General features: G+C 49.0%; 3 protein-coding genes across 3 annotated transcripts in view; all 3 read right to left on the bottom strand.

The window, feature by feature from the left end:
- Nucleotides 1-26,372, bottom strand: part of HRH1 (histamine receptor H1) — a 156,974-nt gene extending 130,602 nt beyond the window's left edge. Inside the window, exon 1 of the mRNA XM_084765224.1 lies at nucleotides 26,353-26,372. The gene's annotated coding sequence lies outside the window, so the exon portion shown is untranslated. The remainder of the gene's footprint in view (nucleotides 1-26,352) is intronic.
- Nucleotides 26,373-42,510: 16,138 nt separating this feature from the next.
- SLC6A1 (solute carrier family 6 member 1) lies at nucleotides 42,511-76,586 on the bottom strand. Its single transcript, XM_084764897.1, has 16 exons — nucleotides 76,444-76,586; nucleotides 58,284-58,333; nucleotides 57,098-57,422; nucleotides 56,668-56,799; nucleotides 56,451-56,551; nucleotides 55,311-55,420; nucleotides 54,503-54,635; nucleotides 51,267-51,401; nucleotides 50,985-51,088; nucleotides 50,438-50,562; nucleotides 49,382-49,494; nucleotides 49,028-49,159; nucleotides 47,669-47,771; nucleotides 46,258-46,358; nucleotides 45,508-45,675; nucleotides 42,511-44,729 (listed from the first exon to the last, which is right to left on the bottom strand). Exons 3-16 carry the CDS (start codon nucleotides 57,333-57,335, stop codon nucleotides 44,625-44,627), a joined length of 1,800 nt encoding a protein of 599 aa, XP_084621023.1. The 5' UTR covers nucleotides 57,336-57,422; nucleotides 58,284-58,333; nucleotides 76,444-76,586; the 3' UTR covers nucleotides 42,511-44,624.
- A 33,064-nt stretch (nucleotides 76,587-109,650) lies between these two features.
- Nucleotides 109,651-226,780, bottom strand: SLC6A11 (solute carrier family 6 member 11). The gene is made up of 14 exons (XM_084765219.1): nucleotides 226,517-226,780; nucleotides 223,225-223,359; nucleotides 222,963-223,103; nucleotides 219,470-219,560; nucleotides 194,443-194,575; nucleotides 162,585-162,719; nucleotides 131,803-131,906; nucleotides 127,446-127,570; nucleotides 122,493-122,605; nucleotides 119,890-120,027; nucleotides 115,603-115,705; nucleotides 114,687-114,787; nucleotides 113,819-113,989; nucleotides 109,651-112,008 (listed from the first exon to the last, which is right to left on the bottom strand). Exons 1-14 carry the CDS (start codon nucleotides 226,755-226,757, stop codon nucleotides 111,856-111,858), a joined length of 1,884 nt encoding a protein of 627 aa, XP_084621345.1. The 5' UTR covers nucleotides 226,758-226,780; the 3' UTR covers nucleotides 109,651-111,855.
- Nucleotides 226,781-282,734: the final 55,954 nt, after the last annotated feature.

Below are 282,734 nucleotides of genomic sequence, written 5' to 3' on the forward strand. Positions count from 1 at the left end.
ATGGGAAGAACTTTGGTGGCTCCGGAAACCCAAAGGTGAGGACTACACAGCACAGGAAGATAACACTGGGATTCAGAGAGCCTTGTCCACTCTGCCCTGGCCTCCTGACAGCCCGTTTTGCTAGGTTAATGCTTTTGGCCAGGATGTCATGGGGGGGGCCCTGGGAGGAAGATGCCCCTTGCCCCTCCTATCTAATGTGGGTGCCGGTGGCCTGGGAGTTAGGAGATCTAGCTCCAGTCCCGCCCATGAGTCCTTGACTTGCTACTGCAAAGAGACCTGGAACATGCAATTCCAGACTCGTGCTCGGAGGCAGCACAGTTAGGAGCAAGTGGGGAAGTTGCCGCGCACACACAGTTCTCATTTAAGTGGAACCTCAAATGCTTCCCACACGAGGCTGGAGACATGGCTCAGTTAGTAAAAGACCTCCTGTAGAAGCACACTGGCCCGAGTTGGAGGTCCCCAGTGCCCATGTGAAAAGCTGGGCATAGCAACATGTCTGGAACCCCAGTGCTACGAGGGTAGAGACAGAAAGATCCCTGGCTTGTTGGCCAGCAAAGGCTAGCCAATCAGTTAGCTCCATGTTTGCGAGAGACCCTGCCTTAGTAAATACAGTGGAGAGTGCAGTGATAGAGGAAGCCAACCAACATCAACCTCAGGCCTCCACATGCATGCCCACACATGAGCACACATGCATACAAATATGTATATGTGCACGTGTGCGCGCACCCCCCCCCAATATTTCCATGCTGGAGTGCTTTATTTAGAAGCTACTGAGTTCTCAGGAAGTAAAGGCCTTAATGGTAGAAGCAGGTCACTGGGGTGGGTCTTGAAAGGTCTGTCTGCCCTGGACTGTGACTTGGGTCCACTTCTTCATTGGCCATGATATGAGCAACCCCCACCACACACACCACAAGCTGAGCTGCAGCTCCACACCTTCCTTATCATCATGCACTGAAGAGCTCTGAAACCGTGACCAAAAGAAATGTCCTCCACCTTGACTTGTTTCCGCCAGGTATTTTTGTCGCAGCGATATGAGAATAAAGAAGGCGATCTTGCTAGCAAGCTATTGTGCACTCAAGTTCTGCCCTGGCATGGGCAGAGTTCTGCCCCCTTGTGGACACTGACTGAGTAGCTAGGCCCCAGTGTGGTTAAATGCAAGGCCGACAGAATATCCTGGTCATAGTCTATGACTGATGTAAGCTACCCCAAGTCATCCTCAGCTGATGGCTGGACCCAGCCTATTAGGGACATGCAGAAGTACCTTCCTGGGGCTGACTGGTTCCTTACACTTCTTTCCAGGAGAGAGGGCCTCTAAAATGCTGTAGCCACCCTCTGTATTCTCTCAGCTCCACTCATCTCATCAAGAGCTTGCTTCTAGCATCCATTAAGCTGCCTAACAAGCCACGGATTTCACCTCTGGAAACTCGTTTATTTTTAACAGTCATTATGCTAATCAGCAAAGCCTCTGCTGTTGATCCTCCATGAAGATAAACGGACCCCTTGTTGTGGTGGCTTCTGTGGTGGGGGAAGGGCGCATGGAGGGGATGACGAGGTACACTTTGGGGACCATCAGCTCCAAGCAGACGCCTGCCCGGGAGCAGGTCACACTATATATTTTTCTTTCTCCCAAGGGATTGGAAAGTCTACTTCTGACATCATACTTGATGCCTTTTGACCAGCAACCTTGCCAGTATAATGAAGGGTGCCCTACAGCCATGCTGAAGTCCCCTGCTCTGGACAAGAAGCCAGGCCAAGGCTGCCCTGAGCTCTCTGTGGATATGCGTCACTTTCTCCAATGGCAGTATCTGCCTTTGACCCCCACACAGTCCTAAAACGTGCATGATTGTACAATCAGACATTCTCGGTTTAACAAGTCATCCATTTGTCCAGTACTCATTTTATTTCTGTATTTTATGTATATGAAACACTTCACTAGTGTTCATTTTCTGTCTATCTGCTAAGACCTCAAGCTTCATCCCCCAGTGTTCAGCACTTGGTAAATTCAATCATCTAGTGTCACAAATAGCAACATCTGCAGATGCTCAAGTCCCTTACATAAAATACTGTGGTATTTGCATAAAGGCAGCACAGACCTGCCACATATATTGCGTCACCTCTGGATAATAATACTTTTAGAATGTGGATGCTCTGCAAATCTTCGCTTTTCACTGTTTAGGAAACACAACCTTCACCCCCTCGCCCCCAGAATATCTCTGATCCATGTTTATTGAATCTGTGGGTGTGGCTCTGCAGATACGGGGGGGGGGGGCTGACTCTACTGAACCTCCACTCGAGGGACAAAATAGTGACACAAACGAACCTTCCCGAGGTCACCATTGCTGTTCAGAAGAGAAAAGGTATGGTTGTCAGGAAGGGAGGTAGGTGCCTCCTCTGGACTGCTGCCTGGAAGCCAGCCCTGGTCTTGCTGGAGCCTCTTGGCTCTTCGAGTCTTCCAGGTCTGTGTCTTTCCAGAGAAGCTGAGTCAAGTGTGGGTCTCCTGTCACCTGCCTGAGGCCTGTGAGACCCATGATGATGAACCCCATTTGGCTGTGAGGCCTCACAGACTTCTCCCTTGGTCTAAGAATGGAGGGGGAGGGAGCTATGTTTCTGAAGAGCTGAGCCTTTGTGAGGTTTTGTGGACAGAGTAGAAGCAAAACAAAGGAAAGACAGAGAGACACAGGGAATCACAGCTCACGGCCATAGCTGAGCCCCGAACCCATCCATGCCAGGCATAACTAAGGCTTGGAAATCCAGGGCTAGTAGGAGCTCAGCCCCCTCTCTTGGGGACCTGTGAGTCCAGAAGGGGCCTCACATTCTTGCCCATGTCCTATGCTACTTGTGACTCAAGCTGTCCTGGAACACAGGTGTGCTTGCCTGTGTCCAGCACGGTCTCCAGACACTGCCTCAAGAGTGTATGTGGCCCACAAAGCCTGAAATGCCAACACAACTGCCTTTATAGCAAAATCTTTTCGCCCATGGTGAGAAAATGGATAGCTAGGAGGAAAAGCAGAAGCTGAGTGAGAGATCAAAGTGTACACAGTATAGGCGGTGGCAGCGGCGGCGGTGGTGGCGGTGGCGGCGGCGGCGGTGGCGGTGGCGGCGGGGGAGGGAATCCTCCAACCCCCTTTTTCTTGGGGAGGTGAGGGACTCCTCGAACTCCTCTTTCTAAATGTATTTATTGTTCTTTTTTATTTCTTAAGGCTTACTTACTTTATGTGTGTGGGTATTTTGCCTGTATATATGTGCACCACATGCATGCCTGGTGCCGTGGAAGTAGAGTTACATACAGTTGTGAGCTGCCGTGTGGGTGCTGGGAATTGAACCCGGGTCCTCTAGAGGAGCAGCCAGTGCTCCTAACCGTGGAGCCATTTCCCCAGCTCCTTGAATCTCTCTCTCCCTATCTCTCTCTCTCCCTATCTCTCTCTCTCTCTCTCTCTCTCTCTCTCTCTCTCTCTCTCTCTCTCTCTCTCTCTCTCTCTCTCTCTCAAATAAACTGAAGGCTATTTCTGTGGTTTGAATACCCTCATGCTGAAATTCAGCCCCCATGGTGAAGTGTTTAGGCGGGTGACAGCTTAATCCGGTGACAACCTTTGCGGGCCAACCTTTGGGACGTAGCTAAGGTTGTGTGAAGTCATCTAGACTGGTCCCTAGTCCGGCAGAACTATGGCTTTCTAAGAAGAGGAAGAGAGACCTGAGCCAGGGCAGTGGGTCTCACTGTGCGTGGCTGTGATCTGAGTCTGGAGTCCCCAGGCAGGAAGCCCAAACTAGGGATTTCCTCTTGACCTTGGACTTTTCCAGCTTTCAGAGCTGTAAAGAATAAATTTCTTTCCTATATAAATTGTCCAGCTGTAGTGTTCAAATATAGTAACAGAAAAAGGATTACGATGCCTCAGTTCCCACAAATATTTACATTTGCTATCTTTCACCATGACAAAATCCCACAGTTAATGGTTCAGTCCTTCCGGAGAAGGCCTGTTTTCAAGTCTCCCTGTGGGAAGCTTAATTCCTGTTCACTTCACTCCCGTGACCTCATAGGAGATAAACAACAGGGCAGGAGAGACCTAGAACCTGGAAGCAGGGAGCAGGGAGCAGAGAGGCTGGTCTTTAATGGGTGAAAAGTATCTGAAATAGGCATGTGTGTTAGCAGAAGAGGCTGTGGTAGTTGGGGAGCTGGGCTGGGGTTCTTCTCATAACTCCTATGGGGCGTCTGAAGAGTAAGACCACACTTGGGACCAAAGGTCTCCCTCACCAGGACTCAAGCTGGGGTTCCTTCTCACATTCTAGACTTTGGGTAGTATCTGATCTTGGCGTGTACCTCTCTGTTTCTCTCTCTGTCTCTCTGTCTCTGTCTTTCTGTCTCTCTCTGTCTCTGTCTGTCTGCATGTCTCTCTCTCTCTCTCTCTCTCTCTCTCTCTCTCTCTCTCTGTAGTCACTTTATGTTGTAATGACCAGAATGGCCCTATCCATTTGTATTTTGTAGAGAAGGAGAAGTGAGAGATAAAACACATACAATTTGGGGCATCCCATTTAAGAAAAAGATTTCAACATTATAAAAAAAAATAGGTGCACATAATGAATATTTAGAATTTTAACCTAATGTTTTGATATTTAAAACGAGAATGGCAAAGACTATAAATAGCACAAAGCCAAATAAGTAATATATGTTCATTAAGTTCCTCACACCTTCCTACTTTTGTGTGTATGGATGTGTTTGTGTGTGCAGCTGCATAGACACATGTGGAGTACATATGTTTTTCTCAATTGTTCTCTGCCTTCTTCTTTGAGGCGGGATCTCTTACTGAGCCTGGTGTTTGTTGGTTCAGCTAGACTAGCTAGCCACCAAGCCCTAGGAGTGTGCTACCCAGAGCTGGTACTACAGACAAATGTTCTGTCTAGCTTTTTTGTGGGGGTTCTGGGGATCAAACTCAGTCCTCAGGCTTGCATTTCCCCAGCCCATGCCTTTTTTTTTTTTTTTTTTTTTTTTTGGTTTTTCCGAGACAAGGTCTCTCTGTGTAGCCTTGGCTATCTGGAGTCACTTTGTAGACCAGGCTGGCCTCAAACTCACAGCAATCTGCTTGCCTCTGCCTCCTGAGTGCTGGGATTACAGGCGTGCACCACCATGCCCGGCTCATGTCCTTTTCTTATATGTTCTTGATTATACTGGTTTTCATCCTATTTTGATATTTTCTACATAGGTAAAAGAACGCTAGGCCACCTTTTCTTGCCATGCTACTGACTGACATGTGCTTTGTACTGAGTTAGAGTGTATAGAACATGTGACTTCACACACATCCATGGCCAAGAAGTTTTGGTAAACTCTATTTTGTATTTTTCCATCACAGAAGATAATCTATAATGTATGAATACTGGTTAGTGATGCGTTAATGGGGGATTTCCACCTCTGCAATTGGAAAATAATTTTGACTAGATAGCGGTGAAAATCTCCAACTATAATGCTGTATCTGAGGATTAATTTCCTTGTCTAATCTCAAGATGTCAGTCTCTGTCCACTTCCAATTTTGTTTGTCCTCTATGACCCACACATTTCTGGTCCCCAACACCAGGATACACACTGAAATGCTTCGTCACACCCCAGACTGTGCTTCTTTAGGGCCATGATGAGGCAAGTTAGCAGGGCAATAAGGCTATTCCTGGAAGCCACCAGTAGGCCAGGGTGGATAGCAGCAACCTGCACAAGGAGGGAACAATGAGCTACAACTGTATATCACACTGGGCCCAATCACAGTGTCCCCAAGCCATCTTTACCCAAAGGCCCCCTGTTGCAGGATAAGAGCATCAGAAGAGAGGTACAAGCAGGCAGAGCTGTCATCCTGGTTGTAGCCAGAATGCATTACTGTCCCCAGATGTCTGTCACCCAAAGAACTCATGGACTGTGTTCTGCCCACGTTATTATCCAGTACTGACACTAGTGGACACAAGGATGGAGCCCCAAAGCACTGTGCAGGTGAAGATGCCTAGGTACAAAGGCTGGGAGGCTCTGACTGTAAATGGGAGGGATGAGCGCCTCTCTAAGATAGGAAAATTCTGGAATCAGAGGACTGTGCTGGTTTTATGACTGTGAATATGATTTTTAAAAAATCACTGCGCACACACTCTCTCTCCCCCCCCCCCTCTCTGTGTGTGTGTGTACTGGCTAGTTTTATAATAACTTGACACAAGCTAGAGTCATTTTGGAAAAGGGAACCTCAATTGAGAAAAGGTTTCCACGAGACTGGCCTGTGGGAAAGCTTATGATGTGTTTTCTTTCTTTCTTTAAAAAAAAAAAGATTTATTGATTATTTATACAGTGGTCTACATGTACACCTCAGGCCAGAAGAGGGCATCAGGTCACATCATAGTTGGCTGTGAGCCACCATGTGGTTGCTGGGAATTAAACTCAGGACCTCTGGAAGAACAGTCAGTGCTCTTAACCTCTGAGCCATCTCTCCAGCCCTCTATGGTGTGTTTTCATGCTTGGTGTGATGGGCCCAGCTCACTGTGGGTGGTGCCACCCCTGCCACTCCACGTCTAGTGGTCTTGGCTACTATGAGAAAGCCATGAGGAGCAAGCCATTAAGCAGCGCTCCTCTATGGCCTCTGCCTCAGTTCCTACCTCTAGGTTCCTCCCTTGAGTGCCTGCTCTGACTTCCCTTTTTGACATAGTATAACCTAAGAGTTATAAGATGAAAGAAACAGTTGGCTCCCCAAGTTGCTTTTGGTCATGGTGTAACCCAAACCCAAGACAATGTAAAAGGATGATTCTTACATGAGTAGCTTTTCAATAGAAATGTCATTTAAAAAGAGAACCAGGTGAACACATTGCTTGGATTGGATCCCTCCTCAAGGCACATTCCTCATTAATGCGTATGTGCATCAGTTATGCATTGGTGACAATCTTGTGTAACAAGCCAAGCACAAAACCTTAGCGCTACACTGCTACACTAAGTAGGTATTTGGCTCATGAGTCTTGGACTTTGATTGGTAGCTCTGATTTCAGTTAGTCTCACTTTTAATGGTTTGTTTGTCCATGGAGCAGTAAAGGTTTGGGTGATCTCAGCTGGGACAAAGGAGATGATTTGGTTCTGTACTTAATGAGCTCGCCTCTAGCATCATGGGCATGTTTTCATAGAGAAGGCAGTGAACAAAAGAGAGAGAGAAAATAAACATAAGCAGTGGAAATACACTTTCCCAAGGTTATCCTTGCATTGTGTGTGTGCATGTGCACACATTAAGGTGAGTGCAAGCATATGTGTGTGCCTATATGCAGAGGCTAGAGGCTAACCTTGAGTGTCATTCCTCCGGAGCCTTCCACCTTTGTTTGATACAGGGTCTCTCCCAGGCCTAGAATTTTCCCCAGTAGGCTAGGCTATCTTCCTGGGAGCTCCGGGATCCGCTTGTCTCTGCCTTCCATCTTGCCATCACTGGAATTTGGGATCCTAAGCACAAGCCACCATGCCCAGCGTTTTATGAGGGTTCTGGGCATCTGAACTCGGGCACCACACTTGTGAAGCAAAAGCTTTACAATCTCACCCATTTCCCTAGCCCTGTGCTTGCTAATTCTGCGTGGGCCAGAACATGATCACACAACCAAGGCCAGGTTCAGTGGCTAAGGAAACAGAGTGACATCTTAAGAGAGAGACTCCAAAGCCACAAGTCAAAAGACGCCATTTGTTTCCACGGGCGTGCAGGTATGTGCCTGCTTGTGTGACTGCAGCTGTGCCTGTGTGTGAGCATGAGTGTGCACAGACATTAATGTGTGCACATGCATATATGGCTGCTGTGTGTATACACATGCTCCATTGTTTGTATGAGCAAGTTCTAGAGGCTCTTTTGTTTGAGTGTCTGTAGGCCTGAGCCTTCCTGAGTAGGCGTCTGGCTTAATGGACCAATACATGTATTCCCTGAGCCAATGGGATTCTGGGGGTCTTTGGGCCTGTTGAGCCAAATAGGCAACTGTTACAGAAACAAGGATACAGGCTTTGGAATCAGAAACCCAATCCAAGAACCAGCTCTGCCACCAGCTGGCTGGGCAGGTGACTCCAGCCCCAGATTTCTGACCTATGAAATGGAAACACCACTCCCCAGGTTCTTTAAGAGTGTGCCGGGAAGTCACACACCACATGGAGGGCCTTGGAGTATCCAGTGCACTAGGATGTGGTTAATTGTGAAGACTGAGTGGGGGTGGCAGTGATTTCCTCCTCCCGACTCTGCTCTCTGCCCCACATGCTTGACCCCTTTCCAGAAGCTGAAACTGAAAACTGAAAGCAGCTTCAGGTCTCTTAGTGTGTTGTCATGGCAACTACCTCCTGCTCATGGCCCTGTCGCCCCCTCCCTGTGGGGCTGGGGTGAGGAGGAGGAATGGACTCACCAGAAGTCCCCCTTCTTCTGAGGATGTGGGAGGTTGGTCCCTGCCATTGTGGTAGCCACCCTGCTCCTCCCACTGCTCTTCAGTAGCATCTCAGGGATACAAGGACAGTCTACTCAGAGTTCCCTGGGCAGCCTTAGCTGGTGCAGATTCCAGGGCCTCGCTTAGAAAGTGGAATCAGGTCTGAGGTGGGAGGGGGACAATGGCTGCACAGTTTCAAGTCTCCCCTCGGGAGACTAAAGAATAGGGGCATCCCTGCAACTACACCCACAGAAACCTCGAGCGGGTCTGAGGGTACAGGAGCTGGAATGACCCAATCACAGATCCTGCTGGGTCTGTAACCTGTCACTTCATCCGCTGACTCATGCCTTCACTTACTCACAGATGTGTTTGCTTATCCATTCAATTACAGACTCTCCCGTTCACATTTAAATAACCATGCCTTCCTCTATTTACTCACTGCTCTGAGCAAACATTCATTACTGTCCTAGCTCTCAGAGACAGGGAGATCATTAAGGCATAGCCCCTGCTGCCTTACAGGGGGTTCCAGGGTGGGGTTTTCTAACTGTTGAGGAAGAAGATGAAGAAGAAGGAGGAGAAGCAGGAGAAAGAGGAGGAGGAGGAGGAGGAAGAAGAGGAGGAGGAGAAGCCACCCACGGGTAGATTGGCAATTTATTCTTAGGGAAACAGTTGACTGTGAGAGAAATAGTATGTATATAGTAGCACAGTGTGGTCTGGGACATGGGGACAGGTGCCAGTTCTCGCCTCTAGCTCTTGAGGGGGTCATTTCATGGACCCTGACAAACACCCTGAATCTATGGGTGCAGGTCCTCTTAATAAAATGATACAGTGCTTGCACAGAGCCTATCTATGCAAGGCCAGCAGAGCCCAGTCCCTCTACCAAGATGACACCAAAGGGATATTCAGACCCAGCTACAGTGAGTTGAAAGTCAGCCTGGCCTACAATGAGACATTTAAATGAGAAAAGAAGTGAAGTCCATTTCCTCTATGGTCTGGAACTCCAAGGCTGCTTGCTGACTGCTTGTGGCTGAGGTAGATGCACAGGATACCACATAGACCGGACTATGACCATGGAAGCCAGTCATGTCACACCACAGTCCAGATTGTTCCCTGCTATGGCCTCCAAGCTCTCTCCTTTGTGTTACAACCCACAAGGTCCTCTGTGATGTGATTACTCTGCTCCCTGCCATATTGGTCCTGGCTTACTCCGCTTTGGCCATGCCATCCTGAGAGGCCCTTTGCTTTCAAGCTTCTGCCACAAATACCATTCCTCTGGGAATCCCTGTGGTTTCCCTACACACCACTCTGGCTCAGATATGACCTTTGCAATGAGGTGATTCTCTGTAGCTAGCTTTAAGTGCTCCCCTCAAATACCTGGCTCCCCCCCTCAAATACCTGGCTTCCCTGCTTCAGGAAATCCCCCTAACAGGACACATGTTCCATGTTTCTCATGTGCAGGGTACCAGAGAGAGCTTCTGGGACAGGCATCTCTGTACTCTTTCTTCCCAAGCCCCAGGGTTCATACACTCAGCACAGGAGGGTCACAACAAATACCGTGGAGTGAGCCTAGAGCTTAAGCCCCCAAGCCTCTGCCTGTACCAGAGGGCTCATCCTAGGAGTAGGAGACAGAAAACATCTGGCCCAGACTCACACAGCTGCTGGATACAACCAGGAGGTTGCTGCAGTAAAGCTGGTCTTCCTGCCAGGGGGCTTATCACTGTCCTCTGAGACCTCTGTATCCTTTTCCCTGCCTGGCATAGTCAGTCTTCAGCTAATGCTGGAGAATGGTCAGCAGTGTCTGTTCTCAGGCCACAGTGCCCCCTGCTGGCACATGGCTGACTCACAGGGAAATTGGTAGAAGCTCAGCTTAGCCTTGAGACCCAGGCAGAGCTGAAGGGCAGAAATAGGGGCTCCAGTGTTGGCCGAAGGTCCAGCCAGTTTCTGCCCAGGTCACTCCCCAGTTGTGTGATACCCATCAAGCATCTGTGTTCAGATGGGTGGCTCATCTGTAACAAAGAATGACAGTGGGGATAAGTGACTCTCCAATGTCACCTCCTGGGGAAGCCAAGCCCTCCCAGGTTGCTCTCCCACCTCCCACTAGGCCATCCACTAACTACCCTTTTATCTTGTCTTATTGTTTCTCTGTAGCACACACCCGACCCCAGACATTTCAACAGTTCTTACCATCTCTTCCACAAAACACCAGCTCCATCATGGGACAGGTTTGGTTCACTGTACCACGAAGAGCCTTGGCAGTGCCCGCCACGGAGCAGGGCCTGAGCAAACACATATCTGTCAAACACAACACTAACAACAGGCACACACTAAGTGCTCCACATGCTGCTGCGCTCGCAGTGTACTCACATGTTCTCTTGTCTTTAAGTTTTTTTTTTTTCTTCTCATCTCTTCACTGAGTCAGAGTAATATGGTGATAAGTCACACACTAGGAAATCTCCCGTTCTAAGGGTGTCAGCGGGTGACTGCCACCTTGACAGGACCTAGAACCATCGGAGACACAGCTCTGGGCGTGTTTGGAAGATTCTAGGTTATGTTAATTGAGGTAATTAACATAATCTCAACATCCTGAATGTGGGCAGCACTGGGGCTGAGAATCCTGGCTTGAATAAGAAGCAGAAAGAGAGCTGAATGTCGGTGCCCATCTCTTTGCTGCTTCTTGACAGCAGATTGGACGTGACCAGCCCTGTCATGCTCCTGCCACCGATTACCTTTGAGCTGTGACCTTTGAACTGAAGGAAATAACCCTTCCCTCTTTAAGTTGCTTTTGTCAGGGTCTTTTATTTATTTATTTTTTCCCACAGCAACGGGAAGTGAACTGACAGCCCTGTGCAGCCACAACCAGCACTTTCTCTAGCCTGTTTTCTTCCAACAAAAATGAAGGACTCCTCAGGCTTCCTCTGTCCTTCCCTTAACTCTTCCACAAGACTCCCTGAGTTCTGCCTAGTGTTTGGCCGTGGGTTTCCATTATCTGCTGGATGAAGCGTCTCAGAGGACAGTTATGCTAGGTTCCTGTCTACAAGGATAGCAGAATATCATTAATAGCCAGGCCTTGGTTCTCTCCCATAGGGCGGGTCTCTCCCATAGGGCGGGTCTCAAGTTGGGCCATTGGTTGGCCATTCCCTCAATCTCTGCTCCATCTTTTATCTCTGCACATCTCATAGGCAGGACAAATTTTGGGTCAAAGGTTTTGTGGGTGGGTTTCCAGCTAACCTGGACCCATGGAGGCTTACCTCTAAAGAACATGCATGGACTGGTCCTAGGCCCCCTACACATATGAAGCTGATGAGCTGTTTGGTCCTCAAGTGGCCCCCCAGAAACTTGGACTCTGTTTCCCCCTGATGGATCCTGTTTCCTTAGCAGGGCTGCCTTGCCTTGCTTTAGTGAAAGAGGAAGCACTTAGTTCTGATGGAACTGGGTGTTCGATGCCGTGGTGGCTTAGTACCCCAGGAGGGGAAGTGATATGTGGGAAATGGTTAGGAGGGTAGGACTGGGAGAAGAGGAGGGAGTGGGGTTGCAATTGGGATGTAAAATGAACAAATGATTATATATATATATATATATATATATATATATATATATATATATATATATTATTGTTTTTAATTAATTTTTTTTTTTTTAGAGACAGGGTTTCTCTGTGTAATCTTGGCTGTCCTGGACTCACTTTGTAGACCAGGCTGGCCTCGAATTTACAGAGATCCTCCTGCCTCTGCCTCCCAAGTGCTGGGATTAAAGGCGTGCGCCACCACGCCTGACCTTCCCAGATTCTTTTCTTTCAATTTCTTCCTTTTAAGTATGTGTGAGTAAGTGTGTGCAAACGTATAAATAAAACCTGATGAGTTAAAAAAAAAAAATGAAGGTCTCTGTCCCGTCCGCCTCCCCCAACTCTGTCCTTCCACCTCTTAACAAACCCACTGCTCATCTGGTCTCTATGAAGCTGACTCCTCCGGAGACCTCCTGTAACGGGAGTCTGCTTTTCTTGAGATCTTTTTTACATACAAAGGAAGTAGGTTCCGTAGTGCCACATGAGGGTTGGATGAGATCAATGCAAGTGTGAACTAGCACTGAGCTGTTCACAGAGGACCCTGAACAGGTCAGTTCCTGGCCTCATTGTCTCCGGGGTTGCTATACACTTCGTGGACGCCAGGTGGCAGCCCTGTGCCACAAAGGCATTCTTTGCTAACCCCGGCAGAGGGAGCCTGAAGACTACCAGACTACTGGGAGTGAGGAGGACTTTGGAATTTCAGTGGTAGCAGGAGAGGATTTTGAGAGGGCTCTTGGGAGCAGATCACCGGAGCCCAGGTCTTTCACGGCTCCAATTCCGTCTGGACTTTGAGACCTGATGGAAGAGGAAAGGAGCCAGGACCATGGAAGCTGTGGATGGATATGCACAGCTTTGCTCTGTGGCGTTATATGGGTGTCATTTCACCCTTCTGAACCACCACATTTACATCTGTATAATGCATCCTCTGCAGAGCCACAGGGAGAGTAAGCCAAAGGCACACTAAAGCCTCAGGCACTCGGTGAGCCTTCTGTCTTCACTGACACCACAGAGGAGGGACGGCATCCCACTGCAATCACCACTGTGAGATCAGGAAAGACCACCCCAGCCCCTGCTTATTGTGATCTCACGGGCCTCTGTAGTGCCTGGCAAATGCCAATGGTTGGAGTGAATTCTGCACTCCCCATGCCCATCTCTGGAGCCTTCTGCCACTTGCCTCTCAGTGCCAGCTGCTTCCTAGAGCTCCTTTGTCTTCTAAACAGAGGTGTTTAGGCTGGTGTAATGACCATCCTCATTTTTTTTTTCAGAGTCCTCTCTGGCTTCAGAAATCAGTTTTTATTGAGTACAGACATTTAAGAAGTGTGTTAGTTAGAGTTGTGTGTGTGTGTGTGTGTGTGTGTGTGTGTGTGTGTGTGTGTGAGAGAGAGAGATAGAGAGAGAGAGAGAGAGAGAGAGAGAGAGAGAGAGGGAGGGAGGGAACTTGACACAAGCTAGAATGATGCAGGAAGAAGGAACCTCAAATGTGCTCATCAGGCTAGGCTGTGGGGCAGCATCTTGACCGATGAGAGACGTGGGAGGGTCCAACCCACTTGTGATCTGTACTGTCCTGGGCTGCATAAGAAAACAAGCTGAGCCAGTAAGCTACATGCTTCCATCATCTCTGCTGTAGCTCCTGCCCTGACACGAGGGGCTGCAGCTGTACGCTGAAATAAACCCTTTTCTCCTTCCACTTGCTTTTGGTTCTGCTGTTTATCAGAGAAACAGAGGCTTACGTAAGACAAGAAGCCAGACGCAAAAAGGCCACAGACTGCTCTATTACATTCAGATGACATATCGAGAAGGGGTGAATCCAGGGGCCAGCGGCTGCCAGGAAGGGGATAGGAGGCCTTCGTGTTTCCTCTCAGTGATGACAGTGCTGTGCAGGCCGAGGAGGTGGACTGTAGGCAGCCAGGACTAGACCGAGTGCTGCTGAAGGGCTCCACTTTCAAACACTCGATTTTGGGATGTGAGCTTCAATTGAGTTAGAAGAAGTAAGTCTGATTAAAGGATGCCCTTGCCACTGAGACCTCAATAAAGAATGAGGCCAGGAGCAGTGGCTTCCAACATTGCCACCCAAGGATTAAGGTGTTCTCTTGTTGTTTTTCCTCTAGCAGGAGAGCAAGGAGCAGCACCCACCTGTTCCTGCGTCAGTCCGTTTACTATTCCCTCCTCTGCTCAGCTTCCCACAGTTAACTGTTAACTTTCCTTCTCGTCCATTCACCAGTGTATCAGCCCACACACTCACCAGTCTATCTGTCCCACTCGCCTACCACCTGCCACTCTCTTGTCTGCTCATCCACCCGCCTCCTAACCCATTCATCCACTTATCCATCCACTCGTCTATTCATCTACCCATCTTCCATCTACTGGGCCACCCACCTACCCATTCACTGACTCATCCGTCCACTCACCCACCACCCGCTCACTCACCCACACATATGTCTGTCCAGATACCCATCTGTGCTAGCTAACAGTAACTGTCAACTTGACACAGTCCAGAGTCATCTGAGAGGAAGGCCTCAATTCAAAGAACTGGCTAGATCAGCCTGACTTGTGTCTGCGGGGAATTTTGATGCAAATTTGCTAATTGATGCAGGAGGGCCTGCCCACCCTGGGCAGCAGCATCCATAAGCAGGTGGTGCTAGGCCATATAGAGAAGGCAGCTAAGCATGGGACTACGAACACTCCAGGGAGCAAGCAAGCAAGTGGCATTCCTCCATGATCTCTGCTTTAAGCTTCTGCCTCTAGGTTCCTGCAGTAAACTATAAGCTGGAAATAAGCCCTTTCATTCCCAGGTTGCTTTGGGTCATGGTGTTTATCATAGTAAGAGAGGGCAAACTAGAATACCATGCATCCATGCATTCATCCATCCATCCATCTGTCCGTCCATCCATCCACTCACTCTCCACATTCAGCTACATACTATTCTATCCATTCACCCATCCATTCTCTTTGTTTTTTTGTTTTGTTTTTTGAGACAGGCTTTCTCTGTGTAGCCTTGGCTGTCCTAGACTCACTTTGTAGACCAGGCTGGCCTCGAACTTACAGCGATCCGCCTGCCTCTGCCTCCTGAGTGCTGGGATTAAAGGTGTGCGCCACCATGCCTGGCTACCCATCCATTCTTTATCCCCGTCTTTGTCTCAAGAATTAGGAACCTCAACTCAGTCTCCATGTTGCAGGAATCCTAAGTCCAGAGGAGACTGGCTCTTTCTTAGGTAATTATAGGCCAGGAGCACTTAGGAGGCTGGGGACATTAGCAGGGCTCTCACTGGTCCAGGTGCTGAGGGAGTATCAGGTTTCCTCAGATAAGAAATGGTTAATTCAGACAGAAAGGTTACCTGAAGCCAGGCCTAGTGGCTTCAGGTGGAGGAGGAGAAGGAAGGGACTCCCACGGAGAGGGACCCCATGGTCAAAAGCTCAGGTGAGGGTTAGAGAGATAGCCCTGATTTCAGATCTGCAGCACCCATGTAAATGATGGGGGTCATGGTGCTGAGGAAATGAGGGTAGGTAGATCTCTGGGCTTGCTGGCTCTGGGTTCAGTGAGAGACCTTGTCTCAAAAAAGATAATGTGGAGAAAGAACTGCAGTGGCAGATGTTCAAAGCCAGCCTCTGACCTCCATGTGTCTATGCACTGGCAAGCACACCACGCCCAACACCCCACCACCACCCAAAACAAAGCAAAAGCTCAGGCAGCAGAGTACCCAAAGCACAAAGCAGCAGAGTAGTTGAAGCTGGGCGTGTGTAGGGAGCACGCTGTGCCCACAACAGCGTGGACTTGGTGGGGACTTGATAGGGCCCTTGGGAGAATTTTAGCTCTGAAAGCAACACGGTAGCCAGGCGTTGTGGTGCATGCCTTTAATCCTAGCACTTGGGAGGCAGAGACAGGAGGATCGCTGTGAGTTTGAGGCCAGCCTGGTCTACAAAGCAAGTCCAGGACAGCCAAGGCTACACAGAGAAACCCTGTCCCTAAAAACAAACAAATAAAAAGAAAGAAAAGAAAAGAAAGAAAGAAAGAAAGAAAGAAAGAAAGAAAGCAACATGTCAGGTCTGCATTTCAGGTAAATTCTTCTCGGGGAGTGAGGAGGTTGGAAGAAACCCCTCCCTCATCCCCCTCCCTCCCCCTCCCTGGATGTCCTACAGGGCTAAGCTAGTCTAGCAATGTGTGTTCTCACTCTAGCCACCTCTAACTCTTAGGAAGGGGGCCAGTTTCTCTGCCTTGAAGCCTAAACCTGCTGGGCCCTACTAGGATCTGATGTCCAGGGTGCCCTGCTCCTCACTTCCCATAAAGTACTGGCTGCAGGCTTCGGAGCTTCACCTCTGGCTGCCCCACGGGCTCTGGGATGGTGCAGATCAGGGGAAGGCAGCATGTCTAGTCTAGAAACCCGTTTTCTGGGGCCTGCCACTGTCCCTCCCCATGCACACTGTCCTACACACCGTCTTTGGTTCTGCTGCTCAAGAAGGCAATGGGGGGGGGTTCACTCTCCTCTTACTGGCCAAGAAGGCAGCGGACTTAAGCTTGATCTCCTCTGTCTTAGCCAGGACCCGACTCATGGACTCATGTGACTCTGATGGCCACACCCTTTGTAGTCGCATTCTTTAAAATGATCACTGCAAAGTTCAGTGCATACTGCTTCCATATCTACACCCCATGCCAGAAGCTGGATGAAAGGATGGCTGGGCAGGTGGGCAATGGGGTCACAAGACTTAGGGTGGAGTCATGGCTCACTCCCTGCTAAGTGCTGTGTGACCTTTTGCAAGTAAGTTAGCCTCTCTGTGCCTCTTAGTGAACCTACCTAAAGAGATAACCCATGTGGCTAGGACATGAGATATTGGGTTCATTTATTTAATGCGAAATGACACTGAAGTGAAATAACAGCTGACACTTCATAAGTGTAGGCCATACAGCTGACACTATTCTGACCCAATGCTTAATTTGAGAGTCCTCAATGCATCCCAGGAAGCAAGAATATCAGTAGCTTTCACCATTAAAACAAAACATCTGACATGGGCTTATGGACTAAGTGGTCAGGTTTCTTTTTGGCTCACAGTTTGGGAGGTTCAAGGGCATGATTGGCAGCCCATCAAATGGGAGAAGAGAGAGGTAGAGAGGGAAGGAGGGAGGGATGGGGAGGGAGGGAGAGAGAGAGAGAGAGAGAGAGAAAGAGAGAGAGAGAGAGAGAGAGACTGAGACTGACTTAGGAATGCCTTGTGCTGAAGAGCAAGCAATGACTCCTCACGTGGGTCTTCAAGATCCATGTAAGCAAGATGGCTTCTTGACATCTTCGTGTTCACAGGGAGTCACCTGCTGACCTCTGCATGAAGGCGTGCTAATCATTCACCTCAAGCCTATCTGAATATGGATGGCACCAGGCCTATCTCACATCTTTGCAAGAATAAAGGCCCACAGATCAGTAAGAGGCATCTTCTTAGCCTCTTTCTACTCAACTTCCAGGGTCCTTCCTAGACTTTCAAAGGGCATCCGAAGGCCTCTAGTGACCATCCTGAAGAAGCAGGGCCACAGAGACTCATGGAAAGACCATTCCAACAAAGACACCACACACACACACACACCCCAAACAGATATCTATCCATCTCATTGAAACTGATTGTCTCCTCAAGCAATAAGGTTTTTGAACCACCTTGTAAATGAGAACTAAGTCAATAACCAACCAGTCCTCCCTGTGACCAAACCCCAATTATACCTCATGTCAGTGAAGATGACGGTGACAAACCTGGGTCACCAAAGCCCTTTGCTCCTCCTCTTAGCATAACCACCCTGATGACATCGCCTTGAGCCATTCTCAGCTCTTTGATTGGCACAATGGGTTGGAGATCCAGCCTCTGAAGGCCAAGCCTTCAACACAAGTGTCATTGTCACCTCTAATTTACAGATGGGGAAGCTGAAGCCCACAAGGACAATTAAGCTGTCCTAAGTGGCATGGGGGGAGGTGGGTGGGTGGGGACCAGAGGTGGAACCAAACCCACAAAGCCGCCACTCCCAAGGCCAGGTATAGACTCATCCCAGGAGCAGTGGTAACACTCAGCAACTGTGAGCACCACCATGTGACACCACCGTCCTGCTGCCTTCCCCCTACTCCCGCCCCATGCCAGATAGACATAGAGCCAGACACAAAGCCTGGGACCTTCTATTCTCTGGGCTGAGGGCCTCTGGGAGGAAGTTGGCTCAGGAAGAATGCATAGGGAGCCTGCAGGCCCAGGGCCCTGTTCTAAACTCCATCTGCTCAAGTGCTTTCCTCCCCATGTACCCCAACAGCCAGTCTCAGCAATAATCCTGTCCCAGTAAGGCGGCCCTGGGGGTCATGGGTTCTAATTACCGGGACCATCTGATGCCAGCCACTATCCTCCTGCATTAGCAGACCCAAACCTGCGGGGGCCTAATGAGAAATACAGGGGAGGATGGCTCCCTCCCTACACCCTGCACCCCGCCTCCCACCTCCCTCCCTGGCAACCTCCCCTCCCGGACCACCTTCTGGTCGCACCAGAATGGGTTTCAGAGCCGCCTTAATTCTCACTTTAATTAAAAGGAAATGTCCTCCAAGTGCTTTGGGGCTGGATTTTCTTCCCCTCGCTGGAACATTTGTTCGGCCTCTGAGCTGAAGCCTGGTGCCTGGTTAATTGAAAGTTACAGATGAGCGAGGACATGGCTCTCCCGGGAGGGGACGAAGAGAGACACAAGCTGGCACTGGCTCCAAGCTTTTTCCGGTGTGTGTTGGGGAGGGGTGGCTATGCCCCAGGCTGGTGGAGAGGTGGGGTGCCATCCAGGGTCTGCAGGTGCCGCCTCTACCATAAGGGATCTTCCCAGCTATGGCGGACCCCTGTGGAAGCCTCAGGAGACGCCATGCTAGAATTCTAAATAACTCATGAGCTCCATTTCCACTGGGAAAAAACCCGACAAAACAAAGTAAAAGAGTCCTGAGCGCCACCATCCTCCCACCATCTGGAAACAATCATTGCTAACACCTGGGGGATGACAGTCTTCGAGAACTTTCTAGACACTTTGCATGACCCAGTGATTTTTATTGCCTTCTCGCCACCTTGATTATAAAAGTGATGGATGATCATTGGACGTAAAGGCTGTGCATTTGAGCCATCCACAGACAACATCATCCCCACAGCTGTGTGAGAGAAGGGGCAGGGGAGGGCCAGGACATGGGCCCTAAAGTTCAAGTACTGTGACAGATAAACGCCTGGGGTGATCAGCATATAAGAGAAGGGCTCTTGTTCTTTCTCTAAGATCTTTCCACTCTGAGATCAAGGCATCTATTACCTTTAGGCTTCTGGTGAGAGAATGTGGCAGACAAAAGACAATTGATGAAGGGGACAGAGTCTCTTTCCCCCTTCAGGGGCCTGTCCCTAATGACCTAAGACTTCCTACTAGGCCTAGCCTCCTAAAGCATCCACCCTCCCCTAACAGGGCCAGTGGACCTTTAGTGGAACCCAGAGACAGACACTGAGCACTTTGTATCTTGTATTATAGGAGCGGGTTTTTCTGCCACTCCTTAGATGCCTGTGTGTGCACCTTGTGAACAGCCCAGAGTGCCTCTGGATCTGGAGGTGCAGAGAGGCAACTGAGAGGGAGGACATGCAGGACTCTGGTACCACAACACTCAGGGGCGAGGCGACCACCTAAGCATGGCTGATGGTTTATTTTCCCTAGAGTATGAGCTCACCTCCTTCTTACAGTGCTCGCCCTCTGAATAAAGCATAGCCTAAGGGTTCAGTTCTTGTCTCTGCCCATGGCTGTGACAAGACAGACAACATGAGCTCTAGCCTTTCAGATCCAGATCCAAGCTACAGCAGCTGGGAATCTCATTTACTGTATCTGTCCCATCTAAGGACACAGAGAAGCCATCTTGCAATAGTAGCTATCTTGGAAGATTGCTGTGCTGTGTTTATTGATGTTTGTTTGCTGTTTTGTTATTTCATTTTTTTTTGAGACAGGGTGTCTCTGTGTAGCCCTGGCTATCTTGGAACTAGCTCTGTAGACTAGGCAGGCCTTGAACCCAGAGATCTGCCCACCTCTGCCTCCTGAGAACTGGGATCTAAGGCATGGGCTACCATGCCTGGCTCTGCTGTGGTGGTTAGTTTTATGTCAACTTGACACAAGCCGAAGTCATCTGAGAGGAGGGAAACTCCATTGAGAAAAATACCTCCATTGGATTGGGCTGTAGACAAGTCTGGAGAGTCTTTTCTTAGTTAGTGATAGATGGGGGAGGGCTCAGTCCATTGTGGGAGGTGCCAACCCTGGGCTGGTGGTCCTGGGTTCTTTAAGCAGGCTGTGCCCCTCTCTGGTCTCTGCCTCAGCTCCTGCCTCTGGGTTCCTTCTCTGTTTTGAGTTCCTGTCCTGACTTTCTTTGATGATGAACAAGTGAGGTGGAAGCATAAGCCAAATGAACCCTTTCCTCAGCAACTTGCTTTTGTCGAGCAATAGTAAACCTAAGCTCAGACAGTTGCCAAGAGCAGGAATGGCTTCAAGTATCACGTCTATCTCTGCAGCAAACATAGCTGGCACCTTGATTAATCGTGATCAATCTTGCAACAATAGCTATTTTGCAGCAGTAGCCATCTTGGAAGGTTGCTGAGCTACGTAGTTATTTATTGTTGTTGATTTGCTTTGTTATTTGATTTTTTTGAGACAGAGTTTCTTACTCCAGCTCCCAGGATGTCCTTCCAACCGAGGAGCAACACACAAGAGGGTCTGGGTGGCACTGTGTGAAGCTGGGGTTACACCCCAATAAAATGTACATTACGAGAATACCAGAAGTTGAGAAGCACAGGAAAGGCTCGCTCTGTCCTACACCCTAGCTTCATCCCGGAGCAGCTGCAGAGTGGCAGGGGGCTCATCTCGTCCAGCGGCTGAGGAGAAGTAGCTCCATTTCCCACTCTGCATGGCAACATAGTGTTACACTAAACATTACCAGCCCAGGAAAGATTAAAGTTCAAGATGGAAGATTTGAGGTATGGTTTCTGCCAAATGCCTGACACTTTCAGATGGCAGCCCTGCTTAAAAAAAAAAATCTGGTCCTCGAGAGTCAGTGGCTGTCTGAATGTGGAACCTTGAATCCCATTTTAACTCATCACCAAACTGTGGCTCCTTGAAACAAAGTGACATTTGCTGTTCTTTTCTAGTATCACTTTGAATGGCTGGGGGATGTTTGCTGGGGGAGGGGGGGGCCTGACATCTATCCTGAAAAGCTTGCCATGAAGCTTCCAGTGAGCTCTTTCCTCTATGGCTGTTGTCACATGTCATGCCACGGTGACATTTCTGAGGAGAAACACTGGTTGCGTCTTTGAGCAGTGCCTAAGAAAGTGAGTCTGGTTCAGAAGTGGGAAGATAAACCAAAGGAGCCCACACTCTGATTGTCTTACCAAACCATGTGCAGAGTGACTTTTCTTTTGTTTTTCTGTTTGCTTGTTTGTTTTTGTTTTTCAAGACAAGGTTTCTCTGTGTAGCTATGGCTGTCCTGGAACTTGCTCTGTAGACCAGGCTGGGCTCGAACTCACAGAGATCCGCCTGCCTCTGCCTCCCAAGTGCTGGGATTAAAGGTGTGTGCCACCACCGGCCGGCTACACAGAGTGACTTTTCAAAGCTCTGTTTCTGAATGTGCTCACCATTTACTGTGTGTGTTCCTCTCTGACCCTGATGACACTGCCCACTATGCTTTCCAATGCGTCTGTAGGTTTATTTGATCATTAAAGAAGCTCTCTGTGGCTGCTTTAGTTACCAAGTGAATAGACTAAGCATGTTGGTGAGGAGCAGGTTGGCAGAGCAAATTGCTTTTTCTTGCTGGTTTCCCCTCTGTGAGCTGGGGGCGCTGGGGCTGGTATCTGCCTTGCGGAGCTGTGGTGGACTATATGAATCACACTGCACCAAGCTTTTGGATCTGTCCTGGTCCTGGCAGCCACACCCAGGGCTTGGTGTTTCCTGCTGGGCTGGGCAGTTGCACAGACGATGCAGGTCTTCTGAGAGGAAGCACACTGTGTCATTTGACATAAGTCTCTTGTCCAGACTGGTTCTCAGTTCCTCAGTCTGTCAGCAGGGCTGGGGAGGCCTGTGCTGCTACCTCAGAAAGCTGTTAAATAGCTGGCTGAGGTTGTGCCTCTCCACAGCTCCATGGCTGCCTCTTTTCTGGCTTCCTGGTGTGCGGAGCAGAGGAATCTCTGAGGGAAAAAAGTTCTTATGAATGTGTGCTGTGACATGAGTGCAGCCACATCAAGGACCACATAGCCTCAAGACTATGGAAAAAAAAATGGCAAAACCTTTCCCCCAACGCTTCCTCTGGTCCATATTCTGATGTTGATGTGTTTGTAGAAGAGGTCCACCATAGCTCCCCCCTCCCACATTTACAGTTTGAAAATTGCCCCCTACAGAGACTTCTGCTGAGATGAACTAAGCCTGTCTCCTTGATTCTGCTGACCCTGCCTCCTTCTTTATCTGTTCACAATAACCACACTTCCTTCTTGGTTAGCTCTACGCAATGACCCGCCTCCCGGTTCAACTTTATTATACGCACATGAGGTTTCCCTATCAGAGGGACCAGTTCACTCAGCTTTCCTGTGTGCATGCATGTACGTGTGTGTGTGTGTGTGCGTATGTGTGTGTGTGTGTGTGTGTGTGTGTGTGTGTGTGTGTGTGTTTGCCTTTTCTTTATTCCCTCACTGCCCTAGTAAGGTTAGTTTCTAAAACAGAGCAAAGATGTGGCATCTTGGGGCTTAACAATTCCAAATAGAAGTGGCAGAGTCCAGGAAGTCTTCTTGGAGAAGGGTGGGGCTTGAGAAAGCACCTGGAGTGACCAGCCTGGGGAAAGGGGGGCATCTTCTCCCTGCTCTGGGCAGAGCAAAGAGCACACTCGGAGGTGGAAGGAGGAAATTGATCTGGACTCAGGGAAACTGCCCTAGGGATTGGGCCCAGTGCTCAGTGTTTTGTTTATTGCTATTGCTGTTGGTTTCTATTTGTTGGTTTTGTTTTGCTTTGTTGTTTTTGTTTTTCATGATAGCATTTCTCTATGTAGTCCTTGCTGTCCTAGAACTCACTCTGTAGACCAGGCTGGCCTCGAACTCACAGCAATCCACCTGTCTCTGTCTCCTGAGTGCTGGGATTAAAGGTGTGTGCCACCACCACCTGGCCTAGGTGTTTTTGTTTTACCAGCAAAGGAGGGGAAGGTGACTGGTGGGTGAGCAGCTCTTACACCAGCGGCCACTTGTTCCTGTTCATCAGAATCTGACTTTTTTATGCTAATTTTTTTATTAATTTGTTCATATTACATCTTGATTGTTAGCCCTTCCCCTGTTTCCTCCCATTCTTCCCTCCCTCCCACTTCCCCCCTTCTCCCCTCCCCTATGTCTGTGATTGAGGGAGACCTTCTTCCCCTATATATGCTCTAAGAGTATTGAGTCTCTTCTTGGTAACTTGCTATCCTTCCTCTGAGTGTGGCGGCACTCAGAATCTGTCTTACTTGCCTAGCCCTCAGGAGACCCCAGCTTAGCATCAAGGACTGAGGGGAGCTAACAGCTTGGGAGAAGTGGGTGCAGAAGCAGGGCAGAGAGGAGCAGGCTGTCACATCCCTAATACTGTCCTGGGATACAAGATAAGGGTGCTAGAGCCCCTGCTCCATGATCACCCTGCTTTGTGTCAAGCTGTCTGCCCTTGCTTTTCTGTGCCTCAGTTTCCCCAGCAGTAAAAGCAACGCTCTTTCCCTGGGGAAAGCTGCCATTATTCTGTTCCTGCAGGACCAGAGCTTGCCTCTGGCCTTTTCTGTTAGGTTCACTGTGCCAACTCCAGCAAAGGACTCAGCCAAAGAAGGCATCTGCCATGCCAAACGGTCGCCAGGAGGCAGGTCAGAGTCAAGGTTGCCAAAGACACTGTCAGGAGGCCAGGTTCCATCCTTCTGGTGTGCCATCTTAGAAAGCTGGCTTTTTTGCACCTGGCCAAAAGATGGCAGGAGAAATGCTAAGGATCCCTACCTAGCAGAGAGTCAGGGTACAGGTGCTTTCTACAAGGATATGCATTTACAACTCATAACCAAGGCACAACATAAAGAAGAAAGTGTGAGGTTCCATTAAATGCCAGCAGCCAGTACCAGGTCATCATGCCCCTAAGACCTCTCTGTGCCCAGTCTGGTCATCGCACCCAACCTAGGTAAGCAATGCCCAGAAATTCCCGCTGCAGCTCAGCCTGGCCTATTAGTGAGCTTTTCATTCATTTATGCTGCCACGCACAGTATTCCCAGTGTCCTTTGCCCAGCATTGTTTTGATGAAATCTCATTTGCCCCATGGAGCTCTCTGACTTGCTTGTTCATCCTATTTCCATTTGAAAATCTCCCAGTCTCCTGTTGGTTAGCATTGTGGCCTCTAGTGAAGGGCTGTTAAAATGCTGCCACGAATGCTCTTGCACTATCTTTTGGTAAACATTATATTCGAGGGCACAGGAAAGACACTACTGAGATGGCTGCTCTGTGGGTGGGAACACAAGTTTATTCCAAGTGGTCAAGGGTATCTCTTGGGAAAACAGAGAGAAGTGGGACCAGGAGAAAATTCTAGATGTTTTTAAAAGAGATTGGGTATCTGGGAAGAGGGAAGATTAGCTGGAACAGCCTAGGAACTAGCATGGAGCTTTGATCTGCTGGAGTCATGTTTGAGATCATAGAGAACTGCACGCCCGCTCCCGAGGTGGGGTGGGGGTGGGGCTGTAGGAGCAGATAAGAAAAGAAATGCCTTTTCCTGGCAAACAAATCCATTTCATAAGGTTTCTGATGAATACTCAGTGTTTATGGGTCAGAGTGCAGCCTGAGCCTAGCCCAAATGGTCATTTTGGGAAACTGGGACAAACACTAAACCTGACTCTGTTAGGCAAACCCCTAGGAGGAGAATTACTGGGTCCTAGGGCATGCACACACCTGGCTTCACTAAACACGGGGCATCATGTTTTGGTATTTTTTATGATGTAAATTTCTAAACATATGGAAGTTAAATTACTAGTATAGTGACCCCCTGAATGCCCACCACCTTGATTCCAGCTTTAATACTGTTCTCTATGTTGGCTATCCACGCTGACTCAGGCAGCAGGGAAAGCCTTCACCACTGTGGACTCCCTTTGTAAACCCTCAGGGCAGGAGAGTGGTCAGGACACTCCACCTCCCCCCTTCCCTAACATCCCTAAAGGTAATTTTCTAAGGGCTGTAACTGTCATTTCCAGCCCAAAGGTGGGAGTGTGCCCAGACCCCGCCCTACAAGAAAAATCTCACCAATTCCTGAGCTCCCCCAAGTTCAGGATTTGAAATCTCACCAATCCTCACCCTGATAATCTCTGCCCTGGAAATCTCTACACACACACACACACACACACACACACACACACACACACACCCTGCCCCCACCTAAGAAATCCTATATAATTCCCTGCTGTCTTCTCCCTGGAGCAGAGGCAGCCACCCCTGGATCTGTTCCTCCCAATAAATCTCCTTTTATGAGCTTTGCTGCCTGGTGTGACTCTCTCATGGGAAGAAGCAAAGAAGTGGATGAGGGATGAGGCTCCTGAGCTCCATAGTCAGCTGAGCATACCCTCCCCTGGGAGCAGTGACACTGAAGACGAGGAGCTGTTACACTGGAGGACTACAGCTCAGCCAGAGAGACCCTCCCTCAGGGCTGCAAGGCCTCTGCTGGGGAGGCCTCCTCTCAGATCTGTGTGGTTCCTGTGCTCCAGTGTCTCAGGATACCCTCCCATTGGGAGGGACACTGTCCCACCTCAGAGCTATGTGGCTCCTGAGTCCCAGGATACCTTTCCATCCCAGCAAGAATGCCAACACTATACCTGCTGATCATCACTCCCACAAGCCATTTATTCCTCTCCACCCATGTGTCTACCTTTTTCCCCACCGTGTAAGACCCCAAACTGCTGAGTATGGCACATGTCTTTGATCCCAACACTCAGGAGGCACACACAGAGAGAATGCTGTGAGTTGGAGGCCAGCCCATTCCACATACTGAGTTCTAGGAAAGCCAGGGATGCATAGAAACCCTGCCTCAAACAACAATCACATAAACCCGTTCTGACTCCATGCTTCAAGTCGGCCCGCTATATCTCATTGGCCAGGATTACTCCTATGCCTAGATTCCCACCAACAACTACCCAGTATAAAGGACCACGTGACTGGAATAGACCAGCTCAGACTCACCAACCAGCTGGGTCAGAGGTCGGAGGCATGTTCACCTACAGCCTCAGAGCTTGGTGTGAAGGAAAGGAGGGAAGTGACCGCTGGTTTCCGGCCCAATGCCTCTAACACCATCTCCAGAGAGCACTCAACAGACAGGGAGATGAGCTGTGTGAACTTGAGGACCCCAGGGGAGACCCTCCTGTCTAAAAACTAGGAGCCAATACTCCCCTTACCTTGCCTCAGTGTTCATTTCACTTTCCCAGAGCAGTGCAGAAATCCCACCAGGTGCACAGATCTCAGCTTCTCCCTTTAGTGTGTTGGGTGCAGGGAGCTCTTGCCTTCTTTCACAATCCTGGATATAAAACTGATCCCTGTCCTATGTCCCAGAACCCTCTCATCTCTAGAGATAGACACAAGAAGGTTGCTGTAAACTAGCACGAAGGAAGGCTAGCTAAGGGGCCTTCCTTGAGCACCAGACCTCAAACACGTGTGCCTGAGGCACACACCAGTACTCAATAAACTCTTTTTTCCTAAGATTGATGTCAGACTTTGGGCAAACTGCCCTCCCTCCCCGGTCCTCAGCTGCATCATCTACAGAGATGAGAAAGGAAAAAGAACAATATTTGATAAGAGAAATCTACGCCACTCTTGAGGCTTCTTGCTCCAGGCCAGCAGGCAGCACCTTCCACTTCGCCCCCACCATCTCTCTGTAAAGATCCTGAGACAAACACAGCCTCAATTGACCACAGGCAGCAGCCGAACATGGGAAGTTTATCAGACATGCAAATGAGCAGGCCCACACCAGCCCCTTCCAACAGGCGAGCATGACACAACTTAAAGGGCACAGATGTCAACTTAGTGAGCTCGGGTCTGGGACCCACATTCCGAGATAGCCAGCTCAACTGCACCTGAGGGACCAGGGAGTTTAAAAATGAGGCGTCTCATCCTACATCTAAAGATGCCCAGTGAGTGGATCTGAAGTGGAGGTAGGGACTTGAACCTGTACCCAGGTTTGGGAGCCAGCACTTTCAAAGTTTGGGAGAAGCCTCTGCCCCTTAGCTACCTATGGACCCTGGTGTGGTCAGCTATTGATTCATTTGCTTGTTGGTTTCTTAAGGAAATGGCTATTTAATCTGCTGTCTGCCTTTCTCACTTGTTCACCCGGCCACCTATTTCAATCCACACAGTCACAGCATTTTCTGCTGCTCCAGGACGATGTGCTCTAAGATCTCAGTGGATGCGGGAAACCACAAAGTCTACCAAGCCTGCTCAGGCTATGTTTCCTCCTACCCATGCATACGTATGGCAGTTTTGATTATAGATTAGGTACAGAAAGAAATCCACAGCCGTTAACGTTGGTAACATGAACAATCCTCCGCTAAAAGTTCAATGAGCACGGCCCCTTGGAGCATCCCATTCTGATGTACTCACCGTTCTGCGATGTGAGCTGACGTCATGCCTGCATGATGAGATGCGGAGAGGCGCACAGCATAACTATCGTGGCAGGGTTGGTTGGTGACATCAATGGTCTGTTGAACACAAGCACTGTGGCACTGTGGCTGTCCCTACTGTCTTGGTGACCGAGCCAGCTACTAGGTGACAAGATGGTGAGCAGTGTACACAGCGTGGACGTGCTGGACAGTGGCGTGACTCACATCCTGTGTGGGATGAAGCAGGATGATGTGAGCCTTCCTCGTGGTCCCCAGGATGGCACACAACTTAAAACAAATGAATTGCTTATTTCTGGAATTTTCCATGTTGTATCTTCAAATTAGCTGTAATAAAAACTGCAGAGAGTACAATTGGGTAAGTGGAATGGCAGCATTTGTGGCATGGCAGGCACTGGAGAGGGAAAGTCCCTGTTTCCAGGGGGATGGCCGTGTAGCTGGGGGCTACGGCTGTGAAGAAGGCACCATGATGACATCCGTGTGCTCACCTGGATAGGTCCAGGAGTCCCCAGAGCTCAGGCGAGGGCAGGAGCGGATGCTAGGTATGGTTCTCGCAGACTCCAGCTGCTCGGGGGTGGGGGTGGGGTGGGGTGGGGGATCTACAAGTGTGAGGACTTCCCAAGCTGAGTGAAGAACATGGAGAGACTTGGGGTCAGGGGAAGAGGGCTGAACGTTAAACTCCAGCAGGGCAGGGGCTTGCAGGGACCTCTGGGATTTGAGTATGGATCTCTGGATATGGGAGGGACTCTCAGTTTCCTGGCTTAGAGCAGTGGCTCTCAACTTTCCTAATGCTGTGCCCCTTTAATACCATAAGGTTAATTTTGTTGCCACTTCTTAACTGTAATTTTGCTACTGTTGTGAATCATAATGTAAGTGTCTGTGTTTTCCCATCATCTTAGGTGACCCCTAAGGGGTCATGACCCACAGGTTGAGAACTGCTGCCTTAGAGCACGCACTCTAGCTGAGGGTAGAGAAAGAGTTGGAGGTGGGCAGAATAGAAAGGGGGCACAGCAGTGGTCAAGTGGCCACACATGACTGTGGCCCTCATAGGAGGTGGGGAGAGGACAGGATGGAGTTGAGACATTGGGGTCACGGGGAGACACCCCAGGGGAGACTCTAACCTCACATCATCACAATGGTCTGGCAAGGCTGAGGAGAGGCGATTCTGACCCCCAGCTTGGCTCTCTCAGCTCAAATGAAGTCCAGCTGTGAGCCCCACAAGATCACGAACCTGTTCGAGGTCGGCTCCCTTACTTCTAATAAAGTCCCACGAGGCCATTAATTTGTTACAGGGCTTCAGCTTAAAAACACTCATAAGCTAAAGGGCCAGTTTAAAATTAATATTTTAATGATCAGGATTTAGCAACATGACCCCTAGGGAATGTTATTCTCACAGTGTGGTAGGGTTGAGGAAAAAGAAAAAAAAATACTTATCTCAAGGCACTTCTTCCACTGGAGCCACTCAGAATCCCATGGCTGCCAGTAGAGGCACAGAGTCAGCCCCTGGCACGTGTGTAGTCTCTTCCTGCTCTGCTTACGTGCCTCCAGGGATGGTGGACTCGCTTCCTAATGACCAGGGTAGTTTGTTCTATTTTTGGACAGGCCTGGCCATCAGAGCCTCTTACCCCTCACATACTTTGATGACTCCTAGGCCCCGGGATTCCCTTCCCACGTCCACTCCACATTCATCCTTCAGCAACTCAGTCTTTATTAAAGCAATCCCTCCATTTGTCTGAAGCATCACATCATTTCCCTGCCTTTGTCATCTTCTCTCTACACACACTGCACATGCATGTCACATGTTTCTGAGTTTACTTGGGCTTAAATTGCATCTCCTAACTAAGCACAAGGACATTCTCTTACATGACCGCATGCTCAGGATCAAGGGATTAACACAAATACAATATATTTTATCTCACTACATAGTGTATTTAAATTCCAGCCATGGATCCACCAAAGAAAGTCCTTTAGAATAAAAGAAGAATGTGTATTTTACAAAAGCAGCCTAAGGGCTTATTTTGCTTCCATCTGGGGAGATGTAGTTTATCGCGGCAAGAAGGCAGCTGCAGTGTGAGATGGCTAAGCAGGCTGCACTCACAGCCAGGGAGGAAAAAAAAAAATGAACGCAGCTTCTCAGCTCTCTCTTTATACTTTTCTTATCCAGCTCATGGGAAGGTGACATCTCTATTCAGGGTAGCCTTTCTGGAAACACCCCTGCTTCCACAGGCAGAGCTGTGTCTCCTAGGTGATTCCTAACCCAGTTAGGCTGACAGCGAAGATCAATCACTAAAACCCATCCCTTGTCAACCTGTAGCTCATAATGCTGTACAACCTTGACCCTCAAAGAGTCTTGGCCCATCTCACAGTGTATTTAGTTCATCTCTAAAAGTCTCCCAAATCTTAACATTTCTAACATTGCTCGAAAGCCACATGCCCCTGCCTATAATCCCAGCATTCTGTTGTTAAAGACAATCTTTGGTTACGTGGTGAGTTTGAGACCCTTCTGAGCAATACGAAACTCTCTCATTGGTCAATGGCAGAGTAAACCTTCCTCCTTCAAAGGAGAGGAACTCGGGCATAGCAAGGAAAGATGACTCAATTTCTATAACAAGCAAGAGTTGACAGGACAAACCCTGACACCTGGAGCTCTTTGGTGGCCTCATCTGAGTGCTGCAGGGCTTGGCAGCCTACGCTACAGCAAGTCCTACGGTTTCCAGCACACATACCCTCTCTCTTGGGCAAGCTTCACTTTTCTGTGGCTGCCCTAGTGTCTTGTCATCTCAGCATCCTGGGGTCTCCATTGCCTCTTAGGCTTTACCTTCTTAGGTTCATGCAATGGCCTCTCTGTTGTCAAATGGAGAAAGTCTTCAGAGCATCCTCAGATCAAGTTCTGTAGCTGATGTAAACATGTTTTTGTTTTGATACCGAGTGTGGGATGGGGAACAGACTTGTGAGAGATTAGGTGATGTTTATCCACTAGAAGATGAACCACCTTATGCAAGGACTTTTCTTTTCTTTTTCTTTTTTTGCCAGCTGAAATACATCTTAGTACAGACTCTGAGAGGGTATATATACATACACACATACATATATATATGAGCCCCAAACAGGAGGCAGGGCTTTTTGGGTCTTGGTATTGTTTGGCTGTTCATTGCTACACTTTGAGATGCTCCTAGAGAGACCCGCTCCAGCAAATGCTTCGGGGCTCTGGATTCCAACTGCTGCTCCAGGTTCCAGCAGCAACTTTGGTGGAGTTGCTGGTCTACTGAAATCCTGCCGACTACGTCAGGGGAATCGTTCCTAAGAACTGAGTCCCAAAAGGTCTACTTCTCCTGGTCCCATTAACCTCTTCTCTCTCCTATCTAGGGCAGGTGGGTTGGAAGGTAGGTGTAAAAATTAAAGAACCTCAAATAAAGTAGGTTTGGAAAAGGTCGAAGCCTACAAAGTTCCTTCCTTTCTAATGCATTTGTGTTCCACAAGTTGGTGCCTTCAATGGGTGGGGTCTTGTTGTGGGGTATCCACCAGAGAAGACTTCTTGGACATGGATTCAAACCAATAGAAAGTCTTTATTAGCTGGCTGGTGACCCACTGGCTGTTCCCGATGCCAGTTAGCCCCCAGCCTTTCTCAGGGTGAGCATCTAATGCACACACACACACACACACACACACACACACACACACACACACACAGACAGTATCCTGGATTGACATACTTCAGTTAACAAGAACAGTCAGCTAGAAACACAACTACAGAAGCCAAAAGGCAAGGTTAGTACACCTACAGGTTTTCCAAGAACTATGGACTTTGATGGATTAGGTCTTTGTTTTCGATTTATCAGGTGACATTGTCTATGACCTAAATAGTACTTCTGTCATGATGTCAGTTGTGCTGAGGTCTGGGGGCCTGTTCCAGTCTTGCCTCTAGGGTATCTTTCCTATTGTTCCAGCACAGAGAATAAGATTTCTCCTGAAAGGTGCAATTTCTGTAACAATTTGTAGCTGCTTTCTGCACACTCACCTCACCTCACCTTTGATTTTGCTTGTGTTCCTTCCTGGACAAATTACCCATTTTCTCTACCCTTCTGGTTTGAAGTCTCATTACAAACCTCACTAAACAGAACAGCAATAACCACACCATAATCATAACCTAAACGTTAGGCCATATTGAAAATTTCCCTGCCAAATAGAGGTTCATTGCTTCTAAATGTGGCCTCACTCAAGCTCTCAGAACACAAGAAAAAAACACAGGGGATGCTTTGCTAGGGTACAACACAAGTGGCCTCCAGCCCAATTCCCAATAAGAATCCTATTCCTCTCTATAACCTCAGGAGTGCAGTCTTTATAATGCTCATTTAGATTGTGGGTTTTCCAAACGCTCACCAGAGTGGCCCATCAAATTCTGATTAAAGCATTCTAGTGGTTCTGTAGCCCATGGTGGGAAACACATTCACATTCACACTCTTCCCATAAATTAATTCCAAATTCATAAAGTCAGTGCAATGGTTCCACTACACAGTACCAATTTCCCGTGTTAGTTACTTTTTCTCATTGCTGTGATGAAATAACTAACGAAAGCAACTTAAGGATCAACTTTGGCTCACAGTTTGAGGGAACACAGTCCATCACAACCAGAAAGGCATGGTAATAGAAATATGAGGAAGTTGGTGATATTACATCCATCGTCATGAAGCATAGAGTAATACATGCTGGTGCTCAGTTCACATCCTATTTATTTCCTTTTTGTTCTATTTAGGACCTCAGGCCATGGACCATTCAGGGAGGGTCTTCCCTCTTTGGTCACACCTCTCTGGAAATTCCTTAATAGATACTTCCAAAGTTCTGTCTCCGAGATGACTCTGAATCCAATCAAGTTGACAATACACTTTGTTTGTTTGTTTGTTTGTTTATTTTTGGGGGCCTTGACTGTCCTGGACTCGATTTGTAGACCAGACTGGCCTTGAATTCACAGCAATCCATCTGCCTCTGCCTCCTGAGTGCTGGGATTAAAGGTGTGTACCACCACGCCTGGCCTGACAATAAATATGAACTACAATTTTTTTTTTGTTTGTGTTTTGCTCAGGGAGACAAGCCAAGAATATGTTGCATTCATTGGTGTGTCTCATAAATATGAAAAAAAAACCCTCTGTCTGTCTGTCTGTCTGTCTGTCTGTCTGTCTGTCTGTCTGTCTCTCTCTCTCTCTCTCTCTCTCTCTCTCTCTCTCTCTCTCTCTGTGTGTGTGTGTGTATGTGTCCCATATGTGCTGAAGTAAGAGGACAACTTGCAGGAGTTACTTCTGTTCTTCCACCGCTTAAGTTCCTGACCTTGAAGCTAAGTTGTCAAGCTTGATGACAAGTGCCTTTACCCACTAAGCCATTTCTCCAGACCCTCCTGAATTGTTTTAAAGAGCATTCTGGAAGGCTTTTGAAGTTCTTTAGTGTGTGACTTCTGGTTGTCAGCTGAGGCTTCCTGTGAGGCCTGAGGCTCTGCCATGCATAGGGAGCTCCGCCCTTCATGTGCACTGTGGGCAGGCTCACAGGCTTCTGGTGCCAGCATTTGTGGTTCTTCCACGCTCTGGCTTTGGGTTGGTGTTTCCCAGCATAGTCTGATTGAGTTCCATAGCCCTACTCTGATGCCCCCTACTCTGTAGCCCACTAGGTCAGTGAAGATGCACCTCCAGAGGGGCAGCCCGAGGGAAAGAGCCGACTCCAGAGGTTCCTGTGAAAATGCTCTGGACACCATGCGCCGAGCTTTCTGGACCATCATCCTGCCTTAACCCTGCCTAGCCTTAGATCTTTGCTCTTGTGCCCTGAGCCTTCTCTGCCTACGGAGGTTACTGTGGTGTACAAAGATCAAGACTCTATGCCCAGTCCCAGCTTGCAGCTGTGTGCCCTTTGAGGGTACAGCTTTACCTCTGTGGGCCTGAGGATTCTCCCCCCCAACTAGTGGAAACAGGAAGCTGAGAGGCATTCCAGAAGACAGGGCTGGGTATGTAGCACGCGTTCGGGAAACACGATTCCTTTCCTTACTCCTTCTGTCCTGAATTCACTGGCCAGAGGGAGGCCTTGACATCAGCACCCTGGGATCACTAGGGTCTGAGCCGGTCCACATGGTCCTGCCACTCAGTCAAGGAGCAGAGCAGAGGGACAAGCATGGCTTCTTCTAATGATACCTTTGCCCAGGGGCCTTGCTAGTCAGCACCCTCCCCCAGCTCAGCCTCCTTTCCCAGGCAGAGTACCTTCCTGTCCACTCTTGCCTGGTGTCCTTTTTGCCTCTGAAAAGCATCAGTATACAGCACTGTTACCTCTTTCTTCCGGTTCCTGCTGAACCTGATGTGATGGCAGCCTTGAGAAGAGCACCAAGACATTCTACTGATGAGGAATATTTAGGGGACAATCTTACTCCCCTTTGATTTCTCCAGAGACAGTGTTAGATATTAATAGATGTGTCCATCAAGAACAGGCTTTCTGTTTATGTCCCATTAGCATTTGTTAGCACAAGAAAGCTATCAAGAGCAAAATATGCACAGGCCTTACTTAATTGATGTGCGTCATAATGAAATGTCCTTGTCAGTAAATTGTCCTCCTCCAAAGGAGGGCTATATTTTTCAAAAATATAGTTTATAATGTATTTCTCTTTATAAAAATAACATCCATGTCTGGGACACAAAGTGCTGGAAGCTACTATGTACACAAATTAAAAACCAACCAACCAACCAAACAAACAAAAACCCAGAGGGAATATGGCTGGAGTGTTAGCATGAGGGTCATCTGTATTCCACGGGTTGGGCGGTGGCTGGTACAGGCCCTGACCACTACCACTGTGGTTGCTCCTACCATTACTCTAGCATTGGCCTCTTCAATGCTATGAGCTTTCTGGACCATCATCCTGCCTTAACCCCGCCTAGTCTCAGCTTTTTGCTCATGTGCCCTGTGCCTTCTCTGCCTACGGAAGTCACTGTGGTGTCACGACTGTGACATCACAGAAAGTCGTCAGTATGGCCCCATTTGAGTACTCGCTGTGTTCAAGGCCCTCTCTGAAAACTTTATGCTTGGGGAGCCACCAATCCTCAGGCCTTTGGGAAGGCACAGTAGAAGGTGACAGAGACTCTCATCTGCTCCAAAAGAGAAAGGCTAGAAAAAAAAGAGGACTCAAATGGTTTTGTAACTTTGTGTTCAAAATCCATGTCAAACTGGCAGGGGCTTGGAGTCAAGGGGCCAGGGCCTAGACAGTAGAAGGCTGACTCACTGGAAAAAGGTATTTTAGTAGACATGTGTGGTGGTTTGCATGAGCTTGGCCCACATAGACTCATAAAGTTGGATGCTTGGTCCCCAGTTAAAGAGCTGTCAGGGAAGGGTTAGGAGGTGTGGCCTTGTTGGAGGAGGTATGTCTTTGGAGGTGAGCTTCAAGGCTTCAAAAGCCCATCTGAGAGGTGGCTCAGAGACTGAGAACACTGATTACTCTTCCAGAGGACCCAGGCTCAGTTCCCACCACCTACATGGTGGTTCACAACCATCTGTAACTCCAGAACTGAGGGATCTGACGCCCTCTTCTGGGATCTGTGGGTACTACATGCATATGGTACACATAACATACATACAGGCAAAACACTCCCTCACATAAAATAGAAATAAGTCAAGGAATGTAAGCTCAGATTTAAGGTATCTTAGCCATTAAACTGACAACGACATAATAACAAGACCCAGTTTAGAAAGGACATGGGGAGAGACTGCTACCAAACCCTTCTGACAGGGATAATAATAGACCCAACTTCCTGGGGACAGCTTATCAGTAAGTGCTAGTGGTCCTGAAAATGCACAAGCCTTTGGATTCGACAGTTCTGCTGTGGGCACATCTGGGGAGATACAGATGTGCACAAAATTTAGCACTTAAGGTAAAGAGCCCTTCTTTCCAAGCCTGGAAATGGTTCTCCCTCACAGCAATCTGCACCACTTTGATTTTTAAAGAGGAAAAATATTAAGCCTTCAGCTAAACATTTTGTGAAGTGATGTAGCCACAGGCCCCACCTGAGGCTCGAGTGCTGCAAGAGTCCCTGGAGAGCTGCTGCCCGGGGAATCTGGAAGCTCTTTCCACATTAGAGAGCCTGGGGAGGGAGATTCCAGTTATCCATCATCAGGATAAGCTGGGGACCCAAAATGCCATATTTCCTCGCCTTTGCCTGGAATGATAACAGCTCAGCGCTGTCACCCTGGTTACCCCATGCTAACCAGAAGCTCTAATTAGCAACCACATCTGATTAATAAAAGCAGGGAGAGAAACAGCTCAATTATGAAGTGACAGTGTGCCAGACACAAAACTTCAAACCGCAGGGCTCTGGTGGGGGATGGGCCCTGACTGAGGAGGAACATTTCAGGAATGGCCCCTATATGGATATCTGCGGTTTTTTGGAGTGCTCATTTGGGGCCAGGCATGTGTTATGTGTTTTCCTGGGTTTAGTTCACTGCACTTCACCTGTAATTTTATGAGGAAGCCAGGCCACAAGCGTGTATGGAGTGGTACGCTAAGTGTGCAGCAGAGAAAGACCTCATCAGAGGGCTGATGACTCCCAGAGCCAGGAGCCTTGATAGTGTTCACCCTGCTGTTCCCCAGACAGCCACTTACTCACCATCTTCTTGCTCGCCCACCTTTTCACCAACATATCAGTGTATTCGCCTATCGGTCCATGCACCATCCTTCCACCCATCCATCTACCATCTGCCCATCCACCAGCAAGTTATCTTTCATCCATACACCACCTGTTTGCATCCAGCCATAAGCTTTTCACAATGATTCAGCCTATCCATTCATCTACCATTTATCCATCCAATGTCTGTCTATCTATCTATCTATCTATCTATCTATCTATCTACCTATCTATCATCCATCCACCCAACACCCATCCATCTGCTACCCATCCATTCACTCACCATCCGTCCACCTACCACTCATCTGTCCATCTACTACCATCCATCCATCTGCCACAAATCTTCCTACCCTCCACCTATCTATCCATCTACTATATGTCTATCCATCCATCCATCCATCCATTCATCCATCTACCACCCGTACACTGCCAAACCACCATCTATACATTTATCACAAGAAAGATGGATCATTACAAAACAAGTGTATTAGAAGAGGAAAAATAATAAAAGGGGGTGAGGGGTGGCTTAATGGATAAAGACATTTGCCACCAACTTGATGAATTCTATCCCCAGGTCCCACATGGTGGGAGATGAAAACTGACTCCTGCAAGCTACTCTATGACCTCTGATCATACCCATCAAATAAACAAATAAACATAACAACTTAACATAATTAACACAATTAACAACTTAAGAATAAGGGAAAAAATAAGGAGCACCAGATGTGCAGGCACTATCTATAACCCCAGCACTTGAATGGCTGAAGCAGGAGGACTTTGTGTTTGAGGCCAGCTCTGCCTACATGGTAAGAACCTATCCCAACAAACTTCAACAACAGCAACAACAACAAAATAGGGAAGAAAGAGAGAGAGAGAGAGAGAGAGAGAGAGAGAGAGAGAGAGAGAGAGAGAGAGAGGGAGAACTAAAGCAATTGAGGAAGTGGTCAGGGAAGGTATCTGTGAATAGGATGTTTTTGAGCAAAGACTAGAATGTAATGAGAATTTTGGTTTCTTAAAAAAAAAACCCACAGAAACATAAGAATATGTTTTCGCTTTAATCCCAGGTGTTGTTTGGAATACGAGGCTGCTTCAGATTGTCCACAGCAGCTGACTATGATTTGCCTCGTGCTGTAGCAGAGGTGTGGTTTTGACAGCTACAGATAGTTTTTGTGGGGGAGAGAGCAGATGAGGAGAATCAACAAGTATAAAGGCCACCCCCCCAACCCCGATGTGAGCAACAGATGTCTTCCTGCCCCTGTGAGTTAGTTCCGAGCCCTTCTGACTTTCTCATCAATTCTTCACAGTATTTTAGTTTGGGTAGGGGTGGCACCATAGTTTTTCTGTGGCTAAATTGTTCCCTGGTTCCCAGATTAGGTGGTTAGTCCTCTAAGTCACTCTGACTTTTCTGGCTAAACTGAGGCCTTCTTGGCTACCCTGCATTCTCCAAGCATAAAGAACCCTGAGTGTAAGGATTTGGAAGGCTAATGGGACAGAGAGAGGCAACTTCTTTTGGCAAAGTCACAGGAACGTAGGCATAAATGATTTCCATGGAATTGAGAAGGACAGAAGTCAGATCAGATTTGGGACAGGGGAGGGAAATGGAATTGTGTTCTAGATGTGGTTTGAGAGGCCACTTGGAGGCTGGAGCAGGGGCTCAACGTGAGGCAGTCTGTATTTTAAGCTTACTCTGGTGCTGTTGCATGTGGTCTATACAGAGTGTGGTGTTTTGAATGAAAATGGCGCCCATACACTAATTAGTTTGAATACTTGGCCCCCAGTGGAATTGTTTGGGAAGGATTAAGAGATTTGGCCTCGTTGAAGTATGCCCTTGTTCAAGGAATTGTGTTATGGAGGGGTGGGCTTTAAGGTTTCAAAAGCCCACACCAGGCCCAGTCTCTCTTTCTCTGTATGAAACTTATAGATTAGATTTGAGCTCTCAGTTACAGCTACAGTGTCACAACTGCCTGCCTGTCTTATGCCCTGGCCCCCACCATGATGGTCATGGACTAACCCTCTAAAAGTGCAAGCAAATTCCCAATTAAATGCTTCCTTTTAAAAGTTGCCTTGGTCATGATTTTTTTTCACGGTAATAGAGCAGTAACTAAGACTGTGGGCAAACCTGGAGAGACGTTGTAAGCTAGGAAGTCTATTGTTTGGGGTCCAGAGGAGCAATCATGGATGTCTGGGCCATATTGAGATGGTGTTCTTGACTTCCGCCCCTGTGGAAGCCAAATAGACCTGCCTTAGATGGTTTCAGCCCATCTCATACAATCAGTACCTTTCCATCTGCCTCTGGTCCCCCACATGAAGAATTTATACTGGAAATGGGAGCAACTAGGCACAACCATGAGAAGACCCATGTAAAGAAGGACTCCAAGGTTACTTAATAAGCAAGTGGCTTGATCTGTGGGGCTTTGCTGTTTGCCTGCCCTAGTGTTGTGGGGAACCCACTAGAGATGTCTAGACCCAGTTTATAGCCAATTAAAAGTTTTTATTCTAGATGGCTGGGACTACACTCAAGTATTTGGCATCCAAGTATAGCACCAGGTGTTTAAAGTAAGGAGTTTTAAAAGGCAAAACCCGCATCCTGGTGTCTTGCTCAGCAGCTGCAGGAGGAGGTTTTGTGCAAGAAAGCAGCTTAACAGAAGCTAAGAAAGGCGGTTAGTTGAAGGGGGAGATTTGCACAGCAAGCAGTTTAACAGAAGCTAAGATAAGTTAGCTAGCGTATTTTGACGTCAGGTTCCTAGAACAGAGTTGGGTTAATTTCCCATAGGATTCTCCATCAAGGAGATCAAATTCTAGTTAAAACCTGAAATGGCCTCATCAAGTATACAAGATGTAGGGACCTCTGTCTTGCCTTGTCACACCAGTACCCATGTTTTAACTTCTCTAGGACCTGGGCTCTCTTCTGGATCTCAGCTCATGTGCTTGGACACTACTAATCAGTTCCATTGATTAGGAGGTGGCCAAGTGACCAGATATGACCAGTCTAAAGAGTCTGTCCTCTTGGTCACACTCAGCAGGTGCTAGCTCAGATCGATGTATGCCCCAGGCCTGAGACACATATATCAGGAACATGACACACTGTTTGCCCTATTGTGTAAACCGGAAGCTGCTCAAGAGGCCCTCTTCCACCACTAAGCATATGGACAACCCAAGGGTAAATCTGGCTATGCCAAGGCCACTTAGTCAAAAAAGTCTCTTATGCTTTAGACAGTTTGAATGAAAAATTGTGTAGGTTTCCTAAGCAAGTTGTAAACTTCCTATGAACATTTCAGAAGAGGGACCAGCTGCTTTCCTCCATATTTTTATGCTCATATTTAATGGGGCAAGTAAAGGGCCATCAGCGGTACCCGGTTACTGTCATTTAGACCACATCCCAAGCCTCGTGAATTATACTCTGCAGCAGCCATGCTCCCCAGGGGACATCAATGCACACCGCACATTCGCCTGAAAACAATCAGAACTTCCAATAGGACTCAGGAGCCTTTGAAGAGTCTTCCCATCCCTGAGCCCTCTGACCTCTTTCCAACTTCCTCCTGAAAAGCAAAAAAGGAAAGAAGCTGGCAGGGAGCCTACCCAGCGTGCTTTGCTCAGAGTAGACCCAGCTAAGGGAAGTCACCGTGGTCCCGTTTATAGGATGAGGCTGGTTTCTGCTGAAGTCTGAGCAGTAAGCACTGTGACTGGAAGGAAATCGGGAAGGCTGCAGCCAGCAGCAGACATGCCTGAGGATGAGGAGGGCAAGCCTTCACCCAGGAGATGGTTTGTTTGCTCTTCAAGAGGGAAAGTCCATTGTCTTTAGAAATGCCTGTAAGTACCCAGATCTAGCCAATGGGCAGGACATTCTTCACAGTTGAGTGGAGAATGGGGTATGACTTTCACACGTACTCTGGTGCCTCATATTTGACCACATCCCCTGGATGAGGAGACCTGGTGGCACTCAGAGGAAGGATAGCAGGCTACCAAGAAGAGACTTGATACCCTATGAGCATATAAAGGGGGAGGAAGTCCCCCTCAGTCACAGTCATAGGGGAAGGGAGTAAGGGGAAAATGGGAGGGAGGGAGGAATGGGAGGATACAAGGGATGGGATAACCATTGAGATGTAATATGAATAAATCAACAAAAAATTTCAAAAAAAGAAAAGAAAAGAAAAGAAATGCCTGTAAGGATTGCCTCTCTTCAGAGAAGAGCCAAGCGTAGCAGAGGAGACCTTGATGCACTTCATAGAGATGGGGAGAGCGAGTTGAGTTGGCCAGTCAGTGCTTTGTGGGCTTAGGCATCCCCCAGTCTCACCTCTGCTTGGCAGAGTGTGTCCCTACACTGGATCCTGAAAGCCTGAGGGACAGCCAGGGGAACCGGGTGTGAACTAGGGTTTAGACAGCGCATTATGGAGCTGTGATGTTCCCTGGATGCCCTTGCTCGTTAGAAGACTCAAGATGGTTTTAGGAGGAAACCCAAATGTCAGCATGTCATTCCCAAATGTCTTAGTGATCTGGGGCTGACCTCCCCAGAATGCCTCTGCTGAGTGGTATCTGCCCATGCTCTAGAGGACACCAGGCAGTAGTCTGAGCCTCTTGCCTGTCGCCTGCTCCTCCTTTGGCATATGACAGCTTAGGCTCCCAGCAGCAGCAGGCAACTATGCCTGGTGTTTGTGAGTGCCAGGAGGCTGGGCCTTTCCATGGGGGCCAGCTCTCCAGCCCTTCATGCTGATGTGGACTGCCTGAGATCCCACCTGAAGCCACATCCAAGAACAAAGAGGAGAGGCTCCTTGGGACCCCTGGCTCCACAGGGACCCAGCCTCTGTAGGTGAGAGATAAGCACCATTTCTTCCTGTGGTGAGGGTGCATCATGGTGGCCAGTGAAAGCCCCTCACCTCAGAGTGGCCTGGAATAAGATAGGCAGGGGTAGGGTTGTAGAGGGAGAAGAAGAGCTATAGAGGGAGAAAAGGAGGGAAGGAGAGAGGGAAAGAGGGAGGGGAGGGCTCCACAGTCAAAGGGAGATGATAGGCAAGTGAGGTGATGCACAGGTTCGAGGTCAGGGTGGGTGGAGTCAGAGGCCACTTGGAAGGAGTTGGTTCTCTCCTTCCATCACGTGGAGTTTGGAAATTGACCTCCTTATCTCATCAGCCCAGATCCTGGGTCACTAATGTTTCTTTGAGGGTCTTCTTTTAGGGTTTAAAGTTAAGTTCTTGGTTCCAGTGGAGAGCGATCCTTCAGGGCTCTCAGAGGCCAGGATGACGGAGTCATGGGTGCACTCTCCTACCTTGTATGGGGTTGGAGTCTCACTCAGCACCCACACATGGAGGGCAGTGGGTGCTCTATGCTGGTGGGGCAGTTAGACGCATATGCCAAAGACGTGGCACGGACTGTGGAGAAGAGTCACTCAGGTCACTCAAGTCTCCCCTTGAGGCTCTTAGTTCCCAACCCTTCTCATAATTATCTAACAACTATAACCCCTAATAAATCTCTTGTCCCATGGTATTCATAGCAGTTTCTCTTCCCAGACTGGTTTGATTGACAGAGGAAGAGAAGGAGGAAGTGGGGGGTTGGGATCAGGGAGGTAGAAGGCAGAGAACACAGCACGCCTACAACCAGTGGACTCCGTTGAAGCAAAGGTAGGAGCTTAGCTTAGCCATTCCTGCAACACCTCTGCCAAAGTCAAGCTTTTCTAAATATGATCTAAAAATTAAAATTCTGAACAATGTGTCCATCAAGTCAACGACACCAAATGTGCTTCGTCCACCTTAGACCTTTATTTGGTTCACACGACTGAGAGTGCCTCCCGCAGGTAGCTCCAAGTGATTTCCTCCTTATGTTGTTCGTTGGTTGAGTAAAGTCCCAGCTTTACTGCAGTGGATTCTGAGCCCAAGTCTCTCTTGGTTTGTATCTGTATTGTGTCGTTTCAAGGCAAGAGACTTTTGTGTATTGCCATCCCCAGGAAAGGAAGGTCTGCAGTGTGTGTGGTGGTTTGAAAAGAGAACAATCCCCCACTTCTCAGCTGGTAGCACTGTTTACGGAGGTTTTAGATGGTACAGACTTCCTGGAGGACATATGTCACCCAGGGATTGGCTTTGGGAGTAAGTAGATAGCCTTACCGATTTGCAGTTTGCTCTCTCTGTTTGGCGCTTGTGGTTTAAGATGTCAGTCCTCAGCTGTCTGCTCCTGCCACCATGCCTGCTGCTCACCTGCCATGCTGGACTCTTATCCCTCTGGAACCATAAGCCCCAAATAACCTTCTTCTCCTGTAATCTGTCTTGGTCATGGCATTTTGTCACAGCAACAGAAAAGTAACTAATACACAGCATATCATAGAACCTTTATTATTTTTCCTCTAAATTCTTAGAAACTTACATAACGCCCGTGCTCTAGTTGTGATATCATTTATAGACATTTAAAACACATCTTCATGTATAAATATTTTACATTTGGTCCATAGAACAGATACTTTTACTAAATAATACTGTAATTTTTTTTAAAACAGGCTCTGTATATAGTCTGAATAGGCATATATTACATATACTTTTTATATAGAGATAAATTTACTTGGTGTTCTGAGAATAAATCCTTATTGCAAAAAAAAAAGCATATAAGATAATACAGTTATCTTCTTCCCTCTGGGCAAAAACTAAAAAAAAGAAAAAGAAAAGTTACACATATTCACAGTTCTCACAGTAATTGTACGACCCTTAATGTTGTGCTCTATAAGGTAAGTTTGGGTGGAAATCAGGGGATTTCTTGCCAAACATCTCAGAGGTGCTTACAAACATGAAATATACTGCACTTATCTCAGAAAGACTTGTTCTCAGTTTCACATCGAGGAACAATGAGCAGCAAGAAAAAAGCCTCCTGCCCTCATCCTAAAGGGTTTCCTACACAGGCCGGAAGGGGCGGGGCCACGAGACACAGTGGAGGGTCCTTGCATTCTACACCGGGGACTCTGGCGACAGGCACCTGTGCAAGCTGGCCGCAGAGTCTCCAGCACGCAGGCAGATGCCTCAGCCACAGGACCCTTGTTACAGGTGGCCTCGGTAGATTGCCTACACAACATCACACGGGATGCTAAATGCCACATGTGAAGATGGGTGTGCATGTGTGTGCATTTCTATGTGCATACGTGTTTGTACTCTCTACAGTGTGCTTAATGCTCCGAGGGAAATAGCTTATTGCAAGAACTGGTGTGCTGGTCACTTTTGGATGAGAATGACGAGAGATTAAAAAAAAAACCCACGGTCACAGTTATTCACCATAGTTATTAAGGATTAGTCATAAACACAGTTTGTGAGCTATCAAGCTAAGGAGCTACGGGACAAGACATACGCTTTGCTACATGGGAGCCCATCCTCTCGGCAGAGGAGAGAGACAGAGCTGCTGGAACTTTCCAGAAACTGTCTCCACTGGCTTCACCAGCACAGAGCCCAAGGCCAGAAGGGACAAGTGACACTTCCCACTGGAGCGAGTTAGCCAGGGAAGCTCAATGCCAGGGTCGGGTGGGCGGAGCCTCCGCATTATCCCTCCTCCATTAGTGCGGCGGGGAGGGGAGGGGCAGCAGAACAGAGTGGCAGTGACGGTCTATAAGGGAAATCAGGGTAATCTGGATTGGTCCTGACTTAAACAGAACCTTCACCTTGGTTTCCTTGGCCATTGTTTGTGCAAAACTGGGCAGCTCAGAGGGACCACAGCTCCCACTTGGGGAAAGTCCTGGAAGGATGACCAAGAAAAAATGCTATTGTGCTTGTGGCTTTTTTTTTTTCCTCCTTAGCACACAGGTCCTTTCTGGATGGGCTGCTGCTATTGATGCCACCTGGGGAGGTGGGGAGGGGTCACTGAGCTGCCCGGGGTCACAGGGTCACAGGGACAGAGGATCCTCTCTTTGATTCTCTGTGAACAGCCATAGAGGTGTCTGGGGGTGGCTATGTGAAGCTGCCTCAGGAAGGAGAAATTAAGAGGGAAGAGGCAGAGCCCACTGGCTCCCAGTGGCCATGAATAAGGTGCCGTAGCCCTGGTCCATGACTGGTTCAGAGCCAAGGCAGACAGAAAAGTCTGGATAACAGTCTACAGTTGGGGCACAGGACAACAGTCTGAGTAAGACTCAAAGCCAGGAGTGTGTGGCCTCAGCTATCACCCTCTCTGGCAGCATAAAAATGAGCTAGGGTGGCAGTTACAAAGGCCAGCCACCTGCTCATGCTAAGGGGCCTGAGGGAAAAGTCACCAGGCCTCTGTGAAAGCCTCTCAGGAGTGGCTGCCCATTCAGGCCCCCCCAGGGTCAGACTGTCCCCCACCTCCCCACTCTGCATGGTGATGGTGTCTGGACCCGCCCCTTGAGGTAGGTGGAGACAGAGAACATCTTCAGTCTTCAAGGGGTGTGGGACAGCCAGGCCAGGATGCCAGTGTTGGGGTGATGAGGGGGCTGCACCTCTAGATGTAGGCCTCCTTGCTGGTTGAGCTGCCAGCCTGCGGCTGCTCAGGGCCATTCTCAGGGCGCACGATATCTTCACTGGGTTGAATCATGACCTGGAGGCGCTGTGGGTGGGTGGGGTGTGTGGTGAGGCCCCTCCCATCCCCCTTCCTCCAACAAACCCAGCTCCAGTCTCCTCACTAGTAACCTAAATGTCCCATGTGGTGGAGGCTACCTGGTCAAAACACACCTGTTCTCATCTGCATGACCCAGAGGCTCCTGGCTAGTCCTCTGATGCCTTTCTTGACATCACCTCACCTCCATCCTCCGCATGGCAGCAGGAAGCTGGTCAGAATGGCCCCCTCTATGTTTCAGGACCCAACAGACTCCCATTTCATGCAGCATAAAAGCCAGATCCTACTAGGCCTTCCACAGCCTGGCGACTGCCACCTCTCAGACCCCGGTGTCCTCCACCTCCTCTTCCCCCCTCCTCACTTAGCCACTCAGAGCCGCACTGACCTCCTCTCCCCCTCAAACACTCCAGGCATATTCCTCTGGGCCCTTTGCAGATGCCCAGATGCCGTTCCTCAGCCTTCCTTTCAGATGCTTACACAGTTTACCATGACTGCGCCCTTCCTCCATCGGCTCTCCAGCCACACTGACTTCCCGGCAGCTTACGTCATGGCGTTCTGACCCCTGGACCTTGTACAAGCTTCCCATCCTTCCCTCTTAAGAACATTCTTTTCTTCTACTACTCAGTCTGGCTTGTCTACAGGCTTTCTGGAGGCCACCCTTATCCTCCTCCACCCCTCCGAGGTATGCTCTGTCACTAAATGACACTGGCTTGCCCACTCGGGCCTTCCCAACTAGACCCTGAGCTCCCCCCGATGCACAAGGCCTTACCTGCTTCAGAGAGCCCTTTAGGGTGAGGAACATGTAAGCCATGTACCCAGGGATGAGCACCATGGAGGACAGGGCCATGAGCCAGCCCACACCCTGGCCCCACTTGGGGAAAACATAGCTCCCCATGGTGAGTGGTGTCATCTGCACAGCGCTGAAGAGAAACACACCCTATGGATGAGAAAGGGCATGGCAGTCAGCCCCAGGGGCTAGACCAAGCAAGGCCTTACCTCCCCTGCAGCTAACTCTCTTGGCCTGCTATCCTGGAACTCTGCAGGTGAAGCACTAAAGCAGAAACTCCTTTCTGGAAAAGACCTGGAGAGGTGGCTCCCTGCCTGCAGGCTAGCCAGTACAGTGGGCTGGATGGCCTCTTCAGCAGTCCAGTTCCCACCTCAAGGACCTGAGGTGCCCCTGACGGGTCTCACAGGACCCCAGTAGCCCTCAAGGAGGGAATGAGACCTGCCGTGGAAGAGAAGCCTCTGAATGTCAGGAACCTGGGCTCCTGGATTAGGCTGAGCTGGGGAGAGACTCAGGACAACAGTCTGGTTGCCGAGGCTTCCCTACCCATGATAGGGTCTCAGCAGGGCTTGACACGGATGCTCAGCAAACAGTATTGGGGAATGTTACGTGATGGGGGCAGAAGACCTGGAGATCTTTGCCCCACCCTCACTCCCAAACGTTTTTCTCCAGGGAGCTGGGCTGTCTGAGCCCCAGCCTGCTTCATCCCAGTGGCTGGTCAAGCCCCATCCTTACCGCCACAATGATGGGTGTGAAAAAGGACCAGCATAGCTTCCACCAGATGCAGGGCCTGGAGCCAACCATCTCCTGGATGTTGTCATAGAAACGGTTGACACCTGTGATATGGGAGTAAGAGCAGAAGGTGGGGGGGAATGTTCCAGACCATCGGTCTACGACCCAATTCTACCACTTCTCAGTGCAGCCCTAAGTGAGTCCCCTCACTTTGATGGACCCCAGTGCCCTTGTCTCTTAGAGGGGACATGTGCTTTGGTTTTAATCAATTGCTATGACACCATACCATGAAGACAGAGGATATGTAAAGACACAGCTACCTAGTGCCCCTCCCACAGACACCTGTCCCTGTGGTAGTCTTATTGTGAGAAACTGATGGTAGATTGTTTTTTTTTTTTAATTCCAAATTCAATAAACCAATGATGATGATAAAAGAAATACCTGAAGTCCTCAGGGTGGCTTCAGAGCAGGGGGCCCCATTAGGAGGGAGGAAGGGACAGTGGTGGGAGGAAGGTGATGGGGTACAGGTGGAGCATGGGGCAGGGGCACAATGCCAGGCTCCTTCAGAAGGCATATCCTGCTGAGATATCTGGCATATGGGAAGGACATTCTTAGGTCTTTGGACTCCCAGGCAGTCATTTGGGAAACTTTGACCCCACAAGAAACAAATAAAACAGGATTTTCCTTTGTGGCTTGTTCTAGAATAGCCCATGCCTGTAATCATACAAAGTCGTGAAGTCAGTAATCATGTGACTTCGAAAAGCGTAGAGTTTGGGGTTCCCCCTTTGCAGGTAAAATTGTTTTCCTTTTCACATTTACTTATTTTGTGTGTTGGGGGAGGCACATGCGGAAGTCAGAGGATAACTTGTAGGAGCTGCATATCTGCTCCCATGGGTCAGCTCTGGGGGTTGGATTCAGCTTGCCAGACTTGGTGGGGAGTGCTTGGAGGCTTCTCAACAGCCCCCTAATAGGATTTCACACCAGTCTTTTTTATCGTCATATTTATGAAGTCATGATGGCTTGCACTTTAGTTTTTAAAGATTTATTTGCTTTTATTTTATGTGTATAAGTGATTGTCTGCACTGTGTTCATGCAGCGTCTGCACAAGCCAGAAGAAGAAATTGGATCCCTTGGAACAGGAGGTTTTGAGCCTCCATGCAGGTGCTGGGAACTGATCCCGGGTCCTCTGCAAGGGCAGCAAGTGCTCTTAACCTCTGCTCCATCTCTGCAGTCCCTGGCTTGCATTTTAAATGAATGTGTGCAACTGTCCCAGTCACACTTTCTCAACAGGGCAGCCCGTGTGTTAACTAAGCCTTCGGGAGTGTTATATAGGTAAAATAAAGGTTTTGTGTATTGGATGGATGGGTGGATGGGAGGAGGAAGGGATTAATGAGGAAGGAGGGCTGGTTCTTACCATAAAACCAGGAAATGGAGACACACTCAAAGAAAACCAGGAACAGCAGGCTCATGCCACTGGCAGAGTAATAATCGAAAAGTTTGAAGACATAAATGCCACCCTGAAAGAGACAGAGGGTTAAAGTGCAGACATAGCTTCATCCCTGCACACTCCCCCAGCCCCAGGAGCCTGAGGGGGCTTGGGAGTGGGTGGGGACACTCTGCAGCAGGAAGGCTTGAGGGCAGAAGAAAGAAGCACTTAGGGTCACTGTCTTGGGGCCGGGAAGATGTCTGGATGGTTGAGGAGAGAGTGCCCATTAGAGATCCTTTCGTTAGGACTGGACAGCAGCTGAACCATCGTCAGCATACGTTAGTGATTCTTCTTTCCCGCTTAAACCCTCTCCCGACTCACACACAACAGCAGCCAGAGCTATTGTTTTTCAGTCAGAACTAACTGCAAAGCCCGCAAGGTCTGGTTTAAACCCCCATCTTCCTGCTCTCTTCTTCCACACTGGCCCCCTCTGGTCCCTCCAGCTCCCCGGATGCAATCCGAATGCAGGGCCTTTGAACCTGCTCTGCTTGCTTCCCTAAGACTCCACCACCACCACCTCCCTCCCACCTCACCTCAGCACCCACACCCTGCCTCATCTCTTAAGCAATGGCCACCTGCTTAGAGAAGTAGAGCCTCTTCTGCCCCTGCGGGTCATTCTCCGCCCTACTAGCCACTTCCCTGCTGCCATTTCCTTTCAGAAGGAAGCTAATACGAGCATTAGTTTTGACCCCTAAAAGAGACTCTCTCTCAAAGCCAACATGGCAGCGCCCATCATGATGACTGCTGAATCCCAGGGTCACTCCCTCCCACAGCATTTCTCTCTGGAATGAACAGAAGGCCCCACTCCTGACTTGACTCTGGCTCATTTGCAAGCTCCCTCTCCCTCTCCCAATCACCCCCATTCCCCATCCCCCTCATCCCCCCTGCTTCCTCCTTCCTTCAGTCTCCTCCTCCCTTTCACCCTCGCAATCCCCAATCTCCCCCCCCCCCAATCCCCGAGATATGACCCCCACCCCTTCATCACCCCTCCTGTAGGAAGCAGATGTTTAGGGCCGGGATGGTGCTACATTCCTAGGCTTGTCCTATACTTTCTAGTTCAAAGTCGGCCTCTCCCACCAGTTAGGGGACTCCAGGGATCTCACAGTGGTGTGCTGAGGTTTGGCACGATGGTACTGACAGATGGGAGCATAGGCTAGCCCCGAGGAAAGGAGACCCAAAGGCTTGAGAGCTTTGGGCCTTGAGGGCAAACATGTTTCCTAGCATGATAAAAATGTTTCAAGCCCTGGGGGGGAAAATCTGAGCCGTGCCGGACGCTGATCAGCCTACCTGGGTGATGTTAGAGAGGCCAATCAGGTAGGACACGATGCACACGGCAGCAATGAAGAGCTCACGGCGATTTCGGAGGAGCCTGGGGTACTCATCCACCAGGGCAGTGATGAAGCCCTCCACAGTACAGAACTTTTGGGGAGGGGGAGAAGGACGAGGGTCAGCCATCTGCTGCGGCCAGCCTCCACCCACCCACTCACCCACTGCCTGGCCTTGTAAGGAAAGACAAGAGGCCTTGTAGCCAGACAGGAGGGCCAGGACAGTCTGGGGTCAGATCCTCCAGGCTGGCCCTAATGGGGGCCCTCATGGTGCGGGGGTCGGGGGTGGGGGATGGGGGATGGGAGGGGGGCTCACCTGGCTGTCGATGCCCAGCATCAGCAGCATGGAGAAGAAGAGGATAGCCCAGAGAGGAGAGATAGGCAGCTGTGTCACAGCCTCAGGGTATGCCAAGAATGCCAGCCCAGGGCCTGGTGTGGAGGGCAAAACAGGAAAGGAGAGAGAGAGAGAGAGAGAGAGAGAGAGAGAGAGAGAGAGAGAGAGAGAGAGAGAGAGAGAGAGAGAGTGTGCATGCCACCAGCACACTCAGCACACACCCCTAGCACGCCCCTGCCCCCCCCCCCCCGACACGCACACCATCACTTCCCTATTTTGGTCTCAGCTCATCCTTTGGGTAACCGTGTGTGTTTGTGTGTGTGTGTGTGTGTGTGTGTGTGTGTGTGTGTGTGTGTGTGTGTTGTCATCCCTTAGGAAGCAGTGAGAGTCCAGAGGGAGGCAGACAGGTGGTACAGAGCTATGGCCACCGTCCATGGCAGGGACAGTGGAGAGGCTGGATGGAGGAACATGAAGGAACTAGGTGGAGGACAGATGCTAGAACTGGAGGGTCCCTGGAGACGTGAGAGGAGGGCGTGGGAGGGGGTTGAGGCGCCCGCTGGGCCTTGAGCAGCTGAGCCCGTCACATCATGAGGTGGGAAATTACAGGGTGGAACAGATGTGGGATGCCTGTCTGGGGCCTGGGTGTGGGGATGGGAGAGGCTGGAGAGTTCTAAAAGAAAGAGGGGTTCCCCTGTGGGTGGGGCTGAAACCTCAGCAGAGAGCATGCCTTCTGACACGACCAATACAGTTTTCCAAGGACAAGCCACATCACTTTCCTGAACCTCAGGGGCCTCTGCCAGGCACACAGTCCCTTCTGCTATGGCTTGCCCTGGCCAAAAGGGAAAAGCTTGTGGCACTGTGACCATGGGAGCAGAGTGGGCACAGTTTACCCAGTGACTGTGTTTTTGGAGTTATGGCAAAAAGTCTGGCCTGGACTTTTGCAGCGACCATGTTCCAGCTGGCTCCGTAGGCACACTCCTCCGTGACCACACACACCCGTCACCGCAAGGCCTGCCTTCCCAGGGCAAAGTTGCTGACCTGAGGCTGCCACATCAGCGATGGACCGCTTGGTGACATGAGCCATGAAGCCCACGATGGAGAAGATGACAAAGCCGGCAAACATGCTGGTGCAGGAGTTGATGCAGCAAACAATGATGGAGTCCCTGAAGAGCAAGAGGGCCAGTGAGGTGACAGGGGACAACTACGGGACAGTGGGACCAGAGGGCAGTGACCTCTGAGGGAAGGGAAGAAGGTTCTAGAAGAGGAACTACAAATGGCCCTCAAAGGAGGCCCAGAGCAAACTAGGCAGAGTTCAGCAGGACTCGAGGACCTGATATGTAAATAGCCAGGGTAGGTGTACCTACTACAGAGAGCTTGGGGACTGAGGTTCCAAGAAGGATGTAGTGAGAAAACTTCCACTGTGTGACGAGAGGGAAGTGCCAGAAACAGGTGTTCATTACTGGGGTAGGCAAGGAGGCAGAGGGGTTGGCACGCATTCCTGGCGTGTAGCATCAATGTGCCTCTACCAGGAAGTCATGGTCAGGGGCGTGGCCAGGAGAGAAGCCTCAGGACCCGCCCCTCGCACCTGTACACATTGTTGTGGAAAGAGTTGTAGCTTCCGAGAGCAATCAGGGACCCCAGGCCCAGCCCGTAGGAGAAGAAGATCTGGGTGGCTGCGTCGAGCCACACCTGCAGGCAGAGGATGAGAACCTCAGAACTGATGAATACCGAATCACCATCGCAGCCTCGGGCACCCACCCGGAAGTCCTCAGGCGCCCTCAGCTCCTCTTGACTTGCTCAGGTACCTAGTGGCTGCGACGTGCTCCTGACGAGGACGAGGTAGGGTGGGAAGGGGCGGACAGCTCACCTCAGAATCTGACAGCTTGCGGAAGTTGGGCGTGATGTAGAAGAGGATCCCCTCCTTGGCCCCAGGCAGTGTCACTCCACGGAAGAACAGAATGATGAGCATGATGTAGGGGTACGTGGCTGAGAAGTAGACCACCTAGGAGCAAGGACCACAGGGCTGCAGCGCCAGCTCTGTTCCTCCTCCTCCTCCTCCTCCTCCTCCTCCTCCTCCTCCTCCTCCTCCTCCTCCTCCTCCTCCTCCAGCCACCCCATTCCCAGATTCCTAGACTGCAAGGCAAGAGTGCTCACCTTTCTGAAGCCCCTCCATGGAGTCTCCACTACTGGCTCAGTGCGTGCCCCCTCAAACCCCTTCCCCTGCAACCTCCCCCCTCCCATTCCTGTTCCTTTTCCGCCCAGATGTTTGAGGCTAGCTAGCTAGTGCCTGTTATGTAGTCAGGCAAGGAAGAAGACAGACCCTTCTGGGAAGGGAGACACCCCCTTCAACCAGAGACCACGCCCTATGCTTGGAATTCTCTGTGAAGCTCAGGGCTGGCCTCCAACTCACAGTGATCCCCCTGCCTCATCCTTCTGAGTGTTTGGGTTATGGAAGTGAGCTCTAAGTTTTGTTGTTAATTTGGGGGTTTTTGTTTGTTTGTTTTTGGGTTTTGTTTTGTTTTGTTTGAGACCAGGTCTTATTATGGGGTCCCGGCTGGTCTGAAACTCACAGTGATCCTCCTGCCTCTGCCTCTGGAGTGCTGAGATTAGAGATGTGTGCCACCATGTCCAGCCCCCACCTTTTTTTTTCCTACATTATCCAAGTAGCACATATGATAACAGGGGAAGTTTAAAGTATAGGTGGACATGCACACAAGACCCCATGGACAGTGCCTAGTGGTTATAGGAGGGACAGGTCACCCGTGGCTGACATCTTTATTCTCCAGCAGTCCATGGCGTTCAGTGGACTCTCAATAGATGTCTGATAATCACATACCATTTTGGTTCTCACTATTCCTGTGTGGCTGACCACATGTCCTTGCAAAAAGGGCTCGAACGACCAAGTTGCCTCTTTAACAGATATGCTAAAACACACAGGCTAGGCTGCTTCCTACACCCTGTTTTGCTGTCTCAGGAAGAAAATGATCTTTAATTACAGAAGGTCCTTTGGGAGTTGTCAGCTCCCCCTATGGCTTTCCAGCTATATGGTGATCTAAACACAACGTTGAACCCATCTCTAAATAAATCTTTATCTGAAAAGGAGTTATTCCACACTGGGGAAACTTCCAGCTGAGCAATTACTGAATCTAAAACATCAGCTTCTCCTAGCTTATGACCTATGTTGTTTAAGAACCTTCTGGAAATGGAACTGCTGCTGTCAGGGCATAGTGCCTCTGTGTTGAGCAGGAGTATGTTTAAACTTTGTCTTCTGAGCTGGGTGGTGATGGCACATGCCTTTAATCCCAGCACTTGAGAGGCAGGTGGATCGCTGTGAGTTCGAGGCCAGCCTGGTCTACAAAGTGAGTCCAGGACAGTTAAGGATACACAGAGAAACTCTGTCTCAAAAAACCAACCCTCCCCCCCCCAAAAAAAAAGAAAGAAAGAAAGAAAAAGAAACTTTGTCTTCTGTCAGACCTATCACTAAGGAACTAGTCTGTGCAGTGCATATCTTTGTGCCCCTGTCACTAACTTAACCCCACAATAGTGGGTGATATTATCCAAATAACACATATGATAATAGGAAAGGATTAAAGTACACACAAACATGCACACAATAGACAGCTTGTAGTGGTTACAGGAGGGACAGGTCACTCTTGGCTGACACCTCAGTTCTCCAACAGTTTATGGCATTCAGTGGACTCTCGGAATCGGACTCTGAGATCCTCAGTCTTAGGAAAATCACCCACAAACCGTGAGGAAACCAATTAAAAAAAGAGGACTCAATCATCAGTATGATGATGGGTAATTTCTTGCCTTCTCTGGGCCTTATTTTTGCTCATCTAGTGAATGGATATGACTTTCAACCCCAATGAGCCCAGTGGCTGCTGTATGAGGACATGCAGGCCATGCCTAACACACAGTTCCTGTCTGTACTTCCCTGTTCTCTCTGTGCTCAGGAGGAGGCTGAGCACACAGAAGGTGTTCAATAGAAACTTGCTGAAGGACAGCAATACTGGATGGAGCAACACCCCCAGATGATGCAGTGAGGCACCCCTTTTACTCTCTATGAATGCAGCCAGAATGCTGGGCACCCCATTACCACTAATGGTTATAACTGGCATTAAACACCGAGTTTCCAAGTGGAGGATGTTGGCCAGCATTGTGTATAGATTGTCTCTCTGCCTGTGATGACCCACTAATGGATGAGGGGACTGGGGCTCAGAGGGGTCTTGTGACTTGGCCAAGTACACACAGCTATTCCCTGGGGGAGCTGAGGTTCTAACTCTCCTGTGAGGCCATGAACAAAGCCCCCACCCTTCTGGTTCCTGGAGTTGGCTTGGGAGGGCCCTTGTAGCCACCTCTGCTCCCCCAGTCCTAGGGACAGATGAGGGGGTCTCTTGACTCCTGCACTGGGTCTGAGGCCTAGAAGGTCCTGGAGTCTACCAGGCTGCACCAGGAGAGCACCACCTCTGCTCCCTTCAGACAGCAGCCCGTGAGTAAGTCAGCTAACTCTGTCCCCAAACTCTTCAACAGGATGTGTGGCTGGATGCTGTCCTGGGTCAGTGCCCAGATGTCTCCAGCCGATACCCTAGCTTGTCCCCCATCTGGTCTTGCGTAAGTGAGATGAGAATGACAAGTCCCCTCCCTGATGCTGGAGATTCTGGCAGGTTCCAGTGACCCCCTGGGTAAGTGTTATCTCACAGGAAGAAAATGAGCTTCGGGGAGACAGGGTGACATGCCTACTGTCACAGAGCCAGCTTATCACGCAGGGATCTGAGCTTGGGGATGTGTACGTCTACCGTCTGTCCCTTCATCTGTGGGTCAGGACAGAAGATGGCATCTCTGGGACCCTGTGCTGGGCAACCGTGCCAGGGGATGTGGGTTCAGTGGTCCTGGAACAACACCCATCATCTGGCTATGGCTCTGTTGAGCCCAGTGGTGCCTGTGAGCCTGGCACTGGCTCATTTCTTTTCACAAGAGTGAACCCAGAGAGCTGAACGTTAGATGGAGCCAGTGGGAGTCAGGGGCCCTGGCCCAGGACACACTCCTCCTATAGACCTTCCTTCTCTCCTGTGTGTCTCCATCATGTATATATACTCCTACCTTTCCAGTCCAACCAACACCCTTCCAGATGCAGAAATACACAAGCACCCAGGCAATGGCCAGTGTGATGGCTAGCGGCCAGCGGATCTGTCCTGGCTTATCCAGCCCGTCCGTCATCTGGTGCATGTTGCGCCTGGGGACAGAGGAAAGAGGAAAGAGTCACGTAGGGCCAGCAGTGACCAGGGCTCTGACACAGACCATGTCCTTCCTGGGTGTCCTGGTGACACTGCGACCTTGTGATTTGGACAGAGACTGTGGGGCCATGATGCTCACCTGGAGAGTGCACAGTAGGAGTCAGTGTCAACTGCAAATCATGGCCTACTGAGCCTTCACCTCTGCTCTGTCCTACCCAGCCCCATGGGATCCTCCTAAGTCCTAGGTAAGACCATAAGGCCACTCTCCTGCCTGGGACCCTCTTGTCTGAGTCTGGAGAACAGATGGCTGTTCTCTAAAGCCCACAGCTCGCCCTTGCTTCTCAGCATGGACTCTCACCAGGTATCCCCTGTATCTGCCCCCACCCCTCACTATGCCTACACACACACACACACACACACACACACACACACACACACACACACACACACACACACAGAGGCTGGTCCAGGCCACCTCTCCTGCCCTATGCATCCTCCTGCCAGGAGAAGTCATCTGTTGCTGTCACTGTTGGCATACCCAGATCTCTGATTACCCTCATCGCACAGTAGGTGTTCAAGAAACATCCAGGGGTTAATGGCTGAAGGAGAAGCCACATTACCTGCTGCCACCCAGTTGGCACACCCTCCCCAGCCCCTGCCCAGTCTCCACTCACTCCCAGAACTCCACCACGGCGCTGGTCATGTTGGTGGTATTGACCAGGCTATAGTTGGAGAAGCAGCGGTCAGTGTTCCAGGGGTTGTCACACTGTTTCCATGGCAGGGTCTGCAAGGGAAGAGTCACAGACAGATCCTACTAAGCCCCTGGTGCTGGTTAGGGAGGAGCCCACTCACCCTGCCCACCCTCATCACCCCATGCACCGGCTCACAGACATTTTTCTATCTCCCTTCCAGCAGCTCTCAGAGACAGCTAGACAAGATCACACTGTCCAAGTGTGAATCCCTGTGCCTCCAAGAACTAGCTTCCCAGCTATCGCGTGTCCACCTGTGTCCACAGGGTCTGTCCCATGTCTGGTCTGGCTCTAGGCTCTTTACACATGACCTATGGGGGTGAGTTTTAGTTTTTGTTTCTTCCTTCCTAGTTAAATACAGGTCATGTAAAATTCACCACTGTTCTGTATACAGCTCAGTAGCATGGAACACACACACACACACACACACACACACACACACACGCACACACACACAGTATTGTTGCACAACAGCACTTTCTAGGAACCTTGTTTCCTTCACTCCCTGCATCCTCATCCTCCAGGATCACCCATGATGTCTTCTGTCTCTTGGACCACTTTAAGGAGCACATGCAGGAAGAATCCCACAGCTCCCAGTGATGGCCTTATCGTCTTCAAGTTTCATGCCCATGGTGTATGGGTCTTCCTGCATTAAAGCTGAGCAGTATTCCACTACACACGTGTACATTTAGTCACACGTGTTCCCTGGGGACCCAAGGTTACTTCTGAAGTTGGCTTTTATGAAACATGATGCTGTGAACACATGGGCATCAATCCCAGTGTTCCTGAGACCTTGCTTTTGCTTCTTCGGAACCAGAATTGCTGGGTCACGTTTATAAACGAGAACAGTGAGGTGTCAGAATGGTTAAAGCTGGTTCCATGCCATCTGAGTCCATCGGACATGGGCTATCGGATTCAGTCGTGGGATGCCTGGGGCACTAGATTGAGGCTCTCAGTATGGCTGGTCAGGAAGATCTTATAGGGGACAAACTATACCTCCCATTCAAGGTGACCACAACTGGGGTTTCCCACAGTCCTTGTAGGCCCTGACCGGCAGCTACTCACCGTGGTGAAGGAGTTGTACAGGTAGTAGATGGCCCAGGAGATGATGACAATGTAGTAGATGTTCAGCCAGAAGGATAGCACAGCTGCTGCGAGGCCCACACCTGGGGTGGAACACATGCAGGCCTTGCTCACGCACGCTCCAATACGGGTTCAGGACTTCCTTTTCCCCGAGGACCTGGGGTAAGGCCCCTCCAACATGCCCAGGCTCCCCACTCACCCTTGAACATGGGAGCCAGCTTCCACACGCCCAGCCCCCCAATGGAGGTGTACTGGCCTAGAGAGCACTCCAGAAGGAAGAGAGGTACACCCGCAAAAATGAGCGTCAGGAAATATGGGATCAGGAAGGCCCCTGGAGAGGAGAAACACACTCATAGCCCGCCCCTGAGTCTTCCCAGCAGCTTTGGGGTCCCACCCGCTATTCCCACATGTCCTGCCTGGAAAGCAATATCCAGAGCCAAAGGAATCCTTCATTTAAAATGCACACAAGCTCTTGCAAAAGGTAGCGAAGTTCTGATAACCCTGCCACAGACAACTATCACTGGGGATGCTCAACAAATAGGGCCTGCTCTGAGACATTCCCCCCTTCCCTCCAGGCAGACCCAGAAGACGCAAAGACCTGGCCCCGAGGACACCAGGTGGCCACCTACCACCACCGTTTTTGCCGCAGAGGTAAGGGAACCTCCACACATTGCCCAGGCCGATGGCGTAGCCCACACAGGACATGAGGAAGTCGAAGCGGCCTTTCCATGTGTCCCGGTCAGGGAGGTCCCCAGCCTTCTTCTGCACCTTGACTACCAGGGTTTTGGGCTTGTCGCTGGCCACTGGGGCCTCGCTGACCTCAGTAGAGATCTGCCCATCGGCCACCTTGCTGTTGTCAGTCGCCATGTCTCGGAGCACAAACTTGGCAGCGGGGGTCCTGGTGGGTGGGCGTGTGATATCAGCTCCGGTCCACGTGGACAGCAGCTTTGCAGCCTGGGGTCATTGTAGGGGGACAGAGTGGGTTAGACCTAAAGAGGTAGCATGGATATGAAACTGCCCTCCAATCACTCTGTTTTTCACCAGCTGAGTACTTGTACTTAGTACTATGACTTCACATTCCTGCTGATTCTGTCTTTGTGTATGTGTGTGTGTGTGTGTGTGTGTGTGTGTGTGTGTTACATATATGCGTGTGTGTGTTACATATATGCGTGTGTGTGTGTGTATGTGTGTGTATAAGGTCAACGCTGGGTGCCATTCCTCAGAAACTGTTCATTATTTCTGAGACAGTGCCTTTTGCTGGCCTGGAACGCTCAGAGTAGGCTAGGCTGCCTGGCCAGCAAGTCCTGGGGATCCTCCTGCCTCTGCCTCCCAAGTGCTGAGATTACAAGTGTGCACCCCCACGCCTGGCTGAGTGTGGGAAGCACAGGCACATCTGATGCCAAAGGAGAGTGTTAGGCGTCTGTCTCCATCACCCCCATTTGTATTCCCTTGAGATGTCTCTCATTGAACCCAGAGATCAGGATTCTTTTAGCTGCATCAGCGGCCAGCAACCTCCAGCAATCTTTTTTATCTCCTCTCCTCCTAGTGCTGGGGTTACAGGCCCATGTGGCTATGCCTGGACTCTTACGTTGGTGCTGGGAATTGAACTCAGGGCCTCATGTTGGCACTGTGTTCAAGTACTATACTGACTGAGCCATGCCCACGATTGCTCTGAACGCCAGTCTTCCCATCTATACAATGGAGCCAGTCTCCTCTGGCTTGTCAGTTGTGGCATATTCAGCTTTCGGGACTGCCAGGGTATGTGATTTGCCAGCACCTGGCTGGCAGGATGCCTCGCACAGCTGCTTGTCTTACCTGATGGTTGTCTGCTGTAAGTCCTCTCCTAACGGCTCCCTCCACAGAGCCTGCAGAACAGAAGGGGGGAAGGGCAGGGGGGTGAGAGGGCAGGCTACACCAGATGGGGCTGGGCTGTCAGCAGGAGGGCAACAGGCAGGGGGAAGCAGCTGAGGGGCAGGCTGTGCCTGTGACTGCAGAGCATCCCGAGCCAGGGTGACTGCAGTGAGCCCATGCAGCATGGGGCTGGCCTGTGGATGCAGAGACATGCAGGATGGGCAGTGTTGGGGCAGCTGTAACGATGGGCAGGGTGTTCCATAATTTTATCAATGAGAAAAAGAGGAGCCAGGTGTAGGACAAATGCTCAGAGCATGTTGGCTTCAGGAACTGAGTTGATATTTTCCTTTCTTTTTTTAAGTATACAAAATTAAAGTTTATTCTAGTGGATATTTTTTCCTCCATCTTCCATTTAAACTTGCAGAGATGTTCTAAGAATGATACCAGAGCACGCCGAAGATTCCTATATTTTATAGTACGGAAGGCGGAGTTTCGGAAAGTCTTCTTCAAGTGTCCTATTTAAGGTTCTGCCCCCTAAACACGTCAACAGACATTCATGGAATTTATTTCCTTCTTGTGTGTTAACCTTTCTTTTCTAGAACATTCTATAGAAGCTATTTAATAAGAGGACACAGACCAAACTTATGGAACCCTCGGAACAAACTGGAACACAGAGAGGAAGTGCTGCTCTGTGGCTCCCACTTAGGAGATGAGCAAAAGCCATGGATGACCTGGGTGTTATGCCTGGGATCTGCCCCAGTTGCCCCCATGTGCAGTGCGTGGCATCCAGCCCCTTGCATGCAGCCTGTTACCCAGCATCATTGTCCTCCTCCTCAAGGTGGCCAGACAGTGGTAGGCTCGTCCTGAATGTCTAGCTCCATTCTCGCCGCCGTGCCTGGCCACGTCAGGGAGATCTATGGCCTCAGGTAGAGGCAGCCTGAACCCTCCAGGATGGAGAGATCAGGAGGTGGAGGATGGAACCTGCTCCAGAATCAGGATATGCACACTGCAGACTCAGGCGAGACAGACAAATGTGCTCCGTTGTCCCACTGTCTATTCCAGTAGGCTCCGGCTGCCATATTTATTCGGGATGATCCAGTTACCTCAGGCCAGGTCTGACCATGTGGCCTAAGATAGCCAATCAGATTCCTTCCCTGGGGTTTTGGTGTGAGGAAAGAGAGACTTGGGGACTGCCCACCCAGTACTCAGGATGGCAGAGAGAGCTGGCTGCTGAGGAGGAAGGGAATGTCTTGCTGATGTTCTAGCTTGCATTTCCAGGCTTTCTTTAGCCAATCTACTCTGTTCTGGGATGCCACAAATTGTCCTTTACTATGACTTGGATGAGACACACCAGAGGTCAGGCTGGTGGTGAGGCTTGGTGCCCACTAATGTCATTGTCACTGCAGTAGGTTGTTACAAAACCGAGTCCCACCTTCTCAGTCTCTGTCCTGCCATATCTCAGGAAGATTCAACAAGAAGGCCTTTCTGACGCCTCTAATTTGCTATAGACTCAGCTCCAGAACCATGAGCCTCCAGGCAGTATCCCAAACCGGCCTGTGGCATTCTGTGATAGCAGTACTGATGGGCAAAGATGGTCCCCATGGTCACATGTGGCTCTAAGACTCCTTGGCCCCTTGGGTCCTCAGGAAAGGCAGTCCACAAGTCCTTGTGTCCAACCCAGGGGTCCCAGGCAGGGCTACTTGGTAAAGCTGGCCCTGAGGGAGCCAGGCTGTCATTTCTGTTTTCCGGAAATGCATATCTGGATTCAGGCGAACACCTGCAGCTTCCGAGAAAGAGCTGCAGAGCCAAGCAGGAGCTGTGATTTCATGTCTACGTCTAAACATAAACAGAGGAGGCTGGTGTGATAGAACTGATGCCCAAGGGCACATCCAGGCTGCAGAGACTGGGACTTGCCTGGTACTGAGGCCACTTAGGTACCGAGTGGCACCTCAGCTCCCTCCGGCACCTTCTAATACAGGGTGAGCTGCCTTGCCTCTCTGACCTCTAACTGGATAACTGGGGGGATGAGACCAATAAAGCCAGGCACGTGGGTATGCACAGTAACTCTGGCACTGGCTCACAGGGGCTCAGGAAATCTCAGACACTACATGGATGTTCACCATTGTGTGTGGACTCATAGGTGCACCCAGCACTACTCCTGGCTGTAGCTGTGTGGGAATATACCAGCAGGGGTATTACGGGGATGGAGGGCCTGGTACCCCGAGACTCTCTGTCATTCTTAACGGGGCACACCAGGTGTGCTGTGGGTCCTTACCTCAGCCCAAAGAGGAAGAGGTCCAGCTCATCCCCATTGGAGGATGAGAGGGGAGTTGGATGTGGAGATTGCTCACAAGAATGATAAAATGATCAGGAAAACACAAGTCTCACCCAGGGGTCTCCGAGAGGGTGATGTTAATGGAAGAAACCAGAAGGAAAAGAGTGGTGAGTGTCTCAGTGATGGCCCATCCCTCCTTCCGTGTGCTTCTGTGACCAAATCCTAAAGCCACTGACAAAAAAACACAGCTAAAGCAAACACAGAGAGCTCTGCATGGCCCTCAACTGGAGACACTTTGCAAGGAAGGCTGTAGATCAGACGTGGCAAATGGGTCAGAAGCAGCCCTTGGGCTTGTTTTATTTGGCCACAACAGCAAAACTCAATTTGAATTAGAAGTTGGAAATGTGACACTCGAGGACACAGTGTTTTAAGCACTGGGAAAGCAGTGCAAAGACCCCCAAGGCAGGAAGGAACCCTTGGTGTTGGAAAAGACAGCAGAGAGGCCAAAAAAGGGAACAGATCCAGGTGCAGTGACAGGGGTCACATCACACAGTGTCTCAGAGGCCAGAGCCAGGGTTTCAAATTATTATTATTATTATTATTATTATTATTATTATTATTATTATTATTATTATTATTATTATTATTTATCCTAAATGGGCAGTGCTGTCTCATGCTTCTGAATCTCACCCTGGCTGTGACAAATGTTCCAAAGGGTCAAGAGCAGAGGCAGAGAGGCTCTTGGGAGACTGAGTCCAAGAGAGATATGGGACTTGGTCTTGGCCACTAGGGCACTGGGGCTCCACCCTGGAGCAAGGCCTGGAAGCCTGCTGGTGGCCTAGAGATGGGCAGTCCAGCACTGAACCGGTGGCCAGCTATGAAAGAGGGGAGTGCAGGGGAACCCCCGAGGGACAATCTCCCTCTGTCTCGTGGCTTCAGAAGGCCCCATGTGTGCATGCGGTCATGTGGGTGGAAAGCAGGCAGAGGCTGAGAAGCCAGGGCTTGAGAGTCAGGAGTGCCATTGTCCCAGCCATGCCTTGTGGGTCAGAGGAGGAGGAGGAGGAGGAGGAGGAGGAGGAGGAGGAGGAGGAGGAGGAGGAGGAGGAGGCAGCGGCGGCAGAGCAACAGGCTTGGCCTGAATTCTGCTCCTGCCTGCCTCTTCCCCAAATCTGGCTTCCTACTTCCCCTCTCTCCTCTCCCCTTCCCCCTTCCTTCTTCCTTCTCTAACTTCCCCCCCACACCCCCCCATCACACCCCCCCCTGCACCCTCCCATTCTCCCTCCCTCCTTCCCTGGCTAGGCCCACTGCTGCTTCATCTTGCTCCCTCCCCTCTGCTCAGTAATTACTGGAATGGCAGAGGCTTGTAGCAGCTGTAATAGCCCCACTTGCTTTTATCTCTTTCAGAACTGTGATGGCTCAAGAAAGGAATTAATATTGGGTTTGGATTCCTGCCAAAAGGAAACAATGCACTTTATTATCCGATTGAGAGGGAAATGCTAGGCCCACCCTTGGGACATCTGCTGTGTACCCAAGTCCCCATGCATGAATCCTTTCACAGAGGCGCTGCATATATTGGGCACCTACTGCATTCCTGGCATATCACGTGTCCAGATTTATTGCAGATACATAAGCTGAGAGTTACTATATTCCCCAGATAGAGAAGAAAACTGAGGCTGCCGTGGGGTACGGGTAGCAGGAGGTGGGGCGATGGTGTCCCAGAGGGCTTTGCAGCTCCAGCCTTGCTGTGTACAGTGCAGTTCTGCTCGCAGCAATGTCCACTGGGATCAGGTGTGTGATACAGGTGTGCTGGGTCTTGAGGCTGTGAGGTAGGAACCTCAGATTTTATGGGGGGTGACTTTCTGTCTGATCCTTGCAGAGTGCTTAGTTGGGATATTTGGCTTGGGCTAGTCTCAGGCGTCATGAATGTGGTGAGAATCAAAGCCAGGATACACGGGATGTGCCAGTAAAGGGCCGTTCCAGCTGTCACTCAAAGAGATGATCAGCCATGTACGCACTCTGTCACAGAGATCAACTCTCAAGGATAGCTAGCTAGCCCAGGGAAGAGAAGCCAGAGGGAAATGGAGTCCCGGATGTCGGCAGGTGTTCTTGGAAAAAGGACTGCTTTGGGCCAGATTGGTGGGCGTGCCCAGCTGAACCTTGAGAACAGACTCCATTCTTGAAGCCTTGGCTGACATGTAAGGGGACCAAAGAAGGCCCATTCCTGGTGCAGACTGGTTTAATACCCCACAAGGCTCAGAGAAGCCTGGTATGAACTTAGGGTCACACAGCACAAGAGTGAATTTATCTTTCCAGTCTTCCAACTCTCTTCACACTCATCCAAGACCTGCACACCTCTTGACGCCTCAACCTACCCCGAGGTCAGCAGCAGCCCTAGCTGCGGTTCTCATTAGAAAGTACTAGATGCTAGGCCAGTAAGTTAGTTCCCTTCTTGGGGCTCAACAGAACTCTCACAGTGTTTTCACCCCAGCTCCGTGCCTGGACCAGCGAAGCATAAAATACACCAAAGCTACAGGGTCCATAGCCCCATCTCTCGTACATGATGCCATAGCTCAAAGGGGCCAAACAACCTGCCTCAGATCACCCAGAGCTTAACCTGGGCCATGGAGTCAGAGCCTGGCCTAGCACCTGCCTCACCTTGTGCTTCCTGGGATCAGGCCTAGGTAAATTCACTGAGGCTTTATGCTCTCTGGGCCCAGAGTCCATCCTAGTTGGTATGGCCACAGTGGGAGAGCTGAGGCTGCTGGGAAATGAAGTTTCCTGGGCAAACGGAAGAGGAGACTGAGGCTCTGGCCCTGCCAGACCCCGGGTAAGAACAACACCAAATACATAAGCAGCTGTGGCTGCCCTGAATAACTATCGAGCTATTAATTATCAACAGCCCTATTTCACAGAAGGGTAAACTGAGGCACAGAGAGGCAAAGTGACTTGCCAAGGCCTCCTAACCAGGAGCTAGATGTCAAGATTTGAGCAGCCAGCTGGGCTATTGGGCCTATATGCCAACTGCTCTATTTTGCTGGCTCTAGAGGGGCCCTTCCAATCCTACCTTTTGTATGTGCAGGCGCCTCCCTCCAGGACTAAACCCCAAGGACGTGTCCTGCTGCTCTCTGAGAGAACCTGAAAGGCCACCGTCCCTAGAGCCCCTGTGTCTGGCTTCCAGAAGGCTGCATCTCCCTGTGAATTTTGGATGAGTTGCACAGAGGACAGTTGGGGTGGGGCTGCCCTAGGAGCTACTTAGAGGTCTCTGGCCAGAACCCCTCATTAGACTAAGAGTCTCCTCCTAGAGACCCTGGCTCTCAGCTCACTTTAGACACAACCTTGCCAGCCATGGGGAGCACTGAGCTCACATCGTAGCAGCTGTATAGTCCTGAGCCAGTGCCTTGCCCTCTCTGTGCCTTGGTTTCCTTCTGTGTGCAAGCAGAGGAGCAGGGCTCTGCTTCCCAGTGACCCTAGTTTCCTCATTCAATCTCATCCTCTTTCTCTCTCCATCACACCATCCGTCGGCATCCTGCCAAACCCTGTTCTGATGCCTAATTATCTACAGTGTCTGGTGGTGCACCTCATTTTCTTGAGGCAATTTTCAATCTAATCTGCCCAGCGTTGAGTGAGCCAAGCCCCATGCTGGGTGCCGGGGGATGAGACTTGAGATGAAGTCTGTAGTCTCTTACAAGGTTCCCAGGGTGTTTGAGAGATGAACGCAGATGGACCAGCACTGTGGATTTCTCCCTGGGCATAGCCACTTCCTGTACAGGGCCTTGTGTACAGAAAGGGTGTTTAGCCCACAGTGGGGCTGTAAATCGAACCCACTAAAGCTCCCAGTATGTGTAATATGTTCTGTATATCTCATGCACCATGTCATTTGCCCCTCACCACATCCCCTTCACACAGAGATGGAAACTGAGGCTCTAGGTAAGGAAAGCCTGCCGAAAAGTCCAGGAGAGGGTAGTCAGACTGGATGCCCAAGTTCCAAAGCATGGATCTCTGTGGGGACACAGGGCCACCAGCACACAGGGAAACTGACCTGAGAGGTTTTGGCACCACTGTCTGATTCCTGTGAGGGAGGTGACAGCTCTGTACAGATGGGACTTGGTGCCCCCTACAGCACCACACACAGCATGTGTGCTCTTCTGAGATCCATCTTTACGGTCTAAGGACAGCATGTGTCCCCCAAGCAGCGCTGTGCCGACAAGTGTTTAACAAGGTGTTCTCAGGAAACATGGCAAAGCGCTGGGTGGGTAGCAGGGAAGGAACCCACAGAGGTGGCAGGGCTGCAGGGCTGCAGGACTGCCTCCACTCCAAACAGAGTGTTTTTTTTTTCAGATGCTGTTTCTTATCCACCACCCAGTGACCTGGAGCCCTCTGATGCCTCCTATAAAGGAAGGCCTGGACCACATCCCCTCACTGGCTCTGAGCGTGCTCTGTAGACCCCAAGAGTACCAGCTACTCTCCCCCATCCACCTAAGAAAAGGAAGGGAGGCATGGGGGATGGATGTGAAGGAGGAAGGAGTGGAGAGGGTGGGGGTTGGGAAGAGGGAAGGGAGGAAGAGGTGGGTGGCAGGAAGGTCTCTTGCCCTGCCTATCCAGGCTGTACAGATGCCTGTACCCAGGGAAGGATGCAGCACACATTCACCAGAGGCAACCTGAGAGGCTTGGAAGAAGCCAAGGTCACTCAGGGGAAATGATCTGAATTCAGACTTGGCCTCAGGGCATGGGCCACTGAAGTCTTCTGTGGATCCTAACTAGGTTGGGGTTGCTAAGTGAACCTCACTTCTCAGAAGGACTTCTATGCAGGCAGCTGCCTGCCCACCCAAGCCCTGTGCTGGGACACAAGGCAACCTCACAGCGCCAGCCAGGGGTGCTATCCCACCTCCTTTCCTGGCCTCCTGTGGTGGCACAGGCTGGTTCTCTGGAGGGCCTCAGTTCCAAGACTGCCTCTGCAAAGGCCCTGAGCTCAGCCCACCGGAAGGATTAACTGGGATCAGGAAATGAATGACAGGGTGACCACTTGGCATCCACTCACATGGCTCTCTGCCTTGTAAAACACACTGTGAGAGCCCATGGGGTTAAATAGCCATTCTGCCTCTTTCAGAATGCTGGAGACTCCCACGGGAGTTAGCAGAATGCAAATTTGGGGGAAATTTAAAAAAAAAAAAAAACCTCGCCAGGGCTAGTTGAACTAAACACATCTCTAGTAAGTGACATGTAGAGAAGTGAGACCAGGAGGAGGCCCGACTGGGTGGCACAAAATGGCTCAGCAGTGAAGGTAAGCAGGGACAGCTTTAAGGTTTCTGGTCAAGCATCCACACTGGGCGTGCCCCCTCCCGAATGCCACAGGCTTTATTCAGTCTTTCCAGAAGGCATACTGTCAGTAACAAGGTCACCCAAGGTCACTCCCAAATGAGTGATCTTTGGGGTAAATAGGTTTGCATTATACGATGTCTACTTAGAATGTTCAGACTTGAAAGGGGGCTAAGCTCTGCCATTAATGTCACCTTGTCCCCAACTCCCTTACTCATGTGTGTAACTACTTGGTCCTAAGTAGCCTTTGATTTGCAGTCCTAAGGTACATAATGCCATTCTGGTCCCTCAGCAGAGTGCTTCTCTGGGAGGTAGTAGAAGGGTGAAGGTAGAGATAGCCCTTTCTAGCCAGGCTTGGTGGCGCACACCTCTAATTCTAGCACTCAGGGAGGCAGAGGCAGGAGGACCTCTGTGAGTTCGAGGCTGGCCTGGTCAACAAAGGAAGTCCAGGACAGCCTTGTCTAAAAAAATCAAGAGGTGGGGGTGGGGGTGGGGGTGGGGTGGGGGAGGGCAATGGAGGAGGAGGAGGAGAGAGAGTGCCCTTTTAGGAGGTGTCAGTGTCTCAAGGTGATGGAGTTCAGAAAACTGTGTGAGGCATTCTGCTTTCTATTTAGAAAACAAAACATCCCATTTCTCTCTTCATAAGATCTCAGTCAGGGTAACAAAACAAACAAACAAACAAACAAGCAAAAGTGCCTAGAGAATTGGTTCTCAACTTTCCTAATGCTGCAGCCCTTTAATATAGTTCCTCATGTTGTGGTGACCCCCAACCATAAAATTATTTTCATTGTTATTTCATAACTGCAATTTTGTTACTGTTATAAATCATAATGTAGGGGCCTGGAGAAATGGCTCAGAGGTTAAGGGCACTGACTGCTCTTCCAAAGGTCCTGAGTTCAATTCCCAGCAACCACATGGTGGCTCACAACCGTCTATAATGAGATCTGGTGCCCTCTTCTGGCATGCAGGTGTACATGCAGGCAGAAAATTGTATAAGCAATAAATAAATAAATCTAAGCAAAACAAAACAAAACAAAACAAATGTAAATATCTGTGTTTTCCAATAGTCTCAGATGACCCCTGTGAAAGGATTATTCGGCACCCCACACCCCAAAAGGGGTCACAATCCACTGGTTCTGACTCTACCCAGAGGTTCACTTTCACCAGCACACCTGCTGTTGACCCTTTCCCTCAGCTTTCCAGAGAGATTTCACACTATGTGCCCCCACTCTCTCCTATAAAGCGAAAGTCCTGACAGCAAGAACTGCAGAAGATGGCAGACAGTCCTAACAAACTCCTCAGATCCTGAGAAGTCAACGCAAACATATGAACTTCTGCTTGGGGCCAAAGGGTGATTAGATGTTTGTCACAAGCTATGATAGGAAGAGCAGAGCAGGACCCAGGCACGTGGAGCAAGAAAACCTTTTTTATTTGAGTCACAGACCAAGATGAATGCTACGGGGCCAAGGTTAGTCACATATGTTCTCCAGGGAAACAGAATACCTCATTTCAGGGCTCGTACTTGGAGGGTAAGAGGAGTACCAGGGCCACAGGAGATGCTCACCTGCTGACATTGTTTATGTTTTGAGATAATGGTAGGGAAACAGGCAGAGGGGGGATGGTAGGAGTTCTGTGCTACAGGAACTGGGGAAGAGCCAGGGAGAGGTTGATCACTGCAAACTCTTCCAGTGAACTCCTCAAGAATTAGAATGTTGCCAAAACCCCTGACTGAACGTGAGCAGCACTCATTTGCCGCCGAGTGAGTCCCCTGACCTTCTTCTGACTGCAGGGATAGGTGTGGGGAACCTGAATCTGGCATCCTGTCAGGCAACAACTGTAGGGGACCCACAAACAGGATTCAGTCTTATCTTGAGGGATGGGTCTACTCAGACAGGTTCATGAGCATGAACAAAATGGCTGCCGGCTTTCATCACTATTGGCGATTGCTGCTCTCCCTCTGCCTCTGAAATGGCTACTTGCCAGAATCCAGCACTCCCTCTTTCCATTTCCAAGAAGGAATGGGGTGACAGCCAGCTCATGTCCCTATCAGCATGCAGAGGATGCACTCTGGGGTTCCTCAAGGTGTTACCCTCATACTCTCTGCTCCCTTGATCAATCCAGAGGGAAATACATTTTACCAGCTGGTTGGGAGAGAGCTATAAATGGTGTGGGTGAAAATATTTTCCAAAAGGACCTGCAGCCTATGGTCATTTACACAGCTGGTGGAAAGAACTCATCTCCCCCAGTGTGGCATGCTCATGGATCTTTAGGGACACAGTGCACGCAACATGCAAAACATCGTGTCTGATTCCGAGGACCGAGGCGTCTGTGTTTTCCACTGATGCTCTAGCCTAGCATCTTGTGCACCTGCACTGGCTTCAGTGACTTTCATCCTTGCAAATTCACAGATGGCTGTAGCGACCCCTGCTTCTGGCCTTTCTCCTTGGGCTAATGACAGATGGTGGCGGCTAGCAAGGGAGCCACTTGGGACTAGCTGGTGGTTTTACCTACCTCAGTGTACATCATCTTGTGCTTTCCTGTGGGATGGGAAATGGCATTCCCTCCACTTTCCAGCTGAGGATCCTGACACCCAAAGACGCATGACCTGACTAAGGCCATGAAACTAAAGAAATGATGGAGAATTTGGCTTTGATTTTAAAACTGACACCTCTGGCTGGGGTGGTGTGTAGTTTTCTTTTTCTTGCCTGATATGTTCCCGGCTGTCCAGCAGAATCTCCACATTCATTGCCTTTGTCATTTAGGGGAAAATAGAGCTCTGCAGGGACCTGACACTAACACTAACACCCACACCCACACCCACCCCCTTACCCTCACCCAAGACTCAAGCAATCAGTTCTCATCTCCTGTGCCAGGCTTTCCCTGGAGCTGGGAGAGGCCAAGAGCTAGCTCTGCCTCTTGATGGTATGACCCAAGCCTCAGAGTTGCCTCCCCTCTACCTAACTCTGTATGACAGTGAAGTAAAGTGTCCCTTTCTGAGTAGGCTGGGAAGAAGCTCAAGCATCTTTGCAGGGATCCCATTGCGGTACTCCCACCCCAAAGCTGCTCCCACCCCAAAGCTGCTCCCACCCCAAAGCTACTCCCATGTATCTTGTTGGGGAGCCTAATGCCTAGACATAGTCTCCTCAGCTCTCTCGCTGGCTCTCTCATTCCAGAAGCTCCCGAATCAGCATTCCACGCACATAACTCTCCTTGTGCAACGCCATTATCTCCCGAGGACACATGCTCCGTTGTCACGGCAACCCGAGTCCTTCCTCCAACTCTATTTAATAATTTCTCAACAGTCAAGCTGGGCTGGCTTGGGGCAGGGAAAAGAGCAGTAGAGCTGGGTGAGAACTTCTGGGTCCTAGCACCTGTTGTGCCTAGGACAACTGTCTAGACCTCAGTTTACCCATCTGTAACAGAGGGTCACCTGCAGTGGGTAAATTGGTGGTTTTATCTTCAAAATCATGAGAAGTAGCCTTCTAAGTCTAGGGAGCCACCGTGGGGACCAATGTGGGAGGTTAGAATGACATTTTAGGCCTAAGAGTGAACTGGGTGGAAGCTGTCTTGGGCGATGGTACTCTCTTCTGTTGAACCAGTTCTAACATGTTACCTCCAGACACTGAACCATCTCCCCAGTTCCCCAGCATTAGGGCTGGGGCTGGTTGGGGCATACAGCTCTGCCAGCAGCTATCATAGCCCTATTCTGTGGATGGGAAAACTGAGGCAAAACAATTATCATCCTGGGGAAGGCCCAGATCATCCTCAGAACACAGTGACACAACTATCCAGGAAGGCTGAATCAACGGGACATGGAGAATGGCCTGTCTGCTACCTGTCCCTACATCCACTTAACCCTCTCAGCTGCATGGCTTCTAAGCTATCCCTTAAGGAACCATACAGATGATGGAGAGGAAGGAGGAAGGGTGGTCTGCATCCCTGAATGGATGCAGTTTCCACAAAGAACAGTTCTTCTTTCATAGAAGCTGGCACACAGTAGTTGTGCAACATTCTATGTGGTACAGCTGGTTACCCACACCTGTCCCGGTAGTTAATTTGTTTAGGTCCAGCCTCAAAAGTCTCTAGGAAAGTCTCCCAAAGCTTCCATGGGTTAACCTGAGGGTCCCAAGCCTGGGAAGGACACTCAGCTGCCTCTGGGACCTAGTCAGTCTCCACGGGTGGGGAGGTGGTGTTCTGCCTTAGTCCAGGACAATGGCACCGCTTTTGAGCAGGCTGTCGGCAGCCCTGCACCGCTATTGAACTCCCCTGGGTTGGCATTTCCATTGAATGCCCTAGCAAATGAGCGGTACCACATCTGCTCTGTCATTACTGCCAATCACTGCCATTTGGAGAAAGCGCTTATCTTACCCAGCCATTAGTCTCAGGAGGGTGTCGTGGAGAAACTCAAAGGGGCGAAGAGGAAGTGGGGTGGGCAGTGTCTCTCACCCAACCCTGCCCCAAGCATCAAGAACGGGCAACAGCAAACTGATGACTATCCTGTTCGGCAGTATGAAGAAGGAAGGGACCTACGTATGGTCCTTGAAGCCTAAAGCCAGGAAGGAGGTGGCTCTCCTTTTTCTTAGGTATGCTAGCCCAGGCTTGATGGAGTCCCAGCTCTGTCATGTGTCTGTGAACTAACCTGGGACAACTCTTCAACTCTGGTGCCTCTGTTTCCTATAGAGGACATTGCTACAGTGGTTGGCTCAGTATCAGGGAAAACCTCATGTGTTCATCCTTCCGGAAGAAACCTATCAAATGCCCCTGTGGCACGCACACGCCTTTAAATCCCATCTTCACAGACATGCACACACAGTAAGACCACTTCCCATCCTTCTCCGTGGATGCTGGGTGTTTTGGGGGGGGGGGTATTTTTCTTTTCCTTTCCTTTCTTTCTTTTGCAATTGCAGATGAGCCCTTGATTTCAAGCTCTGGAAACAGTGGCAGTGACAAAGAATGAGCCCCATCTCCCCATGTCGCCTCCTCACTCTTATCTCTGCTCAGGTGATTTTCAAAGACATGAACAACATGGAAAAGCACCAGGTTTGGCATCAGCAAAACACCATCCAAACATAGCTGACAAGAAGGACACCTGCTCCCCTGCCCAGAACCTGAGAGCGTTCGCTGCAGCACCAGGCTTGGAGTGGGTGGAGTGAGGGACCCAGCCTTGTCTAAGGGCTGGACGTGGGACACTTACGCAGTGGTCAGATGTATAGCCATGACTTTTAGACACCTCACAACTAGGGGATTGGAGATACCCTGCCCAACTGGTCTCCTACCTTGCCTACTGCACCCCAGAGGAAAGTGGCCCAAACCTGTAAGACACCAAAACCATCAGCAGGGCAAGTGTTCAGACGTGATCCTGACCAGATGTTCCCATCCTGAATCTCGCCTCCCAACCCTCTGTGCCCTCTGGCAGCTACATGAGGCTCCAACTGTGGGCTTCAGGTGGCTTAGCATTCATAGGCACATTGCTCCACATCCTTCCTGGCTCCTGAGACCACAGGTCCCTCTGTAGAACCTCACAAAGGCTTGAGGATGTTCATGTCACCCCAGTTCCTCCAGATGAGCAAGCCTGTGTCATCCAGGCCTGTTTGAGAACACACATCTCTCCCTCTTCCACATCTGGCTAAGGCTGGGGCCAAAAGATCACACTTTTGAATCCTACACCCTGGACATGGCCCAGGTAAGGCTCAAACAAATACAGGAAGGGATCTTGACTCTGCAGCCTGTTGGCTGAGCCCACCCATGTCCCAGGTGTTGTAGGTCCCTTTCCTGCCAGCATGGTGCTTCCCTGGGCTCCTTCTCAGGAAGAAGGGCTCAGGAAAGGGGAGCAACATTGGACAGGAAGCCAGGGGGCAGGTGAGGGCTCAGAACTCTCTGCACCTCAGTGTCTTCAAAAGAGAGGATAGTAAAGACAGTTTAATCTTTGTTTGGAGCACTTGGCTCAACTAAGAAACTGCTTTGAAAACTAGAATTCTACATATTAGACGAGTGCATGCTCTCTCCCTCGTGCAAAGAGAGCTTATCTAGGTCAAGGTCGGACGGTTGGATTTAGGTTTATAGGAAACCTAGCTTGAAGCTAGACTCTCTTTGGTTGATGGAAGATTCTTCTCTAGGACTCTACTTTCTTCCCCTGGATCACTTCCCCATCCCACCAGCACAGGCATGGTTTACAAACTGTAAAGTGCTTTGCTGATAACCAGGGTGTTGTGTGGTCAGCACCAGTTTGCAGCCAACCAGAACACCGATTCTGAATGCCTCCACTCATCTCCTTGTGGCAGCTGCGCGCGCACCGCACCTCGCGCTCTCTGCTCTTCTCAAGCAATAAGGCCAGGGAGGCAACCTGCTGCCAATGCCTTCCAGGGCATCCTTGACCTTGAATGTCCCTCTGTCTAGGGCTCAGCTATTTGAAGAGTTGGCACAAGACGCTGGTCTTGCAGACAGGTGGGCAGAGTGGCAGGACACTGTCTCAAGCAGCCACCAATTCCTGCCTTCCCTTCCTTGCTTTTGTGCCGGGATTACACACACCCAGCCCCAGAAGCCTAGGGCCCCTTTGCCAGCCCAGGGGGCCTAACATCCTAATGTGCTCCGTTCCAGCCAGCTGCACATCTCCCCCCACCTCCAGAGTGCCACCGCCAATCATCCTCCAAGACCTGGTCTCCTTGTAATTTCCAATTTGTGAGATATATAAAAATAGAAGGCTATTCGCTACAGGCAGCTCACATCGGATCGGATGCCACTTTTTGTGTCATGCCAGATCACGCTAAACGGAACCGATGGCTTCCTTGGGCTGCTCTCAATGGCTTCGGCGCAGGGAGGTAGTGGGGGACAAATGAAGAGATATCGGGGAGTTTGGGAAAGGTGGCGGCCGGGTGCAGGCCACCAAGACCAGCGCTTTAAATGGAGCGAGGGCCACAGATCTGTTGGAAGGGGACGGTGACCTCAGCTAGAATCTCAGTTCTGCATGATGGCAGCAGAGGTCTCCAAACTTTAGCCCCCCCCTAAGTCAAGAGGCAACTCTCTGAGGCCTGGCTTTCTGGAGCTGTACTTAGGCTCGGGCGCTGGGGATGCAGGAGACACTGTGGTAGGGATCTCCTGCAGGGGACTTTACGGCTGAGTTTGGATTCAACTCCATTTAGTGTCCGCCTCTATTACTTTGTCTGCACAGGGCCAGTTATACTTACACCTCACAGGAGCTTGTGAAAATTAAATGCTGCCACAAAAGTGCAGCACGGGCACATTCTCCGGCGTATTGTCAGTACGCAGATGAAGACAGCCGTCACTGTGGCTGCCATACTGGCACGGGGGTAAGGGATTTTGAAAATGGTTCCTCCATTTACATCTGAATTCCAGCTTGTGTTCACACTTACTGCCTGTGCCAGGAAACAGGGCTTTGCCCTAAGTGGGCTTCGCTCTTCTTCCACCTCCAAGGGCTTAGGTTCGGTCAGGAGTAGACAGTGCTGGGTGTCTAAGAGTTTACAATGACACCTCCCCCAGGAAGCCCTATTTTGGGATTCCAGTCTGGCCACCCAGTCTCTTCCCTCTCAGGGGCCAAGCTCTCTTCTACTATCTCACAATGGCTTTCAGAGAATAGGGCAAAGCTGGAGAGAGGGGGGGGGGAAGAGAGAGGGAGGGAGAGAGGGAAAGAGGGAGAGAGGGAGAGAGGGAGAGAGAGAGAGAGAGAGAGAGAGAGAGAGAGAGAGAGAGAGAGAGAGAGAGAGAGATGCTACCAAATCCTGGAGCAGTGGATGCTTGGTGACCTCATCAGCTGGGGGAGGGGCTGCTCTCATTAGCTGAGGGAGGAGCTACTCTTTGCAGTTGAAGTCATTTCAAGGTCATCTGAAGTCATTTTAAGGTCATTTCCATCTCTTCAAGGGCTGACCACTATTCTCAAAGTAAAGAATTAGTGACATTGCACAACTGAGTGGAGGGACAGATTCTATTTGGGCAAAGACAGGCCAGATCCCTTGCCACATTTTCATTTTAGGACCAGGCAAGGCTGCAGAGGGGGCTCTCTCTCCTTGGGTTTGGCTTCAGGAATGCAGTTGAGGGAGAATGGAGCTGAGTCGACACAGGGTAGGACCAAGGCATGCCATGGAACAGGCAACAGGAAAAGGCACGGACGGGCATGCTTCCTACTCTCAAGGTCATGGGGAACCTTCAGGAGGCAGAGGGCTGCAAATGGTGGCCAAGGTTGGCTTTGCTATGGCCAACATAAGCAAGAGACAGGGAGGGAAAGACAGCCCTGAATTCCAAGTGACCTGAGATCTCTCACAGCCAATCCTAGAGATGGTATTGTGTGGGAGACGATTTAGTTAATGTTGCTCCGGGTTATACCGCTTGCTGGGAAGGAAGAGAAGCAGTCGTTTCTCTGTCAGTAGGTCCAGAGGGGCTGACTCACTGGCCACCCTGAAATCCCACTGTCAGAGCCCTTCACCTGACAGTCCCACTTTACAGAGGTAAAGACCGAGCTCCAGAGAAACACAACATGGCTGCCCAGGCTTGGGAATCAGAAGAGCGTGGGTCAGATCTTTGCCTTGCCTCCTCCTTGCTGTGTGACCTTGGGCAAGTCACTTTCCCCGCTTTGTCTCATCCTCTCCTCACTTCTGAAGTAGGGTTAGAGCGGTTTCTTTTGCATAGGGTTATGGTAGGAACTACAAGCTTGGCACACCAAAAGGTTTCAACATCCCATCTCTTCTTTCCAAGGGCGACTAGAGCGTGGCCAAGGTCACCTGGCCAAGAAATAGCAGTACCCAGCCCAGGGCACTTTCATTCATTCCTGGGTGTGGATTTGAAGGAAGCGTTTTATTGCCTTCCTGCCTCACCAACACAGGTCCCAGCTAGCTGCACCATTTAGGCCAACACCTGCCACACAGGCGGGTTTTTATGCTGGAACACATATTGAGTTCCTGCTAGATGCTGGGCCATGGGTAAACAAATTCACAGCCCTTTCTCCTGGATTGCCAGGAATGTCAAATACTGAGATGACACAAGTGTGGAGCTACTGTGTATCTTTCCTTAGCCTTGCCTTTACCCTCTTAGCTTTTATGCCTTAGCTTCTGGACCCCTCAGTAGATCCTCACCCAGGAGACCTTACTTCTCAACAAACGTGGGTCCCAGGAATAAGGACTAGGCACTCACCACTACCATTTCCTCCTTCAGTGGTGGCTGCCTGACTTCTCTGCCTTCTTCTGGGAACCCCACTCCACAGAGGCTCTGGAGACAGGCTGGCCTGTGTCTCGCTGCCTGGGACTCACTGTTTGTCCTCTAGTCACTGGCCACCAAGCCAGCACTTGGCTGGAGACAGAGCGCTTTCTTTGTTTGCCGCCTGCCTGGCAATTCCTTTCTGAGGCTCAAGGGAGGCTCAGCCATTTTGCCCTCCTGCTCTGGGGGAAAGCTCCCTCCTTCCTCCTCTCAGCAGGGGCTCACACCTCCAAAGGCCACTCTCTCTTTCCTTCCTTTGCTGGAAAAGGGGTCTGAGGGTGCTTTGACTAAGGAGCTGTTGGGGCTGGTTCATCCTTCCCAGACCTGGGGTGAGGGAAGACTGCGCGGCACTTTGAATTCCCACAGATCTCTTTTGTTTTGTAATTTGAAAGTTGGGATATGCAGGCTCCACTATTTCCAGCAAAGTTCACAACAACAGAGAACATAGGCAAGATCCAGCATATCGGTTTTTCCCCCCTCACTCTCGTCCAACACACACCCTGAATGCCATAGAAAAACTGGGGCTAGCATCTAATTCCACTCAGCTGGACATAGTCCCTTCCCTGATGTGGCCACAATCCCTTTCACTCTTGATCTTCGCTAGCAGGAGGTCCGGCCAGTGGACCTCAGGTATCTTGGTCTTATCAATTGGCTTTCAAAAATCCGAGTTTCCCCCTTGAGACTTAGGTCTGTTACCCGAGAGGAACACTGGCTCCTTACAGAGCGGTCCATTCTGAGTCGGTTGTTGGAAACCCAAAAGCAAACACAGAACAGGACATCTGTGGGTGTTACCCATGGGGACGGGGTGGGTGGCTACAGAGAGACATAAAGAAGCTTTGGTCATTGCCACAGAAAGGAAGGAGTAGACACCTGGGGAAGGAGAACCACGGGAAGTCCTGGCCCAACCAGCCTCTTGCACCAGGCATCTTTCGGATGAGCAGGGCAGCAGCGCCAGCTGGCGCGCGCGCTCAGCCCCAGCTGCTATGCACTTTCTTGGAGCTAAGGTTTCCTGAGAGCTTGAAGTGCCCCGGGATGGGAAGGAAATGTCCCCATCCTCAGGTGGTCCCCAGTCCCTCCATCCCTCTGCTCCTAGTGAATGAGGCACTCATACTGGGAACGTGGCGCATGTCAGTCTGGCCCCTCCTGGGCACCCCTGCCGTCGGCTGGGGAATGAACCAGGACGTCGAAGGCATCTGGCCTCCAGCGACCCTCCGGTCTCTGAAGCATTCCTGGGCTGCAGCCGGCGCACGTCGGGGGCGAGGACGCGGGACGCTGCAGCCTAGGGGCCCGCCCTCCACCCAGCTCACCGACGCCAGCCTCCCCTCCTACCTGCAGCCGGGGCTGCACGGGCCGCTCCGGGCTCGGCCGCGCAAGGACGCGGGCGCCTCGGCTCCTGGGCTCGCTCAGCTCGCTTGCAACCTCTCAGCTCGCTAGGGCTCCGAGGGCGGGCAGAGGGGGCGGGGCTGTCGGGACACGCCCACTGGGCGGGGCTTGTCCGCGCCGTCTTGCCCGCCCCTACCCTGCAGCCTCCATATCTTCTTTCCCACCTTTTCTGCCCCTGCTCCCTCTCTACTCTTCCTTCTGCTCTGCTCCCCTCCTTCCTCTGCCTGCCTCTTCCTACCTCCGCCTACCCCCTCCTCCCTCTGCCTGGCTCCCCTCCTCCCTCTACCAGCACCCTCTTTCCCTCTGCCCTGCTTCCCTCCTTCCTTGTCGCTGCCCCTCTCTTCTCTCTGCCTGCTCCTTTGCTCCCTCCTCTCTTCTCTGTCTGGTTTCCTCTCTCCAGCCCTCCTCCCTCTCCCTCTTTTGGCCTCCATCCTCCTTCAGTCTTCTGGCCTCAAAGGTCTACGTTAATTGATCTGTTGGTTTCTCTGGCTCTGTCACACCTTCTTTCTTGGAGGCACTGTGGGAGTGGGCAGGACTATTGCCCTTCCCTACCTCTCCTGTCTGCTGCTACCTTCGGTGGGAAACAAAGTTTCTACCTGGAGCTACCAGGCTAGGAAAGACTGTCACTGCAGGATCGATCATGGAGATGTGTGCCTATGTGGGTGTGTGCATGAATGTGTGTGTGTGTGTGTGTGTGTGTGTGTGTGTGTGTGTGTGTGTGTGTGTGTGTGTGTGCAGCAAACCACAATCTGTAAACCTCCAGGGTTGGCTAAGGTCCCTAGGTGCTCTACTTCCAGCTCTTGAGGCATGAGGGCTTGACTAGAACATCTTTGCCCCTGGCCAGCCCTAGCTGCCTCTCCTCCCGAGTCCCGACCTTCTGGCTTCTTCCATAGAGGCTTTGGGGGAAAGGCGATGCCTGCCTTTTCCACTGGTCCCCAAAGACTCAGAATGAATTCATTCTCTCCAGTTTCAATGACCTCCCCACTTCTGTCCCTGAGTCTGGCATTCAGTATCTGACCTCCCACCCTCTACTTTCATCCATCCTGGGGTCTCCAGCCTCAAGTCCCAATGGCAACCTGAGTTCTGCCTCTTTTTCCACATTTAACTTCCACAAGCGTTGAGGCTTAGTGCCCTCTGACACCCACTGACTGGTTACCGGGTGTTGTGTGCACTTCAGACAAATGTTTCTGGAATTCCTGTGAACCACGCACTTGTCTGGATAATAGTAGACACAGGCCACAGCTCCTCTTATGGGACAAGTGAGAGAAACAGGCTTTCTTGAAATAAACATTTGCAAGCCCAGAATGACAAGCTCTGCCAGGGCCACCCATGAGGGTCCCAGGCCAGGTTGGGACGACGGTTAGGTCCATTCATGAAAGTGCCACTGGAGTGTGAGCTGCTGTGTGCATGGGTGCACAAAGCTGTCAGGGGAAATGTGGGTGTGGCTTCGAGCAAGATTAGGGGAGCAAGGAGAAGAGTTGCTTTCAATTGCCTCATGATCATTTCAATGTCTTCCAGTCCTGGGACTTTGGTTTTTGCCTAAGGGCCTTCTCCCCAGTTCTCACAATTATGTGATTGGGTACAAAACTCTATTCCACAACTGGAGATGTGGTCAGAGCATGCCAGTCAGGGTGTATCACCTCAAAGCACGGGCATGTGACAGATTTTAGGCCAATGGCACCCCCACCTAAGACTTTAACCAAAAGTGTTCATCACCAACAGGTTTCTAAATCTGGGGCTGCCACACCTAGCTGAACGAAAGAGGACATATAGGAAGGCAGAAATAAGGCAGACGGGTCTGATCTAGCCTTACCTGAAGACAGAACGATTCTCTTAATAATCACGTTATGTTTTTAAAGATTAATGCATTTTAATTTTATGTGTTTATCTGTGGGTGTGCTCATTTGTGTGTGCCTGGTGCCTGTAGACTTCCAAAGAAAATCTTGCACCCCCTGGACTTGGAGTTACAGGAGATTGTGAACTGCCATATGGGTGCTGGGAATCAAATCTAGGTCTTCTGGGAGCACAGCCAGTGCTCCTTAACTATGGAGACATCTCTCCAGCCCCTCCCCCTCATATTCTTGATCTGCTTTTTATTTCCATCTTTCCATATCTCTGCATCTGTTTGACTTCTCACTGAAAGCTGCCCCTGGCTGGCAAGACAGCTTCTTAGGCTTGCCTGTTGGATATTAAAACTTTCTTCACAGTGCTCCCACCTCCTCACCTCTGTGCCTCCCAGCCTACCTATGTTCCTCAAGGCACACCCACTAAGCAGATGGTGTTGAATCGCAATCTTAACATGGCAGGGTTTTGAGGGCTGTCTCTGAAGCATGGGGCAGATGTGTGTGTGTGTGTGTGTGTGTGTGTGTGTGTGTGTGTGTGTGTGTGTGTGTGATAGCTACAGGCAATGTAGTCACAGGAGGAACCCCCAGACCCTTGTGAAAAGCCTGAGTGAGGATTTGTCTGGTAACTCAGAGGCATTTTAGGACCTGGAGGCAGTCCCCGTAGCACCTTGTTTCCAAAATGTCTGCTGCCTGGTCCTAGCGGTGGTCAGGGAATTTTCATGGAACAGGATGAGCCTCAGGTTGGTGCTGGGCAGAGGTTAATATCTGTCAGGAGCGTGGGTAAGCATTCATGAAAGCCCTGCACCCTCAGCTGCGGTGGGCAGCAGGGTGTAGAACTCGTTGGATGTCTTTCTACTTTGACCTTGTGTTCATTTTCAGGGAGACCTATTTCTGGCAAGCAATATTGGTCTTTTGGTTACAATATGATGTAAAGTTTCCTTTTGAGATACTCTTATTTAATCTAAAAAAAGGAAATATTTAAGTAAATAAAAATAGACATGGCACACAGAATTTTTGCCCAGCTCTTGTGGCTGGTTTGCAAATGACTTCAGTTTGTGTGGCCTAATTTAGAGAAATGCTTCATCTGTGTATTCACTCACTCAACAAATATTTATTGAACACCTACTGGGTGTGAGACTAGGGGAAGACTAAACAGAGAGACACCAGATTTGGTGAGATTCCATTCAGGACTCAGGGGCCTGAGTGGGCGACTCATCCACATACTCACATTTAAAAAAAAACCAGAACTGAGACTTGACCCTGAGAGAGCTGGGGAGCCAGTGGTTGACCTGGAGCTGTAATAGGAGTGTAAGAAAGCAGAGACTGGCCCTTATACAGGATGAACTAAGGGAGAGCAGGAGACTGGAAGCCAGCATCTCACGGGGGTGGGGGTTGGGGGGTGAGGGGTAGGGGTGTGTAGGGGGGTGGGGGGGGAGGCAGCTTTGAGATAGATGTGAGGGTGGAAGGGCTTGTACCTAGCTGAGTTCCCAGCACACAGTAGGCACCCAGTAAACGGCTGGAACTACTGCTGTTCCTATTATTTAAAAAACCCCTCTCCTCCTTAACTTGGAGAATTTGTCGAGTCTTAGAATGCATGGGTCATAAAACTGGAAGCAGTTCATGGATATTAGTTAATTAGACACTTCGATGGATTAGCTGGGTCCCCCAGAGGGGACAGTGACTTGTCGTAAGACACCTAGCTATCTAGTGGCAAATCCAGGAAGACACTCACCCACTGCTTACCACTAATGCGTGGGCACATAGAACACAGGGAAGCTGAGCGCTTGGCTCGGGGACACACAGTAGGAAAGTTGCAGGGCTGGGATCCCACTTCAGGCCTGCTTTCTTCTGGGGCCAGTAACTCTTCATCTTGTCCCTGGATTTTCTTGTCATCCTTGACAGCCACTCATCAAAGCAGGGTACCTCTATGAAACAAGACCTGATGTGGGGAGTCAGAATGGCTAGAGCTGTCACTAGCCTGCTGTGTGAGCTTGGACAAGTGCCTTCCCCTCTCTGAGCCCATTTTCTCCTCTGTAAACAGGTTGCTGTGTATGGATGCTATGCTTTGGGGTCTGCTGTCCTCACCTTCAGACAGGCTTGTTGCTCAGGACCCCTATCTGCTGCTCAAGCTGACTCTGTCTCCATGACAACCTCCAGTTCTATCTTCCAGGCTTGCTGTAAGTATTGTAAGATGGAGAAATCCCCTTCAACCCAATAAAATCCCTGCTGTGCGCAAACAGGCCTTCTCTGGTCGTGTTTGACTCCCAGAAGGGCTGGGAACACCTTACCCACACCCCAATTCTGCACTCAGGATTTCCCCACAGGTGAGTCACTACAGTTATGGGGATCGGTACTTGAAGGCGTGAGACACTAGAGTTGGGGATACCTCATTTAAGAGACCAGGGGATGAATGGATGATTCATCCACCACTTTAGAGAACTGGGACTTGGTCCTGAGGCTGCAGAGGAGCCACTGACAACTCAGGAACTGAGAAGCAAGGTACTAGGACATGTGGTCATCTTGCTATCCTGTCCCCAAGTCACACCGGGGCATATCACCACTGGCTGTGTCCACACAGCAGAACGTTCATATTTGAGATTTTCTTACCTGTAGGGATCAGTAGATGTACACCACAGCATGCTAAGGTGACCAGAGGAGCAAGTCCACAAGGATGGGTTGGGTAGCGCCCCAGGATGTGGCCAGATAAACACATCTCCCAGCACAAAGCTTCAGGCTTCTCTGTTGGCTGTGAAGCTGGCCAACTTTAGGCAAAGGGACTAACCTTTCTGGCCCTCAGTTTTCTCATGTGTGGAATGGGAATGAGAGAGACTAGGATTTTTCTCACAAACCCTCCAGGAGGGATCCGGAGACTGTCCTCATACGTGGCACATGGTTGGCCTCTGTTTACCACTCTTCTGGTGAGCTCTGCCTTCCCAAGGTGCTCCAAGGTCAGCCTGAAGTGTAACTGCCTCCAAGAAGCCTGCCTGATTTATGCCCAACTGCACATGGTTCCATCTCTGCTAGGATTCCCAGACACAGCTCCTTCCTGTTTTCTTTAGTATTCATTACTTTCCTCTTGGTGGGTAAAGGGAGAGCGGTTCCTTGGCGCTTGTACACAGTGTGACCAATACTGTTGACCCTATGGCCCTTCCTGGTACAAGGTAGTTGGGACACTTGGATTCTTTCACATATAAACCACCTGCATCTGGTCTATGACATTATTTTCAAGGTCCTTCCAAAGACACCTCCAGGCTCTTGCATGCGTGGTTCCTCTGCCGAAGACACTGTGCCTGCATTGTGCCTTCCCACAGAGCTATCCTGTAGGGTCTAGCTGGATGCACCAGGTTCAGCCCCATCTCACTCCCACTTGATGCTGAGTTCTGGCACAGAACAGGGCTGACAAGGTGGAAGAACTGGATTCTTAGCCCAGTAGGCCACCCAGGAGCCACACAGCCAGAAGAAAGCCCCATCTATACTGAATATCCATGGAAAGTACTAACTGAGCACTTAGAACCCTCAATGTCAACCGAGCATGTAAGTCCCTTTACAGATCAAGCTAAGAGAAGAGGTGACCTGCCCACCAAAGTCACATGGTCCACAAGTTCCCCTTGACCCTTCGTGAGCCAGCCACTCTCTAGAAAAACCACTGTTTGGAAATCTCAGTCACTTCTTAGCGCTTCTGTCTCATGGACTGTGAAATAGGAATGAGATGGAGCCTCTGGCCACAGGACTGAGGAAGGCGGCAGGAGAGTGCACCCTAGGCAAGGCTGGCATGCAACGGCTCCTGGTGAGTCACAGAGAGCAGGCATTATGGAGAACTCTCTGAGGGACGCTAGTAGCCACACTGACAGGCCTTTGCAGGTTGTGCTTGATTTCCAACAAGCCGGAGTAGGGGTGGAAGGGTACGAATGATTCCTGTTCTTATTTTATCTGAGGTACAGAGGGGGTAGGTGTTTTAGCCAGGTGCACAGCTGAAGTGTGGGAGCCGAGTGTGGGTGCCTGACCAGTGTGCTAACACATCCTGAGAATGTGCCTTTATGTGTCATGCCTAGACGGAAGATGTATGAGAGGATTGTGAACATGAGCATGCGTGTGTGTGTGTGTGTGTGTGTGTGTGTGTGTGTGTTTAGAGTGGACCAGGAGAGGTGGGAATCACATGGTTCATTCCAAGCTCCATTGCAGGCACCCTCTCCATGGATTGGAGTGTAGGCCACTGTATTACTTTTGTTGTTGTGGCAAAAACAATTCAGAGCAGAAAAGGTTTATTTTAGTTTGCAGTCTGAGGGTACAGTTTGTCACAAGGTGGCTAGAATGTAAAGCAGGTAGTCACATTGTAGACCCCTGCCTGGGGAATGATACAGTCATGTTCTGTTAACCTAGGTCATCTCCCAGCTGTGCTTGAGGCTTGTTGTTTCTTTTTTGTACTGGATCCTGACAAGCTGATAGTCAGTGTTAGCCACCCCAGCCCACCCACCTGAATTGAGGGCCCAGGATCATACCCAATCCCCTGTGGGTACAAAGACTTTCAACCCATATAGGACCGAGTGTGAGGTGCCCTTACTGCCATTAAGTACAGTGGGCTTCTTAAACTCTCTCTCTGCAGGCCAAGGTATATAAAATAGGTATGCAAATCAAACATTGACTAACAAATCATAAAGAAATTTGCATTAGAACAGTTCTTTGTTGTACATATAAGCTTATGGTCATTAAGGTGAAATCAAATCTGCATCCTAAATGAGATGGCTGTGTTTATTTTTTTTTATAAAGATTAAATCTTGGCTGAATAATGAAACTGCTGAGACTGCTGTAGCAGAAAAACAGTTTAAAAGGCAGAAGTGTATTTCAAGTCATTTCTGAAATCATTGGAAATTCTGTCTCAAGCCCAAAGTCACTGAACCAGATTTTTATGAAACTCAAGTCAGCAACTCAAATGCAGTTTTAAAACATCAAACATTCTGGCTGGAGAGATGGCTCAGTGGTAATGTTGTTTGCTCTGTAAGCATGAGGTCCTGAGTTTGAATCCCCAACACCCAAGAGAAAACAAACAACAAAAAGGAGTCTGGTTGTATTGGGAGGCAGAGATAGGCAGGTCCCAAGAGGCAGTGGGGTGTTTGTGTAGCCACTCCCATGGATGGTGGCCAAGGACTGTAGCCTTTGGGGGTCACGGCAATACTCCTAGATGTCCAGATGACAGTAAAGGTTGGGCTAGGCAGACCAAAACACGTGAACACATCCAGCCTAGGTTATGAATGACATGTTCTGTCTTTGCCAGTGGGTATGTCAAGGCCGTGTGCTCCTCAAAAGTCAGTGTTTTAGCACCTGAGATGGCAGTTTCTAGGGAGGAAAGAGTTACTTTGCCTCATAGATTCAAGCCATGGTCACTTGCTTTCAGGGCTTTGGTGAGACAGTTCATCAGGTGCTGCAGGGTAAAGCTGCTCACCTGAGGACAGTAGGGAGGAGAGAAGAGATAGGAGGAGGGAGGGAGGGAAGAGAAGGGAAAAGAAGGGAAGGGAACGGAGAGGGAGGGGAAGGGGAAGAGGGAAAGAGAGAGAGGAAGGGAAGAAGAGGGGGAGACAGAAAGGGAGAGAGAAAGAGAGAGGAGGAGGAGGAGGAAGAGGAAGAAGAAGAGGAAGAGGAAGAAGAAGAAGAAGAAGAAGAAGAAGAAGAAGAAGAAGAAGAAGAAGAAGAAGAAGAAGAAGAAGAAGAAGACGACAAACCACCACCACTGCCACTGTCATCGCCATGAGCACAAAGGCAGCTGAGGAGCGAATGGGGCCCTGCCTGAGACACCTCAGCATTGTTCCTTTTCTACAATCTCTGCCTTTCTGGAGTATCAGACTATGGCACACTGGGGTGAGAATTCTGACCTGGGAGTCAGCTTTGTTCCAGGGCTTGCTTGGGGCTGTGGGTGGGGGGTGGGGCGGGTAATGGGGAGCGCTGCACTCCTCCCTCTGTGAACACAGACATGGTCATGACTGCCCAGGTGAGGTGGTGGCAGGTGGAAACCTGGCATGAAGCAGATGGCAACCAGGGCTGTGGGTCATAACTCCTGTATCTCAGGAAGTCCAGAGGCAGCCAGCACTCCCCGCTTTCATTAGCCATTAGAGTGACAGCTAATCACAGCCTCCTTATTTATGAGATAAACCACGCATTCAGCATATTTCTTCTAAACGGAAGCTATTGACAGTCTTAGAATAGCTCCTGAGAGGGAAAGCCCACGGGTAATGAGTCCTTGAGAGACAATGAGCAATCAACACATGGGCCTTCTGATGGGGGGATAGAGGGTTGGGGCTGGGGCGGCACCAGGAGAGGAGCAGGCATGTTTGTGGGGGAGAAGCACCCCAGATTCTGAAGGAATGGGGCTGGAGAGGTGTTGGCAGATGGAGGTGGGGAGATCAGAAGCCCTGGGGGAGCCTTGAACCTACTTGTCCCCTATACTGCTGGCTGCTGTCTCCCCACCCCCCACCCCTGCTCCCTCTCCAGAGCTCTTAAACTTCCCTTTCCTTTCCCTCTTTCCTTCTCCTTCATCTCCCCTCTTTAGATTTCTCACTTATTTATTTCTTAAATAGGAGTCCAATATCTAAGACACAGATGTTGCTTTTCTGTGTATCGTGTGGGGTATAAGTGTGCTCGTGCAGATGTGTGCACATGTGGATGACAGAGGTTGCTATGCAGTGTCTTCTGCTTTCCACTCTATCTATCTGTCTATCTGTCTATCTATCTATCTATCTATCTATCTATCTATCTATCTATCTATCTATTATTGAAGCAGGGTCTCTCAGTGAACCTGGAGCTCACTGGCTGGCCAGTGAGCTCTGAGGATCCTCCTGTCTCTGCCTCCACCTAGCACCAGAGTAACAGACTCATGTCACCATACCCAGCTTTTATGTAGGTGCTGGGGATATGAACTCAGGTCCCCACACTTGCTCAGTGGCACTTTTCCTACTGTCTGGCCCTAAGCATTCTTTTTGATTATTACATTTAATTCTTTGTCCTCCTTCTCTCTTCCCACAGAAACCCACCAGGAACAGCTCACTGCAGGCCCTTCTAGAATGTTCCTTTCATTAGAATATATTTCTATATTCTTAGAAAACGTGGGGGAAGGTTCCAACTTAATGGAGATGAGATAGATTTTTTTCCTTTGTCATCTTGACTGGACTGGGGGTCACCTAGGAGTCAGGGACCTTCTATGAGGGGATTTCCAGAGAGGTTTATCTAAGGAGGAAAAAAAATCCACCCTGGATCCATATAGTTTGCACCATCCCATGACCTGGGCTGACCTATTAAATAAAAAGGAAAACAGTTTTCTGAGCACCAGCGTTCATCTCTCATGCCTTCCAGCCTGTGGATGCAACATGACCAGCTGCTTCACACTCATGCTGCTGTGCCTTCCCACCATGCTTGCTGGCCTCTCAGATGACAAGCCAAAGCAAACCCCAGCCCTTAAATCCCATTTGTAGGCTATGCTGTCTCAGCACTGAGAAAAGTCACCAACAAAGGAAACCTTATTTTGGTTCACAGTTCCAGAAGCTTCAGACCATCAAGTGGGGGAGGGTATGACAGAACAACTTGCATCCTTGTGACCAGGAAGGAGAGAGAGAGAGAGAGAGAGAGAGAGAGAGAGAGAGAGAGAGAGAGAGAGAGAGAGAGAGAGAAAGATTGAGGGGGGGGTGCCGCAGTTGAGTTTCCTCCTCCTTCCTTACTCCTTTCTGGCCCTCAATCTGTGGATGATATGATTGTCCCACTTTAGTTAATCCCTTCTGGAAATATCAGAAATGCCTAGGGTCATCTCTCCTTCCCTCAGACCCTGGCTTGAAGTGCCCCTGCGACTGACTTCCAGGATGCTCGATCTGCCTGCAGTTGCTTCTCACGAGCTCTGGACAAGTCTTTGCCGAGCTCTCACCACGAAGCTCCAGGGAAATTGAAATCTGTGAATACCAGACAGCCAGTCCAGCCTGAACTCCCCCAGGGCCTGCTAAGCAGAGCTGGAGCCAGAGCTGATATGGAGACAAGTGTCCAGCCCGGGACTCTGGCCAAACCCCACAGATGGCCGCTGGCTGCCGAATCAGGCACTGGAGGGAGGCCCAGCTGCGAAATGCTTACTCCCATCTCTGAGGAAGACAGAGAAGGGGCTTGGAGATTTTTCCAAGGGGGCAGAGAGGGGCTGAAACAGGAGAGATTGTTGAGGGACTCCTACATGGGAGCTCAGTCCTGAGACCAAGAAAAGGTCCCCATCTCTGAAGCAGCAGGTGTCAGAGGAGGAGGTAGCGGTTGGGGGTTCAAGGTGAAATAAATGCCCGTAAATCCTTCTTTGCTGTTTCATGGATTCCCTCTCCCAACTTTTTTACTTCAGGTCCTAGGCATGCCCTGGATATGACCAACCTGTTCCTGTTCCTACCTCAGGGCCTTTGCATGGGGAGCGCCCCCGCCCCCCCCAGTCCAACAGATCCTACCCTATTGTTTGGATCGCAGCACCCTTGTCCCTGGCCTTCTCTGATTTACCTTTTATAAAACGGCGTTCTGGACTACAGTTCCTCAGGAAAGATAAGGATCCCTGCAGCATAAAGGTCACTGCAGACAGGAGTCCCACTGTGGGCTTGAGGTGGGGAGGCTTTCCAGAGGAGGAAGTCAGATGGCCAGGAGTGAGCCAGGGAAAGTGAGACGGGGAGGGATTCTGGTAGGGAACTTAGCTTACTTAAAGGGTCTAAAGAGAAGTGTGAGTGATAGGTGCCAGGAAACTGAGGCAGGGGTGTGGAGAGGAGAAAGCACTGGGACGAGGGAGCCTCTCAAATAGTGTGCAAGTGTGTGTGTGTGTGTGTGTGTGTGTGTGTGTGTGTGTGTGTGTGTGTGTGTGTATGACAACCAACTGGTTGGGTGGCCAGTTTTGAAGATGTGTTAGGGTCAGAAGGTAAAGGCAGGGAGAGCCCTGTTCTAGGCAGGTCCCTCCCCGAGAAGCCAGGGGGTCCTTGGCTGGAGTGCCAGGCCTGGCCCTTCCAGGCTGTGTGTTGAGAGGTTTCTCAGAATAGGGCGTCTACACGGCCTGGTCTCAGCCCGAGGCCCCGGCTATGTAAGCAGTCTATAGTCTCCTTACCTGTTGTCAGGGAAAACTGCCTCATGGGTTTGATAGTGATTCAGTGAGACACAGATGTATCAAAGAAACACAGACCAAGAGGAGGGAAAAGCTGCTGTGGTTTAGGGGAGTCCAGAGCATCTGGAGAAAGCCCAAGTTTTCTCTGAAATGGACCTGCCTTCTACCCGTTGGAGCCTCCTCCCTCCGAGCATCTCCCACAGGGTCATTTCTGAGGCCTAGACAGGGCCCACACTGGAGTCATCAGCCAAAGGCCCCACAGCCGTAGCTCAAGGCCAGGTGGAGCCAGAGCAGTGTGGAAGGAGACAGATGGCCCCAAATGAGGGGCAGATGAAGCTGCTAAGTGGCCCTCTGGGAGTGAGCGTCCCGCTTCCCATCTGTGAGGCCTCCTCTGCCCCGTGGAAGGGCCTGTGTGCTTGGGCCAGGCTGTGCTGGAGCAATCATGCACACTTGGCAACTGCACGCACACACTTTCACAGGAACCCTCTGCCTGCCCGCTTCTTGTCACACCTGCACTTAAGTCTGTGTGTCCTCAGGCTCTCCCACACTTTCACACACACAGAAGACACGCTCCCATTACCCGGGCAAAAGTTCCTCTCGCAACAACAGACAGGGAGCCCGGCTTTCTTCCAGGGAGATGCTTGTGTTTGATCGGCGTCTGACCTACCGTTAGCTGGGTGGTGCACTCTGAACTTGTTCACAGCCCTCCTCCGGATCCCCAGGAGGGATCTCACTTCCCCATCTGCAGATGATGGCCTCAGGTGAGCTGTATATCTCTTCTGGCTGGAGCTATAAGAGCCTGCTCTACCATGTGCTCTTTACTCTCTACTGTGGTGACCTTCAGAAGGGCTCACCTATTGCCTCTGGGCCCCAAGAGGTATTCTGCAGGAAGTGGAGTCTTAGGAGACTTGTACAGTCCCTGGTGGACACCAAGGATTCAGTCTCAGCTGCTGAGCATCTCTGAGCAGGGGGCTGTTTGTTACTGCAGCGGAACCCACCCATAACTGACAGATACAGAACAGTTACACCAGATCAGCTCACACCCTACATATACCAGCCTTTTTGAAACCTTTACCCCGCCCACTCAGCTATGCATACTCACTGAAGGACAATACCATGCTGGTGTGTCACTGGTGGGGCTCTTTTGATAAGGACCTTGGTGGTAGGGGCACAAGAGTATGGGACACAGCTGTGTTCACTCCATGGTACTACAATGGGATGGTTTCATGGCAACTGTTCATTTATCAAGGCCTCAGTGCTCAGCCTTGGCTGGGTAGGCAGGCTCTGAGGCTAAGGGGACTGGGTGCGTTCAGAGTCAGGAAGCTTGGTCTCAAGCTTCCTATGGCTGTGTGACATTCCTCCATCTGTCTGGGGATGGGGATGGCTTTGAATTCTGGAAGGCTGACTGGTCACATATGGAGGACCATTGAAAGACCATGGCTTGGGGACAGTGCTGGTGGTACATCCATACTGAGTGTTCGTTCACAACAAGTGTTTATGTCGCATGCCGTCTAAGGTCTCCTCAGCAGAAGCTTGTGGGGCCCTTTCTGGACTGAAAGCCTGTGCTGGGTGTGGGTGTACGAAACACCATAGTGCTTTTTCCAGAACCCAGGTCAAGAGGGCTTTTGGGATCATGGGGATGCCAGGGGTAAGTGATCACCTCAGTTGTGTGTGACCTTTAGAAGTGGGGTTATGTATTGCTGAGGTCATCATCTTTGGTGTAGGAATAACCAGATTCAAGTTCTAACTGCTTTATTTTCTGGCTATGGCATCTAGGGTGCAGGATTTAACCTGGCTGGGCCTTGGTTTACTCATCTGTGAAATGGGCTCGATCATTTGGAGTCACCATGAGGATGAGATTCCGCCTTAGGGGTTGTTGCCCATCTGCATGAAACATGAATGGTCACTGATCTAGAGTGACACACCCTATTGACAAGGAGTCAGCCTCTGCTGATGACTCTGCTCATCTTGAGGGAGCTGGAGGTGGCCATTGGCTTGTCATTGGGCCTAGGCCTACCAAATGCACCCAATGTCCCATTTGTGGACCCAGCAGCCCAGCCTGGGCTCTGCTTCTTTTCCTAGGATACAACTGATCCCTGACCCCCTTTCCCCTTGTCTAGTCTTATCACTTGCCAGAACATTCTGCAGCTGGACTGATGGATGGCCTCTCTTTGTACTCTCTTCTTCAGTGGAAGGGGGGTAACTAAGTTCAGACAACTCATGCTTGTTTTAGGGAGAAGCCTGGGGTCAAATTCCCCAGTGGGAACACTGTGGGCAAATTACTACTCGAGATCTGCAAGCTGAGGGCAGAGTGGCATTGGCCTGGTGTCAGGGCAGGCTTGAGACCATAGAACAAGAAGAGAGACAGAGACTCAGGCACACCCTGCCTGTTCCTCCTGCCCTGGGCTCTCAGCACCTCCCTGGACACAGACATCCCCTCTTCTGGGATTCCCTTTCCAGGAATGTTTGGTCTCTCTTCTCAGTTGGAACAAACTCCTAGTTATGCTTCAAAGCCCAGCCTGATGCCCACTCCAAGTTCTCTAACCAGCCCTGTTTGCATTCCACTCAATTCTGAAAATGTTCCCTCCAAGTGTTTATCGCCTTTTCTGGGTCTACTGGGGACAGTCCCATCCACCTCAAGTCTGGCTGAGAGCTTCCCGAAGGCCATATTTACCATCATCACCTAGGGACAGGCGACAGACCCTCTGTGAATTTCACTTTTGCGTCTGCAAAGAGGGGCTATTGATAGGGTTCACTTGTAGGGCAATGGGAAGGTATAGTTATGTGAGTCATCAACTGGCCTCACCCCAGACACTGGTCCAAGCCACATCTGTTCTACCCTCCCCCTTCCATTCTGTGTTCCATCTCTCCTCTTTTCTCTTGGGAGAGCGTGTGCTGTTCTGTCTGGGTCAGGGAGCAAATGTTCTTTTCAAGTGTGTCAGACACGTTCTGCAGAGCCCCACGGGTTCTGGTCCCCCGTTGGAGCTGAGGGGAGGGCTCCCTCACAGCAAGTCATTGTTTCAGCATCTTGCTCTCTCTCTCCTGCTGGCTCAGAGCAGGAGGCTGGCCCACTGCTGTGGGCTGGAGGAAGATGAGACGGTCTCTGTGGTGCCCTGGCCTCTTGAAGCTGTACTCTGCAAAAGCAGATGTCACTGACCCTAACTGGAATCCCCACCTGGCTGGCCTTTCAAGTTTGTGATTTCACATGTCTCCTGGGCTGTGCTGGCTTGTGCTGAAAGCATGAGGTCGGGGCAGGAGGGTGGCTGAGACCTTCACTTTTCCATCAGGCGCAGCTGTCTTTGTGCTGGGTCCCTGACAGCCTGTTCCCCTCTCCTGCCTCCTGACATCCCTATGAATGTAAATGGTTAAGACTTACCTATGAAGACAATAAAGAGGCTCATCCATCCATCCATCCATCCACCCATCCATCCATCCATCCATCCACCCATCCATCCACTCCCTCATTCTTCAATTTTCTCATTCACTCATTCATGCCACATTAGTTTATATTAATTCCTTCCCTCATCCACCACTCCCTCATCATTCATTTCTTCACATTCTTCCTCATTCATACATTTCATCCATCCATCCATCCACCCACCCATCCACCCATCAATCCATCAATTCATCCATCCATCCATCCATCCATCCATCTACCCATCAATCCATCCATCCATTCTTCCATCCACCCACCCCTCTATCATCCCTCCACCCATCGATCCATCCATCCATTCTTCCACTCACTCATCCCTTCTTTCATTCAAACACACATTACTTTCTCCTCATCCTCCAGATGGAATTCATTTCCCCCAGGCCACACAGGTCCTTTCTGTCTCTTCTCCTCTAAGTCTAGACATAAATGCTGCCAAACCTGGCCTCCTTTTCTGACCCCTGTTGAGCCATGCCCCTTCACATTCCCAGCACCTTGTCTGCCTTTATTTTTCACTGCGTCATGTATTATCCTTTATTTTAAAGAAAAGGTCTCACTATATAGCCCTGGCTGGCTTGGAACTTGCCCTGTAGGCCATGCTGGCCTTGAACTCATGGAGAGACTCTGCCTCCTGAGTGCTACAATCAAAGGTGTGTGCCATGCCCGACCATGTGTCAACCCCAGGAATGCTCCATAATCTCTGGTTCTTGGTCTCCCAGTCCGTAAAGTGCACAACCTCCTGGGGTTCTCTGGAAGGCTGTTCAGGGAGCTCTGCATGCCGGCAGTGCAACTTACACACTTGGCCATGGATTTTTGGAGTGTAGCCTGTCACCACCCATCTTTCCTGATCCAGCCATGCCTCTCCCTCACAGCAACCCTCCCTGCAGGCCTCTTAGCAGTGTCCTCAGAGTGTTCCTTTAAAATTCCACTTCTACCACATTCTACCACCTGGGACAGGGCGGGAGAAGAATTAATTAAAGAAGTGGTGCTTTGATGCCTTTCAAATCGAATTGTACTACATTGGGGTGTGAATTACATGAGCCAAATTGCCTTGAGAAGACACGGCTGCACATTTCCAATGGGCCTTGCCTAGAACCCAGGGTTAGGGTGCCTTAAAATACGGGTTCAGGAAGAGTCCTGCCAGCCCCTGCAGTAGCTTCCAGACATAAATGCTTACTCCTCCATTCAGAGTACTTTAAGAGGCCTCGCCCTTGTATCACAAGCACAGTGGCAAATAGCAGAAATGTGACTTTGGGGCATTAAGGCCATCCATGGGCTAAAGCAGTCTTGGGAATCAGGGCTCTGTGGGATTGGAAGCCTATTGGGTTGGGGTCTCTGATCGGCTTTCTCCGAGAGCCCCTAGCACTGCTCCAAGTGGAGTCCGCATTAGGCACAATTACCTTTGGTTGGTGGCAGTGCTATCTGGGTCATACTATGGAGGAGTCTTTTTAGACTCTCTAGTCTTCCAGTCGCCCTGAGTTGAGAGAGGCCATGTGTGGATCTGTGTCTTGTCATGGAGAACCTCTGTCTCCAGAGGAGGGTCAAGGCTGACAGACCTGAGCCTTAGAGGACAGGGTGGCCTCTCAGCCAGTTGGCTGAAGACCATATAGGAGGAGGGATAAACCAGATGGAGAGAGAGAGATGGAGAGGGAGATAAATTCCCACGATGAGAAGCAGGGAGCAATTCAGAGTCCTTGAGTTGGAAACAAGAGGTCTTTAGGGACAATTTAAATTCTAGGTTTCACTCTCAAAGCCAGAAGCTCCTAGCTACAGTTGGTCTGGTTGTCTCTGTGGCAGCAAGTGAAGCTTGTCATGTGGCACTGGGCCGTACCTAAGAGCCTTATTTGGATGCAGATAAGCCAGGGTAACAGGCTTTGGCTGGAAACCCACTGAGCTCCAAGAGTGAGTTACTTCTGGGATTTTTGTGTGAGTTTTCCCTTAGAATTCTGTGAGAAGTTAGGCCAGGCAGGTCCTGATGGGAAAGAAAGGCACTCGGGAAGGGAGATGCAGGCACATTTAAACATATGGTTGGAAAAATCAACAAAGGGTACAGACAACAAAGGGTACCTGAGATGAACAACTGTGAGCCTGTCTGGACCTGGGGAAGGAGATGGCCCTACCGGAATAGTGTGGAAACAGGTGTAAGCCTAGAAACAGGAAGGCCCAATGTCAATCCCAGCAGAGCGAGAGGTCCACACTCAGGTGTTCAGGTCCCTGGGATAGGGCTTGCAATAAGACAGCTTTGGACTTGGGCATTCGTTATTGTCCTGACTTCCTAACTCTTGCTAGGCCCCATTAGCCAAGCCTACTTGTGTGTATGAAAGGATAAGGGAGCCTAGAGGTATGGCTCTCACCAGGCTCCTGAGCCACTCAGTTACCAGTGGAGGACTCTGGGAAGTAAAAAGTGCCCTCTTGACCCCATCAAGTCCTGATGTGATGATTCCATGATCTAAAGGACTGGACTTAATGGTCCAGAGAAAACATGAAAGATAGCCTTTTGTCAAAAACTATTAATAATTTCAAGACAAAATATAGAGATTGATTGTCACACACCCTCAGGGTTGGCTGGCTTCCAAGACACAGATGAGGAAGCCAAGAGGTGCAGCAGAGCTTCAGGCACCTCACCAATGGCTCTTATACCTGGGCACAGCTCTGCCCATTGTCACTGTGGGATCCCATTTTTGTCATATCATTGACAAATAAGACAGACTCAACACAGCTAAGAATGGCAGAAGCAGGGTCAACAGGTGAGGCTGGCTCCAGCTATGCCCCATGTTGGGCTCTGTCCAAAGGGTTGATCCCGCATTGTGCTCCCCAAGCCTTGAGTGGGTGAGGATGTTTGACACCATCTGTCCCCTTCCTTAGTTGGTCTGAGCATGACTGTGGTGTGCTCTGGATTGGAATGCATTAAGGAGAGCCTGGCTGCAGAGACCTGCCAAGGGATGGTGGCTCCTGTCAGCTTATCCCAAGACCATCCATCATAGTGACCCCCCCACCCCCACCTCCCCACCCCCCCCACCCCCGACCGAAGCCACACTCTCACACACTCCATTGAGCACTTCCCGTGTGCTAGGAGAGACAAGCTGCAATTACTCTGTCATTAAGTCAGTCTAGCAGTCTAGCATACAGACCAGCAGACCGGCTAAGAGGGGAAACGGCAGTTGAGAAACCTACAGTTAATGCCTCCGTGAGCAGCCAGCCCTCCACCCACAGCCAGGGATCAGCTGGGCAATCTCCCAGGCTTCTCAGATCATTGAGTGGCATGGCTATGGGGCATGTTCCTGCTCTTGGAACTCCCTGGCAACATTAAGAGACATCCTGAGCAGCGGCCCCCAGCCAAGCCACTTACTGGCTCCTGGTCCTCAGAAATGATTAGTTAATGGGTTGATAAGTGGTAGGGGTAATTTGTTGTACAGAAGGTAATAAATTGACTCCACCACCGCGGTTCCTGGAGTTGCTTCCAAAAAATACTGTTGAGCCTCGAGTCTTTGTTTTAATGACAATTTTCAGGGAAACCAAGACTTTTGTCATTGCCGCAACCCCATGACATGGTGAAGGCAGGATTTGAACCTGGGATAATGAAGCTCCTGCCCCAAAGCCAGGATGGTTTTATGTTTCCACTCCTGTGCCCTTGGTTACAGGGATGAGGTTTTGGTTCCTAAGAGTCTCATGACTCAACAGAGAGCCTCCTCACTTGTGGCTCTCACTCCTAGCCTTTCATTGTAGCTTCATTGACCAGAACTCTCCCTCTTAGGTAATCTGAGGCAAGGATTTCTTCAGTGTGAATGTCTACCTTTGTATGCATCTCATAGGAACACGTGTGACAGCCTTTGCCTGCTTGGATCTGAGTGGTGACATGAGAGGTGTGACAGAAGATTCTTATCAATTTTTGGAGCTCTCTGGGAACCTGCCAGACACATGTGACTTACAATTAAGTTCTAATCTTACTTTGACAATCCATGCAGCCAACCTCTTTGGGAGTGGGAAGAAGGGTGGGAGAACTGGGGGTGAGAGGCACCCTCTGAGAACTTCAAGATCAACCTCCTTCCTTTTGCCAAGAATGACTGACTTTCTGGCCGTCTTCCTAGCAGGTGTTCAGTAAACACACATCAAAGGGCAACATTGGAAAAATGCCAGTAGTGCATTTTACACAGAATAACATGCCCTGTGTCCTCACAACAGGATCACTCCAGACACACACTTCAGCCCTCCCCTTCCTCTGACTTGGTGACCCCCTCCTCTGACTTGGTGACCCCAACCTTCCAGCTCTATATCACAGTTGATATTCACCCCCCACTTGGGGGTAGAAATATTGGCCTATTTACTTTCTGATTATGCTAATTAGCTAGGCTTTTTTGTTGTTGTTTAAAGGAGACAATCATTACCTTCAGTTTGACAGTTTCTAACATCATTAGCAGTCACAGCTGCCAGTATCACAGTGCTATTAGTCACCTGAATTGCTCCAGAAAGACAATTACTGTCTTCAGCCTGTGTCTTAACACTTTGCTGTGTGGGGACAAGAGGTGACAGAGACAGGGGCCTTAGCAATCTCCACTGTGAGCAGAATTCACTAGGGGAGCCGGAGGTTCAACCACTGGCTCTGGCTGCTATAGTTGGAGCAGGAGGTCACAGGAGAGAGCAGCAGCTGTCACTGCTGCCCTGGAAATCAAAAGGGCCAGGGTGGCAGGAGACATGCAAACTTAGAGCAGTTTATGGCACTCTCTCTTAGGCCCCAGGTAGAGTGGGGACCTAGGCCAAGGCTCACTTTTCTACCCATATTGCTTCCCACAGTCCTGCAGTGTAGCATGCCTGGAATCCATCTTTTCTGCTTTTTTTTTTTTTTTTTTTTTGGTTCCTGGGTTCTCAAGGCTGCTAAGTCTCTCCACTATTATAGACCAGTTCTGTCCTGTTAGATGTAAACACCCCTCTCTCCACCTCTATGTCCTACTTCCTTCTGAGAGAAGGTAGCCCAGGCCAGCCTAGAACTCATCACCTCCCTGCCTCTGTCTCCTGAGTGCTGAGATTACAGGCGTGCACAACCACGGCTGACAAAGGATCTTAAGTCTTGATAAACATCTTTCCCTTTTCATACTGTCACCAAATGGTTATGCATGTGGTGTTAATAACCCACAGAGGGAGTTCACGTGCCTAGAACTGACAGGCATACCTTCTATTTCTGTCTTTGAGGGGCTGGGAGGGGCCTTCCTCCATTCGAAACTGAGTGGGGGTACATGTGGAGCAGATGTGGGGGATGCCCCTGGGAAGGCTGCCTTCCACCTCACAGAGCTAAGTGCAGGAGCTGATTGCTACAACTTGAAGGACAGCAATGAAGGAAGGTGGGGGTCTGGCCCTGTGTTTCTGCCCACCCCCATCTCAGTCACAGCTCTAACTTGTTTGGAACCAGGCTCCCTATGCTGAGGACGTAGCTGGAAACATTCAGCTTGCATTGTCCCCTGACACCTGGAGAGTCCCTCTGAGGGGGAAATCACTATTCTGTTTTGGAGGTGATGAGGCCAAGATGTGGAGAGCCTTTCTCTAGTTGGTGGGTAACAGACCTGGGCCTCGAGCTTCAGAGACTCTTTGCCCACTCCTCTGCCTTGTCTGCAAAGTGGGTCCAGGGAGATGGCAGTCTCTGACCTCCGTACCCGTGCATAGGCAACTGCACATACACACATGTACTCCCTCAAGGTTGGTATCAAGGCTAGGATGCCTGGCAGGTGCTGGGGGGTGAACAGCTGAGAACACATCCTCCCCAGCTTGGGGTACTTGGATCTAGGACCCACCTTTAGACCTCTCCAGGACAGAATGACTGGACTGAGGTAGCTGTCTCTATGCATGGAGTCATCTGCCTCCCCCCACTGCCCCCGCCCCGTTGGTAAGCTCTTCTGGGGTCTAGAGTCCATGTGGCTTCTTCCTTGCCAGCTCCCAGTGCCCACGGTCACTCAAGTGCTCAGTTGACCCTCAGTGGATGACGTCCCATGTCATCCTGATGGGCGTCACCATCTGAGAGCTCTTCCATGAAGCTTCTTGGATACATCCATAGGTGCTGAGGGCCAATAGACACAAAAGGCGAGTCTCTCTCTCTCTCTCTCTCTCTCTCTCTCTCTCTCTCTCTCTCTCTCTCTCTCTCTCGCTCTCTCCCTCTCTCCCTCTCTCCCCCCTCTCTCTTTCATAGATAGGAAGTTTAGTCACTTGTTCCTCCATCACACAGCTAGAAGGGCCAGAGCCAGGGTCCTAGTGGGGTCTGCCTGACTCTGAAGCAATTACCCAGTTTCTAGTGGCCCTCAGTGAGCACAGGAGAAGGCTACCTCAAATCAGCCTTCATAAATAGCCTATGTTGTGAACAAGAAAACAGGCCCAGAAGAAATGAAAGCAGTTCCAGAAGCTGCACAGCCCAGAGTGGAGGAAAATACCCTGCTTCCCTGAAACCTGCTTTTTATTTCACTCACAGCACTACGTCTCCAGTCACCTGTAGTTCCCACCCCAAATGAAGTCAGGGTGGGGGTGGGGGATAATCCTGCTCAGAACAGTGGCAAAGGCTTTCTCTGTGTCCCCACAGGCCTCACCAACCTCCCTCAGCCCACACTGGCAAGAGACCTGGGTGGAAGGGGGGGGGGAACAGGACAAGCAGGGGTGGAGAGAATTCAAGATGACAGCCCGTGGCTCCAGGCCTGTGGGCAGGAGAGACTGGAAGTGGGTTGGCATCCAGGGCAGTGATGACCCACTTTGGGGCTCGCTTGCTCGCTCATTCCCTGTGTGAGTCTTCCTCAGGGCCCTCCCACTTCTCACATGGACCTGGTGAGGGGGCTTGTATGTTCCATCCCCCTCTCACAAAGGAGCTGGGGACAGTAGCAGCCCTGACTCTCTCTCTCTCTCTCTCTCTCTCTCTCTCTCTCTCTCTCTCTCTCTCTCTCTCTCTCTCTGCCTCTGTTAGTGGGGAAGCACGTGCTTGGTCTCCTCAGCTGTGCCAGGGAGACCTGCCTGAGAGATTCCAGCATGCCTATCTGAGCAGGGACAAGGAGCCACTCTGCCAGCCACCCGGATGACTAGGAACCAATGATAAACCAGTGTGTGTGTGTGTGTGTGTGTGTGTGTGTGTGTGTGTGTGTGTGTGTGTGTAAAACACTCAGAGGGACATACCTCCAAGACAATGACAGCACACCTGCCATTGGTTAAATACTTGCTAGGCATCTGGAACCTGGCATTGTTTGTTAACTTCTCTCGCAGTGGCCAGAAGTATTGGAGTTACATTTAATTTCCCCATAAAATATGAGGTTCAGGGAACTCAAAGGTCACTTGTTCAAGGGTCTGATGGGCTCTAGATCTAGAAATTTCTGCTTCTAGGGTCCTAGTTTCTTGCTTTGTCTTAGAGAGAGGCTCAATGCAATGAAGTAATGGTGCCTAGCCTAAAGAAGCTGCTTAGCGATGAGGGATTCTGGGGAGATCTGAAGCAGTGTCAGGTCAGCCAGGAGTTTTTTTTTTTAGATTTCTGGTGGGAGCTTTATTTTAAGGAGGAAGCCATACTCTGAAGGTGAAAGGTGGGTTCTAGGGGGGCGGGGCCCTTCGTAATGGGGCTAGTTGTCTTTCTGTCCCTGTCGGAGGTGGTGGTGATGCATTTCCCAGGCTGGGGACAGAATGGTAGACATCCTGAAACCCAAGGGAATGGTTGTGTCTATCCCTGGCATCTTGAAAGTGCTCCAGACTCAATCCCCCAGGTGGCCTCAGATGACATCCTGGCTGACATCCTTCCACCTGCTTAAAGAGGAAGCAGAGACACTCCTACAGCTGTCTGGAAGATGCAGCCCTCGGGTCAGGGTTTCTGGTCTCACTGTCCCTACACTGACCTCCTGGGAACGTGGTGACAACCCCAGTTGGCTGCAGCCTGAGTGTGGTCTGCGTTGCTGTTGCCCGAGGCAATCAACTTGCCCAAGACTGCTTCTCCTCGACACCCCTTCCCTACCCATCCTGCCCAGGTCCTGAGTGTCTGTCTCCCTCGTCCCCATACCTAACCCTCCCTCCCCATCACCATACTGCACTCCAGCAGGGTCCTCTCTGCCTCTGCCCCTCCTCTGGGAAGGCGGGGCTCAGCAGCTGTGGCCACCTGCTGGGAGCACCACTCTAGCCTGGGCACCATTTCAGTCCCAGGACAGCTCCCTGTCATGGCTCCCTGCACACATCAACGGCTAATGTCTGCCTTGCTGCTCTGTGTACTTGTTCTCCACAGGCCAAGAGGCTGCTGTGTAGTGTGGTGGCTGAGTAAATGGGCCTTTCATGAGACTGCGTTCAGTGAGTTGCTGGAGAGTTTGAAATGAGCTCAAACCTGTGCTTCCTGCTGGGTCATCACACTGGCACACCACCACTGATGGGGCCTTTGAAATAGACTGTGGAAAGGGACAGACAACCTAATGACAAAAGCTTGAGTAGAATGTAGAGAAATGGCAGGTAGCGGTTCTGGTGACAGCCCCTAGCCACAGCTAGCCACACAGCCACACAGCCACACACACACACACACACACACACACACACACACACACAGATAGATAGACACACAGACACTCACATCCATACATACACAGACATACACACACAGAGAGAGAGAGAGAGAGAGAGAGAGAGAGAGAGAGAGAGAGAGAGAGAGAGAGAGAGAGACAGGGGAGATGGGGGTGGGGGTGGGTGGGGTGGGGGGAGGGAGGGACGGGAGGGGGGGCGGTGCTGGAAGGCCTTTGTCCAAGAATCCAGAGGGAGAAGCTGGGGAAAGAGCTGCCCAAGGTCAGCCCATGAGGCCCCTGGTGCGAAGGGCAAAGCTGTAGACTCTCCTTGCAGACCAGTCCTGGACAAGCTTGCTGAAGCCCTGGCCCTAGTTAATCACCAATGGCTGGAACCTGCCATCTGCTCCAGCTCCCAGCTGCTGCCACTCCTGGGTACTTTCACTGTCTCCCTAGTCCCCCTCAGAGGCCTGCCTCCCAGGTTCACTACGAAACGCTTGCATTTCTTAGCTGGCCAGGGAATGGCAACACCTCCTGTGGGAAGACCAAGCCAATAGAAACATTTCGTGGCCAGAATAGCCCAAACGTTGTACAAGAAAACCTGTGTGGGGTATATACTCACTTATAATTGGGCACTAGCCCAAAAGGCACATCCCATGAAAATCTTCTCTTACCAGGACATTGGGATAGATGTGAGGACATCCCCCTGAGACTCTAGGTAAGAGAACGAGAGGAGAAGGGGAAATAGAAGGATCCAGAGGGTCCTAGAAACCTACAAGAGGAACATCATGACGAGTGGACCAGGGCCCAGGGGAGTCTGCTCAAACTATTACTCTAACCAAGGACAATACAAGTAGTAAACATCAAACCCCTACTCTGATCTAGCCAATGGACAGCACAGTCTCCACAGTTAGGTGGACAGCAGGGACTGACTCTGACATGAACTCTGGTGCCCCATATTTGACCACCTCCCCTTGGTGGGGAGGCCTGGTGGCACTCAAAGAAAGAATAAGCAGACTACCAAGATGAGACTTAATAGCCTCTGACCATATAGTGAGGGAGGAGGTCCCCCTTGGTCATAGACCTAGGGGAGGGGAATAAGGTGAAAGAGGGAGGGAGGAATAGGAGGATACAAGTGATGGGATAACAACTGAGATGTAATCTGAATAAATTATTAAAATTAAAAATAAAAAAAAAAGAAAACCTGTGTGTTGTGGTATGTGTGCACGCACGCCTATGCACATGTATACATACATCTAACAGGTACACACATGCCAGCTCTCGCACATATCCCACATCCCCACCTCCTCTTCAGGTAGGGTCCGAAGTAAGTTCTCTCACACCATCTCCTCCTGCCAGCTCCTCCACACTCATCTCCCACGACACAGGTCTAACAATGCCACAGCGTCCTCCTGACCCAGGCACAGGGCCTGTCTCTAGCAAAGCATAGCCTTCAGTGGGACCCAAGAGGCTTGGAGCTGTCTCTGTCCCCATGCCCACAACAGGGGCTTCCATGCTCATTCTTGGGGAAGCCGAGGCCCTGGGTATCGGCTTTCAGTGCCCAACTTGGGAAATAAGAAAACAAGGTTGGAGATAATAATGGCCAGGGATTCCCAAGCTCCTTAGGTGGAATCCAGCCTCTAAGTCCATTCCTGAGTGTCCACAGGCCACCTTTAGGAGAGCCACACAGCACCAGGCTATGGTGTACCTATTCCTTTCTGCCATCCGTACACGCAGGCTCACAGGGGTTCCCTCGGGACTAGCTCTGGCACTTTGGGGGAACACCTTTCGACTGGGCAGAGTCTCCAAGCTGAGGTCGTGCCTCTAGAGAGACCTGGATTTCTGTGGGTACTGATGCTGGGCCCCACCTTCTGGGATAAACATAGCCAGGGAGGGGAGGCCTGCAGGGACAGCAGCTAGAGTTAGAGGTAAGATGACACTTCAGCTACACTGCACAGGGTAACATGGGGGCCAAGTAAGCCCTGGCTCCGGGCCACGGGCTCTCCCTGTTTTGTGGGGCTGATTCAACACTTGCTAATGGGGAGTGTGTATGAAGGAGGAGTCTTTGCTAGTTCTGCTGGGGCAGATTTGGGCCTGAGTAAGGGAAACGAAAGGGAAGGAAGTTGAGAGGAAGAGAAGACTGCTGACTCCAACTCTCCCGACTGTCAGCATCAGCAGACCCCAGCTGTTGCTAGGCAACTATTTATCCTCTAGCTTGATCCCACCCTTCAGGCCACCACGTTTCCCTTTTTCTTCTTTATCCTACCAAGAGCACTGTGAAATCTGCATCTGACAACACACTGTCCCTTCACAGATAAAAACCATGGAGCCACTGGCCACTCTGTGCCTGGTGTCCAGGAGTGCCTACACACACACACACACACACACACACACACACACACACACACACACACACACCAGGGAGGGCATGCTGATGACACCAAACCATTTCTATTTAAGTGGAACCAGGCTGAAAGAGGTGAAGGGCTTGCAACCACAGGGCGGTGTGGGCTCTGCTCCACTGTCCCTGTAGTAATGTCTCCCTGGGCTTAGGAATCCTAACAGGGATTGTTTAAGGGTCCTAACAAGGTTCTCCCAGGAGTCTGTGAGCTTTGGCCCTGCAGAGTTAGGATGTGTTCATTTACTGCACTAGTAGTAATCTTGGGCAAGTTCCTGTTTACTACAGGGACTCTGATTCTCACTGTGTCTGACTTGAGGACAGCTTTTTAGTGAAGAACAGAGCCAGCTGATGCAGCTTCACTCAGCTCATTCTCCGCTGGTACCCTCAGCAATGAGCAACTGTTGCCTAGCAACAGAAGTAGGGGGTAGGGGTCTGCAGAATCCCAGGGTCTGCATAAACCTGCCTGAATCCCACATCCCAGGAGTGGGCTTTGGAGACACTATGCCAGCCTCAGACCTGCGGCTCAATGCCAGGTAATGGAGAGAGTCCTGCCTGGTCTTGCTGAGGTGCTGTAAGGCCAGGCCTGGCTTCTGATTATTGGTTTCTTCTGTCTGTAGCAAGGCATTGCGCCATCTTGCCAGGCTTAGGAACTGAGGCTGTGAGGATAATAGGTCAAAAGGTACCTGAGCCTTGACCTTGGAGACCCTCCCCCCACCAGGGGCCCACCTAGAAACAAAGGGAATGTGTTCTGAAGTCCACTCTAACCCCCAGATGTGAGTTCACCCCCAGAGTGAAACAAGGCTAGGTCCTGACATGAAAACAGGGGTTTCGGTTGGAAATTAAGCACTTTGTAAGCCTCGGCTACTCAAATACTCACTACAACCTGGGAAGAAGGGACTGAGACCCAGAGAAGTTAGGTGACCTGCCCAGCATTACACAGCAACTCCAAACCCTGAACTTCACAACACCTCTCCCAGATTCCTCCCCCAGGTTCGCACTCGAGAATTTGTGTGTGTGCATGCACACACATGCATGTTTGTACACGCATGTGCATGCGTGTGTGTGTGTGTGTCCTTATGTGTGCATATGTATGTGTGTGTGTGCATTCATGTATGCATGGGTGAGCCAGCATATGTGTGTGCAAGCATACCCTGATGCCAGACATAGAAAGTCAGCAATTCTATGCCTGGGATGGAAATTTGACAGCAGTGGTTGTGGCTGAGAGGAACAGCAAGGTGCTAGATGTGGAGCCCTTGTTGTGGCAGGAGAAAGCAGAACAACATGGTGGTTACATAGTAGGAAGGAAGGGGTCAGGATGATGAGGTTCCCCAGGGCCCTTTGCCTTGCCCACTGTGATCTGTTTCAGGATATTAGGGGAGAGTTCCTTGATGATCGTTCTCCTTCCTCAAAGGGTGTTGGGGGTTCTGAAATGCCTGGGTAGTGGTGTGTGTCCTGCCCTCAGGTGGAGCTATCTTGAAGGCTGTTTGCAGCAATCCTCACAGGGTCTGCCCTGGCAACCCTCTTGGGTCTGGCAAGCAGATGGAAGGGAACAGTGGCTGCCCAGAGGAAGACGGTTGGATGAGGTGGGAGAGACTGTGGGAAGTGGTTGGGGGGGGGGAGAGAAAGAGAGGGGACAGGGAGGGATGTGAACAGCTGACTAGGAAAGGAAGGTGGCAGAGGAAGGGGCAAGGAGAGGGATGGGTGCTAGGGACACGGGGTGACTGAGCGGCAGGGGTAGAGAGAGGTACCTGCATACGCCATGAGCCACAGGCTCTGCCAAGCAAAAAAGGGTGAACAGCAATTGCTCCACCTCCCCACTCTCTTACCCAGATAGTACCTTAAAGTGAAGACTCCGCCCCAGGCAAGACCCGGATGACACCAAATTTCTAAGAGAAGAGCCAGGGGTGCTTCTAAAAACACAGCCAAGGGTTTACCAAGAGCTGGCATTCTCACTAAAGAGCTAGGGTTCAGGGAAACCCCAAACCAGATCCACCAGCTTCAGTGTCCTCACTGACAAAGGGGGCACAAATGTATCTGCAAAACTTACTATTGGGGGCGGAGCTGCTCAGTTAGAAAGCATTTGGCCGGGGGTGGGGGGGCGCACAGGAACTCAGACCTGAGTCACCAGAGTCCATGGGAAAGTGAAGTGACCATGATAGTGTAGGCGTACGTCCAACAGTGGGAGGTGGAAACAGGTGGGTTGCAGGTTCTAGTGAGAGACGTGACTCAAAGATTAGGTGAAAGCTGGTGGGAGGGTGGTGGTGGTGGTGGTGGTGGTAGTGCATGCCTTTAATCCCAGCCCCTGGAGCCAGAGGCAGGTGGCTCTCTGTGCGTTTGAGGCCAGCTTGGTCTACAGAGTAAGTTCCTGGACAGCTGGGGCTATAAAGAGAAACCCTATCTCAACAAACAAACAAACAAACAAACAAACACAAAGACTAAGTGGAGAGCAACAGAAGAAGACACACAAGGTTGACCTGTAGCTTCCATACATACATGCATGTACTCACACGCCCCCATGCAACACAGGAACACGAGCACATAAAAAATGAGCATGGAGTTTGCATGTGATCATGTGCTTGGAGCCTGCACCATTGTTCAACAGGAAAAAAAAAAAAGGAGAGGTGTTTAAGGTCCAGCCCAATGAGCCAGGTGGCCTTACACACAGCCAACCACGTGCATGGCATATTAGCGCAACAGGGACGGTACATGGAAGATCCTTTCCCTCTGGCTAACAGCTCAGCGAATTTTAAAAATCCAACATGCAAATCTCTCACTCTGTCCCCCATGCCTCTGCTCTGAAATCCAGAGGGGCTGGCAGCAGGGACAGTGGCTCTGGAGAAAAGGGACTCAACAAAGTATCTTAGAAGGTGGGTGAGATGGCCTGTCCCATGTGCTGTGTCCCTTCTCCATGTCTTTGGTGGCCCTTGGGTGGCAGTGGGCCATGCTGGCAAAGTGGGAGTGAGCACATCTCACAGAAGCTAAGAAGGGGGCTGGCCCAAGCGTTAGCTTGCTTGCTTGCTCGGCGCATGGTAATCAAGGCTCAATCAGCGCTCATCAATGCATTCTTGAAATAGACCAAACTGGATGGGGGAAGCGAACAGCGCCTTGGTTTGTATAGCAGCAATCAGAGGGAGGCAATTTTAGATCCTCGGGAACAGCAGCTTTGCCCACACACGCAGGGACTCAGCCGAGCCGCAGTGCTGCTGTGGAGCCCGCTGCAATCTTGGAGATCAAAAAAACGCCCCATTGGGGCTGCAGCTGCCCCGGCCAGGAGTGGGTATGAGAACATGGGTCCAGCTGCACCAGGGCGGAGCCCACGTTCTCCTTCTGCATGTTGGTGGAGGTCCTACTGTGTGCTGGGAGCATAGACAGCTGCTTGGTTTGTGCGAAGTGGGTTCCCTTTTTTTGCTGACGGAGATGGAAGAAGTGGCTGCTTGGTCGAAGGTCATTTAGCTAGGGCAGGATCCCGTCTGTCCATCACCTGAACTAGGACCCATCAGCTCTAGGAATCATTGGCCTCAACTAGCATAAACCACCATGCTAACAGGACACCCAGGCCTCGCAAGGCCCAACAACAACTGTTTTCAGCTTGCAGAGGAGGCCAAGTGAGGCCCCCAGAGGGGATGGGATTTTCCCAAGAGTCTGATTCCAGATGCTGCGTGTGAAGTCATTAAGCACCAACCTCCTAAGGTCTAGCTTCTGCCATTGAGAAGACTTTCTACCTGTGAGCTTTGGGTCCTGAGATCTGCTCAACTGCTCCTACCTCCAAGCCGTCCGTCATCTTAGATGCCTTACTTCCAGAGCACCAAGAAACCTTAGCCTACTTTCAGAGCACACCCAGAATCTGCACAGCCCCTTCGTAGCTCCTGTAGCTGGCCACATCTTTCCCTACCCTTCTGGTTCTAGCAGCCACCTTACCTGAGCCCCTCACAGCAGCTGGAAGGTCTCATTCAAACATAAACCAGCACCTGTGAGACGGCTCAGTTGGTAAAGACATCTGTCACCAAGTATGAAGGCCTGAATTTGATCCTCGGAACCTATGTGATGGAAAGAGAGAACCAACTCCTTCAAGTTGCTCTTTGACCTACATACACACACACACACAGACATAGACACACAGACAGTCTCTCTCTCTCTCTCTCTCTCTCTCTCTCTCCTCCCTTCCCACAATCCCTGGCCCCCTTATACCTCTTCCCCACTTGATTCTCCTGCAGATCACTCACTTCTGCCCCTCACTCTTCTTGACTTTGTGTGACGCTCACGGTCTCACCTCCGTCTACCACAATGAAGCTGTGTGACACAGAGGGCACAAAACTGGCATTTTCTGGATGTGGGTAGCAGCTGAATGAAGGACCAGAGATGGAGGGGAACAGATTGCAAAGTGGGGGTGACGGCTGCAGGGTTGAATTCACCTGAGAAACGAAGGAGAGAACAGGACTGCAGGGCAGTCGGCAGTGCAAGCCCAAACCTCAGTTTCCCTGTCTATTCCCTCAGTGGGTACCGGGGAGGGGCATGTTGGCTTTGTTCGTAGATGACACAGGAAGGCCACCAGGGCTGGGCCAGCCAATGGTGGCTTCTTCTCATTCTCCTCCAATAGCTGTGAGAACCCACAGTCTAGAAACAGCTAAGATGCCCATAGTGCTGTCCCCACAGGAGGGATCCGGCCTGTGGCACAACAGACAGGTCCTGCTTAGTTGCAGGTTCCACAGCACCTCAGGGCACAGCTGAACTCCTGGACTGATGAGTTTGGCCCACCTTCCTGGTGCTCTCTCTCTCTCTCTCTCTCTCTCTCTCTCTCTCTCTCTCTCCCCTCCCCCCTTTCTCTTGCCATCTCTTCCAACCACATGTCTGTCACTTTTTTCTTTTTTCTCAGAACGTGCGTTTGTAACCAACTTCTCAGTGGCCAAGGGAGGATTTTTAAAAATAGCATCATTGATTTTGTGTTTTGGAATAAAAAAGCAATAGATGTGCTTTGTTTAGAAAAAAAAAATAATTAGATGGTACGGAAAGGAAAGAAAAAAGAGAACTTGGCCTAAATCTTCTATCCAGAAACTCTCATCAACCCTCTTTGGTATCGTGCCCAACCCCCGACTCCAGCCCCATCCGCTGTGGCTGTCCTGCTGACTTCAGGGCAGATGGAGCAGGGCCAGGCAGCAGGTGTGAAGCCAGGAGAGTGTGCGGTCCATGGGAACAGAGCCATGGGCCACGTTGGGCTCTTTGGGCTAGCCAACACTGGATAGGTGTTGCCCCAAAACATCCTCAATTTTATTTTATTTTTTATTTTTTAGTCAGAATCTTCTCAATAATCACCTTTCCTGCTCATCTGGAGCCTTATAAAACAAGCGCCATATAGCTAAGGCCTGCATCAGCTTTGTTCAGAGGGGCAACTTGACTTTGTCCAAGGCACAGCAAATTTAGAATGAGGCAGCCAGGTCTGTGACGGCAACTAGGCTCTTTTGAAGACAAATGAATAGAAGGACTTGAGGTGGGTCAGATGCCTGCACCCAGCCCTTTTGCATTGTTGAGGAAACTGAACCAGACCAGTGAAGTCACTTGCCCAAGGCCACACAACTCAGTGGAGGAGGTGGCTGCTCTTAGGGTGGGGGTGGAACAGGAGGAGGATGAATTATATGCCCCCCCCATCCCCACACACATCAAGGCCAGCCTTTCTGTATCTTCAGCTGGGAACCTAGATAAGACCTTGGAACTACATCCCACCCCCCACCCCACTCCATCCCAGTCCCCTCCAGATCAGGCCCCAGCTCCAAATCCCACCTCCACAACCTGGAGTTAGTAACAGTGCTCCCTGGTGGCCTCTCTGGTGCCACCTGCTGGTCTAAGCCTCAGATAGGGGCCCAGCAGGGCAATAAGGGGAGGGGCCACATCCTGCAATGTCCTCCTGTAGGTCTGTGGGTGGCTGCAACACTCCCTAGTAATGCCCAAACTCTGGCCCTGCACAGGCTCCTGTCATTTGTACCTCCTAACTCCCAATGCTCCCTCGCTCCCTGATAGCTCAACTATTCCAGCATCTACCAGGAAACTCTGATGTCCCTTTTTAGGTCTTTGGGGCTGTGGCAGGGATGGGGGGGGGGGCATAGGGAGAGTGGATGCCCCAGTGGTGTCTCCCACCTTCAATGGCTCTTAGAAGCCTCCAATGTCCCCATCCTTCCCAGTGAGTTCTAGGGAGTCCTCCCATCATTTGGGGGGAATGCGGAGCCTTTGAGAGATGCATCATGTTTCTGTATGGGTTTCGAGGCTTTTCCTACATGGCCTCCACCATCTGTAATTTCAGCATGCTTTTGAGTGACCTGGTGTTGGGGATAGCTGTTGTTGGAGCTCCCAAAGGTCAATTTCATATGTGAACTTGACTGGGCTAAGGAGATGCCCAGGTCGCTGGTAAAACACTGCTTTCTTGTGGGCGTCTGTGAGGGTGGCATAGGAGAAGGCTAGTGTGTGAATTAGCAGACCGAGTAAAGCAGACAGTCTTCACCCCAGTGGGTGGGTGCCATGTCCTCTGTAAAGGGCCTGGAGAGAAGAGACAGGCAGAGGAGGTGTGGACCGGCTCACTCTCTGCTGGGGTTCGGATAGACTTTTTCTCAGGCGTTCCTATTGGGATGGGGCTACCCCCACGGATTCCCTGGGTCTCCAGCTCACAGACGGCAGGTGTTCTGTGGATCCCTCCGTGTACCCTAAAGAGCAGCCCCTCTCTTTAACAGGGAGGCAGAAAGATGCCCCATTCTCTGAGTTAGGCTCAGAGACCACAACTCTGAGTGGCTGAGCTGATGGCTCGCCTGCCTCCTGACAGCCACACTTGGTCCTGAGGCTGTAAGGTCTACATGGGACTCCTGGGAAAGCATGGTCTGGCTGCATGCCCTTTCTGGCTCTCACTGCTACATCTTTACAGATAACTGAGGGGAGGCCCAGGAAAGTAGGCAGACACTCACAGTGCCCACCACAGTCCTGCTGGAGAGGCCAGAGAGGAGCTCATCCCTAGACAATCCCGATACAGAAGCCTGTAGACACTGCTCCTTTTGACAAAGATCATGAACATTTGAGAAAAGGACTGCTCTTATATCCTACTTCGAGGTCCTAGAGTGGAAACTGGTACTTAGAGATAGCCTACTGGGTACATGGAAGGATCTGATGTTTCAAGGCCTCAGAAAATCACTTGCTATTTGATGCTTGGTCCCCTCCACCACCCACAAGAAACTTCTTGGAACCGACTGGGTCTTTGATCTCACTTTCAGCTCTCCTTTCCCAGACTGGTTGTTGGATTTACGGAGCTGGGCTGCAGAGCTACATTTGACCAGAAGGGGTCGCTAGCACACACAGCTGCTTGCTGATGGACCAGGCAAATTATTTCTTACATCCTGTAAGTTCAAAGGTGTGCAGCTCAAGTTTCCTGGGAAGGAAGGAGACACACATTTTCATGGTGGCCTCTTGCTGCCTTGCTGCTGACACATGATGAAGTCAATATTCAAGCTGTCATCAGGCAGGAGAGCCCTCTGCTCAGCGGCCCGTCTGACTCAGCAAGGAGAGGGATAGGGAGCAGGTTCTGCGTTTTATAAATTGTGTGATTATGAGAGGCAAATCGCTTAATGTCTCTGTGCCTTGGTTTTCCCTATCTGTAAAATGGGTGAGCGGGTGAGCAGTTGTGAGAATTAAAGAGAGAGCAGGGGGAGGGGGCTGCTGAACATTTGGCTTACATGAAGTCTCTGTGCATCGAAGACATCGAAGGAGGCGGGGCCCCGAAATACCACTACTTCCATGTTGCCTGGTCTGTAATGCCAAGTGGAGATCTCAGCCTTTAATTACAGAACCAAGATGGTTAGGAAGATGTACCCTGAGGATACCCAGAGACGGGAGGAAAACCCAATAAAGACCGCCTGCTGGGAACAGCCACGTGGGATTTGATCCACAGCTTTTAATTTTTAAAAATGAGCAGAGAGACAATCTTGTGCTCTTTGGGTTGTCAATAAAAAGTTTGTTATGCAAAACAGCCCAACCCTTTTCATTTTTTAATAATACTGTAAATATCTCAGAAAGGATATATATTGCATCGTTTCGTTTCTAATGAATATCAAAAAGTTGTCACAATGACATGTCCCCTTGCTCCCTCTTACCCTCCCCTCCTCCCTACAGTTATCCAAATACTAGTATGAAATTACAAAAACAAACAAACGAACAAACATACAACCCCCAACCACAAGCCTCCCTCTACCCTGCCCCATGAGTAGTGTTAAGTGTCAAGTGTTAAGGGCCGCATGTACAACACGTGTGTCTACGATGACAGACATCAGGGATCTGTCTATCTTATCTGTCCATGAGGGAGTTGGTGGTGAGGAGCAATAGCAGCAATGGGCAAGCAAGCCTCCCTCTTCAGGGGTGGAGGGGGGACAGCAATCGAGGACCAACCCCATGGGTCATCTTCAGGGTGATGCCGGCCTTCCCAGAAGGAATAAGTGGCCTGTGTGTGAGCAGCTTGGGGGATGGTGTGCCCTGGACAAGTGACCAATTAGATGGGGTGGGGGTGGGGGTTGAGCATTTGGCTCAGCCAGCTCAGGCTTTAGGTAGAAGGGATGGGGCTGGGCAGAACAGCTAAGCCTCTGGAAGCTTTGTGTCAATAGAGCATTCAGGTCTCTGACAGGACACAGGAGCCTTAGTGTGAAGAAATCTCACCTTTCCACAGGAAACTACAGGAGGAGGGGAAAGGTGCCCCTCCCTCACTTCCCATTCCCTCGTAGCTGGGCAGACAAAGCAGCTGAGAAACCCAGCAGATGAGGGAGAGAGAGAGAAATCAGTCCAAGCCAGGCAGGAGGGCTCCCCCTGGGGACCACATCCACTCCCCATTTCCAAGGAAGACCCTGAGGGATGGATGCCCAGCTCTTCCCTCTGGCAAGTAGAAGTGAAGGCTTCCTCAGCCCCAGGTGACAAGCAGGAGGAATGGCTCCAAAATAAGATGTCTGCCCTCAGGATCTGCAGGAAGGTAGAGAGCAGGGGACGAGAGGGAGATAGGGGTGCACAAGCAAGGAATCCAGCCCCAGGCCAAACTGTAGCTCCCCTGCAGGGGTGGCCATAGATCCTAAGTCACAGATGCTGGCCAGGCAGCTGCAGGAAGAGATGGTTATCTTCTGACTATCCCTACCTAGGGAGGAGGGACAGAACTGGTGGCCAAGAAGGCTGGATGGATGGCGGGAGCCCCTGCCATAGGGGCTGGTCTCCACGGATCAGGGTTAAGCTAAAACTCCAGTGGTTAGGGAAACAGAAACATGTTTCCCTACATCATTTGTGATAGGGTTGACTTAAGATAAGCTTAGTGGTGGTGGGAACGGGGGGGGGGGGGGCAGTTAGGTAACAGCAAAGGTAAACAGCGGAGAGAGGAAGCCTATAAGTCTGCAGATCAAAGCAGCCTGCAAGGCAGTGAGGCAGGTAGTCTTCCCTGCTTCAAAGGGAAGACCCCACTCTATCCCCTTCCTCAATCCAGGAGATGGGGAAATGGAGGCTCAGGGCGAGAAGGAAGTAGCCTGGATGGGACAGTCATCAACTCCTGATGACTCGGGAGTCCTGAGGATGGCAGGATGTTTTCTTCTCTGTCTTGCAACCTTGACATGTGGAAGGTCCTGTCAGTGGGAAAAGGGAAGACCAAAAGCAAAACCAAAACCAAAAAAAAACAAAAAACAAAAAAAAACCCACCAAAATAAAACCAGCTGTTCCTAGGGTACAGAGGAGGGTGGCCAGGGAAGTTCAGAGACAAAATCGGGAATGATTGAAAACCAGAGGCAGACGGATGGGCACCGCTCCCTTACTTCACACGCCCACAGCGTAAAAGTTGACAGTATAATACAAGGACTCTAGAAAACACGGGTTGAACTACCCCAGGCCAGGATCTGCTAGTCACTGTACAGAATTATCTTGGTAAGGTGGATACACCCATGATCACAGGGGTGAGGCGAGGGTGCGGGGCACACAGTGGCCAGCTGGGAGTTAACTTGTTAATAAGTCCTGTGCAGACAAGCAAGCCCCTAACATTAGGTGAAGTACGAGGTTCAGGATTCATTTACAGGCAGGGAAGGAAAGCGGGAGATGCATCCCAAGTGACAGGTTGGGACTCAGAAGTGCGTCTCCTTCTCTGTGATGGCAGAGATGGTGCCGTCGCCCTTGACCTTGGCCTCACAGTCATTAACGGTCACCGTCCGTGGGCTGGCCCCAAGCTTGCCCCGCATTTTCAGATCAGCGCTGGGGACTGTCAACTTCTGTAATTTCTAGATGGTCGGAGAGGAGGAGAAAGATGTGTGAGCAAGGCTGCTAGGGCTCGGGGTCTGCCCACTTCCGCCTCCCTGGCTGTACAGATGTTCCTCGGAGTCATCAGACTGGGGCCAGCAGGCCCTGGCTCTGCCTTACTTCTCAGTTCTGGATGAGGTATTTCCTCTGTGAGTTCCCACCACCAGAAACAGGGGTGGATGGGGTCCCTGCTCCCAGCAGTGGGTGAGAAGTAAGGGGACGGAGGCATTTAGCTCCTGCAGCATGGGTGCAGAAGATGACCAGGACTAGGGTCAGAATCAGAACCTGCCGCCCCTTCCTTCCTCAGCAGCAGAGGGAGCTGGGCTTTGCAGTGGCTTTGATAGTTGTACCAGCCAGTCTCCTGACTGCATCCCTAGTCTATGGGCTAGGACGGCTGGCATTGACCAGTAGGAAAGGGACACCCAAGGCTACTGGTGTGAATTTTGGTTATGCAGAGCCCTGTCCTGCCCTGGGTTTGTCACCACACCATTGCGGTCAGTGCAGGGGGAAGGTCTATACCAAGTTCCTCAAGCTAAGCTTAAGAGGCAGGTGCCACCCCTAATTCAGCCTCCCGGACCTCTCAGAATGCGTCTCCTGCACAGGTCCCACCTCAGCACCATCTGCACTGGGAACCCTGGGAGCAGGATTCAGGAAGCCCTCCTGCACATGGACCCTTCCCTAAATAACAAGGACTTGGGGTGGCTTAGTGCTCAAGGACAAGGTTGACTCTCCTCTTTGGGGTGGAAGCCACACTGTCTATATTATTAAGATTAATACTCAGACTCATGGGAGCTGATAAACTGTGCCTCCTGTGTGCCAGGCCCTATACGAGGCTCTTGACTTGGTCCAAGGTCTAGAGAAGAGCCTCTGGAGGCAGGAGCCTGCGTTCGCATCCCTGCTTCACCACCTCCACAGGTAAGATGCAACCTCGATGCTTTCGATTCTTCAGCTGCTGCCCAGAATTACTGTGAGGCTCAGGCCAATGGACCAACCACAGCTCAAACATGATCCTCACTCTGTCGTGTTCTTCTGGGAAGGTCCCTCCCTGTACCCCGACTTCCCTCTAGATCCTTCCTGTCTCCGACAGAGGCCATGTGGGCCTCAGGCTCAGTAGTGAATGGACGGGTGCAGGTCTCAAAGCAGGCCGGCCAGAGGCTGGCCCAGATCAGAGAGCTCACTCTATAACAAGCCCTGCTGGCTGGGTGGGTAGGGTGTGAGCTAGGGTGACAGGAAGAAGCCAGAAAAGGCCCTGGAAGTACCAAGAAGCTGCTGGAGGGCCCAAGCAAGGGTGTCTTGAGGCTGAGGGGTTAAAGTCCCAGGTCAGCGCTCCCCTCTGGACAGTTTGGCCTCAATCTGAGTTAACCAACTGCCCTCAACCAACAGCTCCTGTAAGTGACAGAAGGGACCTTCCCCATCCATTGGCCCCTGCTGAAGCCCAGGGGTCCCCACAGGCAGGGAGCTGGAGGAAGCACGTTACATGGCACCTATGTCTCCCTGTGGCCTGACAGAGCCAAGTCAGAGCTGGGATTTGGTTATACCTCCATCCAGATCCCTATCCAAACGCTCTCCCTGTAGGAGCCCCCCCCCCCCACCTCTTATGTCCTTTATCGATTAAGGGGTGGTGCCAACCTGTCTGGTGGGTGGGGAGGCTGAGGCAGCAGTCACAGAATCTGGCTTAACCCAGAAACCTCACAGAGGTGCTGCTGGCACGGTTTAAGGATGACACCCTGCCAGAGAGGAGCCTGCCACTGTTTCCCAGCCTCCCTAGTTTTTCCTCTACCAACTGCTCACCTCAGGAAGTGTGCCCTCTGACTTCCACAGCTTGATGAAGATCCAGAGTGGGATGCACAGCATGGAGGACAGGGCCATGAGCCAGCCGATGCCGTAGCCCCAAGCCGGGTACGTGTACACGTTGTTGTACTTGAGTGGCTTGTACTTGACCAGAAAGAAGATGAAGATGCCCTGCAGAGAGAGACAGGTGGAGGGTCTTGATGTTGTCCCTCAGCCCTACCCTACCCGCAAGGGCCCAGACATCTCAACTGTCCACAGCTGAACCTGATGCAGACCCACGGGAGGAAGCCAGCCTAGCTGCTGGGACCCAGGGACTGTGGCCTTGGGGCCTCTCCAGGGGCTCTGATATTTGTTCTCCCAGGATCCTCTGTGCCAGCTTCTGCCCACTGTTTTTGACTTAAGGCTATCTCAAACCTGCAGTCAGTTCTGACCCCTTCAATTGGGAAGATAAGTTCAGATGCTTCCAGGACAAAGAATAACGCGCCTCCTCTCACCAAGGCCGGACAATGGCCTGGTTCCAGGGACAGAACATAAACCTCGACATTCTCACCTTTGTCTGCCACCTTCTCAGTCACAAATCTCCTCACTCCCCAGGGAGGTGGAGCGCTGTCAGGCTAGTTTACATAGAACCCAAGACTCTGACAGGCCAGAAACTCATTCAGGGTTGCTCAACACAGAGGTAGAAACTTGGGTGATGTCCTGCCTTGGCATGCCCAGAGTCTGACCTGAGACATCGGCTCCACACAGTGACAGGTGGCAGGGCCCTGGGGGACATGCCCCCCTCCTCAGGGCCAGCCTCAGCTGAGCTGGCTGGTGAGTGGCTAGTGAGTAAGCAGAGGGCCTTGAGATGGCTTTCTGCCAGCCTTACCGCACAGATCCCAGGGGTCACGACTTTCCAGCACCACTTGATGAGTGACAGTGGCCGGTAGCCAATCATGTCCTCGATATTGTCATAGAACCGGTTGCTTCCTGTCGGGAGGAAAGCCGACAAACATATGTGTCTCAGAGAAGAGGTAAGGTGGGCCTACCTTCCCCCAACATGGGACAAAGGGTGCTTGGGCTTGAGTGCCGAGTGCCTGCATGTAAAGCTCAGTCCCTTGGTGGCATTATTAGGTGGTCCTACTGTGCTCCGGGAAGTGGAGCTCTACAGAGGTCCTCTGGTCAATGGAGAAGGTGCCTCTCTCTGTTCCTGACAAGAGATGTGATGGCTTTCTCCAATACACAGTCCCACCATGAGAGGCCTTCACCGGGACCAGAAGCAATGGTACCACCAAGTCTTGGACGTGAACTCCAGAACTATGAGTTCTGCTAGCCTTCTACTTCTTAAGCAGCCCGCGACAGGCATTTCTCTGCAGTGATGCAAAACCAATGAACACAATGGGCAGGGTAAGGCGAGGGCATGATGATTCGCAGTGAACTGGGCTCTGGAGGCAAGGCTCGTCTGGGCCACGAGTGAACAGTGGTCAATCATTCCAAAGCTGCATGCTGCTTGCCCTGGAGACCTCAGCTCTCATCCTAGTTTGTGTGAGGACCAGAAGGTGGAATGAATGAGGGTGTGGCTCATGCCAGTGCCTCAGCCTGATGTCTCCCTCTGGGATACAAATTCCACAAAAGGGGAAGGTTGAGCCTCAGGACACAACTGGCCAGTAGCCAGGGTGTCTGGGTCCTGAACATCCTATGCTGCCATGAAAATAGGGACGTCTTATGACAGTAGGAAGGGACCCCAGGGAAAGTGGCCAGACAAATACAACTTACCAAGCCCCAAGGTCCCATCTTCCACTTACCGTACACCCAGCCGATGCAGACACACTCAAAGATGGCCACGAAGAGCAAGCACATGCCACTGGCCGCATAGGAGTCAAAGAGCTGGAAGATGTACATGCCTCCCTGTGAGGAGGAGGACGGACACACAGACAGACATGGTGGAGACCAGGGTCAGGAGCCAGCCTCCCTGGGGTCTTCTCTCTGGGCTAGCAGCTGCCAGCCAGTAGTTTGCTCATCTCTAGTCCGAGTGCTGCATCCTCTGCAGCTGGGTGTCCCAAAGGCCCTGTCCTGGCTTCTCAGGGTTGTAGGTGGTCTGGGGCTTTGAAAGCTCCAGTGATACCAGAGTGGAGGGCAGAGCGCATCAACACCTCTGCCCAGATGAACAGCTCCAGAAGCCTTATTGCCACTGGTCTCAGAGGCTTAACATTACCCGTGGCTCCCTTCAACCCGTCCCACCACCCATTCTCAGTAAAGTGGCCTCCCTCGGCTTTTGATTAAGTTCTTAGAAAAAGCCCCAAAGACTTATTTATACGGTATTCTGTCTGCATGTGAGCCAATGAGCCAGAAGACGGCACCAGATCTCATTATAGATGGTTGTGACCCACCATGTGGTTACTGGGAGTTGAACTCAGGACATTTGAAAGAACAGCCAGTGCTCTTAACGTCTGAGCCATCTCTCCAGCCCCCTTGGTTACGTACTTTTAAAGCTCAGGCCTCTAGACCACATTGTATGAACTCACAATTTAAGCCTTAAAGTGCCCTGTCAACAGCTGAGAGCTATGAGCTCTGCCCAGGAAACCTCCACACCTTGGTCCTTATTGTGCCTCCAGCTCTCAACACAGGGCCCAGTGCACAGTAGGTCCCCTAAAAGATGTATGTAGAATCGTCTGGAGCATGGGGTCTGTGGTGCGGTACTAGCTGGCTTGCTTGGAAATGGACACACAGTAGGTGCACAGCTTATATTTGTAAAACACGGTTGGCCCTTTGATGGTTGCCTTTATTGTCAAGGTAACCAGAATCAGGATCAACCTGAGAGACTCGCCTCTGGGCATGTCTGTGGGAATGATTCTAGAAAAAAAAAAAATGATCAAAGCAAGAAAACCTGGCCTCAGGGTGGGCAGCACCTTCCAACAGGGTCCCAGATAAAGAAAGATTTGAGGAAAAGCATGTCTTCGCCTATTGCTGAGTGTGTGCTTCTACTGTAGCTTCCAGCACCTTCCACGGAGCCCCGCCTCTCTAGCCTTCCAACGCAGACACAGTGCTAGTGCCTCTCCAGCGACCTTCCTGGGCCTCCAGCCCCAGCTTACAGCCACTGGGATGTCCAGTTTCATGGGCTGAGCAGCTAGCAGGTTCTGCTCTCCAGGAAGCCGCCCTGACCGTGAAAGACATCCTAGTGAACCTCTTTTAAACATCCCCTAGAGAACCTTGACAGATGCCTTGCCATGTCCCTTAAACAATGCAGCATAGCTCTTCACTAAGGATCACTGAAGGGCACAGGGAAATCAGCCTGAAAAAAACTTGGAAGGGATGGGTGGAGCGAGTTGGGGTAGTGGGCTAGAAAGGCAGCGAGCAGCTCAGGGCCTCCTGTGTTTGCCAAGGGGACTCATGTGGAATAAGAGTCCCCCGAGTCAGGTCCCTTGGGTTGTCTTCTTTCTTTCATGTGTATCCCGTAGGTTGAGACCACATGTTGGCTCATTTGTCTCCCCCAAAGATCGAGGCAACATCATAACAAAGACAGGGCCACACAGGTAACGCCAGTGTCAAGAGTGGGTTGAGTGTGCAGGGCATGGTGGGGACTTTGGCCAACTATAGAGCCTACACACCATCTGGATACAGTTTTGGCCAATGGTGGTTAGGGAGGCATGAGTGTGAGGCCTTGTGTGCAGATTTTCTAGAATGTACCAGAAGTCAGAATTTTTACAGGAAAGAATTCTCTTTTTAAAATTATTGATGATGCCTTCTTGTTTTGAAAAACACAGGAAGGGTTGACTAAATAATCCCCAGGCCCTGACTGATGTGAAGCTGCCTGTGACAGCAGCGGTGGACATTAGAGTCTGCCAGCTTTAGGCATGGGTCTGAGGCACCTGGACAGCAATTGGTTTGGCCTAGGAATCAAACCCAGGTCCTCTGCAAGAGCAGCCTGTGCTCTTATTCACTGGGCCATCTATCCTAACCCCATATATCTATTTTATATTCCTATACACCCGCTCACATGAAAATTTCTTGGGTGAAAAGGCACCATGTGTAGCAACACTTAAGAACTCCTGCTCTGATGGCCACATGCCATCGCTTGGTGACATATTCCTCACAACACAGCCCATGAAGGCATCGATGGCAAGATTGACTTTAACTTTTCCATGTCTTAATGCACTTTGTGGTTTCCCCCTCCTCCAACAATGTGGTGCCAGACATGACTAGTACCATCCAATGTCCCTACAGGGAAACTGAGGCACCAAGAGGCAAGGCCACTTGCAGCACAACATCATGGGGTTGAGTTGGGCGGGGGGTGGCTGAGAACTGAATGGCAGGGCTCACAGTCTTAACCTCCCGTCACACTGCTGTGGTGGAAGACAGGAAATGGGCAGGCTGTATGTTCCTTAGACCGGAGCTTTAACCAGGCGTAAACGAGAGAGGCTCTGGCAGGCAATTACCAGGATGACTGAGGCTTACATGGCTCCCTGGGTCCACTGTGAGCCTCTTCAGCACAATGGCTTGAAGATACCCCTCTGTGGGAGTGGAGGGCTGGCATGTGACGATCAAATGCCTGCTGATTAATCGTCTTGGTTGGCTGGAGCGCTGGCTCCCTGACGGCCCCTAGGGAGAGGCTCTCTGCACTGGGGGGGGGGGGCGGGGGGCAACCCAGGGCGGGTTGTGCTAGGACTCCGCGACACCCACACCAACACCTTCCCATTAGCTTCTTCAAGGCATCAGGCTAACCCCTCAATTTGTATATGACAAATTACTCCATTCTGTGTAATTAACCAGTGCGTGATGGGGCCTCACGCACTGTAGCCTGGCCTCCCTCCATAGAGAAACGCGAGGTAGAAGTTCTGCAGGGAGAGCAGGAACTGGGGCCCTCACCCCATTCATTTGCTCAAATAGTGACCTGTCACTGTCATTAGTGGGACAGTGAGTAACAACAACAACAAGAACCCTGGCACTTACAGGCATCCCTGGATGCTCTGTGTGTGTGTGTGTGTGTGTGTCTGTCTGTGTGTGTGTCTCTGTGTGTGTGTGTGTATGTGTGTATGTGTATCTGTGTGTGTATGTGTGTGTGTGTGTATGTGTGTATGTGTATCTGTGTGTGTGTGTGTGTGTGTATGTGTGTGTGTGTGTCTGTCTGTCTGTCTGTGTGTCTGTGTGTGTGTGTGTGTATGTGTGTATGTGTATCTGTGTGTGTGTCTCTGTGTGTGTGTGTGTATGTGTGTATGTGTATCTGTGTGTGTGTGTGTGTGTATGTGTGTGTGTGTATGTGTGTGTGTGTGTGTGTGTGTGTGTGTGTGTGTAATCCTGATGGGAAGGGAGGCAGGGGAGCTTCCTTGAGGCAGTAGCCTGGCTGGGAGGGGCATGGGGAAGAGGGGCCTCTGAGGCTGGCTGGCCTCTGTTTCACCCCGGGCTGCCTGATGGATTCTAGTTGCCCTCTCCTTCTCCGTGTTTCTCACACAAGCTCTTTGTGTCTCTCGGCAACAGATCGTCATCCGCCCTCCCCCTTTCCTTGCATTAGTTATCTTTGTGCTTTATGAGGAGAAAGACACCTCATCTCACCTTCCAGAGATACCGGTACCTGACACAGAACAGGAACAGGGTAGCTGCAGCAGGGTGGGGTGAGCCCATGGTTTAGAGGATAACCTCAACCCAAGGTCAAGGAGAAGCCCACCTCACCTGCATGGACAAGGAGGCGGAACACACAGGGGGCTGAGGCTGGAGCACACAGCCAAGGCTACCCCAGGTGCCTGTTCTGGGGGGAAGTTCCAGTATTGAGCTTAAGGCCATGACAAGAAGCCAGTTCTGGGCCTGAGAGCTGACACTGCTCTCTTTCCCAGAGGGTCACGCAAGGGATGACCAGGGAATCACCGGGACGACCCAACAAGCCCCCCATGTGTGTTACCCTGTCTAGCCACAGCCACCTTTAGCACTGACGCAGGGGCGACCTTGTACTCAGAGCTTGCTGAGGGTCTGTGTTTACTCTCGGGGTGTACCAAAAGGAAGAGCGGGTACCCGAGTAGCAGAGGTGGCGCTGGATCTACCCACAGGGTCTGAGGACTTGGAGCTGGGGTTTGAAGAAGCACTGCTTGACAGTCACTTACCTCTGTCAACATCACCAGGCCTAGGAAATAGGAGATGATGGACAGAGCCAGGATGAGCAGCTCTCGCCGGTAACCTCGCCGGAAGACCTTGGGATACATGTCTACCACAGCGGTCACAAGGCTTTCCACACACACGAACTGGAGGGAGAGAGACAATGTGTGAAGCCCAGGGAAAAAGGCCAGTCCTGGTACCCTAGGTCCATGTACCAGGGGGATTCCTTCTCACTGGCTTGCCCTCCACCTCCACACTCCATCCCACAGCACCAACTAGCTCCCGTGTACCCACTGAATGGACCAGGACGAAGATGCTGAGAGAACGGGACGTACTTCCCAGGGTCATGCTGTCTGTCACTCTCTGTTCTTGGTTTTCTGAGTTACAGGAGACCCAGCCTCTGCCCTCGAGGCAAGGCAGGAGTCTCAGAACTGTCCTGGGAGTTTGGTGATCAGCTGACTGCAGGCTCTGGCCATTGTTTTTGGCTTCTAGAACTATGACAGTCCCCTGCCCTATGATAGGTGGAAAGGCACACCGTCCAGGTGCTTGGTAGCAGAGCCCAGGCGTGAGCTACCCTACTTCTGAGGCGGTTTCCCACCCCTGTGCTTCGATGGTATAAGCATTTACCAGTCACCATGTTGGGAGACCCTGCACCCCCAATCTTTCAGTACATATCTATCTTCCTAGGCAAGATTTCTCATTATATAGAAAGAGATGGGGGCACAAAAAAAAAGTGGTGAGCCTTTCAAAGTCACATGGCTGGGAGTTATTGAGAACCCTGGTCCTTCTGCTCTGCCTCCACAACAAGGACTGGTACTGCCAGCCTTTCCCCAGGGTCTTGTGGGAGGCAGATGAAATTCAAAGGTGGCTGCTTACCCAGGAGCCAGTGGGAGCGTGGTGCGTGGATGTGTACAGATGGGAGGCATGCAGACCCTGACATCTGTCCTAGCAAGTTACTCAGTTACCTCTAAACCTCGGCTTTTGCTTTCAGACCCAGACAGTGAACTGGGGTCCTCAGCTCCAGTGACTATCAGAGGGTAGGCTGGGAATATGGCCCCAGGCACAGGGCAGAAGAGCCAGTGAGCCCAGCTAAGTGAGGTCTGAGCAGAATCCATGCCTTAATCCCATCTCCTCTGCCAGGCAGGACCCTTTGCCTGTCACACACCAGCTGCAGAGTGCTGATTTCTGAAAGGCTTTGCCAACAACAATGGAGGGGAAAGCTTTCAGCAGAAACACCCAGCGCTTCTGCAGCGCAGCTTAGCAGCTTCTGGGGAAGGATTCCGGCTCTGGAGAGCCACTGAATGTGGCTGGGATCGACAGACACACAGGCCAGGGCTTGTGTGTCCCGTGACTCTTGCAAGGTCCTGGGTGGGAGCAGTGCTCCTCAGGCTAACTTGGGCACTAGCCTTCCCCCTAATGCAGGAGGCTCAGGGTAGCTACCCTTGTCAAGCAGAGCTTCTCCTCAGCATAGCACGGACTTGTTGGGCATTACTGAGAGCCCCCAGCATGGCTGGAAGCAGTCCTCTGGGCTCGAGACATCCATCTGTGCTCAGCAGCAGGTAGAGGCTATATTCTGGGCCTATAGGGCAAAGAGAGGCCATAGGCTTCAAGCTCGGAGGTCATGGGGAAGATGAGAGTGGGCAGGAGAGAAGAGAAAGGGAAGGCCAGCTGTGTAGAGTGGTGAGGGGTAGGGAGGAGTGAGCAGTTAGCTTCTGGAGCTGACCATGTACCTGCTCTGAGGAGTAAGTGAAGGATGGATGGACAGAGGTCCATGGGGACTGGTGGGCAGCTGCTGGGTGAAGGTGCAGAGGTACCAAGAGGACGCTAGAAACAGGTCATGGAGACCTGGTTGCAGGGCCAAAGGGAGGAACTGGCCTTTTATGTCCCATGTGCTTGGTAGGGACAGGGGACACAGGACCCTTGGTGACATTATCATCATTGTCATATTAGCCACAGCCCACCTTATCAGGACTTGTTTCTGCTTTTCCAGGAAGCTCTGGCTAGGAATCATTCATCAGGGTGGAAGGACATAGAGCATCATCCTAAAAACTGAGCTGGAGTCGGGGGTGGTGGGGTGAAGGAACTTTCTGCCAAGTCTGAGGACCCGAGTGCCACCCCTGGCACTCACATGGCAGGAAAAGAGAACTGACCCCCACAAGTTGTCATCTGACTTCTGCACGTGTACTATAGCAGGTGTGTGTCCACACATACACGTACACACACACACACACACACACACACACACACACACACACACACACACAGAATAAATAAATAAAAGCAATAGATTAAAACAAAACAAAGCTTTAAAAAAATACTTAAATTGGAAATTTTGGGTGAAGAAAACAAGAAGGTGTGGAGGAACACCAAATACACACGTCTGTGACTGGGGGGGAGGAGCTGCCGAAAAGGTGCAGGGCTTCTTGTTGGCCTGATATCCAAGGTTAGGAAAGGGTTCTGGGGCCTAGAAGCTGTTCCTAAGAGTAGCACTTGGCCTGCCTAGTCCCTTTTCTTCCCCTCCCCTCCCTCACTGGTTCCCCGACCTGACTCTTCCCCTCCCCTCCCCTCCCCTCCCCTCCCCCACCATCTCCTTCTGTCTTCCTGCCCTCACCTGACTGTCCAGGCCCAGGAAAATGAGCATCATGAAGAACAAGGTGGCCCACAATGGGGAGAGAGGCATCATGGTGACAGCCTTGGGGTAGGCGATGAAAGCCAGTCCGGGCCCTGGGAGAGGAAGGAGAGAGTTCAGTGTTTCCCCCTGGCAGGTGTGCAGTGTTGGAGGCCACTCACTGTGCCGATGGGGTTGATATGGGCCTACCGTAGAGACGGCCTGGAAGGGTCAGGGCTCAAGCCAGGAGGGTCTGACCCACAGATCTTCCTCTGCATCTACCTGCCATCTGCTTTCACATCACAGGGAGGAGCCTGTTCAAATATTCTTACCAGGACCAGATAGCAGCTGAGTCTAAGCAGGAGCAGAACAGTCTACCTAAAAGTGGTTCTTAGAATAGTGAGATGCCACCAAGCAGGGAGTGCATGGCAGAAAGATTTTATTATAGTACAACCAATATACCATAAAAGAACAGTGTAAGTGTGCATCCCAGTGGGTTCTAGAAACATGTCCACACCACAACCACCATCAAGGTACACAATATTCCTGTTTCCTCTAGCTGCTCGCTGCTCACCACTCCCACATCCACCCCTATCAGCATCCTAGGCAACCACTGGTAGGAATATTTTTCATTTAAAAGATTATCTTAAAGTTGTGTGTGTGTGTGTGTGTGTGTGTGTGTGTGTGTATGCAGTGCTGATAGAGGTCAGTAGAGGGAAATGGATCCTTTAGAAATGGAGTTAACAGAAGGTTGTGATCAACCATGTGGGTGCTTGGAATTGAACTTGAGTCCTCTGGAAGAGCAGCCAATGCTCTTAACCATTGAGCCACTTCCTGAGCCCCCTTTCGTCTTTAAATTTTTGAGGAAGTATTTAATTTTCCTCAACTGTATGTTGCTAGTATATAAAAACTGAGGTATTTATTTGTCTTTATAATCTTTTATGCTTGATCTAAGTAAATCCAACAGTTCTCATGAGAAACAAAAATTCCACAGAAGTGTTGTGTGTCCTTCTCAGAGAAACACTAGGGTAGGCTGCTGATGGTGATCCTGTTTCTTGGTCCCATCTATGTCACTTCCGTGTTGAAGCAATGGCTTTCTGCTCCCAGGGGAGGGGCACTTTGAGATTACACAGGACCCTGCTCCTCTCAAGTCTCTGCTGGGATCTCAGACTCCACTGTAGCTTTTGCTTCTACAGCCATTGTTATGATGGTGCTAGGCTGAGAACGCCATCTTCCTCTGTCCTTCTATGTCTATTCATCAGGATTCTGCAAGGATGAACTGTCCTGGCCCTCACAGGGTGATGTGTTTATGCCTGTGTGAACTTGCTCCTTAGTGCTCAGGTCTTTTTTTTCTGGGTCACGACCCAGTAATGATCGTTATTTACTTTGCTGCTCAAGCCACCGGGGGCTCCTTCAGGTAAATCCTGCATCCTTCCAATGTGTCCCCAGGCTTCTCTGGAACACACAGCCTTATCTTCTGGTTTCATTGTGTCCTGGCCCAGTTCTGCACCGGATTTCCTCTTCCATCAGTTCTAGCTTCAGGCAGTGATGTTTAGAAACCCAGGCCTGGCCGTGGGGTATGCTTGTTAACTGGGAGTTTCATCGCAAGTGGCTCACTTAGCACATTTTCACATCTTGTGCGTGCCCACATGTTTCCATCCACACACTGAAACCAGGAGTCCAAGCATACAAATCCCTTGATTTCCAGTATAGTACATTCTAGTACCTGCCCCTCAGATGAAAACAGGGGGCTTTGGGATGTACATCTGCCAGTTAGTCCACCCTGAAATGCTCATTCCGCTCGGCAGAATCTCCAGTTCAGATTCACTCCAGGTACGTTTTTCATCTTTTGCTCCAGTACGCACTCAACACCCATGCCTGTTTTGTTGCTTCTGTGTTCCTTGACGCCCAGTGTGACTACAGGACGCACTGTCATTCTACCACACAGTGAGGTCCCTGTTACTAGCTTGTATTTCATTTAGGGTCCCACCCCACCTTAGATGGGGTATGAGACATCACCCAGGGTCAAGGATAACAAGGAAGACACTCTGGAAAGAACTGCCCTTCCCCCCCTCCTGCCTCACCCTCCATCCCTCCACCCCTTTCTGCTCTTCAGGACATTAACCATTCTCTCTGCTTTCTAGCCCCTTCTGTATCTTTTTTGAACAGTGGACCACACATATTTTCTTGTATTTCTGTCTTTTCTTCATGAGGGATATAGATGAGCACTGATATTTATTCAACTTTTAAGTATATATCTTTTTTGGAGGGAGGGCAAAGTCTCACTGTGTAGCCCAGGCTAGCCTCAAACTCACTGTACTGACTAGTTTTATGTCACTTTGATACAAGTTAGAGTCATCAGAAAGGGAGGAGCTCCAATTTAGAAAATGGCTCCATAAGATCCAGCTGTAGGGCAATTTTTCTTTACTGATCAATGGGGGAGGGCCCAGCCTATTGAGGGTGGTACCATCCCTGGGCTGGTGGCCTGATGTCTATAAGAAAGCAGGCTGGGGCTGGAGAGATGGCTCAGCGGTTGAGAGCACTGACTACTCTTCCAAAGGACCCGGGTTCAATTCCCAGCACCCACATGGCAGCTTACAACTGTATATAACTCTAAGATCTGACACCCTCATACAGATATACATGCAGGCAAACCACCAATGCACATAAAATAAAAATAAATAAATTTAAAAAAAAGCAGGCTGAACAAGCCATGGGAAGCAAGCCAGTAAGCAGCACCCCTCCAGGGCTGTCTTTCCCCTTCCCCTTTATTTTAGAGATAGGGCTGCTCACTGAACCTGAAACCCATTGATTAGCCTAGGCCTCCCAGCCAGGGGGCTTCATGGATCTGCTTGTCTTCTCCTTCTTCCATCCAAGACTGGAGTTTTAGGTGAGCACCTTCACACTCAGCTGGTTGACATGGGTTCTGGGGATCCAAACTCAGGTCTTTGTGCTTAGATGGCAAAGTATGCTTTACCAACCGAGCTAGCCCTCAAGGCTTTAAATAAAGCAATTACTTCCTTAAAAGATACAGAGCCATTCAGTTTTCCTGTGTCAGTCTGGGCACACTGCCTTTTAAAATACATTTAACCATATTATCTATGTGGTCAAATACCGGATGATGCTACTCACTTTGATTCCTTACTTTTATTCTAATGTCTGTGGGGTCTATAGACCTGTGCCTTATTTTATTGTTCAAACAAAATTAAAACTTAAAAAAATGTTGTTTGTGCACATATGCATGTTATGTGTGTGAGAACATATGTAGGGGTCAGAGGACATCTTTGTAGAGGCAGTTCTCTCCCACCTTTATGTGGGGTTTGGGGATCAAACTCAGGTCCTCAGGCTTGTGTGAGAAGTGTCTTTATTTATTGCGCTATCTTGCTGGCCCTCTGTCATTGTTTTGTTTGTTTGTTTGTTTGTTTGTTCGTTTTTGTGGATTTTTTGAGACAGGGTCTCTCTGTGTAGCCTTGGTGTCCTGGACTTGCTTTGTAGACCAGGCTGGCCTCGAACTCATAGCGATCCGCCTGCCTCTGCCTCCCAAGAGCTAGGCCTCTTTCATTGTTAATATTATTAGTTGTGGTAGTTTGAATGAGAAATGTCCCCCCAGGAGCTCATACATTGGACAGTTAGTTCACAGTTGGCTGCACTATTTGGGGAGGTTTTAAAACCCTTAGGAGGGGCAGCCTTGCTGGAGGAAGTGCATCACTGGGGACGGGATCTGAGTTTATAGCCTTGCCCCACTTCCTGATGGTTTTCTCTGCTTTTTGAATGTGGCTGAAATGTGATATCTCAGCTCCCTGCTCCTGATACTATACCACGTATTCCTGCCATGACGGACTTTCTATCCCCTGAAATTGTAGGCCAAATAAACTCTTCTGAGGGTTGCTTTAGTTATGGCAATTTTGTAGCAGCAACCGAAAAACCATCAATACACTAGCAACTTCTATTTTCTTTAATTTTTTTTCCCTTGCTTAGGAATTATGCCTTTTGTTCATCTTTCCTAACAGAGTTGTTAGGCTTTTAAAATGTTCTCTATTAATTGTATGAATTCTCTGCATTATTTCTCTGGTCCTGCTTATCTTGAGTGTCTCAGTATGCAGCCTATTCTGGCAAACATTACATGTTTACTTGAAGAGAATTCTCCCCTGAGGTCATTTGGTGCAAAGCTGTATGATGACCCTTCAATGGACAGAGGAACTAAGCACACTATGAGGCAGCGTGTACGGCAGCGTGCACCTCTGATGTCACCTACTTTGGCTCTCACCCAACCTCCTCGAGGACCACCTCTATCTTCAACATGTAGGGTCCACAACCCTTTTTCATTACAGCCTATGTGTCTAGAATCCAATTACCATGTAAGTTAAGAAGGCGTTGTCATCACGGGTGAGCCCTCACTCTGCTCATATGTTGACGAGCGTGTCAACATATGATACAAACACACCAACTACACTTCAGGCTGTGAGGATTCTATATGTAGAGTAAGGTGGGGGAGGGGAGGGGAGGGAAGGGGAGGGAGGTTCCCCAAGCACAGGAGCATTGTGGGCAAAGGGTCTGTGATGGAGTATGGTGCAGAAGTGTGACAGACTACTGAAGTTGCGTAGTGGGGCCAGTGGTAGTGAAGTGGGCGGGATGACTCTGGCAGTCCAGGACTGTGCAGGCTATTCTCGGAGGCCACTTTGTAAACACACTTTGGGGTTGAGTAAAGAAAGGAGCAAGTCCAAGGTCAGTGGAGATTGGGGACAGGAGACAGGGCAGCTTGGGAAGGAAATGGTTTTGACTTCCCCAGTGAGGACTGTCAGGGTTTCTCCCGAAGGTGGTGGGTTGTGGATGAAGAATGTGGCCACATCTTTAAAAACACACCGAGCACAGGGAGACTACAGTGGTCATATTATCCCCATCCCTTGGCTTCCCCCATAACCTTTGGCTTTCCACAGGCCACCTCTGTAGACTTACCTGACTCTGCCACCTCGGCAATAGGAACTCCCTGCTCATAAGCCATGAAGCCCAGGACTGAGAAGATGGCGAACCCAGCCACAAAGCTGGTGCCACTGTTCAGACAGCAGAGCATAATACAGTCCCTGTTGGGAAGCAATGAGAGGTGCCTGGGTCAGTGTGAGCAGAAGAGGCACCTGCTGGAACCTTCCCTGTCTGAGACCAGGGCACTTTGAGGGGCCAGCAGAGATTCATAGACACTGACAGCCTTCTGTTTTCTAGATGAAGTATTTGTGGTTCAGAGAGGGTGGGCAGCTGGCCCACAGTCACACAGCGTTCCCTGCATTGCCTGAAGACAAGGTTGGTAGCAGGGAGAGAGATGTTACTGAGGGGAGGGAGCCTGGCTTTATAGATCAAGAGCGGGAAGACTGGGGAGACAAACGTAGCTCTGATTCCTCAGGGGAGAAAGCCAGAGATAGCAGAGAGGACCATGATCCCAAGGCACAAAGCTCAGAGGGTGGGAGAAGCTTCCATGTAGGAAGCCAGGTGGGTGACTAAGGACCTTAGGTCTGCAGCTCCAGCAGCTTCCAGGGGAGATGTTTTGTGGTGACACCTGTCCTGGTGGAGCAGGGGAGAGGCTGAACTCATTACCAAGCAAAGGCCTGCACTCTGCTCTATGCAGGCTCTGCTAGTTGGGCCAGTTCATGGAAGAAGCTGATCAGAGCAGTTACTTTGACCAACTCTTGACAAGGATTTGCCAGCTGGGAAGCACCAATATAAAGACCTGACCTACAGGAAACCAGACAAGTGATGGAGGCACTATCAAGATGAGGATGGTGGCCCAGAATCCTGGCCCAGCATCCTACCACAGGCTCTAGAATGCAGCCTCTGTAGTGCGGGCTCACAGCTCAGATCAGGGTGTAAATCAGGGCCTTGTACTTATACAGGAAGTGTACTTGGGTGATCTTGACCAATAGTGTCCCAGAGTGGAGTGGCCTTCGCTTCTGGCCCAGGAGCTAGAGCTTGCTGCCTTCAACAACAGCCCCTTTCCTATTGGATATCACTGTCTGCTGACAACACAGAGGAAGTCTGCCTTAGGCACCAGCAGGCTTGTGGGGTGGGGCTTGAGGCTGGGGGTGGTCTGGAGGTTGAGTCTCACAGCTCTTCAGCCTTGTGTTCTCTCAGTTAACAACCGAGTTCTCTTTCCACTCCTCCCTCCTGTCCCCTATCTGCAGGGCACTCTGGCTTGCCCAGGACTTCTGCAGCTGGCACGTGCACATGTGTCTCTTCTTGCACCGTGCTTTTTGTAATAGTACCAAAGGTAACACTAATGTTGGTGACAAAACCAACAATGACCCTGGTAATGGGGGCACAGTGGAGAGAGAACAAAGGACAAGGAGCCAGGAGCCTGGCGCTGACTCTCCCTGCAATGTCTTTCCTTTGGGACTGACCTACCCATGATGAAGCCTTTGGTAGCAGGGCCCCATGGGTTGTTCCTATTCCCACCCCTCCCCCCAGGTCCGCTGGTTTGAGCTTAGCCATGTGACCTACAGTAAGATGTTAGCTGACACGACACAGACATCTTACTTCTATCTTCTTAAGGGGATTTCTATCATTTTTGTAGGTTTTCTTTTTTTTTTTTCCCCCATGGGAAGAACTCCCCAGGGGAGTGACTGTCCCTTCAGCCAGGACCACAGGGTACGTACATAAAGAGCAGCTTTGAGCTTGGCCTGAAGCCAAACCCAGCCACTCATAGCCAGAACAGTTTCCAGGGACATATTCCCTAGGAATATGAACACAAATGCTCAGCCCCTGGGGCCAAGGCTATTTTTCATGAACATTACCCTGGCATGGATGGCCCATATAGATCCCTTTGAAGACCTCCCTTGACAGTGAATGCCAGCTGGCTGACTATACTACGTAAAGCCCGATTTGCCTGGGCTGTGGAAGAAACTCAGCCAGCTCCAGGAGAGGACCACACCATTCCTGAGGCGGCAGGGACTCACACCTTAGCGAGTGCCTTATTGTCTAAAATCCAGTCAGAGCTGCCCTTTGCACGTTCTCCTCAGGTCTAAAGCCAAACAGCCCTGTCTTATCTAGATGTGTGAATGGGGAGGATCTGGAGAGGAGGGCCTTACTCCATGCTTGCTATCTTCCAGAATTCTCCTGTCACATTTAAGGAGCTATCGTGTGCTAAAGTGAGGCCCCACCGTCAGTTATCAGCAAAACTGTAGCTGGAAATCCAGTCCACTCAGAGGCCCTTTCTGGGGCTACACGACACTTCCTAAGAATCAAGATTTTCAAGATCTGACTGTGGAGCCTGGTGGTGGTGGCACATTCCTTTAATCCCAGCACTTGGGAAGCAGAGGCAGGTGGATCGCTATGAGTTCAAGGCCAGCCTGGTCTACAAAGCGAGTCCAGGACAGTCAAGATTACACATAGAAACCCTGTTTTGAAAAACAAAACAAACAAACAAAAAAGGCAAAAAAAAAAAAAAAAAAAAAAGGCAAAGATCTGACTGTGGGCAGTTACCTTCAGCCACCAAGAGGCTGGGGAAGGCAAATGTCCCTATCTGCAGATCCCAACTCTCCCATAGGCCTCGGAGGTCACTTTCTTGTATTTGAGTTCTGAGGGACCTCTGGGGCCCCTCAGCACTGTTTCTGGATGCCAGCCTCACCTGTGAACACACTCAGCCACGTGAGGTTGGGCCCTGCCAGGCCAGGCTGGTCATCTTCCCCTACAGCTCCCTGCAATCTCTGGGGAAGGCTTATGTAACCAGGGCTTTGAAGCCAGCAGGAGCTAAGCTGGGCCCCCATGAGCTCCAGAGGCGACTAAGCTGTCAGGAAAAGGGATTAATTGACTGCTGGGCAGACCTGTTTTCAGAACAATCTGGAAACAGATTTCTGCAGGCATCTGCTTTGTTCCACTGAGCAACAGAGAGAGGAGGAAAAAATCCTGCCTGCTGAGTTCCTACCAGATGTGGATTGAGACCATGTCTAGATCCATACATGCTGTTCACTTTCAGATCAGCTGCTGGATTGCTGGTAAAGAAAATCATTCACATTTAACTTTACATGTTATGGTCTAAGCCCCCAAACACATTGCATGTCACTATTGTGCCTTCTCATTTAATGAATAATTTGTATATCTGATTTGGAGTTAAATAATACACAGATGATATCAATACTAATTTGATTTTCCTTGCTGGGATGGGCCTGGGGAAGGGCTAAGATGGGGGTCTCACTGTATCTTAGGCTACCCTAGAACTCATTATGTAGCCTAGGCTAGCCTCAAATTCAGCAATCCTCTCTCAGCCTCCTGCATGCTAGCGTTGTGTGTTAATATGCCTGGCTCTCCTGACTCTTTGTTTTCCATCATAAAAGCAGCATGAACTCAGAGTAAATTAATACCTTCAATGTATAGGAATCAAGAGAGGAAAAAAATCAGGCCCAGCTTCCTGATGTAATGTTGTAATAATTTTCTCTTTCCTCCCAGAAGCTTGAGGTGGTATATATTTTCATGTGCACCTACCAATTACTCCCCCCTTCTCTATGGCCTCAGTTTTAGTTTTCTACCATCTTCTCACATCTCCAAATTACCATTTAATTCCTTACTTTGGGATAGCTCCCCTTTGTGGCTAACTGGTTGACAGGATGGACACAGGTGTGGTGTCCTTTCTCAATTGGTCTGTTCTCATGGTGGCGTCCCATCACAGCTTCAGAGTTTTCTTCCTACAGAAGGAGCTCCCAGGCTCTCACAGTGTGATGCTCTGTCCACCCCCACCCCCACCCCCACCCCCACCACTAGTGACTATCCTCTTGTGCGTCAGGTGCTGAGCTCTTAGGTGTGAGGACTTCAACAAACACTGCATTGCAGTCAGGGACATGGCAGTGAGCTTATCACCCCACCCACCCCTGCTGATTGTCACTGGCCCTCTGGGGTCCTCAGCCTCATTGGTGGCACTCAGACTGCAGGTCTGCAAGGCTGATCCACAGCCTTAGTCACCTCTCTGCCTGGACTCCTTGAGGCTCTGCATGGAGGCTAGCTGCAGGAGATCAAGAGGAGAGCAGGCCAAGGAGGGACCAGCCACTCCAGGTGGGTCAGGAGACGGCCCACTGGGCCTGTGAGAAGCAACAGGAGGCAGAAACAAGGCCCGTGGGCAACTTACTGCATATGTACCTAAGCTGCACATGGTGGCACTGGGTCCTGACTGAGGCTGTGGGGTGGAGCCGCTTGCACGCGGCAATTTCCCGCTCTGTTCCTGTGATCCTGGGGGAAGGGCAGGACGGACAGGCAGCTCTCTGTGGTCTGGGCCCTGCACTGTGGACTGCGGCGGGGGTTTGGAAGCTGTGGCTGCCCCTCCGTCAGCTGGGCTCACCTGTAGCAGTTGTTGTTATAGTTGTTGTAACTTCCCAGGGCGGTCAGGCAGCCCAGGCAGATGGCATAGGAGAAAAAGATCTGTGTTCCAGCGTCCACCCACACCTGGAGGAGGGCACAGAAATGTGGGCATTGAAGAGAGTCAGATGTGGGAGGAGGGAGAGTCCAGTGGGGAGGAGGGAGCTTACTTGTTGGACACCAACCCCTCCCCCAACCCCCAAAGACACTCTAGGACAGGAATACACAACCTTCCAACTTCTTGAGAATCCCTATTAAAACATTTATACTCCCGGGATCACATCATTAAAAAGAAATTTCCTTAATGCATTCTAAATTTTTCCAGAGGTTGTAAATAAGAATCTGTTCTATAGCAAGAATTTGGACTTCGAGCTGGGCCTGCAGGCACAAGCCTGTGAAGCCAACACTAAGAAGGATGAGGAAGAAGAATCTCCGTGAGTTCAAGGCCAGCCTAGCTACTTACTGACTAGCCTGGCCAGAGCCACACAGCAAGACCTTGTCTTCAAAAAATAAATAAAATAAGTAAATAAAACCAGGCACAGTGGCGCACGCCTTTAATCCCAGCACTTGGGAAGCGGAGGCAGGCAGATCTCCGTGAGTTCAAGGCCAGCCTGGTCTATATAGTGAGTTTTAGGACAGCCAGGGCTACATAGCGAGATCCTGTCTCAAAAAACAAAACAAAACAAACAAACAAAAAAAACCCCACAATAAACAAAAAACCAAGCCAATCAAACAAAATGGTATGTGGATTTTAAGGTCCTTGGCTCCGGCTGTATGGCTTTGGAAAATAACATCTCCAAGGCTTAGTTTCCTCATCCGCAAAATAGGGAATTAAGGACCTTGTCAGGCCTGCTGTGAGGGTGAGTGGATCAGGAGTGTGGACCCTCAGCATGGGTCCTGCTTCTATACCACATGACATTTAAGTCCAAAAGAACACTCCCTTTTCTTGGCACGCGAAGATAACCATGAGGACAGCATCTCATGACTGTGCAGAGAGTGTTAATATAGCTGTCCCAAGTCCAGAGAAGGTGTGTGTGTGCGTGTGCGCACGCGCATGCAAATTCATACTTACGTGCATATGTTTGGGTCTACTAGGTTACAAAACAGATTCCCTAATGTCAGCCTTCCTGGGGTGCAGCCAGCCAGCATCTTCTTAGTCACTAACATCCCCACTGATTAAAACTCCTGTGGACAGCGTGACCTACACCGTGGTAATCGCACTGACTTTTCCAGTACCCTCCCTCCTCCAGGCGCTAAGCGCAGCACTTAGAAGTCTCTAAGGAAAGCCACAGCTGACACTCAAGCTGGGATTTGGGCTGAACATCCAGCGCCACCTGGAGGCGAGACTCGGCACCGAACACAGGAAGTAGCATAGCAGCCTTTATTTGACACTTTTGGTATGCAAGGCACCTTGCTGAGCCTCCGCATAAGACTGCCCTTGAATGTCAGCGGTCCTGGGCAGCCCTGGACAGGGTACGAGGGTTGGTTGCTCATAGCCTCCTCCTATAGCCAGGGAACAAAGAGGGCAAGTAACCCGCCCAAGACCACACAGCTGAGACATGACGGGTAGAAACACATGCAGACCCACTTCTGGAGACACAGAGAGCGAAACCAGCCTCACGCAGATTCGGAAGCAGCCCCTGCATCCTGGTGATGCATCCCGCCTCAGGACGGACTCTCTGCTAAGTCCTTCTGTCTGTCTGCTGTTGGTAACAGGGGTGCCATGTATTTTTCATCTTTAGACACCTCTAACATGTAAGTCATTTCCTAAACTGAGAACTCTCCTGGCTTTGATCCACATCTCCCAGACTAGAACTTTCTCTTGCACATGGCAGTTCTTCTCCACAGCCTCGTAGCCCCCCAAGCATCCTCAGTCTGGACACCATCACTTCTCCTGCATCTGCTTACATGGAAGAGGCTCTCCCGCCCGGGTCTGCTCACATTTGTGAAACCATCCCATGGTAATGTGTGAGAAGTGCTTCTGACCCTGACAGAGTGTCTGCTAACCTCTCCTAACCTCATCATGGTGTGTGTGTATGTGTGTCTGTGTGTGTGTGTGTGTGTGTGTTGCTAGCTGATCAAAGTGTACTGAGACATGGGCATTGGCAAAAGAGAAAACACAAGCATGTTTGGGGGAAAAAAGCCATAGGAACTATATTATTTTGTGTTTACTTAAAAATTTACACATATACACACAGTGTTTAATTGAAGTTTTGGGGTAACCTCTCAATAACCATAAACTATCCAACAAAACCCCAGTGCCAGGCATGAGATACCTCTTTTTGCCCTGTTGGTAAGAAGAGCCCAAGAAACTGCCCAAATTATATAAGCTTTGCCATATCCCTTGGCGCCTTCTGGAAAAAGAAGATAAGACCTCATTACTAAGGACACCATGTAATTTGGACCCAGGAGAAATCCATCTGGATCTGACCTGGAGGCCTCCTCCCTGAGGACCAGCTCTCAGAGTATCAGAATGAGCCAGGCAAGCGGCTAAGGGGAAAGCAATCAATAGTCCTACCTAGCTGTAACACCCATGAACCCAAGCAATGACCGGAATGGCAAGAGCTTCTAAAAGATGCAGAAATGACCTATATAGCCTGGGATAACCAACAGCCGTCTGATCGAACTTAACGCCTGCTCTGCAGGAGGGAATTCATGGCCGGCACCATAAAACTAGGCAGCTATCCAGGGCTGTTGAGGCCATGGGACCCTAGAGGAGAACCTACTACAGCCGGTGCAAAGTGGTACTGATCCAACGGCCTTCAAAATACTTATCCTTACACCCAGAGATAGGTGCGGCTCTCACCTGCCACCAGAGAGGCTTCTTTTTGCAGCCGAGCCCATCGCAGAAATCTACAACTGGTCAGAATGCAGAGAGCAACTGACCGTGGGCACCCAGCTCCAGTGGCTACTTCTACAACACAGCCCTACCCCTAAGGCTCAGGGAGTCTCTTGGAAGAAGGTGTGGAAAGATTGTAGGAGCCAGAGGACCAGGGCCTTTGCTGTGAGATAGTGTCTTCTAAAACACAAGACACAAAGTGGTGGCTGGGGGAGGAGAGGGGGTGAAGATGATTAAAACACATTGTATGACGTTCTCAAAGAATAAAAAATAGCATATTTAAAGTGATAAAAAAAACTGCTGCAAAGCTCAAGAATCACTGTTATGTCTGGAGAGTCAGAGAGGGTAGCAGTGAAAAGGAAAATCAAAACTCAAGGAGGGACTTCCAAAGAGGCGGGAACTTGAGAGTGCCTACGCGCTCGCAGGAAGGGTCCAGTGAAGTAAAAATTGCAGCAGACAGAGGAGAGAGCCAAATGCTGTCAAATGCTGCATCCTGTCTTGGTCTCTCTGAGCATTCTTCTTTCTTCCCAGAAAAGCAAGCAGACCAACAGGGAGCATCAGAACACAGCCAGCTGCTCACTCAGGAACAGAACGCCCACTCCTGGTGGCGCCCCTGTGAGATGCTTTGGTGACTGACTGGTCACTGGTGACTGTCACTCACACCTGTAGCTAATGGTCCTGCAAGCTCAGCTTCCCATAGGCCAGAGTTGGAGAAGCCTCCAGGCGCCTGTTCAACCACATTCAACAGAGCCCCACCATTGCAGTCCTTAACTCTTGGGTTAGAAAAGATCACAGAGCCCCTGTCCACATACCCCAAAGATGTGCATCCCCAAACCCATGCATGGAGTTTCATTTGCTGACAGTTTTCCTGGAAGTTCAGCACCCATCTCTTCCTTTTGAGTAGTGGGACCTCAGATTCTCTTTGGGATACCTACTCCTCCCCCAACTTAGGCTGAGCCCGCATCACAAGCCTGACCATGCTAGTTTCTTCACAAATGTAGATGACTTTAAGTTTATGGACTAGAAAGGCAGGTGAATGCTGCCAGCAGAGCTTAATGGGCCATCCTTGGAGGCACTTGGGAGAGAGAATGTGGACTGTGGAGGCCCAGCGCAAGAGGTTTCTTGGGGGGACAATATTAGCATCTGGCTACAGACCATTTATTTTATGATATTTTGGCAAAACTTTGTTTTGCTCTCTGCCCTTGTCCTAAAAACTTACCTGAGGCTAAATTCTAAAGCAACAGGCTAATTTTCTTGAAGGAAGAGATTTAAAGACAGTTTAATGTGGTCTCTGTCATGTGGTCATTAGTAATTAGTAATTAGGTTGCAGTGAAAAAGAGCCAATGGGGCAAGTGCCCCTCAAAGACCCCCAAAACAAAAACAAAAACTATAAAATGTATAGTATGGAGAAGAAAAGGACCCTGGCAAGCTTGATGTGACATCCAAGGCTGGGAGAGAGGCTGTTATTGTGAGATCAGAACTATTAAGGAGAGGCCAGATCTGCACTGGAATAAAGGAAGGCTGCCCGCAATAGCGCAAAGCTTGCCCAGAAAGCACAAGGCTCTGGGTTCAATCCCCTGCACTGCTGCAAAAACAAAACAAAACAAATGCAGAAGAAAGATATTTGAAAGTTTCTATCACAACAAAATGATAAATATATTTGAGGAGACAGAGATGTTTGACCTGCTTTAAACATTATGTAATTTATATATATGTTGAAATACATAATATCCCATGCATAATATAATAATACCCCCCTCAGGATACTCAATGTTTACATTTTATGTATCAGTTAAAAAAAAACTCATTTTGTTTCATTTTTGAGATAGGGTCTCATGTAGCCCAGGCTGGCCTTGAACTCTTTATCTGGCAGAGGGTAACTTCAAACCCAGGATCCTCCTGCTTCCACTTTCCAAGTGCTGGGATCACAGGCGCCCAGCTCCTGCAGAACTGGAATTAAATCTTGTTAGGCAAGCACTCGCCCAGGTGAGCCACATTGCAAGTTTCAGGTAAAAAATAAATTTAACAAGATGTAAGCTCTCACCTTCTAGGAGGAGGACAGCCTCTTCATTGCTGCTTTAGTGAGTCTCTCTAGGGACTTGTACTTGGGTTGGGCCTTCTTTATATATGATTTGTACTTAATCGATTTTTCTCACATTAAAAAATAACTTGTTTGTTGGCTTATGTATTATTTGTTGTTGTGTATGCATGTGCGAGGATGCATATGTGCAACTGTGTGCCTATGGTTAGTAAACAACTGTGAGAGTAGAGTCTATAGTCTTCTCCCCACGTGGGTTCTGGGCATCGAACTCAGGTTGTTGGGTTTGGTGGCAAGTGCCTTTCCTTACTAAGCCATCTTGCCAGACCTTTCTTGCATTTTAAAGTATCTCTTGCATCTATGACTTGGTCTCTATTTTTTTTCCTTGCTAGTCTCTCTTTACCTCATGATGCTCTCCATGGCCATACCCAGTTTCTTTTATTTTAATTATTTTCATTTTGTGAGCAAGTGGTCCTTCCTGGTAGCTCTTCCAGAATTTTCTTCCTTCCTTCCTTTCTCTTTCTTTTCTTTCTTTCTTTCTTTCTTTCTTTCTTTCTTTCTTTCTTTCTTCCTTTCTTTCTAACTACTCACTAATGCATCTGTCTCTCTCAGCTGGCTCTGGGATACCGCAGGGTTGGGCTGCCTTGTGGTTCTGTCTACAATACATCCCTCACCTATGGGAACCCTATCTATTCCCACGGTTTTCTTAAGACAGCCACATGTGGGACTGGACCACCGTCCTCTTCTGCTGCTCTGCTGTAGACAAGAGGGGATGTTGCTGTGCAGAGGGATGGCGATGGCCCAGGGTATAGTTTCCAGCCTTTGGAGTTCTAGTGACTCCTTAGTGACTTTCAGAGTCTTTAAAATGATGGCTATGCCATCGATGTTTTCCGAAGCCACCGTTCCTTATTCCTAGCCCCTCTTCTTCCCCTCTTCTCCAAAATGCCTTTGTATTTTCTTTGTCCTTGTCTCTGTCTGCTCAGACTGGGTTCTGTTTAAGGTCAGTTCTCTTGCCACAGGGCCTCAGCCTTCCCTTCCCTGATTACAAGGGACCTGCATCCCGCATGGCCCCTCTTGGGTTGGTCTGATATCCTTGGAGAGGCCACCAAGCGTCTGCCATTCCACAGTCCTTTCCTCAGGGCAAGCACATGAGAGTTTCCTGGACTTCCTGGTGTTCAGCTTGCCTTTCATCTCTACCCCAGCTCACAGACTGCCCCCCCCCATGCTTTTCCTGTTGCGGCTCCTGGAGTCACCTTACCACCCCAAAGGTGCTGCCAATAGATTTCTCTTTTACTTTTCTCACTTCTCTGTTGGGGTTAGGGTACGCCGGAAAATTGAAATGTGTGTTTCATTTTCTATTGCTATATTGCTATTTGAAAGTGGAGGCTGGGGAAGAGTACAGAGATTTGAGCCGACAGCAGAAACAGCACAACACCCAAGGTCAACATCACTCCCTTTTAAGGGAGGTGGCCTTCTTGGGGGTGATGAGTAAAGCCTTCATTTGGAAAAGCAAGCTTGTGACATCAAGAGATGCTCAGGAGACAGTTGTTAAGTCTGGAGCTAAACACAAAAATCTGAGCTGAAGGTGGAGAGATGAAAAGTCCCTGGGGTTTTTGCAGTAACTTAATACTCTCGATCTTGAATTCTAAACCGCCCCCCATTGGTCCTTCCCGCCTCCCACATTGGAAAACTCATATTGATGTCAACCTTTTTAAAAAATTTAAAATGTTTTAATTTAATGCTTAAGTTTCTTTTTTATTTATGTGGTGTGTGTGTACCTGCTTGCTCTCCTCAAGTAGGCAAGAAGAGGGTGCTGGGCCTCCTGGATCTACAGTTACAGATGGATGTGAACAACTCGATATGAGTGCTGGAAACTCAATCCAGGTTCCCTGTGAGACCAGCCAGTGCTCTGAACTGCTGAGCCATCTCAACAGCCCTGGTATCAACTTTTCTACTAAAGATGCGTGTATCTTTGGCAGAGCAGAGCCTGAGGACATTCCAGGCCTGGTTTCTTGTGAACGTTCCATGAAGAGCCATGGGATGTCTGTACATGGAGCCTGCAAGGTTCCTCCCCTCAATAAATGGGTACAGCAGATATGTCTGTGGCATGAAGACACTGTTGTTCCTGCATGCCAGCCTGGCCACTTGGTGTAGACAGGAGCTAATGAGTTTAATCAGTTATCTGCTGCAGTTTCCATGTGAGGGCAGCTGGACCACACATGAGCCTGCGTCTCAGAGAAAGGCAGGAGAGTCCCCTGGTTTTCAGCATGCACCTAGCACCCCCGGAATTCCAGAAAACAAATGACCCTATGTTGGTAAATGGGGCTCACACACCTCAGCCCCTCGGCTTGCATCTCCCAGGAGATGCAGAGGTGGAGACTCCTGGGAGAAGTGGCTTCCTATCCCTGCCCCCTACACAACGTGAAGGAAAAACAGTCTCACTAAACAAACTCTAAGGAAGCCGGGTCAGTGGAGGAGCGGATCCTCCCCGTGTTCTGCAGGATGAATGGGGGGCGTGCTGGCCTCGCTGCAAGGGCAGTCCACATTCAGGGATTTTAGGGCAGATCTGTGTGGGAACAGGAAAAGCCCCTTCATGGTTTTTAGGACAACTGGTTCTAAGGAGCCCCAGAACATGGGTCAGGGTGCTACTTGACTGCCTAGTAGGACCCTCAGGATTCAGGAAGGACAGCTGAAGACACAAGGACAAATCCTCTCCCTCTCCCTCTCCCTCTCCCTCTCCCTCTCCCTCTCCCTCTCCCTCTCCCTCTCCCTCTCCCTCTCCCTCCCTCCCTCCCTCTCTCTCTCTCTCTCTCTCTCTCTCTCTCTCTCTCTCTCTCTCTCTCTCTCTCTCTCTCTCTCTCCATACTCAGAGCCTAGACTGCCACAATGGGTGGCCCAGTCAGCAGGGATAACATGCTCTGGTTCATACTATTTGCATCCACTCCAGGGCTACCATCTACACCAAAGTTAGAGGTATAGTTCGTAGATACTTGGCTCACCTTATCTCTGTAGCCCTGCCCTTAAGCCTACCTGTAGAATGTTTTGTTTTATCCACATGTGGGGACGAAAGCTTTATGCCTTCAGTGCTTCTCAGAGAGGGATGATTAACCCAGGGCACTTGGGTAGGGACTATGTCTTTCTTTTTTCTGCTCATACACAAAGGATGGGATGGAATCAGAGTTCATTCCTGGGAGAGCCGGGAATGGCACCCACAGGGGACTCGGCACCCTAGTCACAGTGTTAAATGAGCCAAGGGGCCTAGTGAACTTCACCCTTCCTCAGGATAGGCTCTGTCCAAATATCCAGAGTAGACAGAGACAGGGGTTGGTGTAGGAACTGTCATTTTATCTCTTCCCCTGTAACACAGATGCACTGGCTGATCTCTGACAGTAAGGACCAGTTCACTCAGCTCATCTCAGTAGAGACAAAGATGAAGAAGGAACAACATTTGGCAGAGAGAGGAAGGTGAGGGGGACCAAGAGTGACCTGGAAGAAATTGGCTCTTTGAAGGCATCCCAGGTGGTGTGGGTCACCATAGAGAAACCCCAGCAAGGATGTGCCTTCAGGTCTGTGAAGAGCCTGCCGCTGGTCAGAGCCAATGGCTGTGTCTCAGGGTGGGCTTTATGAAGGCACTAGTAAGAACAGGTGTATGCCAGCAGTAACCTTGGTTACCACAGTGGCTCCAAACAGCTGTATCAGAGCCTGGAATATCAAGGGCTGGGCAAGTCACATGGTACATCTCAGCTGTCCTTTAGTCTCATTGCCATAGTGGGTGTTCTTTTGCCCTTTACTTAGACTAGGCAGCAAGCAGCTGGAGAGGGGAGCTCCACCCACTCAGTTTGAGGGCGATGGACCCCCACATAGGTATAGTAGTAGTCATTCTTGGCTTGGGAACAAATGCTTCAAGGGACAGGGAGGAGTCAGAAAAACATTGGTGGAGAGTTTCTGTCCAGTGCCCTTGGTCTGAGCCTCACAGGGATTTGTGAACAGGGCAAAAGCTTTGGGTGGGCAGATGCAGGCTGGGGTCTCACTCTTCTGCTATACTTCTCTGTTACCCTAGGTGGATTGCCTCATCTCGCTGAGCCTCAGGTCTGCCATTGATGAACAACGGATGAATAGAAGGTATGGGGTAGAACGGAACGCAAAACGCAATAGAATTCAAGGTATGCATAGACTGCAATGTGGGGGGTAGAGAAATGGCTCAGCAGTTAAAGGCACTGGCTACTCTTCCAGAAGACCAGGGTTCAATTCCCAGTCCCTACATGACAGCTCAAAACTGTCTGTAACTCCAGTTTCAGGAGTTCCGACACCCCCAAACAGGCATACATGCAGGCAAAAGACCAATGTACATAAAACAAAAGCATAGACTGCACTTGCCCCTTCCTGGGATGCTCTGAATGCTAGGGAAACAAACTCTCATGTATTTTCCAATATCCAACCTGCGTCCACACTAATCAGGTTTCAGAGAATCATCTACATGGCACAGACGCACCTGCCCCCTCTGGCCATGAGTGCAAGAACCAGTGATGGGTAGAAAGAGCCAGTATTTCTCTGTTCCTAGGCTCCCTGCCTTCTGAATGCCCAGTGAAAAAGATGAAATGTGAAAACTGCCAGACCCAACAGTGTTTGCAGCCTTTGACTTCTGGAGCCAGGACAGGGCTCAGTGACTCCCAGCCTTTTCTTGAACATTTTCCTGACAGACAGACAGACAGACAGACAGACAGACAGACAGACACAGACACACACATAGGCACACACACACACACACACACACACACCTTTTTTAAAGTGGAGTCCTCATTTGAAGCAAAAACATAACGATATAGCCTGGCAGAAAAGGGCTGACTGAATCAAGGTCTTTCTTTCCACCTTTTCTATTGGGAAGGCTTCTGAAAGGATTAAAAGTAGGTTAAGAGAAGAATGAAACAGCTGTGTTTCCAGTGTGTACCTGACAACGGCTTTTGTGGAAGTGAATAATTACATGAGAATCACTTCCTTCCCACCTCTTTCTCAGCCTCCTCCCGGTTGCTAGGCACCCTCGCTCCTTCTCCCGGCTAATGCCACATACAGAAGCAAGTGAATACAGTATGGCCATTATGAGGGGCCTGGAGTCCAGGAGAAGGATTCAAATGCTCCTCGCTGGTGGCTTCGATGGGGAAGAGGGTTTGGGGAGCTGACTTTGGATATATTTAAATGCTAATGTGCTGGGTCGGCAGGGCCAGCAGGGTGGTGGTGGTGGGAAGGGGCCGGGGATCTTGGCTTAGAAGCCCCACTGGAAACGTGTTCTGTTGCTTCTCGAGTGGGTGCCAAGCCCTTCCCTAGGCAGCTGGCCTTGGCCACCCCCGGACCTGCCAGTAAAGTGTCAGCAGGCTGAAGGGCTGAGCTGTGGGTAGTGAGGCGCTGGCTAGCTGGCTGTGTGTGGAGTTTGGGTGTGTAGGCTGACCCTGGTGGCCCCTGTGTGTGCAGTGGTGAGCAGGGGTCAGTGTGGCTGGACCTTTGCCCAGGATGCCGAGAGGTTGTGTCCAAGACACAGAAAGCAGAGGGAATGGATGGGTACGTGGCAGTGACCTTTGGTGCCTTATGTAGTAAAATCCCGGGGGATTTGCATACCTGTCCCAACTTATCACACGAGGTGCTGAGCCCCATTTTCCAAGGGCTCAGTGGGGGAGGTTCAGAGCCAAGACTCCCTCTCAAATTGGACCTTCCTCAAGGTTTGTCCATGGGTTCAGGGGTCCAGTTAAGCCAAGATTAGGACTTCTTCAGGGGATTATCCCTAGCATCATAGATGGCACATTTCCCGTGCAGAACTTGGTACGCACACATACACCCCACTGGCTCCTGCTAAGAGCTACAGGTGTCCCACCCTCATTGTGAACACCGAGCTGATGACCATCTCATTCTAAATGACCTGGATCAGAGGGCCAGTCTTGCCTTGGCAGGGGTCTGGGCTGGCAGCAGTAGCCCTCACCCACAGACAGCACCAGGCCAGTGTGCCCTGGACCAAGCCAAACTCTAGCTCCCAAGTCCAACCCTGAGCTGGCATACTCTCTTGTGTCAGCCAAGCTGGCCCTGGGATCAAGCCTTAGCCCCTCCCCCTATGGCCACATTCTTTCCTCTAATAACTGTGGAATTGGTTCAAAGTCAGGGATACTTTGTGTTCTCTGAGGGCCATGGGTAGTATGGAGTCTAGCCTAGAGAAAAGGGTTAGTGGAGAGACAGAATACAGCTATCCAGTGGAAGAGTGCCCACTTTACTGTGTCTCCCCGCACACGTAACTGAGACCTCCCAGCATGCCCTTGTGTTCCCTGAGCATCGTCTGTCTGCTTTAGCAAGGATGAGGCTCAATGAGAACACCCAGTTCTTTGTCCCCTGCCTGGCAAATTCCCAAGAACAGTGGTCACCACTGCTTGAGACTCAGAGCACAGGAACACAGGCCTTGAGGTCCATGCAGAACCCTAACTGTCAGACCACATGAGGAACATGGTGGACTGAAAAAGCAGGGGACCTGGGTTTTGTTGCAGATAGTCCCTGAAATTCATGAGTATTCTCTTAAATCCCTTTCTTTTTCTCTTAGCCTTGGTTTCCTAATACATAAAAGACAGAAACTAGACAGAAATGAAGATGGCCAGTATGTGATGTGCATACCCTACTCTTACCGCTGCCATGGCAGGCATTACTAATCAATCACACCCTCTTCTGTCCTCAGTCCAGCAATGGTGAGAAGGGTCTGCTACCAGCCAGATCTGGGAATGGAGCAACACCTGGGAGATAATCATCTAGCCCTGACAACTCAGGCAAGGAAGTCATGGACAGACTTCAGGATTAGTTGAGCCCATTACAGAAACAGTGGTACCCTAAACAAATACATACATTTTTGTAGGTCATTGGTGCATGTATTAGCCTGGCAGACTGGAAGAAAGCAGGATAGCAAAGATGCAAACAAAGGCCCAGAGGTTATAGGGGCCAAGTGCAGGATGAGGAGCATCCCAGAGGCTTGTGGAGTCCATGGAGCTGGTACTAATTTATCGATGCATCTTTGGTTGGAAGTGATTCAAAGTTATCAAGCAGAAATGTGCCCGTGGGACTCATGGGGAGGCTGCAGGAAGAGACTACTCAATTCTGTGATGAACAGATTTCAGATGCTGAGTGGGAGCACACTTGAGTCCCTTAGGAGCCTCCTAGAGGGGACCCGCGTTGCCTGGGGACTTCAGATAACCACAGGAGTCAATGAGCTTCCTCCGCTTCCTCCGGAGCTGAGGGTCTATGTCAGGATGAGTCCCCTGTGGCCAGGGATGATGAGGAAGCAGGCGCTTAATGGGCTCTGAACTGCACTTTAGGTCTGGGCAGAAACCGCTGAGCTTTCCTGCAGCTAAGAAGCTAACCGGTTGCAGAGACTGTTTCTAAGTCATTTTTCTGACCACTATCTACACAGCTCCCTAATATGAGAGTTCAGAAGTGGTCAGATCCCCACGACCCTCTACTCAGGAGCCTGTAACCTAGCAGGAGTCGAAGCAGAAAGGACCTCAGACAAGCAGCTGACCTGGAGGACGCAGGGTCAGTTAGCCTGGGTGGAACCCCAGCTCTTCGGGGAGACCTTGGAGAGGTCAATTCTTGGAGCCTCAGTTTCTCTCTGGCTGTGAGGGCACAGCTGTGAACTGTCACAGTTCATGCAAAGGGCTCACCGGCAACACTAAGTGGCCAGAATAGATCACTCTTGTGTGTATCTAAAAGATTTGTGAAGGGTCTAGGGCTGTGTGGAGCTTGAGCTAGGGAGACAGAGGAAAGTGTGTTCCATGCCCTCAGGGAACTGCTCACGGTCTCCACCCCAGGCCTGCTTGTGCAGCTTCAGTCAGGGGAGGAGGCCTGGCTTCCTCCTGGCTTGGAACCACCTCACCCCCAATAATCACCCTTGCCCAGCTCTCTCTGAGGACCAACGTCTCTGCTCCCCAGGGCAGTGGACACGTCCCAGAGAGTTGGCTTCTAAGGCTTCCCCTCAGGGTCCCTGGGTCTCCCTGGAGCCAGGTCTCTCAGGCAGCAGGTACTCTCAGGAGAGCAAATGGCCAAATCAAAACTAACTAACATACACATTCTCTCACACAGTGTGGTGTGAGGTAAGAACACTTTAATCTACCCTCTCAGTGATTTTCAAGTGTGCCAACCCTTGGATTTTACTGGGAACTAGTACCAGGACCTTCCCCCTTTACCAAAATGCCAGGGCATGCAGTCCTTAAATAAAACAGTGCAGTGTCTGTGCCAGGCTCTGCACATCTCCTACACATTATCTTGTCCGTGGTGACTGGCTCTCTCCCATGGGAGAGTTGTTGCATATTATTTAGGGGAGAACAGTGATGAAGGGGGCCCTTCACGGTCACCAAAGATGCGGTTTTGTTTATTGAACCGAGATTGGTTCGATCTGCAGGCTCCTGCTTTCTTTGAGTCTGACCTCTTCAGTTTCCACACAGCAGTAAGGCTCTACTCATCCTCTGGCACCTTCTCTGATACCTTTAATCCTCCAGGGAATCACTGTGTTCCCTACCCAGCGCAGGTTCAGAGTTCACAAATGGGCTACACATCTGTCCCCAGCCTCTGCTCTCTAAAACCCAGTGTTCTCATGTATCTTGAAGCTCAGCCTTCACCAACCCACCTACCTCCTCTCAAGGTACTCTCAGCTCCCAGAAACCTGGCCAACCTGAAAGGGCACCTTGCCACCCGTTCACATGGTCTGTCCTCAGCTCATCTGAAAAGAAGAAGTGACAGCTTTGAAAAGTTCTCGGTACCTGGGAGTTTGATTGGCATGGCAGTCCAGGGTGGCATGCAAAGGGCTGAGGATTTAACCTTTGGGTGGCTGGGGAGTGACATCACAGCTGGATGCTGTTGCCTCAGAACCCTGAGGAGGAGCCTTGCTTCCAATCACAGCAAGGTCTGCAGGCCAGCATATAGGAGAGCTGGCTTCTTCAGGAGGACAAATAGGAGATGTGGCAGCTATGGCAACGCATCCTCCCAAAGCATTCTCTGCAACACAGTGTCCCACACCTTGGGGCAAAGGCACACAGAGAGTGAGCCAAGGTCCTCACTACTCATGCCTCCCTAGGTGACGTCCCAGGGCTATATCTCGAACAGCAAAACCAAGAATGATCATTAAGGCAATAAATCAAGAGACGAAGGCTGACGTGTCCTGGTGAAGGGCACACGTGTCTACAGCACACTTTAAAATGCACAGGAGATAAATTGGATGGAGGAGGGATGGAGAACTTCAATCTGCAACAAACACAGTGAATGTCAGTGATTGAATCTGGGGGTGAGGGTGGCGGGGGAGGCTGCCTGTACTGAAGGCAGAGGGGACATGCCCTAGAAGAGAAAGGAAGAGGAGACACTCCCCAGGACATGCTGGAGATGAGCTAGGATTCCTGTTCAGCCACGCTGCTGTGTAGTCATCCCTCTGAGTAGAAACACGGGCTCCTAAGGAGGAGGAGGAGGAGGAGGAGGAGGAGGAGGAAGAGGAGGATGAAGAGGAGGAGGAGGAAGAGGAGGAGGAGGAGCAGGAGCAGGAGGAGGGAAGCTGTAAAGATTCTGGAAGCCTGAAATATTATAAGACTCACAGGGGCTATAACCAAGGCTATACAGGCAGCAGAGGTAACACGTGAGAGGAGGCTCCACAATGGAGCTCCAACAAGGCAACTTTCCTGTGATGGTCACTCGTGCTGGGGGTGGGGTCGGGGGAGCATTTTGTTGATGCAGCTGTTCATGAACTCACTGATTTATCGTTTAGACTTGGGTGTCCTGAGCTCCCCGCTCCTGATACAAGCGGGGGCGGGGGTTGGTCCAATCCACTGATAAGATAAAGTGGGGCTTCCCACAGCAATTAGCCTTACCAAGCTAATCTCTTCTAGGCATACCCAGAGGCCAAATACTTCCAGACGGGTGTGTGTGTGTATGTGTGTGTGTGTGTGTGTGTGTGTGTGTGTGTGTGTGTGTGTGGTCTCCTATAAGATTCCAGATCCCTCTAGGTTGACAAGGAATATCTCAGACATCTTAGGGTATGTGCCATGTGCCTCCTCGAGGAGTGACGTCCACTGCATGAACATGAGGACACACTCGTGTCAGAAGGACTAGAGAATATATTGCCAACCCCAAGCGTAGCATTCCAGGCTGGACTCATGCACAGGCTGTTAAGTGACCTTTGCTGTGGATCATAAGACACACAATAGAGGCTGAGCTGTCTGTCCAGAAAGAACCTGTCTAAGTAGGAGGACTTAGAATAAAGAGACACGTGGGTGTTATTCTTCTACATTATTGCCTTAATTGGCAGGAAAAGTATGTGAATGTGTGGTGTGTGTGTGTGTGTGTGTGTGTGTGTGTGTGTGTGTGTGTGTGCATGTGTGTGAGGAGGAAGGAGGTGGAGATGCCGACTTGCCATTTCTTATAGCTGGTAGGGTACAGGAAAAAGACAGCACAGTTAAATATGTGCTAAAGATTCTTTACTGAGACACAGACATTTGGCCCTCACAAGAAGAATCAGACTGTGTATGGGGAGGGAAGGAGGCAGAAGAGATAGAAGAGAAAGCCTGCAGGTCTCATCTTTAGCTTTGAAGAAAAGAAAACCCCCCTAACAATGGCTCAGTGCAGGGCACAGATAGCCAGGAACCACTCATCTGAGTCATCTGGATTGGGAAAGACTTTGAGACAAGAACTGGAAGAGCTCTCACGGTCTGGCAGGTGAGGTTGTAAGGTGTGAGAATAGTGTCTCAGTCTGAGCACTGTGGAAATGGAGCAACTGTGTAACCTAACTGTCCATCCTTCCCTGAGACAAAGGCTGCAGAATCTGACACAACCCAAAGGAACCCAGTTCTGGGTGCACTGCCTCATAGAGCCATAAGTGACATTTGGCCATCATCAGCTAAGTTGCCCAAGAATATCAGGGGCTGAGAGACAACAGAGGAAGGACAGACATTACTGAGAGAATAGGTGAGGCGGCGCTTGATGCCCAGCTCCTCAGCCTGTTAGGTCTGTGTTTACAGAGGAGCTAGGAGAGAGGCTCCTGCAGCGGGGACCTTGAGACAATTGTGGGGCTTCAGTGGCTTTGTGGCCACATGGTGAAGTGATCTTTACAAGCTTCAGAAGAGGTACTGGAGCATCTGGGGTTTAGAAAACATGTAAACTGGGTTTACAAAAGTGCTAAAGCAATCAAGAGGCGATGACAGAAGAGCAAACGGAGGGGTATGTCTAAGTCCCTCAAAGGTGGTGGTGGTAAAATTTATATCAAGCTAGTTTTCCCAGGGGCAGGGGTGCATGTAACTCTGAGAGCTAACTACTTCACTGATGGCACCTGATGTTTTTAAAGCCTGAGAAGAAGCTTGCAGAAGACATAAGTGATAAAACAGTACAGGAGACAGACTAAGATTGTTCTACTGGTGGGCAGTGGCACCCTCTGAGTATATAGTGTACATGTCTCCCCTGAAAGAAAGTACACTGGGGGGCAGAGATCCTTCACCCAGCCCAAAGCACAGGTCACCAGCCACCTCCCCCAAAGAAGAGGTATCCCAAGTGGAAGAATCAAAAGTAGAAAATTGAAGGGCTATTGATCGTAATAAGATAAAAGCCAGTAATTTTACTCAATAACCTTCTCTTGTAGCTGAGGGGAGCCTTGGCACAGGGAGAGACAGTGGCTTGTTTATGGTTAGTGATAGTGCTGGATCCTCAGAGGCTAAGTGGGGGAGGTTCCCATCATGCAGCATAGCCTCCTCCCAAGGTTTGCAAGACAATGACCTAAGCATCTGTAGGGTTGGAGGAGGAGGAGCTGTATCCCCTTGCCTGTTCCCGGTGAAATGTCACTAAGGTTCTAATCAAGGAGTGGAGCCAGGCTTGAGCTCTTTGTGAGCCAAGCAGGGCGGGGCTTGCCCTGTGGGTGCTCCGGCGCTCAGCTTGCGTATGAGAAGTGAAAGAAATGGGACAGGAGATTCACACACCAATGAGTCTGCATAGAGAAGGACATCAACTGTCACAATCCCAGTCACCCAAGAGCTATCAACGGCCCATCATCGTGCTGCTCGCGGGCAAAAGAGTCCTCACTCTCTCACAAAGCTGTGCTGGGTCAGAAATCATCAGAAACCACTGTGTTCCAGTGAGGTGCTCATTGGAACTGTGGTGCAAGTGTGGGGCTGATGGGAGCTTCCTCCACCTCCCTCCCTATGGCCTCTGCAAATCTCAGGGGACTTTCCTCCATGTCGGTATACCCGATGCTCCCCACCACCAACAGAAGTAGAAAGGACAGGGTCAGTTAAGATGGATGTCCATAGAGGTCAAACCCCTTTACAAAGCTAGTGAGTCAGGACTCTAGTCCCTGTCAACCTAGAGTCATTATTTCACAAGTGAGGAGGCAGATTCAAAAATCTGGAAAAAGTGACAGATGTTTCATTTTGGGTCCTATGTCTCAATCCAGTTCTCCACCAACTGTGGCCTTGGATAAGCCACACCCTCTCTCTGGTACGCAGGTACTCCTCATCAAGGAAGCAGTTGGTCCCAGATACTATTTCCCCAGTTTGTTACCATAGGAAAGAAATTAATTGCATTGCATTCATTACCACACACCTTAATAAACATAATTGCACTCTGAACAAGAAGCAAATTGACAGTCAAAATATGGTCTTCAGAAAATCATCAACCAAGAAATATGCCTTGTTCTTGTTCATATTTGAATTAAGAATGATGAGGTGACACTTCACTGGATACTCATTTGCTGCTCAAAGAATTAGTATTCTGGCCTTAAGACCAGTAGATAAAGAGAGACAAATACTGATGATCAAGGTTATCGTCATGGGAGGTACATAGAACACGCAAGCATGATTTATAGTTGGCATTTTAGACTCATAGTCTGGCTTGGAGGAATATAGAAATGTCTCCCGATTGACAGAAGAAATGAGAGAAGTCAATGATGAAAGGAGAAAAAAAACCACCCCAGAAACCTATGATGACATATGAACAAACAGAAGCCCAAGAAACTAGAGTTTAAACACATTCTTGAGGATAGAGTTAAAATTTTGAGCTCTAGGCATGACTAGAAGTTAAGGTGAATGACTGTGAATAACTGAAAGCAGAAAAAGTGAACTTCTTGTAGTGAGTAAAGAAGTTACAAAATTATTTTTCAGCATAGGATGCAACATGGAAGTACCAGATATATGCATAATTACATGCTGTTCTCATCAATATAGACACTCAAGTCTAACATGAAATTGAGAAGTTACCATCCTGGAATTCTGTACCCAGCCAAACTATCACTCAAGAGAAAGAGTGAACTAAATAAATGCCTTTTAGATACATAAGCCTAGAGGATTTAGTTCCTCTAAAAACCCTGTGGGAAGAAGTAGTAAAGGATGCATTTTAGCAAGGAAGAAATGTAATCCTATAGAAAGGAATGAAAACAATAGGGAGCAAAGAAACCACTTAAATCATGTCATAAAGGTCCAACTATTGAATCCTAAAACATAGTAAGGCAGAACTTAAATATCGACAGCAATAACTGAGCTGATGAGTGGTATTTAGAGAGGTCTGTCTGATCTGCCATGTATTGTTCATACAGAGGATGGGACTGATGACAGCCACACTAGCTGAGTCAACATCCACACCTTCCACATTCTCCCTTGGGCTCAGGAAAGACCCTTTCTCCCCACACGGGTGCCCTCACAGTCTCCTGCACGACTCACACGTGAACCTTCATAGTGGTTCTTCCTGTCCAGATAAACAGTTCTGATCTTTAGTGGCATCCTCAGAACTCTGCTAGAGATCAGTGGGCTCCTGAAGCTAGAGGAAGGACAGCCACAAGAGTGGACAGCATGTCATCAGGAAGACAAGGTGACAGTTCCATGTTTAGGCCCCCGGGAAACTTGTGTGTCAGTTTCTACAGAATCTCCTCCTTTGGGGTCTTCAGCCCTAAACATTGTTACTAGCCCAGCAGACATCTCTATAAAGGTAAAAATCCTTCCATGAACATGCTTTCTGTGATAGCTAATCATGGTCATCAAATTGCCTGGATCCAGAATGAATTAAGAGTCAAGCCCACTGGACACCCATATATGGAATATTCTCCATCAGATTATTTGAAACAGGAAGACCCACCCTAAATGTGGGCAGTGTGTTCTGATGGAAGCACAGATAAAAAAATACAGAAAGAAGCTTTGTATTTTCCTGCATGCCTTCGTGCTTGCTGGCAAGTCTATCTGCCTTCGTACTTTGACTACTGCTGGCTGCTTCGTTGATAACAGACCAAAGGCCAGAATCTCCTCAGGACTCTTCTGGGCCATCAGCACCAGATTGGAACCTCCTCGGAGACATCCAGCATCATGAACTGAACAACTATCAGGCTGGTGGCCTCTCCAGTGTGAGCCAGCTATTGTTGGACTACTCTGCATCCTGCAAACCAATCTAATAAGTCCCATTTCAACATATGTTCCTTCTTTCAATTCATTGATCTACAGAAACAGTTCTCAAACTGTGGGCTGTGAACCCCGTGGTGGGGGTGTCAAATGACCCTTTCACAGGGGTTGCCTAGGGCCATTGGAAAACACAGATACACTACATTACAATTCATAACACTAGCAAAGGTAGAGTTATGAAGTAGCAATAAAAATAATTGTATGATTGGGGGTCACCACAACATGTGGAACTGTATTAAAGGGGTGAAGCATTAGGAAGGCTGGGAACCACTGCTCTAGAGACCTCTGACTTCTCACTGTAATGAGCACTGGTCATACATGGCTATTGAGGATCTTAAACTTACCTAGAGAAATGGAGGCACTGAACTATAAATGCGATTTAGTTTCAGTAGATTTAAACAGACATGACTTGTGGCTACTTTACTGGACAGCACAGCTCTAGGGGTGTAGTCCTCCAAGGGGCCCACTGTATTCCACGTCCAGGAAGCCTGGGGTGTTCCTCTACACATTCCACTGTAGAGTAGGCAGGAAGGCATAAAGAAGTCCCAAGCTCCAAAAATTCTTGCTTGCAGTACCTGTCCCAAGGACCACCGCCTTTTCAGATATGAGCCCTTACTGATTTATCTGACAAGTCTCACCTGCCTGGAATGTTCTCTTCAACCAGAATGTTTCAAACTTCCACCAGTCACCTGAGGGCACTGCTGAAGTGCAGTCTCTGATGGAGCAGGTTTATGATGGAGCCAGAGTGTCAACATTTCTGACAAGCTCCTGGAGACAGTGTGGCTGGCCTGAAAGCAGTTTGTGTAGTGAGGTGTGAACAAAAGAAACCAGGATGAAAAGCCTACATTTGCACCATTCCAACTAGAGATCATTCTGGAAAGATACAAAACTGTGAAAACAGGGAAAATGTCAGGAGAGTGAGTGTGAACAGGTAGAACACAAGCATTTTAGGGCACTGGCAGTGATCTTACTTTGTATGATACTGTAATGCTGCTTACATGTCGTTACATGGCTGGCCAAATCGACAGAATGTCTGCAAAATGCCCAAAACAGAGGGCACAGGAATCTTCTGCTATGCTAAGCATGATGGTCTGGGTTTGATCCCAGGGCCCACATGGTGAAAAAAAAGAACTAACCCCCTTGGGTAGCCCTCTGACTTCTGTAAGTGTGCTATGGTGCATGTGTGTAGACACAAATAAACAAAGTTTAAAGTAAATATAAAACTATAGATTTCAGTAACTATATGACATCAATAATGGCTCTGTAATATGGGGGAATGGACTACCCTAACAATGACAGAAACCTGGAGTACTGGGGAAACAAAGTCCCTTGGATTTTCTGCTTTCTATTCCTCTAAGCTTAAAACATGCCCCCCAAAAGTAAAACATATTAATGAAAGATCCTCTTCAATTAAAAACCTTTCCTAAAAAAACATAAACTATATCTACCCACCTGCTCCCCGATAGCAGGAGTGGATACTCGGAATTTGAAAGCCAGGGACTATACTCCATAAATATGTTCTGGGCACATCAGCTCAAAGGGCCAGTCTGGGGTCATTAGACAGATGTATTTCTCTTGTTCCAGGTCAGCTTGTCACCTACAGCACTGAGCACATATCATGAGGGACTTTGGGTGTTTCCTGGAAGTGGCCCTGCTACCTCTTTTCTGTCCAGCCTTCTGAGCTTCCGCCGCAGCCACCTATAACATCATAGGTGTGATGCCTTTTCATGACCCTACGGCACTACAAGTCCCCCATCCATCCTCAGCATGTAGACACCTGCTTTGCTAAAGCCCCAGTAACTCACTGGATATGAGGCTCTACGTCTCCCTCTTCCCCTCCTCACTGTTCTGCTGTCCTTTCTAGACCCCTGAAGAGGCCAACACTAGCTGCCTCATCCAGCCTGGCCACATCCATATGGGAACAGGAAACAAGTAGAAGTATGTTTCTCCCTTCTAGAAGCATGTAAGGGGACAGTCTGAAGGTGAGAGAGAGAGAGAGAGAGAGAGAGAGAGAGAGAGAGAGAGAGAGAGAGAGAGAGAGAGAGAGAGAGCTTCCAAACCATAGCGACATAGGAAAACAAAGAGCAGAACAGATTCAAAAACAGCCGACTCTCTAACACACTGCCTGGCTTTGCTCAGTCTGTCCTGAGCTCGGCAGCCTTCTGAAATTACAGCTTTCTTTATGCCAATCAACCTCTCACTCAGGAACATTCCACAACCACCCACAGACCACCAAAGAAGCCTGGATTTCTTAGCTTGACAGCCATGGCTGGAGAGGGTAACACGACCTTTCTTTCTTTAAAGCCACATTACATATGGTTGCTGATCACCAACTCTTGCCTATAATCATGTCACTCTGACCACTTCCTGTATGTATTCAGACATTCATTATTTTGATCCATGCTTGTTTGCAAACCACCTTCCTTCCTTCCTTCCTTCTTCCTTCAGACAGAAAATCAAAGCTCCCCAAGGTCTCTAGGACAGGCATCCAGAAAGATTTTTTTTTTTACTCATCTCTGTTGGTGTTTCTTAAGATAAACTACCATTTGGCATCTAATTATCTACTTCTACTACCCACCCTCCCATCTGCCCCCCCCACCCGCTGCCCATCCATCCATCAATCTATCCATCCATCAATCTACCCATCCATCAATCGACTCATCTGCCTGCCCACTCATCCATCCATCTGCTCGCCCTGCTACTATCCACTGACCTAGTCACACATCTATTTCTCTGTCTACCCAAACACCATCCACTCAACCACACATGTACCCACCATCCATTTAATCTCCTCATTCATCTATCTACTTGCCTATCCACCTAACAACTCAACCACCTATCCCTCCATCTACCATTCATCCATGTGACCCATATATTTATCTACCATCCATCTAACTGACCCCTCCACCTCCATCAGCCCATCCATCTACTCAACTACTCATTATCCAGCCTCCCACTCATCTCCCACTCTTTCATCCATCTTCTCCATTACTAACCATCCATGAAGACACCTACCACCCACCATATACCATTCACTCATCCATTCATCCATCCACCTGTCTGTCCATCTATCCATCTGCCCATCTACCCATCCATCTCATAGTTATTAGGCTAGTCTCATGTCCTGGGCTCTGTCCTAGGTACCAGGTAATCCACAGTGCATAACACACAAACATTTTTTGTTGTTTATACAGAGATGAAATTCTAACTGATGCTACTAACCATGAATATATTGATTCATAAACATGAGGTTATGTCAGGCAGTCACCGGCTCCATGAATTAAAAAACAACAGGGTTTTATTCAAGTCATGGGTTGAGTGGGGACCAGCAGCATGTGAGAGAGCCAGCTATGATATTATATATAGAAAAAACTGAGACAGAACCTGGGATGATGAGGCCCTGGCAGCTAGGGCTAGGCCCATTGTGACTTGGGAATGAGGGACATGTGAGACAGGACCAGGCCTAACTGTAGTGAGTGAACATATTTGCAGATACTGCAAAATGTCTCCTGAGAGTCAGAACTTTCCAGCAAAGCAGCACTGCTCTAGGAATTATCCACACTCACCTTCTTTAAGATTAAAGACAAGCCTTGAAGGGACCCATGGGGGAACCATAATTCACAAGCCCACCACCACCTACCAAGTTCTTTGAGGTCAGCCTTACGGGGCTTCCATAGATTTTAACTGAGAAAATGTAAGGGTGAACTCTCACCATGTGTTTAGCCTACACAAGGTCCAGCTGACTGTCAACGGCTGGAACAAAATGAACATTAAGACAAAAGCTAGCACTCTTCCAAGGAGGATAACAGAATCTAGTGTCTACACCAATTCTGTAACACAGAGTAGTCAAAACTACAAGCAGCACAAGCAGACAAGAAGCTACAGGCTTTACTCTAGACCCAGGGCTTTGCAGTAAGTAGACTTCAGTGTCCCTAGATACATTCAGAGAACTAAAGGACACGTTCCCTTAGTGTGGATGCTATTGAGGGGAAGAGTTCCTGTAGAGTGCTCCAGGAAGGCAGCAGAACTAGTGAGGGAAAGGTGGTGAGTGATAAGAAGCTGGAGCCCACTGTTGAGATGGCCTTGCGTCCACTGTTTAGGTTGAACTTAAATCCACTCAGTGGAAACCCTCAAAGTGGGACACTGACAAACCAGAACAGCAAAGCCAAAAGAGAATGGGATGGAGGGATAGAGGAAGGAAGAGATGGTAGATAGATAGATAGATAGATAGATAGATAGATAGATAGATACATACATACATACATACATACATACATACATACATACATACATACATACATAGGTAGATCAGTTGACAGGCAGGCAGGCAGACAAAGTTTGAATGCTGGCAAGTGAGTGATGGGCAGTTGCTTCAGACTGGCGATGAGGGGCCTCCTGGCACAGGATGGAATAGTCAGAGTGGTGCCTGAGTTGGGATGGGAACCCACCTGATGCGAAGCATCTATGTTCCTAGCAACGAACAGTGCAGTGACTTCATGATCAAGAAGGAAGGCTGGGACTGGGAAGCCAGAGAAGCCAGATGGTCAGACTCAATGGCTTCGGCCTTGTGCCCTTTGCTCAGCTGGGCCACATGCCACTGGGCTCAGGGATGGCTGTGTGATCTTTAGCCCTCAAGTCTCAGCTTTGTAAAGACAGGCTTTAAACTTACATCTTGTGAGAACTTGGCTTATAAAAAGCACCTAGCCCCCATATGCAGAGCACAACGGTTTTCAGTAGCAATTTGGTGGTTGAGTGAACTGAAGAGACAAGACAGTTGTGGTGACCGGTAGGGTGTAAGCCTGCAGGAGACAACCATCAGTAGTTACTTTTTAGGTAGCAAGCTAAGTGTGTGCTAAGTGATTGGGCCATGATCCAGCCTCTGATATCACTACGTTGGTGGCCATGCCAGTAGCTCTCCTACCCGCAACACTGTGAAAACAGCTAAGAGAACACAGAACTTCACCCTGAGTCTGGCAGCTTCAATTTGTTGGCAGCATCTCTGTGGTACACAGACCCCCAACAAGGAGCCCAGCAATTCTGATTCTGTGAGCCAAAAAAATTGGAAGATTTGCTGTCCTTGGGCATAAGGTTAGGTAAGATTCCTGCAGACCAGTTCCAATCCCAGGATTGTCCCCAACATTATTACTGGCCTAGCTATGCCTTCCCAAGAGACAGGAGCCTCCTTGACTATAAGAGCTACTTGTGATGGGATGGCAAGGCCTAAAAAGCAGACAACAAACCCATGGTGCTAGAGAAATCACTTAATACAGAACCAAATGGAGTCAAAGAAAACTTTAAGGAAATTCTAGTCTCAGGGAGTGTCTGCCATACCATATGCTTTACCATTATGTTAAAAAAATATATAATTATCTGCTATCTCTAAGTCAGTGGAGATGCAGATACTTTGGGTTGAAAGTGTTTCAGCCGAGAGGCCATTTTTTTTTCTTTCTTTCTTTTCTTTTCTTTTCTTTTTTTTTTTTTTTGGTCCTGGTTTGGAACCAGAATACATTGCCACTAGGTGGCAGTAATTTCATGGTGTTTTCCTTGGGGTTCAGAAGGTTTCAAACCAGGGTCTTTTCTTGGGTGGTCTGGTTTGTCCTCCTGTAGGGTGGGGAGGCCGGGAAGGTCCCATCCTGAGGTCCAACATTTGGGCATCTCATCCTCAGATTCTGCTCCCTCCGTGCAGGAGGCAGCGCAGGGAAGTGGTGTAGCAGGGCTCTGCCTGGGAAAGCAGACCCGAGAGTTGGATCCGTGACAAGCCTTTCTGTTCTCGCCCTGAAAACACACACTTGAAACACAATGACAAGAGAGAGCGAAAGAAATCTGGGGCAGGGACAATGTGATTTCTTGCAAGATCCCCTTGGCTCTCCAAAGACTGAAAAGACAGAAAGTGAAAATCTGAGGGGGTGAAAATGGAGTTGGAGCCCTTCACCCTTCAGAGAAAACACAGGGCTGACAGCGAAGACAAACAGATGCTTAGAAAGTTCTGACCACCGAATGCAAATCACAGGCCGGGCTGCAGCATCTCTTCAGCTCTTCACGGGGAGCTTAATTTATTGGATCCACAACCAAAGCCTCAGTTCCTAGTTCAAAGCCACCCTCCTCTTGGCCTGTGGGGCTCTGACTTGCCCTACTGAGAGCCAGACACAGGCCAGGGTCCTACTGTGTTCCAGGCCTGGGGCTGGGTGGCAGACGTGAGAAATGATTTCAAGGATCAGCTGTCTTCTTTCCAAGACATAGTCAATGGATCAGTTTACCTCACTACAGGCTGTGCCAGGGGCTGGTGATCGATCAAACACTGAATAGAACAGGTACATTCCTGGCCTTACAGAGGCTACATTAGAGTGAAGAAGTGCAGCCACAACCTGGCAGCTTTTGTCAGCAATGGTGGAAAAGGAGCCTGAGAGCTGACGGAGAACATGGTAGGGTCTTAAATTCAGGTGTCCCCCAGGTGACTCCAATAACTACATGCACATCATTAGAATTTTGAAACATTTTCCACAGCTGTTTTTTTTTTCTGGCCACAAAGAGGGAGTTAACCTCATTTTACTGATGATGGAACTGGAACGATCTCAGATTCTAAAGAAGGGGTACAGAGTAGTGCCACCCCACCCCCACCCCACGTGCCCACTGTACACAGCGGGAGCAGAAGGACCCACTATGGAGCTCCAGATGGGAGAAGGGAGGCCTGAGAAAGCAGGTGAGGGCTGGTGAGGGTAGGGCACAGTTGCATACAGGCTTTGGCACTGGAAATGAAAGAGAAGGTAGGCAGCCTGGCTGAGACCCCTCCAGACCTGACTGCCTGGTGGTGGATCTCTGCTGCAGATGGTAGGCCCTATGGAGGGACATGAACGACTGATCTCACCCTAACCCATTTGCTTTCTTCTTCTCAGAGGTAGACCTGGGTAGGGAAAGTGGCCTGATTGTCCTTCACCTGAGCCTGAGGATTCCAGGGTCCAGGATTGAGTGTTCTGTGCATAGCTGGGCACAGGTCTGCAGCCTCTCTGAAAGAACTCTCAGCAGCCAGTCTGTGGGACTTTGGAGACAGATGAACAGCTCGTGGGACTGTCATGATTCCTAGCCAGGAAAGACACCTCCATTACTTCACCCCAATTGCCCAGCCTCCCCATGTCTGGACAGACAGCTTGGGGCCGAGGCGATGCCCTGGCTGGAGCCCCGGAGCTCTAGGCTCTCTCTGCCCTCCCCTGGTTCTTAGAAGAGATATGGATAGCTATGCAGATAGCTATGGAGTGACCCTTCATTGGCTCATGGCTACAGGAGGCTCCAACGCTGTGGCTTCAAGACCATCTTAAAGAAATAAAGGGCCCTCTCCTCCAGCCAAATGCTTGGCCCAATGATGGCTTCTGGGAACTTTTCTTTGTAGCACAACTTGAGGGGCAAATGGAAAAACTAAGCCAGGGTCATTCTTTAACCCAGCAGAGAAAAGCCCAGCCTTACTGAAAGGGGGTGCTACTACATTTGATGGACCAGCTGTAACTTTCCAAACATCAAAAGAGTCCTGGTTCTTACATGCAGAAAGCAAGTATTTGCTGAGCTCCTACTGTATGCCTAGCATTTGCTGAGCTCCTATTGTATACCTAGCATGTAGCCTGGGTCTGGGGAGAGTGTGGGCAAAGCTGATGGGGACCTTGCTCCTAAGCTGTCTTGTTGCAGCAGCCACTACCCACCCCACCCCCACCCAGCATCTTTGCTTTTCCGCCACACTGTCTGCCCAGCACCTGACGCCATCTCTTGGATTCTAGAGTCTGCCTATGCAATCTATTTCACAGCCCCTTTATCTAACTACAGGCTCAGTTGCTGATGAAAGAAATGGACATGATACAGAGTTTTAAAAAATCACACCTCTTGCACATGCATGTATGATTATATAAATATTCCATGGTTGACATGGGTGCTCTGGAAACCAGGCATGAGACACAGGGGTGGTTCACGATGGCAGATGGCAAGGACCTTCCTGAGTCTAGAGGTGAGTCAAGGTTAGGGCGAGGAGGAGTTAGGGACAAACAAGAAGTTGTCTGTGGAGACAGAAAGGATAGTGGTTGAGGCCCAGAAAGGAGGCTATTATCCAGGATGGACTGAGAGCTGGAAAGCAGGCAGAGATGGAAAGAACAGCATGGATGCAGCTCCCGGAACTCTTGGGGACCCCGTCATTTGGAATTATCCAAGTGACCATGAGCACCCAAACAAGGATTTAAGCAAAGAGCTGCCAATCATGGTCTCATTTCAAACAGATGTTTCTGCTGCCAGGCACGGGGTGGCCTGGAGGAGTCAGGTGTCACTTCTGAAAACCACAGAGGGGCCAATCCTGCTTTCATGTGGAGACAGCAGCAGACTGCACTAAGCCAGGGGCAGCCAACGTGGAGAACAGAAAGGACTCAATGGGATCTGGTGAGCAGTGAAGCATTGGGTGTTCCCAGGGTGCTCTGGGGCAGAGGTCAGGAAAGGGCTAAAAGGTAAATGTATAGGCTCTGCAGGCTGACGTCATGTAGTGGGCCAAGTACAGATGTGGCTGGTGACTGGGACTCAGCTTCTAGGATGTTCTCTATGTGTCTAATGATGTGGCAACTTCATGTGACAGGAACAAAGTGTATCTGTGAGCATAACAGCCTCTGAGCCTAGGGTTCTTCAGTGAGACCCTGGGTGTGTGAATGGTTGTGGGACCCTCAATCCCCCAATGGACCATACAATGTGTCAATTACTCAGCTGCAGGTCCACTCCAGTAAACTGTAAAAACAGGCAGAGGGATGGAGCTGAACCAGAAGCCAGGGTTTGCCAGGCTGTACTCACAGAGTCTACCCAGAAAAGTCATCAGCTGAATTCAACCTTTTCAGGCTATTGAAACTGAGGAAACTGAGGCTTAGAAGGAAACCTGGGAAGACAGTGGGAACCTGAGATGGTCAAAGAGGAGCAGAATGAATTGTTAGGTCTCGGTTCATCTGTGTTCTCAGAGTGTGCGTCCCATGTGTGTTCATCTGTTTGCATGTATGTGTACATGTCCATCTGTGTACAGATAAGTGTGTGTGTGCACTTGCATGTGTTTCTGTGTGTACATATATGTGCATGTGTGCATCTACATACAGGTGCATTTGTTTCTTTTGTGTGTATGTGTGTGCATTTGTGTATCTGTATGGTCACATGTGTTGTCATGAGCATGTTTATCCGTGTGCATGAGTATTCATTTGTATTTTTCTCCCTTTCTGTGTCTATATGTCTCTGTGGGTCTGCGTTTGTATGTGTATATATGTCTGTGTGTCTCTGGATATGTGTATCTGCATATGTCTATATATGAGTATAGGACTCTGAGGAAGTGGCCATTTGATGTCCCCAACCTTTTCAGAATGTCAGCATAACCTCTGAAACCCCTTATCTACTTAACTGTCCAGAACCACTGAAAGTGACCCCCTGGGAGCCTGCATCTTTAACAGCTCCAGGCATCCTGGTGATTGTCAAGGTCTAGAGATCACGGAGGATGTTCATGGTCTCTCTGTTGGGCCTTAATGCCCAGGGAGGAAAAGGGGGTGATTAGGGGAGACAGGGGGAACTTGCCTTGAATTGATACAGGACCTGTAGACCTAATGAAAGAAGATGGACCCATGATGAGGTGTGTGTACCCCAAACTGCAACTTCAGTAGAGCCTCAGCTTTCAGAGTTGGAATCAGCCAGGCCAGCAGTCAGGAGCCAATTCCTTTCCTCTTGGGGATCCTTCCTGGGATTTGGATTATGATTCGGCAGCAATTGCACTCGGAGGCTTAACAAACCGACAACGATGAGGATGCGTCCCACTCCTCAGGCCTCATCATCATTATCACAGACACCTCGGAGCTGCACTAAACAACCCATGCTCTGCAAATCCTGCCAGCCACACTGCCCAGTCAGAGGGAGCCAAAGGTCACAGGCTTGAAAGCTCTCAGATTCTGACTGGAAGTGAGCCACCAATTCCATGCACGTCACTGTGTCTGTTTTTATATGAAGTGGGCACTTCCCAGTGGGCACAGCCAACTCCGAGCATGTAGCTTCGTATGCTGGAATTACTGTGGATCTGGGAATGCCTCAGAGAGGTCTGAGCTAGTGTCTGGGAAGCTCCCTGAAGGCTTCTGGCATGGAGTGGAGGTTGAGGGCTTAGCTGAGGAGGGGGTCTCTGTTTTACACACTCCCAGGCACTTCGCTATGAGCCCACTCAGGGAAGCTCAGGCATAGACACGTGTTACTCATGATTAGAATAATCCAGGCCTGACTAAAGGTGAGCCAATTTCTCCAGTTCTTGTGTGGAGGTGTGGTCAGGCTGGGCTTGGGTATGAACTAGTACACACACACACACACACACACACACACACACACACACACACACAGAGCAAATCCCAGTAAGAAGGACCCATCTTCTCACTAAGATACCCCATAGCAAGTTTGTGACATCAGTCAGGGGAAAAAAGTTTGTAATTTTAACTCATTCCTAACTGGAATTTAGCATGGCCTTCACTTGTGACCATGAGTGCTGTCAACACACCACAGACCTCTCATGAAGGAAAGCTCAGATATGATGGTATGGCTAGCTAAAATATTTATGGGGAGGGCTGGAGAGACAGATGGTTTAGTGGTTAAAAGCACATATTACTCTTCCAGAGGACTCGAATTTATTTTCCCAGCACCCACATCAGGCAGCCCAAACCACCCTGTAACTCTAGTTCTGGGTGATCTGACACCTGTACCCTTCTCCAGCACCTACACATATGTGGCATATGTGGCACATATGTGTTCAATACATGCATACACATATCATTAAAGTAAATTAATTAATTAAAATTAAAAACATAAATAAAAATACACAAAAATTAAAATAAAATAAAAATACAACATCCATGATGAATGCTGCTTTAAAATCATGATCCTGGATGATCATGTGAGTCCTCAAGCCCCAAACATCCCTGATCCCAAAAACCAAAATCTGAAACTTCCAAAATGTCAACATATCACAAGTAGAAAAGTTCATGGCAAGAGACTTTGTTTCACATACAAAACAACTAAAAGTCCATAAACAAGAAATTCCTAACATAAATAAGTTTCATGCTTATAACTGGGCACCACCTCCAAGATGCTCATCAGATGGATGCAACTATTCTAAAATTCAGAAAAATTCCTAAATCTGTAATGTTTGAGTCCAAGCATTCCAGGTAAGGGTGACTCAGCTTGCATCTCCCAGGCCTGGATGGAATCATAGGTTGAAGGCATTGACCAAGAAGTGTCCATGACACTAGGCCACATAGTTACCTTTACATGTTCTCCAGTTGTATTTTAACACTCTTGCTTTCCTGTGTGTTTAATTGATGCATTAATAATTATTACCCTGAGGAGGCCACAGGCTTCTACTTACTTACCTGGGGGTGAGTACACTGGCCCAGGTGGCTGGTGGCTAACACTGTGCTTTCAGCTGCAGCTCTTACCTGTGGGTCAGAGAGCCTGGAGAGGTCAGGGTACAGATAGAACTTGATGCCTTCAGAGGCGCCTGGCAGTGTGATGCCTCGGATGAGGAGGATCAGCAGCATGATGTAAGGGAAGGTTGCAGTGACATAGACAACCTGTTTGGGAGAAGAGAGACAAGAGTTAGGCAGAGGTGATGGTGGTGGTGGTGGTGATGGTGTTGTTGTTGTTGCTGTTGCTGTTGTTGTTGTTGTTGGTGGTGGTGGTGGTGGCAGTGTTGGTGGTGGTGAGGTGATGGTGTTGTTGTTGTTTGTGGTGGTGGTGGTGGTGGTGGTGGTGGTGATGGTGGTGATGGTGTTGTTGTTGTTGTTGTTGTTGTTGGTGGTGGTGGTGGTGGTGGTGATGGTGTTGTTGTTGTTGTTGGTGGTGGTGGCGGCAGTGTTGGTGGTGGTGAGGTGATGGTGTTGTTGTTGTTGTTGTTGGTGGTGGTGGTGGTATTTCACTCAGCACAGCCCCCTCTCCATGCTGCGGCATGCTGTAGACCATCCTCTATGAAGGCTGCCCTGAATTTGATTAGATGCATGGACCATCCTCTCTGTATCCATTGATGCATCCCAGTCTCAGAATGACAGATGACTCTGAATATACTCAGGGCCTTGTTTCCAAAGCTGCCAGTAGCTATGATGCTCATGCCTCTCGCATCAGATGGCAGTGTTTACAGAGAGCTCCACAATCCTCTGTGCATAGCAAATCATCTCTTGATGGCTGACAACACCCAATACAATGGAAGCACCATGCAATCAGCACCCTGCATTATCTATGGGACAATGACAAGGGAAAAAGTCTACAATTCAGTTCAGATGCAAACATCTATTCAATATTTCTGAGTTTCTTTGAATTCACAGATGTGGCTCCTGTGTGACTGTGCTGACTGGAAGTTCCTAAACTAGAGTCATAGAAGCAAAGAGTGGGCTGATGATGCTTCCCTTGTCATCCTTGTCAAGTTGAGTGTGACATTCCTGTCAATCAAGAGGAACATGAGCAGGAGATGCATCTTCCAATGTTGTACATGACCAGCAACAATGTGTCCTGAGTGTAAACATTATTGAGATGGGAGATTTCATGTTAAAATTCTTACTGTAATAAATAGAATTAGAAAAAAAAAACTAACAGTGGTGGGCCTCACTAGGAGCCTAAGGGGAGAGGGGTTCCTGGCCCATATGTACCCCTGTTTGTCTTGCTCTGCCTACTCCTCAGGGGAGTGTGTACTGAGGGCATATTAGGAGATTGACATCAGTGGGTGACAAATTCACAGAAAGAAATAGAAATCACAAGCCCATACATGGAACCCTGGAAAGGAAGTTTACACAGTCGCTCCCATGTGGAACACTTGCTAATGTTGTCTATCAAACTCTGTTCAGTTTAAAATTTATTTATTTACTATGTGTGTGATGTATGCATGACATGGCACATGCGTGGAGGTCAGAGGAAACCTTTCAGGAGTCAGTTCTCTCCTTCCACCATGTGGGTCCCAGGGAACGAACTACAGTTGTCAGGCTTGGCAGCAAGCGCTTTTCCTAACTGAGCCATCTTGCTGGTCCTCTATTTTATTTCTTTTAAAACCTGGTCAGGACTCTTTAAATCCATTTCATCATTCATTAATGGTCCAAGACCTACAATTGTAAAAAAGAGCACTTCTTAATAAAAAAAAAAAAACAACCAAAAATTGTTTATAACCAAAAAGATAGGCTGGGACACGGGCCTCGGAAAGGAGAGGGAAGTGCAGGCAGAGGGAGGAAGGTGAAGATCCAGCACTGGAAGTCACTGGGCGTGGTCGGCTTGGGGGGGGGGTAGATGCTTGGGCCCAGAGAAGCTGAGAAAGGCTAAGCCAGTAGACAGACAGTGCACTCAAGGACACATAGCTCTCCTGGAGCCCCCACCCCAACCCCACCCCCACCCCCGTCCTGAATACTGCTCAGGTAGAGCTGGCCAACCCTCCACATGCTCTGAATCCCAGTCCTGAGTCCACACATAGGTGACAGCCATTCCTCCCACTGGAGGCCCCTGCAGGAGTCCTGTCAGATTTGGCTCTTTCTTCTTTGTCATTTTCTTTTCTCCAAGCACTTGCACTGTCCCTTGTTGGGACCTTCCCACTCCTGTTTGGAAGAAAGTTTATCACCATTCAAGGTCCAGGGACATTCTTAGATTTAGGTTTGGCTCTGCACAGCCCTCAGTGTGTACAAATGCAGGCACAGGTCGGCTGATGGCTGGGACTCGGGTACCACAGCCTGTGCCCTGTGCAGTCAGTACTGACTATGCCTGGGTAAGGAAGACTTTTCCAATGGGCCTTTTTGCTCTAAGAAGCTTCAAATTGGTTGAAAAGACAGACAGAGAGATAGATAATATATTCAGTGGTGGGCACAGAGAGGCAGTAGACCACCACAAAGGCAGTCAGGGTGCACTTCTCCAAGGAGGTGACCCCAATATTGGATTCTAAAGAAGTAGGAGCTCAAGACATGGAAATCGGGGATGGAGGGGAGAGGGAAATGAAATGTCTGCTACATGCCACATATGCAGGGTATATACATACAAAGGATACACATGCATGCAGGCACACATATGTGCATACACATATGCAAATGCACAAACATGCACATACATATGCACGTAGCTGCACATACACGTATACACATGTACCCATACTTGTGGCTACATGCAGACATGCACTTCACATACAGACGCGTTGTAGACATACACACACACACTAGTGGTACTGGCTTTGCTCATTCCACATGTCGGCACACTGATTGAGTGCAGAGGATGCTCTGGGTAAGAGAGTTAATCCTCTTTCATATGTGAAGAAGGACAGAAAACTCAGTAGCCTGTTCAAAGTCACCTAGCTAGTGAACCATGGACAGGTATGGATTCATACCAAGGTCCGTTTGCTCCCAAGGTCACCTATTTGAACATCCCACAACTCATGAGATCATGACAACGTTCATAAAAATACACTATTAATTCCCCTATTTGAGAGAAATCCAGTCATTTGGTTAACACAAAGCATAGGCTTAAACACAGTTCTCAAACAAGAGGACATGAGGATGAGCAGCGGTGGTGACAAGCATCTTATGGCTAGATCACTTTATATGGGTGCTCTCTCTGGTCTTCAGTCATAGTGCTACCTGTAGCTCACTCAGCCCTCAGCCACCAATGGCTGTATTGCGGCTACCAAATGAATCATGGGCTCTCTGGCATGTCATGTGACCAGTGCATTCTCTTACTCTCATATACAGTGCCACATTGTAAAAAAAAAAAAAAAAAAAAAAAAAAAAGTGTGTGCAAGGCAGACACACAATTGGAGTGGGCAGTCAATAAGACAAAGACAAAGGTCAGCCATCAGCGAGCTGACTGCCATAAAAATTTCCTCTTCCACATAGCTTTCTAGATCTTATCTATGACAGATACTCAGCATTGCATAGATGGTCTCTAAGAAATATTTGTTAGGGCTGTAGCGACTTCATTTGCTGCTCCTCCAGGTGACCCAAGTCTGGTCCCCAGCACTCACATCAGGTGGCTTACAACTACTGTATATGACTCCAGCTCCTAGAGACCCGACACATGTGTCCTCTGAGGGCACCAGCACTCATATGCATGTTCCCACATGTTCGTGGCTGTACACGCATACACAGATACACATATACACCTGCCCACATCTATGCATAATTTAAAACATAAGAAAAAATTAAATATTTCAAAATGTTGATTGATTCATTTATTTAGTTTGGGTGTGAGTGTGAGTGTGTGGAGGGGTGTGTGTTGGGGAGTATAAGTCAGAGGACAATCTACAGGATTACCTCTCTCCTAAGGCTGGCAGCAAGCACCTGTGCTGTCAGAACAATCTCACTGGACCCTGTAGATACACACTCGGTTCTTTTGGGTACTACTCAGTCAGCTCAAATCTATGTCAGGTGGAGGGTAACAATCTAGCTGCATTCATTTAGAAACATCCACATACCAATCAGGTGCAGTGACCAGGAGCTGCCATGTCCCAGGCGCCCCATATTTCTTTCTCTAGCTTAGCTTCCATGAGCCCTTGCTCCCACAGTTGAACATAAAACATAAGGATGACCCCACACTCACAGGAATTTATCCTCAGCCTGCAAAGCCACTTTGATGAGGCTGTATTTGCAGTTTTCCTCTGTTGCCCCTACAAAGTGGATGGGGGCGGGTGTCACTGGGGTGTCCTTCAGGGAGCTATTTAAGACCTGACCGTGTATGCCCACACTGCTCACACCTGTGGATGGCACATTGAGCCTCATCATGATGGTGGTGCAATCCACTAAACAGCTGATGGTTCTGAGGTGATACACAGAATGAGCTCCTGGTGGGTGCTCTGCTTCTGTATTACACTGTGGCAGCCATGCCCCCCAATTGGTGTTCGTACTTTCATGTTTACACTTCTAATAAGACCAAAAATGGAAAGAATGTGCCAATGGGTTGCCCCCAGGCCATACAGTAGGCAAATTTACTACCAGAATGAAACCACAAGCTAACACCTTACCCGAGATCCACCACTAAGCCGAAGTGTGAGAGCATCGATATGGATTCAAAGGGTGGTTTGAGGCATTGTTACATAATACACACAAGGGCTGGGTGGCGTCAAAGTTGAAAATGTAACCTCTTCTGGTGTGTTTCTATTGCACAAATACTCCAGGTGTTTGTATTAGCTTTGATTTCTCCCCTGAGAGCACCATATAGATCTGGCTGTCAAGAGATTGCCCACAATGACATGTGCTGGCACCCACTTCTCTGTGCTCTCATCAGACACTACCAATCAATCACAGCATTCCTTGCAGCTGAGCCTGCTGTAGCCTCAGAGCCTCTATGCATACTCCAGCTGTGGTGCAATTCATGTGTCACTCCTGGTCTAATCCATATCTCACATGTATTTTCCTAGTTTCCTGCAGGACCATGGGTGTATAAGACCCAGGTTTAGTCCTTAAGGAAAGACTTATGTGCATGCATGCTTGATCCCCCAGGGTCATGATACTGCACCACAGGGTCGAACAGGAAAAGAAGGCTGCTGAGAGTAAAAGTGGTTTGGAGCTGGGCATCCCAGGGTAAGTGGGAGAGGTAGAAGCCAAGGATGTGGATAGGCATAGAATATGCCTTCTGCACATCTAGAAGCTTCCAAGTGGTCACTGGGGTGATGAGGAGGTTGGCCTCTTTCCTCAGCTGTCCCCACATGCCATTACAGTCAATTCCTACAATCTGGCTCACTCACTGTATTCTGAGCTCACAGCAAGGGTCCCTCACTCCCTTCCTTCTGGGTCACTGTGACAGTCCTGTACTGTCCACACTGCTGCCCAGGTTCAGAAAAAAAGATCTGGCTCATTTCTGTCCCACAAGTCTCACACTTAAGGTGGGGTGCGGAGGAAGGGTTGAGCCTTGGTGGTGAGTGCTAGCATCCAACCCTGCTTCCTGCTGTGTGGCTTGGCAGGTCTCCACCCATCCCCACCGCCAGTTCCTCACTGCTAGGGAGCATGCCAGGCTCCTCCAAGTCCCCTTGCCTTTTCCCAGCCTTCCTTTGTCCATGGAGTCCATCGCCAGCTCAAGGCCACCCACAGTGTTCACTCTCTGTGTGTCTGAGTCCCCACACAGCTGGCTGAGCTTCCTCCAGGTCACATGTTCTACTCTCTACTAGGATGTCCTTGTCCCATCTCACAGTTCTAGAAGCAAAGGCTCACAGTGGTTGCATTGAAATATCCCTTGCTCACCTCAGCAATGACTTCTTACCCGCCCCACCCCCACCCCCCCAAAGCTGCCAGCCCAGATGTGATCATAAGGCCTGGCGTGTCCTGACTCCTACTCAATGCCCGTCACCAATCACTTGAGCCACCCCGGATCTCTCTAGTACCAAATACGATGCTGACCTTGCCTTACAAACGCATGACTCCTAAAGTGGAAGAATGAGCATTCATGTTTGCCTTCTTCTGTTGCACCCACAGGTCCCAGAGCACAGGCAGTGTGTGAGATGGGCACAGCCACTATTCGTTGGGTGGAAGAGCAGAAACACAAACTTAGGCTAGAATGCTACTCATTTAGAATATGGTCCATGTGAAACACTGGAGCTATGTGAACTGGGGTTTGGTGAATATTGGATTTTAGGAGGTGTGTTTACAGGGAAGTCATCACAAGGGGTGTCCTTGTAACAACAGATCACCTCCCATCCCAGGTCAGACACTGAGAGTCAGAGATCTCATAATCCCTGGCAAGGACCAGGGTCCCTTAGAAGACATTTGCATACCCAGGATATATCTGAAAGAGGAAGGAGGCGTTCACAGCATTTGGGCCTGTGCTAGATGATGGGGTGTCTGTGACAGGCACAATAAGTTCATTGACAAGGTAGCACCCAGCCAGGCTGTTCCCTGCTGCTGCCAGCAGTAGCTCAGATCCAGGGAGATGGGCGTGGGGGAAGGAGGGTTCCATTTGTCAGCCTCCTTAAGCCCAGGCTGTGAGGCCTCCCTGCCCCAAGCACACCCCTAGGTTAATGCAGAGTTTCACTATTGTTTAATCCCCTTGCATCAGGTCACCTCCTTTTGCTCAGAAAGGTCGTATAATTGTGGTAATTATACTGTATCCTGTCTTAATTGACTCTAATTGCTCATTTGCATCCCAATACTGGAATCCCGGGGTGCTTTTCCCCCTACTTCCAGGACACAGCTATTTATTTCATAGCAGGGAGACTGTCTGGTCACTATTTTGCAGAAAGGCCTCCCCTCCCTAAGCTGCTCAGGACAATGGGGCAAGTTATAAAGTGGAGTGCTGTTCAAAAGGCATTTGGAAAGTGAATTGATGTGGGGACAGAGGCCCAGGTCCACAGGGTCAGCAGATCCCAAATGCTAGGCTGTTCAAGCAGATCCTGCTCTACACTGAGTGAGAAAGTATGATAAAGTGAAGACTGGGACAGACAGGCTAATTCAAGCTTCAGTCGCTCCCGCACTGTGTTCCACAACTGAACTCACTTGTATGAGGTAGTCTTTGTCATCTACCTGGATCTTCTAAAAGTCAGTGTGCCTTTTATGTTACCAAACACAACAAGGGAAATGTGATCTGCTGCCACAGACAGCAAACCATCTCTGAACCCAATGGGACAGTAATTGCAGAATTAAATGTGGTAGGATAAGAGTGAATTCTGGCCCCAAGGCTAACTGTATTGGGGGTGCTCTGTGTGTCTAAAGAAAAAGAAGCCAAAATGGTATAGTTGGGTCTTGAGGTAGCCCTATTCCCAGTATTCTGAGAAAGTGCCAGATTGATTTCCAAAGTGGTTGTACCAGTTTGCACTCCCACCAGCAATGGAGAAGTGTTCCCCTTTCTCCACATCCTTGCCAGCATGTGCTGTCACTTGAGTTTTTTATCTTGGCCATTCGGGTGAGTGTAAGATGGAATCTCAGGGTCATTTTGATTTGCATTTCTCTGATGGCTAAGGACATTGAGCATTTCTTTAAGTGTTTCTCAGCCATTCAATATTACCCTGTTGAGAATTCTCTGTTTAGTTCTGAGCCTCATTTCTTGATTAGGTTATTTGGTTTGGTGGTGTTTAATTTCTTGAGCTCTTTATATATTTTGGATATTAGACCTTTGTCAGATGTAGGATTGGTGAAGATCTTTTCCCAGTCTGTAGGCTGACACTTTGTTATGTTGACAGTGTCTTCTGCCTTACAGAAAGTTCTCAGCCTCATGAGGTCCCACTTATTAATTGTTGACCACCACACATCAAGGACACATGCTCAACCATGTTCATAGCAGCCTTATTCGTAATAGCCAGAACCTGGAAACAACCTAAATGTCCTTCAGTCAAAGAATGGATAAAGAAACTGTGGTATCATCTCCTGGATGGGGAGGCCTGGTGGCACTCAGAGGAAGGATAGCAGGCTACCAAGAAGAGACTTGATACCCTATGAGCATATACAGGGGGAGGAGGTCCCCTCAGTCACAGTCTTAGGGGAGGGGAGTAAGGGGCAAATGGGAGGGAAGGAGGAATGGGAGGATACAAGGGATGGGATAACAATTGAGATGTAATATGAATAAATTAATAAATATATTTTTAAAAAAAGAAACGGTGGTAATTTACACTATGGAATACTACTCAGCTATTAAAGAGAAGAAAATCCTGAAATTTGTGGGCAAATGGATGGAACTAGAAATGATCATATTGGGTGAGTTAACTCAGACTCAGAAAGAACCACATGGTATATACTCACTTATAATTGGACACTAGTCCAACAGGGATGTCCCCTAAAAGTCTTCAGTTACCAGGAGATTGGGATAGGTACGGGGACCGCCTACTGGGACTCTAGGTGAGAGAAGTACAGGAGAATAGGGAAATAGAAGGACCCAGAGGGCTCTAGAAGTCTACAGGAGGAACATCATGATGGTCAACTCTGGACCCAGGGGTGTCCGCTCAAGCTACTGCACCAACCAAAGACAATGCATGCAGTAAATATTGAACCCCTACTCAGATCTAGCCAAGGGACAGGACATTATCCACAGTCATGTGGAGAGTGGAGATTGACTCTGACATGAACTCTGGTGCCCCATATTTGACCTCTTCCCTTGTTGGAGAGGCCTGGTGGCACTCAGAGAAAGAATAAAAAGGCTACCAAGATGAGACTTGATAGGCTGTGACCATATGGTATGAGAGGAGGTCCCCTTCTGTCACAGACCTAGGGGATGGGAACAGGGTGAAAGAGGGAGGGAGGGAGGGACGAACGGGAAGAGACAAGCAAGAGGATAAAAATTAAGATGTAATCTGAATAAATTAATTTTAAAAAGGAGAGAAAAAAAAAAAAAAGAAAGAGAAGCCGGGTTGAGAGACACTAAGCTTAACTCAGCTCTTCCCTGGACTCTGACAAGGAAGCAACCATCATTCTGTAGTGAAAGACCACAGATGCTAGGTGAGGTCCTCCCCAGGTCTGTTTCTAAGAGACTAGGACTCCGTGGTGCTCTCCAGGGTCCTGACACTGGTTCCGGTTTGCTCACTGCCCAGAGCCTTGGACCATGCCTCCATTAACTGAGCACCTGGGTGCCAGAGGCGGCTCACACTGTTATCTCTAACCTGCCTTCAACACCATTCATGTGGGATCCTCTCTATACTTTGCAGACTGAAACCCTCAGGATGGGCTGTCCTGGGGCGCCACTGAAGGCACTCAGAAGTCTGTTCTCGTCACACTGCAGCGTTTGCATGCTTCCCGCGACTATCCTTAACCTAAAGCCCCTGGCTTGACCAGATTTCAACAGACACTCATCCTTACCCACTCCCCCAGCCAGGGGCATGCCATGTAACCCCCCTGCCCCTTTCCCTTTCCAGCTCACCATTCCAGCATATCTACCTACCCCCTAGGCTAGAAAGCACAGCACTAAACACCCAGCCATTAGACAAACATCCTTTTGACTATTAACAGATTCCTGTTACTCCCACCACCCGGATTTCTAGGGACCACTCCAAGAATTCCCAGGGAAGAATATTCTAACCATAACCAAATATCCAGGAATACGCCCCCACTAAGGACTTGTTGCATTATAGAATTGAAGGAGATGAAAATCTGAAGAGTGAAAGCTGCCACCAACATAGTTGGTGTCCCGTATTTTTCTTTACTACTTATGTTTAATACTTACGAATATATTGAAGAAAAATGATTCTAAGTAACTGAATCTGAAATGAGTAGTGTCAGTTTTTTCTCAAGATAATAATAAGAGTATCTCCTCACAGAGGAAATGGTGTCTTAACAAGACAGTGATATTTCTTCAGGCTGCTCAAGAGATGGTTGTTAAGTAACAACCGACTAGTGGTGTTTTAATAACAGCAGAGACTAAGCGACTGTCACCAAACACTGGGCCACTTCAGGATGCCCATTTCACACTGGGCTAAGGAGGATGAGAGCAGCAGGCTGTGAGACAGCTTCAGAGAGGGGCCCAGCTGAGTGTAGTGAGCAGAACTTGGAGCTCGCTGTAACACCATGAAGGACTTCCTCTTCTGTAGTAGCTAAACCTCTCTTTGGAGTGTGGGTGGTGGGGTCGCGAACAGATGTCTTCCTTAATCACTTTCTACTTTATTTTTTTAAGATAGTGTCACTACTCACTATGGAGATTAGTGATTTGGCCAGACCAGCTGGCCAGTGAGCCTCACATACCCTTTTTCTGCCTTTCTGATATAAAGGTTGCAGCATAATTGCCATGCCAAGACTTTTATGTGGGCACTGGGATCCAAATTCCTTATTGACTGAAAAAAATCTCCCCAGCCCAGGACTCCTCATTTTAAAAATAAATTTATTTGGCTTTTTGTTTGTTTGTTTATTCACTTTACATGCTGAATAGCGCTTCCCTCCTTTCCTTCTGGTCCTGCCCTCCCTTCCTCTTTACCCATGCCCCCTCTCCTATTCCTCAGAAAAAGGGAGCCCTCTATCCATGCCCGGCCACAGGGGAAGAAAAAGTGCTCACTCTTGATGTGATTTGATAAGGCAGCCCCACCAGGGGGAAGTGATCAAAAAGCAGGCAACTGTGAGATTACTTATTTTTAAATTTTATGAACATTGGTATTTTGCCTGCTTATATGTTTGATGGTGTCAGATCCCCTGGAGTTACTGACAGTTGTATGTTGTCAGGTGGGTCCCGGGAATTGAACCCAGGTCCTTTGGAAGACCAGCTAGTGCTCTAACAGCTGAGCCATATCTTCAGCCCCATAACTCCTGATTTTTAACAGAACCCATGCTGCCTAATTCCAACCTCTGGCACAGCCAGATGGTCATGTGATGACAGCTGGCCAATAACACACAAATGAAGGTGCTAGGTACCACTAGGACTAGATACTACTCTTCCATCTTGCTGAAATGAAGACAAGATCTCTTAGGTTAGGAAACTGTCAGAAATTCCCTAAAGATAGCCAGAAGTGAGAACAGAGGGCTGAGTCTGACCTCTCAGGCGAGAGGGAAGGAACAAGCCTTAGTCCAACAGAGAGTCTAAACATCTAGCCACCAGCTGCTGCTCTGACCTTGGGTAGGTGCTGCTGCTCTACTCCAGGTCTGGGTCTTTTGTTGCTAAAAGGACAAGACACACAGAGATGTTAAAGATGACCTGAGGACCCCAGAAGTAGGTCATGGAGAGTGACCATCTGCTACCTCTGAAGTCAAACAGGAATATCAACAAATAGGAAGGGCTTGTAAAAATGAAAGCTTCAGGATTGCCTGCCATAGTTCAAGTGCAGTGTTGATGGGGACCAGCACTTAGGCTACATGGCCTTGCACACGGTGTGTACATGGTTCTTCAAGCTTACATCTTCCTAGTTTATGAAGAGAAGTCAATTCCCACACAAATGATGAAGGTAGATCTGAGGTCACCATCACTCAGTCATGAGAGAAAGGCTGAGGTGGCCTCTCACCCTAGCCTTTGTGGGTAGAGGACAATATAGCATGGGTTCTAGACTTCAGACAAGAGGCTCCGTCAGTCCCATCACAGCTGTGAGAGGGTCAGAGTAGTGATTCTTAATAATACATAGAAGACCACTTCACTAACAGGTACGGTACTGACTGGGGACATGGTGGGACTGGAAGGCTGCTGTTAAGAGGGGCAGATTCACTGGCTGGGTAAACCTGAGGGCAAAGGTCCAGGTGAGATGACCCACAGCATAGAGATAGATGCATGCACAGCTATAATTTCCAGACCTTGCGAAGAGAGGGGCCCAGCCAAGTGCAGTGAGCAGAACTTGGACCTCATCATGAGTTCCGTGAGGGGCCTCTCATATCTACTTCCTCTTCTGCAGTAACTAAACCTCTCTTTAGAGTGTGTGTGCATGTGGTGGGGTTGCTTACAGGCCTTGCAAAGAAGCATGCATAACAGTGGCAAAATTAAGATTCATAACAGTGGCAAAATTGCAGTTAAGAAGTAGCAACGGGAATAATTTTATAGTTGGGGGTTACCACAACGTGAGGAACTGTTAAAGGGTCACAGCATTAGGAAGGGTAAAGACCACTTATAAACACACTATGATCATCCCCAGAAGAAAGACACACTTGCATGGCCAGGAAAGTACAGGAATCCAGGTCAGATCCACGTGACCCTGACCACCACATGGACCAGTGTGGAGTCTTTTCCTCTGTAATCATTTCACCCCAGTATTTACCCATTTCCCTGCCAGAGGCCTTTGCTTATGTCCTACCCTTTTTTTACAGCCTCCTTAATCATGACCATCTCCACCTAGGCTATACGACACACAATACTCAGCACAGTAACACCATACAGACACAAATCCTGCCTCTTGAATCTTCCATGCATCCAATGGACTTCTGCCAGTCACTGTCTTTCTGGGTTTGGATTCTCTTTTCTTTACAGTGAGGACAGCAACATGGCTCATTAGATGTGTCCTTTGAGCCTCAGGCTCTTGCCATGACAATGCTTGCCTCTATGCTAACTCTGGGAGAGAACCAAGCCAGTGTTCACACAGCATCAGTTCTACATCTTGGCACATCAGCCTTTAGTAAATAGTGATCTTCTTCCTTTTATTCAGCTCTGCTTTATCTTGCTTCATAATGCAGTTAGCTGATGTAGGAGTCAGCTTCCCACCTCCGTGGTCTCATACCAAGACAGACAGCTTAAGAGGCGGGAAGGCTTATTTTGACTCATGGGTCTAGAGGGTTCGGTCTGTGGTGGCTTGGTCTGCTTATTTTGGGTCTGCAGAGACATCATGATGGAAATATGAGGTAGAGGAGATCCATTTACCTCATCATCATGGTCAGGAAAGAGGAAAGAGTGCCAGGAAAGAGGAGGAGTGAGAAAGAGGAGAAAGGGAAGAGGGGGAAGATGAAATGGGATGCAGAGAGAAGAAGAGGAGGAGTCTGGATCCCAGCATCATTTTCAAAGACACACCTCCAAAGACCTAACTTCCTTCTACTAGGCCTCACTTACTAAAGGTTCCCTCATATCCCCTACATTGCCACAGCTAATAACTGGACCTTTAACACACATGCCTTTGGGGGACCATTTAAGGTTTATATGGTAACAGCTCCCGACACAGCTGGCCGTGGCTTTACTCAAAGGCTAAGGGCTGTATGTGTCCTCGCAGGCTTTGAAGATTTTCTTACTAAGTCCCTTGCACACTGTAAACATGAGACTGATATGAAATTCAGATCCTGGCTAAGGACAGGTGAACACCACACACATCACCACACACGTCTGTGATGGGCCTTTGGTGTGGGACTGAGGTTGCTCTGTTTGTCTGCTTGAGGTCTTTCTGCTTTATTCCATCGGCAGAGAGGCAGATTTGCTGAGCACACTGTGACCAGGCCTTGCACTTGGTTTTGAGAGCAGGCTCAAGTTGATGAATGAATAGGAGCCCATCCTTGAGAGACTACAACAGAGTGAGCACCATGGGAGGCGGGGTTCAGAGCTCCTGGAGGTGGGCTGTGAGGGGCACAGTGAGTCCCCCGTGGCTCCAGTCCCCCTAGAACCTGCTGTGAGAGCAAATCCCTGCAAGGCAGAATGTGTCAGTCTGAGGAAAAGTCACCTCCAGGGACAGAGGCGAGCTCTGCATGCTGGGTGACACGGTCCTGACACAGCGGGCAAGTTTGCATGCTCATTAGGATGGCTGAGTCCAATTGAAATCCTTGTCTACAGGGTATCGAAAGATGACCAGATTCGGGAGGCAAGGGTTTAAGCCTATTTCACGGTGGATTAAGATTAGCCAGGGAGTCAATGCTATTGGTATTTTATATCTCCTCCATAAAGACCACAGAAATGGAAACAATCTCAAAACAAGCCCGAGCGACATAAATATTCCATGCTGTGTCCAGCCAGGCTTACTCTGGTATGAAGAGCTATTGCTTACTGCCTTAAAAAGAAAAAAAAAAGCCTAATACCTTGGTTAATAATGACTTAAGCCTTATCCATCTTCTTGGACTAGAAGGCTTCTGTCACCATAGCAACCAAGTGCACCAAAAGAGCACACATTCCCTAAAGTAGATTCATGTGTGTGTGTGTGTGTGTGTGTGTGTGTGTGTGCGCGCGCGCACGCGCGCGCGTGTCCTGGCTCTCTTGAGCACACTTGTAAGGATGGAAATTCAGAGAACAGCAAAGGCTCAGGCAGGGACCATAGCCACTGCCAGGCTCCTGAGCCATGGCCGAGAAGAATCCTGTCCCCTCCCTCTCATGTCACAGTCACTCTTCTGTCCCACTGCAGCTCAGAAGACATCAGGCTCATCTTTAAAAGACCAGCCTATAAGATCAAAAATTCAAGTGACACCACATGCTGGCGACGATGTGAAGGAAGAGGAACACTCCTTCATTGCTGGTGGGAATGCAAACTTGTACAGCCACTTTGGAAATCTGTCTGGTACTTTCTCAGAAAACTGGGAATAGGGATTCCTCAAGACCTAGCTATTCCATTCCTTGGAATAAACCCAGAAAATGCTCCACCACACAACAAGGACATATGCTCAGACATGTTCATAGCAGCCTTAGTCATAATAGCCAAAACCTGGAAATAGCCTAAATGTCCCTCAGTTGAAGAATGGATAAAGAAACCGTGGTACATTCACACTATGGAATACCACTCATCTATTAAAAGCAAGGAAATCTCAACATTTGTGGACAAATGGATGGAACTAGAAATGATCATACTGAGTGAGTTAACCCAGAAGCAGAAAGACTCACATGGCATATACTCACTTATAATGAGACACTAGCCCAAAAGGCATGCCCCACGAAAGTCTTCACTTACCAGGAGATTGGGACAGATGTGAGGAAATCCTACTGGGACTCTAGGTAAGAGAAATATAGGAGATGGGGAAATAGGAGGACCCAGAGTGTCCTAGAAACCTACAAGAAGAACATCGTGATGGGTGGATCGGGGCCCAGGGGGGTCTGCTCAAACTATTACACTAACCAAGGACAATACAAGTAGTAAACATTGAACCCCTACTCTGATCTAACCAATGGACAGGACATTCTCCACAGTTATGTGGAGAGCAGGCACTGACTCTGCCATGAACTCTGGTGCCCCATATTTGACCACGTCGCCTTGGTGGGGAGGCCTGGTGGCACTCAAAGAAAGAATAAGCAGTCTACCAAGATGAAGCTGGATAGCCTATGACCATATAGTGGGGGAGGAGGTCCCCCTCGGTCCTAGACCTAGGGAAGGGGAATAGGATGAAAGCAGGAGGGAGGGAGGAATAGGAGGATACAAGTGATGGGATAACAATCGAGTTGTAATCTGAATAAATTTTATATATATATGGGCCAGCCTAACAATTTCTTAGTGCTGGTCTGTCCTGACAGACTTAAAAACCTCCCTTCATTACACTTGTTTCTTCCTCCTCCTTCCCTCTGAAAAGCCCCTTATTCCAGTTTGTTTTGTAATGTATTCCTTTAATTAACTAAACAACCAATGAATCAATCAACCAAATCTGATGAGCAAAGTCTTTGTAAAATCTCTGGCCTGGGGAGATGGTTCAGTCAACAAATTGCTTATGTGCAAACATGACGACCTGTGTTTGATCCCCAGAACCAAAGAAAAGGGCTGGGCAGAGTGGTGTGTCCTTTTAACCCAAGAGCAGATCACTGAGGCCTGCTGGCCATCCCAGCCACAAAACAGGAAGCATCAGGCCACTTAGAGACTCCGACTCAGAAAGGAGGTTGGCTCCTGCAGAGAAATACACGAAGTTGACTTCTGGGGTCTACACATACGCGCAGTGCACACATGAGCATCCTCCCCAGTAAGTCGAAATAAACAAGTAACATAAATTACAGCCTTAGGCATTTAATTACAGTAATGAAAAAACAGACTAAGACTTTTCATTCTCCCTTTACCCCTTCCTGGGAGCCCTGGAGAGAAAGGAACTTTCTATGTATACCATGCTGGCCTAACTTAGAGATCCACCTGCATATGCCTCAGGAGTGCTGGGATTAAAAGTGTGCACCACTAAACCCAGTGTGTGTATGTGTGTGTGTGTGTGTGTGTGTGTGTGTGTGTGTGTGTGTGTGTGTGTGTGTTTTAGAACGGAACCAAGGTCTTGCTCACGTCAGGCAAGCCCTCTTCCCCTGAATCACACCCCAGCCCTTTTGCCTCCTATGGTCTCAGAGGCTATGGATGGGGCTGGTGCCTCCCAATCCCACTCACAAACTGGTGGAGCCCCAGAGTTTATGTCCTGCATTTTCAAGTCCTTTATGATTACATCTGACTGGATTTTCCACAACTCTGCATGGAGACCTGCAAGTTCATGTGTTCAAACCCACAGTCCTCACATTCTCCCCCAAACCTGCACCTCCTTCTACCTTCTCCTTGGTCTATGGTGCCTCTGGCCCCATGTGTCCCTTTTCACTGCTACTTCCTCTTCCATCCCTCAGTTTGAATTAAACTCTGGAGATTAAGCTCCTTCCAGAAGCTCCAGCTTGCTACTCTCCTGTGTTTGCTCTTACTAGGCTGGCCGGCCTCAGCGCACACTTCCACCTCGGTCTTCTGGGCATCGCTCTCCTTCCCTTCCAAATCTCACCAATGTTGTGCTCTCACCGTCGCCCTCCACGCTCTCCTGCGTTCTCTTCCTGAGCAAGCCTTGCCTGACCTAGCTTCAATCCCCATCTGCCCTATAACACACGCTTTCGAATTGCTGCATTTGTCCATTTTCTGATACTATCATCAAATACCAGAGACAGCTAACTTTACAAAGAAAAGAGGCTTATTTAGGTAGCAGTTCAGGAAATACAAGTGCAATAACACCTGATTCAGCTCAGCCCTGGACAACCCCTCATGACATCATGATAGGGTGTGTGGGGGGAGGGGAGTGAGAGTCCACTACCAAACTGCTAGAATGCAAGGCACCAAGGCAGTCACCATCCTATAGACAAACCACAGACCTTATTGGTTAAAATAGCTAAATTTTTAAAAATATAGTTTGTATGCATATCAATGTTTTTCCTACATGTACATCTGTGTACCATGTGCATGCCTGGTGCCTGCTTGGAGGCCGAATGAGGGCAAAGTATTGAATGACAGTTACTTATGGGTGCTTGGAATCCAACCTAAGCCCTCAGAATGAGCAGCCCATGCTCATCATCACTGAACCATCTGTCCAGCCCCTGGTTATAATATCTTAAGATAACTGAGGTCACTTGTTAACATTTAGAATGCCTATAGCCATTGAGATGGCTCAGTGGATAAAGGCACTGGTGGCCAAGCCTGAGGAGTGGTTCAATCCCCAGAAGTCACTGATGGAAAAAGAATGGATTCTCTTAAATTGTTCTCTGACCTCCGCATACAAGCCATGGCACATCACATGCTAAATTTTTGATAACATACTTATAATGTTTTAAAAAGATGGAACTAAGTTTTTTTTTTCTTCTTCACAGAAATATATCAAAATAGGTTGGTGGAGGTTGATTCTGAAAAGCAGACGTTAGAAATATGATCTTGATTCCATTTTTCTAAAATTTTATATTTTCTTGAGGCAACCCAGTACTTCATAGATCCAACAAAAGAAGAAAGCACACGCAGGAGGAGGCTGTACTATGTTCTGTTACTGTGGCCTAAACACACACATTTCCTGATAATGCCCTGACCAGCAATCTGAGGCCAGAGATGCTGAGAATCCTGTGGGCGGACCTTTACAGCAGCAAGTGTCCATGTTGCTGGGACACAAAGACCAGCACAGGGCATAGTGCCAACCACATTGTGCCACCTTCTTGACTTCTGTTCTTAATGAGAGGCACAGTGCACTTGTTAGTGCATAAAATAATAATATGATTTAGTTCAGGTAAAATACATCAGCCAACCATTTCTCCTTTTAGGAGCAGGGCACAAAATAAAAAATCAGATGTAATCGATGGACCTGGAATGTAGAAAAGCGTACCTACTCAAATAACCCTATGATTTTTTTTTTTATAGAATTCCTAAGGGTTCATGGCAGCCCTGGTACCTCTTCAGGCCCTGAAGAAAGAATCTTAACATGTATGATGTGGTCCCATCTTCTGAGTCAGTGGCATCCCAGACATCTCCCCATGTATCCTCAGGGGCAAATGCAGTCTCCATAGGAACTGTAGCTCTGCCCCCAGTGCATTCCTCTTCTCCAGTGGCACCACACCTGGCCTGGCCATCTAGCTTGCAGCCTGGGTTTCATCATCAATCTCTCTGCCTCTCAAACCCACCACAAACAGATGGGAGGGTTCACACTCTGGGGCACTTCCTAGCCCTGTGCTCTTCTCTCCACCTCAAGGCACCCACCGCCTCTGACCTGCACTCCCTCCATGATTGCTTACACCTGCTCACATGCCGTCACTCTAGAGGCAGCACTGGAAAGAAGCCAGACCTTGCTACTGCTTGGCTTGCTGACATGTCCAAGCTGTGTTCTCTGGGCCACATAGGTCCCAGGATAGCTATGAATATAGCCCAGAATATATGTGGATGACAGCATCGTGTCACAACGTCAGAAGGCCTTTTCAGTGACCAGCTGCATTCTGGAGGCTTTCTCACCCATCTATTGTCTCAAGGTCTAAACAGGTGTTTAACACTTATTGATTGGCTCTGCTTCAAGACGCTTGGCTATATAAAACAATAGAGTGATATCATATGCTTCATTTCCACCATGTGACCTGAAGCAGGTCCTCCTGCTGGCCTCTCGTCTATAAATGCCATAGAATTCTTAGGAAGGTTAAGTTGTGTAGTGCAAGCTGGTGGTTAAGTAACATTGCTGAGACTTCTAGCATGGAGATTGAGGAGGATACCCTCTAACTAGACAAGACTCCTAGTGGAGGGAGGAGAACACCAACCCACCCATAAAATCTTCGACCAAAAATTTACCCTGCATACAAGATGTGCAGGGATAAAGATGGAGCAGATAGAGCAGAGATTGAGGGAATGTCCAACCAATGCCTGGCCCAACCCAAGACCTACCCCATTGAGAGAGCCAACCTCTGACACTATTAACGGTACTCTGCTATGCTTGCAGATAGGAACCTAGCAGGGTTGTCCTCTGAGAGGCTCCTCCCAGCAGCAGTTCGAAACAGATGCCGAGACTAACAGCCAAACATTGGGTGAAGCAGAAAGAGTTTAGTGGAAAAGTAGGGGGAAGGATAAAAGGATCTAGAGTGACAGGAGCTCCACAAGAAGAGCAACCGAGCCAACTAACCAGGGCCCAGAATGTGCCCTGGAGACTGAAGTACCAACCAAGGACCATGCATGTACTGGACCTAGGCCCTCTACATAGATGCAGCCAATGGGCAGCTCAGGCTTCGTGTGGGTGCTCTAGAAAGGGGAGCAGGGGCTGTCTCTGACAGGGACTCTGTTGCCTGCTTTTTTGATCACTTCCCCCTGGAGGGGCTATCTTGCCAGGCCACAGGGAAGAGGACATGCTCAGGCCTGATGTGACTTGATGAGCTGGGGTGGGTGGGAAGGGGAGGCTCCCCTTTTCTGAGGAATAGGGGAAGGAGAGGGGAGAAGAGGGAAGGAGGGTAGAAATAGGGGGAGAGGAGGGAGGGACTACAACTGAGATGTAAAGTGAGTAAATAAATTAATAAAAGAGAAAGTTAAAATTACATTTAAAAATTATTCAAACTACAGGTCTACAAACAGCTCTTTCTCACAATAAAACTTCCACTTCTTGTGCTCTGCCTTTTAAAATGCAGCATGCAACACCTATTTCATATGTAAAAAACAAAACATGCAAACTATTTCTATTTATTGGCAAGTATTTATGTGTTGGGATATGGTCCAAAAAATGGAGCAATGTAAGGGGAATTCTGAGTGCTTGTGATAAAACTCCAAGAAAATAAGAGAAGAGTCTTGTGATCTCAGTTTCTTTAAAAACACAGAATTATACTTGGAATGTGCTTTTGTGCTCATCTCAGGTGTAGCAGATGGGAGTGAGTTTGATTTAGTTATTCATTACAACTGGGTAGTGTTATTTGTATGCCTCGATGGAAAAACATGTTTTTAACCAAACATGGCGTGTCCTTGTGATTCTACACTTTACTCATGTGGCTCTTTTTAATCCTCAGAGTACAAATTGTCTGATGCTCTGAATAAAGTTGGCCATTGGGGGAAAAAAAGTAACATCAATCCTGATATCACAGAGACCAAAATCACAGAACTAAAAAACAAAGGACTAGGAAATCTAAGAACCCTACAGTGCACCCGAGGCTTCCAAATTGCCAGGCAACTCTGCAGGCAGGGAAGTTCTAACCACTGAGCTTAAAGTCTGGTGTATATGGAACTGAAAGGTTTTATTTGGAGCTATTAAGTATTGATTCCAGGTCCTTACATAGCCAAGGGTTTTTGTTTTGTATTTTCTCCTTTCTTTCTCCTCTTAATTAAACAATAAGGTTTCTATAAATGCAATCACTGCTCAAGGTGATTCCCCCTTTCAGATCAATCGTGTTGCTATGCCAACACCCACACAACCCTCCTGTCCAAGGCACCATTCCTGTACAGCCATGTTTATGACTATTGCAATTGTGGGGACTTTGAACTAATAATAACCTGTGCTTACTCGAAGCTCTTATTTCAAGATGGAAAATCCAGAGCAGTGGTCCTGATTGGGCTTGCCTCATGTCCACATGTGCTCTTCACAGTTAGAATCACTGCTAGTGGATCTCCTTGTGTTGGCTCACCAGCTGGAGAATTTACAGATGTGCTGTGATCCCAAGAGTGGGAGCAGAACGGTCTTGTGAGAGAACAGGTGAGGTTAATACACTGGAAGACCAACCACCTCATGCGGGAGCTTGATTGCTTGCCAGCTGAAAAGATCCCGTGAACAGACTCTAGGAGGAGATATATAAATAAGCCCAGAACTGGAGGCGGGGCTTTTGGAGACTTGGGATAGTTCTGGCTGTTCATCGCTCCACTTCAAGATGCTCCTAGAGAGAACCGCTCAAGGGAAGGTTTTGGGGACCTGGCTCCTGCTAAAGTTCCAGGTTCTGGTTACTACATGTTCCAGCAGAAGAAATCCTGCTGATTACACCAATAGAATCATTCCTCAGAACTAATATCCTTACAGTTTTATCATTGTGTTCTTTAATCCTCTTTTCCTATTGTTTTGGTTAGTCCGGTTATAAGTGCTGTATGCTTGGCTAATAAGTTGTAATAAAATATATTGGTTAAGAAAATTGAGCCTACAGTGCTGTATGTAGAAGATGATGTCTTTGGCCTTTCTGTAACTCAGCAAGGTTTTCTGGAATCCATTTGAACAGGCTGACTGTATGACTGCCATCTGAGGCTGTAAGCAGGAGGCCCTGCAGTTGTGAGTGGCTGAAGAAACCCTAAGCGTCTGGACCAGCAGGCCTGGCATGGAGCAGGTGCTTCCTAGGGCTGTGACCAACACACTGAGCCAAACACAACTGATTTATTGGGATAAAGACTTTGCTGGCTTCTGCAAGAGCGAAATACCGTCTGCCCCAATGTTCTCACTGGGGGTTCTTATTCGTTACACACCTGAGGTTGTCAAACAGGAAGGAGACAGCTGTTGTCACAGTATAGAGCACAGTGTGAGGCCTGTCTGTGCCAACCTCCATTTTTCAAAAATACACCTCTGCTTAAGAACCATCATCAATGGCTCCCCACTGCTCATGAGACCTTAGGTAGGTGGCCCACCCTCTCACTTCCCAACCTCTATGGCCATCCTCAGCTCCAACTCCCTCACCTCTCCTCCAAAGGTAGGCCCAGCGCCAGCTTCTCCACCAAGAAGTTTTCCCATCCCTCCGAATACCATGGCAGCATGCCATGCTGATCCAAACAGCAGCGACTGGACAGCTATTGTTTGCTGAAGAGTCACTGTGAATCCCTGCAGACGAGGGGCTCAAGCTTACCCACCTACTCGGAACCAGAGAATGAGCTCAGCAAGGCAGAGAGAAGTCAAAGTCCCAGCGAAGCTATCCATGGCGTCTGTTACACACAAGGTAGGTGTCCTTACATCTCAAGAGGCAAAGAAAGGTCAGTGGTCACCCTGGAGGGCGGAGCTACAGTCAAACCCACATCTGCCAGGGGCCAGAGGCAGGATGGGGTGGTCTCTGCTTTCCTCTGTGTGCTGATGAGGAAGGGTTTGTGATGCACTGTGACAGATGGGTTGCACCCTGGCTCACCCGCTGTGTGTGTGACTCTGTACATTACTTACCTCTCTGGACCTTAGTGCCATTCCTGAAGTGGGTTTGCCTACACTCACATGAACACCTGCTGTAAAGGCTGAATCCCACGATGACAGCAGAACACTAATATTCCATGTCAGGAACACAGTAGGTGTCTAGAAAATGTTGCTCCTCAGCTCAGTGTAAAGAGCCTGGACCTGGAATCTGACCCTGTCTGACTGCTGTCAGATGGTGTGTATGGGGCATTTCCCAGTGCTTCCCCCTCGATGGTGGCCAAACTCACTTAAAGCTGGTGCTCGAGGGCCGCACACACTCTGAGTCACAAACATTTTTTACCCACTCAGTGCCAATGTTCATCTTCTCTCCCAAGACAGCGTTTCCCACCACTGTTCCCTGAGCCACTGAGGGTAGAGAGATGTGGCGGGAGAAGTGTGTGACTGCCCAGAAAATGCTGTGGCTTGCCGATCCAGCAGGTCTTTTCACACACTGGGCATCACATGCTTATTGGACCACTCAGTCACTTAGGTCATCATTTGGCGCATCTTATGTGACTTCATTTGGGGACAAAGTCATTGCTGCTCTCAGCATCCCTGACCTGCATGGAGTTGACCATATTCACTGGCTACAAGGTGGAAGGAAAGAGGAGAAAGACTGACTTATAGGCACACTGGTTCCACATATATGATCATACCCTAAAGTTACTATCAAAAGTTCGGTATAGGAAACACATAAAACAGCTGTGTACATCCTCATCGTAAGTGCACAGAGAGTAGTTGCCTACTATACTTTATATAGCGAGGGCAACCACTGTGTCCCACTGGTGTTAGCACCAGCATGGAAGAATGTGCTGAATAATGTCACTGTGCTGTGACATTACAGTGCCTCTGATGTAACCGACAGGAACTTTCCAGTTCACTGTTACTCTTCAGCACCACAGTTGTGTGGTCCCTTGTTGACTAAAACATCATTGTTTGGCCCACAACTGTTCTCTGAGCGGGCATGGGCTAAGTATGGGTGGCAACAGTGATGCTGAAACTGGGCCTGAAACAGGAACCTGAGAGAATGGAGCAGGTCCCATCCACCACAGAGCAAACTGGCCACTGGTCTGCAGGTGATGGTGTGTGGGGACACCTACAATGTGACAGCTGTTACTTGGCCACCCCTCTGCTAACACCCTAGGGAATATGACTCACCCTTAGCGCCCCAGGACATTTGTTCACTATGGTTCTATCACATGCACAGAGCTGGCCTACATTGTAAGTCCCCCTATCCTGAGCCATGCACACATGGTGACACGCAGTGCCTTCCTTCCCTGTACTACACACCAGAGAATGCCTTCTGCAGCTCTGCACCTTGTTAAACACCCTTTTATGTAAGAGGAAACTGAGTGCTGGACTAACAGCACTGTTGAAAGTGAAAGGGTACCTGCTTGCTGCCTGTAGACTGTCACCTCTCATCACCTGGGCCTCTGACAGTACTAACATCTTCTGGGGGCAGAACAAAAGCTCCTCTTGTTTCTGGCTTGGTTTCCCAACAGCAGTGCCTGTCTCTGATGGGAGGAGAGCCTCTTTAGTTATTCTGTGTCTATCTTGCAGGGCGATGATGCCCCGTGTCCCTGGGAGACCCACCAACTCACATAGGGTTGGGGCTCTACACAGTACCAGGTGCCAGGGAAGGGCTGAAAAGGGTTAATAGTGACTTCCTTCCATCAGGCCCCATTTGAGCTCCTGCAGGCTTTCTCCAGAGCTGGCTGAGCCTACAGAACAGCTCCATCCCCCCAGCAATCACTCGGACTTTGGGGGGCCTTTGTGCTTTAATAAAGACGGTATTACTGAGTGGCAAAGCTTCCTCCCTTCCAAGTCCCCTTGCTGCCAGCGTTCTGCTAAAGGTGAAACTCAGCCATTCAACACCAGAGAAAGGGCTGAATTGGACGCTGGACTCTTTTGACTCAGTGTCACAATCTACTGGGCTCCCAAACTGCGGCAGTTAAGAGTAGCACCCTGACACTGCACTGTGGCTTCGCGTTTGGGGACTCCTGGCTGGGATCTTTGCATGGTGGCTGCTGGGGTGCTCTGCATGCCTCTCATGATCGCTCCAGTTTCCTCTCTGAAAGCAGACATCAGCACCACTGGGCCAGCCCCACCACCAAGGCTGCTTAAGGGCTGGGAGGCAGGGCTACCCAGATCTGTTTCTGGGCTTGTCTTCTGCTCTCCTTAACTCCCCTACCCCCTTCACTTTTCCTCCATGCCTCACTAAACCCAGTAGGTACTTTACAGAGGGCTCCTGATGTATAGATCACCCATGCAAGACTCCTGGTCTTTGCTGGAGGCTATGCTTCAGTGGTGGGAGAGATCGCAGAGTCTCCCGAGCTTCCTCCCCTTGGCTGTCTCCATCTTCAGCTCCAGCTACAAAGCCTGCACCCGTGGGCCTCCATACACCTGCTCCTCCCAGAACCCCATGGACTCTGACGGCATCCCCCAGGACAGAGTGAGTTAAGAGTCTGGGTGAAGGAGGCTCCTCAGTCATCTGCCTCGCTGCTTCTAACATCCAGACCAGATGACACGGTCGGTCTGTTTAGGAGTCCTTGTGTCACCTCTAGTTCCTGTCCTTCTGGGTGAATGAGGGAAGGGAAAGAAAACAAACTCAATTCAAGGCTGTTTGCAGCTGTTTCTGGATGAGGGTCTCTCTCTCTCTCTCTCTCTCTCTCTCTCTCTCTCTCTCTCTCTCTCTCTCTGTGTGTGTGTGTGTGGGGGGGGCTTTTTTTTTAAACTTTATCCCCCTGCCTTGGTGTCCTGGGGCTTTGAAAAGAACAACAGAGTCCTAGAGCAGTGAAAAGGCAGGATTCTTCTTCAAATCCCGGCTAATCCTGCAGCTTCCTCTGAAGGGGCAGCAGGAGGAGGGGGGAAGGGACCAGACTTGTTTTTATAGGTCCTCCCCTCCCAACCACTGCTCCTGGAGACCAGGAAACGAGGGGGAAAAATCCATAAATCATCCACGGTGAAGGACTGAAGGGACAGAGAAAGACGGGGTGCCAGCCGAAGAGGAGGCATCGGGACAGCCTGAGGGTTTATTCTATCTGCTGGATAGGACGGCTGTCTACCAAAAGCCAAGTGTCCAAGCCAGAAGCTGGGCTGGCCACCCCTGCTCAAAAGGTGGAAGACAGCAAGGGCTCAGTGTCTATGGGTGCAGAGCAATGCCACCCCAAAGGGGGTTTGGGTGTAACTGCTCTGCCCCAGGCCTCTGCCACCATTTAACAACAGGCAGAAAGTCAGCCATGATCCTCTTCCCCAAAGGTCTCCTCGTCCTTAGACTAAATCCCCCCACCCCCCCACACACCCTTGCACAGGGCAGGAGGTCTGATTCAAGTCTCTGCTCATCTCCCAGTCTGTCAATCACCACCGGCTCTTGCCCTGGCTCTGCAGTGCTCCTGACTTCATCATGGCCTCCCCACCTGGGGAACTGACCCTAGACTGTCTGTCCCATGCTGTCTTTGGGGATCCCCTTCTGCACCCTTCTGCTAGACTCCATCATTCTGCAAATGGCATTTCTGTTACTTTTTTCCCTCCCTCTACAGGAAATTACAGGCTCCATGGCCCGTGGCACTTGCCATTGACTAGAGCCTCTGCCTCATGTGCAGGGCACAGTGGGTGCACAGCCAACACTCACTGGATGGGTGGAAGTGTGACTGGAAGGATCAGGCTCCCTAGGAAACGAGTTCTGGGCTAGGCTAAGAGCTCTGTGGTAGAGCTGTTTGCCTACCATGCCCAAGGCTCTGAGTTGCACCCCCAGCACTCCCAAAATAACAGACCAAATCTCAAACACATGGAAGAGATCAGACATGGGAGATACTATAGGTGGAGGCAGAATAAGCAGTATGTGTTTGTGATTGCCTGTGTGGTCACATGTGTGTGTGTGTGTGTGTGGATGTATGTATCTATGTATGTGTGTGTACATGTGTGAGTATATGTGCATGTATATAAAATGTATTTGTGCATATACATTTGTATACATTTTGTGCACATGTATATGCATGCATGTGCATGTGTGTGAACATGCACATGTGTGTATATGTGTGATTGTGTGTATCTATGTGTATGTGTGTGGGTTTGTGTCTATGTATATGTGGACATGTATATATAAGTGTGTCTATATGTATGTATGTATATATGTGTATATTTATGTGTATCTATGTACATGCATGAGTATGGGTCTATATGTGTACTATATGTGTTTATGCATATATCTATGTGCATACATATGTGCTCACCTATGTGAGTGTGTGTGAGTGTGTGCGTGTGTGTGTAAAAGAGAGAGAGAACAAATTTCAGTATATATACATATGTATATATGTATGATATATATGTATATGTTTTTTCATGTGATGTGTGTGTGTATGCATGTGTGAAGGATCTTTCACAAACAGTACTGTTGTTTCTTAGTGGTTGAAATAGCTCATACATTAGTTGGCAGGGGTTTTCAGTTATTTCTTATTAAAAGGGAAATGGGTCACATAGGCACTTGAGAGGATTGGATGAGCCTACTGAGCTACTAAGCATTCTATCAAGGGTCAGCTCATGAGTATAGGCAGAGTATCTAACCTTACTTTAAATGTTTTCAGCTAGGACTGTTTGTGATTTCAGTATTTGGGATTTGTGTATATATATTGTGCACATTGAGATAGCTTAGATGTGGGACCAAGACTAAACAGTAAATTCAGCTATGCTCTTACATATCTTCAATGTGTGGTCTAAAGGTAATTTTATATATTTTAGCAGCTTTTGTACACAAAATGGAATTATACAATATGCAACTCCTTCAGTGTCATACCAGTTCCCGGAAAGCTTTGGCTTTTGGGTTTTTTGATAAGGGATGCTCGACCTACAAGAGAGGTCCTGTGGGCCACATGGGCCCTTGCAGGGTGTCAGTGCCACCATTTGTGGCAACACTCATGTGAACAGGTATAACTTAAAGATGCAAGCAGTGGGTAAGGTCTGCTGAAACCGCCCATGGCTGGCCAAACACTGGGTTAGATGAAGGCCGAGCAAAGCCATCACAGGAGAATACAGACAAAAAGCTTCCAAATACGCAGAGCTTCAAGCAGCAGCAGATCAGCCAGCCATAGCCCAGCCACAGCACCGACTCACATCAGTGTTCTGATCAGATGAGGTGAAAGACAGGCCCTGCAAATTCACTTGCAATTGTGCTTCATCTGACACAGGGCACTTGAGTGTGTTGGTCTATGTACAAAAGTGTTTTTGTCTCTACAGACTTGGCTGATAACTGGATGACAGGTTAGATGAGTTTGTCAAAATAATTTAGTGCTCTTGTGCCCCTGGGACCTAGAAAGGAAGCTCAGGGCAGAGGCAGGCATGGTGAATTTGGTAGATGTATAAAACACGGACACAAGAAAATCACAAGGTTGCCTCAATGATCAGGGCCTCTGGTGTTAGTCTTCCACAGTGACACTTTATCACCTGGGAGGTAATGAGTCCTGATTCAGCCTTGTTCACTCGCGGTTAACAAACATTTGGTTTCTTTTTTCCATAGGATACTTCTAGAGCATCCATAGTCTCTAGAGCAGTGATTCTCAACCTGTGGGTCGTGACCGCTTTGGGGGATGCATAGCAAATATCCTGTGTATCAGATATTTACACTATGCTTCATAACAGCAGCAAAATTACAGCTATGAAGTAGCAACAATAATAATTTTATGGTTGGAGTTACCACAACATAAGGAATTGTGTTAAAGAGTCACAGCATTAGGAAGGTTGAGAACCACTGCTTTAGAGAGAAGGAATGGCACTGAAACCTCAGTTGTGTTTCTGGGGCAGGGAAATAAAGTGATGAATGAGCAGCTCCTGTGTGCTTGAAACTATGACCACCATCTTGTCCTTGAATTTGTTCCTTGCTGAGGACACAGAACAGGAGAAGACCTAAATTTGATGCTAGCAAGGCTCCTGGCCAATTGGCAGCCTTGGGCCAACTTTATAGTCTTTCATGACTCATAAGAGAATTTTACCTTAAAAGACAACGATGCCCCCAGTGTTGAACACACTGGATTCTAACATTCGAGAAACCCTGGACAGTCTTAGGATGTGACTTGCTCAGTTGTTGCATTACTGAGGACCAGCGTGTGGGCACTCAATGGCAGCTGCTTATCTGAGCATGTCTACTCTTACAGGCTACATGCTTGCCTACCCATCCTTGAGAGCTGCACACTGCATGCTCATCGAGGACCACACTGTACACTGTCTTCACTGGCACAGGGTAGGATCTGTGTTCTCTACCAGGTTTATGAAGCAGCAGATACGTGGCGGGGCCCTTTCCTGCATCCCTTTCAACTTGGAGAAGCATCTACTGAGGTTAGGTTTGTTCACTGGACCCCAGAAGATATTTTATGGTGGCCTCTGTGCTGTCTGACATCTTCTGAAGGAGATATCAATGATAAAAAAGATATCAATGTGGCCCATCATGGCCTTCCATCTTAGACATATCCCCACTGGACAACTCTATGAGGACTTTACTTGTGGCATGTCGCAGCTTCCTCTGGAATCTGTATATTGTTAATCTGTTCCCAAATCCTCTGATTGTGAGGCTAGGCCAGCAGTGTCTGCCTCTCTGACCAAGGGAAGAATGGAGCAAATTGTGCTGAAGTCGGGAGCAGTTTTCACATTGGAGATAGGAGAGACCAGGAACTTTTCTGACATTAATGAACATGTCAGCTACAAATGTCTGCTGAGCTCTGACTCTGGTAAGCATGCTGGATTTTCAGGAAGGAGATGAAGAGGAGATACCAACCCATCCAGATGTAGACAGTCCAGAGAAGGGAAGGTGGATACCTACTTCCTTGAGGAATGTCATGCAAATGACTCTGGCCAAGGCCTGCATTCTGGGATCAGAGGGAGTCACTGCCTACACATGACATCCCAGATAACCCAATGTGTCTTTTTCGGGTGCTTTTGTACAGCATTAAAAAATCCTTCTGGGTTCCAGACTCATCTCTAAGATGCAGTAGGTAAGAAACAAACAAACAAACAAACAAACAAACAAAAGGTAACCCATGCCACAGACCATACCCCCAAACCAAGTGTACTTACATAAGTTTCTGGATGTAACCTTGGAACCCCACCATTCATAAAAAGCTCAGGGCCTGACCTGACACACTTGCTCTGCAACACTGGACAAGCCCCTTTTTGTTTCCATGCCTCAGTTTCTTCATACAAAAAGTCAGGTGGTGTGTCCTTGATGGCTTAAGGAGTTTTAGTTCTGGACAAATAGTTCTCACCTTGCATGTCACTGTGGTGTTGGGGACACAAGGAGCATCCTATGAAAGCCAGCCTATAAGAATAAGGTCCATGAGCTCACCAGATACAGCATCAGTATTGCCTTGAAAAGCACTTGTTCAGACATATGCAGCAACTCCTGAGTACCTAAGGAGTCCCCTTAACCTCCTCCTAATTAGGTCACAGGAGCCATCACTGTCCTCAGGATACCACAGGTATGGTACAATGGTGACCTTACACAGAACATGGCCTGTGCAGTCCCCAGTGCTTAGATTTCAGCCCCACCTGCTGCTGCCTGCTTGGGTTAGTTTCTCAATCTGCTGCCTCTGCAAACAGGGCTACTGAGCCCCCAGCCTTGCAAGGCTGCTCCAAGGCCTGAGGGGAGCATCCACCAGACCCAGTACAGAGGATGGTAACGTATCACGGAGAACTCTGATTATGATAGCAGATGTGTTGTCACTTCTACCAAAGATGTAACAAAGGGAGCCAAGGAAGGCGTGCCCCTCATGACACTACAGCAATCTCCATGTTAGCCAGGTACATGCCAATGGGTGTGGTGGCATATATCTGTAACCCCAACACTCAGAAGGTGGAGTCATAAGGGTTTAGGGTCATCTTCAGCTACACAGCAAGTTTAAAGCCACAAAAACAAAACAAGAGTCAAAGAAAGGCAGAGGGCAAATTTCTGAGTTGAGGTAGCGGCACAGTCACAAGATACCAGGCTGGTTGATCACTCAGACTCTGGTCTTCCCCCTGTGAAACAGAACAGTAACTCCCCACAATGGGGAGACGAAATGTCCAAGGCAGATGTATCACCCCCACCCCAAGTGAAGGACTGGGAGAGAAGACATGGCTGAAGTTATGCTTACTTTTCCTCTTCCTTGGCAGCTTCATCTAAAATCCCTTAGGCTGCACCTACCCTTCTTAGAGCCCAGTTCCCCAACAGGAGTTCTCCAAACACATGGGCTGTCCACCACCCCAGACAATGACATGTAGTTCATGCAAGAGTTGAGTGCAAATGCATCTTGCTGTGGCCACATGTTGAACTCTTATGGGCAACTCCTATACATAAACCCCAGATGGCTCAGCTCTCCCTAGACCACACGCCACTGCTGCCAAGCCCACCAAACTAGGAACAACCCTCAAGAGAGAGTACTCGGGGCTGTACTAGCTGAACCTGGCCTTTCCCCTCCAGGTTCCTCAGGCATTTCCACTGACCTACTGGGGAAGGGTACAGAATGCACTTTCCTCACTTGTAGAAACCTGTTGAGGGTTAGTACGATAGCTCAGCAGGGAAAACCACTTGCTGCAAAGCCTGACAACATGAGTTTGATCCCCTCAACTGACTCCAGTAAGCTGTCCTCTGTGGTCCTGCTCCCCAAACACATACTAGCTTAATAAAAATGTGAAGCCCGCTAAATCATGCTAGTCTACAGCAGGACTCACAAACCATCTTTAATATTTTTGTCCTTTTTGTTTCCCTTCTCTTCTTGTTCTTCCTCCTCCTTTCTTTCCTCTTAATAGGGTCTTGCTACACAGCCCAGACCCCGACTTTGAACTCAGTCCTCCCACCCAGCCTCCCAAGCACCGAGCTACAAAAAATGTTTCATTTCCTATTTCTCACAAGAAAACAAAATGAGTTCCAGACAGGAGACTACTGGCCTTGATACTCAGCCTCAGGGGACAGTGGGAGACGGTGGCCATCCAGAACACCTGATTTCTAAACTTTGCCAATGAATGAACTCTTCTCCTTTAATTCATTTCTTTTTGTAAACCGCTCGATTGAGATAGGCATGCCCACACACATCACATGGCTGATCTTCTATCGCTCTTTCAGTGGCACAGTCCACGTTGTACTATGACCAAAGACCCCCCTGAACTTCCCAGCTCCTAGAACATGGCCCATGGCCAGGTTCTAACCAGCAGCCTGTGAGTAGAAGACATACACACAACTTCCAGGCAGCTCAGAGTTGGCCACCATCTCCCCAATTCTCCTCCCTTGTCACCCTGGAAGTCACCTGGTATTGCTGGCACAGCAAGGCTGCAAGACAGAAGTCGCTGTTCCCCATTCCACAGTGTAGGGATGTGAGACATAGAGACATCTAGGGAGGTCAGTGGGAGGCCAGCACTGTCCCTGGAATCAGGCTCAGTGGCATAAGAATTACAATAGCCCTATCCGTTTGGCATAGTTCAGTTTCCAATACATCTTATCCTACCTTACCTATGCGACTCTTGGCTCACCCAGAAAGGCAGGATAAGGCTTTATTCCACAGAGAATAGCAAAGCTTAAAGGAGAGCAGAATAGCTCCAAAGGGTGTGGCAGCTCTGTGGAGGAGCTAACTCCGTGCTCCCAGGTGGATGCTTTGTCCAGTGTTCCTCCTATCAACTTAGAGCTTCCTGCTCGTTTATAGGTCACTTGTTAGCTTCTGCAGAAACCATCAGCTGCTGGCAGCCAACTGCTCAACAGTTAACCTCTTACCTTTCCAGTTGACTTAGTACCCTTCCAGATGCAGAAATAGCAGATGGTCCAGGCCGCCAGGAGACACAGTGCCAATTCCCATCGGAGGTTCCCAATGTGCTCGATACCATCGGATATAGCCAAGACTCTGCGTCTGCGGAGAGAAGGTGGGAGAGTCACCGGACCGAAGATGGCCCATTGTGCCCCTACCTGTGGCAAAGCCGAGGCAATAAAGGAGCAAGGACGGGCTACCTTCCAATGCCCCCATCCTCCATCATTCACCAACTGTGAAACTCTGGGCTGGACAAGGGGCCTCTGAGAAGGACAAGACCCAGCCTGTGTCTTTGTGGAACCGCACGCTGGAGGAAAGTAAAAACATGCAGCACAACAGGCTTAGGAATTGCCCCCATCAAGCCTGCTGGATCTGGGAGACTGCACTGCTGTGTAAACAGTCTGTGTGTTTACAAGGAGACTACACATCGCTGCCCTGCCGAACTCATGGGTGGTGAAAGGACTATGGAACATGGGTCAAATCAGAGAGAAGCTTCTAGAACTGGGGACCATGGGTCTCTAGCTCCCTTTTCCTCCTTTTGCTGCAACTATAGAAGATTGCCAAGGTGAGGCTTCTAGAAGCCCCATTCCTCAAAGATTAACCAAGACCCCGATGCAAGTAATAAAGAGGAAACTGCAGTTTGCATCACTCAGATCTCTGGAGTGCTTGTTAACTGCCACATAACTCAAGCCATCTTCGCTGCTGCAGGGAGCCCCTGCACGCTTACTGGCAGAAGGGATACAGGATCTGCACCCTGAAGGAAGGCCTAGTGAAACTTCTAGAGACAGAGTACATTTGGGGGACAGAGGCATGGGACACAGAGGGCAGATGGATGGAAGGTAGGAAGAGTAGACAGAGGAGGGATCCATGCCAAAGAGGAAGAGGAGGACCCATGTTAAAGGGAAAATACCAAGTGTACCCAGGCCATAGAGCATCAAGGATAGCAGGTATGCTGTAAATGCCTCCCCCACGGCCTTCCCCAAGAGCCCAGTAATTCTTCAGAGTCAACGCATGCCTGGCTCCCAGAGCCCACCCTGGGGTTGTGTTTCTTTAAAGTCAAACTCGCCACGCTCCATATTGTGTCCAACCGTGGCACCAGCACAAACCCCCTCCACACTTGCTCCACGAACCCCATTCTGGCTGCCAAGCCACCCCTACCAGACGGTGCCAGTTGCCTTTAGTGCTCTGAGAATGTCCCCGGAGAAAGGAACTCCCATCCCACCAAGCATGAAAGCCACCCTCAGTGTCTGTCTCCCTGGGAATCAGCTCGGGCCTGATTCTGCATTAATTACTCAATGACACCAATTAGCACTGGTCAGCGGGCTCCCTGTAGCCCCAGCCCCTGCTGGAGAAATCAGGCAGGCCCCCAAACAGAATCAGACTGTGGGCAGCCACAGGGTTACTAGAAACCAGATCATGGCTGGAGGAAACGGGAGCAACCACCCTCAGTACACATCTCCTGGGGACCTACTATGTGCTGGGCACTACCTTAGGTTCCAAGAATAGAAGGTCAGCAAGCTCAACTAAGCTAAGCTGGATGTAAGAGGGGTGCAAGTTAAGTGAGAAGAAAGGAGTTGGCTGGCTAGACCCAACAATGACCATGGTTCTTGCTTCGAGTGCTTTAGTAGCCCTCAGCTTGAAGTCATCTGAGGCTCTCATGCCTCACAAAGACCTGATGAGTCTTTAAAAACCTTACAGAATGTCTAGTGTGGAAGCCAAGACACATCTTTGCAAAGCAGAACCCTGGGCGCACTGGGCCACGTCTTACGTGGATTTCTTACCAAAGGAAACATTTGGATTCAACAGAAGCAGGACTCCAAAATGGAGAAGAAATTTACAATTGCCACTGGAGTCATTGTTAACTTTGCCTTTTTCTTGACAGGAATTGGGGGATGGAATCTCCTCTACCTTCCTCTGCTGGCTCAGTTCCTCTCACTCTTCAAAGCGTGCCCACCTTTAGTTTCTTACAGGAAGATTTTTACACACACACATACACACACACACACACACACACACACACACACATATCCTGTAGCAGTCAGGACAGGTTGAGTCTTGCCATAGTAACAACCATTCCCCCCAAAGATCTATCTGAAAAGTGGGCAGCAACAACATTCTTTTCTTGCTTGCATACACTGGGTCCTTTGAACAATTGTTGCAGGGATAGAATTTCCCTCTAGAAATATAACTCCCTAAATTGTACAGGGAATTTCAGGGTGCCCACTTCCTTTCCTGTACATATATTAGGAACCCAGTAGCAGATGTGCATCTAATGTCTTATAAGTTGCTATTCCAAACACTCCAAAGTGCCCTCCTTGTCCATTAGTTGGCAAGAAGAAAGAATCTAGACAAGACCTATGGTCCTTGTGCATAGACATGGCATAGCACCCTCTCTATCTATCTATTCTAGGTTTGGGACACCTCCTGGAAAACCACACAGGTTACCCAGCTAGAAGTTGTGTGCATGTTCGTGTGTGTGTGTGTATGTGCTTGCGCACTAGAGTGTTTGTTCATATTGGTGAACTTGTCTGTTGAACTGTGGATCTGAAGTCTGAAAATACACAGGCAGGGACAGAGGGAGGAAGGAGAGAGCAGGCCTGCCAGGAGTGAGCTGGCTGCACACCCCTCTTCGCACTGTGGAAGCTGCAAGCCTCAGAGCCTTGTACAGCTTGCTCTGGCGCCCCCTCACTTAACTCAACAATCTCCAATTGGGAAGCAACACACAAAAAAGCCACAGCGGATGAGCTGCTCTTTTGTTCCACCAGACTCTATTTGAAAACACCTTCAAACTATTTCCTTTACATTGAACCGAAGCTGCTTCTCACTCAGAAGGTTCTGGGGAAAAGCTGGGCTCAGTGGATGGGGTTCTCAGCTTGCTGGGCTGTGGGGGCTGTTTTGAGACCCACAAGGGCAGTTTTTTGAGAGCGTGGGGGCTGGGCCCTCCACAGCAGAGACTCTTCCTGGGAAAAAGCTTTCTTAATGACCCTCCCCAATAAAGCACTGGAGCACAAGAGGCGGCTGAATGAGGAAGAGCTTGCTGCCAACATGCTGGCCGGCAAGGACCCAGGACCGGACCTCTGGACACTGTGCCCAGAGTGGAGCGGACACACTCAGCACTCAGGACTAGCCAGAGAGCCTTGGGAGATGAGCGTATGCCAGTCACGCTTACTGAGCATTCTGCGCCCGGCACTGGAGCAGGTCCAGAGAGTACCTTTTAGCATATTTCTGGAGACATCCCCCTGGAGGCTGAAATCAGCCTGGGGGAGTAAGGCCAGGTGTCTCCAGCTCTTGGCACATACCAAACAGATGGGCTCAAGCCCAGCTGTTTCCTGCCAGGTGTTCCACCATGGTTGGGGAGAGATCTCTCTGGATCCTAGCTTCCTCATGTGCAAGAAGAAATTAATGGCACCTCCCCCAAGTCTGCCCAGGGATAAGAGCATCTACCCCAGGAGCCTTGAGGCAAGGACATTTACGATTATTGCTTCAAGGATGGGGAAACTGAGGTACAGCCAGGTTAAGGAAGTTGGCTAGAGTCATATCAGCAAGTGATGGAGCTTAGGTGGGAACCCAGAAACCTCCATTGGGTCTCCCAGAACCCTAACATCACTACTGCATTCCTTCCAGCTTTACTAACTACAGCCCAGAGCTGTCTCACACACCTCTGCACAGTGGATAAAAGGAGTACCAAGTACCTATCACTACTGTGTGGATTGCTATATTTAAGTGCTTACTGAGCACCATCCAGATCGTGGGTGCTGTACCAAGTAAGAGGTCCCATAAGAACTCAGGACCCACTGGAAAAGGAGACAAGGAAACTGCCAGTCATGGAGAGACAAGGTCAATAAAGCCTCAAGGCACAGTGTGTGTTGTGGGGGGGGGGGGGGAGGCAGAGAGAAATACACCTTGGGAGCAGAAAGTGAGCCCAGAGCAAAAGCTGGAAGCTAGAAATTACACAGTGGAGCATGTGCAGCCAGTGCAGAAGCAGAGGTGCAGGAAAGGCAGAGTGTGAGCCTTGCAGTGTGGGGGGCTGTATCTCACAAAGGTGGTGGAAGCCGAGAATTCTAAAGAAGGGAGATACCTTGTCAGGTCAGACAGGTATTTCTGGAAATCCAGCTTCACCTGTATCCGGAAGAATGGGTTGGTAAAGCTGGGGCAATGTGGGGTGCACAGTGCAGAAGACTTCGCCTTAGGGCAGTAAACAGGGAAGGTTAGGAGTCAGGCAGGGAAGCGACAGTGGTAAGGGAGAGATGAGTTTGAAAGTGGCTGGGGCAGAAGGTGAGCCTGAAAGAGGAGAGCAATGGACCCCTCAGACGATGGGGAGATCCAAAAGAACAGCAGGGAGCCAGGGAGGCAGAGGAGAAAGTGGTGGGTGGCCACCATTAAGGTAGACAAGATGGTGTCATTCCTACTTTGCTTTCTGTTTCTGAGATAAAACACTATGCCCAAAAGCAAGTTGGGGAGGAAAGGGTTATTTCATCCAAACCTTTAGCTTAGGAGGGAAGTGGGGGGGCAGGAACCTCAAGGCAGGAACTGAAGCAGAAGCCATGGAGAAATACTGCTTCCTGGCTTGTTCAGCCTGCTTTCTTATACCATGCAGGACCACCTACCCAGGACCACCACTCAACAATGAACTGGGCCCTCTCATATTAATCATCCGTCAAGAAGGTGTCCCGTGGGAATTGCATACAGGCCAGTTGATGGAATCATTTTCTCATGTCAGGTTCCCTTTTCTGAGATTGTGTCAAGCTGACCAAAAAACAAACAAACAAACAAACAAACAAAAAACCTCAGAAAAGTGGGGCGGTCTGCACCTAGCCCCCAGAACCCTGAATCCAGGGCACAGAAAGAACGGGAAAAACCTTAAGGGGCCAAAGATAGGGCAGAGAGGCAGGGCAGCATGGGAGAAGGGCACCCCAAGAGCAGTATGGGAAAAGGGCACCCCAAGAAAAAGAAGAGGGAAAGTGAGAACAAGTGGCTGATCCACCTGCCATCAAGGCAGAGAGCTTTGCGCTGCAGGAGAAAATTGGGAGGACCTATGGGGAGTGGATGGGAGGTGAGACCTCAGAGAGGTGCCTTTTTCAGGAAGTGAAGCTCTTGGGTTAGAGGAGCGAGAAGGTTAAAGGGACAGGTCAGGACAAAAGGCCAAGAAGGGAAGGAGGGAGGGAGGGAGGGAGGGAGGGAGGAGTTCCAGATACAGGGGGATGATGGTATAAGGGGAGGGGTGGGAAGGACCCCTCCACAAAGAAAGCAGAGCTGGTAGAAACAAGCACAGAGCTCACAACGTACCTCCCTATGAGAAGGCTGAGAGGCCATGAACAGAAGAAGCTGGTGGTGGAGGGGGCTGTGTCAGCTGCTAAGGGAGGGGTACCCAGCTCACTTTATTCCATCCTTATAGCGGACAGCTGCTGTGGAGGAGCTAGTTCCATCGTCCTCTATGCCAATGGGGCATGGACCCTGCAGATCCAGGCCCTTCTACGTAGCACCGGTGAAATATTCGCACAGGCTCCTGGGCAGCCTGCCGCATGTTCTAAATCACCTCCTAAGCAGTTCTAATGCCTCGGCGCTCTTCAAACAGCTGATCTGCTTGGGGACAAATGAGCAGGAGAAAATCCAATATGGTCAGGACAGATGCAATCCTTTTTTCCTCTGAGTATCTTCGGTCTGTGCTTGGTTACAAGCTGAGATTCAGAACCCAGATATGGAGTTACTGACTATCCATTCATGAATGGGGAAACTGAGGTCTGAGCTGGTGAAGCAATTGTCCAGGGTGGAATTGTAGCATTGGAGCCAAGTTCTTTGGCTGACACCAGCTGCCTGGTGGAGCCCTAAGAAGGGGAGGATGTTTTGGGCTTTGAACTTCTGTCTCCGAAAGCCTAAAGGAAGCATCTGGAACTCCGGGTGGGTTCTTCCAGCCTTCTTCTCCTCTCCCTTTAGGTGGCTCACCTACCCAGTGTGATGGCTGTGCTCTGGGCAGAAGACAATTACCTCTCAGAATGAGGTGCCTCCAACCAGAGGCTGCAGAGTTGGAGGCCAGCACTGCCTGTCCCTTCTCTCCGTCCGTCCCTTTCTCCATTAAAACCTGAGAGAGGCCATGCAAAGAATAGCTCCCACCCTCCCCTGGGATGCCTCATTTTTATGTCCTGCACGGAGCCTGTAAACAGATCACCTTTCTTTAACCTGCCATGTGGGAAAGTGCTGGCAGGACCGTGGAGACCGCCCTAAAAGCTGGCACGGAGGGGCCAGACTATAAATAGCTGTGCTGGTCTCCCAAAGCAACCAACTCCAACAACAAAAAAAAAGGCCCATCACCAAAACAAGTGTGCTTTCCCTGGCCGCTCCAGTGGAGCCAGGGCAGCCTCTGGATTCTTCTGCCCAGGTTCTGGGAAGGAACTCAGCTCTTGAACTCTTCCCATGCCTGAGGGGCTCAGCCTCTCCCCACCCCAACCAAACTGGGATGGAGGGCGAGGCCTCTCCTCCATGTGAGTGCCTTGTCTTGAGGGGGGAGGCAGATCAGATGTGCATGTTGTGGGTAAGAGTTAGGACCCCAAGAATCCAAGAAAGGTGCATAATCGGGGGAAAAAACTTGGTGTGAAGTTTCTGGGGGCTCTCGTCTCTGTAGAACCCTCCAGATAGCTAAACAAGTCTCCCATCAGCCCATGTGTGTCTCCACTCTCCTGTTTCCTCTTCAGGGAAACTTCTTCTCAATTTCCCCAAGCCCACCAAGCTTTATCCACCTCATATGCTCCAGTTCAGACAGTACAGACCACCGCATGCCTCCTTGCTCCCAACCCCAAAGCAGGGTCACCCACACATGGTGTCCCCACCACATTGTGCACCAGGATCTCTGAGGCTGGAGCTGTGCAGGCTGCACTATGGAGGATCAGAGAGCAGACACCTGAGGCTTTGCAAGGCATCCATCCCCAGCCCAGACCTCAGCTCTGCCCCTGCAGTGTGAGCAAAGGCAGGGGCAATCCGCAAATGAGGGAGAGCGATTATCTTCCTATAAAACTTTATTTACAGAAGCGAGGATTTGGCCAGTAGTTTGCTGACCCTTGTGACTTCTTCGCAACACTTTTGAATTCCCAGGACATAGTGGAATCTCAATCAAGAAAACACTGTCCACTCCAGACTTCCCAAGAGATTCTCTTAGAAGGCCTGAAATAAACACCTCTGTAGCTCTGTCTAACCTCGTGCTCCCTAACTGCCTTTAAAGGCATCCTTCAAGAAGATGCAGAGCAAATGCACAATAACGCCCGCTCCCTCACTCCCCAGCCACTAGGGATAGCTGTAATGTAAAAGGCAGAAAGTAAAGAACAGCATCAGAAACAATAGAGTCTGATAAACGGTAGAGATGTAGCATAATAGGTCAGCAGGCCTGGGGAGCAGCTTGGCATTTTTACAAAAAGTTAGACACACACACACACACACACACACACATACACACAAACCAACAACAACAACACCAAAAACCCTAACAATTCAGGCTGACAAGGTAGGTAAAAGCACTTGCCATGTAAGCCTGATGTCCTGAGTTTGATCTTTGGAACTTGCAGTGTTGGGGAAAGAAGCGACTTTTGGAAGTTGTTCTCTGACCTCTACACATTCATGTGCTCTCTCTCTCTCTCTCTCTCTCTCTCTCTCTCTCTCTCTCTCTCTCTCTCTCTCTCTCTCTCTCACACACACACACACACACACACACACACAATCTCTCTCTCATGCACACACTAATAATAAGAACAAAGGCTTAAACTGAAAAGAAAAAAGAATCCAGCTACCCCAGAAGTAGCAAACACAGGTGGTTCAAGCCCAAACCCACACAGGAGTGTTCACAACAGCATAGTCCTCACAGCCCAAAGGAGAAGACAGTCATCACCATTTGAATATCAACAGAATGGGCAGTGTCCACATGACCTAGATTTTATTGTTTGAAAAAAAAGGAATGACGTGCAGGGTGAGGATTACCAACCTCAAACCCAAAGTGCTCCCAAATCAGAAATGTTTGTGTGGCAATTTGATGTCATCAGTAGAAAACTCCACACCTGACCTTACAGAAACAGGTCACACTGGGAACACTGCGTAAAGTTACCCTTCACTCTGCTGTATGAGCTGTGCAAGAAACATAAGTGATTTTTGTGTTTAAACTTGTGTAAATATCCCAGAAGCTAGGAAAGAATTGAAAGTCTGAAACACTCTGGCCTAAGCACTGCAGATCACAATCCCCCACCTCCACCCGCCCATCCCCGCCAAACTGAGTTTTGCTGTGGTTTCACGAATGACCCTTGAAACCATTACATGAAAGAAGCCAATTACCAAAGACCCAGTAACGTTCATATGCTCTGTCTAGATGAGGCAAGTCCACGGAGACAAAGCAGATGAGAAGTGGCTTGGAGGTAGGAGCAGACACACGGTAGACAGCAGTGACTATTTTGGGAGATAGGAGTCGTCTAAGCCTATGTTCTGATGTTGCCCTCTGTAAACTTATTCAAGGTAATTGAACTGTGTGCTTAAGATGCTTTCATCTTATAGCATGTAAATTGAACCTCAATAAATCTACTGAGTTCAGGAGGAATGCCCTCCCAGCATATTTCTACTTTTCCAAGGCACATGGTTGTCCCCAACTATTGAGACTTCAGTTACTGATAGTCTCAATAGTTACTTATGAGTCTTAAAGAGTATATTGTTCTGAGTGGCATAATAAAATCTCTCACTGTGCTGCTATATCCTGTCCAAGGATGAATTGCCCCTTTGACCAACATATCCACAGTCTATATGCTACCTACCTTAAAAGTTACTCTTATTTTACTTAATAAGGACCACAAAGTGCTATAATGGGGTTTTGGTAACTTTGTCACAGCGTTATTATTTGATGTTACTATTAGTTATTGCTGTTAATTACTGTTGCAAATGTACCAGTTAAACTTTATCATATGTGTATATGTGTAGAAATCTGTAGGGCTCAAACTTGTTGTGATATTTAGAACTCTGTGATTTAGAACATGTTCACCAAGAATAAGGGGGCTACTGAACTTCTAGAACTGTGCATGACATAGACAGAACCCTAGAAACTTATGATTGTCATTTTGTTTTACAAGCATCATTATTAAGAGGAAGTGTAGGCACCACACACACGTTTAACTTGCTGTGGTGGTTTGAATGAGAATTTTGCCCACAGGCTCATGTGTTTGAATACTTGGTCCAGTACTGACTCGTTGGTGCAGTTGGTGGACTATTTGGGGAAGCTTAGGAAGTGTAGCCTCTTTAAAGGAATTACATCACTGGGGGGTGGGCTCTGAGGTTTAAAAATCCCACACCATTCCCAGTATGCTCTCTGCTTCCTGCTCATGTTCAAGACGTAAGCTCTCAGCTCCTAGCTCTAGTCACCATGCCACTTGCTGAAGTGTCTCCACTCCCTGGTGACCTCTTACCCTCTGGATTCATAAGCCCCAGTGAACTCTTCCTGCTGTAAGTTGCTTTGGTCAAGGAGTTTTATCATAGCAATAGGAAAGTAACTCATACACTTGTCCCTGTCACAAAACCAGTGGGCGGCACAGCCTGGCTTTGAACTCTAGTTAAATAAATTCTTCTTCTGTCCCACCCCCTATAGCTGTGCCATGTGACCAGAGGAGCAGGAGGAAAGGAGATGGGGACAGTGAGTCTAGAAGTGGACACATCTGAGACAGCAAGGACACAAAGCCTCTCCCCGCTCCCCCAAAGCCTGCTCCTCTTTGGGAGAAGTAAACAGTTCAACAGGCCGGAGACAGGTACACCCAGGGAAGATGGAGCAGCAGAGGGCTGCATAGCTTCTGGTCACTCACAGCAGCTTCACAGCACAGTCTGTCCTCATGAATGGGATCTCGGGTTTGTCTGTCTGGAACCAGGATCCTGCCTTCGCACCTCTTCAGCAGGACTTGGGGAGTTCAAAGGCACTGTCCAAGGCACAGCCATCCCCATAATTGCTCTGCACTAGTGAGAAGTTGTAAGCCCAGGGACACTCAGTCCCCTGTGCCTCACTTACCCATGGTAGTGGGGCATTACATAGAGGCTAGCTGAGAGCCACAGTTGTGGCCCCTTTTGGCTCTGTTTCTTAACAAGTAGACTTTATTATACAACCCAACTATCCTATATAGGAGGGGAAAAAAGGTTAAAGGTAAACAAGAATAAACCTTCTGGTGTCAGTTTTATGGGATGGATCTTTAGGTGTCTCTGGCCTGTACACTGGTCCAGCCTGCACACTGGTCCTCTCCCCATCCACGTACATGTCCTCTGAACCTGCAGCAATCTCTCTTTCCTCCTCTGGGTTCCCTCTTCCCATCAAAGTTTGATTAGAAACACAATAGCTTGGCTGGAGTCGTCCCCCCCCCCCCCCCCTGCCCCCAGCCCCAGCCCATTCGCTCCCTGAATTCCAGATCCAGGATGGTTCCTCCCAGTCCACAACAATGTCCATCTCAGGGCAAAGCTGCCAAGGCTGCCTTCACCTAGGATCATGCCTACAATCCTTCCACACAACACACAGGCAATGGCAATGAAGGGTGGAGTCTGCCAGAGGCCACCTCTGTCCTTCCCCTTCATGCCTTTGAGCTCTGAACAGAAAGCGAGCGTGGGAAGGCTGCCAGAAGTGACAGGAGCACGTGCACCAAGAGGAGCCATTATGGACCAGAGATAGCATCCTATCCACCCATCACCACATACCCACTGCAGCTCAAAGTAAGGTTTAGAAACTGTTCCATGGACATTTGGGCCTCACCTGAGAAGCCCACTGGCAGTAGAAAACACCCAGAGTCTAAGAAGTGCTGGACACAGTAAACTGAGCATCCGGGAGCTGTAACTGAGTACATTGAGTGTTGCTCCTTTACCCCGAGATTGCAGGTCCACTTCAAGCTATAGCTTCCTGTCCTTGCCCCGTGTACAGACAGGATAGACCATGCATCCCTAAGCAGGAAACAAACGCAGCCTCCAAATCAAAGCCCCACTTATGAATGCTTATCATTTTCACACCCTATAAAGGTGAACATGGTAAGTGAAACAATCGTGAAGCCAGGGGTGTCTACACAGACACCATGCTACTGAGAGATGGGCTGAGAATCTGAGTTACTTTCCTTTATGTTAATGAAGGAGCCTTGGGTTGCCCCAGCTCTAGAGACCTCTTCCTATCCTCAATGTTGTTCACCTGTGTGTGTGTGTGTGTGTGTGTGTGTGTGTGTGTGTGTGTGTGTGTGTAACTTCATGTGTGCAAATCTGGACAGTATTAAGATGCTCTTATAACTCTGTTCAAAACAATCTGAAGTCGTGATGAAACAGCCATTTCTAAGCCACTCTGCTCCTGTCCCTGAATTAAAATCATTTATCCAATGGTGCTTCCTGCTATCAGTGAAAGGGCCACAGAGAGCACGACAGAGCCAGCACCAAGTCCCCAGCTCCCATCCTCCCAGCAGGTAGCAGTCAGGACCCGTCTCACACTCAGCATCCGGCCCAGCCCAACATGGAGCACTCTTTCTAAAACAAGGTTCAAGCCACATCCTAGTTTCCTAGAATCCAAGAAAGAGCCACAAGCACCAGGTGCATTTGTTCAGTACAGATGCCGGAGCCTTCTGTGAGTTTCCTCTAGCCTCCCTCCCTTCTATCAGGAACATGCCCTGTCTAGTGACAATCTCCCATGGCTGGGCTGCTAGCCCAGGGCTTCCGGCACAGGGCTGCTGTCAGAACTCTACGTGGGAGGCACGTGCCAGTAGGATGCTGTCCCTGAGATACAGTGGGAAGCTGGCAATGTTTCAGAGGCAGGAGAGACGGGTGAGCAATTGCAGGAGAACGCAGGTGGCTGGCTCACCCTGGGAAGTACCGCAGGCAAGCCCCTTACCCTCTGACCTCCTGGTACCCTGTGACGTGCAGGCTAGGGCAGGTAGTCAGCCTTGCCATTTATCTCTGAGCAGGTGAGTGGAAGGAAGAAACAAGCCTAAGTATCTCTGTATGGTGGCAGGGTACACATTAGGGGCGATCTGAAAGTGACCTTCCTTTCCCTACTGTAGCCATCAGGATATAAAAGGGGACACATGCAGCCAACTGGCTTCTCCCCATTATATAGTGTAAGGTGTCAGCTGAAACTTCTAGTGCCCTCCTGGCTAATTTCGGGCATGAGTATTTTTGCTTGAATGGTCACATGTGTACAGCAAGAGTAGGCCCCAACGACACAGAGTTTTACGAAGGCCAGTTTCTCCTGCTGCTACACAAAGGCTGGGACAGCAGATATAAGTAGCAAGCCCAAGGCAACTGCACAATGATTCTTGCTGTTAGCCCCGCCCCCCCCCAAGGCCCAAGTCTCTGGCTCCCCAAGTTACAACATGACATTAACATCTTTTTGCAACTGCCTTACAAGTAATGCCTGATCCTCAGTGGGGCTTTCAGTGTGGGGACCAGACCATGTCAGAACACAGACTGACCCTTCCTGAGATGAGGCTCTGGGCCAGGAGAAAACCCTGGTGGGGATGGCTTAGGGCAGATAGCTTCATAGGGTGCACAAGAGCAAACAAGGTCCGCCGCCCCCCGCCCCCCATGCCCCATTCCGGGCCTCTTCTCGGCCACTCACATGATACTGGAAATAGAATGGAGAGAGGGCTACCTCCACTCGAAGCTTTGTGGGGGCCACAGGGAGGTTCTGTTGGCTATGGTGAAGCCAGAACAGTAGATTTTTGACGAGACTCTCCTGGCTTCAGTAACACAGGAACCCAGAGGCAGGAAAAGAGTGAATTGTTAGTGGTGTGACCACTTAGGGCCTGTGGGGGAGGCATTACACAATTTATAATCTACTATAGAAACAGAGGTCTTCTGTATTTTTGTTGCTAAAAACTCCACTTGTTACTGTTACAACCAGTTACATATCTAATAGTTGGAATCAAGAGGTCACAATCTTGCTGGGATAGCAAAGAACCGCATTGGTTTGCATTGGCAAGTGTCTGGACCCCTTCCCTGTTCTCCTTAGCTGTACTCAAGGGTCTCCAGTGCCTCGCTGCAGGGACAATGGCAAACAGAACCCTTCCTGGGTCGGAAGAGATTCTCTGCATATATACTACCTGTAGCAGCAGAGAACGGGTGCCCAGGGGTGGGAGCCGATGATGGACTGGCTTTGAGGTTCAGGTCCATGGGTTGGGGCAATGCCCCTACATTGGTTAAAGGAAAGACAGAGATCTGTCTTCTGCCTGCCTCTTGGGGATGACTGCAGAATTAAATGCATTAATATTAATAAGGAGGAGCTGATAAGTAAAGATTAGCACGATGGGGCTGGAGCAAAGTGGGACTGTCCCACAAGCAAAGGGAGTCATCATGACTGACAGTTCACTTCCCAAGGCCAAGAGTCCTGCTTTTATTATAAAGTGAACCATGTCACTAGTTGTAGCTTTAAAGTTCAAATAATGTAAGAGAGCATAGAGCAGGGAAGCAAAACTACCTACTCCCTCCCCCCATGTTCTACTGCTGGGTGGTCTGCTGGTAAATGACAGCCCATGTACCCTACTAGGCATGCCTACAGAGATGAGGGTATGTGTATCTTCAAGCATACATAGATACAGGTGGAGCACCCTCTAATCTGAAAACTTAAAATCTGAAGTGCTCTAAAATCATAAATGCTCCCTCTCTTGGTGTGTGTGTGTGTGTGTGTGTGTGTGTGTGTGTGTGTGTGTGTGTACATGAGCACATGTGTATATACCGTGCTCGTGTGTGTGGGCATACATGTGTGCAGGTACTCATGAATGTGTGTTTACATGTGTGTGGAGGCCATAGGTTGATGTCAGCTGTCCTCCTTGATCATTCTCCATCTTACTTACTGAGGCAGCAGCGTCTCTGGGTGAACCCAGAGCTCACTAATTGGGTGTAGCTACCCTTCTTGCCCAGGAATACCCTGTCTCATCTTCTCAAGTTTAGGAGACTATGTATGAGATTATAGGTGGGCCGGCGTGCCCACTCATCTTTTATTTACCTCTGAGCTGAGGTCCTAAGCATGTTATGCACCGAGCCAGAAAGGTGAGCTTTCTGAACAGGAGCATTCCACAGTAGACCTCACGTTACAAGTTGCAATTGAAATTCCAGCACCCAAGACAGTGACATAAAAGCAGCTTTAGGTCAGGTGAACTATATATACCTGCATGATCAACAACTGCACGTGGAGCCTCTGGCCCCATCACCATTCACTATAGTTATGCAGAGATTCCAGAAGCCAAGGAAGAAAGGGCCACTTCAGATGCCCGCAGCTCAGCCTACGCATGCCCTCTCTCCACACCTCACCCCTTCCTCACCCCAACAGCATCTCCTCTCTGGGCCAACAAATTTTCTGCTTCGCTCATTTTTGGAGTCACTGCATAATTTCACTCACAGGACATTTCATATGTGGTTTCGTTGTCTTTTGGTTTTTTTGGGTTTTGTTTCTCTCTTTTTCTTTTTCTTTTTCTTCCCCATCACAAATGGCTCTTCCATGGGCATGCTCGGGCTGTGTCTAACTAGTGTGGTCACACCCCCAGAAAAAGCTTTCAGAAATGGGACAAAGCATACAAGCGTCCCAAAAGCTGATACCTAAAAGACCTGGCTCCTGTCGCTGTCAAACAAACAAAAGAAACAGACCTTGAGTCCTTGCCAATTTGGCGCCTCCCATGAGACTCTATTGGGAAAGGCCCACCCAGGATGTGATGTGAGGCCAGAAGGCACCTTACAGCAAGGGGTGACATTGGTGGGGCCTTAGTAAGTCAGGTCTGTCCTTTGCATCAGGGAGCAGCATGGCTGAGCAGGATGAACCACCACACGCCAAGATCTCTTTCATAGATGCTTTCCTAACAATTGAGGACAGTCATGCCCTAGCCTCCCTCTGCCCAGTCAGAAACCTGCTTCCTGCATCCAGCCTACACCCAGAACTCTCGGGTGGAGGGTGGAGCTCTGTCTTATTCCCAGAGCCACAGGGGAGCCCTTTCAGGAAAGTCTACAGAATCATTTTCAACCATTCATAAAGGCACTAGGTCCAGATTAACTTAGGGCCTGTGCTGCGTAGGAATTTTGTCAACGTTACACAAGCTAGAGTCATCTGAAAGGAGGGACTCTCAACTGAGAAAATGTCCGGCATCAGATTGGCCTGTAGGCAAGTCTAGGGGAGCATTTTCTTGATTAATAAATGGTGTAGGAGGGCCCAGCTCACCATGGGTAGGCAGGTGGTCCTGGGCTGTATGAAAAAGCAGGGGGAGTTGAGCAATCCATAAGAACAAGGCAGTAAACCACACTCCTCCGTGGTTCTGGTGGCCTCTCTTCCTGCTTGAGTGCCTGCCCCGACTGCTCTGAAGGACTGTGGTCAGGACAGACCATCTAAACAAACCCTGCCCTCCCCAGGCTGCTTTTAGTCATGCTCTTTATTATGGCAATGGAAAGTAGAGTAAGACGGAGCCTCTCTTGCGGGTCCATCAGGAAAGGTCTACCTCACATGTGAGTCTCAGAATGCACACATCTTCTATGGTGGGGTCACATCCTGCACTGTTCCTTTGGCCTCAGAACTTGTCCTCTCAGTCCCTGCTCAAATGCCATCCCCTCGAAGAGGCTCACTCTGACCCTGACACTCTCAATTCCATCAGCCTGTTGGAGTTTTCCTTAGAGGATTTCCCTTGACTTACAGGAGCATTCTCTTATTTGTTTTTGTTCTTGATGTACCCCAGGACCTCCAAGACACCTGGAATAGAGCTAGCTCTCTTGGAAAACATACATGGCATCTCCCCCTAACCAGAGAGAACATGCATGGCAGCTCCCTCTGACCAGAGAAAACATATATGTAGCTTTTCCTTATCCAGAGAAGACATGCATGTGGCTCTCCCCTAACCAGAGAACAGATATGTCAAGGTCCCTTAGTGGCTGCCTGACACCACACAGTAGTGAGTCCCCTATATACACCATGCTCTCCCTATACATCTAAATGCTCACTAAAGTCTAATGTATAAAGCAGGCACAGGGAGAAACTATAAAGGCATCACGCACCCGAGTGTATACTTTGTCCTTTCGGAGACCAAAAAAGGAGGATTGAGAATTCCAAATCAACTTGAAATTCAATACATTTCAACCAAAAAGAGAGTTGGGGCCAGTACTCTTGGGGTGGAGGGTGGAGGGAGGGGGGAAGGGAGGGAAGGAAGGAATGGATAGAGTATTTATTTATTTTTTTCTTTAAATCATTTGTTGACTCCTCTTTGGCATATCTGAAATTTCAGCATCATTCTTGTGCACTTGAGCCATTATTAAATAACATAAAGGTCACCTGAATGCAAGCGGCTTGATACCACCACAGCATCTGACCAAGATGCCACAAGTGACTGGCAGGCAGAAAGCAGATAGGGTGCTGATACACGGGGGGGGGGGGGGGGGGGGGGGATAATAGGAATTAAGGAAGATGCCTCTGGCAACCCCTGGCCTGTGCAATCTCTCTCCTTTCTTCTCTCTCTCTCTCTCTCTCTCTCTCTCTCTCTCTCTCTCTCTCTCTCTCCCTCCCTCCCTCTCCTTCCCTAAATCTGTCCCTCTCTCTCTCCCAGCCCCATTCCAGGACAAATGACATTTTGTCCAGAAAAAGCAGTTCAAGATGTCATCTTACTACTCAGGACAGTGTGAAAAATTAAAACACAGGGACACCAATTAATTTGTTTCTGGAATTTCTCATTTACTATTTTTGATAAGCTGACCACAGGTAAGGAGCGGACTACTGTATGTGAACGGATGCTCTGACGCACCCGTCTGCCATCCCAGCCTCTCTCCACACACGCTATAGCATTGCACGTGAAGTCCATGAGCCCCTAAGTGTGACCGCGGTATCTATGTCTGTTAGTCCCTTCTCCTAGCTCCACAGTCAACCATGTGGACTCCTATTCATCCTTCAAAGCCCAGCTTAGGTCCAGCATCTTCATGAAGCCCATCCCACAGCTAGATGGGCAATCTCCCTCTTCTTAGCTCTGTGCAAGCATTGCATAGATTTATTGTCATTACTTCAGAAACCCCAATCCCTTTTTCTTCCTGGCTTCCTCCACAAGGACAGGTGCTTCCCACATCTCTCTGGGTGCAGATGTGGTGAGCACACCCAGGAGAAGGGTTGGAACATGTTAAAAACTGTTTGTTCAGCATGTACCATGTGCTAGGTACCCTGCAAACACTGCCGTCTCGTTTGATGCTAACGTGACACACCCAGCTACATTCAGAGGAGCGCACACAGACTTCCAGAGGCCACACAAGTTGCCCAGGGGCACACCCTTCATGGGAAAAAGAAAAGGGGGACTCCAGCTGGGCCACAGTGCCTACCCATTTGAGATCTACACTGCAGCCACATACAGACAGGGCGATGGGTGGGGGTGGACCAAGGTCAGGAAGTAGATGGTACCTCATTGTTTTAAAACTAGGCAAGTGGTCTGGGGCCCTTCTGTCCCTGAAGCAGTAGAATGAAGGCTTCTTTAGGTCACGAGCTGACTGCACAGGCCACAACAGCTCAGGCCCAGCCACTACTATGTCTCAGCAGAGGTGACCAGAAGGGACACTGTGGTCCAGTGTGCTGGTCATTCTCAAGATGGGAACCTCAGCTGAGAAAATATCTCCATAAGATAGGGCTGCAGGCAAGCCTGTAGGGCATTTTCTTAATTAGTGATTGATGTGGGAGGGTCCAGTGCACTGTGGGTGGTGCCACCCTGAGGCTGGTGGTCCTGGGTTCCATAAGAAGGCAGGCTGAGCAAGCCATGTAGAAGAAGCCAGTAAGCAGCACCCTCCATGGCCTCTGCATCAGCTCTTTCCTCCAGGTCCCTGCCCTGCTTCAGTTCCTGCCTGACTTCTTTCAATGATGGACTACGATGGGAAGTGTAAGCCAAATAATATACCCCCAGCTTGCTTTGGATCAAGGGGTCTCACCATAGCAATAGTAGCTCTCACTAGGATAGGGTACAGGAGCTAACCTGTGTATCTGCTTACAGCCCACCCAGGTGGAGTGTGTGTGTCACACATCACACTGCCTCAAGCATGCACACAGCTACCCAGACAAGTCAGTAACACCCAGTAATGGCACCATGGGGAGGCCATGGAACCCTTAGGAGGGTGAGTTTAGGAGGAGGAGGAGGAGGTAGAACACTGTGTGCTGTGAAGATTACACCCTAACCCAGCCCCGTTCCTGTCTCTGTCCATTTCCCAGTCACCATGAGATGAAGCACCCACCTCCATCACTTGCTCCCACCATGATGCACTCGGCCACCATGGACCTAAACAGAACTAAGTGAGCAAAGGCTGAAACGTGTGACGCCATGAGCAAAAATGGACCCTTCTCTTCCTTGAAACTCTTTATTTGGGGTGGTTTTTTTTTTCACAGCAAGGAACACTGACTAGCAACAAGTCCCCATTTCAAAGGTGGAAGAGCCACTCACAAATATTCTACCCGGGGAAGCAGACCTATCCACACAGCTCAGTGCAGGGGAGGTGTCATTGCCTCCAGTGTTAGCAGGTAGAATTATCCACTTCCAACCTCCAGCTGAAATGGAAGGGGCCATGTAATGTGCACTCACTCATTCACTCACTATTCCATTCACTGGTTTTTGACGGTATTTTCTAAGCACCTCAAACATGCTGGCAAACAACAGTGAACAAAGGATACAGGCGTGCTAACACAGATTGTAAACTACACTGAAGATGAAGGGGAAGGAGCCAGTTGACAGGCCCAGGATTTCAGAAAAGATCTGTGCAGAGAGAAGGCTGGGGGAGTTGGCACCTCACCCCACTGTGCCACTTGGAAGGGTGTTGACATCTGAATTAAGACTCAGTGAAAACACAGAGCCAGACACAGGCAAAGGGAGGGCAAAAGCCAGGAGAGGGACCCTGGTACAGGCCGGGGCATGTATGGGGCAAGACAAAAGCCAGCAAGGGGAAGAACAGGAGGAAGATAATGGAGGAAGGGAGGGAGGGAGGGATGGATGGATGGATGGAGGGAGGCCAGTGAGTTGGGGGGAAGAGGATAAGGGGGAAGAAAAGAGGTAGAAAGAAAAAAGAGGGAGGGGAGAAAGACCAGCAAGAAGGAGGAGGGCAGAGGAGAAAGAAAGAGAAAGGATGAGGATGAGGATGAGAAGGACTAGGAGGACTAGGAAGACTAGGAGGACGAGGGGGAGGAAAATAACAGAGGGAAGGGCAGAGGCAGCAAGGGGGATGCCCAGTCTCACAGTCAAAACAGGTTTTGTTCCTCTGAGTACCAATTTCTGCCCAAAGATGATGAATTAAGATATCTATGGGGCTTTTTAAAAGTACAAAAGCAACAAATAAATCTGCAGTAAAGCTAATTCAGAAAGACAAGGCTGGCTCCCAAATAAAGAAACAGAGCTGAAACCCTCAGAGCCTAACTGCAGCCCAGCACACAGTATGTGCCACAACATGTTTCTCGCATGGGCTCCTGTGCAGGAACCTGGGGTTGCTCATGAAACCCTGGGACACCAGGAAGAGTGCAGGGACCGAGAAAGGACAGTGAGCACAAGGTCCATCTAACATTGCCGAGCTTAATCCCACCAGAGGACGCAGGCTCGGGATTTAGAAATGCAGACACATTTAGATACTCACATGGACTTGGTGCATAATGGTTACTAAGGGAAACCGTGGCCCGATTTTGAAATGTGACATTAGAAAGACAAGCTGTCCCACCCTATAAGCCCCTGCCAGAGTCAGAAGCAGGACAGATGCAGGGCCTGGCTTGTCTTGTTGGCTGAGTGACTCATTTAAAATACATCCTGAAAAGGAAAATGAAATTGTAAAATGGGTCCGATGTGGCTTGGCCTGAGAGCCAGACCAGCTGTGGGCAGGAAAGCAGCTACTTGCCATATGGATTTTAGAGTCGCCTGTGAGTTTGTTTCACCTATTAGAGTGATGTGCTAATATTAGCATATTAGAGACTGGCATCTGTCATCTCTGCATCCTTCAGATACAGTGTCTTTCTTACATACACCAAGAAGCAGGCATTTGTAGAAGGAACAAACCAGCAGGCAGTCACACCTGTGCTTTGACCGAGCGTGGTGGCCTTGGTTTGCAGAACAGGGACACACTGGGGACTTGAATACAAGTGGGGAAACTGAACAGGCCACAAATGAGAGAGGCCAGGAAGTGTGGTAGAGGGAAAGCTCTGGGGAGACTGACCCAGTATCCAAGGGCTGCCAGGGGAGAACTAGAACGTTTTCCCCAAAGCCCCAGGATTAATGATCAGCCCAAAGCAAGAAAGAACCATGTCTTAGCAAAGCATTCTCTACTGTGGGTTTTGTGGAATATTCATAGTGTCCAGGGCACACAGTGGAGAGGTGAGTCTAAATGATTCCAGTGAATATAAGATGGTTGGGGCGCAGGGGAAGGACTGGAGAGATGGCTCAGAGGTTAAGAGCACTGGCTGCTCTTCCAGAGGTCCTGAGTCCAATTCCCAGCAATCACATGGTGGCTCACAACCATCTATAATGAAATCTGCTGCCCTCTTCTGGCCTACAGGTGTATATACAGGCAGAATACTATACACATACATAAAATGAAATCTTCACACTTTTTTAAAAAAAAAGACAGTCAGGTATCTGGGTTAATCAAAGATACACAAATGATCCAGTTCTCCTCAAATTTCTTGGCTTTTCTCCAATCTTCACAGGTTGATGTGAACCCCTACACAGTCTCTGAGAAGGTGGATCGGAAGGGTCTAACAAAAGGCGCCCAAGGTAGTACTGTCAGTACACAACAACCAGGGCCACGTAGATGATACAGACACATCGAAGAGATGATGTCTCCCATGGCCATTCATCTAGAGTGACCAGGCAGCTGGAAAAGGTTGGTGTTCTGGTGTCTAGTAAAGACACTGTACAGGGGTGCTGGGCATGCTGGGTGCTGATGGGAAGCTCGGTGAAGATGGGTTTCTGTCAGGACCTCCTCCCCCCTTCTCATGTAGGATTTTCTGTTGTACCACTTGCCTGCCTTCCTCCTCTGTCTGTTAATTCCATCAGTATTCACTGAGAGCCTTCCCAAGCCTGGCAGTGGTCAAACTGACTGAGAAACACAGCCTGTGGGCAAGTACATTGCATACACAGTGACTTGGGCTGGCAAGGCGGCTCCATAGGTAAAGGCACCTGCCACTGAGCCTGAAGACATGAATTCAGTCTCCAAGACCCCCACATGGTGGACAGAGAGAACCAATTCCAAGAAGTTGCCCTCTGACCCTCACAGTATACTGTGGCATGTATATAACCCCTTTTAAAAAGAATAAAAAGAAAACAAAACCACTAAAGATTTGCACATAAGTCTCAAAGGGAATGAATGGTATGTGTTGCGGAGGGGGTGGGGAGAGAACACACAGGGCCTTATATAGACCTTGTTTTAGGTTGGGTTCCTTACTTTTTATTTTAATTTTTTCTGACACTATTTTTTTATTGAAAAATAAAAGCATTCATATTATATCTCAATTGCTATCCCATCCCGTGCATCCTCCCATTCCTCCCTCTCTCCCGCTTTCACCCCATTCCCCTTCCCTATGACTGTGACTGAAGGGGACCTCCTCCCCTTGAAAATAATGCTAGGGTATCAGGTTTCTTCTTGGTAGTCTACTATCCTTCCTCCGAGTGCCATCGGGCCTCCCCATCAAGGGGACATGGCCAAATATGGAGCACCAGAGTTCTTGTGAAAGTCAGTCTAGGTTGGGTTCCTTATTTTAAAAAATCTTAAAGAATTTTTTTCATAGACCTTTAATTGTGTTCAAATCCAGGAAATCCCAGCCCAGTATGTTTGGGTAAAACCCTACTGCCCTGCCCAGAACTGAGGCTGCCTCCCTAGTGCATACCTTTAAAAAGCTCCTTTTGAGATTGTGCCTGACTAGATATATGCCATTGGTTCGGATGCTAACTGCTCCAAAGGCCACACTTGAAATGCATTCAAGAGGCCCAAATAGACGAAGCGTCAGCTGAACCACTCACAGACTGGAAGTTAATACAGGAGAGACAACTTTCTTCAAGTTAAACTAATGGGCCAACAGACTTCCACCTCAAATCCCCCAAAAGTTGTTTTCACTTATTTCGTGTTGCTTAGGCTAAACAAGCTGTTTCTAAAAATCATTTGGAAAAGTAAGATCGTTTTAGAGCTGAATAAAGCATGATCAGGCCATGGGCCATAACAACAACACAGGGGAGACAGCAATCCAGAGACAAAAAGACCAAGTGGAAGGGTGAAGAATGCTAAAACAGACCCGTGCTTTTAGGAAAATCATGTCTAGATGAGAAGGCACTGCAGATCTTCTTAGAAGGGGTGAGATGGGTAAATGTGGCTGGAGAAATCCAGGACTCACATAAGAAGAAGAAGAAAAAGTTACAATCCCACCTTAACACACACACACACACACACACACACACACACACACACACACACACACAAACACCATTCCTGAATGTGAGAAAACCAAACCTTTAATACTCTTAAGGAGAAAATACAAAAACTGTTCCTACAACTTTCGGAGAGGAAAGCCATCCTAAATAAGAGGCCAACTGTACCAGCCACAAAGGAGAAACTGGCACATACAAAGGCAGTAAAATGGAAAATCCTGTATACCATAAGAAAGAAAGAAAAGCCACACACTCAGAAAGATCCTACAGCAAAGAAAATCATATCTAAAAGAAAGAAAGAAAGAAAGAAAGAAAGAAAGAAAGAAAGGAAGGAAGGAAGGAAGGAAGAATGTTTGTCAGTAAGAAAACACAACTCATAGAAAGATAGAGGCATCAAAATCACAAAAAGATACTCACTTCACCAGCAATCAGGGAAATATAAGTTCAAAATAGGGAAATATCATTTCACCCTCAGGAGAACTAAAACATGACTAGAGTGAGGTGGCAAAGGCCTGTAATACCAGCACTTGAGAGGCAGAGGCAGGGAGATTGCTGCAAGTTCCAGGACACTGTTGTTTACACAGCAAGGTCAACCAGGGTTACACAGCAAGGCCCTGTCTGGAGAAAACAAAACGAAACAAAACAAAAGCCATTTGCTCGGAGCAAATGCTGCACAAAAAGTGAAGCATTCACTTGTTTCTGGAGAGGACCTGGGCTTGATTGCCAGCAGCCACATGGCAGGTCACAATGATGTGTATCTCCAGCCTCGGGGGATCTGATGCCCTCTTCTGGCTTCTATAGGCACTGCATGTATGTAATGTACAGACACATAAACAGGCAATGGTCCCTCACACAAAATAAAATAATCATATCAAGAAGAAAAAGAAATAAAAGAGGGAAAGAACAAAAGAAAAGAAGGAAGGAAGAAAAAAGGAAAGAAAGGAAGGAAGGAAGGAAGAAAAGGCAGAGCAGCAGAAATTCATTCAAGATGATATTTAGATTGCACAATAGAGCAATTTCTACATCTGATGGAATGGATGATGTGTGTGGCCCAGCAGGTACACCCTTGTCATGGTTTGGATGTGTCCCCTTACATTATGAGCTGAAGAGTGAAACCCCAACATAGCAATATTGGAAAGTGGATTATAGAAACTGATTTGAATTGTTACCATGGGACCAACAGGGGTTTCCTAAGGAAAAGCTGAATTTGGAGCCCTTGTTCCTCTCCCGCCATGCTGCTTTCCCATGGGATGATGGTGCAGGAGCGGAATCTTGCCAGGCACCACTTCTTTCCCCCCTGGACTTCCCAAACTGTACAAGTATAGGAGACACATCTCTGTTCTTTATAAATCACACAGTCTTAGATATTTTTACAGTAGCATACAATAGACTAAGAGGCTGTTTACAGACTAGAAACCTTCAAGAAAGCTCAGCTAGTTCAGTCTGGGTGGGGATGGACTAGTCTAACCTACCAGGAAGACTTGTAAGTACAAAGTAACCATTCACACAGTGGGACACTATAAGGGGGTCTGTGTGAAGAAGCCAGGATCTTTGTATCAACCTAGACTCATCTTAAAAACCACTACTGAGAAAAGAAACATAGTGAAAAAAAGATGTAAGGATTGGATACTAGTCCTATAAAAGTTTACAATGTGTAAGGCAGCGTCTGGTCTATTCCAGGCACACATGCAACGGAGCAAATGTAAAGACGACAGGAGAATGATGACTCTAAATTCAGCCAGACTTCTAGAGGGAAGGAAACAAATGGTATCTGGAAAACAAATTAAAATCACCCAGAAACCCACCATTCAGCTTCATATGTTACTATTACTAATTAGACACAAAGTAGGGGAGACTTTGTCGATGAAGTCAGGTCTCTGCAGAGCATTTGGTCTAGGCTGCTTATAGAAACCACCTATGTATACCAGGCCAGAGGGACTCCCCTGTGGTAGGAGTTGGGGCCACTGACTACTTCTGAGGTCATGCACCACACACTTTTATAGTGCCCATTTTACAAGGCACCTCAGAATGATGTTCCCTGGGTTATGCAATGCACAGGTTAAACAACTGTAGGCCTCAGCCCTGTGAGGATCACAGTGCCTTAGAACTCAGATAAATTGTACCCATTTCCAGGATAAGGGTGCTCACAACCTTCTGGGGTCCTTTTGATCACACATCTTTCTTGAATATAGTTGAAAACTGCCTCTCTGCACTCTCCCTCCATTAAAATAGATCTACTTTTTCACACATGACTTCAGGTACTGAGAGCAAGCTAGCCCCCACTCCCAGAGACTTCTGCTTTCTAAGGCTAAATATACTCCTGGCTTCACTTACAGCAAGCATGTTCTGGCTTCTCTGCTGCTCAGAATGAATTTTTAAACTGTCTTTTTACCAAGCCCTTCCCGCCCTAGTAAGCACTAGGCCTGCTGACATGTTTCAAAGAACCAGAATGCGTTGCTCTCAGCCACTCCTATGGGACACCCCAGAAGAACCCACACACATGCTTGCTTCTACAGCAGTTAGATGGCCACAGGAGACAAGAAGCGTGGGGTGCGGGGAGTCAGGCTAGCCGCTTCCAGGAGGGGGTGGGGATGGGAGAAGACGGGGAGACACGGATGAGGACAAGGCCAGCTGATCCTTCACTTACTCCCAGAACTCCATGACCGGGGAGGTGGCATTCTGCAGGGACACGTGACTGTAGTTGCTAAAGTTCAGCTTCTGGAACTCCACACATTTCTCTGGGTGGAAACAAGACAAAACACACAGGAAATTAACCTTCACTGGGCTGAAGCCGAGTAGCTCACAGAGCTGATGGCACAGCCAGGTGGTGTTGGCAAACAGGGGTCAGAGCACAGAGGCAAATCCATGCTTTGATGACAGTTTCCCTGGTGGCCTGGTCTGGTTCTAAGAAGAGCACAGCCTTGCTCTGTTCCTGTCCAGAATCTTACCGTGGGCTGCCCCACGCCTCACCACCTCCTATACCACCGTCTACTTCTCCTTCTCTGCTTAGCCCTGTCCATGGCATTGGTCTCTACTGCCCAGTGCCCTCCCTGGAAAGAAAAGAACAGGCCAGGCATCCCCAGGCATTCTGATGGGGTTGGGGTTCCCTTTCATATAGAAAGGGATGACTACTGTAGCAGCCTTGCGAAGAGCTGGGGGGGCTGGACAAACTAGCAGGACCACACACAAAGGAGGTCCTTGGTTTTTACATCCCCTCACCCATGCCCACGAGTCAAGAAGTAAGTAATTGAATGGCTCTTCTCAAAAAGTTAAGTGCCAAGAGACTTTGCAGCAGAAACATCCTAGTGTCAAGGTTCGGAGCAAACCTGAGCCACCTCCTCCTCCAGAAAGCCTTCCCTGACCTCCAGCTCCTGAACTCTAAGTAAGCGAGAACCCTAAGACCCTCCAAGAAACCACCTTCTCTGACTCTTGTTTATGAAGAGAAAGAATCCAAGGCTAAAGAATAGCTGAGGTGAGGCCCCCACATACATCTTCGCCCTCCTCTGTAAAGCCCACAGCCCTGCTAGAGACAGAACTGAGGGCTCCATTCAGCCGCCACAGACCCAGCTGCCTGAGCCACTGGGCTGCAGGCTCCCTGCGGCAGAGTTTACTGCACCAGCTCCCTGATGACCTAGGCATTTATCTGGCTCAGAGTCCAGTGAGGGATGGGTGCTGCTACACCTGGCAGGGCCTTCTCACACAGACAAACCCCCAGTTACACGTGCCATTTGGGAAGAAGCATCTTAGGCACAGCAAGTGTTTGTGTCACAGGCTATGGAGGCCTGTGCTCCACTGGGGATAAATGGCCAGGCTGTCTGTATCATCCTCATTCCTCCTGGCTACTGCTAGCCTCTGCTGAGAGCAGGTGGGTCTGAGTGCCCAAGAGTGTCTCCTGTAGAGTCTAGAACCTGACACTGTCAGCAAATGGACTGGATATGCCCAGGCCTGTTTCTGCAATGACAGCATCCTTGGCTTTCATCACTCTAAAATGGCACTGCTTCATATTTTCCCTAAGGGAAAAGAAACTCTACCAGGTGTGGTGGTCACACCCAAAGTCCCAGCACTTGGGAAGATGATGCAGAGGGATCACTTGAGATTGAGGCCAGCCTGGGTCCCAGAGCAAGTCCCTGTCAATACTAAACAACTAAACCCTAGCAGAATAAAGCAAAGCAGACAGACAGACAGACAGACAGACAGACACCCTCAGATGTGTCATTTGCCTTAAAATTGATTATATACAAATAAACAATGGTTATAACCCCATGTGACTATTCTCACAGATAGATAAGCAAATTTAAATTGTAGTAAGTCAATGGCTTCTCAGTCTTTGTCTGAGATCTTTGAGCTAAGATCAAGCAAACCTGACAGTGCAGAGGCAGGGTCTGTGGAACTAGGCTGTATATTCCTCCATTATTTCCCCAGCTCGCCTTTCTGCAAGATCTTCCACCTCACAGTGTGCCTCAGCCTCAGCTCATACCAACACGTCCTTCCTTCCTCCCTTCCTTCCTTCCTCCCTCCCTTCCTAACTTCCTTCCTTCCTTCCTTCCTTCCTTCCTTCCTTCCTTTTCTTTCTCAGTGCTGGGGATGGAACCCAGAGCCCTGTGATGCTGGTCAATTATTGAGCCACTGAACCACATGTCTTGTCCACACATGATCTAAAAATTAAGTCTTGAGAAATTATAAACACAGAATCAAGCAACAGAATCTCTTGAGGGCCCTCAACGGCAGTGGCTGAGGTGGGCAATCAGGGCATGTGCAGGTTAGTGGTTTCCTTAACACACTAATTATCAGGAATCCAAGAATGCATCCCTGAACTTTGGTTTTATAAATATCTCCATGAGGTCCCTTGCCAAAAGGACCTGGGCCTGAAGAGAGTTGACATCAGCTACCACAGAAGTGACTGGAACCCAGGTAAACCATAGTCACAGAGGTCTAGAAAATAGACTGTAGTGCTTTCTTAGACCTAATCCTTACTGCTGCTTCTCTTGGTGACCTATACAGTATGTAGGCCACACTGTATCTCAGTTTTCAGGGTGATAGGTCTCTCTCAGACATAATCTAATCATAAATGCTAACATAGATGGATAGGTATGTGTCCCCGTTCTAGTCTAAAGGCAGCAGCACTGAGAAGGGCTCTGAGGCCAAGACTTGTCTCAGAAAGAATGAATGCAATAATCCATTAGTGATGTCTGCATTAGCATAGCAATCTCAGAAAGGGGTTGGACAGGTACTCTCCTCCTTTAGATTGCCAAAGACGTCCTGATAGGATGACAGATTAAAAGCAAACCATGTATCTAAGCCAAAAGTGACCTTTAAGACTCTCCGCTGTGTGTGTGTGTGGGGGGGGGGGTGTTGCTGCCTTCAGCTGTTTAGCTTGTTTGAACAAATAAAGCAAGCCAAGTAACTTGGATGTGGTGGTGGCAACTGATCCATAGGAATCAGCTGTTTCCCAGTCATGTTTGTGGCTGCTGTTATCAAGTAGGGAAGTTGCCAGAGATTTAATTTTTGAAAAGAAGTTAAAGGGCTGAAGAGTTGGCTCAGCAGTTAGGAACACTGGCTGCTCTTCCAGAGGACCTGGGTTTGAGTCCCAGCACCTACATGGTGATTCATAACCATCTGTGATCCCAGTCTCAGAGGATCTGACACCCTCTTATGGACTCCATAGACACTGCATGAATATAGTCATATACATGCAAGCAGATGACACTCATACACATAAAATAAAAATAACTAAATCTTTTAAAAGAAGCTGGAAACCGGGCTTTCCACACGATGTCTCCTGACTTTCAAATTCTGGTGACCAGAGGCATTTTCTAGTTTGTGTTAATTACTATAAGTACACTCATCTTAATGGCCCTCAATTTAGTCTAACTCCTGAATCTTATGGAAAAAGATGGACCACTCAAAGGGGCAGGGCTAGGGAGGACTCCTGATCCTCAAATTGAAGGCTAGAGCTTGGTCACACTCTAAAGCTGTCCCCAGGGCTCGGCTTCACCTGGAACTGCTGAATATACTCTGGCCAGGTGACCACTGTTCCAGAGGCCACTCCCAGGAAACAGAACTGTGACAAGAGCTCAGGGTGCACCACCAACCCCAGTTCCCTCCACAGGACCAGGAAAGAGCCAGCCTAGTGACCATACCTGTGTTCCACTCGTGCCCACAGGTGGCCCAGGGGAGCTCGGTGGTGAAGCAATTGCTTAGGTAGAAGATGGCCCATGCCAGGATGATGATGTAGTAGACATTGAGGTGCGCCTCAATCACCTGTGTTGCGTAGCCAATGCCTACGAAGACAAAAGGGAAAGAGAAGATGGCATCTTTGTCCTTTAAAACAGCCTTCAGTGGCTCCTGGCAACTTGGTGTCAATGAGGCAAATTTTTCTTTGCTCAGGAAATCAACACATACCTTCAAATAAAGGGCAGACTCTCCTCCAGCACGTGATGCCACCTTCACTTGTGAACTGCCCCAGAGCCGTTTCCAGGAAGAAGACAGGAATCCCACAGCAGATGAAGAATACCACGTAAGGAATCAGAAACGCCCCTGTGGGGATGTAGAGGGATGCTATGGGAACCGCCCTGCTGTTTCTCCATCAGCACCAGCCCTCTTCAGTGAGCATCTACCACAGCGCGGCACGAGGTCCTCTTCCAGTTGGAATTCCAGTTTGGCTGGGAGGGCCGGAGCCAGAAAACATGGAAGCAGCTTTCGTGCCCTCTGCCACCTTTTACCTTAAGAGACTCTCCACCACATCTCTGAACCTTAACTTCCCCAGGTGTAAAATGGACTTTTAATAATCAATATCTGCCACTGATAACTTCCAAGGATGGCTATATGATGAAAATGGGAATGTTCAAAATATGTTCTGTTGATCAATTCTTTTTTTTTTTTGTATGTGTGATTTGCTTTCTGTTAGTGTGTGTATACACATGTTTGTGCACATGTATGTGGAGGCCAACGGACAATGCCAAGTGTCTTCCTCTATAATCTTGACCCCGTTTATGATACAGGGATGCTCACTGAAGCCAGGGCTTACTGATTCAGCTAGACTGCCTGGCCAGTGAGCTCCAGGCATCCTCCCATCTCCACTTCCCCAGAGCTAGAATGACAGGCGTGCACTACCACACTCGGTTTTTTATGTGGGTGCTGAAAAATCTTCATGCCTGAAGACAAAGTGCTTTACCAGCTGAGCCAGCTCTCCAGCCCCCCATTCCATCCCCAGCACAGATTACACTCACTCAGGCCCTATGTGTTTTTCCCACCTTAATTCTAATCTCAAGAGGGTGAGAGAAGGAGACTACCCCCTCTTTATTTTCTTGTAGAATCCCCCCTAAAAAAAATTTCCCTCATAAAGAAAAACAACAACAACAAACCTTTTCAGGGAATCATACAGTGAGAAGCACCAGGCTCCGAAGGGTTAAACTCCCCTGCACATGTGATCAAGCTATGGAGCTGAGCTCTAAAAAACTTGTAGCATAAGACCCCCTACCCCCAAGCTGCTTTAGGGTAAGGACCACCCTAAACACAATATCCATGGCTCGAGCCTTTCTGCAAAATAAATGAAATGAATGAAGCGGGCATGGGTTCCTCGGCACAGCTGGGACACTCCCACTAAACCCCGTATTTTCTTTCTCCTGTTTAGTAACAATGAATGGCAACACAGCATTCTTCATCCGATGTTACAAATGGAGGCTTTACCTGAAATTGCTTTTGCTAAATGAAGCCTCTGTAACCACTGGATTACTAGCAACAATCTTGATTAATCCTGATAGTGTGGCCCTGTCTACCAGGCTTTGAACGGGTCTTAACCTTTTCTGGACAAGGGACTAACGCAAGATTTTGCCCCATGAATGAGATATTTTCAGTTACTGTGGACACAATTATATCTAAAGGAAGCCAGAGGCCTGCTAGGTTGGAAACAGGACTTGTGTGTGACAGGGGAAGGAAATGGCCTCTGAGGCCTGAATTCCAATTTCTTTTATTAAAAAGCTGAAGTGGTTCCCTTAGGAGCCTGTAGTTCACCTGTGCGAGCCTTCAAGAACCCAACAGACGACACTGGGTAAGAGCCAGCTGGCCTGTATACTCACAAAGCTAGTACTGTAATTCTTAAAATAACCAACACAACCAAACCAGAGTGTCTGCATGGACGAAGGCTTTTTTGGCAAATCAAAGAAGAGAAAAGAGAACAAACCCAACAGTGAGTCATGTTTCCACTTTACTCGCTACAACCTTAACAACAATTTGTAGCAGAATTTGTGGCTAACCCAATTATCTCCACTTTCTTCTTTAGGCCTAACATTTCCTAGATGAATAAAGACATGAAAATAGTTTCTGCCCCCCCCCCCCAAACTATCCTAAAGGGCTCCTACAGCTATCCCTGAGTGCTCATGGTGTCTCCCAGAGGCTCAGTCTGCACAGTGAGGCAGGCCCTGCCTGAGAGCACAGGGCACATTTTGGGTCTCCAAGTCCCGGCTGGCTGTCTCCTTTTGCCAAGCCACGAACACCACTGGCCACTTCATTACCAGTGCAGGGCAGGCCCAGAGCAGCCTGTGCCTTCAGAGTGAATGTCCCCAAAGAAAGATCCTGAGCCAGGCAGTGCAGTTTGCAGGGCCCGTGCCAGCCAACTTTTTTGCTACCTTTTTCGAGTTGGAAGAACTTCTTGAAGATCAGAGGTACCACAAAGAAGAGGGGAAATGCCAAGATAGGCCTTTTCGGAGAGGAACTGTGCCACCACAGGTTTTGATGGGATTCCTTCCTTCTCTGCTGTCCTACTGAGATATTGGGGGTGGGGGTGGGGCGGGTGGGAGCTGGATCTGGATCCTGCTCTGAGCTGGGAGAGCTGAGGCCCATAGTTTTCATTCTTCCCAATGGCACTCTGAGATGCTGTCTCTAGAAGGGATTCTGGTCTTCTTCCTCGATATCTAAGCATCTCTTTCTCTCACACACACCAAATCAGCGTGGTTGCAGTTGTTGTGGGTGAGTCTGAGCCCAGTAAAAGAAACTGCTTGGTGCCAGTTTTTCCTCCAGAGAGGCCTAAAATACTTTCCCTAGAAAGGGCCTGAAGAGCACATTTAAAAGACTACAGAGGAGAGCACGCAGCAAACCCTGTCCAAAAGTTCTCCGTGGGGGGGGGGGGTGTCAGTTCAAACCTGCACACACACAAAAAATGAGGCCTTTGGTGACAGAATCCCACTCTCAGCAGTAGTAGTTAGTAAAACAGAGACTTTCTTGAACCCCTAATCTTTGAGATGCGTAAAAGCACTGCTTTCCAAGGCGGCTGTGAAGAAAAAATAATTACCAAAATACGGCTAACACTGGGTGCTCCTGCTCCTGGTACTCCAGTGGCCTCTCCAAAAGACTGCTCAGATCAGTCTTTTCCAGTGAGTACAGCTGAGCCTCCGAGGCTAAATAAAGGGTTTCTGCCTAAAATGCCAAGAGAGTTGCCTGAAAGCAGAGCTCCTGGGCCAGGTCTGTCTCTCACGCAGGTGACAGACGCTGCTCTGGGCCCGTGGCAGGTGGCAGGTGGTGGCGCGCTCAGGTGCGAAGCGGCTTCGTGCACGCAGGCGCAGAGGAACAGGTGGGCCCCGCTCAGTCCCTCAGCTCCCAGGGGTTGGGAGGAGGGATGGGGTCCTGCACAAGAGGTTTCTCCCCTCACCCCCGCCGAGGTGTCGCCCTGCGTCCCCGCCATCCCCACCGCGCTCACCTCCGCCGTTCTTGTAGCACAGGTAGGGAAAGCGCCACACGTTGCCAAGCCCGATGATCTCGCCTGCTACGCTCAGCACGAACTCCACCTTGTTGTTCCAGTGACCGCGTTCGTGGACCGCCTTGTCGCGCGCCTCGCGCGTCCCCGACGCGCCCCCGCCGCCACCGCCCAGTGCCTCGGACCCCCGCGCCTCCTCGGCCGCCTTCCCGTTGCCCAGGGGCAGCGCCTGCTCCGCAGTCATGGCCGCCCTGCCGCCTCGTGCGCCGGCCCCGGCTCTGCGCCGCCGCCCCGGGCGCCCGGGCTTTTGAGAGGCTGGAGCGGCGGGCGGGGGAGCCGGGGGTGGAGCCGAGGGAACCGCCGGGCCAGGCCGCACGGGACAGGGGATGCGGTGCACAGGCCACTTGCAGGGATAGAGGTGCTGCAAGTCCAGTGACTTCACCTTATGCACCCAGCACCTCTCTCAGTACCTTGATCTTGTGCTCCCAGCACTCTGCACACACTCAGCCCTTGACCTTGCAGGAATCTGCTTTACTGAGGGCACAGGGTTTGCCCTTCCACTCCACTCAAGTTCTGCCCCTCTCGGTGGCTTTCACAGCCTGGGCCTCGGTTTTCCTATCTCTACTCAGAGGGCAGCTCTGACTTACAAAGAGCTAGCAGCTGTGTGGGTCTGGTTCCATTGCAGGGGCCTGGTGGGGTAGGGGTGTGGGAGTGAGATGGAAAGAGCTGTTGAAGCTCCCAGGTGATGCTGATAGCCCCAGGCTTTAACTCCCCCGCCCCCACCCACATTGGCATACCCGTACCCTGGAGGTCTCATTCCACCCTTGGTCCCTGCTCTACACACAGGTGAGTCACAACAGTGTGGCACTGAGTACAGATATCCAGAGACAGGAGCAGACAAATCTCAGTTGAATGACATGCTTCACTTATATGAGTTGTGCGACTTTGACCAGTGTTGTGGTACCTCTGTTTCTCAGTTTACTGGTCTGCAAAGGATGCTTCCGACATTGCCTTTTTACGCGTATTTTGTTTTGGCGAAAGGTTAATGAAAGTTCCCCTAAAATTGTCAATGACCATTAACCGTTATTGTCACCGTGCAGTATGCAGACACACATGTGTACATCTTGTTCAATCTGTCCCTCCAACTGGTTGTACAGACAGCAGCCTATGTTAACGACAGAGAACTTAGCATAACATATTACACAATATGTACTTAGGAAATATTTGTAGATAGAAGGCCAGGCATATAGCGCAGTAAAACAGTGCTTGCTTAGCATGTGCCGAACCCTGGATTTCGCCCCCGCAACCAAGCTGAAGTACCGGTAAGTGGTTAGAAATGGAATTGCTCTGGTTTGGATGACGCTTGTGAGTTGACATCTAGTCCCTTGCCTGTGGTGGCCCTGATGGTGGAGCCTTTAAGAGATGGAGCCTTAGAGGAGAGTCGTCAGGTTATTGTGGGACATGTGTTTGCAGGGAACGTGGGAGCCCATCATCCTCAGGTTTGTCTCTCCTGCCATCCCAAGGTGAACCCTTGCTGCTCCTAAGACACAGTTCAGCAGGAGTCCAAAGCGCAGGGGCCTCTAGAAGAAGCCAGTGTCCGATCCATCTTGTAAACTGGCTTTATGAGCCTTTTGTAACAGCACTGAGAAGCCGACTGACTGACAGGAGGAGAAAGGAGAGGTTGTTACCACGGGGGCTGCTGCGCTTCTTGCACAGCCCACAGAGCAGACTCCTTGTGTTATCCTGGGTCCCTCTGATCCCAGGGCTCCAGAATACCCTGCCCTGTGGCCCTTAGACACAACCTAAATGCCCTTCTTCCTGGTTCCCAGTATTTCTTGAAAGAATAAGCGGAGTGCCGGGTTACCCTCTGAGGACCAGGCTGCAAATCCACAGCCTGGATTTTCCTGGCCCTTAAGCTCATCCATCCACAGGCTGGCTGAGCTCTAGGTGGCTTTGTGCACCTGCAGTTCCCACTCACCTGGTTTTTTTTTTTTTTTGCAGCTGCCCCCCACCCCACCCCCACTCAGTCCCAGTTGCTTGTTCTGATCTGCTCTTTCCCGGGCCTCGAGCCACCCAACTAAATGCTGGTGGTTCCCTACCCCTCTGTCCAGATGCTAGAAAGCTAAGTTACAGCAGGTTGCTCAGGGGAAGGACTAGCTTCATACCTAGTCTCTGTCGGCGGTAATTTTTGTCAACTGGACACAAGCCAGGCTCATTTGGGAAAGAGGGAGCTTCAGTGGAGATGACATCTCCAGCAGAATGCCCCGTGGGCAAGCCTGTGGTACATTTTCTTCATTTATGATTGATGTAGGAAGATCCAGCCCACTATTAGGCAATGTCACCCCAGGGCTGGTGGTCCTGAGTTGGATGAGAAAGCAGGCTGAGCAAGCTATAAGGAGCAAGCCAGTGAGCGCTGTGGCTTCTCTGTGGCTTCTGATTCAGTTCCTGCCTCCAGGTTCCTGCCCTGAGTCCCTCCCTGGCTTCTCTCAGTGAAGGGCTGTGAGATGTAAGCAGAATGCCCCCTTTCCTCCCCAAGTTGCACTTAGTTGTGGTGTTTATCATCGCAAAGGAACCAAAACGAAGACAAAGGTTCTGTGCCTTTGAACTGTCACCTCATTGCTTCTGTCAAATGGGTTTGTGTTACTCGTCAACCCAAGATGATCTGAGGATGACTGGCCTTGGTTTGTTTCTGAGACATGGAATGTGGGAAGGAAGAGGAAGAAGAGGAAGAAGAGAAGGAAGAGGGTAGCAGCCACAGTGTCTTTCTCTTGCTGAAAGCCTTCAATGGCTCTTTTCCCCCTACCAGAAAAAAACTAAACTGTTGACCTTGACATCAAGTTCTTTTGCCTTCTGATCCCTTCTAAATCAAAGCTAATTTTCCTCACATGCTAAGATCAATATTTTCTTTTTTCCCTGGTAATCACTAGTACTTTATAGAAAACAACAATCAAGGCAGACGTTCAAGTCAAGATCCCTTGCACCCAGCAGCACATGGTTACTAGGACTCAATCTGTTCTCTGAACAACAGCATCAAAGGTTAGAGATTTATTCCCGAGTCTTCATGGTGGAGGCTGAGCTTGTTACCCTAGAGGCCTAGGGAAAGCACCTTCAAGGCTAAAGAATTAAGACTCTTCACTTCCTGTGGAGCTCAGCAGGGCTAGATCCAAGGACTAAGCTCTCTGACCCGGTCCTTTTCTCCTCACTGTCACAAAATATCTGACCAAAGCAATTTATTTGGGTTCATATTTTGAAAGCAGAATCCTCCGTGGTGGGGACAGCATGATGACAACTGCTCACAGGGCAACGGAAGTCACCCCTCAGAACCCACAGACAGGAAGGCCCTCCCACCCTAGGCTGGGAGGCCCAGAGGCTCATCTCCTAGATGCTTCTAGACCCTGTCAAGTTGACCAATGTGGTCCTGGTGTGCATTTTCAGCAGTGGGTGACAAGAGAGTGACTCTGCATGGTAAAAAACATCACTGTTAACACAGAGGGAAGAGAGGATGGGGTGGGAGGGGGCAATAATGGGCTATCTAAATTACTGGATTTAGTCAGGTGGTTGGTAGCTTAATGTAGAGTGGGGAAGGCAATGGGGAGTGATCATGAAAGAGGACCTTCCACAAGGGCTTGACCTAGGAGGAGGCACGAGGTAATGTCAGGTACCTCAGGGTTCATGTACCCCTGCATCCCATCTGGGCTACGCAAATCCAGAATCCAGAATCCAAAATCCAGAATCCCTGGGTTGTGAACAGGAGTCAAATGTGTGCCCAGCTGTGAAATCAAGAGCTACAGAACCAGGATGAAAGAGACCTGGCAGCAAAGAATCTAAAACCAGGGTGACCTTCCTACGCTCACTGACAGGATAACCTGCATCAGGAGATGCAGACGCGGGCTCTGGGCTGTCATCAATGGCACAAGAGATCCCCTGAGACAACTTCTTATCCGTGAGAGTCCAGATTGAATTTCCCAAGCAGTTTTCTGCAAAACCCTGCTATGGTAAGATTTGCATTACTATCCCCAGTTTCTCTTCCTTTCCTGTATCCATGGGATTTTCTAGATGACTTTGCAGAGGCTTCACAGCAGAAGGGCTCTACCATGGGCTTGCTTTGGCCCTGGCTCCAAGCTTCACTGCCTTCTGTTTCTGTCAGTGCTGTAAGACCCAGCTTCCTATGTCAGACAGCTCAGGAGGAAAACAAGTTCCTTCTCAGTCCAGAAGGAACCATGTGTGCTTACACACACACACACACACACACACACACACACACAGAGAGAGTCCATATGGGGGTTCATCCAAGTATGGGGTTCCATCCAGGATGCAATGGCTGAAACTCTTGAGTACCTCACCTAGCTGAGGTGTCCCAGACAAACTCAGACCTAAGAGAAGGCCCATCCTACCAGCATCCCAAACCTACAATCAAGCCCAGCTCAGATCACTACCAGCAGCCACCCAATCTGCTACCCTCCAGCTGCATTACTTACAACTATAGAATAGTCAATGAGCTGCCCTGAGCCAGCAAGTATTAGCTTAGCCGTGCACTTCTTAGATGCCCCCCTTTGCCCATAAAATAACAAGTCATCGGTGTAAGCCTAGTTCAACTTCTTCATGCATCATAAAGTACTTGGTGCACTCTCGGGACTCAGGGCACCTTTCAGTGCTCTGGAGACTTTGTACATCACACTTTGGGAGCAACCTGGCCAGGCAACTAGGGAAACATTTGTTGCTTTGATGCTGTCTGTTCTGGCACAGTGAGGCATCCTTACAACTGGACCAGAATAAAGATGGAAGGATGGGCAGGCTTTCCTGGTAATGCCTTCTTCCCCTGCCCCTTGGTAATCTAATTTTTATTACATATGCTTGCCTGAATATGCTTAAAAAAATGACCTGGATTTCCAATGATTAGATGAATGACTATGTGTGGGTGATGATTCTGTTTTTGTACCATAGTGAGTTGAGTTGGTGGCCCTGCCTCCTTTTCACCTCACCCTACTCTTGCTCTACATCCTTGCACTTGCTGTGGCCCCATGGCAGGCACATTTTCTATGACCCTTTTTTTTTTGTATGTGGGGGCTTTGGTCAGCTTGGGTTCCCAGAGCAGACACACCTGAGCCAATCCTCAAGCCCAAAGCTGTCCAAGCCAACTGAGTCACAAGATGATGGACCATGTTCACTGTCATGTACCGGTGTCACACAGCAAAAGATGGCTAATGCACAGTAGGCTGTACATGGCGTCACATATGCCTCTGCGCTGTTGCACACCCTCCACTAAGGGCTCATAAGTGTGGCGATGTTTTCTATGGGTGAAGACGCTGTGACTCAGCGAGGTCAAATGACATTCTCAAATCACTCGACTCACCTTTCTGACCTGTGCTTTAAATATGAAGTCTGGCCTCAGCGATAGTCTCAGGAGAGACTCTAGCCATGTAAGCTTGTTGCTACAAATGGAAATGGTTGGGTGCAAAAGAGGTTGTTCACATCTTCCTCATCTGAGGGGAGCAAACCTGGTCACATTACTCAGAGTTCAGCCATTGTGTCCCGGATGGAACCCCCTACTTGGAGGAACCCCCATATGGACTCTTTGTCTGGATGCATGGTGTTTAAATTCCAAGTCTGTGTACCCTTGCCTGTGAGTGCAAGCTTTCTAGAGCTGGCCAGCATATGTGTGTGTGTGTGTGTGTGTGTGTGTGTGTGTGTGTGTGTGTGTGTGTGTGTGTAAGCACACATGGTTCCTTCTGGACTGAGAAGTTTAGTTTCCAGTTTGCACCTGTACTCTTCAGTGAGTGGCACATTGGGAACATTTGCATTTACCTGAGGTAAGTCTTCTGAGGACATAGCATCCGTCACCACGCATGTACTGTCCCTCTGCAATGCCCCCTGAAGTTACACAACAGGATGACTCTGGGCCCCTTCGGACAGGTCACATGTGACCCCAGGGTTTGGTTCATAAAATGCCATGTTCGCTCTTGTCAAATGTGTTCATTTACTTCCTGCTGATGACGTGTCCTGTGGCCCTAGATATCCAGTGCCTTGTAGCTATGCTCCATTCAGTGTCTGAACCACAGGCAGCTCTGAAGCCGACACGTAGTATTCTTTTCAAGCCTCAAATAAAGTTTAACTTATAAAGTAGGACCAGGAAGAGATGAACAATAATAAAATAATAAAATCAAATAAAAATTATTTAAACTTAGAATTTAAAAGCCCAGGCATGGTAGTGCACTCCTTTAACCCCAGCACTAAGGAGGCAGAGGCAGGTGGGTCTCTGTGAGCTCAAGGCCACAGCCTGGTTTACACAGTGAGCCCTATCTCAATAAATACATAGATAAAATTTAGAACTTATTTCTGGGATTTTCCATTTAATATCATCAGAGGTAACTGAAACAGTGGAAAGTAACTGAACAGATAGCAGGGGCCCTGGATGCCCAGGTGCTCAAGTATTTCTTAGAGGGCAATGTGGATCAAGAGTGGAATGACACAGTTCAGTGTCACGTGGCCTCAAGCTGTCGTTCTCTGGTTCGCAGTGAGAGGCAGTAAGCTCAGATGTGAGCCCTCTGTTGGGCTCGCCTGCGCCATATTACAAGGGAATTGGGCACACAAGTCATGGGTGGGCAGGTATTTCATCACTGCAGTCCTTCATAGGAAGCTCTTCCCAAGGGCAAGGACCCGTGTTTGGTGGCCATAGTGCTGGCTCCCTCTAGGAATCTAAGTGGTGTTGCTGACTACCTGTGTAGTCTGGACCTCACCCCTGCCTCCCACCCCCACCCCACCTGCCCCACCATAGTCCTCCTCTGGTGCAGCTCTCTCCTGTCTTTGCCTCCCTATAAATCAGCAGTAGGTGATGCTGTTTGGCAAAGGTCAGATCTTCCCCAGACCTCTGTGGGATACCACCGAGTAAAAAGTACAGCCTGAGGCTGGATCAACCCCTTGCAAAGTGCAGGAGCTGGGGGGGAGCATCCTCCTCCTCAGCAGTGTAGCAGGTTTCCCTGGAGCCCTGGTTTTGCAGCCAGCTGCCTGAGGTTGAAAACACTTAATAATCCTCTGCCCTTGGCACAGCTTACTCCTGGAGGCTAATTCCTCTGAGAGCAGGAAAATGTTAACATTCCCTGGGGGCTCTTAGACTCATTGCTGATCTAGTGTTTTACAAATTTGTCCTATCTAGCTCCTTGAATATATATATTTTTAATATTTATGTACCAACTGTAGTCATGTCTAGTATTTTCTGTGTGAATTTTATGGCAGATTTGCTGATCTGTATTCCACATGCTTTGTAGCCCATCCATTTAAAGTGGATGACATAGATGGCCAACCATGAGCATAAGTGCTTCCCAAACACCCCAACTTCTGTTCCCCCCTCATAAAGGAACGGTGTCCTTTGAGCTGTCACTCCCCATGCTTCCCTCCAGCCCTAGCCTATTCTCTCATCTGTCTTTGTGGTTTCACTTATTCTGAGCTTTTGCATGACTAGAGCTGTAAAGCATGCAGCCTTTCCCACCCATACCTTTCCCAGAACAGTCCTTTTGAGATTCGTCTGCTGCAGATTGAGTTATCCTTTCCTTGGCTGCATAATGCTCCACCAGATTTTATTTATTCATTGGTGGGAAGTTGAGTTCCCTGCAGGATGGGCTGTTAGTTCATTCCCGCACAAATCCTTTTGCATGGACAGCTGTTCTCACTTCTCTTGGGTATAGCCTTGGGGGAGAAGGGCTAGCTCATAGATAATTGTTTGTTTAGCATTTTGGGGGTACTGCTAGCCTTTTTTTTTTCCCTGAAGCAGCTGAACTGTTAGACCTGTCCGCCAGCTGTGCATGGAGGTTCCATCTGCAGCACATCCTGGCTAATACTTGTTAGCGTCTGTGATTAAGAAAAGAAAAGGGGAAGAAAAAAAAAAGATAACATCCCCATTGGTACAGAGTGGTTGACTGTGGCTTTGGTCTCCTTTCTCCTTCCTCATTTTATAGGAATCATTTTTGAGGCAGAGCTCTGCTTTGTAGCTCATGCTGACCTAAAACTTGCTATGTAGCCCAGGCTGGCCTCAAACTTCACGATCTCCTATATCTGTCTTGCAAGTACTGGGATTACAGATGTACACCACCTTGCCCAGTTCCTTATTTATTTTGAAAGGAGACTTTGCCTTATAACATGAATGTCTACTTCAACACCACAGGGTAAACTGAGTCAGGGTGTAGCCTGACAGCTGACTGGTCACCCAAAAGACTTTCTCTGAAGGCAACTTCCAGGCTGGAACTGATTGTTACAGACTGCAGTTTCCACTGATAGTGGCAAGCTGAGGGGCCAGAATTAAACTGCTGGCATCAGGCCAGTGCTTGTAGCTTTCTGGTGTGGGCTTACACTTATTATGGTAAGTGTGGGCTAGAGCTGTTGGCTCTAGTGTGGGCTTTCCACTGGTGGAAAAGAAAGAAGGTGAGAGAAATAACACACACACACACACACACACACACACACACACACACACACACACACACATACACACATTCACACATTGCATGGATGGAGCAAACTCCAAAGATCAAGTTCTAACCCAACCTTACACACATACATATGCACATATATACGTATATACATTTAGTGGATGGAACAAAATTCAAAGGGCAAGTTCCAACCCAACCTTATATACATACATATATACATATACACATCTTTGAAGAAGATGGAATAGATTCCAACCTCTGCAGCTACTGTAACATATACACATATACACATCTTTGTGGGTAGAAAAGACTCCAACCTTCCCAGCTACTATACACATACACATTTGTACATATATACATTTGATGAATGGAACAAACTCTGAAGGGTGAGTTCCAACAAAAGTTATTATTTCTCCAATAGCTTATATATCCCAACAAGGTCCATCAAGCAGTACAAAAATCACACTGTGGTTACATTCTATTTTTCTTTTAGTAAGTGATCATAAACAAACAATATGTTCTTAATATTCTTAGTAAAAAACATTTTACATATTACAGGTGGATAAAAGCATTATTTTCAAGAACCCACATACATTTGTAACTAAGCAACTGTTATAGGTTAACAAAGAGTGAGAAGGCAAGGTAATTTCTCGCCAGTTTTTTTCTTTACTGGCAGGCTGCAGTTTGTGGTTACAAAGAGAGAATTATTTTAAAAGGTAATCTTATAAAAAATATTAAAAGAATCACAAATCTAAACTTTTATGTAAAAAAAAAAAAACAACCAGCCATTTCTACTTTAAATCTTTAAGGTGAGCATCTCCTCATTAATAATTTTTTTTATTAAATCCTATCAGGAAGCTTAGGCAAAAAAAATAGATATAAGGAAATTAATCATCATCTCAGTCACCAGCCCAGCTTGAGAGTGTCACATCAGCCAGTGCTACCCTGGGCTGCTGTTCTTGCTCTACAACCTCAAAAAGTCCCAAGCTTTACTACTGGGTGTACTTTTTCTTAATTTCAAATTATTCCCTAAGATTTTTCTGCATCAGAGCCAAAAACATCTTTACTAACTTTTATAAACAATCTATTTTTCCAAATTCTTTTTAAGGGTAGTGGTCATTGCTAGCAATCTACATCTGCTCTTTTCTGATCTGATCTGGTTGAATCAGTAATCTGTTCCAGCAGCTATGCCTGAAAGAGAGCAAGCATTGTTACTGTGAGTGCCAGTGATACTGCCCAGTGAGAAGCTGGAAGCCCCCTTACAGTACTCACACAACTCGTGTGTTATGAGGGATGTGGTGGCCACATGGGCAACAAGCAGAACCATGCTCCATAACAGCATCAAGTCCTCAGGACACATAGTTCTCGGGACCCTGCCTCTCTGAGACGCACCCATCGTGGTCATGCTAACCAGTGGGCCACATGCCATGAGTTCTGGAGCCTTTCGCTGTTCCTCCTGCATGGCCTTCAACAAAGACTGCTTGCTGTGATAGAAAGCAGTCTGCACATAATGGAAGCACAGGTTAGCCACCTATGATCTAAGGGTTTAGAACACACAGTTGTCCCTAATCCAAACTTGTCAGGAGTTGATATGGTGTGCCAGTATGGGGCCATGCCCAGAGAGCTCACTATATATCCTCAGTGTGAGTGTATGTCAGTGTGGGCAGAGAGAGAGAGAGAGAGAGAGAGAGAGAGAGAGAGAGAGAGAGAGAGAGAGAGAGAGAGAATGTGCTGGATAATTTTTGTCAACTTGACACAAGCTAAAGTCATTTGAGAGAAGGTAATCTCAATCAAGAAAATGCTTCCATAAGATGGGGCTGTAGGCAAGCCTGTAGGCATATTTTTAATTAGTGGTTGATCAAGGAGGGGCAAACTCATTGTAGATGGCTCCATCCCTGGGCTAGTGGTCCTGGATTCAATAAGTAAGCAGACTGGGCAAGCCATGAAGAGCAAGCCAGTAAGCAGTACTCCTTCATGGCCTCTGCATCAGATCCTGCCTCCAGGTTCCTGCTTGAGTTCCTGTCCTTTCTTCCTTTGATGATCAACTGTGATATGAAAGAGTAATGCGAATAAATCTTTCTTCCTCAGGTTTCTTTTGGTCATGGTGTTTCATCACAGCAATAGCAGCTCTATCACACACACACACACACACACACACACACACACACACACACACACACACACACACACATGAAAACCTGAAATACTCCCAGCAGCAGGCGTTGCAGACTGTGTTACGATAACACCTGTCTGTGTGCTGCATGGCCTGATTGATGTTTCCTGTGTTCAGAAGAAAGCAGTCTAATCTATACAAGGGTTTTAACAATGTGTGGCACGCAGATGGTGCTTAATAAGTGGCAAGCTGTCGTGTTGTTATTTGTGACAAACACATACAAGCGTGAGCTTGCCTTCAATTGGCCTGTCTTTGGAGAAAACCAGGTACAAAGAGAGATCAAGAGAATCCTTACTAAAGGAAGGGTGCAGCTGGGTATAGTTCAGGGGGAGCAGGAGGCCCTGGCTTACATCCCCAACTGTGGGGGAGTCGGGAAGAAGGGGGATCCGGCTGGCTGGAAACAAACATCTATGCTGTTCTTTATCAAGTTGACACAAACCTATCTGGGAAGGGGGAACCTTAACTGAGAAAATGCCTCCTAAGGTTGTCCTTAGGTGTCTATAGGACATTTTCTTGATTAATGATTGATGTGAGGTGAGGGCGTCCAACCCCACTGTGAGTGTGTTATCCCTGGGCGTGTGGTCCTGAGTGGTGTAAGAAAGCAGGCCAAGCAAGCCGTGAGTGTCAAGCCAGTGAGCATCCCTTCTCTAAGGCTTCTGCTTCAGACCTCCAGGTTCCTGTTTCAGTTCCTGCCCTGACTTCCCGGAGTTGTCAACTGCAGCTGTAAGCTAAAACAAACGCTTTCCTCCTCCCCAAGTCATTTATGTCATGGTGTTTGATCCCAGCAGTGGAAACCCCAAGACACCATCTTAGAGCAATGAAAGCTATCAGTGTGTTGCACTACAGAATTCACCAAATAGGAGTAAATATAAAATTTGAGGTCAGCACTCGGGTGACAGATGTTCAGCCTGGGCCTTAAGTCTTTCTTCATTTTCATGTATAAAGTCCTCCGAGGCTGTGATGCGCATGCTGGCCTTTGATGCTGTCCTCCCCCCTCCCCCCCCCCCCCCCGCCCCTGCCACTCTTGCTGCTGCAGCTCACACAATAAGAAGGCAGCACAGGAAAGGGAAAGGATCATGACCTCAGCAGCTGGCATCAGAGCTCAAGAGTGACAGAAACCTCTCTGTGTTCACCAGCTCCTCGGTGACACGTGTCACCTCTTTGCATAGGCACCCACAGGTTATTTGTTGAAATGGGGCCCACAAAACTGCTAGCAAAAAAAGGCCTTGTTAGAAATGTAGATGTAGAATCTGGGGACCCATCCTAGCCTTGCTTGGGCAGGACCTACATTTTGAAATGCTCAGGGATTTCAGGCATAAGCTAACATCTCAGAAGACCAAAGATTACCTTGGGTTTATTCATCCAAAAGCCCAATGTGAGAAGCTACCCTTCCCCAGGCTCTGCTAAGTGCTAAGCATATAAACCTGACGAACTCCTCACTTCTGTCGGAGAAGGTTTGGTGTAGCCAGGGAGACAGATGAGAAAACAGAGGTTCCACACCTTCCCCTGACCTTGGGGTTTTTCTTCTCACTGAGAAAGTAATTGCTTTATTGATGTTTCTAAAAACGAATTGCTTTGGGCTCCATGGTAGGCTGCCATGGGTGGCAGGGTCTGCCGAGTGTGCTGTCCCTTTCCTGTTTCTCATCTTCCCTGTCCTTTGGGAAACATCTCTCCCACTCACTTTTAAAGCTTCTTCACTGGGGTATTGACAGACAATCAATCTATACTTCTATCGATGAGTTTAGAGAATAGGATCCACCACAAACATGCCACCACTTGCCTGATGATGGTGACGGTGATGATGAGGGTGATGACAACGGTGGTAAGGATAGTGGTGGTGATGATGGTGCTGGCAGGGATGACAGCAGTGGTGATTGGGGACATTCACCATCTTAGCAGATTTCGGAGTCTTGTGATCCAACGCATAGTGCAGCGGTGCTGGCGGCGTGCTCTGTGCTGTGCGTCCTGCAGATCCAAGACTACATCTTCGACTAACACCTGCCTCAATACTGTGACAAAATACAAGGCAGAAGCAATGTGGGGGAGGAAGGATTTATTTTGGTCCTGGTTCCAGGAGTTGAGTCTGTTATTGCAGGGAAAGCTTGAAGGGCCTGGCAAGGAAAGGAAGGCACAGCATGGATATCCTGGTGCAGGTATCACGGTGGGAAAGGCCCTATGGGAGCGGCATGGTGGGATGGCACGGCAGGGAGGCGGGGTGAGGTTGGCCCATCAGGGGAAGGCCTGGGGGATAGCATGGTAGGAATGTCCTGGTGACGCAGCTCCATGTGACAGAATGTTAGGGAGGTTTCTCATTTGACAGTGAAAGGAAGCAGAGTTTGGTTTAGACGTGAGGTCGGGCTGTGACCCTGAGTGTCTCCCCAACAGTTTCACAAGCGACTCCTCCTGCCCTGATGGTTCCTGTCTTCCAAAGCATTGCCAGCTGGGAACCAGGTGTTCACCGACAGGAGGTACATTTCCTGTTCCAGCTTGACTGCCTGCTGTTTCTTCCACCCCAGCCTACACTCTTATCTGCTTCTGTAAGTTTAATTATGTTTAGGTTCTTAACATACGTACCATTTCATATTTGCCCCCATGTGTCTGGTCTATTTCATTTCACATAATGTTCCCCAGGTTCATTCATGTTGTCACAAAGGACGTCTTTCTTTTCTTTTCTTTCTTTCTTTTCTTTCTTTTTTCCTTTCTTCCCCCCCCCTCTCTCCCCCCCCCTACTCTCTCTCTCTCTCTCGTTGGGTGATAGTCCACATGGATAACCACATTTTCTTTATTCATGTGTTCACTGATAGATAAGCGCTTTCTTTTTATATCTCAGCTGTCATGACCAATGCTGCGGCAGGAGTGTAGATAACTTGTCAAGATCTTGGTCTCAGTTCCTTGGCTCTGATCCAAAGTAAGATTGCCGGATGATATGGTAGTTGTAGTTGTTGTAGTTTTAGAGATGCTCCTGTTTTGTTTTCTTGAGAGGGATCCAGTTCCCGTGCCCATACACAGCACTCATGGCTCTGCTTCTACATCCTCGCCAACACACATCACTCTTTGCTAACGATTACCTTAATTGGGCTTGCTTTGTATTTCCTCACAGATTAGACACAGCGAGCTGCTCCGTGTCTGTTGGTTTCTTTGGATAAATGAATGTTCCTCTGCTTATTTTTTTTTGAAAGCTAGAGCTTTTTGACAGCTAAGTTGTAGGAGATTTTTGAGACAGGGTCTTTTGTTTTGAGACAAGGCCTCTCTGCAGAGCCCTGGCTGGTCTTGAACTTGCTGTGTAGACCAGGCTGGCATCTGTTTCTCAACTCTTAGAATTCCAGGCTTGTACTACCTTGTCTATCTTGAATAGAAACACTTTTATTAGATGGGGGCACAGGAGACCTGTAATTTATTTCTGTTCCATGGGTTGGTTTTTCCATTTGCCAATGGTTTCCTTTACTGTACTGCAGGGCTCTGATGGGATGCAAATTATCTCCCACATGTAACCCTTTGCCCCAGAGACTGGCTTATGGGTCAGTCTACTTTCCCCACTAGGCTATACCCACTCTGGGGCATAAACTGGACATACATTTACCCACAATGCACTTGTCTCTCATTATTGCTTATTGTTCACACAGAGAAGAAAGTTACTCCTGATTCTGTCCTTTCTCAGAACTTTTCCTACACACTACAAGATCTAGAAGGAATGGGGCTAAGATAAGTGCCCTCAAGGGTCCTTAGTGAAGGTGCTAGCTTGGCATGGTGGGAGTGGCAAAATGAGTGAGGAGCGGACTTCTGCTCAGCAGATGCACAGTGACAGTTGCCACACTCCTGTGATATGGATGTGGCTTTATCCTCACACTCCATAGGAGGAGTAAGAAGCCCAGAGAAGCTAAGGAAAGCCCCCAGGATCACACAGAACCAGTGGGTAAGATAAAACTGAAAGTAGCCTGACTCCAGGGGCTAAGGGTTAAACGTCTTTAACGTGTTATCCTTGGAGATGGGGTCATGGCTCAGATGGTGAAAAGGCTTTCTGTGCAAGCACAAAGACCTGGGTTCAAGTCCTAGAACTTATATTAAAAATCCCACTGTGATGATGCCAATGTGTAATCCCAGCACTGAGGAGGCAGAGGCAGGCAGATCCCTGGAGCTCACTGTCTGACCTCCTAACTTGCTCCTTGTGCTCCTGGCCACTTCTCCTGAGGAAACAAGACTCAAACTTTTCCTCTGACCTCTTATATGTATGCATGAAAACACACACACACACACACACACACACACAGAGAGAGAGAGAGAAACTAATAAGTGAATACAGAAAGTTTACAGGATACGAAGTTAATATACAAGAATACTACGGGGTAGGGAAATGGCTCATCAGTTAAGAGTGCTTGCTGCTCTTACAGAGGGTCTGAGTTTGGACCCCAGGGTCTACATTAGGAGGCTCCTAACCATCTGTAACTCCAGATCCAGGGGATCTGATGCCCTCTTCTGGCCTCCATTGGCACCTGCATACTCATGCACATACCCACACATAGATACCTATACATAATTTAAAATAAAAGAGTTAATTAAGAATAATTATATTGTATAGACCAGCAAAAAGTGAACTAAAAAATTAGTAATGGCATAAAAATATCTTTGTTGTGATATATTTTGGGGCTAAAAGTTTTACGAGACATCTTCATTATTTGTGTGTATGTGTGTGTGTGTATGTGTGAATGTGTATGTATATGTGTGAATGTGTGTGTGTGTTTGTGTGTGTGTTCATGCATATATAGAGAGGTCATAGGAAAAGCTTGAGTCTTGTTTCCTCAGGAGAAGTGGCCAGGAGCACAAGGAGCAAGTTAGGAGGTCGGACAGTGAGCTCCAGAGATCTGCCTGTCTCTGCACACACACGCGCACACACACACACACACACACACACACACACACACACACACACTTAGTAGTAACTATTTTAAGAATTTTCTATGTAGACTAATGTTGCCTGCTAGTAAAGTCAGTTCTTGAATCCTGTGCTCCCTTTCAAGCTGTCTGTCTCTTCTTTCTTTTCCTGGCTTTATCTTAGGGGGAAAGCAATTCAGTCTTTCTCCCTTGACTGCCATGATGACAGTGGGGTCTTTATAGGTGCTTAGCCAATTGAAGGCACTTGTATTTCTAGCTTGCCTACAGTTTCTGCCACAAATGCTTCTTTTAGCTAAGTATGTGTTTGATGGGATCATGTGTGTTTACTCTTTTTGATCTACAGATATAGTGAGTGTAATGATTTTTTTTAGATGTAGAACTGATCTTGTATTTCTAAAACAGGTTTCACCTGATCCCAATTTTTAAAAATAAAGATTTATTTATTTATTACATATACAGTGTTCTGCCTACATGTATGCCTGCACACCACGAGAGTGCACCAGATCTCATTATAGATTGTTATGAGCCACCATGTGGTTGCTAGGAATTGAACTCAGGACCTCTGGAAGAGCAGATAGTGCTCTTAATTGCTGAGCCATCTCTCCAGCCCCTGATCCCAATGTGAGGTAGCTGTTACTAAAATGTTGTATTTTTATATCAATGCTTATGTTGTTGTTTTTCAAAATACCTTTGATTTTGCTCTCAGGTTAATGCTTGTCTTGTACTTGCTCTTCTTCAGGTTTCTGAATATTGTATACAATTGGTATTATCTTTCTTAACTTGTTGGATTTTCCAGTAAAAGCATCTGAACTTAGGGTCTTGTTCATGGGGAAGATTTTGGCTAAAAATTCAATGTACTTCTTATATGCCTCTTATGGCCACAAATTCATTGTTGCATAATCTTTGATAATTTATGTCTTGCAAAGAAAATTTTATTACCTCTGTGTTGAATTTATCATTTCATTATTATTCCTTGTTGGCTATTTGCTGCATACAGACTGTCTGCCAGCCATTTTCATATTCATGTTGATAATTTATGTCTTGTTTGTTTGTTTGTTTTTTCAATTATTCTGGCTTGAAGTTGTTGATTTATTGATCAACTTTCAAGATCCAGCATGAAGTCTTCATCATTTTTTTTAAAGATTTATTTATTTATTACTACGTATACAGTAGTCTGCTAGCATGTACTCCTGCAAGCCAGAGGAGGGCGCCATATCACATTACCGATGGTTATGAGCCACCATGTGGTTGCTGGGAATTGAACTCAGGACCTTTGGAAGAGCAGACAGCGCTCTTAACCACTGAGCCATCTCTCCAGCCCCGTCCTCATCATTTTTACTCTTTTATTTTCTTACTGATTTTTCTGTTTATTATTATTTGTTTAAGTTTTCTGTTCTTTTTCTAGGGGGAATCAAACTCAGGTTGTCAGGATCATTGACAAGCACCTTTCCCCACCGAGTAACATAACTGTTGTTGTTGTTTGGGGTTGAGGTTGGCTTGGCCTGTCTTCCTGATCAGGTGAGAAGGTGTCCAGGAAACCCACAACTCCAAGGTCTGGGAAGGTATCTCATCTCTGAGTAAAGGAAATCTAGGACACGGGAGCCCAGGAAGCACACAGCTCTGGGATGGGACAGTGTCCCATGGGTATCCTGAGGCATAGAGAGCACAGAAATCACCCAACTCTGAGAGGAGGCCTCTTCTGTAGAGACGTTGCAGCTCCCAGGGGAGGATTATCCCAACCCTTGAGAAGCTGGGGAGCTGAGGAGCTGAGGAGGCTAAACTCTGCTCCTTTTCCAGCATCTTCTCTCTCTCTCTCTCTCTCTCTCTCTCTCTCTCTCTCTCTCTCTCTCTCGTTTTGTTTGTTTGTTTGTTTTTCTCCTTCTCTTCTTCCTGAGAGAGTCACACCAAGTAGTAAATCTCTTAAAAGAGATTTATTGGAGGGATGAATCCAGGAGTGGCTACCTCTGCTCCCAAGAGAAGGCAGCAGGGAACTGGGCAGACAAAGCTTTTATATAGGATTTCTTAGGGGGTGAGGTTTTCTAGGGCAGGAATTTCCAGGGTGTGCTTGGTGGGATTATAAATCCCGAGTTTGGGGAGTTCAGGGATTGGTGGGCTTTCCTGTACAGGGATTGGTAGGTTCTCTTGCTCAGAGATTGGTGGATTTTAGTGGGAAGCTCAGGGATTGGTCAGTCCTCTTGCTCAGGGGTTAGTGGATTTTTGTCAAGACTTTTTACCTCAAATTAGCATAATCTGGGATGAGTCCTCCTGAGGGACTGGCGATGACAGTTACAGAGGTCTGAGGGAGGAACTTCCTCTGGCAGGGGCCTGGCTACTTTTCTACCTTGAGTAGTTACAAAGTATACAAAGAGTCCAAAATTTACAAAGAGCCCACTGTGAAGGCAGCAGGCGGAAGCAGGAAAAGTTGTCATCATCATGGACAGCTCCCATGGTGGCAGTAGGCATTCTGAGGCAGGAAAGGTGTTGGCTCTCATAGCAGTAGGCTGATGTAGGAATAGTTACCATGGACAGCTAGCTCCCCCTGAGGAGCCAACAGGAGCCACCACTGTATCTCCCAAACTCCACAGGCCCAGGGTGGGAAGGAAGGGCTGACAGCCCTGAGGTGGGAAGGAGGGGTTGGCAGTGCTGAGGCAGGATGAAGGGGCTGGCAACGTGCCCACTGCTCAAGGGCTAGACACAGCAGTTCATATTTGTTTTTTACCTTCATAATCTCTTCTTTGATCCACAGTTTAAATATAGACTCTTTCTTTTCCTCAGGTATTGGGGTAACCCTCCCCAGGAGCTGCAATGTCTCCCCAGAGGAGGTTTCCTTTCAGAACTGTATGGTTTATGCCCCCTTCATGTCTCAGGGTACCCTTTTGAATATTTAATTTTATTTATGTATATATGTGGATGCGTGTATGAATGTATGTCACATGCAGATACCTGTGGAGTAGAGAAGAGGGTGTCAGATCCCCCAAAGCGGGAGTTACAAGTGATTTGTTAGCCATCTGATGGGGGAGCTGGGAATTGAACTTGAGTCCTCTAGAAGAGCCGCAATGTTCTTAGCCTTTGAGCCATCTCATAGACACTTTATTTTTTCTCTAATGTCAGCTTTTTAATCAGTCAGCATTTTGCTCTTGTGCAAAGGCTAGCACAGCTGCTGCTCACGAATTCTGACACATTGTATTTTCATTTCCATTCAGTCCATATTTGTTTTTTGGGTTTTTTTTTTAACCTTTATGATCTCTTCTTTGATCCACAGGTTAAATACAGATTCTTTCTTCTCCTAATTAATATTTGAAAGTTCCCAAACATCTCACTTTGGTTAACTTCTAATTTAGTCTGATTGTAATTTAAGGACATAGTTTATATTACTTCAGTGTGTTTACATTTTTTGACTGCATGTTGGTGCTGCATCTGTAATGAGTGACTTGACTCTCTTGTATTTATTTTCATTGCTTGCTTTGGCTCTTAGGTTAGAAGCAAAGCTGTGGGCACTCTGTCTTGTTCCTAAGCCACAGGGCTAGAGTGCCATTTCACCACGATCTGTGCTGTCTGCTATGGGTTCTTAACAACTGTCTGCTTAAAGAAGTTCCTTATAGTATTTTGGTTTTGACGTGGTTTGGAGGAGGTAAAATTAAGACAGGGTCTCACTGCCTTGAACTCACAGTGATCCTCCGGCATCCACCTCCACAGTGCTGATATTATAGGTATCTACCACCACGTGTGATTTTATGCACCTCTGGGAATGGAACCCAGGGCTTCCTCATGCATGTGAGGCAAGCTCTCTACCAACTGAACCTCCAGCCCCAAGAAGTTCCTTCTAGTCTCAATGCTGATTTTTAAAAATTATAACTAAGTATCAATTTGTTGAATGTTTTTCTCTATTCATACTGAGGGTTTTTTTTTCTGTTAGCATAGTCAATTGCATTTTGTTTTGTTTTGTTCAAATGGCACATTTTGAAATTAAGCTTACTTAGTTACTCATTTACAGTCCTCTAACATTTTATTCAGGATTTTTGTGTTTGTTTCCATACGTGTCATTAGTTGTTCCTGTTCCTTGCTTGTAACATTCCTGTCAGCTTGCAGTTTGGGGTTCCACTGTTCTCACCACAAACAGGGAGCATCTCTTTCAAATATCTATTAAACCAACAAATTATAGCTGTATGCATTGGTGAAGTAATGTGTGGTATTTGCTAGATTTACACAATGTAGAGGCTTGAGTCAAGCTGGTTGTACATGTTACTTTGTAGCTCATGGCTCCCCAGGCCTTTTCCTAACATAACACTGCAAATTAACTCAGTTGCTTTGAAAGGTGTTAACACCTGGGTTGCTGTGTGTTGTTTCTCAGTGGTCCAGCAGATGCGCAGATGTAGTCTGTCCAAAACTTTGTATCCTTTAAGTGACAATTCTCAACTCCCTCCCCCTTACCCTCATCCTCTCTCCAACTTCTACTAACCATCACTCTAACCCAGCACATTGTTCTCAACCTGTAGATCATGGCCCCTTTGGTCAAATGACCCCTTCACAGGAGTCTTAAATCAGATATCTTGCATATCAGACATTTACATTATGATTTATAACAGTAGCAAATTGATAGTTATGAAGTAGCAACAAAAATAATTTTATGGTCAGGGGGTCACTACAACATGAAGAACTGTATTAAAGGGCCCAACATTAGGAAGGCTGAGAATCACTGCTAAGCTCTGTGAGAAAACACATATGTGAGAACAGTGGCATTTGTATTTCCATGCCAAGTAGATTTCACTTAGCACAATACTCTCCAGGCCATCCATGTTTTCAGGAATGACTCATTTCCTTCTCTGTTGTGGCTGAACAATATTTATATACATATATTCATATATACATGAATCTTTTTAATAGTAATTCATCTATTGGTAGGGATGAATTTGGGTCCTAATCTTGGATGCTGTGAGTAGTGGTGCAGGGAGCTTGGAACTCAGATGTCCCTTTGAAATGTTGGTTTTGGTTCCTTTGGATAATTACCCAGAAGTAAGGTAATTGGATCATAATTTTTTTTTCTGATTTGCAGGACTTAATTGTCTTTTTACCCCCTTTAAATACTATAGGACTGCTTGGGTTTTCTATTTCACTTTCCTTTGGTTTTGTTGAGTTGAGTTTTTATAGGAATGGTGGAACCCAAATTCCCCATTCAGAATGACAGTACATGGCAGCTACAATGCTGAACCTCCTGAGCCAGGCTTGTTTTAGCCCATCAGAATCCTCACTGTGGTCATGAGGCAAGGCCAGAAAGCCATCTCAATAGTGTAGGGGGAAACAAATCTACATGTCGGCCCTTTACTTGCTATGTGTGTGTGTGCTGTTGACGCTGCTGGGTGTGTGTGAGATGGGAACTGTGATGGAGTGCTTGCCTGCCTCATTCTTTGGCTGAAATTCCACCTTTGGGTTAAATCGGGATGGAAATGAAATTTACCCCACATCTCCCAACAGCCAGGGGAAGCTGCCATGCACATTGTCACTACTCGATCCAGAGTGCTGGGACTGACCTGCAGTTAAGATATTTCCTTGGAAAGAACTGTCATCTCCCAAAGGACTTAGGCCAAGAACTTTCTGGAAGCTGAGGATGGTAAAATTAGAGCATGGTTCAGAACACAGAGGACTTCTTACAAATCTAGACTAGCAACTTCAAAATCAGACATAAGAAAGGCCAGGTCCTGATTCCCTGAGCTAAAGCCATGTCCTGAGGGAGGCTATGCTGTGCTCTGAGCAGCATCTTGCCTGGCTCTTGCACTAGGGCTCCAGCCAGAGCTGCCCTAGCTACACAGGTCAGTAGGTGAGTCACCTCTGGCTGGGGTGGGGCAAATGTGGGCATTAAGTCTAGACTCTTGCTGGTCTTGGGTCACTACCAAAGTGTTGGGTTCTGTGGGTGACTCCTAGCCCGAGGGACATAGGCCATGGCTTTCCTACCTGCCATCTCCCCACTCATCTACTTTCTTATTTCTTCCTCTCTCTATTACGGCCTCCTTTGTTCTTTTTTCCCATCACCCCTCCCCATTCTCTTTTATTCCTCCTTCTCCTCCCTCCAACTCTCTTCTGTACTCTCGCTCACTCGTGCCCGTTCTGCTCCCCAGCAGCTACAGAGCCCCCCCTCCCCGACTCCTCTAGTTTCCTTTCTTGTCAGACAGCAGAACCTTGGAGGAGGTTGCCAGGATACTGGGGTAAAACAGCCACAGAAATGTGAATCCTGAGTTCTGGAAGCAGGCACGGATATGAAGCAGATTCAGATCAGTAGATGCCAAACCAGACCCTTCAGATACAGGCAGCCCTTCTGATCTTGGAAGAAATAACAGGGGGGTCTGTGTCCAAGCAGCTGAAGCAGGAAAAGCCTGAAATTGCCTTCATGCTTAGTAAAGTTACCAGATACCTTTGCCAAGGATGATCTATGCCTGCAGATCCAGAGATGGCCACTGGGGGAGGCCGTGCATTAAGGCTAGCTAAAAACAAAAAAAAATTGTGTGTGTGTGTGTGTGTGTGTGTGTGTGTGTGTGTGTGTGTGTGTCTAGATAGATAGATAAATAGAGACAGAGAGGAGAGAGAGAGACAGAGAGAGAGAGAGAGAGAGAGAGAGAGAGAGAGAGAGAGAGAGAGAGAGAGATGATAGACAGAAAGACATTTTCCTTTTGGAAGCATGTCACTAAAGCAATGTCAACATTCAACTATTCCAAAATCAAGCCCTTACCTCCAGATTCCCAGTAGAAAAATGGAGCTCCCAGCCAACCTTACATCTTCCCTCAGTCTAATATTTTGCTGGGCTCTGTGTCACACACCAGGCTTATTTCTCTGGTGACGTAGGAAGAAACGTTGCCTTCAGGGCCTCCTGGGCTCCTTCTTCAAGCAGGGACTTCAAACTGGTTACTTTGGGATCTTTCCACTCATTGGCTGTTAGCAGACACCATGAAATAGCTAGATACCCCTTTTAGGCCACTTAGATTTAGTAACTTCCCGTCCTAACAACCTCTCTCCCCCCACCACATTTCCCTCCCATCCAAATACAAGAACCTGAGCTGCATTGTGAAGGCACAGGCCTGGGCCCCCAGCTCTCAAGAAAGAGGATTATGATCCAGCTGGAGAGACAGACACTGTCTTCAAAACTGTGTGTGTGTGTGTGTGTGTGTGTGTGTGTGTGTGTGTGTGTGTGCATGTGTGTGTGTGTATGTGTGTGTGTGCGCGTGTGTGTGTGTGTGCATGTGTGCATGTGTGCATGTGTGCATGTGTGCGTGTACATGTGTGTGTGCCTACCTATGTGCATGGAGAGGACCAACTCCTACAGCTTGTCCTATGACCAATGCACCTAACTCTGCAGCACACATGTATCCACTCATATACACAGAGACAAATAAATAAAGTGTAATTTTTAAAAGGTGAGTGACACCTAAGTTGACCTCTGGCTTCTGTGCATGCATGAGCTTGGTGGCCAGTGCCTTTACTCAATGAACTATCTTACTGGCACAATTTTAAAGAAAATACTTGTATTAATTCCTTGAGCCGTTAACACACTATATTTTGATGACATTGTCTATGCAAAAGACCATACCTCCAATCATGAAGGGAAAAAAATACATGGTCTCTTCTGCAGTCATCTTGAGTGACCATGGACTAGGAATATAAATGTGGGTTACTCCAGACGCCATGGTCCAACATGGAAGTAGTTTCATAGTTTTACATAACAGAGAAAGTCATAAATCAAGGTAAGTTTAAAATACATTGGTGGGTACATCATGGGGGCCATTACCCATTACCGGGAGGTGGGCAAGCTTTTCTCTGGCCTAAGATCTTACCTGATGATGCTCTTTGTTTGGAAGTTGGTAGGAGCTTGTCATCTGCTAAGTTAATATATTTCTATCTATTAGTCTCATGAAGGTAGTTCAGACACAGAGAAGGGCAAGCAATGGCTGCTTCTGAGGGCTAGAACAAGCCCGAGATCAGGGAGCTTGCTGTTGGACGTGCAACATTCCGGTCTCTCCACAGGACTGCAGTTTCGGTCAGTCTCTTCCGACACAGCTTCTCCCACGGAGTTCTCATTCTCAGTCCTCAGTCCCCGTTTCCCTCCTTCTCTTTCCCCGTACACACCCCTACCTCGCTGGCCTCCCCAACTTCATGTCATCTTCATTTATTAATATCCCATTGACTCCAAATGCGCTTTCCATGTACTTTTAGGTCTGGGGCTATGCACTGGAGCATGGTCAACCTACCAAAACCCAACTTTGCCTCTGCCACAGGTCCTCAGTCAGGGAGGGGGAGGGGCTCCTGATCCCCTTTCACTCTGTGTTGGAATGCCAACCGGCTTGATTTTTCACAGGCGGCCACCAGCTGCTGTGTGCATCGTGTCACATCCAGAAGACAGGTCCTGCCAATCCTCTGCCTCTCATGGTCCCTCCACTCACTCTCCTGTGGTGATTTCTAAGTCTTGTGGGTGGGGTGTGTAGGCATAAGGTTATTTTGTAATTCAAATGCTGGCTGCTGGCTGGTTGCAATCCTTGTTCTGAGAATCTCCTGCCTCAATGTTGTGTAAACACTGCTCTCCAATTGTCTGTGCCCTGATATGCCAATAATTACAGCCAATCACTGGGCCAGGGAGAGAATAAGGTTGGAGTTCCTGCCAGCCAGGGGAGGAGGAGTTAGAAGGTTCATCCACAGGAGAAATCCAAGAGGTATCAGGAGAAGGGACTGGAGAAGAGTGGGAAAGCTACAAAGTGCAAGTATCTATGGGATACATACTGGGAGGAAATCAGGTTAGTTTAGAGGGTTAAGAATAGAATAATGACTGCTCAGTTATTGTGTTGTGAAGCTTATTATTAAACAAATATACATGTCTCAATTATTTGTGTGATAGCTGGCTTAAGAGAGAAATTGGGAAACAAACAGTTTTATAAAAAAATATCCTTAACAGGGGTGTGATATAGATGTCCTTTTTCCAGTAGCCCTGGCTGGCCTGGAACTCACAGAGACAATCATTCCTCTGCATCTAAAGTGCTGGGATGAAAGGCCTGTGCTACTGTCTCAACTATTTCGTTTTATAGCTTTTCTCCAGTCATCAGAATGCCCCCTCCTTCCATTACTGGTTTTAAATTTCAGGCTCACAGTTGGTGTTACTTACTGCATAGAGGCAGATTGAATCACCCATTAAAACTCTTATTATCAAAGAAGGTAGAGAGATGCCTCATTGTTAAAAGCACTGATATCTCTTGCAAAGGATCTGGGTTCAGTTCCTAGCACCCACATGTTAGTTTAAAACCATTTTTAATTCCAATTCCAGGGAATCTGATGTCCTCTTCTGATCTACATGGGCACCAGGACAATACACACTTAAATACGTACAGGCAAAATGCTTATACATATAAAATAAAAATAAGTATTAAAAGAAAAAAACTTGATTAAAGAGCTGATGAGATGGCTCATTAAGCAAATATACTTGCTCATGAACTTGACGACCTAAATTTCATGACTATAGCCCACCAAAGGAGAAGACTAATAAATTCTGAGTTACCCCCTAATTCCCACACACTTGTACTTACAAACATCATATACAGATGCACTAACAAGGAAGATTTTTTTTTTAATCCTACTACCAAGATCTTATGCATTAGGCTTAAAAATTTGCATTTTCCCTCTGAATAGTTAAAATGTTAAGAGCACTTGGCCAGCTGAGATTTTTAACAGATGAGTCAATAGCAAGTCTTCTCCAATGACTGCAGATCTCTGGGAACAGAGTTGCTGCAAAGCCACTGGGCAGCTCAGACCAGCTCTTCCTCTGAGCCAGCTTGTTTGTTTGCCTGGACTCCAAATTGTCTCATCACAGCACATTGGGCTTCCTTTGTGATACCGAAATTCCTTAAGCATCCTTGGACACTGTCCAGCCTCCCAAATATTAGTCACACAGCTGATGCCCGAACAGCCCTCCGTGTCTGCACTCTGAGATGCTCCCGTCCCTATTTGCATGGAAATTAGATTTCGCAAACCATCAAAATGAAAACAAGTTTCACAGCCCATGTCCACAAATGCCTCTCCACTGGTGAGTGGACTGTAAACTTTGCTTCCAAACATTGTCTTTCAATGGCATCAGTTTAAGATGCCCAAGATGCCAAGGCAGGAACTGCAAGCTGGCACCCACCACTGCCGCAGTGGAGACTCCCTTGATGGAAGTTCCTCCTCGTAGGACTTTGCTTCTATCTGGACTGAGGGCCTTTTACATTGATAATTTTTTCTATAATGCTTCAACAAAATTAAATCAGTTTTAGATTTTGAGTCTGTAAGGTACTGCATCTGATTTTAAGCACCAGTGGGTATAAAAACTCGCATCATTGTTTGCAAGTGACAGAACATCCACTGCTACCAACCCAAGCATTAGGCATGGTCACAGTTCAGAATTCTGTCCTGTCACTTTTAATTAGCTCACTAGTTCATTTTTTATCAGGTAACTAACATGTACTCCAAACTGGGAGTAAGTGCTGAAGTCTACAGGAAAACAGAATCAGGCCCAGAAAACACAGGCCTTGGGAACAGAGTGACTATATTTGTTGAGGAGTGAAGGACAACTCCCCAGATGAGGAGTCATTTGAACTAGGTCTTAGAGGAGGAAACAGTATCCTGGCATCCCAGCCAGACGTTGGGCACTTTGCATGTAGAAAGAGGGCTTAATTCGAGGGAACTTGAAGTGACAGGTCACAGCATCAGAATGCCGCCTTCTTGTGTGCATGTGTCTCTGTGTATAAACATCGATTTGTCGCTTCTTTCAGCTATCTGAGAGGTCACTGTGGGGCCAGGAAGGCACTGGTCTTCCTAGATCTTCCACCACCCTCCTCTGATTTGCTCTGGGTCCAGAACACTGACCCTGTAGACTGACTGTAGCTGTAGGAACCATGCCGGCTTTTGGACAGTGGAGGCCCCAGCAAAACGAGACTAGCAGAGCTGGATCTCCATGCTCTCTTGGGGTTGAAGGACATCACTTCCTCTCCCGACCCGCCAAGCCAGGATGGCTGTGCCTTCCACTAATGCTGAGCCTCTTTGTTGCCCCCTGTGCTGGTTTGAATGAGAATGACCCGTGTGTGTGTGTGTGTGTGTGTGTGTGTGTGTGTGTCTGTCTGTCTACATATATGTATGCATATATATATATATATATATATATATATATCACCATTCATATATGTGAATATATGATTTCACATATACATATGAATGCTTAGTCATCAGCTGGAACACTGTTGGGAAGAATTAGGGGGTGTGACCTTGTTGGAGGAGGTGTGTCACTGCGGGTACTGGGCCTACATTCAGGCCCAGTGTCTCTGTCTGCTTCCTGTGGATCAGGATGTTAAGCTCTCAGCTCCTGCTCCAGTGCCAGGCCTGCCTGCTTCCACCATGGTGATCATGGACTAAGTCTCTGAAACTGAAAGCCAGCCCCCAATCCAGTGCTTTTTTAAAAATAAGAGTCGCCTTGGTCATGGTGCCTCTTAACAGCAAGAGAACAGTGACTAAGACACCTCCTTGAACTCCATGTGCTCCCGAGTATGCAGAGTGGCCTGTGGACCACCTGTCTTCTTCCTTTTATAGTGCGAGCCTGTAAAGAGGTTTCAGCTCTCATGTGACCTATCATCCAGTCACCGTGAACTAGCTGAATTCACTTTTTAGAAGGTTTATTTATTCTCTCTCTCTCTCTCTCTCTCTCTCTCTCTCTCTCTCTCTGTGGGTGGGGGGTCCTTGTTCTGATGGCATCTCACCCAGTAGCAACTTCTTTGATGCTCAGTGTGACGCTGTCTTTGTTAGCATCTCTACCACATGCTGATCTTCACGTCCACTTGGGCCTCAATGCACACCTGTGCTTCTTACCTGAAGTCAACCCAGACACCCAGAACCACCTAGATATCCCCCACCAGACACACACACACACACACACACACACACACACACACACACACACACAGGATCCTTGATTATGTTGGAGCTTCATCCATGTAAGTTCATCGTAAGCTGAAAACATCTAAGCAGTAGATGTGTTTAATATAACTAACCCACCAGACAGGCCAGCTCAGCCCAGCCCAGCTACCTTCAGCATTCTCAGATCACTGACAGCACTGCTGCTGAGTGAGATGGTCTGGCCAAGCTTATTCCAAAGCAAACACTGGAGAGTTGGGCACTTTATACCATGGTGGTGAAAAGCAATGACCATATCAACATACTTTCACCCCAGGGTGAAAGCTGTAATAAAATGGAGTTTGTGTATACAGGACATGCAGGATAAAGGCCCAGACCGACCTTCCACACTCAGCGAGGTGTCCCCTCATCTCAGGAAAAGGAAACAGCTGAATTTTTTTAAAAATAAAAGTTGTTTTATATTTATTATTTATTTTAAGTGTATAGATGTGTGGCTGTGTGGGTCTGTGCACCACGTTTCTCCTTGGGGCCTTCAAAGGCCAGAAGAGGGCATCAGATCACCAAGAACTGGAGTTAGAGTTTGTTGTGAGCAACCATGTGGATGCTAGAAACCAACCCAGGTTTCCTGGAAGAGCAGCCGGTTCTCTTAACTACTGAGCCACTTTTCTAGCCCCTGTGGTTGAAATCTTATGCCACCCACATATCCAAGAATGTCACTGACTCTGTCTTGTCATTAGTGCGTGTGTTCGGGGAGGAGAGTCCATTGGCTACCCATTTCTAGTGTTAGTTGTTTCAATCCCACAACTAGGCAGTGTGGCCTGAGAGTCAGTTAAATGACATGTGGAATTCGGGACATCAGAGGATGCTCCAACTAGACTCCCCCAACCTGGAGTCATCTCTAGACTGTCATTACTATGTTGTGTATTCTCTGCTGTGACTCTCCCGTCCCCTTCTGCTACTCTATATTGATCAGTTTTCCTGGCGTTGGTTCACACATTTCTCTATCACTCCCTTGGTGTCCCTCTGAAACTGGTATTTTGAGATGCTGAGAGAGAAGGAACTTTGTTTGTGACTTTGTTTAACATCTGCATTGCCATTTGTGATAGGGTGAGAAATGGATTGCCCCACTACACCTGCGCTCTCTGCATCTGTCTTCAGTGACAGGAGGTTTGCCAGGCATCCCAGATGCTGCAGGATACAGAGCTGACAGAGGACATGTCTGACACATATATCCTCACGATAGCTATATGACTGAGTGGTGTGTTTTGGGAAGGTAGCCAAGGCCACCCACCTGGTTGGTGATGGAGTTGGAACTTAGTCTCTTTTTGTGCTAAAGGAGCAGGGCAGGGCAGGGATTGGAAAGAGATGCACAGGCATACTCAGACGGATGTTACTGTTGAGCAAGAACACAGAGGTAGGCCGGCTTGTACACTGTGGAAAGACACAGGGAGTCTTGGAAGAAGGTTAGAGCTAAGCATGCAAGGCCACCATTCACTTCCTACTTCCTGAATTTTGTTTTTACACTGAAAAAAAAATGTACCTAGAGGTTGAGAATACTTACCATTCCCCTGAGCTCCCAGTGCTGCAGATCATTCATTCATTCAAGAAGCTCAGTGGCGGAGCATGTGTGGGAAGGAGGTCCCAGGTTCAATCCCCAGTACTGTAGAAACAGAGAGGGAGAACATCAGAAAGGAGGAAGGAAGAGGAGGGAAGGAAGGGAGGGAGCAATGGGGTTAGGCAGGCAGTAAACATGTACCAGTTAAGAAGACTGCACAGTGGCCTGGTCTGTGCATCAGGTACCTTCCGGCATATAAACAATCTCTTTTAGTCATAAGAGCGGCAGTGCTTGCGAACCCAAGGGATGCACTGAAGTTTGGTACAACCATTAGTAGTAAGGCTGGGACTCAAATGCAGTCAGTTATCTCTAAGGTCGCCATTAACCCTCACCTTCCTCTGGGCTAGCCCTGTACCCTCACCCCACAGTCTAGCACAGAAGTGGAAATCTGCACAGGGAGAGATTACAACGTGGCAGGCCGTGTGGCCTGATTTAGTTTGCTAAGGAGTGGGTTTTGCTCTCAGAACACCTGTGTAAGCATCTCGTTGTCAAGAGGTCCATGGTGAGCGCTGGCTGCTCTGAGCTGTCAGTGCAGAGCCCAGCCTTGCCTTAGCGGGTGACTACTGGTCCTAACTACCCTTCATGTGCCTGTGCTGAGCATTTATGTCCCCCCCCCCTTGATCTCTATCCTTTCCATTTTCTATAGATGTGTCCTGCCAACCCCTCTCCTCTCCCCTGCTGCCTTCTTTCCGCTTTACCACAGTGCACCCGAAATGCACTTCTTCACTTTTCTAAACCTCACTCACTGACCAGTCCATAGGAAGACGGCAACACACAAGACCTGCAAAAGATACTCCGGAACGCAGAAAAGTCCCAGGGCTGTCATGGCATTGCACCCCCTCACCCTACCCCACCCCCACCCCCACCTTCTGCACTGAGGAGGCTCAAGTGAGAGGTAGGAATAAAACACAAATAACCCATGTGGCGACACCAGGTGAGGGCAGAAAGCAGCAAAGCAGAGAGCAGTAGTGCCCATCTGTGGAAGTTTCTGGTTCTCCCTGCATCTTGCTGGTGGTGGTGGGAGGTGGAAGCACCTGCTGGCTTGTTAATTGAGTGATGGAACCCAGAAACATCTAAAATAAATATTAGATCTTGGAGGAGGCTGGGGGGGGTGTGGTATGAGGTGGGGGCTCAGAACTGCCACAGGGACCTAACGGAGCTGACACTTGGTTCTTGGCAGGTGAAGCACCCTGGAGCCCATACTCACTCACCTCTGAGTGTTTTGTCACAGATCTTTGCAGCAGAGCTGGCTGTGTTGCCTTTAGGAGAGTAAGACTGTTTAGTTCAAGTTCCAACTGGGCAAACTCAGCTTTTAGCAGTCACGTTGGGAAACACATGATTGGGTGTAAGAAGCATTGACCCTCACTGGAATATGGAGGTAGCCCTTGGGCTAAGGCCTGTGTTTTTCCCTTTCCGCTTCCATATTGCACTCTCAGGTGAAGGCTCCCATCTTTACCTACCCATCGTGTGGTTGGTGGTAGCATATTGACTTAACTTCACTGGCAACTCTTATTGAGGAGGACTTGGGGACATCTAGGAGGGACACGCTGTGATGGCTGGCTGTGTCAGACAGAAATAAAGGATGGAAACAACAACAAAGCTGGAAACAAAGGCAGCATTCGAGCCATGTGTCCAACAACCCCATCAGGCCATGTTCCCTGCCTGTTAGAATCCCAGGTACCACCTTGATCTTGTCCTACTTCTCAGGCACAGCACTGGCCCTCCTCAGACATGGATGCTCGTCACACCATAAGCCTAGTGTATCCTGACTGTTGTTCCCTGCTGACACGCCGCCCCCAGCCGTGTTGTTGAATAGGTTGTCAAGCATCCACTATTTGGTGGCCCCAGCTGCCTCTTAAGTAAACGAGCAAAAGATTGGGGAACTCTTGGCAGCGTCTGCATGCTGTTGGTACTGTGGCCTGGGTGGGTTTTAAACCATGCCATCTGTCTTCTTTGTCACTGATAGGGTGAGTGTCCACTATGCTTCAAGTGTTCTCTGTAGCATCTCTCTTGTGTAGTCTTCTGCCCACCTGAGAAGCAGGCACCAAGCCACCACTCTCTTACAGATGGGGAAACTGAGGCTGAGGAAGCCAACCCTTTGGCCAATGCTGGGAAACTTATGAGTGATAAATGAGGATTTGACTCGTCACATCTGGTCCAGAGCTCAGTCTCTCTTCAGAATTTCCTGATGGGAACACATCCCCTGTGACACTTTCCTGCAGCTTTCCAAGCTGAGCCTCTAGCCCAGTGTACTTTTCCTCTTAGCTATTCTAGACAGGCTATGGGGCTTCAATTCTGCCACTGCTGGGTATCGGCCTGTACTTCCTGCCTGTAGAATATCCCTTGTACTCTGAAGGAACTTTCTGGGTATGTTTGTGCCAGGCCCATGCCCACTATCTTCTCCCACTCTGACCAGCTCTGCAAAATTCTCTGGTCACAAATCTGGGACCCTGAAAGCTGCTGGAAGTAAGGCTCTGTTCCCTAGTTATTTCTGGAGGAAAGATTACACTTCATTGCCTTTAAATGTATTTAATTGAGCATTTGTTCTGGCTGAATCCACCACAGAACAGCAGGGAAGAGGAGGGAAGAGCCGTCTGAGGGCCCCTGCTTGCCTTGAAAGGAGCCAGGCTGGACACCTGGCTGCTCTGCTCACCTTCCCTGATGGCTGCTGAGTTGAGGCAGGAGGGAGGCAGTGTGGACGGAGATGAGGATCACACGGAGACTCAGAGGCAGCGGCGTGGATGAGTTCTGATGGCAGGCATCAAGGGGAGGCTGGGCTCTTTAGGCCCCTCCCATCTTAGGGCACATTTCCGGGCTCCTTCCAGTAGTATATATAACCCTTAGCTGCTGCACTGCCACCTCCCAGGATTGCCCAGTCTCTAAGTCCACCCACGATAGAGTGCAGAAGCAGCCTGGCCACTGCTATCAACCCTCCCCATCTCCCCAAGCCCAGAATGACAAGCAGAGAGCAAATGCTGTTAACCTCACTTCCTTGTCTGAACCTGCGTTCATCCTCCATGCTTAGTCCTGTTTCTCCCCTGGGGGCAGAGCTACTACTGCCATATTGGCCAGGGCTTCCTGCTCTCTCTAAGAGCCTTTATTTGAGGTAGCAGGGAGTAGTACCCTTCTTGCAGGTGAGTGAGCAAGGGCACCCCCTCTGGTGGGTATATCTTACCTGAGCCCTTCATGTGGTTTATAGCCCACATACTTGATTACTGATAATGGGTACTTCCTTCTCATCACCATCCGTTCATCTTCTGGTCCCCCCACTATCGGAACCTGAAGTGGAACTCACTATCCTGAGTATTCCTGACGGCAACACATCCCTCGTGACACTTTCCTGCAGCCTGCCCACTCTGCCCCCTTGAAGAGGCCTCCCCGAGGTCCCCCTGGGGTGGCTTCTCTGCCCTTGGCTCCAGCCCAACTTCCCCCAGGGCAATTTCTGGCCAAGCGGGTGATAGATTTCTGTTTCCCTTTTGAGGGCCTTTTGTGTGCCCTTAAATTCAGAGCCAAATGACCCCCACCTTCTGAAGAAAAAAACCCCCCGCTGTGTTTCTGGTCCCCTGCGTGAGGAGACTTGGGGAGCTGTAGACCCTGGGGGCACGCTGGCCCAAGCTTGCCTTCTGGTTACTGCCCACCCTCTCCCCTGCGCTGTGCTGCACAAAGCTCACTTGTGGGGCACCAATGAAGCAGCTAATGCGGTACACATCAGCTCAGGGGCACCCACCCTGCATTTCCTGGCCTGTGATTTATGAGGTGGGCTGGGCTGGCGTGCTCCTGTCCCTGGCTTGTTCAGGAGCCACAGGACCTGGAATCGTCCCTAGAAAGCCTGGGATTGAGCGTTCTGCCTCAGGCTCCAGAGGTAAACTGAAGCCATGATTTGCACTTTAGGTATAAAGAAATAGAAACTTGTTCCAATTGACAGACTGGGTAACCTTTATGGAGCATGGGTGGGCAGAAATGACCTCAGCAGGATATATCATACCTTGATACATCAGTTTCTCCTAGGCGGTGTCTAAAACTACTGTTTGCCTCCTTCCTCTCTCTTTTCTCTCTCTCCACCTCTGTGTTGTGTGTACATATTTGTGTGAGTGTGCACATGTGTCAGCAGTCCATGCCTGAGGTCATCCTCAGTCACTCCTTCCCTTACTTCGTGAGACAGGGTCTCTCACTGAACTGGAGCTCGTTGTTTTGGCTGGGCTGGTGGCCGGTAAGACCTGGGCACCCTCTTGTCTCTGCCTTCCCCTGCACTGGGATTGCAGGCCTGTGCTGCCATGCCCAGATGTTTACAGTGGGTGCAGGTGAGCCAGGACTAGATCCTCATGCCTATGCAGCAGGCAGATTGCTACCTGAGCCATGATCCCCAGCTCCTTGATTGCCACTCTAAAGTCTCCTTTCTAGATGTTGTGAAATGGATGCTACCACAGTCACTAAGACACACATGTACAGTGGTCAAGCCAAACACCCTGGTGTGACAAAAGCAATCTCTCCAAGAATCTCAGTGCACCGCATCATTTCATAGACACACGTGGTTCTCATAAGCCAGAGAAAAACACTAGAAATTCAGAAAATGCCCACAGAGGCACCCACTCAGACACTTTTGATTGAGGTCTGTAAGAAGGGTCCACCTTAGGAATCCCTCTGAGACCCAAAGAAGACTCAGCCCCACCCTGCCTCAGAGGGAGGGACCTGTGGCTCCCAGTGGCATCTGAGAAATTTTTGAGTGTGAACACCCATGGGACTCTGAAGGTTTTTCTAGACAGAACTTTCCATCTTCTTAATGAGTTCAATGAGGTTCAGAGGGAAATGGGTTTACACAGCAGGGTGGCACAGCCTTTATGGCGAACAGGAGGAGAGAGGGAGTCAGGAAGTCCCAGGCATCTGGAGACAGTTACAGCAGGGGAAGGAAGGTCTCTAGCAACCTGAATGTGATTTGTGAACTATCTAGAAACGAACGTGTCCTACAGCATATGTTCTGAGTCTGGCTTCTGCCCTTTGTTGGGTTTGTGGTTCTGATTGGCCTTGCCCTGTCCTGTAGTGAAGTTTAACCTCCCTGTAGGGATCTAATGGTCATGGAGACACTGTCTCCATGAAGCACCTGTTAGCCCTATTACCCAGGCACCTATTGGGCCACCTCTCCTTTTGCTGGTGTGTAGATCTCCTTGGATACAGTGGGCACTGTGTGTAAGGTATTTTTGAAGGCCCCACACTGCTCACTCAGGCAGATCACCTTGAGTACTTTGGGGACCCCGGACCTGATGGAAGCCCACCGCATATGAGCACATGAGAAACTCAAAAGAACCCCCATGTTCTTAATCGCAGTGGGAGTGTGCTTGGCTCTTCTGTCACAGAGAAGGTGTAACACTTTGTCCCTGGCCCTGTTACCACTCCTTGTCACTTTGGACTTCCTCCCCTGCCTGTGTTCTATTCCTAAGGTCCTTGCTTACAGCTGGTTTATTTTAAAGTCACTTTTAAGTTACTTGTTGAGCCCAGGGTTCCATTCTCTATGGCATCGGGATAGAGGGGAGTCTTGGGAGAATGAGGTGAGAGTCGGAACCCAAAGTGTAGTTAGGAATGTCACACATTTGTCACTGTGCCCCAAGTTTCCCCAGGAAAGCTGTGATCCTCCCCCAAGGAACTGGCACCACACTGTTGTTGATGCAGGTGTCAGTGTCCTGAAGGCCAGCCATCCCTGTGCACGGCCCTGAGCAGGTCTGCGGTGCCCACTCATTCAGTTAATCCTCATTCTCGCCTGAGTCCAGAGGAAGCATGCTTGCTGACTTTCTGGGCTCACTTTCATCCCATAATACCACCCTTTACACCCTCAAACCCGAGGTCAACCTCACATTTCTGTTTCCAAGGCAGCAGGCCTCATGGATCCCTCTTGGTACAGTGTCATCTTAGCACCTTGGGGGAGGGTGTGGCAGAGGGCTCCAGGAGGCAAGTTCAGTGGTGGGTTCACAGGCACGGTGATGGCTGATAGAAGATGTTTTTCATCGGGGGTCAAAACAGGAAGTCCAGATGGCTTTCAGGAACACACATGGCTGAAGATGATCTCCAGTCATTACTGAACACCTCTCCTGAGGCTGGACATACATGACTCTGCTACCTAGTTGTCCCCCAGAGTGGGGCTAGAAAGATCTTGTGGAAGCTATCGCTTTGACATTTTGACCGTGCTCATTTGCCTCCAGGTGGGTGACCCAGAGCATGTGTGTGTTGGGCACAGACCAAAAATAACATGCACGGATGTTCGAGTCACATCCCCCGGAGCGCTTCCGTTGTGCATCCGAGTTCTGAGAAGATGGTTTAAAGGTTAGGTGTCTCCTCCAGGAAAGGCAGCTGGTTGTCTTGCCTGAGAAAAAATGGATGTGCTTGCAGCTTCCGATGGGTCCTGTCAGCCAGAGCGGAAGGGAGAGCTCATGCGAAAAGGTCAGACTTAAAACACGCCTAAAACACTGCTGAAAAGAAAAGTGAAATACAAGAGGAAAAATCCAAACACAAACGGGTAGCTTGAGTCCAAACACAAGCTGGATGTGCAGCTTAGCAATTTGTGGCCCGAGCGTGACCGCCAGCAGCACCAGCTGGCGAGCCGTGTTGTGCTGAGGTAACAAGCAGCCCCTCCATCTCGATGCCTTGCAACCACACAGATTCTTTCTCACTCAAGTCTTATTTGTCTGCCATTTGTGAGCCTCTCCTTGTCACGTTGCTTCTCTCTGGGATCCAGGCTATAGAGCATGCATGTGGAACGTTGCTGTCCAGTGCTAAAAAAGAAAACAGGACAGTTAGATGGCTCAGTGGCACTTGCTGCAAAGCCTGATAACTTGAGTTTGGTGCCAGGGACACACATGGTAGAAGGAGGGAACCAACTCTCACAAGCCATGCTCTGTATGCATGGCACACATGTACCCCCATCAACATACACACTGAGGTAAATGGCTACTAATTGAGGAAAATACCCAATGCCAACTTTTGACCTTCATAAACACTTGCGTACATGTGCCCATGCAGCCACACCCATATGTGTACCTTCACACTGATAAACACATATGCATGTGCGCCACACACATGCAAAAGGAAAGGGCTATGTGGGCCACTTCCTTGAGCTTCTAGATCAGTACTCATAATTTTAGCCAAGCATTAGAGTCACCAAGGGACTGTTTAAAAAAAATCCTGATTCCCAGGCTACTAGGCCAATCCTCTAGCATCTTTGAGGGTGAGACTCACTGTGGGTGTTTTCTGTAGTTCATCTGAGTGTTCTAACAAATAGCCAGGTTTGGGGACCACTCCTGGGGGCTGGTAAATCTGGGTTGCTTTGCTCCTGGATTATAACAGTGACACTCAGGAAAAGGCTGACTCCCACATCTGTTCAGGTAGCAAGCAAGATGCCAGCAGAATGCCAAGTTGCTGGGCTGGGGAGCATGTCCACCCCAGAGTATGGGAGGAGTCAAGGTTCTGGTGCCAGCGGAACCCTGAGATGCTAACATAATGATGCTGTGTCTTTGTGAGGACTTGGGAAGAGCCAGAGGCCTGAGCCGGACCATGGTGCGCCCTGTGCTTCCATCCAATTTGTCACTTAATGCAAAAACACAGGAGCCCGTTTTGTCACCTTTGCCCTGACAAAACTTGCACTCCTTTGCTAAGACTAGGATGTGTGTTGTTCCTTCTGCGTCTTTCTGGGGACCATGAGGAAGGTGCTGGCTCTCAGATTCCTTACACCTTGGACTTTTCCCTGAGCATCTAGGATAGCTGTTCCTCAGCTCCTTTTGCCTCCTCAAACAGACTCTTTTCCATATCCACAGTTCTGCAGGCTCTGTGCTCAGACCTCCCACGAGCCAAGGATCTTACTTAATGAGGTGTTCTTCACCCAACATCAAGTAAGAGAGAGACTGGCACTAGGTAAGACCATGGCTCTGGTCTGAGGATACTTTTCACTGCCCCCTGCTGTAGCCAGAGATGATCTTGTCTCACAGCAGAATGCTAAGTGTGAAATAATCTTGAGATTTTGATAGATGTCTCCACAGCACATCCGAATGTCCCTGTAGCCTCTCAGAGCACAGACATTCTCAGGCTTTTCTCTTCAGGATCCTTGATCAGAGTTTAAAAGGAATAGAGGAGAGTTTCTGACTGGTTCCCTAGAGGAATGGGGAGGGGGCTCCTCCTGGCTAGTTCCCTAGAGAAATGGTGACAGGGATCCTGACTGGTTCCCTAGAGGAATGAGGGACAGGGCTCCTGGCTGGTTCCCTAGAAGAGGAGAGCCTGGTGGCTGTGTCACTGGGAACAACAGGCAGAGTCATAGCTGTACCTGTTGTCCCCACTTACCATAGGGGAGAGAACAATCTATAGCTCCATCTGTCCCCCCAAAAGCTGGGGGCTAGTGCTCCCTCACCTGGGCATCCCTGTGATTCACTGCTGCAGCGGGTTCTTCACATCATGGGGCAGAGAACAGCCATGTCCCTGGTCACTGCCAACCCTGGTAGCCTCCAGGCTTCAGCTGCCCATCCTATTTGCCAGAGTGTGGAAGCAAGGCAGACTTTAGCCTCCCTTAACACTCAAGATGGGACTGGGGGGACATGGCACGGGCATAATGAGTTTCCGCTTTACTGTGGCTGCTGCAGTAAGAGAAAATTAAAACTTGCCTTTTGAATTACAAAACAGAATTGGTTTCCTTTATGCCTCACGGAGGGAGAAACATTTCCATTATCTCAATTGATAAGATGCCATCTTGAGGCCAAGAAGAAATAAGTGAGTAATTTCAGAAGCCCTCAATTTGGTCAGTTTCTAAAAATCCCATGTCTGAAATTGCGGTAATGACTTTCCTATAAACCTTGCCTTCCTGGGGCCAGTTTTTCCTCCAAGCTTGAGGGAGCTGTGACCCAAGGGACAGGCAAGGACAAAGACAGGGAAGAAAGAGTGCACAGAGTGGCAGCAACTTGGGAGGCCTGACATAGAGCCCATTCCCCCCCCCCCCCCCGCCAAGTCCTTTGCCTCTAGACCACCTGTGTTGGGACTGCTGGAGCCATCCGTAAACAGCATAGTATAGACCTTCACCAATGCTATGCTACAAGGCAATGGGGGCTGCTGAGGCACAATCAGGCAGAACTGGCCTGGGCTCCCCAGTGTCCCCAAAAGGATGCAGTTGCAATTGCCCAAAGGAGCTCCTCGTGAGATGTGATATTTAAATGTAGATGTCAGCCCAACTGGATTCAGTCAGGATATCCACACAGTTGCTAAAGACATTTCTGGGTGCTCTGTGAGCATGATGCTCGGGGAGAATGACATGCAAACACATGGGTAGGGGACAGATAGCACCAATCAATCAACTGAGGCCCTGAATAAAAGAGACTGTGATGGGGAAGTAGGCAGAACGCTCTCCCAGAGCAGGTTCTCTCCTGCTTACAGACATCGTCGCTCCATGTTTTCTGCTTTTGGACTTCAGTGCTTATACCAGTGCTATACCCTTGGGTTCTCAGGCGCTCTACCTTGTACAGAGATGCTAGGGCTCAGGGCTTACACTGGGCCCACGGGCTAGCACCCTAAGCTCCCCAGCATTCAGGCAATCTCTGGTGGGACTTCTCCGCCTCCATGATAAGAGTGGATGCCCTCAAGGGACACCTTTTCCTGCATCTCTCCTCTGGGTGTCTGTCCACTGCGTCGAGTCCTCTGGCCACTATGCTGTAGCATGCCTCTCTTCCATGACTTACTTCCCACCTCTCTGCTGCTGCTTGTCCTTGAACCCTTGTTTCAGCCTTTGCTTCTGGGGAGGGCCCAAGTCCAGCAATGGGTGGTGAATTTGGATAGGTGTTTTGGCCCTGAAAGTCTGCGTTTTCTCATCTGATGTTGCTCGGGTCACAGGCATGTTGCTACAGACAGGTTGCTACAGACTTGGGGGGATAACTCAGGTGTTATCTGTACATGGGCATTTTACAGTCATTACTCTTTTTGTTTTGGTTTTGGGTTTGGTTTGGTTTTTCAAGACAGGGTTTTTCTACGTAGACCTGCCTGTCCTGGAACTTGTTCTGTAGACCAAGCTAACCTCAAACTCACAGAAATCCACCTGTCTCTGCTACCCGAGTGCTGGGATTAAAGGTGTGCATTGCTACCATCCAATTTCCAAACAGTCTTTAAGTAATTTGTTATGGATTCGATGCCATTCATCCCAGAAAGGAATGCATAGTGTCCCTACAACACTTACAATTATAGAGTAAATATCCAGAGTCCGTCCAGCTGGGGCGTGGTCACCATCTATCCCTCCCTACGGACACTTGTGCTCAGGAATCCTTTGAGGACTGTTCCACGACATGACCCACAGGAGGGCCCTGCTGGGGAGCCTTTTGCATGTGACCAGAGCTCAGCAGCCACTCATTACTGATGTTGATGCTATCTGCTCCCCACCCACCCACCCAAAGCAGTGAAGTCAGCATCTGGGAGGTTGGCAGGGAAGCCAGCGTGAGACCAGGCCCCCTTCTGAGTGGCATAGTTAGGACTGGCACAGCATTAGGTGTAGGTGTGACCGGAGGCTAGTATCCTGGGCCTTAGCTGCAGGGAGCAGGAGCTGCCACTCCTGTGGGTCCTCAGTGTCCCTGCTATGTTCTGTTCACGCTGTTATCCAGCCCAAGACCACCTGTTTACTGCACAGTTCCCCCTTTTCAGTCAGAGGCAGGAGAGGAACCAGCAAAGGGCAGGTGAGGGAGACCTTCCAGCAGGGGCTTCTGGAGGAGGGGGACAAAGGGATGGCCCGGAGTTCCACCCCCTTAGGGAGACCCGTCCGTCTGTCCTCTCCTCTCCGGGGCGGAGGTGGACCTTGGGCCCATGAATCGTGGCCAGCGGATGAGGCTTTGTTCAACTTGCGCGTCCCCAGCCCAGGGCTCAGGCGAGAGAAGCTCTTTCCTGAGAGGCCGGACTTTCCCACAGGAACAAAGTGTGGCTTGTTTGCCGGGCATGAATCTTGGCGTGGGGCAGCCAGGCCAGGCTTGGCGCTGCCCGGCGGCGGCCGGGCGATATCAGTCAGGCACATTCCGCCTTCCCCACAGCTGGGGCTGACAGCAGGAAGCCGCGGGGAGCCTCAGGACAAAGGCGGAAAAATGGGCCACGGTTATTCATTCACTGACCAGCCTGGGCCTGGTTGGCCCATGGGCCTGTCTCCATGGCAATGGGCGGCCTTGGTGCTCTTGGTTGGCTCCCCTGTGACCACGGCCCCCTGTGGCCACACCCCCAACACAGGCCGCGCATCATGGAGGCAGAAGCTGCCTGGAGCCTCTACCTCATGGCTGGGGACCCTGGGGAATATGCTCTGCCTGAATTCCAAAAGCCAAAACTTTGTTTGGCCACACCTGACATATTGAGGTGAAGGCAAGTGGCGTGGGTCCCACATTACCTAACACCTAAAATGTGCTGGTTTACAGACGCGTGTATCATGCCTTCTCAGCTTGCTCACACAAATTTCATTCGCATGGCTTTCCTGGGGTGTTTGATACCCCCACAAGCCTTACAGTCAGTGAGGAGACAATCCCAGGCAAGGTGAAGAATAAAACTGAAGTTGGCACCATCTTTGCAGGCGCTGGGTCAAAAGCTTCCAGAGACTGACCACGTGGTTTTACTCTTTTTACACATTTAAGTAGAGTAAAACTTCGGAAAGGGGTTTCCATGTGACAATTACCACAACAAAGCTTTAGGCGTAGCAACTTTGAAACTCCCTTGCAAAGTAGCCAAGTGACTGTGGCCTTTGCAATAAGGATGAATTCTATTGGCTGATGAACAGAGCCCAGGGCTAGGGCCTAGAGGATGGGCCTGTGATAAGTGTAAGGGTGGATTCTATTGATGGAGGATGCAAAGTACATGGAACCGCTTTCACAGAGAGAGGTTCTATTCACGAGAGAGAAAGGTTAGGATCGAGACCTAAACAACACTGAGACTGTGGAGAAGGAGGGGATTCCGGTGGAGGCTGGCTCCTAATAAAATAGCAAAGGACCACCAGGTTGTTGGGCTACTTTCCCTCTGGCATTTCAAGTGACCAGGTGTCACTCATTTCCCTCCTTTGAAGAAAATGGGCCTGTGTGATTGCCAGTCCTGGTTTCTCCCATGCTTGCCCTGAGCCGTGCTTCCTACACTGGAAGAGAAAACATCAGGGAAGCTTCCCGGAGGAACCGCTACGGGTACTGGGTCCTGGAAGTGTGCCATGCTGAGTGGAGGCCTGGCAGATACAGCACTAAAGCCACACATCCCCAAAGGGCTTGTGCCCACAGCTGCATGGCTATGTGCTGCCTTGACGCCTCAGATTGTTGTCCTCTGTACCTCAACTCCAGGTTCCTCCCACCCTTCAAGGCCGACCGTTTTAAATTCTGATTCTGCAATCTGTCCTGAGTCCACCTCACCTGGTTGCAGCACCTAGAAAAGAAAAAAAAATTGGGGGGGGATGGATTGATGGAGGGAAGAAAAGATGACTGAGACTCACAGTAAAGTCCTAGAATAAAATTGAAGGCGGGGGGGGGGGCACGGCTAAAGATGCATCGGTAGCAGGAATAACAACTTAGAACCATTTAGAACATAAACAGCCAACATACAGTGTGAGGCACCATAAGTCCTACATCCTCATAACCACAGCTAGTTAGCATACAAACTCCTCTGATGTCAGAGCCCTTAATGGATGAGGCAGACATCATCGGGCAGGGCCAGCATCCAAGAAGACTCTGCACCCAGCATCCCCAGTCTTGCCTTTATGCTTTCTAAAGCCAGCTCTCATCGGAGCCTCATGTTCACTCTGTTGGCCAGGCCAGATGTGATGGTCTTGATTGTAAAAATGAGAGGCTAACATCAAATCCCACTACCCTCAGCCACTTAATACCAGAGAGAAGGAGGCAAAGGCCAGAAGTCCCCCCTGTGGACCAAGTGCTGGCCTCCGGGCGCATCCCTCCTTCTGTTTTGTTTTCTTCCACTACTATTTTCTGCTTCCTGACTGAAGAAGAGAGCCGCCCCCCCCCCATGTCATCTGCAGACATCAGGCTGCGCCAAATCTAGCCATCCCATCCCAGCTCCCAGCTTCCCCTGTGGCTTCCTGAAGCATGAATGAATGCTGCTGTCACAAATGCGCCCTGACAGCTGCTGACAAGGAGAAGCCAGTGATGTTCATCCAGCCCTGCTGGGCAGAGGGGACTGCTGGAGAGCCTGGTGAGCCACTGTACCAAGAGAGCCAGTAGGGCAGCACAGGAGGGTGCATGCCCCTCCAGATGATTTCGAGTTCCAGGGCACAGCTGACCCAGCTCTCTGACCTTGCATTTTCCTTGGCTGCTAAGCCACATGAAGCCCCATTATCAGACTCAGACCTCCTCTAGATACATCATTCTCTCTCTCTCTCTCTCTCTCTCTCTCTCTCTCTCTCTCTCTCTCTCTCTCTCATTTGTTGCTAACCCCAAACCTGGAATCCCTGTCATACTTGTACCATCAACAAGTACCAACAGTTCCACTACCAACCTTCCTGAACCATGCCTGGACCCTACGTCCAAACAGATGTGTTCCTCACACCAATGGGTCTGTCTTCCTTGCACCCCACTGGTACCCTAAAAACATTAGTAGTGGATTTCTGACACCCCTACACTTGTCAGAACCTGCATCAGTTGCAGCTAATCCCACTAGCTGGGTTCACCTTCCTCCCCATCACCCACAGACAGGCACTGCCCGGCAGTACCTGGCCAGGTATTTCCTCCTGCCTTCCTAGGTACCATTTGCTCTCCAGCCAAAAAGCCAGTCAAGCATTTATCAGTCCATCTCTGTCCTAGAAAACTCCCCTCTGCAGTAACCAACACCTGTATTAGACACTGCAGAGTAACAAGAACGTACTTTGCACCCCCTGTATCCAACTCACAGGACTCTCTCCCATCCAGGATTAGGCACCAGTGAGAAGCTCTGACACTATTTCACAGATCTGGTTCACATCGTCCTACCCAGTAAGCGTGCTAATGTCACACAGGAAGTTGTGAGCACCTGCTGTTGGTCAAACACTGTCTGGCTCCCTACATGCACAGACTCAAGGAACCCCTGTGCATCTAAGAGAAGCAGCCTACCAATTTTTTTCATAGATGAGGAAACTGAGCTCAGAAGGTCTGTTTAGCCTCAGGCCAAGTCAGCCAACTAATGCAGCCATGACTTCAATGAGAAAAGCTCAACAGTTCACTATTAATGTCTGTGTAGGGCATAGGAATGGGCAGTAAAGGTGCACATGACATGAATTCTATTGGTCTCTACATAGTAGAAAATGTAGTGTTTATAATAAGTTCTTAATTATGTAAAAAGACAAGCTCAGACAGAGACTGGTGTGTCTGGAAGCAGCTGAGGAGGTAGAGGGAGGAGCCTCATGAGATTCACCCCACAACCTGGCTCTGAGGTACCACAGGCCAGGGCCAGTTCTTCCAATGCTTTGCTTCATTGTGCTTTGTTTCCCTTCTTGGAAAGGATGGATTATGCCAAATTAAGATCTGGAAGGTCCTGTCTGACCTCAGGGTCCCTAAATAGTGCCAGGGTGGAACTTAGGATTCTTACCCTGCAGCCACTTGCACGTCACAAGCGCCAGCTGCGGCATCGTGAGAGCTTCAGTGGCCTCTTTTTTCAAAGTTTTGCTGTTGCTTTGTTTATGTCTTCCAACCATGGCAATGGAGCCCTCAGGCTGCACACCCGACAGGCAAGTGTTCTGCCCCAAGCTGCATCCAATCCACTAAGGCTGCATCATCTTCAGCATGTGCTCAGTCTTCTGCAGCCTTGCCTGGGTCCACCTCTTCTAGTTCCTGTCATTCTCCAATCAGAAAGTCTATTTACACAGTCCCCATCCCGGAAATGCCAGGGAAGCTTCCAAAGCTCCTCAAGCGATTGCCGAGGCCAGTCAGGGTTAAGACCATGGGTAAAAAGTACTATTTACAACTATATCCAAGAGGGGAAACAAACACAGAGGAGCCAAGCACTGCCCAACAGCCACACTGTTGGCTTGGAGATCCATTATTAATGTCTGTTTAGGGCACAGGAATGGGTAGTGAGAACGTTACTTAGGCTGTCTATGTGACCCTTGCATCTACTGTGCTCCAGATATCTGCATACATTCGTTTACTCAACAACTTTATTATTAAAAATTAGAAACAAAATGTCTGGGAGCAAACCACATTAGATAAGCCAGCCTTAGGTACCTGAACTATTCAGACAGTTAATAATATTTCCTATCTGGATTGTTCTCGTAGCACTGTGTTTGTTAAAACTCATTTGGTGGCTGGCTTAAGAGCTGCGGCTTTCATAGAAGGTCAGTTTTATTTTGGAAATAAATCCTGAACTGCAGATGATAACATGGGACAGAGCCAGAGAAAAGTCTGCCGCTTACCTTGGGGTGTACCAGGAAGCAGGCTGGACAGAGGGAGCAGTAACTACACAACTATGCTAAGAGTGGACTGTGGCTAAAACATAAAACCAAGTGATATGTGGGTGTGTACTGCCCTCAGGTGGCCAACACTAACATTGCACTATTGGTATGAGCTCAGATACCATACACTGGGTTGAGTCCAGAATATCTGTGTCCTGGGATTGGGGGCTTCATGCTGCCTGTTACGTAAGAGATGTTGGTTGCATCTAAAATTATTCCTTCTCTCTGTTAGCTAACACTGTCTGTATGATGTGTGGCATTCCCTCAGCCCTACAGCTGCCTTGAGATGCAGGGGAAGTGACTAGCCTGAATAGTCCCTGTTGCTGGTTACTCTGTGATCATCAAAGAGAGCTTGCAGGTGGAGGGTGTGATTCTCAGGTGAAGAAACAGAATAGGAGCATCCAAGTTACACAGAAAACTGAAAACTCTGGGTTTGGCAACAAGGACATGATCCTTATTCTGAAATGGAGGCTGAGGAAAGTGCTCCTTGGGCCCTCTCGGTCCCCAGGTCACCGAGACACATTGGGATAGCTATTAGATAGCCTTTTTATATTCTGTGAGACATGGCTGTGTGATGCTGTGGAAAGTCACCCCCCCACACACACACTCTTACCCTCACTTCCATACGGCAAAGGGAATGGCAGTACTCTCACCTTTGAGGGGTGTTATGCACACCCGGATATTTGTCTATGAACAATGCGTGGTGAGATTACTCCTCTCTGACTATGAGTGTACGAGTCTCTCTGAGAGCCAAGTGTGTTCAGAGAAGCCAGCTCCCTCAGAGGAGCAGAGTGAGAGCAGAGCATGGAATCTTTAAGTCTGACCCCTGAATCTGACCCCTGGCTATGCTGCTTCAGCTTAAGTGACTTTGCACAAGATCCCTGGCTCAGTTTCCTCACCTAGAAAATAAGGGTAGGAACCATCCTCACCTAGAGGGCTGTGCTCATGGCAGACACAGCAGGTGTGTAAATCTGTACCAGCAGGAGGACAGCTGCTGCAGGTGGGTGTTAGTGTTCTGAGCACCAATGAGTCTTTCACATTGACTCCTCTCAAGATGGTGCCAGACACAGATCTGACCTCCTATGTTGGTTGGAAGCAGAGAGACAGTAATGGGCATGTCTGTTTAGTCCCCTAGTGACTCGGGGGGCTCAGGGTCCCATTGTCTTATGTGGTTTTGAACCTCCATTGAAGGGAACCTGGCTATAGACCAACTTCCATAAGGTAACCTTGCAGGCTTGAAGGCCAGGGCTCCAACAGGAAGACCTTTCTTCTTGGGCAGATCTGACTGCACAGGCCATATGTGATGTGGGGAGGGAAACTGGTACACGAATGGTTACTTTAAGCCTGTACACTACATGCTTTGAGTGTGTATGTGGCTTTCTGAGTTCACGCATTACTGAAATGCTGAAACTCAAGCCTGGAGTTTCTAAAGCTCCAAGGACTCCTTCCCCCTCCCCCCTCCCCCACCCTGATGGCATGGGTTCAAGTATCCAGGAATAGGAGTAGATTGCAGTGACCCTGCAGGTATTCTGAGGGTCTGTCACCAAGTCAGGCCATTTGCTGAAGTCATAGATGAAACCACACTATGCATACATGCACACTCACATGCACATCCATATTCATGCACACATGAGTGCAGGTATATGCAAATATACATGTGTGCTTGAACACGTGCATACACGAATACCCCATCAAGGCAGGGAGTGCTTGTCTCTGATCACCATGTTCTCAGGCAGGCTTTAGCTGGCTTGTGTCAATCCATCAGCCTTCTGTAGAGATGATGGTGAGTCTGAAAACCTCCACCTGGGTCATTGAGACACTTGAGGACTCTGCCTTGGGAGCTGACTATGAACCAACTGTGCCTACATGGCCAGGAGGTATCAGGAACCCCACTGTATTCTATTTTGTGCTCCTGGGCCCTGGTATCACATGCATAAATATGAGGTTTCTTAGCTCTCACCTCTCGGGACTCATCACAAACATCCCCAGGTTAGTGCTGTTCACACCTTTGTCTCTTTGCTACAGTAAACTTGAGACTGGTCAGCAGTGTCCTTCTCCCAGGGGAAGCTTCCTGTGAACAGAACACAGGTTCAGAGGACAGTCTCTGTTTGCCAGTGGGTCTGCGGCTTTCTATCTGAACAGTAGCATCATCTGGGGAGCAGTAGAAACTGTTAAGTCCTGCCTATCTCTGAGATCCCAGTGAGAAGCAATGGTCTGAGATCTGACCTTGGCATTTCAGTATTTAGGGCCCACCCCTTTCTAATATGCAGCTGAAGGGAAGACAGGAACCACTTTGACAGACAATTACTCCATACTGCAATAGCACTAGAAGAAGGGGATGAGAACAGTTAGAGGAGGGGCTGAGTGTGAGGCCATGACAGGAGGGACCTGTATAAACCCCATCCCCAGGAACAGATGGTAATGACCTACAGAATCTCCAGCTTTGGGAGTCCTAATGAGGACACAGAGAGGTCGGCCATAACCAAAAGCAACCCAGCAAGGCTGAGGTTTCTGACTCCACTGTTCTGGCGAGGGGCTGCTTGCTGACCATCACCCACACTTTCATGCCTGTTAGAACGACTTTAGGGTAAAACCCTCAAGCTTTGATCCTCCAAAAGTCAGGAAAGGAGCGGTTGCCTGGCCAGGTTGGCAAGCCCAGCTGTCTGGGAACTCTCCAGGGTGCTGAACCTCTCCTGGCTTCTCTCTGTCTCCAGGGGCCCCACCCTGGTCCCAGGCCTGCCTTTCCCAGAGCCAATTTCTGAGCAGCATCCTCTGGGGAGCACACAGGGAGCATCTAGGGATCAGGACAGCTTCGAAGATACATTGCCCTCGAAAACACCTAGAAATCTATTTTCAGTACACTTTGAAGCTACCTTACCCCACATACACTCTTGTTGTAAATGATTTATTGAACAAATGGCTTCAAACACATGTAGAAATATTCTCTCATTCTGTAACTGTTTTTATCCCTCAGGCCATGTGTCCACCCTCATCTTTCTCCTCTCCCTTTCATCCCACTCTTTTCTTTCCTCTTTCCCTTCTCTATTTGTATCTCCCTCTCCCTCTGTTTCTGTCCCTCCTCCCTCCAGGGGATGAAAGTTACCTGTCCTAATTATTTTTGGAAGCAATGGTTCTCATTGGCTTCACCTTATTCATATTCTAAATTTGCGCTGGAGTGGTCCTGCTGTCCTCTAGGGTAGAAAAGTCTTTGTCTACAACTCCCACACTGTAGCCACTTCTTTCTTGTGTGTTGAAGCAGAAAGTTTAACTTGAAGCCATTTCCTGTGTCAGTCAGATTCCCACTACTGTTACTGTAACAAACACCTGAGGTGATGAACAACTGTGAATAAGAGAACCAAGACCCTGATGCAGGGAGCTGACACACTCATACTGGAGCTGGCAGTGTGATTCCATCAGAGGCAAAGCCCTCCATTAAGAACAGCCACAGTCACTGGAGCATCCCAGGGTAGAGTCCTAAGCCAAATGCTCAACCTGGAGGGAGATCTTGTCTTCCCCTTCCATTCACACATATGCTCAAAGTCCCTGGGTGCTTAGTGTGAATACAAAGGGTGTTGTGTTTCCATGCTACTATTCCTTCCCATCTTCAAGATGACTCCCAGGAAGTGTGTGTGCTGCTCTGGGCCCTGGCAACCCTTGTTGAGGGCATCAGCAGTGGAGGCTCAAGATGCAACATAGGGTCTCAGTTCTGTAGCCTGTGAGATCATGTACAACTAGAAAAGGAGCATCACAGGGGTGGAGACACCAGGGGCCACAGAAATACCCTTTAGTAGGATTGTGTGGGGACAGGAGTATTAAATTGTGACATAGCAACTTGTCATCAGAATGATTAATGTGATCCCCAGAGGATTATACATCTTGGAAGCCCACATGGCAGTTGCTCTCATAGATATGAACTAAGCAGCAGGGAACAGCAGTGACTTAGCTGAGGTTATGCAGAGCTAGAACCAGGCAGGATTATGCCAGCATGTCTTGAAGTCTGTCTTCCCCTTGCCTCTTCAGAATCCCTATGGGATGGAGTGTCCCCAGGAACCTGTGTGTAAGACACTTGGTCACAGAATGACATTCCTGGGAGGTAGCAGAGCTATTGGGAAGTGGGGCCTGATGGGAGGTCAAAGGGGACTATGGAACCCTGGACCTTCATCTTCTTCTTTCTTATTTTCCATCATGGTGTGCCTGGTTTTGCTCTTTTATGAGTCATGGTTTACCACAGGGTCAGTCACAAGCCTACGTGACCATGTAGACTCTCCAGATGGTGACTGCACATAACCTTATGTTCCTCTATGAGTCAACATAGTTGTAGAATGTGTTATAGTTCCTGAAAGTGACCAGCATAAGGGCCTTCACAGGGATGGTCCACATGTTGTTCAGAAAATACATTTGAGTTTTGGGGATGCAGTTTGGTGCTCTCAAGGAGAAAAGGGAAAGTGGAGAGGAGCTGGGACAGAGAGTGTGGTGAGCAACAGTTTCATCCCACTGTTATAGTTTGGGTTTGATTTTCCATCATGCCTAGATCTCAGCTGATCGCACACATTTGTGACTTCTGATAAAATTGCAGGATTGACGGTGGATAGATGGGTGGATAGATGATGGATTGATGAATATATGGAACAATGAATGGATAGATAGATAAGGGATGAATGGGTGGATGATGAATTGATGGAAAGATGGATGAGAAGACAGATGAAGGATGGATGGATGGAGGGAGGGATAGGTGGACAAAACAACAGGTCGATAGATAGTTGACGATGGATGATGGATGGCTCTGCACCCAAGAGACACACTCCCAGACTGCAGTTCTCTCTTTGCCCCAGATTTATTGGTGTACACTTGACAACTGAAAGTATTTGTATTTAGGTGAACAACATGATGGCATAATACATGAAGGCTGTGAAAAGGTCACCATAGTTGAGCTGTCAGCACAGCCGTCTATCACCCTGTGAGACACCCTGTGAGAAATATCAGATCTACCTTTTTACAGGGGAACAAGGATCTGACACATTGTCATTGGGCACACTGTTACTCACTAGCTAAGGGGCTGCTGCTTAAAGGCGCATAAAAGGCCAGATAGCCAGCACAAGTTCAGCTCTCACCCCGGGAGGTGTGGGCCTGGGAATGGTCTTAGCATTGGCGAATCTAGGTTTAAGCAAAACAGTTGCTCTCAAGTTGAATCCAGAAAAATGTGCCTGGAAGAGAGGCTGTCTATACTCAGACTTTGATTATTTGAGACAGGGTCTCACTATGTAGCCCAGGCTAGCTTTGAACTCCTATATGCGTATCCCCAGGGCTGGGATTACAGGGGATGCACCACCATGCCAAACTTAGGCTTTGTCTACACAGTCAGTCCAGTCTTGTAGGCTAATCATACTGGTGGTTACTGCAGAATCATCCATTTCACTGCCATTCCTCAGCACAGCAACAGAAACTGATTCTGACAAGTGAAGTGGCTTGATCACATGGATGACACCATGACTGAGTCTAGAAGTAAGAATAGGTGTGAGTGGGAGCCCCAGGAGAGGGAGCCCCAGGTGTGGAATGGTGTGAACGAAGATGCAGAGGTTCCAAGCTCTTCTGATAGTTCTGGGAGCCCAGGACTGGGCTGAGGCATGGAGGATAGCAAGGCTGGAGTGGTGAGGGGCCTTACGTGCTGGGTAGAGGAATTCAGACATGATCCTGTGAGCTGTGGGAAGCTGGTGAGGAATTCGGAGCACCTGACCTGAGCAGTAAAGGAAGAGGATGAGGAAAATGCTAACATAGAAGTTTAAAGTGAGGACTCTGGAGCCACATTAAGTTTCTAAATCCGGCTGCAGACACTCACTGCTGCGTGATCTCAGAAAAGATGCACTGCCTCTCTGGGCCTTGTTCCCATCTATGGACTTGTATCTTCTCCCAAAGGCTATCACAATGAAGTCTTCACAATAGTGAAGGCTATTTCGGTGATCATTGAAAATCTCACTCAGTGCATGCCAAATGCCATGTGTGGACACTGCAACTGTCATGCTGGACCTTGGTGATTGGCTATTGCTACATTAATCAGAGCTGTATTCTGACTTTAACTTTTAATTCAAAAAGTTTTCTTTTTTGCCAGGCGTGGTGGTGCATGCCTTTAATCCCAGCACTCGGAAGGCAGAGGCAGGTGAGTTCAAGGCCAGCCTGGTCTACAAAGCAAGTCTAGGACAACCAGGGCTACACAGGGAAACCTTGCACAGACAAATGCATATACTCATAAATATTATGCAAGGATGTGCAGACACACATACACACATTCACACACAAATGTGCTCACAAATACACACACAGGGATGCAGATGCATAGATACAATACATTCACACATATACACAATTACATACATATACACATACACATGGGCACATATATACACACATTCATACACACAAATGCACACATACATACATATGGACATGTATACACAAATACATGCATGTGCTCACACACATTCACACAGATACCCATGCACTCATGCACATATGTATGCATACACCCATACATTTACACATACACAGACATATACATACACATACACACATAATAAATGCACATACATACATTCACATACACACTGCTACACATACTTATACATACATTCATAATTGTACACACATACATAGATATGCAAGTGCACATATGCACACATATATAAACAAGCACATAGACACACACAAACACATATGTGCACATATATTTATTTATACATTATACACACATACATATATGAGCATGCATATGCACACATATTTCCATACACATATACACATGCACTCACACATATACTCATAAGAATATACATACATGTTTTAGCTAAATATTTTTAATATATTTTATTAATTTATTCATATTACATCTAAAAAATATGAAACGCTTCACGAATTTGCGTGTCATCCTTGCACAGGGGCCATGCTAATCTTCTCTTTATCATTCCAATTTTAGTATATGTGCTGCTGAAGCGAGCACTACATACATGTTTTTATCTGTCTGCATACTCTAAGATCTACAAATGAGAGAAAATGTGCTGTCTGTCCATCTGGCTTATTATACTCAATGTCATAATTTTCACTCCATTAATTTTCCTGAAAAATGGCAGAAATCACTCTTTGTTGCTGAATTGACTGTGTTGTGTGCATGTATCACATTTGATCTGTCCCTGTGTTGATGAAAACCCAGGCTGATGCCGTGACCTGGTTGTTTCTACTGGGGCTGAAGTAAATATGGGCATGCAAGTGTCTCCGTGGGGTGTGGACTTAGAGTCTTCCCAGGGTGCCCAGGACAGGTTGTATCATAGTTTCATTTTCATTTGTGGGAGGAGCCTCCCTCTGAAATTCCATGTCCTCTGCACCAGTTTACACCCCCCCCCCCAGCAGAAAGCAAGGTCCTTTTCCCCACATTCTCTTGGTGTCAGCCACTCTCACTGGGAGAGATGAAATCCCGCTGTGGTTTTAATTTGCACTCCATTGATAGCTACCAACCTTAAATACTTTTTGTACATTTCTTGGCCCTTTGTTCATCTTTGAGCACTATCTGCTTGTTTCGTTAATTCTTTTCTTGGACTGACTCATTCTTGATATTTGATCTTTTGAGTTCTCTATGTATTCTACATACTAATCCCTTTGGGCACACAGCTAGCAGAGTCTTCCTCCATTTTGCAGGCTCTGTCATCACTTGGTGGTTTACTGTGCTGTTTTCCTTTGTGTTTGGTCTCATGCAATCCTACTGTCAATTATTGCTTTTATTTCCTGGACTCTTGGCATCTTCAGAAGGTCCTTGGCTCTGCATTCATCTTGCAGTGTCTTTACCATGCTTCCCACTAACAGTTTTAGAGCTTAGGTCTCACATTCAGGCCTTTGTTCATTTGAATTGAATTGTGTACAAAGTGAGAGATAGGGATCTAGTTTCGTTCTTCTGCCCATGGACACCCACTTTCCCCAGCACTGTTGGCTGAAGAGTTTGTCTTTCCTTCAGTGAACGTTTTAGGCAGTGCTGTCTAAAATCATGTCTGTGCCTCACTCCTCAACTTTCCCAGATTCTCCTAAGAGCAGCTCCTTGCAGGGTATGGCTGCCAGTGGGAATCTCAGATAGGAGCCAATGGGGTGTTTTAGGACAATGGAGGAAGCCATGGCACCCTTGTTTGTATAAAGTTGTATTTGTGCAGGACTGCAACCCCTCATTTACGTACTGTCTGTCACCCCACAGCGATAGGAAAGAGTAGTTGGGGCAGAGACCATTCACTCTTCAGGCCTGGGCAGAAAACACTCAACCAGGGCCAATGACAAGGATGCTCTCCTCTTGGCAGGGGGCACAACTCTTGCCATCAGAGAAAGGACTATCCACCCTCTGAAGATCCAAGACCTGACTTTACCCTGGATTTTCCCAGAGGATGCCTCTAGAACGCAGGAGTGAGCCCCACAGCTCCTCCCACTCCAAGTTCTTCTGACTAGTTGCTAAGGCCTTTATGGGTCTTCTGAAAAATAATCCTTGAATCTTCAATTCTGGAAAGGAAACATTAATGAGAGCAACCAGTGACCTTTCCAATGGCTCTCAATGTCTCTCCTCTTTGTTTTTAGCTTCTGTTCCCCCTAGGACAGTGAGCGCCTAATTATTTCTTAACTAATCGTGTCTCCAGGGTTCTGAGGAAATCTAGACGCTTGTCCTCCATTACGACTTCCAAATTAGTTTCTCTTTAGTTGGATGTGCTTTCTTTGTCTTTCTGTCTTAGTTTGGCCAAAAATAGTCTCTCAAACGGAGAACTAAATTCTCTGAGATTTTGTTCACTTCAATTAACTTTTCTTGGGAGTCTGACTGTGTTAATGAGGTCTTTGCTCCTCAGGATCAGGGTCCTAGATTGCTGGGCTGATGTTTTTTTTTTTTAAATGCCAAGTCACAGCCTCACCTTTTGTCCCCTATTAGTAGGGGGAAGGGACAGGTATAGAAGATGACAGAATCTGGTGAACCCAGACCCTGTAACTTATAAACCAAAGCCTTGAACATGTAAAAGCTGGTATGAGGGGTGTGTGTATGTGTGTGTGTGTGTGTGTGTGTGTGTGTGTGTGTGTGTGTGTGTGTAAATATGTGTGTGCTAGTCCAAATGTGTGTAACCCAGATGTCAATCTTGGGTTATTCCCCAGGAATGCTGTCCACCTCATTTTTTGGAGCCAGGGTCTCTCAATGGCCTAGAACTTGCTGTGGGCTACGCTGGCTGCACAGCCAGGCCCTGAGATTGCCTCCCTCCCCTTCCCTATGCCTGACTTTAACATGGGTGCCAAGGATTGAGCTCAGGGCCTGGCTTTACTGACTTAGCCATCCCACAGCCAAGCACTGCTATTTTAGTGATGGTGATTAGGGGACAAATGTGGAGGTGTATATCCTTTTCTCTGTTTCTGGGTTTCCAGGAAAGTCAGCTGTGGTCAGAGCTGGGTTTGATTGTCACATCCCGTGATGGAGCGCTTAGCCTTGCTCACCTTAGACCATTGTTCAGAGGCTGTTGGCTGGTCCGAGTATGTGCCCATGCCTCAAGGTATTCTGTGTCCTGCTGGAGCCTTGCAAGATACTAGCCTATTTCACAGATGGGAAAGCTGAAGCCCAGAGAGATTTAACCACAGACCTGAGGTCACACAGCTAAGCAGGGGCAGAGTCGCCACAAACACCAAGTCTCACTTTTCAAAAGAAAGTTCTTCATGGACCCCAACCCCTCAGTCAGTGGCTTTATAATAGTCTTACAGTCCAGATGTCAGGCTTGGCCCAGGCTGAGCCAGGAGTCTGGTTACATGGGACTCACTGGACTTGAGGTCAGGATCTGGGCGTATTCATCTGGCCTTCTCCAGGGACTGAGGGGACACAGTGGACCCCACACAGGGAATCCAGGGTCTGATCTCCCTCCAAATCTTGGCTATGTCACTTTCTAGCTGGTTGGTGCAGGTTGAGTCTCTGTCACCTCATGATTCAAGTCAGGGAAACAGTATCCAGCTACAGGCAAGTACTGCATAAGTACCAGCTCTCTCCTCTCCCCTTCCCTTCCCTCTCCCTCCTTTCCCTCCTCCCCCTTCTTCCTCCCTCCCTTTCCCTTCCTCCTTCCCTGTGCTCTTCTTTCCACTCACCCCCCGCCCCGCCTCTTGGCTTGGCCCACCCGCCCGCAATCTTACCAACCAAGCATTGGTGCCTGAACCACTTTTAGATCCGCCGACAAGATCTTCTCATTCTTTCTAGGAGAGGGAGCTTTAGAAATCTGGGAGTCACAGTGAAGATGGGTGCACTGGGTTCTCACTTACCATGACAGGGACTGAGATACTGATTTATGAAGAACAGAGTGCTCTCTTGGCCCGTGGCTGTGGGGGTCCCAGCCTGTGCCAGGCACTTCTGTGACTCTCAGCCCTCATTTGAGGACCCTAGATGGCTATGATGGGAACCTATAGGAAGTTAAATAGTTCACGCCGCGATTGGGAAGTGAAAGGGGCAGAGGAGTCAGGGTCCCCCAGTCCCCTTCCCACGTATATACTCAATGGTCTGTTTTCCTGCTAGCCCCCACTTGTTAAGGGTCCCACCTCCTTCCAGTAGGCCCATACTGGGAACCAGGCCTTTAACGCACAGGCCTCTGGGGAAACTGCAGATCCAATGAGAAGAGGATGCTGTGAGGGAGCGAGAGAATAGCAGGGGTTTAAAGATGAGAGAATCAAGGGGGACTGGAGGTGTTTCAGTGTGTGTGTGTGTGTGTGTGTGTGTGTGTGTGTGTGTGTGTGTGTTGGGCACACACCATTAATCCCAGCACTCCAGGAGGCAGAGGCAGGCAAATTCTGTAAGTTTGAGGCCAGCCTGGTCTACAAAGTGAGTCCAGGACATCCAAGGCTACACAGAGAAACCATGTCTCAGAAAAAAAAAAAATAGAAAAAAAGAAAAGAGAGAAGGGCAGGGGTTCTTGTCTAAGAGCTCTTGCTGCTCTTGCAGAGGACATGGGTCCAATCTCAGAACGCATGTTTAGTGACTCACAACCAACTGTGATACTGGATCCAGGAGATCTGACATGCTCTTCTGGTCTCTGCAAGCACCTGAACACACGTGGCATACATTGACACAAACATGGTGCACACTGGCACGCGCACGCGCACACACACACAGACACACACACACACACACACACACACACACACACACACACACCATTACAAAAAAGCTTTAAAGGTAAGAGTCACAGACTCCCTGTGAACTGGCCACGGTGGAGATGAGAGCTCATCCCTGTTTTTAAAAACGAAGTCTCTTCTAAAGTGTATCTACAGGGAGCAAGCATGGGGCTTGTCTCCTTTCTTAGGACTCATTCAGAGGCCTTCTGCTGGTTGACAGGGTGTATTGACAATGGAGCAGCTTGGGAGCTGGGCCCAGGACTCCTGTCTTCCTGGGACCTAAATGCAAATCTCAGCTCTGACTGGTCCAGCTCTGCCCCGGGACCAGGGACGACACCTCTCCATGTCTCAAAGATGCCATGGGCATGGGCTATGTGAAGATTTTGTCTTAATCATAGTCACATGGCTTAGTGATGGTAATGAATATACTTTAAGACATGCGTTATGAAACCATCCTAGAATATATGTGTGCAAAATTAAAATGTGTATGATGTCATTAGGTGGAGATGCAATGTCATGGAGGTGCTGCCACATATGTGGTCATCATTCAAGACACAACCATGTTTATCATATTTTATGATTAGCTATGACTATAGAATAACATGCATAATATATGAATGTATACATATAATCCCACATGTGGGAAGCTTAAAACAGAATTGTTAGTTTAA

The sequence above is a fragment of the Acomys minous genome (genome assembly GCF_964271855.1).
Source record: "Acomys minous genome assembly, chromosome: 17".
NCBI classification, from domain to species: Eukaryota; Metazoa; Chordata; class Mammalia; order Rodentia; family Muridae; genus Acomys; species Acomys minous.

Excerpts from the sequence above, each read along its gene's own strand:
- SLC6A1 (XM_084764897.1), bottom strand. The coding sequence starts at position 57,335 with ATGGCGACTGACAACAGCAAGGTGGCCGATGGGCAGATCTCTACTGAG. Across the intron at positions 56,552-56,667 it reads GCTGGCTCCCATGTTCAAGG|GTGTGGGCCTCGCAGCAGCT; the intron begins GTGAGTGGGGAG and ends GTTCCACCCCAG. Across the intron at positions 46,359-47,668 it reads CTCCATTTCCTGGTTTTATG|GTGTCAACCGTTTCTATGAC; the intron begins GTAAGAACCAGC and ends CCCATATCACAG.
- SLC6A11 (XM_084765219.1), bottom strand. The coding sequence starts at position 226,757 with ATGACTGCGGAGCAGGCGCTGCCCCTGGGCAACGGGAAGGCGGCCGAG. Across the intron at positions 194,576-219,469 it reads CCGGTCATGGAGTTCTGGGA|ACGCAGAGTCTTGGCTATAT; the intron begins GTAAGTGAAGGA and ends TTCTCTCCGCAG. Across the intron at positions 131,907-162,584 it reads CCAGGCTCTCTGACCCACAG|GTGTGGGTGGACGCTGGAAC; the intron begins GTAAGAGCTGCA and ends GCCCTCCTCCAG.